Source organism: Vidua macroura, chromosome 3 (genome assembly GCF_024509145.1).
Source record: "Vidua macroura isolate BioBank_ID:100142 chromosome 3, ASM2450914v1, whole genome shotgun sequence".
NCBI lineage: Eukaryota > Metazoa > Chordata > Aves > Passeriformes > Viduidae > Vidua > Vidua macroura.
The window spans coordinates 62,706,899-62,995,256 of record NC_071573.1 but is presented as its reverse complement, the minus strand read 5'-3'; the positions used below and the strand labels follow the sequence as shown (position 1 = coordinate 62,995,256).

General features: G+C 41.1%; 4 protein-coding genes, 3 long non-coding RNA genes and 1 other non-coding gene across 12 annotated transcripts in view; 6 read left to right on the top strand and 2 right to left on the bottom strand.

Annotated features, from left to right (window-relative positions):
- Nucleotides 1-6,197, top strand: part of LOC128805768 (uncharacterized) — a 6,714-nt gene extending 517 nt beyond the window's left edge. The window contains exons 2-3 of the long non-coding RNA XR_008436559.1: nucleotides 1,931-2,096; nucleotides 5,989-6,197. This is a non-coding gene — a long non-coding RNA (uncharacterized LOC128805768). The remainder of the gene's footprint in view (nucleotides 1-1,930; nucleotides 2,097-5,988) is intronic.
- A 33,903-nt stretch (nucleotides 6,198-40,100) lies between these two features.
- On the top strand, nucleotides 40,101-42,256 carry LOC128804465 (uncharacterized). The gene is made up of 3 exons (XR_008436086.1): nucleotides 40,101-40,178; nucleotides 40,378-40,437; nucleotides 42,050-42,256. It is a non-coding gene; the product is annotated as an uncharacterized LOC128804465 (long non-coding RNA).
- A 69,784-nt stretch (nucleotides 42,257-112,040) lies between these two features.
- On the top strand, nucleotides 112,041-123,531 carry HEY2 (hes related family bHLH transcription factor with YRPW motif 2). 2 transcript variants are annotated; one of them, XM_053973245.1, is made up of 5 exons: nucleotides 112,041-112,315; nucleotides 113,495-113,573; nucleotides 113,678-113,761; nucleotides 116,377-116,458; nucleotides 121,284-123,531. In XM_053973245.1, the coding sequence occupies exons 1-5, from the start codon at nucleotides 112,233-112,235 to the stop codon at nucleotides 121,964-121,966; spliced, it is 1,011 nt and encodes a 336-aa protein (XP_053829220.1). In that variant the 5' UTR covers nucleotides 112,041-112,232; the 3' UTR covers nucleotides 121,967-123,531. The 2 variants fall into 2 exon arrangements, with proteins under 2 accessions (XP_053829220.1, XP_053829221.1); XM_053973246.1 differs by lacking the exon at nucleotides 112,041-112,315 and adding an exon at nucleotides 112,772-112,873.
- A 10,900-nt stretch (nucleotides 123,532-134,431) lies between these two features.
- Nucleotides 134,432-134,503, bottom strand: TRNAE-CUC (transfer RNA glutamic acid (anticodon CUC)). Its single transcript has one exon. It is a non-coding gene; the product is annotated as a tRNA-Glu (tRNA).
- Nucleotides 134,504-156,184: 21,681 nt separating this feature from the next.
- NCOA7 (nuclear receptor coactivator 7) lies at nucleotides 156,185-219,129 on the top strand. Of its 3 annotated transcripts, none has more exons than XM_053973993.1 (16): nucleotides 156,185-156,250; nucleotides 159,968-160,099; nucleotides 178,655-178,905; nucleotides 195,152-195,231; nucleotides 196,050-196,157; nucleotides 196,947-197,045; nucleotides 198,096-198,221; nucleotides 200,401-200,585; nucleotides 202,033-203,066; nucleotides 204,466-204,634; nucleotides 210,741-210,888; nucleotides 214,188-214,316; nucleotides 214,450-214,602; nucleotides 215,116-215,211; nucleotides 215,884-215,957; nucleotides 216,796-219,129. In XM_053973993.1, exons 2-16 carry the CDS (start codon nucleotides 160,050-160,052, stop codon nucleotides 216,929-216,931), a joined length of 2,838 nt encoding a protein of 945 aa, XP_053829968.1. In that variant the 5' UTR covers nucleotides 156,185-156,250; nucleotides 159,968-160,049; the 3' UTR covers nucleotides 216,932-219,129. The 3 variants fall into 3 exon arrangements, with proteins under 3 accessions (XP_053829968.1, XP_053829967.1, XP_053829969.1); XM_053973992.1 differs by having other exon boundaries at nucleotides 202,000-203,066; XM_053973994.1 differs by lacking the exons at nucleotides 156,185-156,250; nucleotides 159,968-160,099; nucleotides 178,655-178,905; ... (6 more) ...; nucleotides 204,466-204,634; nucleotides 210,741-210,888 and adding an exon at nucleotides 212,349-212,497.
- Nucleotides 219,130-221,247: 2,118 nt separating this feature from the next.
- HINT3 (histidine triad nucleotide binding protein 3) lies at nucleotides 221,248-227,016 on the top strand. Its single transcript, XM_053972625.1, has 5 exons — nucleotides 221,248-221,456; nucleotides 221,864-221,981; nucleotides 223,246-223,315; nucleotides 224,106-224,232; nucleotides 225,293-227,016. Exons 1-5 carry the CDS (start codon nucleotides 221,310-221,312, stop codon nucleotides 225,338-225,340), a joined length of 510 nt encoding a protein of 169 aa, XP_053828600.1. The 5' UTR covers nucleotides 221,248-221,309; the 3' UTR covers nucleotides 225,341-227,016.
- Nucleotides 227,017-228,157: 1,141 nt separating this feature from the next.
- Nucleotides 228,158-233,016, bottom strand: LOC128804654 (uncharacterized). 2 transcript variants are annotated; one of them, XR_008436143.1, is made up of 2 exons: nucleotides 232,131-233,016; nucleotides 228,158-231,924 (listed from the first exon to the last, which is right to left on the bottom strand). It is a non-coding gene; the product is annotated as an uncharacterized LOC128804654 (long non-coding RNA). The 2 variants fall into 2 exon arrangements; XR_008436142.1 differs by having other exon boundaries at nucleotides 232,212-233,016.
- Nucleotides 233,017-235,143: 2,127 nt separating this feature from the next.
- Nucleotides 235,144-259,003, top strand: TRMT11 (tRNA methyltransferase 11 homolog). The gene is made up of 13 exons (XM_053972624.1): nucleotides 235,144-235,251; nucleotides 236,700-236,765; nucleotides 237,507-237,580; nucleotides 238,768-238,849; nucleotides 238,952-239,044; nucleotides 240,041-240,175; nucleotides 241,830-241,986; nucleotides 246,625-246,705; nucleotides 247,359-247,523; nucleotides 248,881-248,953; nucleotides 249,679-249,810; nucleotides 252,976-253,096; nucleotides 258,422-259,003. Exons 1-13 carry the CDS (start codon nucleotides 235,177-235,179, stop codon nucleotides 258,551-258,553), a joined length of 1,386 nt encoding a protein of 461 aa, XP_053828599.1. The 5' UTR covers nucleotides 235,144-235,176; the 3' UTR covers nucleotides 258,554-259,003.
- Nucleotides 259,004-288,358: the final 29,355 nt, after the last annotated feature.

Below are 288,358 nucleotides of genomic sequence, written 5' to 3'. Positions count from 1 at the left end.
GACATGGATAGTGCACAATAAATCATTTTCCAGATGTGTTAGGAAGAGGCATCTTGCCAGAGAATCTGTAGGGCAAGAGATTATTTAGTCATAAGGGCCAAAAACCATCCTCTTTAAGAAGAGAAGTGCAAAATTACATTTCCACTGCAGCACCTTGATAATGATATTACACTAGTATTCTTCTTTGCACGGGATGCAGGTGATGATTTGCTTCAAATTGGTGCTAAAACTTATGTGAAATTGCAGGAGAACCTTGTCATAGCCACTGGCAGGTGGAATTCAACACATACAAATGCAAACTCCATTCCTTACACCTACTAGGATAGGTTCCAAGTTGCTGTTAATGCTGAGGAATAAAGTATTTATCTCATAACAAATAGACATGTGAAATGATCATCTCAGTGCTCAGTACTGTTCTGTTGAGGCCTTTTTCTTTGTTCTGGCCTTTTTACATCAGAAAATGCATAGAGAGGAGGAACAAAGATGATTAGCAGTGCAGAGTGGCCTCAAGACAAGACCCATATAGCCTAGAAGCATTCTTATACCTGAAAAAGGAATGCCTTAAAACAGACATCACAAAGGACACAGAGCTCAGGGTGATGGTTGGAAAGGCTCTTCCAGTGCAGAAACTGGAAAGTGTCAAGCAAAGGCAGAGCTTCCAAAACAAAACAAATCAAAACAAAACAAAACAAAAAAGTAATTTTGTTTCACATTCCACGTAGCTGAGCTGTGGGTTCCCTTGACACAGGATGCTGTGGGCAATCAAAGTTTATACAGGTTCAAAACCAATTGGACAAAGTTCAGATAATTATCTAAAAGGGTTTATTAAATGTAAAAATGCAACCTTTCCTTTGAGAACAACAAATCACTGGAAGCTAGGAGAACATCAGGTGATGTACCACTGCACACTTATTGTGATCTTATACTTTCCCTACACACCTTCTACTGATGGCTGTCAAAGGCAAGACCCTGGGCTTTGATTTGGTTCGATCTGATCCTTTCTTATTGCAGGCCTTTGATTTGGTTTGATTTGATCCTTACTTTCTTATTGCTTTTCGAGACAGTCTGTGTGCATAGGAGATCTCCCCCCTGTGCTACTGCTGGGACAGCAGTTTAGCTGCTGCAGGTGGTTTTCAAGGCTGTCTCCCCTCAGTGTTCATACTGAAGAATTTCCTTTGCCTGTTAACAACAGGCTGGAGCCTAAACACAGCCCAGGAGGGTGAGCCCTCCCTCCCCACCTCTGCCCTGCGGCTGTTTGGCATGGCACACCTGTGTCAGTGGAGGAGATTTGGAAGACAAACAGCATGGGGAAAGGGCATTCATTTTTCAGTAGCTTAATACAGAGAGAGACCAAGATGAATGGAACTGGTTTCCAATGTTACCCTGGAGACAATGAAAGCTTATAAGAGATGGTGATATAATGTTGATCTGGCTGTCTCTACAGTGTAAGCAGAACTATTGTTTTATGACTCAAAACAGTTAGATTTTCATTAATTTATTTTTTATGTTTAAAAATCTCCTTAGGGAGGCCTGTGAAGCAGAATACATGTGTTTTATCAGTCTGTTGTGATATCTGAGTTTCTACAGAAGACTGTCACAGGATTTTTCTAAAAGTGCTTTTTTTTCCACTCAGCTGAGAAAGAGACAGGTTGGCTGCAATCAGTTACTCAGCCTGTCACCTTTCCATTCAGTCATACCAAACTGGAAAGCTGGCTGTTACACTAAACCAAAATAGCAGACCCACCCCTGACGGGTGCCAGAACCTGGGCTAGGGAAAGCATGAGAGAGTAAAGTGGTACAAGTTTGTGCAATCTGAAAAACCAGAGAAGCAAGAACAGAGAAAGGATGGCCTTGAGTAGGGTGGCCAGATGCAAATTTCTAATCCAAGGGAATTAATAATGTTTTTACTTTTGTTGTTTTTCTCACAAAGGTGGTATTTTCATTACAACTATAAAAGAGATTTGCCAGAGGTGGGGACCTCTGGAAACCTGTCTGAACTGGTGCATGCATGGACAGGAGGATGGATAGAAGAAACCCACTGTGGGAAAACCTCCAGTGACTGATGTTTTTCCTAACAGTCAGCAGGCTTGAAACAGGTAAGAAATACTGAATGTAGATACATCATGACACCACAGCTATCCAAACCATATAGCCAACAAAATAACTGTCCACAGCAAAAGAGATGAGAAAAAGGGCAGTTTTGTGCTGTGTTTTGTGCATTAACACCCAGCAGAGCAAATGGTAGGCTGACATTTTGGATTATTGTATAAAATTTCTTGTCTTTTCTTCTATTCCTTCTGCAACCAGTACCCTTCAATTACTGTGTCTCACCATTATTCAAGGCTAAACTTCTTTGAGCAGATTATTGGTACAGACTTTTTGTTAGATGAGTATACATCTTCTAGGATTATGAGGTCTGTTTATGAAGGACACAGCAGCACAAAAAATAATACTGCTATAGGTAGAAAAATTAATTATAAACTACTTTTTAAAATTAAATCTCAATGCATTCTGTAGTGATGAATTTTTATGAGAAAATGTCATCTTGGAAATACAGTACTGTATGTTAAATGAGGTAATGATAGAAAGGGGATGGTGATGCAAACAGACTGAATATCTTATATTGAACACTTACAGGGTCTGATTCCAGGCTTGAAAAGTAATTGCCTGTTAGAAGAAAAATACCTATTACTTTATCATTCAAGAAATTCACAAGTGGGATAAGCAGCCAATGGAGACATTTCAATGCAAGTAGAGTGTTTATAGGAAAAGATAATATTACCTTACCTGATTTGCAAACACCCTCATTTAAAATTCTCTGACATTAACAGATTGGCCTTGATTGTAGTAATCAGCTCAGTTACAAAAGGCTTCTGCTATATATAACACAAATGGTACAGAAGGTGCTGCTCTCAGCAAACAAAGGTAAAACCAGACGAAAGAGTAATGATACAGGAGTACAACCTGGGGGATCACAGCTAATAACGAAAGCATTCAACTTCAACCAAAGTTTTAAGGGAAGAAACTTCTTACCAGTACAAATAGTGGTGATGCAGGTGGACCATCTCTAATAGTTCTAACTGTAGAAAATTATTTTGATGCATCTGCACATGGCTGCCAGTTTGGCAATTCTTAGATCTGTGTGTGAGAAACAGAGAACCTTATTCCCCTTCAGCAATACAGTGAAATAAACACAGATGAGACTTTAGACATGCCTAGGTCTAAAGACAGTAGGAACCTGATTTTGTGATGGACAAGGCACTTCCCTTTACAAACTTTTCCCTTTTTTGATAATTTGTAGTGAGCGCTGCATAGTGCACTGAGCATGCAGGTTGTCAGCATGGCAGCACTGGAACAGACAAATACAAGCAAAATTATTTCATTTGCCTTGTGTGTGCATCCAGAGCCCTGCAAGAAGCAAGGCTTTCTGCTGCATTGACAAATATCAGCTTTATTGAAGTTCTCATTCTGCAGAAAGGGTACCAGCTGAGGTTTTGAGGATAGATTTCTCTCTTCTTAAGAGGGGAGCTTGGTGATGTAACATATTGAACAGGCATAAAAATTAAAATTAAAATGTTGCAAACATTTTCCTTGACATGTCAGTGGAAAGTTGATGAGCTGGTTTTAATCTGCAAAAATTATTCTGATTTTTCTGAAAGCAGGAGAAAAGTGTGTTCCTGTTGTGGAGAGCTGTGACTGTTTTACAGCATACCTCCAAAAGCCTATCTACTCTACTCATTTACAATGCAGCCCAGGTCACCTCCTACACATCATGAGAGAACAGACAAGTACTTATTCTTCTTACACTTGCTTAAAGTAGAGGAAATGGTACAATTTCATAAGGCTTTTTTTTTTTTTTTTTTAATATGTATAAGATCAAAAAATAGACCCAGACCTTACTTTAAATGGATTTGTGTGTCAGCTTTTAACTTCCAGCAGAGATGTTAGTGGCAAAGCAGATTAGAAAATTGAAAAAGCAATAGGTGGACAGGAGTTCATACAAAGAAGGTTGGGAAAATATCCAAGCAATTGGCATCAGCAAGAGAGTTTATAATTTAATTAAATTATGAAAAGAGTAATGGGTCAAGTGATGAAAACAACAATACAGCCTTTCAAGGCAATAAGGATTAGAGAAGCCATCTTCCAACTCACAAAAAAATCAGTCCTTCATTCCAGTAACACAAGAGCAATTGTAAATTCTGTTGATTAAGTTTGCATGCAGTGAGATATTAGATTTGCTCTAAGCTCTGCAATGCCTACTTTAGCAACTGTGCCACAAGTGCACAGTGAATATTCTGAATATTTTTATGCCCATAGGATGCCTATGGACAAGTGTGAGTTGACATTGCCATACAAAAAAAGAACTATGAAAATGTTAGGATTGTCTAAAAGTTTTATTTTTCTTGATCTTTTTGCATCACTAAGATACAGGCTGTTGAATTTTACACAGAGTCCAATAATTGCTATATAGATACCACAGAAGCAAAACCATTCCTGATTTCTAATGGCATCTCAGACTGAGCCCATTCTGTAGCTCTTCCTTCCTTGCCGCTTACCTTTGTTTTCCCCTTCATTCCCCATGAGCAGAAGGAGCCAGTTCCTGATTGTCCCATACAGAATTTTAGGAGTACAATTTCTTTTGGTACTCAAAATATTTTTCCTTTTTCTGAGTAGCTTTATACCTGTTGTTTGTTTTGCTTTATACAGCTAAATTTCTTCACATCACAACAGCTTTGGGGAAAGTATGCAAGAAGAAAGCAAGTGAACTTTTAGTATCCATGCAACAGCAGTGCCTGATCTGAGGTTTTAAACTGGATTAAGTGCCATAGCCCTCTTCTGATGCCTTTTTAAAAAACTACCAGTGGTCCAGAGATTCATTGGAACTTTATAACATTATCCTGCTCACTGTAATAATACTATTGCTGCAATTTATGATTAATAGAATTACTCAGATATTTAGTTAATAAGCCTTTAGTCACTTTGCCTGTTAGCAAGATGGAGTTGACTGTCCAGGTCCCTGAGCTATTTGTGATGTGTCCTGTTTCATTTCTTCATCTCTTTGGCACCACTTGTTCTGCTCAGGAGCTCAAAATCACTAATAAACATTAGCAATTGCCAGTAGTTTGTATATGGGGTAGTAATAATAATAATACAATGGAATGAAGATTTTGAGCTTGGAAACTCTATTTTCAGAAGAAAGCAGCAGGATTGGTCTAATTAGACTGAGCCAAAAGAGGAAAGGGATAGGGATACTAACAGCAAATATCTTCTCCTAGACCACACTGACATGAAATCTGGTATTTAATTAAGGAAACCAACACACCATTGAATGAAGCAAATGAACCTCCTACAGAAAATGAACTGGTTTAGTGTGTAATAGTTATGGGAGATATTTTGTCTTGTGTCCACATGAACTCCTGAGCCAAAAGCTTCCCTAAACCTTCTTTGGGTTTTCAGTGGTATTGCAGAGATATGAAAAAAAGGATCTATCCCTGCACTGATCTTTCTTACAACTGCAGCCCTATAAACCTTGTCACTGTCTTCAGCAGTCCTCAATTAGTGACTACTTTACTGGTGATGAAAAGACTTGGGAGAATAGTTGTCTAACTACCTGATCAAACCATCTTAGTTAGATCTACAGCTAAAAGATAATAATAATAATACATCAGCAGTAGTGGTTTCATTTATATAATTAGTTTTCTATATTTTAGCTACAGTGCTAAACAGGATATTTTGGTCATGTAATGCACGAGGCTGCATTATGATCTTCAAGTGTTGTAATAAGCTGAATTGTTAAAATCCTTCACATTTTTTCCTGTATCTGGATGGCAGCAGTTGATAGAGAAAGCTGCTAACATGGAAGAACAAGACATTCCCACATGAAAAAATATTAACAACAAGTAGCAGAGGACTGTGTTTGATGCATGAAAGAGCTACAAATACTGAACAGATAAAGTGAGGCTTATTATCTCTTACTTTGTGCTTCAGGAGTTTGAATATGCTAAGAGACTCAAGAGTTGAAGCGCTGTAGCAGGAGTAATCTGGAGAGCAAGAAACATTGCCTAAGTGCCAGGACTGCCAGGATGTCACATTCCTACCTAGGCTGGCTCTCAGACAGAAGCATGGCCAGAGGTCTGCAAGTGTCTTGAATACTGTGCATACCAGCAACAAACTCTGAAAATGTTAATGCTCCAAGGGTTGGGAAGATTTTCTTTTTTTTTTCTTTTTTTTTTTTCTTTTTTCTTTTTTTTTTTTTTTTTTTTTTTTTTGTTATTATTCTTTTTTGTAAATAAAATTTAAATCATTGTAGTTAATATCCAAGGTTTAGGGTGGCTTCTTTTGCCTTTCTTGTAATTATAGGATGTCCAGGCTGGGAATATATTACTTGAGGAATGGGGGTGGGGTAAAGTATCTGTTTTTTCCTTTAAATTCTTAATCAAGTTTCCTGCTGCTTAATGCTAAATACTGAGCAAGGTGGGAGCCAGTATCTTCTGTAGTTTGAGAACAAGGAACTTTTCTCATGGTAAGAGTCTCCACAGCTTTCCCATGAAAGCAAGAAAGCTTCTTGCTGTGGGTAAACGGGTGAAGTTCCTCTCAAGTCGATGAAAATCGTTTTTAAGGAATTGTTTAGCAAGTGGTTCTTGTTTTGAGTATTTTCCTTTTTTAGACCATTTGTCACTACTGGTCAGTCAAACACTTCCAGCAAGCCAGGAACACTCTGTTACAGAGCCACTGATACAAATACCCTTGTCCCAGCTAATGCAATATTAAATGCAAAAGAACTTTACAGTTCTGTGATATGTTTTCAAGTCTGAAAGAAGGTCATTTTTGTTAAGGAACATGCCAGGGGTCTGGAAACTGTTGTCATATGAGACTTAAAAATATGTTGTACAACAAGGATCTTGACTTTTCAGAGTTTGGGATGTTTTGGAGAGTGGCCTAGTACTTGCCTGTTTTTTTGTTTTGGGATCAACTACCCTTTGTTTAGTGGACTTTCTTTCATTTCTAAAGCTACTTCCAGTTCCATAATTTTTTCTCCAAACCTTCCCACGTTTCTAAGACCCCAAGATACATTATGTGCTCCTGACTAAATTTAGGATATATGTGTGGGGCCAAGCCTATTCTCTTACATGCTGCTGTAAAAAAAGTCAACTTTTTGTCATTCACTTCTTCCTTTCCTTTTCTGTTTCTACATGAATCACTTCATTGGTAGGCTATAATTTGTAGTTTCCTCCCTGTAATATAAGGGCAAATGGTTCATTTTAATGACATAAATTATATGCAAAGGACATGCTTAAAGTTGATCAGGCTTACAAGCCTGCTCTTACAGCCTTAATCTGTACCTTATACAAGAAGAAAAATAATAAATTTTTTAAAAATGGCATAAGGAAGTGTGACAATTAAAATAGGTGGGAAGAGAGCAGGGAGATATTCTTGGAAACATTTTCCTTGGAAACTTAATTAACTCTAGATGAATCCCACACAAAATAATTTGCGATTTATCTCTCAGTGTGTTAACTCTGTATTTTTGGTGAAATAGAAGAGAAATAAGTATACAGCCTTTAATAATTATATAACCACCCTTCTGAACATGAAATTAAAGAAGAGAAAATAAAACTAATCAAAAGACCCTAAACAAAAAGAAGTAGAGTTTATCAAATGAGAAGCACTGTGTATTGAAATCTGGGACAGGGAGCCAGCAACAGTGCAGCAACATGCCTGAGTAAAGCAGGAAACCCCAAATCCAGTGAGCTGCTTTGTAATTTAAGATGCTGATCTCAGTGCCTGTAACACTAGTAATGTGTCATTTCTGGAAGCTAGGATGACACAAAACCTGTGTGGGAAGGAGGGAAAGCAACCTGCAGTGTGGGATTGTTTGCCTTTTAATGAAGGATAGCTGAGAAGTTAATTGTACCAACGAGTTTTTGATGAATGCAAGTAACCTGATCCTGTGAAATCCGTGGATGAAGTTCACCCTTCAGCTTCCTGTGAAGCTTGGCATGGGGGCTGCTATTGTGCACAGAATCACAGGAGACACCAGTGCCTGGGAGGCAGCAGTCAGCCCTTGTTTGCTTTCATCAGTCAGCTCCAGAGCTGTGATTAGGGTTCTCCCCAAATCATTCATGCTTTCCATAGGAATAACCAGCATCACTACATGATACATCTTTCTGTTAGTGGACTAGCTACTGTATTACTTGAAATTCAATTCTCTTATTTTAGGTATTGCTTGGAAGCTTCAACTCATGTGCTTTAAGGAAAAGCAGCCACTGCATTCTTCTACCAAAGTGAATGTACTGGTGTTAGATTTTACTGTCTCCTTCAGTGCCAATGTGAGTAACATCAGTAACAACAGTTCTCTTAGGACAAGGCTCTTGGAGATCTTAGAGATATGAGAATCATCACAGTGGAAAACACTAGGGACTGCTTCTACCAAAAACATAATTTGCTTGACAACATCATCTGGTTTTGGGTTTTTGGGGTTTTTTTGTAACCCGACTGATTCTTTTATTAACTTAAAAATACCTCTGGCAACTCCTTCCTGGATATTTTAAAACAACAGGGAGAAAAATCTAAATTGTCTAGCATGGTATGCTTTCCAAACATCAAATTAGAAAGTGGTGAGTCATTTAAAAAATAACCACCTTGACTATAAGAAAGAAATTAGTGCTAATTATAAGCATTTTAAACAACAATTTTCTCCGAAATAATGCTCCCAAATATCTAGTGGAAATCTAGCAGCTTCTCCAGACATAATGGACTCAGCTTGCTCCCTGGCGTTCATACTCTTCTGTTCAGGTTGGTGGCTGTGAGATTTATGACATGAAGGTACTCTGTCTTTTCCCATTATATCTCAGAACTAGGAAACTGCAGCAATGGAGAATATATTCAAAAATGCACCCACATCAGAACTTGCCCACTTAGTTGCCAGAGTCAGAAAAACGCTCTCAAGGTAGATAGACCATCAATTAGCACAGCATGTCTTGCAGCAGCCTGCATTTGAAAAACTCCCATTAAACTGTGGAATCTGAAAAGGTTGACTTAAAGCTGTGGAAAACAAATAAAGTCTTTTTTCTGCTCTTCAAGAATATACCTGTTGGACTATAGAAGCCAAATGGTGTTTCTTGTGAGCAGTTCCCACCCAAGTGACCCCAGCCTGCTGACTGCACCTGTTTTGCCCTAGAGCATGACAATGAAACACAGTTTCTCTTTTCTGAAGAAACTCATAAAAATCCCTCCTACTAATGCTGTTTAAACATGAAAACTGGACAATTATTCTTCTGCAATTTCTAAAATTTCACAGTCCCAGCAACAGGCTCAACTCATCTGGGTTCCCAAAGGCTGACATCGGTGTGTCACGTCACAGTAGATTATATGTCGCGTCAGAGTAGATTATATAACTCTTGCTTAAAGGAGTAACTACCATTAAAATAGTAGGGCTCTTCATCTTGTAATATCAGCACTGTAATGCTTTCCTTCATTTTTACTTCTGCAGCATGAATGAAGAAATTCCTGTGAATTACTGATCTGTTTCAGAGCCACTGTAGACAGAACATCACAGTCCTGGGTGAAATCTTGGACAGAGCTCGTCAGTAGAAAAACTCCCAAGACAGCACAATATTTATCTTAAGATCCTAGTTTCTATAATCTTATGAGCTCACTGTGGATGGGATATAGGTACTGTAGCTCTGAAGCCCTTTCGTTCTTTTTGACTTTTGTTAGCATGGATCAAAGACAATCTTGACACAAGTTAGTTTTCTTTTATCACTCATTGATCACTCATATCAGCAAAATGATGTTGTGCTGTGAAGCCAAGGTCAAAATGAAAAGAAGAATAAATTACAATCATTAATACTGGAAATTAATTCAAAATCTCCTTTGTGACTCAGTGAGGTATTGTGCTGAAGTTCACAGCCAACTTTTTTTTTTTTTTTTAATTCTTTGAGATAATTCCAGAAAAAGCAGCTTAAAATGGCTTTAAAATTTTCCAGCAAACAACCACATTCAAAGCACTGTTTTGGCTTGATATAATATTTTTAAAGGAAATTGAGATCTTTCCTTTACAGAAAATTTGAAGACAGTTTAATCAGGCTGAAAAACCAATCCAGATTGAAGCTAACTGAAAAAAATAGATGAATTTTACAGAATCAGAGAGGGAGGATTCATACTGAAACAAGTTGACAACATAAATAATAATTCATTAAAGATTTTGGTTAACCTCAATGCACTTTTGTTTTAATCAGAGAGCATTGTCCACTTCCATACTGATGTTTATATTCAGATTTATTTCAGTAGTCTCCATGGACAACTCTGAAAACAGCACATTTTTTTTAGCCAAGGGTAGAATAACTGAGTGCAATCCTCTCTTGATTTACATGGAGGCACAACAGTGATGTTAGATTAAGTTAACTTGGAAATTTAGCTTATTTAGTAGTGGTCAGCTATGTGCATTGCTCAGCTCCACTACACTGTTCATGATTCAAAGGAAATTTAAACCTCTGGTTCAGTTGCATGCTATTAAAAGATTAAGTTTCACCCTTCCTTCCACTAAACAAGTATAAAGTCAGTTCTTATTGGCAGTGCAATCATATCCTTTGCATTTTACTAAATAGCAAGTATTTTCAGTCAGTGTTTAATGTGCTTGCTGTTCTAACTGCTACAAACTATCTCGTTCAACCAGTCAAAAATAGCATTCAAATTATGCTATTTGCTTTCTCCAGTTAGCTCAGGAACTCTGTCTCATTATGGTGGGATGTTATGTGCTGATACACCTACCCTTGTCACTTCTTAACAGGGCCAGAGTAATAGCCAGGAACACAGGACAGGGAAGGACATTCCAAGTAAAGCTTGTCCTACTGCCCTCTGGGAATGCCAGCCAGTGCTGGCTGCTAAAGCACAACCAGAAGCCCACCATGCCCATCCACTGGTGCTGGTCCCAGATTCCCACCAGAGCACATATAAATGCACTCACATACAGCATCAATTCTTCATGCCAACAGATCCAGTTCTTGCAACATGGGCAAGGCCACACAACATACTGCTGAGAGCTCTAGGCTGAAAAACTTCTCTTGTAACTGGGGTGATCGTGGTTGTCCTGGTGCTCCTGAAAAGAAACCACGTGAAGGAAAGAAGTCCCTCTAGGCTTTTGTGGTTTCGCAAACACCCCACATGACTCCCATGGCTTTCTTTCCATTCACATCACACTTTAAAGGTGAGAAAATTTCTTCCAGGAGTACCTCACATTAGAATTTAACAGTTTAAAGAGGACAGGTATGGCTCAGACCTGGACTTTGATTTTGATTTAATGTATAGTGTGATCTTATCCAAAGAGCAAAAATTGCCTGCATCTGATAGATATTTTCAATGTCATTTTTATGTATCTATCAAAAGTACTTGTTTATCTGAACCTACACCAAGCCAAACTCATCCCTCCACTGAAGTGGTGTCACATCCAAGAGCAAAAATCTCGGGGCATTATAGGGAAACTTTCTACTGACTTCATCCTGTGCTGGGCTGAGACTTTATTTGGCAATTTTCCTGAATGATGAAAAAGGGAAAAAAAAGCATGTGTCTTCTCCTGGGAGACAGAAAGCATCTCGTCTGCTCTCATTCAAGGTTTCAAACAATAATTCTCCTTTATAACTATGTATTGTTTCTGGCAGTAATTACAGATATAAAGCCAGATAAGTTTGGTGTAAATTAGCAGCACTCTGTGAAGTCACTGGACCTGTGCCAGTATATACCAGTTGAAGGAATGGCACGTAATGTGATGTTCTGGAGCTGTGCCAATATATACCAGCCAAAGGCATGGCCCATAATTCTCTACATCAGCATCTTTGTGCTGCACTCCTTTATCAACAGCTGCTACATATTCTAAAAACAGAAAGAGAGTCCTGTCTCTCAAGGTTTGTGGAGCACAGGCAGTTTTCTCATTACAATTATTTTATAGGGTCTTTGAGAAACAGACACCATATGTGATTAAGGTTTCTGGGCCCTTTCCCAGTGTAAATAAAACAAAAAAAATTGCATTAGATCCATGCAGTGATTTTGCATGTCAAAGGTTGTTTGGTCCAAGTGATCTGGTATCCTTCTAAACTCTAAAAGACGCAGAGAGCTGCTCCCTTCAGTTCCTCATACACAGGCATTTGGTACACAGGGGGTTCTGACCATTGTACTGCACACAGAAGGCACAAAAATCTCCTACCTACATCTGAGCTGTACTTGAAGACAAGTGCTTGGGCATAGGGCATGCTTATATTTATTCAGTTATTAATATAATTTCATATGTAAATGTTTGATGAATTTGACTGTGTATGTATTAAGATGATTTAATGAGTTTGTTTCTTGCTTAAACCACCAAATTTTAAGCTCCTGAAGGTATAATTAATAATATTTGCAGTCTGCAGTTATGGTGTTCTACCCTGTATTCTAACACAGGACATGAGTTTTGCTCCAAGGTATTTACAACTTCATGTTGCCACAGGCAGTAATTTTTTTTTTCTTTGCCTCATCTATTTTATTCTAGAGTCAGCTAAAGCCTGTAGCTGCCAGCCCCAGACTAATACTCGAGCTAGACCACCTAAAAGCACTTACACAAATACAAATGAGGACAATTGCTAAGGATCTGTGTTTCTCAACAAACAATACAGCCTTTGTTCAGTTGATATGTGCTTGGGTTTTGTTGGGTGTTTTTTTTCACCAAAAGAGTCGTAGCAAAAGTACAGCCTTCCCATTTTTCCTTGGAGCCTGGGATCAGTAGACTGTTGAGTGCAATTTCTTGCCTTATCTAAACCTCTCAGTGATGGTCACTCGGGAGCAGACAGGCAATACCACAGACGTTCCCAGACAGGAAAAAGTGGCCCCAGAGGAAAAGATTGAGCAGGTCTCTGTTTAAATGGATCTGACAGCTTTGCTTAGGGAAAGATGTTTGTCCCTGTTTATGGACGTGTCCTTTTCCCCCCTTATGATTCCCAGGACCAGCATTACATTTACTGTGTGTCTGACTGTCTGGTTAGGGAGCCGGAGGTCATGTGTCCCACAGGCAGTGGGGATGGGTGAGAAATAAATCCACCAAGGCTGTTATTCACAAGGGGCTTGATTATTTTCCATAACATTTCCATTATCCTATTTAAAGTTTAATACCCCAATGACAGAAGTCTCTCTGTTCATGTCCGTGGAAGTACGGTCAGTGTCTGTCCTAACCTGCACATGCATGTATATTTTCACACGAGCCCTGCTGAGGCTGGAAGAACAAAAATGTCAAAACCATCCTACTGCTATTTAAGTTACAAAGTGAAATCTATTGGCAATCAACTGCTTGTACTGATTCACAGATTTGTTTTTCCAAGATGTGTTTTATATTATTTTACTTGTCATACAAGATAAAGACTATTATTTTCAAGCAAAAATATTCTATAGACTTTTTTTTTGCTGTCAATATTTGCATTTTGAGGACATCTAGCAGAAGTAAGAGAATCTTCAGCCAGAGTTTAATTTTAGAAAGGAAATACGGTATCATGCTTGAAGATTTTCTTAATCAGTCAGATTTGTCCTGACTTTCAACTTTAGATAAGAAAATAGACCATTTTATCACAAGGTTTTAGTGTGTGTGAGGTTTAGTGCCAACCAAAAATGGCTCCCAGTGTCTTAGTTATTAAAGTCATATTTGCTGGTGATTATAGCTATTTCCTGCATAAAATGAAGCTTCCACAAATACTTAATAAGTCAAAAGAAGTCAAATAAATTGCATGTCTCTGGAAATATGAAATAAATTATTATTTTTCTGAGATTTGAGTATCCCATCCACCAAGTTAAACATACACAGGAACTTATATTTATTCCCGATAATGTCCGAAACATCCTACATGCAATAAAACTTTACCAAATCATTGTTTTTATCTTCCAAGATGTTGAAGCTCTCTCTGTGCTCTTTCCTCTTTGGTGCAGAGGAGCCAGATACTTTCCACCACTAGACAGAGTTAAAAAATAGCCTTCTGCTATGATCACAATATATGAACTCTGACCTCTCTTTAAAAACCCAGAGACTCTTACAATTTTTTCAGTTACTTTAGTCAGTGGCTTTGGTGAGATTTTTGCTATAAACTTTGAGATATATATATATACCTCATAGGTAAGTTTTTTTAATGCTTATCTAATAAGCTTTTTCTAAATTATCTAAAAAGTACTATGTTTAATAATGTTGCTATTAATCAGAGAAATATGGTTATTGTAAAATTATTGATATTGAATTCCATCCACATATTGAAGGAATAATCGTTTGAAAGTGCACTAGGCCAGTCAGAGATAAAAGGAACTTTTAAAAAATGACAAGACAAAACAATACAAAACAAAGCGAAAAGTTGTTCCAATGCTTTTTCTTCTATTTCCCACAATCTTGTGTTTCTGAAATAAGTGCCTGAGGAGCTTGATCCAAACCTCTTTGAAGATGAAGAGAAAATGTGCTGTGGAGCTTTCGTCTGAGCCCTGTAGGTACTCCTGGTGCTGCATGTTTAGCTGCCCACTGCGGCTGCCCATGCTGAGTGGCGACACTTGGTGTTTGCAAGGCATTGATTAGCACAGTGCATTGGGTCCTGACAGGCCTGTGCACTTCATGTTAAACTTCTTCCATAAGGACAAAAGAGGGTGTCTTTCCCCTGACTTCAGTGAATATGAGTAAAGCCAGATATAAGAAAAGTATTTTGAAATAGCCATAATGGCTGCCAAAGAAGGCACAAAATCTAATAAGATGCAGCACCATTGCAGCTCACAGAACAAATTCCAGAGAATGGGAGGAAAGCTTAAAGTCCACAGTCAAAAAAATACAAGTCTAATCCTTGATGCAGACAGAAACAATTATTTGCCTGCAGCTGTTCACTGGAAGGAGCCACAAACTTGTGAACACTGACAGCTCATGATCTATTTAGTCATTGGTATACACACTCCACAAAATAATGGCAGGGTGCTAATTATATTGAACCATATTCTAAGGTTCTAGTTCATTTTCAACTCTGGAAAAGTGTCATGAAATTAATCAAAGGTAGAAACTGAAGGACTTGGTCTGTTGTAGCTTACAAGCAGCCCTCTACCACATAATTCTCTGGCCAAATGGGTTTGGGCAGCTGCAAATAAGAGTTTTGCTGGTTTGTTTTCCTCAATGAAAATCTCATTTAAAATCCCAGAGATACAAATTATTTTCAAAAGGCACCATAATCAAAGTCCTTAGTGTCCACCTGACTCATCTTTCACATCTGGAAAGTCTTTCTTCTCAATTCAACCAAGCTTTCAGCAAATGCTACTGTACACAGTTGAGTTTGATGGTTACTCCCAGGAGTGCAACTAAACTGGACATCATCTTTTAATACCATCACGTGCTTGCCTTGAATATCAATACAAGGAATATAAAAGTTCCTTGTGGTCGCCCCCAAATTCCAGCATTTTCACAGCTGCTCTCCTGCCCATATACAGTATCTTCACATCATACATATCACTGCTTCTTGTTGACTGCAGGAAGAAGACAATTCCAGATGGATTTCTGCACCAGGTTGCTCTCTACAGAGAATTCAGGAGTTGAGGGGGACTCCTAAAGAGGACAGGCAGGACTCACTGCCCTTTGGCTACAGATAACTTTTCAGCGGATCCAAGTATGATTCATCAGAAAACATTGACCTACTAACTTTTCCCCTGCCCTTTCTTCCAGCAAAGAATCTGAAGGTAGTTTGTCTTTGTCTCACAATCACTCCTGGTGAAGAAGAGCTCCCATATTTCTAAAATGCCTTGTACAAATGCAAACATCCCTATTTGCAATGGTATCCTTCACCTCTGAAAATGGGAATGAGGCAGCTAAGCTCAGCTGCTCTCCCTTCTCCTCAGCACAAGCCTTTGGACTCTTGGGAAGGTAAGAGATCTTGAAGACTTCTGGCATCTGACTTCTGGCACTGACACTTACTCAGTTTCCCTCCTCATTTGCCAGGGACTCACAAACACACCTTGAAGTTTCTGAACAGCTTGCCATTGCCTTCAGTGGGTGTTGGATTGGGCTTGCAGGTACAACTCCAAATCTATAACTCCAAATCTACTCCCAGTGAGGGAGTGTTTCTGGTCCCCTGTAAATTGGTAATTTGGGATTCCCTGCTTTTTTCCAAACCTAAGAGCTGCAGCAATGGCAGACAAAGTGCTTGAGCCACGCCAAGAAGGCAACTAGAATAATTTTCTTCCTGAGAACTAATTAGGTTTAATTGGGTGCCCTGCTCATAGGGATTCAATCACAGACATGAGAGCGAGAGAAGTCTGGCTGGTTTGGCATGAGCAACACTAAGGGCTGTGATTGTGCTGGTCTGTGAGAAACCTGGGGCTGGCCAGCAGTTTTCATATGATGTCACCTTTCCCAGACATGTGAAAAGGTTGCAAGGACCTGTGGCAATCCTCCCAGAAAGGCTCGGTCTCATTGCTCCTGGATGCAGAGTGTGTGGCTGCCTGGGCACACACCTCATTAGGAAGATACGTGTAAGGCAAACAAACCCCACTCCAAGAGTGTTTATCTCACGGCACAGAATGCCGCATGCCCCCGGATCAAAGCTGGTGGGAACAGATGCTGTTAGCAGAGCAGCAGCAACACTCAGATCCTGTCCACACCCTTCCTGTTTGCAGTGGCCTACCCAGGGGCTATTATGTTCCCAACAGGGCGATGATTGCCCCTCCTTCCCACCCCTGCTGCCACTCTCCAGGGAGGGTGTACTGGCGCTCGCCTCGCTGTCTGCCTTCGGGTTCTCATTGTTTCTCTCGGAAGGTGCAGATAGTGGGCTAGACACTCCTTGGCTGGTGCTCTGATAAGGGTCTGGAAATTGTTCTCATGTGCTACACAGAAACTGCTTGAAAGAAGGAACTCAACTCTACCCAAAATAACAAAACTGACCTCAGGGCTCATTATTTTCTTGCAATTAGGGAGCTTGATCCTGTCCAGACTGGAAAAAAATAAAAGGTCAGTGTGGCCAGACTGTATCTTTTACTGGACTAGAATAAAGTGGTATTGCAGTTAGTGATGTTACCATTCTTTCTTGCAAGTGCACTGGAGACTGCATTCCAGCTCTGCATGCAAGGAAAACTCTATTTCCTCACTGCCCTGCAAAGACCTGACTGTTGTCCAAGTCATTTATATAAAGTTTGGCTTAACCAAAATAACCCTGTGAGCAGCAGTAGTGTAATCTTTCTTCGGTAGGGTGGAGAGAACTGCACTCGCAGTAAAAGGAGGTGACTGGAAAGCAGAGGTTCACCAAGAGGACCTGGGCAAGAAGGAAGCATGTTCCTTTTCATCCTGGCTGTCTAATAACCTCTGATCCATCCATTAGTTTATGATGGGTTCAATGTCTACAACAGAGCAGATTTGACTCTGATTTTCACTTGTGAAAAACAGGAATACTTGCCAAAGGTAATCAATGGAATTTGGATTTTAAAATGCCTTCTAATTTGCATCTGTAACAAAGACAGAAATCCTCTGTCAGGTTTGGTCTGGCATTGTCAAGTAGTAACACAAATATTCCTACAGGTAAAACAGTTCCTATCTTGCTTCCAGTGAAGCCTAATTAGTTCAGAAGAGTCATCATCTTCAAAAGACCATTTTAAATACACTGCTAGCAGGTACCATTTGTGGTTTATTTTTCTGTGGTGCTTGCAAGTTCAACAGCAAATCTGATACACCTGGATATAATCTAAAGCAATTTCTCTCAGAACAAATGCAATCTTTCCCCTCTACTGAGCCATAGTGGGGTCACATTTGGAGTATTGGATTAAATTCTGGTCTCAACAGTTGAAGAAAGACAAGGAGCTACTGGAGAGGATCCAGTGGAGGATCACAAAGCATAAAGGGGTCCATAAAGATGATTAGGGTTCTGGACCTTGTCTCTTACAAGGAGACACTGACCAAAATGGACCTATGTGGTCTGGAGAAGACTGAAAGGGGATCTTATCAATGCATATAGATATCTCAAAGGTAGGTGCCAGGAGGATGATGCCAGTCTCTTCAGTGGTGCACAGCAACAGGATGAGCAGTAAGGGCAATAAACTAAAACACAAGAACTTCCACCTTAACATAAGGAAGAACTTCTTTGTGTTGAGGGTAGCAGAGTACTGAAAGCCTGCCCAGGGACGTCATGGAATCTCCCTCTCTGGAGAAATTCAAAATCCACCTGGACTCACTCCTGTGTAACCTGCTCTAAATAACCCTGCCTTGGCATGGGTGTTGGATTAGATGATCTACTTCCAACTCTAACTATTCTGTAATTCTGTAATTGTACCAAAAACATTAGATTACCCACTAACTTAACTTCTTGAGACATCTTTGTTTGCTGTCTTGCTATATCATAGAGGTGGAAAGAAAGCAGCAAGCACACTAATGACAAAAAACTCAATTGCACTCACATCAAAGAGAATCATAGGATGCTCCAAGTGACCAAGCCAGTGAGTGAACAGACAAAATAATGATAAAAATACAATTAGCTGATAAATATTAAGATGTTTTGCATTTTAGGATCTCTTTAAGGAAAATGAGATATTAACTACTCTTTAAAAACCTGATTTGTAAGGTAACTCATTCAGAATTACAGAATTACAGCAGAAAGTGACAGACACTTGTGCACTCTCAGAGCTTTATTGGTCCATGGGTCACCTATTCTCTTATAAGCTTGTCCAACCTCCTTTCAAAGTTCTGGTCTTTGCCTACTCTTCAATACAAGATGTTGGATCACAGAGAGAACTTTTGCCATTTCCCATGAGCCCAACATTTTTGCATCACACTTTTCCCGATTCAACTTCTGTCCTTGCAACCCACCATCAACCCAGAAGCTGATGCTTGTAATGGGAGTGCAAAATGCACTGGCACCCATGACTGTATCTGTGATGACAGAACATGCTGAGATCTGGGACCGTATTCCCAATCATTAACATTTTTAACTTTCGGAAATGTTCCTGGCACAGTTTAGTCATGCCAGTTAGCAATTCTCCCAAGGCATTCCTGGTCACAGCTCACATGGGGCCTGTTCCCAACAGGCAGCCTACCCATGGACAGCCTGCTTTGGAGGTTAACACAGTTCAATAGCTACAGATGTGGCCAGGCTGTATCTCCAACTTTGGAGCCAGACAAAGGGCTGTTTAGTTTACTGATACAGATGAAGCCAATGGCTTTAAAAAAGCCTCTCAGTGTTTTCCTGATTAACCTTTCCCTGAAATAATACTGCTGAGGGAAACTCCCTGCTTACAAATCCTAGATCAGGCTGTCTCTTTCCTGGGTGTTTTCTCTCTATTAATTTGTTATTTTCCCTGACAGCTTATTTGTTTTCCCAGTTGTGCTTTCCTATCTGCAAATTTGTATAAGTTGCACTGTCCTTTCCTACTTCCTCTGTCTCTGGTGTTTCCTCTCCCACCATCATTTTACACTGTGGCATCTGTGGGAGGGGCTTTCTTTTCTCCTCATCGCAGTTCATAAGCGCTGACTCACGGCCCCACAAGTGGGAATGGGGAGGAAGGAAGGCAGCTCTGTCTGGTGTTTGGTGTTGGTCCCTTTCCTGTGCAGGGATTATCCCATGGTGCTGCCACACTTAAGATGGGATGGGTCTTGATCTCTGCTGTCAGCCTTTTTCTGGCTTTCGGTTTTTTCATCCAAAGTCTCTGAAAGGCAAGAAGCGGGTCTCTGTCCTTCCTTACATAGTTTGCTCTTCTGCACAGTCACAGCATCAGCAGGGCAGCGCAAAATATCCCCTGGGCACAAACACAACAGGCTGCCAGGATGGTATGTCCAGTTTCAAATACCTTGAATCCCTTCCCACTGTGGAATGAGTCCCCTGGTTTCTTTTCTCTAAGCAGTCTGAGTAAGAGGATCCTTTAAGCAATAGAACTGTCAGATCTAATGCAGTAGTAGCCACAATGTGCCCATCTCATTTTGATCATAGGAAATGTCCCACAAAGGGACAGATTTCCTCTCTGGAGGAAGACATCTTTGCAACCTTAACCTTGTCTCTGACAGCTGGAACTGGACAGGATTTCCAATGCAATTCCACATTTTTTTGTTTTCTATTAGCTGACCATAGATGGCTTTACAGTCAGGGTACTCAGGACACTTTTCTAAAGTGATAGAGGAATGTAACTCCAACCTTCAGATTACATTCTGGGGGCCAAGTACACAGTTTGTAGTTGTGTTGTCTTTGTCTTGGATCTAGCTCCAAACAGCTACTAACTGTGAAATACAGTTCAGAGAGCTAAAAGCCACAGAAGGAAAGAAATAACACAGATATTAATGGAATTGCTGCCTTATGACTGCTGTCTCCGCAGCTAGCCCAGGTCAAGAAACCAACAGGAAAGAATGTGTGTTTATAATACAGCACAACTGAGCAGTAACACCAAGATATTTTGGAAGACAGGTGACCATTGTGTGCATGGCTGAACATATATGCACAAGCAGCAAGTACGGGCACAAGAACACACACACACTGCAGGAGGCATGAAGTGTCAGTACACTGCAAAGTCCACCTGCAGAGAAGTGATGTTTGGGTGTGGTTTCTACTTAACAAATTTTAAAGTGTTTTTAGTATTATTGTTTTCTTAAACATCATTCAGGGCCCCAGCATAAGCCAAGAGCCATTACATTTATGTAGCTCTGTGTTTTATCCTCCAAAAGGCTCTTCCTGGTAGAATGGCAGAGAATACTAAGGTGTACAAGAGCTGCATATCGCCCTCCTTTTTATTTATTTTTTTTTTTCTTTTTAAATGGTAAATAAGTGTTTCTGAATAACATACAATACTGTTGAAGTTAAATTTCATCCTGGCTGATGGCTATTCTGGGACCAATTTCTCCTAGATTTCCTAAGAACCCCTGCTGCTTAGTCTGTATATTTGAGTAGGTTCTGTATCCAAGGAATAAAGAGTTTGATACAAAGAGCACCTGTGTTTACCAATCACAGTATTACTATCATGGGGACTGATGCTGAGAAACTCCAAGACTGAGCTGATATTTGAAGGTATTTCTGTGCTACTACAAGTTGAAATAACAAGGAAAGTGGACTACAAGGCTCTCCTCATGACAAGAGAGCTGGATGCTCCTGGACCTCACCTTCTGCTTATCTGGATCCTTGACCCCCGCCTGCACCATTTGATCCACATGCCTACAACTGCTGGAGACTTATCTCTCACAGGAGGAATTTGCCTGTGCCTCATGCACCCATCTTACAGCCCACTTACAAAGTGGATTATGGGACTAACACTTCAACGCTCACAAGTGGGAAACCTGAGAGCAGGTCATGGTCTCCATCACAGGCGAGGTGTAACAGAGTCAAGTGGGAGGTCAAGCAGAACTAACTGGGTAAGGCTCAGCATATTTCATGGCTCTTCCTAGCCACAGAAGCTCTAGGTGTTATCAGTGTAAAAGTATCACCAAAATAAAATTTAGTAGCTAAATAATTTCTTATTTCATTGAATGCAAGTAATTTTGTCCTCCTGCTCTCTTTCCCAAATTTGATTTTTTCAAAATAATTTTATACAGGTAATGGAATATTCCTTCCCAGGGCATCCTACAGCCAGCAACACTGCTTGGGCTAGGGAAACCAGGAAGGAAAGCCTTCTCCCAAAACACTGGCAAGTTGCAGAAGAGGAGGGAAGGGACATAGTGTAAAATTACAAGTTGTTTGAGAGGAGACTTGTCTTCCATCCTAAGAGGAAATAGGAGATAGATGACAATTTTTTTGTTGTTTGTTTGTCCAATACACTGTATTTTGGTCCAAAATTATTTCTTCTTCTTCTCCCATACTGGTATATTAGTAATTTTTCCATATAGTAGAATGTAGGATGTAGTAGAATGGTGTTTAGGATACATTCATTTTTCAGAACTCTTTTGTTGTACCTGAACGTATTGATTCTTCCCACTGCCCCACTACCCAGTATTCCATTATTGTAAGGGAAAGCTGATGGTTTACTTTTGGTTATGACCTTCTGAGCATTTTATGGAGCACACTATTTCTTAAGGCTTGTGCTGGGCCAGTTGTGTCTTGCAGCCTCTTGACTAACTGGCAGCCAGTGAACAACATTTCTTAAAAATGGAGAACTTTCCTGAGGAACTTCTCTAGCAACTTCGAGTCATTAACTGCTGCAGGGGAGAGAGGCAACAGGCTGTGATCACTGCGAGCAAGCATTTGGTTTTGCCTGGTGACACATGGCTTTCTAAATTAGAGGGCTCTGAATAAAATAAAAAATATCAAAGCCATGTGTCTGCTTGTGGGTGCCACATTCTTTAGGATCACAGTGGCTGTCCTTCTGCACGAATGTCACAGAAACAGCTCGGTTTCATCCCACTTGAATGATGTGGCAATGTTGTGAAACAGGGTGGAAAAGCATCCCAAAAACCGTCAAGTGAAGAAACTGCTGGAGAGCTGGAAAGCGGCTGTAGAGACCCAAGTGCTGTCACTTTAAAAGGGTGATCGGCCTGTGCGCCTTTGAAATCATTTATCACAGAAGCCGTAACATCTGCCACCATCTTGGATTCATTCGAGAAGTGCGTCTCAGTAGCCGTTTTAAATATGTTTGTTTCCAATTCAAAGCACATAATTAAATACAGGCTGGGGTAGAATATATGCCTTGAGCTGCTTTCTCTCACCCTGGTTCAAGCATGGCTTTTTCACAAATATGTGCTTTGAATTGAAAGCTTTTTTTTCTTTTTTTTTCTTTTTTTTTTTTTTTTCTTTTTTTTCTTTTTTTTTTCCTGCAGGGCCTGTTGTTTCTCAAGAATCAATTGAAAGTAAAGATGCAGATTTAAAGGAGCCCATTTGATAGGAGTCTGAGCATCCTGAGGCCACATGCCTGGTCTCCTGGGGCACTGAGCAGCTCCTTCCTCCAGCATGGATGGACCTTGGCTGTCACAAGTTGCAGCTGAAGCCTTGCTGTCAGAAAACTAAGCTATGCCTTGTGTTTAATTTAGCCATGTTCCACTTCTCAGACAAGGGACACTCAGACAATCTGTTGTCATGGAAGGAATGAGCAACCTTGTTACAAGTCTCCAGAGAGGCTACCAAAAAGGTAGTTATGTCCTTAACATACTGTCCTTAATAAGCTATTCATGTCCCTTTTCCCAGACTTTCTAGGAGGCACTTCAGAGGGACAGCATGAAGACAGTACTTGGCTGTTAACATTGCCTTCAGTTCAGCTGACTTTTATCACCATCACTGACACGTTGCAAACAAGCCTAGGGAAAAGACGAGCAAAAGCTCAGGAATGAGCCACTCCAGACAGACAGGGGATGGGTTGAACCTGCAGTTCTAATGTTATCTTCTAAAGAGACGGGAAGAAAAGCAGGTTGGTAATACAGGAATGAGTCAGAAGTATAGGTAGTACAATTCTTTGTCCACTCTCCCAAAGAAGAAGAGGGTTTTGTGTGAGGCTGGGACAAATCCATCTATCTGAAAATTCAAGTCACACAAGCTTCCTGAATGACCACGGTGCTCAGATGCTGGGGCTGCACATGTGCTGGTGCAACATCCCCTTTTCTCAGTTCAAGCAGGCAAAAGAGAATAGGTGGCTACTTGGGGATTCTTAATAGAGACCCGCTCCCCACCTCTCTGCATACTGTGCTTCCTGCATTGAAGAAAACCAAGTCTGCAAGTGGGCCAGGATGTGCAGCATGCTTTAACCACCAGATTTTGAGCTGAAATGGCTTCTGAATGATGGGTGAACTGGGGCTTTGCAATATATCATAGTAAGCAGGTATGTGCAGCTCACACTAAAGAGAAACAGAAATAGATTATCTCAGATTTCAATAACTTCATGCTTTTGAACATGACAACTTAATTTTAAAACACAGTGTATATGATGCAGTTTTTTTCCTGAAGTTGCTTGTTAACACCTGAATTCAGAGCTCTGCAAACAGAGAAGACCCTGTCATATGTCTGCAGTGAAACAAAGAAGCAGAGAGATTTTGCATAATTTATACTCCAAATTTCTATAGGAGATACCTACAACAAATATGTTCCTTGGATGATGACATATGTTCACTATTCTGTCAGTGTTTCAACCGAAAGAGAAAAAAAATGGAGGAACAAAGAGGAAACTAATGAGATTACTACTAATAATAGAGTCCCTGCAGGAGACTTCTGTCTATGGTCACAGTCTTGTACAAAGGAGATGGGATGCATCTGTGTTGAAAGTAAAAGTATCTGCTTGGTATGCACTTCTAGTGTGTGTTTGGGAATAGATTATAAATCTGATGTGGGGAAACTGAGAGCAGAAAAAGCAAGATACCTGCTGCTACTTGAACTAGCGCTTCCGAAACATGAAGCCAAAGCATGCTTTTAATTTTCTACTACACCCATCTTTTTGAAGTGTTTCATATCCATACAAGGGGGGGTGTTGTTACAGATTTCAAGGAGGAGGGGATTTGCTTTCTTTTTTCTCACGAATCCGTTTCTCATGGGCTTTCTTCTTTGGGCACGCATTCCAGCAGTACAGATGAGTGCTGAAATTACAGGGGTGAGAATTCAGCCAGGAATGAGTAACATGCAGCCATACGCACAAAACAGAAAACATCCTCTTTGACTAGGTGATAATTAGAAAGGCTGCCACATTGCAGTGTACACAAACAAAGCACATCCCCTTTGGGAATGTGTTTTCTTTCCTCTGATGTGAAATTTTTTTATTTGGTGAAGGACAGTTTTTCAGCTGCTCACTGACAAACTTTTAAACATAACTTCTTGTTGCAGCAGCTGCTTCCACATATAGGCATATGACCACTACCTAAAAGCTGTGTGTTGGAGAACAGAACTAGTGTCTGATTAGAAAGGGTTGATAACTTATCAGCGCTCCTTGCTACCAGACTAAAGCCAGTTAAAGGTATCTTGGGAATAAGCTACTATCTCCTCATCTTCAGCAGAAACACAAACTGATAACCCCATAGCCACAGCTGGTGACTGACAGGCTGAGCCAACTAGGAGCAGCTGACTTTTTCTTCCACTAAAAGGCTCATCTTCTCCTAATCCAGTTCCCTTGTAATTCAATCCAGAATGCAGGGGCTTTCCTCCAGATCTGACCCATCCTCTGCATTTCCTCATCATAGTCTGACTGTAACCCCAACAGTCTAAAATAACCTTCCCAGAAAAGCCATATCTCCCCATACAAGCTAAAAAAGGAATAATTTATGAGTAGCAAACAGATGCAAATATGAACTTTTTGGATTAAAGGTATGACAGGGTTGGATATCTGGCAGTGACACATCATTGAAATCTTTTAGGGAATGGAAGTAATATACTTTATCTGAAAAGGCTGAAAAGGAGGGAGGGAGGGAGGGAGGGAGGGAGGGAGGGAGGAAGGAAGGAAGGAAGGAAGGAAGGAAGGAAGGAAGGAAGGAAGGAAGGAAGGAAGGAAGGAAGGAAGGAAGGAAGGAAGGAAGGAAGGAAGGAAGGAAGGAAGGAAGGAAGGAAGGAAGGAAGGAAGGAAGGAAGGAAGGAAGGAAGGAAGGAAGGAAGGAAGGAAGGAAGGAAGGAAGGAAGGAAGGAAGGAAGGAAGGAAGGAAGGAAGGAAGGAAGGAAGGAAGGAAGGAAGGAAGGAAGGAAGGAAGGAAGGAAGGAAGGAAGGAAGGAAGGAAGGAAGGAAGGAAGGAAGGAAGGAAGGAAGGAAGGAAGGAAGGAAGGAAGGAAGGAAGGAAGGAAGGAAGGAAGGAAGGAAGGAAGGAAGGAAGGAAGGAAGGAAGGAAGGAAGGAAGGAAGGAAGGAAGGAAGGAAGGAAGGAAGGAAGGAAGGAAGGAAGGAAGGAAGGAAGGAAGGAAGGAAGGAAGGAAGGAAGGAAGGAAGGAAGGAAGGAAGGAAGGAAGGAAGGAAGGAAGGAAGGAAGGAAGGAAGGAAGGAAGGAAGGAAGGAAGGAAGGAAGGAAGGAAGGAAGGAAGGAAGGAAGGAAGGAAGGAAGGAAGGAGAAAATACTATTTTTAATAATATCCTTCCTGTGTGCATTGTCTGCATGAAGAGGTGTAACCACATTCAGAACCAATCTCCTCTTGCCAGAGCACCTCACAGGAAGGCTGATGGTGTTGACCCTCTCCAGCTAAGCTTGGCTACTCTTCTGGTCTACATGGAGGCAAAAATATCACAACAACACTTACAGTGTCAGGGAAATAATATCTAAATTAAGCTAAGAGACTTGTAGATAGTTGCAGTTCTTTCTGATGGATAATTATTTCAACTTCTGTGTGATCTTCAGGAAAAAGGAGTCATGTGAATTCAAAGCATAACTCATTAACTAGCGTACAAAGGTTCATACAGGGACGAGGGTGTTAAGGTCAAAGCTGAAACTTGATTTAGGTTTTATGTTTTTATTAAGACTTACAAGACATTCTGCCTTGTATTGTACAAAGAAAAGGACATAGCCCCATGAAAGTTAACAAGTCTTAAGGTTGGTATGATCAGCCAGGGAAGAAATCGCAAGATATAATTTGTTTTCAAAGCGCATCACTTTCAATATTTGGATGTAATTTTGTATTCAACTAAAGCAAAAATAAAAGATTGCTTGATGAAAAGGTTCAACAGTATTTAAATGCAAATTGCGTAAGAGAGCAAAATGTTTTCTGGCTTCCATGTACAGTGATAGCAGCAGGCCAATACTGATGTGTTTAAATGTATTCAAAACGTGTAATTTACATTTTTCTTCAAAGTTTTAGAATATATGCGCACAGCTTTCAAAAGGGGTTTTTGAACTGAGATTTAAGTAGGACTCACAAAAGCCACTCCTAAATGAGTACAGTTGAAGAACTAAAAAAAATTATGCACAAATTTCCAAACTGGCTGTAAGGCTCTAAATGCCATTATATTCCAATGCCATTGCATGTAAAAACATTCATGTAGGAAGCAGGTGGCATCTTTTAAGATATAAGAAGGTGAAATAGAGGTCATGTTTCCAACAGGTTTTATACTTTATAATGCACATATATGGTATATGCAGCAGCACTTCCATATTTCTGCAGTGAGACATGTTTCAGCCCTATTAGGTCCTGGTTCAACAAAATCTGTGATAACATACCTGAATTTTGGTATCTAGCAGAACCCACCAAGTCAAGCTTTAGTCACACCACACTCAGTAGGTCTGCACCATATATTTAGAGTCAAGCTCAGGCTAAGGTGATGTGTTCAGGATCAGAGCCACCCTTCCTCACCTTGTATGGCTGGGGTTGGAACTATCTCCCTGCCTGCCCGACCCAGCTCTGCTGGCTGATGTTGGTCCTCAGGCAAAGGGCTGGGACTTCCTTTGGCTCACCATGGAAGGCAGCCAGCAGCACAGGGCAGCCCATGCCCTCTACAGAGGCTGTCTGGGGCCATGGGGCAGCAAGGCAGGGGAGGTTGCCCTGCCCCTCATGCAGACCCTCCAGTCAGATCCAGCTGCAATTGGCTTTAAAGGGCTGCAGGAGCACAGGGTTTTCCACAGATTGACAGGAACAATGGAAACAAAGCATATGGTTTCATCTGAGTCAGAGCAAAATATGCCACAAAGACCTCTTTCATCTTAAATGTGTGTAAGTAAATCTTGGCTAATATATGTGTATGAAGTAGAGGTCTTCCCATAGTAATGCCCCACAGTGGTAGTTTTAAGTCACAGAGAATCCAAGGGCTTGCAGGAATTTAAAAAAAAAAATCAAACAACAAAATAGAGGCAAAGCTGTGTCACTGAGCTGAAATTCCTTTGACAGATGCAAAGGTCTTGATGACAGTTGTTTTCCAGGTCTGCAGCTCAGCAGCCCTGCCCCTGAATGGTTTCCCACATGAAGTGTTTGAAGAAGTGGTCGATGTGTGACTGATCTCCAAGGTCCACTGCCTGGTCTTCTTTAAGGATAGGGCAAGGACAGAAGGAAAGGTGATGCTGATAAGGGAATCTGAACCAAATGTTGTCACATGCTAGACGTGATTAGATGCCCTTGCTGTGACTTATTACACACCCTGAAAGTGAAAAGGAAAAACCTGGGGTGAAATGCAGCCACAAGAGGGGGAGATGATTTTTCAGCAAAGAGCAAAAGACAAGAGAGAAATTGTTGTAGATGACTAAACCAGGTCAGATATCAGAGTTTCTTCTGTTCTATGGGATAGATATGATGCTGCAGTAAATTTCCCCCCAGTCAGGACTACTGTCATTTGCATGTATACCTTCACAAGCTGCTGATTATATTAAAAAAAAGGCTTGTTTTTAATAAAGAACAGGACAATGCTAAAGGCCATTTTTGATAAATCTGGGTTATTTCAGGTGTTGCTTTTTACTTGCATGCTTGAACAAATTAAAGCTTTGAAGCCTAATATATGTAATAGAATTAAGAGACTTAAAATTGGAATGCTCTCTAAACTTCCAGAAAAGGTATATTTGCTTCTAAGAAAATTTATTTTCCTTATACACTTTCATAAATTTCACATTCTTAATATTTGTCATGGCCTATGAAATAACTAAATTATCCTCCATTTTTCCCAAAACATTTTTATCAAATGTCAAGGCCTTGAGGCAAGGATTCCAGGATTTAATATGTTATCACTATGCATTTTTAGGTACACATTATTTGTAAATATGCATTGTTTGTAAATATGCATTATTGTATATATTGATAAAACAAATTGTTGTGCAAGTACAAGGGAAAGGGAAAATTTTCCTAGTCTAAAGAAAAACCTGTCAATCTCCTTCTTAACCAATTGACACACTTCTCTCCAGCCTCAATAGCTATCATATATAGCCTGGGTTTGTTCCACTTCTGAATGTGACATGGTGACTACTAATTATTCCCCAGCTTATTATTTAATTGTTGAAATCCTGACTGAGGATGTGAGTGTGAGGGAGGATTTTGTCTAAACTGGATTTTACGTCCTGTTGATACCTATCTAGTCTTGTTCCCCGTGTTCAAAATAGGCCTGATTCAACCCAAGTCTGCTCTGCCTGGTGAGGTACCTGGCTGCCCCTGAAGTTGAAGAGTAATCTGAAGAACAGCCCAGGGCCAGAAAGACCTTGCAGGGGACACCAGCTGAGCAGGGGCAGCAGCTCTGCTGTGACAGTCTCAACATCCTGTTGTCTTTTCCTGATGTGTCTGAATAGCTATTTTAAATGCTAGCCTTTAACAGGCCTGCATTTGCCTAAGTAATGTCCTGTGGTGATTCTAATGAACAGAAAAATATCCATAGTCTGGGAAAGATTAAAGTATGGGCTCTTCCTTTTACCTCACTTTTATAGCTAAACAGGAGCCATGATGAGACTGAGGTCTTACCACAATGTAAATTATTGGTGTGGGTGTCCCAAAAAATGCATGTCTGGAGGCAGCCAGGTGGTGAGCACTGCTTTGAAAGCAGCTGCAGGAGTGCTTTGTGGAGTTGAGTTCACAGGAGTTTGGGTCAGAAGTGTGGCTGTGACAGAGAGGCTCTATGGCTCAGTTTCCCATCCCTCTGCCACATATTGTGACTCACTGTGTCAAGCAAGAGGTTGTAGGAAGGAAAAGGGCAACAAAGGGACAAAGAGAAAAAGAAATCCTTTCCCCCTGGTTCCTATCTCCCCCAGTGTTATAACTTAGCCATTTGAGAAATGTATCTTTTTTATATCCTTCCTCAAGTTGCGGAATTTTAAAGGCTATCCATGTTCTACCTTCACACCTTCTTTTACTCTCCTATTTCCCTTCATCGCAAGCACTTGCTCTCAGATAACTCCGGGCACATTTGTATTGCAGGCACTGGCAGAGGAGGACAGCTGCCTTCAGCATACCCTCATTTCATCCCCATTCTGCCCTTCACCAGGTCTTCAACCCCTGCCTGACCACGTCTTTGCTGACAGCTTCACAGGGGTTTGAGTGTCTCATTGCTGACTTCAGGCCAAAATACACCAATGAAGGCTGCTGCCTTTTGTTTATTTTCTGTTCCACCAATAGTCAGGAAGCTTTACAATATAGCATTGCAGCACAGAGACTTAGTTTGCAAACTCCTGCCACATGTTCATAGAGTGTCTGCCAACCAAGAGGTCCAGACCATAATAATAACTATACCAAAGCCTGTATGGGCTTTTTCAAATATATCTACATGCAGAATGAGAATACTGGAGCTGCAGAAAATGTTATATTTCTTCAAAAGATGAGTTGGGCAGCTTGCTTAGCTCTTTGTGTGATGAGAAGAGTGAGGTCCCCGTCCAGATGTCAGGAGGGCCTGGCTGAAGTGTGAGCTCAGCAAGAAGCTAAGAAGGACACAGCAATATGTGACAGCAGGATGCTGCAAAAGCTCTGCTCATAAATGTACACCAAGTGGGGTTTACCCTCTTTCTCACAGCTGCCAGCTCATTTAGGTACATGGCGTCATCCTGCTTTATTAAATCAAGGCTTCAATCTTGCTTTGCCAAGAAGACTAGCTCAGCCCTGTTTTCTTCCTCAGACATGATATCCAGTTGTCTTTCTGATTACTTGACATAGTCTCATTTCTACAGTCACTCTGTTTAGCAAGGAAGTTTCCATCCCATTTTACAGGTGTGAATGTGAGGCACAGACTGTGCTGAGAGACAGCATCATGCAAGGAGCTTTCTTCTGTTTCACCAGCTCTCTTCCATCTGTTTGCTCTCCCTAAAAGCAAGAGGGGATGCTAAACTTCAGAGGCAGTGGGCACAGGAGGACGCAAGTAAAGAGGAGAAAAAAAGGAAGCTCTGGCATTGACTGAATGGTGATTTCTTGCCATGCTTTGCTGTATCTAAGCATTTATTTAGGGGGAGCAGCAGAAGGTCCCAGTCCAGGCTGTCAGAAGGTGATGGAAAAGAATGCATGATAATCTACAGGGGGAAAAAAACTTGGTCAGGTCAGTGGTGAAATCACCCCAAGTGAACAGATATGGTCCACTCCGTATCCCCCACAATTTGTACCATAAACAGGTGCAGGAGAAATTTTCCCCCACACACATCCCTTCAGCAGAGATGGTGGACAGGGACAGGAGGAACTCTTTTGCCTCTCTCTGTCTCTTGCAGCTTTCCTTTCCTTTTTTATGCAACTAGGTACACCTTGCTAAAGGGTTAGAGCCTGCTCTGCCCTTTCAGCTGCTGGTTCAAGCCTCACCTTTGGGGTCACCTTATGCTGTAGTCTGGTCTACCTATGGAGATTATTTTTACTGCCAAGCTTGCAAAAGGCATACAGAGTGAGGATGTCAACAGCTCCTCTGATTGCTGCTGAAAGATGAGCTACATGGCCCCACAGATGCCAAGGCTGGGGAGGAGAGGGAAGAGATGAAAGATGAAAAGGTGGGAGGGAAGATTTGCTGCGTCTGAGGAAACTAGGACTTTACTGAAATTCAGGTTTTTGCATCCCTGACCCGAGGCTGACCTGCTGACCTCTCCTCCCTGCCTGCCTCCAGCCCAGCTGTTTCTCCTGAAGGAAAGAGGCCAGACTCACCTCCTGCACTCTGCTTGACAGCATGTCCAGGCAGACTGCTTCCTGCCAGAGTAAACACATTTACAGAGTGTCATGCACAGGGCTCGGGCCTCCTAATACCAAAGAGGTCAACAGGATAGGTGCCCCAGAAAGCCCCAAAGTGGCAGTGCCATCATAACAAGTAAATAGCTGCACATGTGCAACTCTTCTAAGTTTGTTGATTGCATAGGTAAGAATTATTGGATGTTGCCCGTTCTCCACACAGATGTAAAAAACTGTAAAATATAGGTGAAGCAACCCATGAGGTTATGCATACAGCTTACAAAAGATGTTCACTAATCACTTTCCTAGTCAAAAGACCCTAATAGAAAAAGCAGTGGCAGCATGAAGCATGAAGACTACACCATTATGGACTAGTAAAGAAGCAAGAGATGTGTGGCTATCTCCTGAGAGAAAAATTATGTGAGAGGAAGAAGCAATATTTAAAAACCAGTAGAGAAATAACCTAGTCCATAACCAGGACAAAGCAACTACAATTATGTGTGCTTGTAATAGGAAGGAGCAGTGATTCCATTACTAAACTCCTTCCTCAGGCAAGAGATCAAAGGAAATTACACCCGTAAGAAGAATTTCTACAATGCCTCACTAATTAAGCACCAGTTGTTTCATGTAATATTGAAATCAAAAACCATGTAAACAAACCTTGAGACAGGTTTGAATATTTGCCATTCAGGCATGAGCCTGAACAAACTCTATCTTGCACTGTTCCTGACTTTTGGAGAAGTTTGAATCCAGAGATGGATGGATTCAATCTTTGTGATCTGGACTCATCTTCACTTAATATTAACAGAAGTCAAATCCTTAGCAAGGAATATACAGTAGCTTGAAAGAAAATGCAGAACACAACCAATGACTGATAAGAAAATGTCAAATGAATCCAACTTCAGTAATGCTTCAAAACTAAAAATGAGCCTGATATGTCACATACTTAGATGCAAGTAAGACATTCAGTAACTTTTAAGTGGTTAAGAAAAGGAAAATTACAGTAACACAAGTAGCAGCACCTTTCAGTATGACTGAGAAAGTTCCCAGGCTGGTGGCAAAGCAGAAACAAAGACCAGCAGCATCCTTCTTTCACACTTCTCCTCTGAGTCTATTTACCTCCTGGAAAGTATATGAGTGCTGCAATGTAGGTGGTTCTGAGCTGGCCAGAAAAGCACAGAATAATAACCAGAGTCCACCACAGCTTGTTTATACCAAAGTCTATGAACTTTGCTCTATGCTATGTAGCAAAGTCTATGAACCATGCTCTGTAGCACCTACAAATCTCTTCAAACAGAAGTGTTTTGAAGGGGCTATCCCTGCAACCACACCTTGGGCACCTAAATTAAAAAACTGATACCTAAAACCAGGCAGCTGTGGATTGTTTGGCTCTTTTCCTTTCCATTACCATTTTCTTCTCATTGATTTAAGACTTATCTGCAACATTTCTGTCCATCAGTGTTCCTACTGGGAATACTGTGATTGTATCTCCTCTTCATGACAGAGATCTCTCTTTTTCAAACTAGCTTCTGCAAGCCAGTTTTGCTCTGGCTATGCCTGCTCCGGTGAATTCAGCAAGACAAGGCAAAAGGCTTAAGCACCAGCCCATGACTGCCTCTGACATTTGGCTGTCAGCAGGCTCCTGGGAACCGTGCCCACAGCTGCCTCTGAGCCTGCTTGCATCGCTTGGGCATGGCTAGCAAATGCCAAGAACCATTTTCTCACACTAAAGGTAGCCCTGTAACCTCCCATCCCTCTCAGTCATCGCCCCTTCCCCATATTCAAGGACCACCACACCTCATTTGTGATTACTTTCACATTAACATATTAGTCTGTATATATTCACATGGTATAGGTCTGTACATATTCACACAGTGTAATACCACAGTCCACTGCTATCCCTGTTTTTTCCTTTGAATCATAACCCTGGAGCCCTGCAGCTCTAGGCAGCCAAGTTTCTTTCAGAAAGAAGATTTACAAAATGAGAATTTCCTTCTCAAGAGCTCATCTGTTTAGTCCCCACCTGCACTCCTAATCCTACCAGTGACATCAGTGGGAATGGGCAGACATTTGAATTTTCAGTAAAGGGCAAAAGTGAGTGGTCTTATATTCATTGTATCCACCCACACCCATCTGTTTTCAAAAAAAAAAGCAGAGAAAGACGTTTAAAAAAAAAAGAGAGAATAAGAAACAATAGCAAAAAGATGTGCACACACAGAAATATGGCAGAATCAAAAAGCAAACGCTTCTGAATTTCCTGTAACAACAAACTGGATTCACAGTTCAAGCACCCTTTGGATGTGGTAACCAGGAGCTGGAACAAGCAGCCAAACGCTCAGTGCGGATGTGGCCTCTCGCCAAGGGCAGGGTAGGAGATTCACAAGAGCCACACACACTTTCTCTCTCTGAAGGCAGAGCACCAGGAACATCTCTCTCCTTGGGAGCCAGGGTGGCCACAGAGCTGGCCCAGGTTCATAGGCAGCCTCAAAATCCTCCAGTCCTTTATGTTTCTACAGAAAGGATATTCCTTTCCCAGCTCACCTATGCCAAGTGCTTCTCTCTCAGGGCAGCTCAGAGCCCTGCTGCCTGCCACAGACATCTGCAGAAGCTCCTCTGCAAACAGCTACTTCCAGACAGCTTAACCCGCACAGATTTTTGCTTTGCTGGAAAAGGACATCGTACTTAACTGCGCATTTGAAGAGTGCTTGCACACACATGGACCCTCACACACGCATTCACAAACGGTGGGGTTAACAGCTGCTGCCTGGGGACAAGTACATTCAACACTGGCTTAAAGCATAACTCCACTGCATCCCCTCATTTGATGAAAAAACTTAACAGTGAAATGTCTCAGGAGAAGAACCACAAGCCTGTTATAGCTTTAACAGACCCCGAATGCTTATCTCAAGCTGAGAGAGTGATTTCATGGCAATAATTTGTTTAAAGTGTTGCTGATTGCTTCCTATTTCTTCCCAGCAAATGACTTTTACACCTTTCTACTGTCGCTTTTATACGGGCTGCTATGGCAATTACTCTGCGGGAGGCTGTGTAAACATCACACAGACTCTTTTATCTCCCTACCAAAGGCCATAGAAGACACTTCTGAGACCAGATTAAAAGTATTTTCATACCTTTACTCCTTCCTTGAAAAAAAAAATATTGTTATTAAGTTGCTAAAAGAGTTTTCTCTTATTCTTACAGAACCCATTCAAATGTACTTCCAACAAAGACTGCCTCATCTCTCTATGTAGTCCCTTTGAAGGGACCTTAAATAAAGTAATAAATAAAATTACTAAGAGTTCATGGGGCCAAGGAACCACCCCTTCTCTGCTAAAAGAAGAATATCTCTGATAAAATTATTTCAAATTGAATTGACTCTTTCAGAAGAGCTGATCATTTCAGGAAATGATCAGGGCTAATCTGATCATCTGAGGAATATTTTTCTGGTATCTCTGGTGCATCCTCTTATTCTCTAGTGCCAGCGCTAGGTGTTAGCTGTCTGTTTCTCTCATCCCTGCAAGGAACAGGTTCATGCAATGACTTTTGGAGTCTGGCCAAGGCACTTTGCATGTTTGACAGAAGCAAAGGATACGGTTTGGCCCATGAAAGTTTTCTTCTCAGTTCCAACTTCAAATTTTCTGCATTCTGTGGTCAACAGTGCTCAGAGATATGCACACTATCAGACCACCTGTGAAGCCCAAGCTCCATCCCCATCTCTGTCCAATTAACCAGAGCTCACTACAGAGTCTGTGCCAGTTTTAAGCCTTTTTCTACCTGTTTTGTTCTGACTTTAAGAGGACTTAAATTAGTTGAACCAGCACAAAGTTAGAGCAGCACAGGAAGATAATACAAGATCTGGCATAAATCCTCCTGGTGCAAAGTTCGGTGGTCAATGGGGTTTGACACACTTATGCTGATGATGTGAATTTCTTCTTAATCAGTGTTTTACATCATGTGACCATAGTGGTGGATTTTTTCTTGTCAAGAAAATCCTTATATTATCCATGAAGAGTGAGAAAGACATCCTGATAGTAATTGGTAGAAAGAGAATGACAGAGGATTAAAGCTTACAGAATGATTAACTCAATAATTCCCTATTTTAGCTAGGATTGTGATGCAAGTTCCATTTTAATGCTTGATTTTCAGTTGTGTGGGGGATTTGATAATTTCACTGCCACTTATATAAAAAGACTGATTGAAGTTCTACATGCTTAAGAACATATTATCTTCCTTTACATGATTTAATGCAACATAGTTTAATATGGTATTTCTTTTTCTGATATTCTGCATGAATGAGATGTTTCAAATGTCTTACGGGTGAAGTTCCAAAATCAAAAGGAAAACTTTTAACAATTTCACAATCTCTGAACTCATATTTACTTTGAGACAAGGTAAATTTGAAAGCAAGCACATCAGTTTACTTCCAAATGCTGCCACTGCCATTGTCTTAGGGATGAAGAATACATGTACAATGTTGTGAGGGGGCACTCTTAGTTTCATCCAACTCTTAGCTGTGTTCTTTACCTTTTCTGAATTATGGGTCATATTGGTCTTCCAGAGCATTCACTGCTCTGCTGGTCCCTCTGCTGCTCATACACCCCTACTGATACAGGCTTCTTACATTAGCCTCCCACAGCAAGTTTTGGGTGGAATGTTTTCAGTGTTTAAAATGCGTCATCAATATTATTAGAGAACAGGACTCCAGTAGATAAACTCACATTCAAGAAAGGGAATAAAGGGTATTCTTACATCCTTACTTACAGAGAGTTCACTTCTTATCTCTATTTGCACTTCTGGGCAGCAGAATAACTTCTCAGCTTTAAGAAAAAAGCAGATACTCATCAATAGGCTCTACAACATCTGTTGAAAAACATGCCGTGTGCATCATGATGTCAAACAGGGGAGCATGGGCTCATTAGGATAATAGGAAAGGAGCTTCCTTGTTCCTTGCACTGAAAGCCCATTGCTTTCTCCAGGTGGTAAAAACATTAAAATAAGACCAACTGTGCAACTCTGCTTATTTCACACAAACATGAATTGGTCTGGTACAAGAACTGTCTGTCAAGTAAATGAAATGAGATAAGCAGGACTAACACAATATTATGCCCTTGGCATAACAGTAACTCCTGTAGCATTATCTAGATGGCTCCATAAATCGCTCTTAAGTACTCCAAGGGTTTTTACATGCCTTTTTTTTTTTTTTTCCCCACAAACGGGCTTGGTAATATTGTTCTTCCTGACCTTTGCACACCCCTGTACAATCCCCTTCAGCACTCAGAAAGGAGAACTCTGTGTGAAACAAAAGCTGAAATGTTTATTCACAGCAGTACTAACTGAAGTAAAGTCTTCTAAGACCTATTTGCTGTATATGCCCATGGTACATGAAAATTCAATGCAATACTGCCCCCTATTAAGTGAATATTCTTTTGCCCAACATGGAAAATTCTGGTTCAAGTCCCAAGATGTCTGCAGGAATACCACTTAGACCAAACAAAAAGGAAACTTCTGTACAGTATCTGATGATCTTTTACAAGCCAACAAAGAGCTAACTAATCAGTTCCTTAATATTATCATATTCAGTCCAAAAGCCTGAATGATGGTTGGTATGAATGGTGGCACTATTTCACCACAAAAAACTTGTTTCAGATTAAAAGAATACAGTGGCAGTGTCTAGTCCAAGTTGCTTCCCAAATACAGTCCCTTCAAGCCACTTTATACAAATGAGACTATTTCTAACCTGTTTAAGTGGAAGAGGAGGACTACTCAGAAAAACTCCCACTTTCCCAGCTACTTTTATCAACTTAACTGCCATCTGGCATGATTATAGAGCTCTGGGAGAGGTGCAGGCCCCCCAGGCTCCTTTACCCACCCTGGGTGTAAGGGACATTAGGGAGAAGAAGATCCCTGTGAGGGATGCCCCTGGATGCCTGCCCACAAGCACAGAGAGACCTTGGAGCCCCCAGGACACTGAAGACAGAGTGGGAGGCAGGTGGGACCTGTGTGCTCTGGACCAGGAGTGTGAGCAGTTCCACTGAACATCTAGTGCCCATGCAGGAGGTCCCAGGGGCAGTGTCTGGACAGCATGGACAGGGACAAGAGGAAATGGCCTCAAGTTACCCCAGGGGAAGTTTAGATTAAATATCAGGAAAAATTTCTTCACCAAAAAGTTTGCCAAGCACTGGAACAAGCTCCCCAGGAAGGTAATTGAGTCACTAACTTCAAGGGCTGAAAGAAATCCCTGGTCCTTTTTGTTCACTGATGTAGGTGTAACCCTGGGTGTCCATGGTGATATTTCTTGAAGAACTTCACCCAAAAGGAGTGAAATAATAGATACCAAATTGTATCTTACTCTAATACATTAATGTAATTACAGCTTACTATAAAATAAATATCCAGATGTCAATTTTACAGCCTTCGTTAATCACATCTGACTAATCAGAAATCTCTCGTTAAAACAGAAAAAGAAATGAGATAAAAGAGCACACACAGAGAATTCAATTTTGTCTAACATTTCTGTCTAAGATATTTCTATCAGTTCTCTGAGATGTTTAGGATTTTCTGTTGCTTGCTTGTCCCTTTCCAACTGTCCTTTCAGAAGCTCTGGGAATGTGGGATGAAAACTAACAGGTTATTGTCCCCAGGATCTCTCCACCCCTGCACTCAGACTCAGCTGCCATCTGCCTCACAGCCTAAACCAGTTCAGGTTAACAGGGTTGGCTGGGAGCATCTGAAGAGGGGATTCTTCAGCTTTCCTCACACCCCTGAAAGAAATGCAGTTGCTTGTTGCTTCTAACCCAAGGGTGGCCACAGGGAATGTTCATGGGACTTGGGCTCCTAAATCATTACTGTGAAAGCTTGACCCCAAATCTGGAGCATGATGTGTAGCCACTAACTGCAATGTGAAGAGACTTGGATCTCTCTGTTCTTAGTGGTTTGACTGTGGATCCTTGCTGAAACAAACTTTTTAACAAGTTTGTCTCTGGAAACCTTTGGATTTATTATCCTTGCAATGTTTGTTCTTAGAATGGCCTGTTGCAGGAAACAATATTTTGCATTCTTTTTGTATCCAGTAACACACAAACTTTAGGCCTGTAATTCTATTCTTTGGAGTAATTGCAAATCATTACATCTTCTTTCACACTTCCATTTCTCTATTACTGCTCAGATAGCAATTGTTATAATCCACAATTTGTGAGATAGATGGTGAAGTGCAGATGACAACAGCAAAACCTGCAACATTGCTTCTCATGCATCCTTCTAGTCTGTGCTCTTCTTCCATTTGGAAAGAAGCAGCGGGTTTTTTATATAGGTTATTTTGTTAGGTCCACTCAAATGATGCAGTGATTGCCTACCATGTGTGAACACTTTCCTCTGAGACCCCATGGATCATATGGTCTCCAAAGAAGTTGTTCTAGGAGATACTGGCCTCATTTTCTACTTCTGCAGAAAACTACAAACCTGAGAGTGGAAGAAGCAATAATTAATTGTATTCTTGTTTCCTGCTAGCAAGAAAAGTAGTAATGAATTCTCCAGTGCAGCAAATTCACCAACCTAAGAGCAACTCCTGTAATATTTTATATCACTTTCTACTAAGGTACTTCTCAATTTACTAGCTTCAGTGCAAGGCTTTCTTTTCAGATAGAATCATTTAAGCTGGAAAAGATCTACAAGATCATGAACCCAGCACTGCCAGGTCCAATGAACTCTGAACATAAATGCCTCCTCATCTTTTAAATACCTCCAAGGTTGGCATCTCAAAAATTTCCCTGAGCAGTCTGTCCCAATGCTTGAACACCCTTTTCATGAAGAAATATTTCCTAATAATCAATCCAAATTTTCTTGGCAAAACTTGAGGTTGTTTTCTTTTCACCTATTGATTGTTACCTGTGGAAGGAGAATGACATCCTTAGTCTAACCATCTTCATCCTGGAGTGATTCTTGACACTGCATATTTCTAGTCCTTGTAGGCAAATCTGTCATCTTTAGTCACCTGATTTCTCACCACATAAATGCATAGCACAGCTGTCAAAATGGACGCATTTTCTATATTTCTATATTTACTTACATTCTCTTGTCCCAGTTTTCTCAGGAATGTAATATCATGTTATAAATCTTTATCTATTGAATATTTTGAAGTCATTACATGTTTTTAAACTAGATCACAGGCAAATGAAAAGTGTGTGTTGCACAGAATGGCCAACTTAGTAGCATTTCTTGATGATGCCTCATTCTAATTTAGGAAAAGAAAATACTGGAAATTATTCAATCTGCTTATCAGTGAATATGATAACACAGTTCTTACCTTTATGTAAATGAAGAAACTTCCTAATTTTATATTCAGTGCTGTTACTCTGCAGATTGGAAGTAGATATCAGTTGAGAAAAATGTTTTCTTTTAAATGTTTTCTCTTTTTCTCTAGGCACAAGCTCTAGAGGACTCAGACAATTTGGCAGTATGTCTGGCAGTAGATAACATAACACCTATTGTTCTTAAACCTCTTTGAAATGTGAATGAAATCTAACAGAGAGTTAGCAACTCGACTGATTTCACTCATCATGAGTGGTGTCATATATCCAAGCAACAGTCAAAGTCTGAATCCTGCTCCTGGAAGGAAATGCCAGTTACCTTGAGGCAATTCCATTCCTAGCAAAATACAAAGCTCCCCCAGTTACAGGATGCAAGGTCACAGTGAGTGACACTATGGAGAGCAGACAAAGACACTAGATCTTAACTGAAAGAAATGAAGCAGGAATAAAGAAACAAAAACCAGGTGAGGGTTTCTCTGTTATGAGGGGAAGCTACACAGGTGCCTTAGCTGCTGTTCTCCATGGAAAAGAAGAGGTGGGGCTAAGCTGGGAGGGTTGGAAACTGTATGTTAACAATGAATGGAATTTTGCCTAGAGTGTAGACAGCTTTGGCCAACACCTGACCAACACAGTGATACTTATGCTATTGTTCTATCAAACCAGATTGACTCTTGGCTGCTTTAAGTGACATCAGAAGCTGGTGTCTATGGGCTTAGGGAAACAGTAAGTTTCTGCAAAGCATCCTGCATCCATGTTTGCTCTTTAACTCTTCAGGAATCCATCTCAATCTACAGCAGTTTTTTTTTGTCTACTTCAACATGTTCTGACACATTCTGACTCTTACTCCTCTGGCATATTCAAGCAGGAGATCACAGTTATCACAGTAGCATGTGTAATTTTGGGATGGATTCCATCTTCACAGATTTGATTAATTAAATTATAGGCCCTCATCTGTTCAGAGATCAATTTGCAAAACATTTTTCAAGTGCAGAGACATATTACATGACTCATTCCACAAGACACAGCAACTTTAGCATCCTACAGTAAAAGTTTCTCAGAGATGATCCACAACATATTGCCCAGAACATTAATTAAATATTTATAATTTGTATTTTATCACTATCTAGCTTTCTTTTTCACCTTTCTCTTTTGTGTCTTATATTTTTGGTAACCTAGGCCAGTAACATAATACTGAACTTTATATGCAGAGGAGCCTTCAGCATCCTGTCCCTAAATTTGGATGGAAGCAGAACTGATTTGCAATACAGTCCAGTTACCCTGCCTTTGTGTTGTGCAGCTGGGGAAAAACAGGGAAGTTACTCTCTAGCAGGGGAACTCTGAGAGTTCTTTGCTGGGGTTTACCACTGACATCAGTTTTTAGAGTGCAAGAGTCAGTATCTCACAGAAAAAAGGTGCTTTCTAAATTTTTATATACTAGTATGGTGTTTTCAAATGGGTTAATAACAAGTTACTTCTGGCAGGACCGTCACGATAAGCTTTCTCTATGTTTCTGATTGCACAGCTCTGTTAATCAATTTTACACCACTAATGTTCCTGATCTACTACCCAAATGTGCCCTCAAGAGTTTCTATGATCTGCTGTAAACCTGATAGTATATTTTTTAAATTAGTTTGCCTTAGAGGGGAAAAGATTAATGCCCTCTAGACCCTTGACTACCTACTTTTAGGTCTTTGCCAGAAGATGTATCTCTTTTATCTCTCTTGCGGAGAAAATTTCTCTCATTTTGTGGCACTGGAGGTAATACTTCAAAGCCACCCAGTATAAATTGAGGGACAGAAACCTGAATATCATTAGTTCATGGAAGCCATGTTATTGGCTCCAGGGGGGAGAACAAATTCTGATATGATCACAGGTGCTGCTGTTCTTTGCATTAAATCTGGGTTCGCCTCAGAGAATGTTTTTTAGTTACTTCCACTGCTATTACTTTTGGCATAATGTGCAACAGGTTTCATCTCCCAGAATGCTTAGTGCTTCATCTCTGCCTTGAATTTTCAGTTTGCATAGAGATGCAAAATACAAATGGTCACAGATATTTTCTATGGTCAATAAGTTAGAGAGAGCTCACAATGTATCGTGGTGCTTTCTGGAACAGGTTTTCTCCTGCAGGATAACCCCATTATTTTAAAGAAACATTTCACTGAAGTCACGTTATTATAAAGAGATGCAAAGCAGAAGTAAGCATTTGACTGTATTTGTGCATAAAGGTCCTCATTGTCTCTTTTTCTTGCAGCTTAATACCTAAGTTCTCTGCAGAACAGCAAGTATTTGTAATGCTTTTCATTGTATTGCTCTATTTTTTTTTTTTTTTTCATAGAGCTCTGCTAAAATTCTCTGCTGCAGTTCTATTCATGCAAATCTCCATACAGGCACTTCAGAGAAAACAATTTGCTGCACACAAATGAAAACAAAACAAAAGCACGGCTCAAGGACTGTTTTGTCTGTCTGCATGGCTTGAAAAACAGAAGAGTTTATCTCAAATATGAAGTTGAAACTACATCTATAGTCTTATTTAAGCAACTATGCCAGGCTGTTAACAAATTTACCAACTGTGGAAGCTACAAACATACAATGTGGAAATAAATAAAATGCATTTTAAACCATATTTACAACTACCACAGAGTAAGAAAACAGCATAATTTTTGAAGGTGGATACACAGTTCTGTACTATTCATTTTAGATTTATATATATTTCTGGTTTAATTTTTTTTAAGATGGGAATTTACCCTTTATTAATGACATCAGAATTTCATCTCTTCCACCAGGATCCCACTCATTTCCAGAAAATCTATTGGAAAGCTGACCCATCATGACTTAAAAAACTCAAGTGACAAGCAAGAGTCTATCCTGGCAATGGACAGCCTATGAGGTACACCCATTACATGCCCCCAGATTGTCAAGTAATGAGATAGCACCCTGGAATTATTAGTGGAAATATTATCAGTATTGCCCTGCTAACAACTTGAGACCCTGAGAAAATGAGGCCAAAATTCTGTCTGATGCAGGTCAGGCATCCTCTTCTTTCTGTAGTTGTTCTCTAGTTCTGTAGTTTTTCTTCATGATCTGTCGTGAAAAAATGCTCAGCTTGCAAGAATTAATATCATTAAATATTAACCCAAATCATTTAATGAAGCTTTCCAAAACAGATATTATATATTCCATACTCCATCTTATGTTCCTTTGAAATATCTATTATTATGAAGGAATTGCAGAATTCATCAATACATTTATTATTCCACATTATATTTATTATTTCCCAGGAAAAAAAATAGGATTGATTGAATAAATTTTGCTCCACAAAACACTTGTAAGATATCAGAAAGCCTTTTGGAATTTTTTTTCTCCAAACTGTCCTGTACCAGACTGGATGAGACAGCTGAAGGAAGTAAACTTTGTTCTGCTCCCGGTATGGCACAGTGGCCCAAGAGTATTGCAAGAGTGACCCAAAGCCTTCACTTCTGTGTTTGCCACAGGGGTAGCTGGGAGGCATTTCAGGGGGAGACTGCAGCCAAAATAGTTTCATTCAGGGCTATTGTAGACCGGGGAAAAAGTATGTTTATAAATTAAACCAGAACACTTTACCTATTGATCTGTTTACATTTAAACAGTTCCTGATCACATTTAAACTGTTTCTGTTCATAAGCAGCTGTCAAAAGAAGTTATGTCTTTCTGCTTTTGATGTTTCAATTGTATTTGCACTACAAATTTGACCCTAATGCTTATGCTTAATATCAAGAGCTAAAAAAAAAAAAAAAAAAAATAATCAATATGTTCAAGAATATATGAGATTAGATGAAGCAAGAAAATGCTCCCAGGCTTAAAATTTATTATTTATTCTCAGATAATATAGTTTTTCTTTTACAGGTTCACCTTATATATATATACAAAATAGCTATTGCTCTTCAATATTTTTCCAATCCTATACTTTGTTGGCATACAGCTTTTTTATCCACAATAAGATGAGGGATTCTGGCATGCAGGTCTAGCAAATAAGTAGAATTGTAGATGCAGTTTTGTCCACTGAGACCACAGACTCATTTAGATCAGTGACAAAAATACAGCACAGATCCACAGAAAAGTATTTTCAGTGAAAGTTAAATACAAAGTTTTAGACTCAGGAAAGGATTCCAAGAGCTTTTTGAACGATAGGCTGGACCAGCAGAGGAAAGCTGGCCTGAGCTTTTGATATTCACCACTGATATATGAGTGTTTCGGAGCAGTATTCATTAGCAGATATTTGTTAGTCAGGATTGAGTCATTCACTACCTTACATGAGCCTAACAAATAAGTAGATGAATAGGAGCTGTCTACCTTGTGCTTCTCAGGGAATAGAAACCACAGCCTATTGTCTTCTCATTAATATCTCTATACTGCATGCTTACAAAATAAAGAAAAGCTCATAAGCAAATGCCCAGCCCACTTCCAAGCTCTTTTAGCAATCTCTCCCAAACACATCTCAGCACGCTTTTCTGCCCAGTGTTGCTAGAACCTGACCAGGAATTTCCCTAGAGAGAAACACAAAGCTCTATACTCTGCTTTTTAAGCTATTAGTGTTTACTCAAACCTGTCTCAAATATCAATAGCATTTACAGAGCTATCAAGAAAACAGCTGGGGCTGGGGCCAGCACCATGCCATGCACATATCCCTCACTCTGCAGGACAAGGGTGCATCCTTTGCCAGCCAGTACTGGCTCAAGAGACTTTGATTCTACTTTACCAATTCCTTGTCTCCAATTTATCTGCTCAGTTCCTCTCCTCACTGTGAAGTAGAAAGGAAGGAGAAAAACTGTTTGCCCTTTTTCTCTCCTCATTACAGTCATGGTTAACTGTTGTTTCTGTGTCATCTGTAGTGCTCCAATGATCTACCAGGTTTTTAAGTGTAGAGGTTGCAGCAGGACAGTGTATTAAAGACATGATGAGCAAAGGTCCTTCTCACTGTTCTCCCTGTGCCTATCAAGGCGGGAGACAGAGCAGTCTTTTTCTCTCCTTCCCAAGAGCTGTGTACTGGTGGGAGAAACAGGAGAGGGAGGGAAGATGAAATGGAAAGGGGGGAAGAGAGAGCTAAATGGCAAGAGATAAAATATGGAAGGGGGAGAAGGGCCTTGCATACCCTTAGGACTTGGTGCAGCCTAGTCACACTTCTTTTCAGTTGCAAGCTTCGACAGCTTGTTAGACCATTCAGAAAATGCTCCCACAAAAAAAGGGATTTAAACTTCTAAAAAACCTCTTATTTTTACTGTTGTTATACCCTGACAATTTCCAGAATTTCTGGAATCCAGTTTCCATGGGAGACATAGAAAACCATATAAGAAATTATTAAAACAAGAAGCATATATAAGAAATTAATAAAACACTTGCTGTTTTGCCTCTTGCTTCCTCTGATAAAGGAGGCCATTAGCATCTTTCAGCTGAATAGCTTCCACCCAGTTCCTGTGTATGAAAGCACACATCAGGACCATGTCCACATAAGCCTGATATATTCCCCAAAACTCCCAAAGCATGCACAGTGCACCATTTGCTGGTCCTGCAGGCCTCCAAGACTGCAGAGTGAAAACTAATTTTATGTAGTGAAAAGTAAACACACAATGCAATACTCTCTATTATATAAATTAAATTGAAAAGTCCTGATCCTTTTTTGAAAAGAGAAGTCTACTCATTTCTCATGCATAAAACTGTACATCAAGAAAGTCATGAGTCATGGATTAAAAATGGCACCTTTAAAATACTTCAATGCTCATGATTTGAGGACCTGTAGCCCGCAGCAAGCCACTAACATGCAGAAAAAAATGCTTATACCTCAACACTTGTATGGCACAGCCTCTAAAAATCAACCTCTGTCCTTCCTCTACAACGTAGTTTTTTTTTTTGTATAGAAATAAAAGCAAAGCCATGCTGGGTTGTCTTTCCTATTCCAGCCCCCTCCCTGTCTTTCTTGTTTTCAATTATGGGTTCAAACATTCATATCTCTTGATCCAGAGCTTTAAGCATAAAGACAGTGAAGCAGAAGGGAAGTGAAGAAGGGAGTAGGAATCCCCAGTGAGCGCAGATCATCTTCTGTAGTCTGTGAGTTCTGTGAAGAAAAAAGCAAAGATGGAGCCCAAGCACACCATGGCGTGTTCTCCCTGTTTACTCTAGAATATCCCCAATTTACTGACAGCACAAAGCAGTACCGTATTGTTTATAGTGTCATTTCTCAGGAATGCAATGTCCCACCCTCTCCCACTCAGCTTTAAACTTGTTTGATGAACAGAGTTTTCCAGTAAAGACAACATGATATTTGGCCAGAGTGGTGGAATAAGAAACATGATTCTTTTCATGTTGGACACTTGTGTAATATTTCTCAACATCCAAAGCTGGGTTTATGCAGGATTACAGCAATCCTTTTATTATTCATGAAAGATGACAGCATGCCATGTGATAATGTTTAGGTTAGTCATCATGCAATTTACAATAGCTTATGTGGAGGGAAATATGAAATTTTAGTTAGTAAAATGAAGTCTTTAATTAGTTTCATCTGTCCAACATTTGCTCTCTTTTTTTTTATTCAAGCAGTAAATATCTTTCAAAAGATTCAGAGCAGAGACTTGTCTTAAGGAACAGTTAAGAAAAATGCTTATTAATGCCCTGAGCTTGCCATGTATGACACAGCCAGGTTTGTCACACTGTGGATCTCAGATCTCTGTGAGAAAAACAGATTGCACACAACCTTTTGTAGCTCCTCCAGGCCTGCGAAGGCTTGCATGTCCTATGCTGGAAAACATCATTCCTGCAGTGGAAGAGGAAAGGAGACAACCCTCAGCCCATCACCACCACCTCCTCATGTAGGTATTGCTACTCCTTCCACCAGAGTAGGAGTAACATAGAGACATCTTTCCAGGGAGAGGTGAGAAAAAAGCAGGGAAAACCACACATGAGACCTGTTGAGATCAACTTTTCCAAAAAGTCTCCATCTGACCCTCTGGGTGCTATCAGTAATGTTAATCGTAGATGATCTTCTAAAGGCAATGATCTGAGGCATGGACGGGCTTTATTGCAGCACAGCCATAAATAATTAAAAACAATGTAATAAATGAACCTGTCAAAACCAGCTGGCATAAAGTTAGACTGACTAATCTGATCTGACTGCCAAAATCAGCACACAAGAAAATCTCCATCTGTGAGCTGAACGCCCAAGGTGCTCAGGGGGCCTATTGTGCATGCCTGTCTCAGCTACCCAGAGCAAAGATGATGCTCAGAGGTGCCCTGTGAGGACAGGCGGGTGTCCCATAGGACAGAGGAGTGTGAAGGACAGTACTTAATTGCTAGTGCACGTCACCATGTGTCATACACACAGCCTAGCACTGGATTTTTTTTTTTTTTCTTTTTGAAATAGGATAGAACACTTCAGGGAAAGCTGACCCTCCAGTGTAATCTTTTGTTGCATGCACGCACACTTTTTACCTACATGAACTATATTAATAAAATGTCTCTGGTTGTGTGAAGATTTACTCAGAGCCAAGAAGTTAAAACTACACCCTTAACAGCAAGGCTTGAGCATTTTTAAAATGTGACTTTTCTCCTCTTTTTATTGTGCTAAAAAAAAAAAATAGTAAACAGGAAATTAATCTGCAGCTGACCAAAACACACTTCAAAACACATGCATCATAAAAAACCGGCATTTTTGGAAGATGACTGTTGGCCACACATTGGTGATGTTATTGAATTTTTTCCTTTAAGGTCAGACATTTAATCTAAGTATTATTAACACTTAAATAATTTGCCAATTTTTTCCCCTTACTAAGCTTTTAAAAGATGGTTATTTGGTTTGTTTCCTTTGAAATTGTGTTTCAAGTGTGATTGTTAATGAAATTTCAATAACAATATCCCTTTAAAATGTCAAATACATTTTTGGGAAATGAAAAATATTTCAGAACAGAAACCTTGCCATTTCAAATCAACCTCAACACTTTCTATGTTGCACTCTCTTATTTATTGCTGACTGTCCATTTCATTGAAGCTAAAAAATCAGACAGTAAGACACTTTTGCTGTGCCTGCACACATATATACATGTAAAAACATACACAAATACACACGTATACTATTTGTCCAAGGCCAATTTGGATAAACAAAAAGTCAGAAATGCCTGAAAATGGTGATCTCTGGTGGAATAACTCTGTAGCTACAATAGGCATCAATGCTACCAAGAGTCTGCTTTCTCCATCTAATTGCAATTAACATTCTAGAAGGACCTGGAGATGTTGTTGTAATTGTAATTTATTAGACTGAGACAACGATTTCTTGATAGTCTCTTCCTCTGTTGGGGGAAACATACTCACTTTTTTAGTGAGTTGTTTATTTATTTGCAGTTGGGTATATTTTTGAGAGGATCCTCCACCAGAGCTAAAGGCGATGAAAAGCACTTCAGTGTTTGAATTTTTTTTGTTGACACACAACCTTGTCTGCATCCCTCTTCTACATCAGGACAATAAAGAGAAAGGGGATATTATCCTTGCACATACTGATACAACATAAATATTTTGAAGTTACTCACGTAGATAAGATAAAAATGTTCCCGTTTCTGCCTCCCTTTCTGCATCACATTTTGCCAACAGCTGCTTCATTTAGCTATTGTCAGATATGATGCATAAAAAAAAAATGTGTATGCTCTGAGCGGAGCTTATGCTCGAGTGACGTTAGAGCAAAAGACTGGCAGATCGGATGTGGGTACAGCGAAGGAAGCTGTGACACTCTCTGTCACCCAACGCACTCCAAGGATCTCCTCACTTGCCATCTAACCTTGGCCGCGGGACCTGCAGCGCCAGAAAAGCGTCCGGCTTTGGCTTTAAGCAGGTCGTGGAACAGGTGCCAGCCCCAGAGTTGCTGCTTTGTCCCGCTGCTGCCGCCGGCGGTGCGTGCCGCAGGGCAGCGCGGCTCCGCACGGCAGCCACGTCTGCCCGCGTCCCGGCGCTCAGCAGCGCGGCAGTAAATCTGCTGCTCGCTCACACGGGACCAAGGGCTGGCACCCACCGCCTCCCGGCCCGCTTGGCGTGCTCCTAATCAGTCTTCCTGCAGGAGCGACACTGCCGGGGCAGACGGCGGCACGGTACCTGCCTTAGTAGAGGCCTTTTCCTTGGAATTGCAGCCCACAGGCAGCTGGCCAGAGTGGCAAAGGAGCTGTCGGGGCTCGGTGGGGAAGTCTGGGAGGAAGGCAGCCCCGTGCGGAGAATGGCAGGAAAGCCGCCCCGCTTCCCGGCGGCTCTGTCTGCTGGGAGGCAGCGCGGCGCCGGGAGCCCGCCCGCCCCGCAGGCGCGTCCCGGGATTTCCGAGCCGCAGCCACGGCTCCTGCTAACAGCCAAATATTTCACTCTAGAGACATACTACACTTCCTGATATAGGATGCACTTGCATGTCTCCTGGTGACCTTAAACACTAATAAAGGAGTCATAATACGACCTAGACAGGCCTTGAGAGCCAGCCGGCACACGGGTGACTGAAAGGGAGGCTCGACGGGTGGGAGCGCTTGTCTGCTCTTTGTTCGGCAGCTTTCGTGTCGTGTTCCTTCCCTTTTGATTATGCAGAGGAAGGGATTTTAAAATACATTTGTGTTGCCCTTTTGCCAACAGCAGGAATTAATCCAGTGTGCTGGGAGAGAAAAAGCTCCATGTGCTGGTGGCTGGGGCTCTCCAGCATCTCCCGGCAGTTTGCATCTGGCCGAGGAACCCTCCCGGCTCTTGCTTCCCCCAGCTGTGGCCACCAAGGAAAAGGGCAACACAGTGGAAACACTGATCCTCCTAGGGATCCTACTCACTTATTTCCACTCCCTGGCCAGGCAAGAAGCTGTTGTGCCTATGTATTGTGGACATTTTAAGGCTGCCTTGCAGTTGTAAACTCAGACATCCATCTCCTACCCAAATCACAGACTAAGGGAATGGTGATGTTCTCAATGTTGTTGGGCAAGAATTTCTTCTGCTGACCACAGACTTACCTGCACTCAAAAGAGTGGAGGACTTAGCCTCTTCAGTGTAGGGAAATACAGAGGCTATTACACGCTGCCTCCTGCCACATGTGAAGTTTTGTACTGCCTTGGCCCTACAGCTCAGCAAAAATAAGCAGAGAGAGGTTAATTTTGGACCATGCGGCCAATCCAGCTATCAACCATAAAATGTGCTCAGACTTGCTAAATAATGAGTAAGTGATGACTTTGTTACAGGCAAAATGGTACAATGTCACAGTGTTAGAGATCAAATGAAAGCAGGGGAGAAACAAGAGACCACCAGGATAAGAGGCAGACTTTCTCATCAGCAGAGAAAACTATTTTACTCTTTTAATAGCTCTAAAAATACTCTATTTGACCATGAACCCATGCTATTTAGATATGTTTATTTGTAAAAGGAAGGATAACAGTCTTCAACTCTATATTACATAAGATCAGCTGACATTTGCTATGATATCATAGACCAACAAAATGAAATAACTTGCAGAGAAAATATTGACCTTCTTTGTCTGAATTTAAGCCAGCAGACAGAAGGGAGATGAATATAAAATAAGAAAAAATATTACAGCAGTCATATCCAAACTAAATTTAGGTACAAGTGATACATGTCCTAATTTAGGAAAGCGCAAGAAAATACCTTAAGCATTATTACCTCTAATATAAAAGCTTTAAGTTGCAGAAAACAATCCTCAGTAATATCATCCTCCAACAATTTCACAGAATTCCCACTGATTTTGGCAGGAGCTATGCACACATTTTGGAGGGAGGCCTTCTGCTGCATGGAGAAATAGGAGGCTGAACCTGTACACATGGCAATTCTTAATGGTCATTTTCACTTCATGCCCAGCAACTCAAAACACTTTAAGTTTGCTCTCAGGTAAGAGACTAATCAAATAACCTAACATCTGACGTGCCCTTAGAGTATCAGTCTGCCTTCAAGACTCTTTCCCAGGATCTGACTGACAAGCACAATTAATCAGGGCTGGGTCCACTGTAACCAACAATGTGACGTCAGTGCAAAGTTGATGAAAAGTCCACACCAGAGCTCTTTTTTTTACATCAACTTTGTTCTTAACATAGTGCTGTTGCTCACTTACACCTCGTTTTAAAAAAATAAATACATATTTTTGAAGCTTCTGGTAGAATACATTTCTTGACTTGACTCAATTCAGTAAACTTTAACAGAAATTTCTACAAAATCCTATTCACTCACATTCCACTTTTTGCAAAAAGGAAAGAAGCAATCAAGACTGTCTGAATATTTCTGTCACAAAGACTTTTCTAACATTTCTTCTGTACATTGAGAACAGTCTCCTGCATAAGTTTTCTTGGGTCTGATATGCTCACTTTTTTTTTTTTTTTTTAATTCACCATTGTGTGTATGGACAATATTCTCCTGATTTTTTCCAAATTCTTCAGTTTTAATCCAATGCATCTAAAAAACAACTCTCCCCCAAGTACTAGGCTTGGAGTGGATGAAATGCTGTCTCCTGTGTGCTCCAGGGTTTTAGGATAGCAGAAGCTTTAAATGTCAATCTTTCTTTAATATTTATAGGAATTGATTCATTGCACTACACCCTTACTACTGAGTTTACACTTGTGCTCATAAATCACTCCAGGTCAAGAACTGTATTGAGGACCTCATCCATTCAGCATCCTTTATGTAGCAAAATCAGATTTAGAAGACTTTGGAGACCTTGCCACTTCTTAGAGAATTCTGCATTATTTCTCCTTTCCTGTAGCCTCTTATTAAGCAATACTTCTATCTCCTGTTACCCCTTACAAGTTCTATGCAAGCAGGACTGTTAGCATCCCCCTGCAATGCTCCAGGCCTCTCCACCTCTTTCCTTCTTCCTTTTGGCCTTTTGTCTTCTGTTTCTGTCAAGTATTTCTGCACAGCATTTCAGTTTCTTTAAAGGCAACCCTTTTGGTGCCTCAGCTGATCTCAATTTGTATGTTCCACAAGAAAGAAAAAAAAATAAAATAAAACCAGTCTGAAATCCCATTTGCTTTTTACTGTGTAAAATACACCATAAGTTCACCTCACGCCATGTGCGTGTTCCCGTTCTCCTCCGCATCAATTTTTCCATGGAAACTTGCACCAGCGTCACACAGGACAGGAACTCCCCACACTGGGCTTGCCCTTCGTGAGAGGAGGGCATTGCTGGGAAGGTGAGTGTGACTGACAGACAAAGGGCCCGAGGCTCTTTGGCACATGTGTTTCTCAAGCTCCAGTTGTGAGTTGACATGTTTACATTGCAAACCACTCACAGATTGCAGTGGGTGCAAACAGGCATCTTCAATTATTTGTGTGGCCTCTTCCCCATAAATAAAGTATTAAGAAAGAAAGAAAACTGTCTGCTAGCCTGTTTACTGCCAGGATTTCTCCCATCTTGTGGTACTCAAGCAGAGTGACTGGGACAAACTCCTTGTCTATTGTGGAAACAAGAAATTATGACAAAAGAGCCCAGACAATGGTCAGGTGAAGGGCACTGTGACGATGGGATGGCCCTGCAGCAAGGCAGAGGTCAGGGCCCTGGCTGACATGCAGGCACACTTCAGCACATCATCCCAGACCTGCTGTCCCCCCATTGCAGGGAGCTGTTGGCTGCATCAGTCCTGCTTGCCCTGGAGGTGGAAACAGCCCTCTCAGCCTCCCCAGTGGCTGAAAGGGGTTATGTAACCAGAGTTACATAACAGTTTAACCCCAGGTGGCACCTCTGTCACATCCAGCTCCTGTGTACCTCAGCAGGACTCCAAATCAATGCCAAGGGAGCTTCTTTTGGGCCATAATGCATGGTCATGAGTTCATTCAGATTTTTTTCCAACATGGTAACATGGCACAAACAAAACCACAGGCAGATACGATGTCCCATGTGAATCTCATGTAGATTTAGAAGTAGCTTTGGTCTTGGTATATTTCAAGTGGCATTTTTTTAATAAAGAACCTGTTTGAGTTATAAGCTAAACACCATTTTTCAAAGTGACCTTAGGGCCTGCCTCCCTCTAGCTCTTTGTCAGGCTAATAGCTTCTCCAAGCTGGCAATTGGATCACTTCACAGGTGGCGGGGCTTTGCACGTCTCAATCCATGGATATCCCTCCTGTTTGGCATATGGCAATGAAGACAGGAACACAAGGTCACAGGTACTGCAGGGCACTGCCTGAGTCCTATGTCACTGCCTGGCACACAGAAGAAAATAAGAGCTTCAGTTCATGCTGGGCATATTAGCTAAGAGTGCAGGGACTAGTTTTGCAAGTACTCTTTAAATTTTGATATTTATAAATAATGAAAAAGAAACCTCTAAATTTAATTAATCAAAGCAGAGAAAACACACACATTTTGGAAGACCAGTGTCCAGCAACAATCTGTGAACAGTATGGGTCAGCAACGCGTGGTTTTCTTTCCCACAATTTCCTAGGAGCCGTATTCATCCTGCCGTCAAGGATTGGTGCCCCTGCTTAATCAGATTTATAATAAGCCTAATATTTAGGTTCTCAAGAACAATTTGAGATTTCCTTCCAGTGAACATTAGAAAATGATACTGTGATTAGCCATGATATCTCTCTGACTGGGACTGTTAAACAAAACAAGCAGTTGGCACAACTATTTGATTTGGGAAGAAAGAGAAGCAAAAGTAATGACAGCCAGTTTCCAGGTTTTTAATAGAGGAAATGTTTTTGATACAGAAGTCCCATCCCAGTCGTATTTAAGTTCACATATGAAGTAACACAAGTTGTTTTTCGAACATGGAAAAGTACAGAAAAGCTGATTAAAATTATTTCTTACAGCCTTCTATTCACCTTTTTCTTTATACAGCCCCTGAAAGTTAAAAGAGTTATAATATGTAAGATAACCAAAGGGTCAATCCTGCCCAAAAATATATTAGTCAGCTAAGACGAGCAGTTTTTTACTCAGCTTTGCCTTTAGACCATAAGGACTTTGTTAGCATAAAAAGAGACATTATTTTTCAGAGAAATATGATGTCAGTAGAGCTCTTGAAGAATAAACAAAATCTTTTCCTTCATTGTGCATTACAATCTTAGAAAAACAGTGAACTTTCTTCTCACACTCTTTACCATGAGTGATGCACAAGGCAGAAAAAACCTTCTCAATAGATTATGAAATTTCAAGCTGAACCTAAAATTCTTGGAAAAAAGTTTTAGATTTAACCACTGTGACACTGAAACAAGTGGCAGACCAGAACTCTGTAACTTTACATTTTTGTTTTCTATGATGCAGTCTAATTCCTTCCACAAGCAGAAGACTATACAAGGCATTGACTAGAGAGCTGTTTCTTTTTCTTCAAATTTCAAAGTGTTTTTTTCCCTGGTCTGAAAATGTCTTAAAAGTAAACATCTGTCTTTCATCTGCTGGATGGCAATTTAAGAACATCTACCATTAACCCCCCAGGCACCTCTGCAGATTTGAGGTCCCTCATAGCAAGAGATGCTTGGAGCTCTTGGTAGTCCTTGGCTGCAGAGTAACTCAGATCATCTACGTCTCTTTCTGTGAAGAAGAGAATACAGTATCAGGGATCCCTTTCTGCAATACAGCTGGGGCATATGAAAAAAGTCATAAAAAGGTCCTAAAACAAAACATCACTTACAGTATATGTCTGTTCCTACTTGTGCTCCCAATAGTGTCTTCAAGATAGACCTGCTTTTAAAAAGAAAAAAAAAAAAAATAAAAGAGAAAGATTAACACCTATTACAACCAAACAAAAATGTACCCTGTGGGATTTTTATGTCTAAAAACACAGTCTTTCTCTCTCATCTTTAGCATCCAAGTCTACCTATTGCTCTCTTCTGGAGCAGCTTTAAGAGTTCACCTCCTATCAAATACTTGTGCACATTCAAGGTGCAGGTACTTGACACTCTAGAATATGTCTAATCTGTTAAGTGGGAAGAAAATTCTTTGCTTCCTTTGTTCAATATGCCACCTAATATATTTCAGGAAATATGAAATCAGATTAAGCCTGAAATGCCATGTCTCACCCAGTGACTCGTAAGTGGCATTTCCCTGTGCTTGGGATAAGCATTGGATACCATTTCTTCATAGAACAAGCTGAGCTTTATCCCATGCCAAACTGGCTACCAGGACTTGGAACAGGCCTCATGAAATTCAAACTGTTGTGTGCCAAATGACTGCTTAGCCACTAGAGCAGTGCTAGTCCATTCTGGCACTCCTCAGCCAGGACCTCTTTGACCAGGGAGTAAGAAAAAAAGTGATGGTGGCTGGGCTGGGAGAGACCCAGGTGCTGTGACACACTGCTAGAACATTGTGTGTGTTGCCTCCAGCATTTAACACAAAGCATAAGTATTCAAGGGACCAATGCCTAAATATCATTCAGCCTATTCTGTTTTGTTTCATAGGGATTATTGCATTTTACCACAGCCTCCAAGCTGTGTGTTTCCAGTGGTCCACAAGGCAGCCTACCGCTAGACCTGTTTTTAAAAAATGGGATTTCACAAGTCAGCTAGGCACTTTTGAAAATTACTCCCAGTCAGACTAAGCTCTTTGGGCTTCCCCCCAGAGAAGCTGCTGGGATGCCTGGGAACTACCAGCACAGAAGCAGTTAATTTCTATGAAGACTCTGAGAAAAAAAAAACAGCCTAAGAACAGCCCTGTGTTGGGAGGAGAGCTGGAAAACGAGGCTGTTGCTGTTGTTTTCATTGTGTGCACTCTAATCAGAGAGAGTAAGAACAATAATGCATGTAATGCTGATTTTGGACCGTTTCCATGCAGCTTTTCCCAGGCTAGGCAGCCTTGGGAACCACTGATAGTGTGGCACACCAGGGGCACAGCCTCAATCACCAAGCACAGGGCAGGGCAGCCTTTTCTGCACATAAAATATGTGAGGGATGACAAGAATCTTCCCAGCATGGGAAGTGGCAATAACAAAAAAAAAATATACAAGGGGCTGAAGCTGAGTGCAACATCCACTGCAGAGCGTGCCTGCAGGCAACACTCAGATTTGAAAGGTAGACTGCTATTTTTCATTTCCTCCCCCATTTTGTGCTTGTTTGTTTGTTTGTTTGTTTTCCCTTCTTTCATTAGATGCCCCCCTCCCCCTCTCAGCACTTTGAAGCCAAGATGAAAGAATTGCTGTGGCTGCTGGCACAGAGCACACACAGGGAGACTGACTGAAGTGTGCTTTAGTTTAAGATGGCATGGCTTTTTTTTTTTTTCCCTAAGTAGGGGACGGACAGGGGGAGGGGAGAAGAGGAGAAGAAAGTTATTCAGCTAAAAACAATATATTACACTTCATTGAAAAGCATATTGTACAGCTTGGATTGAAACATGGTCCTAATTTTTCAAAGCTTTGCTCTTCAAGGACAGAGGGTTTTGGGTAGCTAAGATGTGGCATCCTCCCAGACAGCAACTGCCCATATTTTATTCATAAAACCTGCCACACCAGTATATGATGAGAATTGACACAACAAGCTGTAGCTCCATGACCTATTTTGAATAAGTCGGTCAAATCAATGATGTTTGTCCCTTAGTAGCAGAAATTTATGTAGCCACTGAGGGGTGGAAAAAAGTCACTTGCTACCATTTTTGTTCCTAAAACAAAGAGACACTTTTGAACAATAAAAGGATCAGCTTGTTTTCTTTTCTTTTCTCTAACAATTGATTTCTTCTGACATCCACTTTGAAAAAAGAAAAAAAAAAAAATTTGTCAGAAGAAGGGATAGAATTTACACACTTCTTTCTTGACACTGGAAGATGTGATTATCTGTGAGTGGCTGAAATATTCAGTTATTTGGGAAAATCCTGGTGTCAGTGACATCAGCAAGGGATTGTCAATGACTTCAGCATATCAACAAGTTCCAATCCCACCAAGTTCATCATGTGCTGTCCAAGCCTGCAAGGACAAGGCCCTTCCACCAGCTCGGGTTTGTCCCAATGATGGGAAAGATGTATAAAAATTCTGTAATACCCAGGGAAAAGGGAAGGTCACCATGGATGGTTGCAATATTTTCTCCTGCCTTCAACTCCCAGCCCTTGCCTCTATAAAAGTGTCATTCACCACCAGAATTTCATGCTTATTTAATATCTGTTAGTCACTGTTAAACTGCCAACAGCTAGCTAAATTCACACTAATGTTCTTTTAAATATGCAGCAGTCCTACCATTTACAATCATTATGGAATTAAACTGTAGAATTAAACTCTCAGGTCAAATACCTTAACATATATCTAAAACAGCATTAATTAGCATGTCCAAGGATTTTTTGGAAGCCCTTGAAGAGAGCAATTATGGCAATTGGTGAATATCCTTTGAAGGGTGGATTGCATGCAGCTTAGCAAGTTAGAACTTCTGACTATTAATTTATTTTGAACTAATTCTGACCCTGCTTCTGTCTGCTAACTGCAAGCCAACTTTCAAAGGCCAAATATACTGGTGTACAAAGTAAGCCAAGTTTTCTGGAGAATAGAGAGCAGCAAGCCAGCTTCTCAGAGGGATGGGGCTGGTTCCGTATCAAAGATTAATAGAGAAACAAAAGAATCACAAAATAGGTGTTATCGTGACCTGTTACACAGAAAAATAATTTTATAGCAATATATTTTGTATATGAACAATCCAGGGCCGGTGTCAGGAAACAGCACAGCCATTGAAAGAATTTCTTGTCACAGCAGTAACAGAGGGGACTTGTTACAAACTAAGCAGTTTCCAAGCAAGTAGCAAACAGGATTTTGTGATGGTGGCATCACAAGAGAATCATGAGGAGATTTTTAACCAACAGACTATAGATTTTCTGATTTGGCTCCAAGGAAGGACCAGTTATGCCTAAACTATTCCAGGCATGTTTATGGAATCTTGTCTTTAAGATCTCAAATGATGGAGATTTCTCAGTTTCCCCAGGTAACATAATTCAGTGCGTAGCTGACTGCACATTAAAAATCATTCCTAAGATCTACCCCAATCTCGTTTATTACTTTTTGGCATGCATGCATCACATTCTTCTGGAAGGCAAAATGCATTACACTTTAGCATTTTCATTTGGGCTGCCTTTATCCTTATCATGAATATGTCCAGTCAGTTCCATCTTCCCTCCTAATGGCTCCAAGATGGTGAGATTAAAGCTGGAATATGCTCCATTACTTGCAGCATTTTGCCTAGCCAAATTCTAATTTTAGGAGTCCTTTTTGTGAGTGCTCTGATACACTTCCTATCACTATTGTTTCAAAAGCAGTGGCCCTTTCTGAAGTGCAAGCAGGAGGGAGTTGGAAAAGGACACATCCAACATTTATTTCAATTGCACTAACTGGTACCAAGACAGTGAGCAATGAACTTGCATATCAGACAACCACATGGATCTCTCTCAGTCTGAATTGACAGGTCAATAATAATCAAAAAAAGTAATTTGAACTGAAAAATCAAAAGAATCAAATAGAACAATTCTGCATATGGTTATTCTCCTGGTACTACACGGAATCCAGTTACAAATTAAAAACTGCAGCATGAGGAAAAATCTAAAATCCATAAAGAGTTACTTTTCAATGTGGTGATATTAACAATGTTCTCCAAAATTCTGTCTTCCCAAATCAGTGGATTTGGTGTTTCCTTGACATAATTGCAAAGTAGTGACACAGGAAAAGCAGAGCAAATTTTAATTCTTACCTACCATCCAAGAAATGCAATACTTATTTTAATGACCAGAAAGAAGATTCAGGTAAATTTTGGAGGCCTTCAGTAAAAGTATCTATTTGATATTCCCCACAGACAGAAAATTCAAACTGTTAGTGCTATGAAAAAGAATTTGGACACCTATGTGAAGAATAAAAACACAAGAGAAAATGTTGAAAAAGTCCAAAGGAGACATTAAACCCTTTACTTTAGGATTTAGATGGCTTTGAATATTGGTGGTAAGGAATAAATCTGAAGAGGGGGAACACAAATGTGTCTACCTGTGTAAGGCAAGGTTTTGTCACCAAGTGTTTACTGCTGACTGTGTTCTTTAAGGCAAAATATTGAACAGGATGAGCCACGTACTGGTCTGAGAACTACCATGACCCTAAAAGGAAGAGATATTGGAATAATTCTAAAATCAGCCTCAAGGTAGCATCTTTTCCCTTTACAGCATCACATCTGGAACAAAAATATTTAGCAGGGCTGATCACTGCTAATCTCATTTATTTTTACTAGCTGAGCTGCAACACTTCAGCACTACATTTCTGGCTTTAGATTTTAATTACAGTATCCAACTCCCACTACACCTGTGTGCTCCCCAGCCATGAGAAGATTTTCCTGGCCATGTCTCTGATTCCACAAGACTCTGTGTGTAGGATCCCTTAGAAAAAAAAAAAAAAGCAGGACCCCTGCCTTTACCACTTCTAGGTAAGCCACTACACTGTCCCATAGTTACAGCAACCACAATTTCCCTGAATCCTTGGGTTTTGTCTAGTTTATTTGGCCTAAAATGCCATTTGTTCTGTCAGTGAACTGTGAGCTACATTTAGTATCCAGCAAATGTTTTTTTTTTTCTCTGCTCCATAACCAAGTCAGGAGCCAGACACAGCCCGCACACTCGTTCACATGGGGATCACTCCTTAATGAATACATGTTTGAGTGTCTAACAGGAAAATATCAGTTGAAGACTTTTTTTGCATTAAATAATTAAATATTTTTCCTTAAATGACACTGAGATACTCGGTTGATTTTTCAATCCTTACTAATGCCTTTGACAGGCATTACTCATTCCTGCAGGATAGGGCAGAGCCTTTTTGAAAGGCTACATTGGTATTGGTTAACAAATTCATCCTCTCCTGTGTGTGACTGGTATAATAAAGGGAAAAATGTGTCGTGAAATTCCTGAAAGACAAAGAGTAGGTGTGTTTCAAAGCACAAATAAATTTCTATCTTTGCAGTCTCTCAGCAGATCACAGCAGGCAGAGTAAGATTTTGTGTCACTACTGGTGGGCTGTGTGTAACAGGCTTGAAAACTTACTACCCTGACATTAGTCCCAAACTAAGGCTTATTAGCCAGACCAAAAGCAGCTGTGTTGCCATGACCCACAGCTTTTAAGGAAACTAAACAATTAGTGTAGTTATAAATAACTGCTTTTGAAGAGCATAAATCATACATTTCTGGTTTTCTTTTGTGTCCCTTATAAACAAACTAGCCCTTAAAATAATTGTGTTAAGAGCAAAGACATATGAGATATATGACTGTGACAAGTAATAGCCTCTTACAAAAATTTGGGAGTTTGGGCTTTTACACTCCTAGACTAATAAAGAAGATTGTAAGAGTTTTTTTAAGGACTGTAATGACATCTGAGAGGAGAGCTTCAATTGCCATTGACATTTGAATCTCTCAGTCAATTATGTGCAGACATATTTCAAAGTAATGGCTACACTATCTTCTGATTCTGCCAGGAGCAGAGAGAAGCTTGGAAAGCAGGGCAGCTCAGCCTCTGGCCTCCTGAAGTCAGGGGTTTTACCTCCAGCACGGCAGGAACAGCAGCAAGCAGGGGCAGGGAGAAATGTGGGCCTGATCAGAAGGAAAAAAGGCAGTGCCACCGATTTGGTCAAGAGGTCAGATCCTTGCAGTCTTTCCCAACTGCTTTCACTCACTGTAACTTTTCTCTTCTTGTACTTTTCTTGTGTGGTTTAGTTAGACCTGCTATGTCAGCTGGAGTGCTTATCTAAATGAAGGCTGCAATGCTTTCTGTCATGCTACTCTTCTTCGTCTGAAGCTCCCACTAAAGTCACGATGTTACTGTGGAGAAAGTAAGAGGTTTAATAAAGAAAAAAGGGCTTCTCTTACCCCTGAGTCACAACATGGGTGTCATAGAGGTGGAATAGTGGTGCAAGGGATCAGAGCAAGCTCATTTCCAGCATCAATAACAGCAAAGATACTGAAAGGTTTCTTGAAACTGGCATCAAAGAGTTCCCTACATGTGCCCTAGCATTACTGAGAGGGGTACTGAGTTACACCAGATTTCTAGATGATGGAAAAATTTCTTTTGGCTCTTTGGGCTTGTTGACTGTGAGAATGAGAAACTCCTGAGCAGGTACTAAAAGACTGCCACAGTACTTTCCAACATGACCTTGTAACAACACTTTGGGCCTCACCTTACCTGTAGATGAAACTGCTGCTGTGGAAGAGCCCCAGCCATAATCCAAGAAGGGAATATTGATCACATTTTTCTTTCTTCACTTGGCAACAGCTAAGGATTCCAGCATGGTGTGAGGCAGGGATGTTTTTTGGGGTTCCAGAAGGTGATTAATCCAAAGTGCAAGGCAAAATGTAACATTCTTGCTGCTTGAAACTACCAGGGCAGAGATGTTAATTTTAACAATGTCACAGATGTTAGAGATTGCTAAACTAGGGACTTGGCTATGAAATCTATTTTTCAGTTCACAGAAATAATTTAGTTATCTCGTCTAGCACTAATCAGCCTATTGCTCCTCTCCTCAGGAAAAAATGCATAACAGGGGTGTAGCCTTAAACACGGGGAGACCAAAATGAAAATTATAACCATTTTCAGCTCTGTCAGAGACTTCTGTTCTGAAGTTGAACAGAGCATTTGGATGTGTGTCAGAATGACAGGATGCTAAATATCTCAGCCCTCCAACCCAAGGCTGGTCATGAGATCAGTGACAAAAACATTTTGGGCCCAACACACTTTGCTCAAACGTGGGTTTCCCACTAGCTGCACATTCCCATTTCAAGGCAGCCACTAAACCCCTTGCAACCATGGCTGGCAGCCTGGGAGGACTCAGCCAGGCTGGAGCCCTCTCTGCAAGGCTACAGGTGTCTTCTTCGGCTCAAGGGGCTGTTGGGATCATCCTAGGTTGCTGTTAAACTGATCACCCCCCATGGCCTTTCATGTGCAAGGTGACAGGTTCTACAGCAGCACAGGAACATCCCAGCAGCAGCATGATGGGCTGCTCTGCTTGGACCATGTAATCTGTCCCTCCTATGCTCTTCCCCAGATTCTTACATGGAAGCAGCAATGACAGTAGGGACAGTGACAGATCCTGCTTGGCTCACTGTCAGTCTGAGAGCAGACAAAGCTGGTCTAATTTTATTACACCCTTATGCCATAGTAGGTCATGGAACACATATGTTGAGTGGAAATTTTCATCCTAAAACTATAAGGGCTATTGCCTTGCATAAGAGAACTCTGTTACTGCCTTTGCCCTCAGTTTGGACAGTCTCAACAGCAGGGGAGCATCCTCCTGTGCTGATGTGCTGGTGTGTGTTTAACTCTGTCTCCCTGGCATTCTTGCTGTGAGCAAGAGAGATGGTGTAGCAGAGACTGGGGCTCTAAAGAGAAGAGGTTTTCTGATTCAGTGTCTCTGTGTCTGCCTTTGTCTGTTATCACACAGAGATTGAGTTACAGCAGTGCAAAGGAGGCTGTGAGAACATCTTCATCCACTGGCCACAGAAACAGAGAGGCCCCTCCAACAAGAGCTACAGAAGTGATATAGATCAGCAAAGGAACCCTCTGCCTTTACAAGCCCAGACAGGCTCTGCAGCAGCTGTTATACATGACATGCCATGCCATTAGTCCTGGCCTTCTTGCCTTCATGACACTACCCCAGGAGACCAAAGTTTTTTCTTTTCTTCCTAATCTAGTTTATCACATATCACTTATTTTTGTGGCATGACTTCAAGTGGCCCTCAGTTTTCTGGTGTCTATATTAAAATATATTAAAGCAGCCAGATTTTCAAGGAGGAGGTTTTAATGAAGCCTGTCACTAGTGGTGTTCCTTAAGGTTTAATACTGGGCCCAGTATTGTTTAATTTATACATCAATGTCTTGGATGAAGGGGCAGATACCTCCTCAGCAAGTTTGCTAAACTGGGAGGAGTGGCAAATCCCCCAGGGGCTATGCAGTCCTTCAGAAGGACCACAACAGGTCAGAGAGATGAGCAGAGAGGAGCTGCCTGAAATTCAGCAAAGGTAAATGCGGGGTCCTGCACCTTAGGATGAATAATCCTGGGCACCTGTAGAGACTGGGGACTGATCTGCTGGAAAACAATTCTGCAGAGAAGGACCTGTGGGTCCTGGGGGACAACAAGCATCTGTGAGTCAGCAGTATGCCCTTGAGGCCAGGAAGGCCGGTGATATCCTGGCATGTACTAAAAGAGCATTCCCAGCAGGTCGAGGGATGGGATCCTGCCCCTCTACTCAGCCCTGGAACAGGTTGCCCAGAGAGGTTGTGGAGTCTCCCTCACTGGAGATAGTCAAGAACTGTCTGGATGCAATCCTGTGCCATGAGCTCTAGCATGAGTGTCTTAAGCAGGGAGGTTGGACCAGGTGACCCACTGTGGTCCCTTTCAACCTGACCCATTCTGTGATTCTGTGATTTGCAGACTAAATATATGAATTGCTTTTACATTTGTACTCAGTGTGTCAGGAAGCCGTAAAAGCCAGACTGATAGTCTGGCTAGTCTGGAAAAAGAGTGTCTTTCAAACTCCTAGGACCACTTCACCAGAATATAAACACCCTAAATTCCATTATGGTCACAACCTCAGAGGCATGTCTTCTCGATTCTTTCATGGTCATGTGGCCAAAATAGAATATGAGCCGGAGGGCTGTAGGTTCAGCAGCACACTGTCACCAGTGCTGAAAGTAGAGAAAGACTGTGCCTCATGCTAGTAAGTAGTCCCAGAACATGATGAGTTTTTAGGGTTAGACTGAAGAATACTGCAAGAGTTTTGGTATTTGGTAGTTCTACAATCAAAAAACTATTAATTCACAAGGTTTTACATCGCAGTCCTATTAAAAAAAAACAAATATCAAACTAACAAAAAGAAACAGTACTATAAAACCATAAACAATTTTAAAAGATGCTGTTATTTTTTTTTTCAGTTCCCCTTTGATGAAAGGTCTGTCAGTTTGCAACCTGGTATAATTTGCCTCTTGGCAGCACTTACCCCTCTCACTTAGCTGCTCTGAATTCCTCCTACTTCTTCAATGTATGTGTTCTCCATTGGCTTTGTCATGGAGGCTTCTCCATCTGTACCATGTCAGCAGCACTACAACCTTACAAACTAGAGAAAAGGCCTTTCTCCCAGCATATAACTTCCTTACCCATGACTAAGATTGCTCTTTTAAGACTCGTTTAGGAAGACAAGAAAATAAAAGGGAAAAGAAGAAGAGAAGACATGAGAGGAGGGGAGATAAGATAGCAAGATAGGAGAGAAGGGCAAAAGGGAAACTAGTCCTTAAAGTACACCCCATGAACATATCTTATGAGATCTGCTTATCTGTACATGTTACCAAGGGAAATTTCTCTCAGTGAACTTTGATGTATTGAAAAGAGGGGAAAAAAGAAAAGAGGAAAAGGAATAGAAAAAAAACCCTGTGGCGTAATCCCCATGAGAAGACCATGTCCAAGAGTGACATTCTTGAGGCTAATCTTCCCATATGTCCTCTCTAACAAGCACGGTAAGAAATAATTGCAACCATTCCTGCTCAAGTTGCATATGCTGGCAAAAATTATTTCACCAAAAGAGCATTCTTTTGTACAACTCCCCGAGCGCCTGCACAAGGCTTCAAGGCTCTTTCTCTCTCTCTCCCCCCCAACATTCCTGCTCTCGAGAGTGTGGCATTCAAGTATGGTGTGGGTTGTGCTTTTGGGTATAGTGAGTAAAGGTGACTCTCACTGTTACTGTAAATTAACCTGTCAACACCAGCCTAAGAGCCGTGGCCAATAAAAATAATGGGCTTGTGAGCGAAGAGCTGTTGACACAGCATTTCAGAAAGACAAGTTCAGCAACTGGGGCTGCAAGGGCACCAAATGTTTTTGTTTTGGTTTTCGGTTTTCGTTTAGTTTTTTCCCCCCAAGTTTGCTTGGCAAATACAGAAAAGTGTAGAGCATTCAGTATCATTTTCAGACTGCTAGTGTAAAGGGATGCTGTGGATATCCCGAGGATTTTCAGCCCTGGAGGCCAACTGAGATTGTACACTTAGCTTGAATATCTATATTGCATGAGAAAATTAGTACCCAGAGGGTTAAATGTGTGACTAAATAATTTTCCTCCTTGATGCTCCTTAAAGTGGGCTGATAATAGAAAATTGAGCCCTCCGTTTTCTCAGCCTTTGTAAAATCATCACATATATTCACACCGTCTCCCTTGGGAGAAGCACTCATGTATCTCCATACAGAATGCACTGACACCTTCCTTTTCTCTTAAAACTACCTTTGCTGCAGATCAGAAATACAGGTAGACTTGAATGTGGCAGAGCATAAACACTTCTTTGTTCAAAGTGGTTTTTAAGTAACCAGTGGTCTTCAATGCTGTTTGAGTTCCAGCAAGCTGAGTTATAAGTACTGTGAAGTGATTTTGTAAGTATTGTTTCCAGTGCTCAGGAACAATTCATGCTGTGCTCCTTACCATTTTCAATTACACCAGTACATGCAGAGCTTGTCCCACCAGCCTGATCAGGGCAGTCCCTTAACCAAAGGGAGCAAGTACAAAGGAGCCTGTGAGCAAGCTGTGTGGTGGAGTGTGGGAGGGAGAGGAATAATCCCCTGTGCCTTGGTGGTTGGGACAGAAATTGCCTGTGGAGAGACTTTTCATTCAGTCATTCTTGCTGTTCTGGTGTTCCTCTGAGTCTTCCTGACACATGGCTGCAGGTCAGAGCACTGATGCCCAGGTGCTTTAAACTCAGTCTCTGCCTCAGCTAGAGGTTAAGTGAAATGCTGGGTGAGACAAGAAATCTAACACAAGAGGACTGAAACCACCCAGTATCTGTGCTATTGTGCATCATAGCTGTGGGTCCCCAGGCCAGGAGTGCCTCCTTCCCTATGTTTATGCAGTGCCTTCCCCAGGGACAGCAACATCTCTGAGGGCTGCATGGGAGTCCAAAAAAAACAGCCAGAGAGATGCCCACATACAACTTATATGTTTTATCTTTTAACAATAATTGCTACCGAGCTCAGCATTATCACACTGTGCTGCCATCCTCTCTGGACAATTGCTTGCTATGAGACAGCGCTCTCCTGCTTCTTTTTATTTGGTTTGGATTCCTTTGGTTTCCTCCACAGGAGTTTGGCAGACTCACCATCACAGGCAGACGTACAGCTTTTTCCATAGGCCAGAAACATCCTCCACAACTCATTAAGGTTTTACAACTGTTTTACAGCAAAAGAGTTGCCCAGCACTCACACAGAGCTCTACACCAGTGAGGTGCCATGTGTTGCAGACAGAAATGCAGTAACATTATTTTCATCTCAAAGAACCTGCTAGCTCATCTTTCATACAGTGCTCACCCTTGCCTCTGCTAACCTGTAGTACAGCTTCCTTGGAAATTATTTTAAGTTCAATGTTTGACTCAGAGCTATTTTGACTTTTTTTCCCAGAAGCATTATTTGATTTTAAAGGACTTTAACATAAAGAAATTAGGAAATTTAAGGCTGGATTTACCAAACTAATTTAAAAATCTTGAGAACAGGTTCCCTGAGCCTATTTCCCTAATCAGCAAAGTTTGCTTGTTGCAGTATTTACCAAGGAGAAAAAAATTCAACACTCCTCCTTGTGACTCTACTGCAGAGAGCAACATGCTTGAATTTGGGCAGTTTACCTCTTAGGAACTTGTCTCAACACTCAGAAAAGGTGAACTGGAGTGCAGCTCACCTAGTATTACCAAGTGAAGCTTCATACCAAATTATAGAAAGTAATTAATTTCCCACTCAGACAAGTGCTGTAAACACCAAAATACAGTTGCAAGGGAGGGATGTGCAACCTTCTCCCTCTTCTCTGCTTTGTGAAAGTTGCTAAGTTGCTCCAAGGATCGAGCCTTCCAAAATTCAATGTTTCCTTCTGAAAATGTCGAAATGAACCAGTTGGGCATTTCCAGACCTAACTTTGTTCATTTTTGCTTCAGCCAAAAGTAGCTGTCCTGCTTGACCCAGTGTCACAAGCCTGAATTTTTGGGCGAATGCTCGATTTATTGGGGAAAAGAGAACAATTGCAAAGTCCTGGTCTGTGGCAGTTCTTTCTAAGCCAGGTCGAACAGCTGGGGAGCAGAGCCCATGCTCTGGGCACCGCGGGCAGCCTCTGACCGGCTGCAGGAGGTTAGCTACTTGTGTGGCAACATGTGGCATTTCTTTTTAATAAAAAAAGAAATCACCAAAGCAAAAACAGATGATAGAGAGTAGCCGTTGCTGAGATACTACAAATAAGTAAACAATCCTTGGGCTCTCTGCTGTTGTTATTTTTCTTTAATGAGGACTGTGGGTGGGAGGCCCTGGCGCCTCTTCAGTGCACCCAGCCTAGAAAAAGAGCTCTCTCCTACCCTGATCAAGTTGACAATGCAACAGGAGTGGTACCTCCTGAGCAGCTCAGCCCACAGCTGGGGAGTAGTTGTCCACTTTGAAGGTTTCTGTTGCTGACACCAGAGTAAAACATGAAAACTCTGTCTCTTCCCCTTCATCAAATTGTGCAGTTCTGCTCCCACAAGAAGAAGCTGCTGTCAGGGACTTGGCAGGCTTCCCAAAGCTCGGTGGTTGAGTGACAAGGAACAGAGAAGGGCACTGTACCAGGGCTAGTTATGATTTTTTAGATTATTATTAGGTATTAAAAACCATATAGAAGATGTCCTCAGAGATGCAAATCATCTCAATTGTAAGCTGATGGCAGAGTGCATAAAATCTCATTTTGAGGACAAACCAAACTGTACCACATCAGTCAAAAACCTTTTAGGCACACTTGTAAAATATATTTTTGCACTCTTCAAATATTATGTTTGTCCACTATGAAACATATTCATAAAAAATAAAGGAACCAGTGGGAATGAGGTATAGGAGTTGTCCCTGGAAACATCTTCAGCCATCAACTTCTATATTCAAGTATTGTCCTACTTCAAGAAAACTCATTCTAATTTTTTTTGCCAAATGCAATTGCACTTACACATGGGTTTAACAATTCTTCTCTCTCTGGACCTCTATGTCTACTTTTTTGCTACAAAACTGGCCCTGTTACTGGAAAAGAAAAATGAGATGGTTATTTGAGAATCCAGCTGGACACCGGATGGATTGTTCTTCTCCATGATACAAGCCCAGCCTCATGGGAGCCCACAAAAAAAAGAGGGCAGCATTTCTTTTTCGTTCCTCCTGTACACTGGGGCACTGCTACTTCTTGTGTGTCTTTCTGTATGTATTGTCCTGATGTCTTATGGATTTTTTTTTTAACTATCTATAATGCTGCTTACCCTCATGTGGTGAGAGGACGGAGAATTTTGTGCCCCCTTCAGAAGAGGAACTGTGCTGTGCAAGAGCTGCTTTCCTTGTCAAGCATGAGTTTGAATGTGAAGGTTTGTAGCTTCTCCTTTGGCATCCTGCATTACTCGCATAGATTGCTTCCTCTTCCTGATTTCTCAATAAAACCTGTTGCTGCCACTTATTCCTTTCCTAACAAGTAAATGCACAAAAAGTACGAGCTGCAGACATTAAATAATGAATGTACCTTTATGTTCAAGGGAAAAGCAAGAACAATGAGGGCTGACCAGACCAGCTGGCTGCTCCCAGTGAGCTGCTGCCAAACCAGGGGCAAGGGGAGAAAACTGAAGTGCCCACCAAATGCGTCACTCCAGGTGCCAGCTCAAAGGGCACATGGTTTCCCACAGAATTCTATTTCAAAGCCAGTGTCCTGAGAGGAGTAAAGTTTCTTCTTTGGAAAACTCTGTCTCCAGCGGATTCTCAAGTGTCTACTAGAGCTGTGTTCCCCCAGCAGTGTTTCTCTCAGCTGCTGTTATGCAACAGGCCTGTGTGATTTTCATGAAGCTTGCAGGAATATCATTAACACCTTGTGACTCCTACCAACTTTAGCTGGCCAATTGCCAGCTGGTTTGAAAATTATCAAGGCGTGTGAATATGAACAAACACATGCATGCCACATTGAGTGGTATGGTGTGAGCCTAATTTCCTAGAAATTCCAGCTAGTAAATAAAGCAAAATCACAAGTTGTTGGCAGTAATGTCACCTGCCCCCATAACTGTCGTGGTGCTAAGGTCACCCACTGTCACCCACAGGCCTTACTGTTCCCAACCAGCCTCTCTTAGGACTACCTCTACCCTGCACACAGCCCAGGACCCCATTCCAGTTCAGCCTGGGGTGGTCAGTCCCTGCTCCAGTGGTGCCACAGCAATGCTGGCTTCCAGCCCCATCTCCTGAAAGCTCTAGACCTATGCCATAAATAGCCTGTCTCCTGGATCTGCATGGCAGCTTGTCTCCAGTCCTGTCTCTGGGTCTGGATGGATTTTGGAGCCATGCATTAGGCTAGTTCCATCTCCTCTTGCTTCTGACAGAAGTGCCTGGATGGTTCCTGGCCCTGTTTTGTCACTTGCCATGTCAGGGTCTGTTGATGGGTGCTGTCACAGCCACCTTCAGAAGCCAACTCTCTGCACACTGATGTTACCCACCAAACAAAAGGGCACATGGTGGAGCTCTGAAAGTTATTGAAAGACTCACATTAATAAGGCACTATAAAACATGCCTAAGAGATATAACTCAAGACATTGAGGTGTACAGGAGTCTCATCAAGACCATCAAGGTGATAAAATTACAGTACATGTTATAGGAGATAGGGAAACCTGACCATCTCAAGCCAGGAGAAAGAGCTCCACCCATTCTGTCAAAGGAGACTTCTACAGAGCAGATGGCATCCTTACATGTTTAATGTGGAATATTTAGCCAATTAAAGGTAGATCTGTAATATCACCTCTTGGAAGTGTAAAACTTTATGAAGTACATATATACAACCACTCTGTAAATAATTTGAGACTTACGGATTTGAGACTAATGTCACAAGCTTTGGGTGGAGGAGATAGAGGGTAAAAATGAACAATGATATCTCTGCTTGCAAAGAATTTGCCACTTCACATATTCAAAAAGTACAAATACTTGATATGACCTTATACAACAAGCTGATATTCCTTGGGGCATCTTCCCTGGTGAGGAACTACTGAAATTGATTTATGTGGTGGGTGGAAGTCTTTAACACTAAGATCTCCTATGAAAAAGGCTAAATAGTTTACAAGCAAAGTCATGACTCTATTTATACAAGTATTATCAAATTAGTTCATAAACAATGAAGGTTTTTTAGGAGAAAAATTTTAAATAAGAACTACAGCATTGTGGCACATGTTAGCAAAATAATTACAATATTAAATATCTCCTACAAGGTTTAAGGTCATGTAATAATTGCTGGAAGCTTGTTTAGCTTCTCTGAAATGGAGGCATTGCAAATGTGTTCCTCCTGCTGCAAGCAAGATCACAAACCCTGGAGTATTCCCAAGAGTATGTTTATAGTTAACTGCCTATATGATGCTTTAGCTTGGCTGAAGAAAAGGAAGAAAAGTTGAAGTCTACAGCTGACAGCATAGAAAATGAAAGGGAAAAATCACAGAACTGATCTCAAAAGAATTGAGGATGGAAGGCAAAAGGTGACAAAGGATGTCATGAGGAAGTGTCAAGTGCCAGTGAGGGAATATTTGATAATTCATCCCCGTTATGAAAATTATACAGAGGGACAAGTTGGAGCTCCAGTAGCAGTGTGCTTGGAACTACAGTAGGTACATAAGCTAAGACTGCCATTACCCTGAGAACCCAGAGCAAGATTTTTTGCAAGGATAACAAATATGGTGTTCTTTGTATGGTCAGAAGCCAAAACATGTTGGGATCCTGCAGTGTGTTCACTCTCCAGTAAAGTGACAAACATCATATTCTACTTTGTTAAGACAAAATCAGTGAGTTAGTATTTGGTTTGCTTAATCATTGTATAAACATTTGCCTGAATGTCCTCAGTAGTGTTATTGTTGTATTTTACTGTCTGTTCTTTGACATTTTGCGGGCACATCCTTCAACAGCCCCTCGGTTTTGTCCCCTGTGTCAAAACCCTCTGTAAGACCGATCAAGATCACCTGTGGGCCAAGCTAGAGGGCAGCTGCTTCTTATGGCACCTTCTTTCCTGGGGATAGTGGAGCTGTCAAGATCCACAAGTTCAAGCCTTGTGCCTGTCTGGGAGCACTCTGCAACATCCAGGCTTCAGCTGCAGCATGTGATTGTCAGCAACTGCAGAATGGCTCAAACATCAACATTCACACCTTTTGAGAAGAAAATGTAGAAATATGGTGAACCCTTAATACTACAGCTATTCAGAGCTCAGAATTAAAAACACAAGAGAAAATTTCTCTAAAAAAACAGAGAAGGAGAAAGATGCCAAAATCTCAGAGAAAGATGCTGAAATCTGCTTCTGTTCTTGGGGGATTTTTTTACAAGTTGATGAGCTCTTCAAAACTTGAGATGAATAGCACAGTAAAAGAAGCCAGAAAATGACTGTCAGGTTATTTTCACAAAAACACAACCAGATCCTGCCTTTCTTTTTGAAAAAGAATTTCTGCTGTCATTAGCTATAGATGATGAAGAAAATCTGTTCTTCTGCAAACCTTTGAAAAAAGGTTAGAAACAGTGTCATATTCTTTACTTGACATAAGAGATTAAATAATAAGTCAATTCAAGCATGCAGCTTGCACTTAGAAACATTTTTATCCAACCAGCCAGGTACCTCAGAATATATATCTAGATGGATCTAGTCCTTGATTCAAGTTTTCTTTTAGTGATCTCAAGCTGTAAAAGTTCAACAATCTCCTTCATGCAGCAGGACTATCATGGAGACCCAACATTGTAATGAACAGGCAACTGAAACCAGTGTCTAATGTGTGAGCACCCTGCTCTCTTTCCTCCTGGTGTAGTGTTAAATGACAAGTTCAAAGTACCTCTGGTTTATGCTGCAAAAACATTTTACCATTGTTCAGCCCAAATCAGTGCTTTATTGTGAATGTTTTTTTTCTCTTTTTTCAGCCAGAGCAAACTAGTGATGGCTTAAACCAGCTCTCTGTCCTGTAGAGTGTGGTGTGTCCTTTCAAACCAGCATGTCAGGAACATTAAATTAATTTGTGAAACCTTCCACTCCAGTGCTTCTTCAGGTTTTTGTTTTTTTTTTTTAATGTGTGTGATTGACTATTGTCTGTGTAACATACAAGAACCATACATTCCAGTACCAGTACTGCTTTGAGCAACCCATAGCCTTGAGACTGGAACTCTATAGATACAACTGCAGTTCCCAGTTCAGGTCTAAGACCTAGTGCTAAGGAAGGAGGGAATATGATGATTGCTTTTAAATGTATGTACTCAAACACTCAGAGCAGCCAAACATGAATGCTTCAGCTTTCACGCTTTGCAGGCTTAAAGACCTCAGATCAGGACAGCGTCTATGGATGTATTTAATTAGAAACACATGCTAAAAACTTGGACATCAATTACACTAACTTCATTGCAACTTAATTGAAAATGTGCTTTAACATTTCCTGTTTGAGGCCTAAAAGAACAAGAACACAGCTCTTCAAAATACAGGACATTTCATTGTGTGGAATTTTAAAGGACTTCATGTGCTGCATATGCTGGCAGTATTTACCCTAAAAAGCAGCTGCTTTTGGAGCATTTTGTGGAGGTGGAACATTTTGTGTGCTATAAGAACAAACAGCAACACTGCAACAGCTACAGACAATGATTATATCATGCCCAAATAAAACCAGTGTAGCAAAACAGACAACCAGAGCATAATTTCTCAGTTTGAAATTTAGAGAAACTAACTCTTACAAAAAGTTGTACTGAAGCTCTGTCAACAAGCACGGAGATCTGGAACCCTGAGCTTCATGCCAGGACACTGGCATTCCTCACTTGCAGGGAGGAATGACCGCTTCCTTAATTAACTACCAGGAAAGCATTATTCCGTATGTAGCATTTAGTCTTCCTGCAAGGTGTCCCATGCCAAAAGCCATGCTTAGCTTGCAAAAATGTCACAGCCTGGCTATCTTGGACACAGGGAAAAGGTTGCCTAGCAGTTAGAAAATGTCATAAAAAGTTTTGTCACTGTTATTACTCCTGTTGTTGCCTTCCACTTAGGACACTTAATCCTTTGCACTTATTTTTAAAAGCCATTCTGTGCCATCACTTCTTCAACAGTGCTTTAAAATTGATAGCACGATATGTTTCACAGCTATGCGCTTAGCCTCACACACAGCATCTGTCTCATTTGCTTTCAGCAGCACACATAGCAGCTGCACAGACACACAGCCCGATGCACGTGAGAGGTTCCTGGAAATGCAAGGGGCACCGACAGAACGAAGGACATGCGCTGCCTCCGTGAACACACAAGCTCCAGTACTTAAGGTGTTGTAGTATGGTAAAACCTCCAGATACACCTCCATTAGCCAGAGAAGTATTTTTGGCAGTAGAACTTTCCTACATGGCTAGGATATGATGGTGTCAGTTGCCTTTATACTGCTTAGATATGTATGCGGTAGATCCTGTATCGGACCATTCATGTTATTTCTTTAAAGTCACTTTGTTAACTATCACCATATTGCAGTGAAAAAAATTACTTGTTTGAGATCTTTGGCTCAAAACAACCTGCTTGCATGATCACAACACAATTTTGTTCTGGAACATATATGCCAAACAGTGTCAGTCTAGAAATATGGGAAAAAAATCTGTTAACACCATGTAATGTTAAGAAGAACCCCATTTCTTCTCAGTTTTGTCTCTGTTGTTTTTTTTTCTTCTATTGCTTGATGCCCTCTTTGATGAGTGATATAAAAGACTTTTTAAAAGGACATTGGCAGCAGATTAGTCTATGATGTGAATTAATCCCACTATGTTGTTCTTAAAACATTCGTCATATCAGAATTTACGAGGCAGCTATGCAATAATCATACAAAAGATTATTACATGGCTGAAATTACAATTCTACAGCATACACACACCAATAAACATAAAAGACAACAAAAATACATACTCCGGTTACATTAATAGTAAGAAGACAGGAAAAGAGCTGGACCACCATGCTGTGTGGAAGGAACTACACCATTTGACCACACAAAGGCAAAATATTGAACCTTTGCATCAGCCCTCAATTCAAATATTGGGTGCAATCAGGCAAATAACAAAAGCCACATCAGAACTCAGCTCTCAGGCTAAGAGCACAGCTTGATACTGGGTAGAGAATATTTAGAAAAGTCAGCTGTTTAGTTTTGTTGTTTTCCAAATCAGCTTCCTAATTAATTTTATCCTCTGATATTTAAAGAATTAGCTGAAACTAACCTTGAACATTCACAGGACTCAGATGGGCAAACACAGAATGGACATTCATGGCACCCAGTGAGGATCATCCGAAAGTCACACATCATTAACAACCTACATTTCACAGTCATTGGAGATAAACATCTTCTCCGGAATGCAATTTCCTCATCTTAAAATGGTTCCTAAAATGAGTCAATTGAGGCACCCATGTATCCCATAATTACAGAGGAATCCTTGACAACTATTTTAAACTGGACATTTTTAAATTGGACAGCGTCCAGTGCTCCAATATCTCACATCATGTAACCTGAATTGCCTTTATACCTTCAGGAAATGGAAAAGTTATGGGTTTGTAGGGAAATCACATTATCTTCATTGTAGGAAAACCACTAGAATGAAGAATCAAATAAATTATTTGTGAGTCACTGCTGGGTAATGAGGAAAGGTGCACAGTCGATTTGGATTTCAAACCTTTGCGGAGAGTACTGTGGCTGCTGGCTACAGCCTGCTGTGAGACAGGTTTTCTCAGCCCATCCTGGTATTTCACTTTGCATCTATAGTAAAAGACTAAGAACTATTATTTTCCACGTGCTCTAACTAAGGGCAATTTGTGAATGGGTAGCAGTGGCAGCTGGATGTGCAGGCAGCCCTTTTGGTACCCAGGGACTCCCTGGTGCCTGCTTGAGCAGTCTCTTCTGTCCCCAGTGCCATACATTAGAAGTTAGGGGAAGAGGGAACAGCGACCAGCTGGAGGGAGGACAGTGCTGGTGGTGCTGCTGTAACACCTCCTCTCAGGCAGCCAGCTCATTTTCAACCCTCCTTGTTTTTTGGCTACGGAAACTTATCTCGCTGTTTGGCTGTGTGAGAAAGAGCTCAGGCACGGCAGTGGATGAGGCAAAGATGCTGAGAGCTGAAACAGAGGGAGTAAAAGGAGTGATGCTTCTTCCAGGGAACAGTATGAGTGGTGTCATAGGAAAAAAAAAATTATACAGCAACCATACTCTTATTCAGACCTTTCTTGAGCAGCAGCTGCATTAAATGCCCATGATTGTTCACTTCATCCTAATGTTTTGATGTGGTACCTATGTAAGCCACCTAATACTGTCATAGCTGTGTTAAAATTGCTCTGATAGTAGATAAAATTAGTGGCTGGCTTTGTTTGACACCCTTTTTTCCAGCACTAACTTTGGAACTTAAATTACTTTTCTATTCCTTTTGCCTGTGCTTTCCAGATTCTTTTATTTTCAGTCATATTTTGGCCAGGCATGCTGCTGTGCAGTTGCAGAAGAAAATACTCCAAGTACATCAGAAGCAACCTGCTTCCAGCATGTTGTGTGTTTTAATTTAGTTTTTTAGATCTTCTGTAAACCACATAATTTTCCCACAAGGTGAAACAGATGTAATAAATTTTCAGCACTTGCCTTTATGAAGGGATTTCAATCTCCTAAATTTTGTGCAGTGTCAGGTCAAATATTCCCTAGAGAAAACAGGGCATAGATTACATTTAAAGCTATGAAAGGCACATGCTGACCTATATATATACCTCCAGCATTCATTTTGAATATACAACACCTTGAACTTCAAAGAAAAGATCATTGCAACAGATACAAGAATGTACAGGGTAGAGGGTAGTGAAATACAGAATTCACTTTTCCCATTTTTATGTTTCCCCCACATGACTATAGCAAAAAGGAAGTTTTTGTACACTTATAGGTGGTGGAGAAGCATAGTTAAATCTCATTATACTGAAGAATGGGATAGATAACTTTTTCTGTTAGCTGTGGGTTTTCTTCTACTAGAAACTGAGCTTTTATTTTTCTTCTCAAGAAAGTGGTCAAGTTAAAAAATAAATAGATGAGCAAATACAGATGTGTGAATACTTTTATATTAAAAATCAATATAGTATATACATATATATTATATATACTTTATGTATTAAGTTCTACTTTAGTACCTTGCCATCACTGGAGAGGTACTCTGTACTTTTGTATTCCAACTAAACCCTCCCAACATTCTCTCTTGTACTTTGATGGAGAAAGCCAGAGCTTATTGAGATAATACATGTTTATATCCCACAAGCTGTGTTTCCTGCCCATTTAAAACTTTGGTGAAAGCTTCTCATCTAAAACAACTAGATCTTGTCAGTTCACTAGTTTCTCCCATTCTTGAAAGTACTGCAGAACATCTTGGGTTTAAAGAGAGAATAAAAATACTTTTAAAATATTTTTTCACAGTTCCAATAGGGAGGTAACAGTGTGATTGTACTGTTGGCAAAGGATTTCAGAAATAAAATGCTGCAAGGATAGCTCAAAAGTGGCAGACAAAAACAACATAATGTGATTGGCACCAGGGATACAGGACATTGCACCAGTGAGACAAAAGATCCTTTAGAAGGGTATTTTAAGCCTCTAAGGTTGATTTAACAGAGACAAAGTTTACTGTGGCACAGAGAGCACCCTCACTCCATGGAGGAAGCAGAAAGCAGTCATCAGGTCCCATCTGAGCTGCTGGTAGGAATGCAAGGAGAGGAAAAAAACAGAATCGGTATATTTCCTGAAATGCTCTCTCCTTCCACTTCTGGTCTTCAGTTAGTTTGTGAAGTTTCACCCCAAAAGAAGACAATGATTTAGAAGAGCTGCACTAAGCCTGGTGTCGCCAGTCTCTGAGATAAGCCCAGGGAAGCTGTCTGGAGACTGTGCCACACTGAACAGCCTGGGAAGGGAAAGAGCTGCCTGAGCATCCTCCAGCTGCACTGCTACCAGACTGCAGCTGGCCACCCTCAGGCTCCCATGGGCCCTTTAGATGTTGGCACCCATGGGGGTTTCTCCTGATAGATTGTAGGCTTGGACTAATTCATAAATATGGGGAAATACAGTGTTTCTCCCCTAGGACTATTCCCTACATCAATTCTCACATTCCAGTACACAAAGACTTAGAAACAAAGTCCTAAGAAGATGATGGGGAATACAATCATGAACTCAGGCCAAGGAAAAAAACCAAACAGACACCCTACTGAAATACAGTAAGTAAGGTAAAAAAAGTATCACTCTCATACCTTTCTTACCTTTTTAATGCCCTTGGTAAGGACTTCTCTGACTCCCTTTTCCCTTGAGTTGAATGTTGTCCCACAGCCATACCAGGTTCACCATCTCTCACAGACTATGTCAAGGCAGGGCAGCAGCCCAGGTTTCTCTTGGCAAGTCTATCTCTAGTCCTTGGACGACCATCTTGCTTAGACTACTTTGTGAGCATTATTCCTTTACTTGGTGTCCCAGCTTTCCTGAGTGGTGGAAGAGGTGAGGAAGGTACCACTGCCCTGTGTGCTACATCCCACTGCAAGGTGGTTCTTACCATCACCCAACCATAGTTCAGTCCGTTGCAACAGACTCCAGAAATGGGATCTCTGCAGCAACCTTGAACAGAATGTCTTGGAGCACAGAAATGAAGTCTTTGCTACAAGAATACACTTCTGTTAAATTCCAAGCACGTGTACAACTATGAACAGTTACCTCTCAAATTTCTCTTCTGCCAATGAAGCTGTGCATGACAGCACTTTGCCCGTTTAATAAATCTTTTTCCACCCTAAAATCTCTGGCCATGGGGTTGTAGTTAGTTTACTGAAAGTAACATTATAGCAATCCCTAAACCACAATATAGATTCTGACATGTCAATCAAACTTGAAATTATCTTATGTTGTGCATCTTGGCAATCCTTTCATTCCTGGCTTGACCATAAGCTGTACCAGTACAATGATCACAAGGATCACAAAGTCAGAGATAAAACTTGTGGAGGGAACCCAGTCTTCATAAAAGCCATAATTTTTGCTCAGCCCTTCACAGCATAGCTCATGAAGTATGACCTAACTTCTTCATTATGGAGGAACAATACTTAAAAACACTTGGTAGCTATTTTGTCATCCTATAGAAAGGAATACTACTTTCGTTTCCATCAACTCTTTATACTTCCAGAGAAAAGGAAAACTGTCCTTGTTTTCATTGATGAGAACTATGCAGCATCCTGAATTCAGTCATACTAAGATGGAGCTCTGTTAAAGAAGAATGCAATGAGCCACATGCTGCAGCTGTACAGACACTCTTAAGCATCACCAGAAGACACCCGGGTGTTTCTTACTGTGAGTGATACAAAAAAATCGATGTCAAACCTATGAGTAGATCCCGAAGCCAGGCAGCCATTCAGACCATCAGGAAACACTGTCATCAACTTCTTAATTCAAAACCTCATACCGGTGGGACAGTTCCATAGGCCAGCTCCAAATGATCACACTTGGTTTGTAAATCAGTGGAATAAGAAAAACGTTAGCCTCCTCAGTATTCATAGCTTTTGCATTCTTTATTTTTTAATCCCAGAGTTTTGAAGACAGAAACTCTGTGGCACTATCCTCATTAAACAAAACCACCAGCAGGTCTCCCCATGCAGCCAAAAGAGTGGAGTTCAGAAGAAATTCCATCCTTAATTACAGTTCTGCACATACATATCTGTGAGACAAAGAAACAGATCTGCATTCCTCCAAAAATATGGGTATTTCAATGCTTTGCTGCTCATGTACAAATGCAACTATAACCTTATGCTTTTTTCCTTCTTCTTATCTGTTGTATCTTTTTTAGTTTTCTAAGCACTGAAAATAAAATTCTTTGGTCACAATTTGTTGTCTTTATTGCAGCCAAATACTGTTTGAAATATGAGAGATCTGAAGCGCATCCAAACTTCTCTTGACATTGTTTTTCCAAGCATGGCCCAAACTTTGCCATGACTCAAGTAAAGTTTAAGACATACTGGTGCTGAACAAAAAATAAGGCATCATCCAAGAGTTTGAGGTAAATATGAAGATATGAGGTAAATATGAAATTAGATAGTGCACGGATCAGTAAGAAAGATACAATGATAGCCAAAGTTTCAAGAAACTGACAGAGACCATCAGAGTTTTGCAATGGAGAATAGTCATGTGGTTTTCAGTGGTGTCAGGGATGAAAGAAATTTTTATGATTTTCAGCTGTTAGTAGTGGAAGCCATTTCACAAACTTATTTCAGCTCAGGAAAGGACACAAACATGTGCCAAATGATTCCATACAAAGCTTCCTATGTAGTCTGTACATCTCTATACGTGTGTACCGGAAGCACAATGCGAGATTATCAGACAGATGGTGATTGCCTTTGCCACAGAATATCAGACTCCCTAAATGTACTGCCCAAACAGCCAAAGACAATATTTTATTCTGAAGATTTTTCTGTCATAGATGGTAAACGAAGCTGATGACCTCCATCTTGGAGATGGGAATGGGAGGGGTAAGTCAAAGCAAAACAAAAGTTTGCATTAAACTTCAAAGGTTAAAAATAAAATTCTCTAAATATGGGAGGGGAAAATGCTAAAGTTACATGTCAAATCAAGCTTTTGCATTCAAATATGATTCTTATTAATACACGTTGTTAATGCTTTCTTCACCTTCATTAAATATGTCCTAATTTTCTTCCCTAAAGCTCAGTAGCACTGTTACATACTGGTGTTCCCTTTGTCTTGATAGTCCCAAAATTACTCCATCTCTGCAGCAAGCCTCTCCCACTCTACATTATCCAGTGTTAGTAGCAATCCAAACAACTCCTAGACTTCAAATAATTCTGAAAAATTGGAAGAGCATTCATAGCTCCATTCTGCAGTGGGAAGGACCATGGCACAGAGAGATAAAATCATCTGTCCTTGGCAGGAAGCCACCTACAGAATACTTGCTTTTTGTTCATTTTTTATTCCTGCCTTTATAATCCAGATGCTTCTTAGATATTTTTGCTTTTTTTTTTCTTGCTAGTATTCAGTTTGATTTTCTTTTTATTAATCTTCACGTCATTTATTGAGGTGCCTGTATTTTTAACTACCTCTTCCTACAGGCTATTTCATAAAAGAAAACCTCCCCCGGCTGCATAAAATCTCTGTTGAAACATCCAGCGGGACCAGGACTGAGCATACTTTCCTCAACTTTTGTCCCACTTTTCTCTGTCCCTTGGATCCATTTATCCCTAGTTCTTTCCATTTTGCACTACACTTCTAACTCTCCCCCGCATTCCCTGCTGCCGCCTTCCTATTTTCTTTCTCTCTCTCTCTCTCCTCTTTTCCCACCAGCTGGACATAAAGGGACCAGGATTTGAAATACCAAACAATAGCTTTTCAGATCTTGGTATGTTTCCTAAGGACTTCACAGGACTGAAGTCTATGGGAGGGGGAGTAGCCTTTAAAAAAATAAGAAGATGTTCCTAATCATTGCCAGGAGATGCACTAAGGGGAGCCTACAAGGACTCAGTCACAAAAAGGGAGTGGTATTTTCCTTGCCATGAGCCCAGTATTGCGCTAGCCAGCACTCTGAGTCACTGGGGGGAGCTTTGCTGGGAGAAGTCATGCAGGAAATTCAATCCAAGAAATCAATCTCAGAACAGCCATTGCCATTTTGGAGAATATCAAGTATCAATGCAGAGTTTCAGGAAGGTTGTTCAAAGTAATATTCTCATTGTGTTGCCAAAGCAGAACAGAACCCCTTAACAGTACCTGGATTGCCATTATGACCCAGGGTCATCTGCTCACTAGTGATTGGTGGTATACGTTCAAAATGTCCATACATTCCTTTAAATAGTTCAACAAATAATTCCCTAATCTCTGTGCATTTTGGAGATACCAAGTTGGTAGTTTAATTCATTTCCTTCCACATCTTTCCCAGCTCACAGCTGTTGCTGTTATTTGTAACACAGCGTAGTTATCCATTTCCACTAAAATTACCTAACAACAATCAGTTAAACAGAAACATTCCCAGGTATCTCTCTACATCCTGCAGCCTGCAGCAGTGACACAGTTGGAAGCTTGGGAAAAGAATATTTTTCTCAGAATGTTCCCTTCCAGAGAGATAGAAAAGAAGAGGATTATAGAAAATTTTGGGAGGGCTTTTAGCAAACTGGCACAAAAACTAAGAAACAAACGACGGATGTTTTCTAGTCTCAGATGTCTATAATGGATTTCAAATCAAGCATTACCGTGGTGTATTTGTGTTGGAATAGATGTCCCACAGACATTTGAGACAGGTCCTTTGTTGCAAGAAATGCGGAAAATAAGAGCCAGCTTCCAAAAGACTTCTTTGATTTATATTTGTATATCTTGCATGGAAAATGGAATAATTTGGTAAAGAGTCACCATTTGTCATTTAAAGTGTGATGTGCAAAGCAATTCACAGAAGAGTGACATAACATTGACCATGGGCCAGCTTGTCACCTATTACTTTACGTAGGTATTTTTCCTCACTAGCCCTGCTAAAACATCACATTAGCTAATCTATGTGATACAACGAGAAATAGCACAACAACCAAGGGCATCTTTTCATATGCCTCCCTAATAATGGTAAGCCTTTCTTTTTCTGAAATCCATGTGTGGGTTTTCATCATGTAGCATGCAACATACAAAAATGAAAAGTGGGGAGATTGCATGCTTGGTCATACAAAGGGAAGAATATGGAAAAAAATCTCAATATCAAATGTGACGTTGATGAGTTCATTGCTTATCTGACTTTAATTCTAGATCTGGGGTTAAAGTTTCCTTAAGTCCTTCACCAGACCTGCTACAGCTTTGGGTAAAACAACTGTTTTCTCCATGCTTCTGATGCTCCTCCCTTAAAATGAACTGAACAAACCTAAACAAACACAAGATGAACTGACACTACTCACAGGTAAGAACTTACATAGCACCAGGCTATGATATTTGACCAGTCCCCCAGTACCAGCTCCATGCCTGAGGCAAGCCCACAATCCTCACTCTGACTGTGGGGGCAGCCAAAACAAGACTGAGAAGTGGAGCCTCCTTTCCTCCCTCATGCCCCAAGTCCCAAGGTGAGGAAAGGCACATGTATTTGCAGAAGACAGCTCCAGCATTTTCCAACAGATCCCATGTTTAATGAACTAGCAGACCAGAACAGAAAGGGAAGAGAGATTACTCTGTACACAGGCATCCCTCTTTTCAATGGTCATTTAAAAGACACCACAAAACCAGCCCTATAATCCCATTAAAAAAGAAAAAATTCTCAGAATCTTAAAAGAAGGACCAGCAAGCAACCAAGCTGATCTGACAAAATGTAGATGTACCTGATCATATGGCCCTGGACAGAAAGGAGGAAGGCATTTGAAAACCTTCTGTTTAGGGAGTGTTGGGCCCTTTTGAAATATCTCAAAGACAGCCTTGTGCAGGCTTCACAATTAGTGAGGGAAAAAGAGGATTGCGGGGAAAAAAAAAAAAAAGAAATTAAGGAAATGGAAGGAGAACACGAAGAGCATTTTAAGAGGTTGAAGGAAAACCCCCCACCACAGACAGTGGGCAAAAAGGGATCTAAAAATAGGCAGCATGAGACAGGACTCTCCAAAAGAAAGTGGGAAGGACACTGTGTTCTGGAACCTAGTGTGACCAACCACAAACAAATGTGCCAAGACTCTTGTACATTTTGTTGGCATTTTGCTCAAGGCTGGCACATAATCCATACCAGGAAAGGTATCACCAAGTGGTCAGTGCCCTTCTCTGGGGCATACTTTTCTAGTTCAAACTCCTCAGAGACGCAAATGGCTCATCAGCCTATGACCGCAAAATGATAAAACAAAGACTTTCCTGAACTCTCCCTTATCACCAGAGGAATTGACAGAAGCATAGTTCTATGCATTTAGCTAACTCCAGGTGAAAAAAAAGTTTGGCTTTTTTTTGCTACCTACTTACAGGAAGTTTATAGCCATTTGTTCTTATACTTACATTGGTATTTAGTTTCTTTCTAAATTAGCTTTACTTAGCTTATCTTCTCCTCTCCAGTGTTTACAGAGAGTAACCATACCCCCCCCCCCCCAACTAAGCTAATACACCAGCCTCTGCTATTTTCTTATTGTATACAAGATCTTCTATTTTGTGATCATTCTCCTTTTACACTTCTGCATCTATTCTGGTCTAATCTAGTTTCTCTTGAAGTGGGGTAAACAGAGTGAAAATGAAACTTCAAATACTAGCTCACAAGCACCTTGCAAAATAAGACCTCTCTACCTCCACTGGAGTTGCCAGACCTGATAAAACCTCTGAGTGTAAGCATTTTTCACTTCCAAATTACATTCATGTTTCTAATTTCTATTACCTCTTACGCAGATCCAGCTTATAACAGATGTTTCAATGACCTCCTAAATGCAATGATTATCTATTTGTGCTATTAAATTCTATCTCATTTCTGCTCAAGTCATCGACAAAGTAGTCTTCAGAGTCATATTCATGCAATGGTCTGATTTTCATCTGTATTGACATGCTTCTCTTTTTATTTATCACTGGTAATTTTCATCTTATCAACTTATTCCTGTATTTTATTCCAAACTCACAAAACAAACATATTGAATGACACCAGTGCCAAGTCAGGGTCTCAAGACACCTCCTTGCAGCCTGACAGGTTTCTTTCCAGCACAGCATGTTGTCCCGTCACTTTTATGTGCAACTCAGGTTTCTCATATTAATCTCTGTTGTTTCCAATCTGACAGCTTCTCAGCTGGTACAATATAAAATATTTCAGTACAGACCAGGAATACTCAAACTGTCTGCCGAGGAAAGTTCTGGGGACACAATTTAGTGATGGGCTTGGCAGCACTGGGGTAACATTGGACTCAGTGATTTAAAGATCTTCTCCAACCAAAATTATTCCATTATTTCATGATATTTTCTTCAGTTAGAAAATCACTTATTTATCTCAAAGAGACATTTTGTGATGCTTTATTCAACCAAGATAATTTTTAATCATGCTTTCTATTTATCTCAATTTACTTAATTATTCTGTTTGTCAGCGGTAAGCTGTGCTAAAAATCCTTGCTGATAGTACTAACACTTCTCCAACTGGTCTCATGGGTGAAGATTGTCCAGTGCCTTAGCTGGAGTACATGGAGAGGCTTTGGAGACCACATGTTCCTCACTGTGTCTTCCAATCTGAAAAGCAGGAGACACATTCGAAGCAAACACAAGAAGGTTGTACTTCAATCAAGCTGCAGGTAACCTCTGGAATTCCTTGTCATGAGATGCTGTGAATGGTTAAAGATAAAAACAGGGGAGGGGGTACATGAACAAGTAAATGAAAGAGGAAACAACTGAAGAACAGCACCTATGACCCTCCCCACATTTACACTAGGTACATGAGTCCCTGGGCCACAAACTGCAGGAGGCTCAGAAACTAATACTGTATTGGGAAGCATGGTGAGATGAATTTTCAAACAAACCCAGTAAATTGACTCATATACTTATGTAATCTACTATATCTTATTTGACTGTCTTATTTCCTGATACTTCCTTATTTCCTGACTGAGTCTTATTTCCGCTACACTCATTCTACGACAACTACTCCCATTCACTTCCCCACTTTTTATCTCATGGCCAATATCATCACTATTGAAAGCTGAGACAAAGTGTTTGTTTAGCTTTTACAGGATATACAGATCATTGTAAACCTTGTAATATCCTCAGGGCACATTAGATAAACATTCTCTTTTTTATTTCTTTACATTTCTTGCTTTACCTGCTGTCATTTTTTGTAATTTCTTTTTTTAAGAGCTTGACTTCTGGAAATTCTCACTTTGTCCCTACATTTTCTAGATCAGTAAAAGGTTTGTTTCATGATCAGTCTTTTTTCCATTCCTTTTAGCCCTCAAGTTTCATTCATAAGTTCTTGTTTGACACAACAAATCATTAGGCCACAAGTAGGACCCTTTCTGCAAGTTGCCCCTTACCAAAGATGAAATAGGTTTTACATCTTTGAGGTAGATTATATATGTTTTACACGTAGATATAAATATTACATCTCTGAATTGAGAAATTCCAGCCCTCTGCTGCCTCTCAGTTCTTTGTGTTCTCTAAGCAATGAAAGGAAGGACAGCAGCTCAGGAGAGAATGGAATGTAGATTTTGACATCTGAAGCTCCTTTCAAGCATGTAAGGTACTTACCTTCAACAATTGCAGCCATCTAGTGGACAAATACCAGAAACAGTCCCCTGTCAGTACAAATGTGGTCTTCCCTTGTTTGCAATTGTTCATGGAGTGGACTGATATTTGGTGTTTCATGGTTAAACAGGCACTACAAAGTAAGTGTCCCAAAATCACTTTATCATGAGCTTGTATTACAGCACAGTTGTCCTGGGCACTCTGCTAAGACCTTAGGAATGAGCACACCTTGCTACCACAGAACATGACACTCTAGGGAGTCATTTGGGCATACAGATTTATTCTCTTTCATTTCCAATACATAAAAAAATTATGACTTTGCTAACTGTGGTACACTGATAGTGATAATGAATACATAACCAGAATGATTTCTACAGCGGGACACGCCGCTGACTCGCTTGGATACTTGACAAGTGAGTGTGGAGGCAGCTTTTTGTGTGTCAAGGGCTTACCCTACAGCAGTGATTCCCAGCCTCTGCTACACCTGCCTAACTGATGTATTGATGACTCTGCCAAGGGGAACATCAGCAGCTGCTGATTATCCTGGGTGTAAATGTTCGCCTTCACAGAAGGAGACTACATAGACAATTACCACTTTTGCAAGCTCAATTAGCTCAGTCAGCTAGGTAATGGCAATCCAACAGCATCTGCCTTTTGAAGTGTGAGACTTAGGGAAGAATATTTTTCACGGAAAAGGATATTGGACATTGAAATGGGCTGCCCAGGAAGGTGGGCAGAACCTGAAGTTTTGTCACCACCCCTGAAGGTGTTTAAGAATAGAGTGGTGTGCCACTTGCTGCCATGGTCTACTTGATAAGGTGGTATTAAGTCATAGGCTGGACTCAGTGATCTCAAAGGTCTTTTCCAACCTAGCTGACTCTCTGATTCTGTGACAAGTCATCTTTTAAAATGCTGATACTTTAGGGCAAGGCATGACTATTCCATTTTGCTCACTAGGAACTCACCAAAATCTAGATGATGTACCACTGATACATATGTCTAAGGACCATGAAGGAATGACTTGTTGGAAGTCTAGTCATTTCGTAATTTTTTTTAGGTATTGCCACAAAACTTTATTGAACCCCAGCCATTATTACCAATAATGAACCCCTACCATTATTACCAATATACGATGCAGGTACAATACAAAAACCTGGCTTTTCCACACTCTGCACACATGCTATAGGCGTTTCCAGGTGTCATCATTGTCATTGTATGTCTGTGTAAACTGCTTTTTTCTAGTGACACTTAGTTATTGTGCTTCCTGGAGATCACTGCTATGAAGCTGCATACAAAGGGAAGAAACAAGATAGGAGAGGATCAGACCACATGAAATGCCATGGTCTACCCAGTCCTCCCTTATGTTTAGCAAAGCTGCTGAAGATCCTGGAGCCAAACACAATTTGGACTCTACAGTAACTACCTGCCTGATTCAGCACCAGAGTTAAGCAAACTCTTTGTAGCCAACAGCGTAACAATTCCAGCCATTTTTCCTATTCATAATTTATGTTTAAGTTCTGCATTGTTTCTATTTTTTTTCACTTGCAGGAAATTCACTGCAACACTTTATTGAGGAATATGCTATTTGTTTTATACCTAAGTCATAGGATATTATTTCTACAACCAGAAATTGAAACTGTTCATCAACAGACAGTGGAACTGAAGCAGTCATTTCTAATTGAATCTTTGAGAAAAGACATATTTATTCACACATACAAAAAACAGCAGCCAATGTGTGCATGGCCGAGGGCAGCAGTTTTCAGTATTGAAACCCAGTGACATAGGACACAAGAGATAGGAAAACAGATGTGCTGTGAAGTTCCCAGCATGAGCAGAGTATCCTCAGCTACACGTTCTAGTGATCAATTCACCCCAAAAGGCTGACATCAAACTGGTGTTATATTTATTTCGCATTCCAGAACAGCAGCAATAATCCTAAATTACATAGATCTACACTGGACTTTAGCACCTGACAGTCACCTGTCAGCTGTAGTCTTGCTCTGCATGTACTCAGTCCCTGCAATATTTTAGCATGTTGCCTTTTGGAAGGATTTGGGTACTGGACATCCCCTGAGAAAGCCATAGGAAATACATACTGGTCTTGTGGTTAATTTAACAAAGATCTTGATGTCATTATTACATAGTAGAAATGAAGTCAAACACTAAGCAGCCAAAATTTAAATAAATTCCCTTTTTTTAAGTGGTCATTTGACATAAAATGTACATCTGTGTTTAAGACATGACATACACACATGCACTTACACATAACTGTGGGTTTTAACATGCTGAAACGATTTGCAAGTCTGCTTTAAAGTTATTGGCTTCCAAAACCAATGATGATAAGTAAAGTGAGATCTGGAACAAATTAATATATTTCCCAATAATCTGCGGGTTTCTTCGGGACTGCTCACAGTACTTAGTCGCCAGCCAAGAGTTCCCCATGACAACAAAATGTAAAAGAAGAAAAATGCCGTGAATATTGATAAGGTGCAAAGTCAGGTACTTAAAATTTAGGAAGCATTCCCCACACAATGTTAATTTGAGATCCTTGAATACATTTATTCTGATACAAACCTGATATTCAGCTTTTTTTCCACAGGATTTCTCTGTGGCTGGGGCAGATTTGCAAACCAGGAAGCACAAGCAAAGTGCTGCTTTCTAAGCAGGACAGCTGGCTGTCAGCAAATGCCATGACAATGCCAGCTTCTCTGCCAGAGAAATAGAGGACTCCAGAGAAAATATAATGCCTGACCAAGGTGCTTGTGCTTGTGCAGAGGCATTGGGTATGCAGGAAACAAGTTATATCCTCTATTTCCCACCGCTTCATTAGGCAGTTAGGAGCATGTATAACCCAGCTGGGTTGCCCAGGAGAAGCAGTTTCACCCTGCTGCCTCCTTCTCTTCCCTCTAACCCCACAGCTGGGTTTGTCACCCAAGTTGGGGGACAGACAGACCCATGCCTGAAGGGACTGCCTAGCAGTCCCTTGAAAACAGAGGCTAATCAGGAACAGATGGCCAGAATTGTTCCAGGAGTGCATACATTTCCTTGGCCCTCATCTTCCCAGCCCAGGGATCTGTGGGGAAGTGCCAAGTTGACTGGGCTAGTTCTGCCCCCAGCTGCAGAACTGTGATGGGAAAGGTGCTGCTCTCAGCTGAGCACTTCCCAGGAGCAGGGGTACAGACACAGGAAACAGGTATCCCAAGGCACAGGACAGGTAACAGCCTGCAGAGATCCTCAAATCACTTATAAATTAGCTACTGCAGGGAGGGAGATTTAATCCTGCAGGGGAGGTTTAGACTGGATATTAGGAAAAATTTCTTCATGGAAAGGCTTGTCAGGCACTGGAACAGGCTGCCCAGGGAAGGGTTTGAGTCAGCATCCCCAGAGGTACTTAAAAGACATGTAGATATGGCACTTGCAGACGTGGTTTAGTGATGGGTTTGGCAGTGCTGGGTAAATGGCTTGACTCAAAGATCTTAGAAGTCTTTCTTTTCCAACCTAAATGATTCTATGATCCTATGATTAATGCCATACTGCACCCAGATTAATCAGCTCTACTTCTTAACCTTACAATTCCTTTCCCTTCCTGTATTTTTCTCCATGTGGCTGTTATATATTGGCCTTTTATATTACACCAATTTAAAATTGAGAGAAAAGGCTTTATAATTTGCATCTATTTTATTCTTCTTTTTTTCTTCTTTACACATGATCAAAAAAAAACCCAAAAACAAAACCAACAAAAACTCCAGCAAACAACCCCCCCCCAAAATCAAAGCAAACAAAAACCCAAACAAAACAAATCAACAGCAACAAAAAAGCCCAAACAAAACCGCCCTCCAAACAAACCGAAAAAAACTCCCAAAGCCCAGCTCTGCCATTTAGTTTGTCCAGTTTTGTACTTGGGCAGTACAATGGCTCACATTAACAGCCATTATATTTTTTACTGGAGTCAACTGGAAGTTCAGAGACACTGAGCGACCTCTCCATGCAGGAATAAACAAAAACCTTTATTTCCAGGTTCCTATTCTAAGAGCAAAGCTGCTCTCCCACACTCCCTACAGTTTACCAAAAATTGTCCCTTCTCTTTGAAATGTTTACTCCAAAATACCACAATGTGTCTTGGATTCCCACAAAGCTCAGAGTAGCAACACAACAGATCCCAAATCCATCAACACTGCTTCACCTCAGTGTTGTTGCTGTAGTTGAGATTTGGATTGAGGCACCTCAAGACTGAGGCACCACCTATATGGAGCACCCAGCCACATGCAAAGGAGGCAACAGTTTGTTATGGATGACAAACTGGCATATGGATTTAGGGACATACAAGGACTAAGCTATAAAATTGCAACCTTGGGAGAGAAGAATGAAAAAAAAAATTTAATTACCCCATACCTAAAATGTTAGAGTATTTCTTCCAAATTCAGACTCTCATTCAAACAATACTGTTGCTTATGACTCAAATTTTCCACAGCCTCCATATTCCTAAGTACGGATCTGACTTCAGTATTTTTTAATGTAAAGCCAGATAAAGGATTCTCAGCAGCATAGGCAAGAAGCAGTTTTGGAAATGGTGGTAGAATATGTCTAGGACAGGGAGGACAGAAAAAAAAAAAAAAAACAAAAACAATAAGGGGCTTTGATATATGCTGAACAGCAGAACAACTGAACCAGAGCAAGCTTTTATTGCCCTGTGAGAAGTGTTGTTCAACTACTTTGAGTCTGCTCAAAGCCTGATGCCAGGAAAGCGTTTTTAAAAATCTTCCAGTTGCTAAAAAGGAAAGACAAGATTTCTGCCTCTTGGAAGGGTGTACTTAACAAGAGGTACACAGAGTGGTTCTCCATCTTGAAGAGGGCATTTGCCTAAGTGGGACTGCAAAGCGCAGGTTTTAATCCCTCACTATGTTGAATTTCCTAGCCTTTTGCTAAAAGTGGCATCCAAGTAGCTGTGGCACACAACATTCCAATGCAGGGATGGTGCTGCCACTGCCCAGGCTTCTCAGGGCTGACACGGGAGGCTCCATCACTCCAGCTTCTCACTGGGTAGGCAATGGGAAGCTCTGCCTCTTGGGGGAATTGGCTCACCAAGGCCAAATCTGCAAAACCAGCAACTCCATAGAGTGCTCCTGATCACTGCATTCTGGTCAGAATTTTGGCTTTGGAGGGTTTTCTGTCTTTTACAACAAAAGTTTTACAACTCAAATGAAATTATATTATTCACTTAATGAAAACTGCAAACTCAATATTTGCTTGTAGTGGATATACCTTGCCCTAGTGCCCCATCACTCATGTCCTGCCAAGCATCATGTGGGAAAGCAGGAAGGAACTTGGACTCAAAGGCTGACTGCTAGACCCTCTGCTGACACCCCAAGGGAGATTGCGGTGTCCCCTGGTTGGCAGAAAAAGCAAAGTTAGTCCATTTCCTTTGTCAAATGTGTTAGTAGTTCTTCTGCTGCCCCAGGAAACTCAGGTTTCCAGGACCACTAGAAATTGCTCAATGAATCATCACAGATCTACAATCCATGGTTGCTTCTGAATAAAGGTGCCCTTCGTGCATCATGTGCATGGGGAACTTCTCCTCAAGAGGCTTGTGCAACTCTCCAAGTAATTTGCTCATGTCACAGAGTTTCCATGAGGTTAAAAATCAGGTTTGCATAACATTAATATAAGCAAATATTTATCATTCTGAACTGAAATAACATGTAACTGTGCCTACCCCAGTTCAACAAGGATTTTAACCTGCTGCCTGCTTAAGGTGAGACATAGGCTTAAACAGCTTGCTGAATAAAAGCCAAAAGGAAGATAGATTGAAAGATTAGGCAGACATATATGATCGCATAAAATTTTCAAGCAAACTTAAAAATTGTTTCCCCTTTAATTCTGATGTTTTATTGGTATTGCTTTCCCAGTAGAATTTCAGTGCAGCTCTCATCTTTACAATAGAAAAGAAACAAAACTAAAGCAAAATTATATTTTTCCATTCAACTGAGTACCTGTTTTTAATGGGTGGAGTCAGGTTCAAACACAGAATTTCTCAGACAGACTCTGATTTTTTTTATTTAAAAATAAAAACCTTCGAGCTGTTCTGAAAATGTTTTATCTTGTAATTAAATAAAAATCAATAATTTCAATGTAATTTCAAATGATACATGGAGCATACAGGCTTATTGTAAACAGAGAAGAACATGACAACATCTGTTATTATTAATGCTCTTTACTTTCTGCCAAGTTTATCCATGCTCCTGTCAAGTGAGGAAATCCTTCTGCTGATACAGGAATCAGATTATCAGAGTTAGGCTCACCAGGGAAGAGGAGACACAAGGAATTTTTATGCATTTCAAAACAGTGTAAAGGTCTAATTTATATTCTTCTTATCAAAGTATAAGAGTGAAGGAGCTGTTGCCTGTGAATATGAGCAAAAGGACTGACTGCCATGTGAATCTCCTCACCAGCGTGTTGTGACCTCCTGGGTAGCCTCAGTGTTGGTGGATTTAATGTGGTGCAGTGAATATTCATTTACCGATCCTCAGTGGCTTGTGAACAGAGGCAACGTGTCCTGCATCACCCAGCTTCTGTTTATCCAAAATGCCACAATCACATATATTTATCCCAGAGACAGCATTGTTCAAGTACACTGTCTATGATGATGCTTCAGACAAGAAAAGTATTTTTACAGTGTTGAATACCTGGAAGTGACAGGAACCAAATAAGAAATCATAGTAATGGTGCAAGATGAGACTGACAAGCTATTTGCAAGTCAGCATACAGAAAGCAGGGCTGTAGCATGCCATGTAAACACCTGCAGGAATGAACTGCAAGGTTGGAACCTCATGTTTCTGAAGGCTCAAATACATTTTCTGTAACATTGATAAAGATTAGAAGAAAAAAAGATTGTCACTGAAATCTCCAGGAAAAATACATTTAGTACACACACATTCACACGAATGTCCCACAATTTAAATCAGTTCAGACCTATGCCAGAGGGAGCTCCTCATCCTTTCTGCCTATTTCCAACCCATTTGTTTTATGCCATCTCTTTCTAATACAACCAGGGAAACTGATCAAACACATTCTATACATACCACCCAGCCCACAGTCTCAGCATCCCAGCTGTATTCCTAACCTCACAAATCCACAGTGAAACCATCTCCAGGGTTTCAAAAGCATAGCAGCTTTCATGAAGGGAGGCAGTGGGAGCTCTCTTAATTAGCTCAGCTTCTTTGTGCATTTCTAGACATGTCTCCCTCTTTGTTCACCTTTAGGAGTTTCATGTCAGGGTAGAAATAGAAGATTTGCCCTCCATAAAGTAGCTTCACATTCTTCAGGATCTTCTTTTTTTCCTTACAAAAGTTCTTACACTCAGAAAAATAGTCAACATGGAGCCAAATATCTAAACACAAAGAGGTGAATTTTAACCAGTTTCTGCATTTAATGAGGACTAACAGAGGAAAATCTGGAAACACAGACAGTTAGGTGAGTATTTCATTAACAAAAAGCCCTTCACATGTTGTCCCTACAACTCTGCAAATGAAAATTCAAACATGAAACAGTCACTAATGTAATTTAATCCTTTCTGTAAGTACAAGAAAATTAAATTCAGTCTTGATAGCTTAATTCTTTTAATATTCCCACTGGATATATAACTTGCCAACCTGACAGTCATTTCTAGAATGCAGGGAAGGCAGCAGAACCGCGAATTTTCTCACCAGTACTTCAAAGAATCAGTTTATACAGAAAAGAAAATTGAGGACAAAGCCATGGAAAGATGGGTTCCAACTTTACTGTGTCCCTGATTTCATTATTCAAGGTTTGCAACACGGAAATCACATGATCCCCGATAACATTCAGCATGGTCTGAGAGGCCCTGGGACAACAAACCACTGAAGAATGTGTCTAAACTACACACAGTGAGTTTTTCTAAGGAGATCCCACATAGATCAAGTTAGATAATAATTTAAATCATTATTACCATTCCTCTCTGGCTACTTAAAAAAAGGTTTGAAAACTGAGATTCCCCATTAAAATCTGCATGAATTCCAAAATCTGAATTAGTACATAGTTAATAAGAGGTAGCAGTCAATTAAATTTGTATCTTCTGAGAATTGTTTGTCTTCCATGTTGCAAGATCTCTATTATTAGGGGACAGAGATAAAAAAAGTTAAAATCTCGGTATTGTCTAATTTTTATGCATTATCATGATGGCTTAAAAGAAAAATAAAAACATCAATGAAATTGTGAATTTTGAAGAACCCCAAAAATGCACCTCGTCCTGCAGTAAGGAGATTACAAACATCATTTTGTCTCCAGAAGTTTACTCATTGCTATGAAGAGGCTGTTCTTCCTACTAAGTAGGCTATAATTAAAGTATTTTGTACAAAACTACTTCAATATAAAGAAAAGTAAACTAATTCTGGTCTCAGAATAAATAAATAAATAAATAAATGAAGACTAAATAAAGAAAAAAAACCCCAATTCTACTTCAGTTCTACCTCTCCTTCAAACCTCCCTGGACTAGTACAGGCAAAATATTCTGATCCATCTGACCAATATCCTCACCAATTTCCCTTTGAAGCCCTTGCAGATGTCTCCTGATAATGAAAACATTATTTTTCTGCAAAAGAGGAGGCAATGATCTTACTAAAGACTACCTACCTTTTCAGTACATGCACATATGTACATTGTACATGTGTACATTGTTCATCTTACTCCATGTATGTCCTCTGCTTTTCAGTGTAGTACATCTCCTTTCTCAGAGACAGCAAAGTTTAAGGGGTGGGTGTTACCTAAAATTACATTAGAAATTAATTCAGCATTGTTTTAAAAACCTATATTTATAAACTACTTCAGTGTCTGGAACAACTGTACAACTCTTACTCTAAGGCCTTCGGTGTTTTTGTTTTTCCCATGTATAATAAGGTTTTAGTTTTATACAAAAAACTTGAACAAGAGTTACAGTGAAGTGTAACTTGCATACTGTACACAATCCTACTGGTTTATATTTCTACCATTTCAAAAGAGACATTTTGGGTGTTTGAAGCTTTAATGTCAGCAAACCACCTTAACAACTAGAAATACATATTGTTAATGCACAAAGTGAAGCATAAATAACATATTATACTCATTGAACCCAAGGGCTCTGCTCACCCTCAAGATATCTAGTTTTACAAATCAGCATATTCATCCATATTTTTAAATCATTATAGTAAATATTTAGCTATTAGAATGTTGCTGCATGGAACAGGATGAGAAAAGGTTCACAGGAATATATCCACAGTCAAGTTTAGGCCACTAATCACATCTGCTCTTCCTGGATTCTGCCATTCATGGTAACTTAACACAGTCCCAAACCTCATCTCCCAACCATTCTGTTGAACAAAGGCTACAGACTTTGCATTCACCATGGAAAAAAAAAAAGGCTCAAATGACTATTTGGCCATCTATTCATCCTCGTTTCTTTTCCATTTAATATCTAACATGCTGATATATTTAACAAAAATTGAATTCATTAACACATTAGTCAATATATCAAATTGTTTGTTGATTAAGTTCTTGGGATTTTTCCCCAGTCATAAAGTGATCAAACTAAATCTCAAGGGTTTTTTCCATTGCTTTACTTTCTCAGTGATTTTTTAAACTATAATTTTCTGCAGGTAATTGGGTTAAAGGAAAGTCTTCTGTAATTGTTTGATTTTTTATTTTTTTGGATGGTCTCTTTTATGTATTCTTACTAGAGCATTTCTGCTGTTTGAAGAGACTGTGACCACCCCTTCTTATTGAAGGGCTGTACTCAAGAAAACAATGAAAGGCACAATTCTACAACCACCATGTACGGACTTCTCTTTATTTGTCTGAATAGAGCTTGGTCTGCAGGATCCTGGAGGGTAATTTTATTACTTTTTGGACATAGCTTCACTGTCCTGCCTAAGCACAGCAGATTGTGGGGCACAGCTCAGCTACATTTGTGCTATCAGACAATGGCTCTGCTCCTGCTTCTAATGCAGTCACTGAGAATTTTGCCGTGAACTCATATTACTGTAATTCAGATGTGCTACTGAAATAAATGTGATGTATATTTTCCATGATATGATTACTGGATTCAGTTCTGGTCAATTAAAGCTGCCTGCCCAGGGCTATCAACAGGGTAATGATTAATGTCAATAAGCAACCCTTGCTCACATCTTCTGGCTGCCTATTAAAACACCCAAAACAAACAAACCAACATTAAAAATGGGCAGAGACATTAATTTGTTGCCTTCAGCCACGTTTAGACTGAGAACACCCAGCTGCATGGAACTGAAGTATTGTGTCCATAAAGAAACTGGCAGAGGGAACATGTACTGCTATGAAAGTGTCAGACCTGAATGACACTCTCAATGAGGCCCTGGTTCAAGATGGAGAGTTCAGCTGCAGCAGTGTCCACATCACCTGTGAAAGGCCATGCAGCAGCACTCTGCCACTTCACAAGACAGACAAACTAGATGAAAGCCTCACAGCACAGCAAGAACAGCCACAAAATGTAAAACAGAAATAAAAGTTTCTCTGTGTGTGTGTGAGAGAGCCCTTGAATGAGAACAATTACACAAAACACCCCCAGTGCCACCTAGGACTTTGGGGTGTGTGCAGCGGGCCCTGAGTTCCAGCCCCACAGACGACAGTGTAAGAGCAGCTGGGCTTGATCCCTGCTATGGAGGGAGAAATTCAGAACAGAAAAGCTCCTGGTGAACTTCTTGTGGGTCCCTGGCCCTCTCTGCTCTCCTTCCAGCCAGAACCTGATGCACCCACACTGATCCTCAATGCCCTAAACATGAGGGATCTTCTCTGTTCCCATCCTAGCTGGGCTTTCATCCCGTGGGTTGCATCTCTGAAACAAAGACACATCCTCACACTCCAGCTCCTCTCCTAGTTTGTTCTCCCATGGTTTTAATGGCACCCTAGGGACTGGGCTAAGCAGTTTGGGGAGCAAAGATGGGCATCTCTCATGCTCCATTGTTTTGAAGCAGGAAATGGCTGCAGAAAAGCCTCTTCTCAGAGCACACAGGCTGATGACATGGGACTGGTGGGATCCCTTCTGGTCAGAATGTAACCCTCACTAGAACAATCAGCAATTTGGACATCCAAAAATTATTTTATTAAACAACAGTTGTTAATCAGTAGGAGGTCTTTTTCCACAGCCATTCTTTAAAGTCGAAACATTTCCATGTTTCCTGTAATACTTGTGTTTAGTCATACATTGACAAATACAAGGAAAAAAACTCAGATCTGTATGACAGATTTTTGGAACTGCCAAAATAATCTCTTTGAATTCTGCAGCCACTTGACAGCAGGAGTCCAGGAGGAGAGTGTTGAAAGCAAAAACTTGAATTTATTCACTGAATATTTCTCCCAGAACAGGATACCTATCATATTCTGCAATAAATACATTATCAAATAAACAGCCCGCAGACCCTGTTAAACTTTAAAACTTTCTAGGTCCACTTTTCGCTACCCATCCTGTAAGCCTGACAGAGAGAAAAGGGATTGTCCTTTACATTTCAGTGAGAATTTAACACGCTCAGACAAAGGCTCTGCCAGAGGACGTCTTCTGCAGAACAACCCACCATCTTGCAACTTGCATATTCACATGTGCAAAAAGTCTCTGGCTGTATCTGCTCTTCCCTGCTGTAATACATCAAAAGAAAAGAAATCCCTAGGTCAAAATTCCCTAAAATTTAAACTCTTGAGAAGTATTAAGTACTCTAATTAAAAGTTATTACTATTACTTTTTAAATCCCTGGAGAAGAAGGCTTGTGCTGGTTGGGTCCAAGGTCACATGTCACAATGTCATGAAACTTTCCTCCTCCATGCTTTTTTTTTTTTTTTTTTTTTTTTTTTTTTTTTTTTGTTTTTTTTTGTTTTTTTTTTTTGTTTTTTTTTTTTTTTTTGTTTTTTTTTTTTTTTTTTTTTTTTTTTTTTGGTCATCCCAAAAGGCCGTTGCTTCAGTGGAAGTGAAAGTGAATATCCTCTCCCACATCCATCAATTCTGAAGCATGGAAAGAACAAGCACTTAATCTCTAAGTAGATTTGTAGAGAAAGAGATAAGCCTGGCTGTTTTCCAGGGCTGGCTGTAGCACAGGGCTGGAACTGGCCATAAGCAGCTGAGAAGAGCTTTGGCCTGCAGAGGATGGCAGCACCTTGCTCTGCCCTGCTGGTGGCATGGGCCTGAGAAACTGGGTTTGCTCCTTTGCCTTGCATGACCAGCACCTGTTGCCGGGCTCCTTGCTCCTTACACCAAGCATCCACCCCAGAGCAAGAAGAGCAGGCTGGGCTCTCCCACAGTTCTCTGCCTCTTATTTGCACTTTCCTTCTCCCTCATCTTTTTCCAGGGCAAGCCCAGTCTCTCCAATACTTGCCTCAGATCAGGTTGGCTGTGTTGTTGAAAACTTCAAACGTAGGGTGCTTTGGGGTCTGCCTTGAGAGCTTCAGTATGCATCCCACAGCAGCCCAGCTTCAGTATGTGTCCCACAGGAGCCCATCACCAGAGATCTAGAAAGGCCTGGAGCTTGGATATCCCCATGGTGTGTCCTACTAGCCTGCTAAGCAACACTTGCACATCATCTATATCCACTGCACATGACACTGCACATGCCAGAGTGGGAGTGCTGTTAGGGCGCTGTGCTCACCCCATAACATGTTTGCATATCCTTGGGAGCCCAACGCAAAGACATGGGCTTTGCCAGCCAATGCTGAGAGTCAAAACTTCAGTGTGCCATTGTGAATCTATTCCTTAGGCCAGCCCATGCCCAGCTGTGTAATACAAACAACATTTTTCACCACAGAAAACATTTCTGCATCTTGGAGGCATACAGTAAATAAAAAGCATATTAAAATACTTAATGTGCTTAACTCTTTGTGTCTTTGGGGCCATTTTGCTATGATGGAGTTATAGGTGCTATACAGACATGAGATTCCCGGTTGATCGCCTTTACAGTGTACTCTCAGGTGGCTTTCATAAATGAAATTAAAAGCAAGCTTCTCCAACAAACACAGACTGAGAATTGAGACTTCACAAACTCTCAATCACTAAAATCACAAATAACCTCTCACAATAAAGACAGTGTTGGTGCTAAAAACTGTGTTTTAAATTAATTTTAGCCAGGTGAACATAGTGCTGGCCACAAAGGAGTAAAGCCATGGAAAGAAATCTCCTGGAGATCAAATAACTGTGCACGATGGGTGCAGCTGGGCACCACTGAGCTTTCATGGTGACCTCAGCAGGATGAGTAAGTTCATCCAGCATTTTCCATGAAGCAGAGAACAATATTTTTCACTTTGTAGCTTTCTTCTGAGGCTCCCAAGAGAGCAATTCTTTTTTCCAGGCTGCTTGCAACTGCCATAGAGCTTCCCCCCAAAATCCTGTAACTCCTGCTTTATCAATACGAAAAAAGGAAGGAAGCATGAAATGTACAGAGTAACAAGTTCAGCCCTTTTTCTTCTTAACTAAAAATGTGGGAAATCTGTGGTGGTGGTGAAAGAGGTGAAAACACATCAGTGTGGCAAGGTGACGTGTCTCTGCAAGCCTCCTGCCTCTCACTCCTCACCCTCTTCCATGGGCACAACTAGCCATCAACACAGATGCAATAGCAGCAGCTGTGACAGATTCCCAAGCTCACCCCATTGTATCTCCTGGTGGTTCCTCTTGATGCAGACCCCTTTGATCAGCGATACAGGGAAGATTAGATCTGAGCTGATAAAGAACTCATTGTGGGACAAGGCACACGTGGCTCCTGCCGGTCAGCGTTGTGACATTCCATGTCCACGGGGATGCTGCATGTACGTAAGAGTGGCCATGCTGAGCTCCCGCCATACACAATACTCATGTACTGAATTTTCCCTCTTTGCCTCCAGCCATCCCTCTTCTGCCTCTTGCTAAGTCAATTGATATCTAGCACACCAGCAGTAAAGAGCCCTTGGGAAAAAGGAAACCAGGGAGTAGGCTGGTTGTTCCTGATCTAGGCGTGCTCTCTGCCAATACAGCATATTTTCTAGTGTGTTTTACAATTCAGTTTAATGACTCAGCTAAGGGGTTTTGTATAACTTCTGACCACAGCCTAACAGTTCTCACAGGAGGTAATATTTCCTAGTGTTTGTTATGAGCCTTTCTCCTTTTCATCTAAGCACTTGGGCTCCTTCAGCAATCCTTACCCACTTCTATCCTGTCTTCATGCTTACAGGCTACAACTTTGTAAGGGATTACTGGATCCCTCAACTTCCACTAAGCCCTTCAACATGCAGCACTGTATACCACATTCATTACTGTTATGAAAGTATTTAGACAGACAGGCTTTATCTAGCTGTCCTAATCTTTCCCATAAACCAGTCTTTTAAGTCCAACAGTGGGTTGAGTTATTTTATGCGAATTCCCTCCCGTTTGTCAACATCAATCTGCAAAGTTCTGATCTTTGAATCACTGGATTGTCGCAGTGCTGACAAGGTTCTTTTTTATAAGTAATCAACTGCTCATTTGTTGCATGTTACTAATTGCACTTAATTCTACCTCTGGTTTTTTTCCCAGTTTCATTATACTCTCCATATTACAATGTTGTGGTAAGCACCACCAGACACAATTGGATTCCTTAGCCTGTCAGCAGCAAAGTAATTGACATAAATATTTAAAACACAGCAAACTGTGATATATGAAACAATTAAAACCCTTTCAGAAGCATCCTCTCCCTAACCTAGTATCCTGGTAAACTGAATTTAAGTGGCTGCAAAGCAAACAAACCAAATTATTGCCTTTCATTTCTACCAATGGAAATATTCCCCCTCTCTGCTCTACATTCTTGTTCCTCACAGAGTGAGTAGATATTTCATTAGGTACAGATTTAAACACAAAAAGATTTTCCAAGCCTTGGATCCAGTTTCAAGCAATTACACATTGGCTGGGTGTAACTCAATGCAGGATCACCCAACTGGAAAGCAGAACAGAGAAGGCTCTTTACAAAGAAAAAAAAATTATTCCAAGTGTTCCACCTCACACAGAATTCTTGAAAAATGTGTTTCTCCGCACAGATCAGGGTTGTTTGTCTCATTCAAGGGCTGAGTATTTTCCTGTTGCTAGTAAACTGGCAAAGAAGTAGAGGGCTCAAGATGCAGGGTGAATGAAGAGCTGTCCTGAGCTGACACAAGAATTTCATAAGAACTCCTGAAGGCTGCACCTCTGCCACCTAATAGTGCTGTCTGCTGGACACTGGACCCTTGTGTATCATCTCAGCTATAGTAAGCAGAATGTACTCACCTATCTGCTCTCCAGCAGAACTGGCAGCAAAACATCTTTGCAATCAGGGCAAAAGTCTCAGTCATGTGCCTCAGTCTGCCCCCAAAGCAGCCTTTCTAAGAGGGAATATGATTCTTAAGACTGGTAGTCTTCTGGTGATACTGCAATGCTCTCTCTGAGGAGCTCACCTGGAAAGAATAAGAGCTGGTATCAGTCCTCTGGGTCTCAGATAAACAAGATTAAATGTGATTTTTTTTAACACTAAAACCAAGTCTAGAACAAGAAACTAACTAGCTCTGACTAGATGACACCAAGTGGTCACAGCAAAATTTACATTTATTATTATTGGAACATTTTGCAAAATTTTCACACTTTAAACTGGAGTTTTGCAGCATTGCCATTTGAACAATTTTATTTATTATATGGGACCCATTATGTCTGGATATTTTGAGTCTAGGAAGAGTACTCAATCTGTTAAAAAGTACAAGGGGAAGTTCAACATTAATTGCTACCATACTTAAAAACTGACTTACTGTATATTGACAAGATGCAGATTTTAAAGCACTAGTTATTCAGTTAATTAGTGTTTGATTAAATGATTAATAACTAGACTGTGTGATGGTGCTAATATAGAAATCAATTAAAATGTTCCTATTACCAAAATACCAGAGGTCTTTGTATAAGGCATTATGTAGCCTTCTCAAACCTATTGAAGTATAAAATAGCAGCAGATTGGTTACACCATTACTTCAGCACAAGTGTTTATCATACCCTATGCTCTAAGGTTCATAATAGCTCTCACAAGAGGTATTTGAACATGTCTTTACTGAACTACATGCTTATTGATGTGGGAAAGAGATGTTGGTGCATTTTCTCATCCATTACAATTTTGTACGTGATGTAGGATTATATGAGCAAGTACCAAAACATAATTTTAAAAGTTTGTCATCTGCTGGAATGTGTTCTGTTAGGATGTTTTCTTTTCTTCCTTAGATGACTCTGTGAAATACTTGCCTAGTCATTTTGTCAGCAACCATGAAACATCAGCAAAATATCACAAGTCCAGCCAACCCAAGACTGAAAAACTGGCTACACTGAAAATTAACTCAACAGGTTCCCCCATTGTTTTTGAAGGGCTTGAATTTTTCCCAAATAAAGAGTCTTAACCTCTGCAGGCAAACATGAAAAAGGAGACGGGTGTGATAGGAAAGCAAATGCTCTCCATGCCCACAGGGAAGGAGAAGGTGAGAAACAGCTGTATGGACTAAGGTGTGTTGTGGACATGTGTCCTTTGTACTACCCCCAACCCTAGCAATGAAATTCTGTTGTCTTTCTACACAGAGTTATCATCCCTCTGAATATTCCTGTATTGACTCTGATATCTGCACAAAGCCTGTTTTGAATTGAAAAACTGTGACTTGAACAAGAAGGCAAGGACAGCATGAAACACAGAAAGGAGGGCAGCCATGCCAATCCCCTTCCGACTGGGCTAAATGACCTGTCTCTGACACGACAGCATCTGGCTGCACCAGGAGGATTTATTCCTCTATGCAGGCCTGCTCCACAAGTGCACAGCCATTTCACCAGCTGAGCTACAGTGGCCACTTTATAGACTTGCTATGCTAAAAACACGCAGTGCCCTCCTGTTCACTGGAATGCACCACTCTTTCTCACGATTCACCTTGCTTGGGCTGTGTTTCCTGAGTTCCTCAGGTTGCTTTCTTTCATTCTCATGCCCTATCTGCTGTTGACAGATCTTCTACATTTTAAATAAATTTATATGCTCTATTTAGCATCAGTCCTGTAGTCTCCTTACTTCCCATTTAAGATCAATACAGAAGAAATCAATGGACTACACAACAATTCCCTCAGACACTCCTCTCTAGGCCATAATGCATTGCTGGCACCTCCTCTTTATAGCTGGTCTGTTAGCTGTCTTTCTCTCTTTACTGCAATGCTTTTATCTGAGACTATTTTAATTAGAAGAAAGTTAAATTTCCTGGAGAAATTCTGCATGAAAGAGTGGTCATGGAAATCTAAATATGTGTTACTTGCACTATGTTATGTCTTCCTGTTTGAAACAAATGAGAGGCTGTTTTGTTAATAACACACCTGATGGACTTTAGATGATGACATGGACTTATAGAACACAAGGACACTGGTCTTTCTGTAATCACAGCAAAAAATCTCACTCAATATGAAACTGCGCCCTGAGCCCCTGAGCTCTGCAGGGTACCTGGTTTCAGAAGCAGAGCATACAAGTGGCACAAGTGACACAGACCCATTGTGTGGGTATTTATCAAATTCAAATAGGCAGGTGCTTGGTAGTTGCCTCCAGCAGGGCAATTGCTCTGCATGACAATTCCCTCTCCTTACTCAATACCAGCAAGAATATTTTTCCTTGTTCTCCTTACTGTCAGACTCCCTCTCATGGCAGGAAGGTTTGTCCCCTCTGGCAGGAAGGGAGCAGCAGGGAGGTTTCTGTAGCTCATCCCTCTCACCTCTCTCTTCCCTGACAGAGCCAGTGGGCTGCTATGCCAGCTTGGAATTCCCCTATCAGGGAAGAAAAATCCCCTCTGATTGCAGGAACCCAAACCTCCCACAGAGATGGATGGCTGATGGAGTTTAAGTGCCACTGCTCTGACATGTCACCTCACAAAAAAAACTTCATGCATGCTGAAGTACATCAGTGGGCAGTTTCCAGACAGAAGAAGAACCAACATTTTGAACATTTTGACATTTTAGGGACATGGACATACCTAGTAATCCTGGGTGCACTTGGAGTTTACAGGACCTATGCTTAGGCCTAGGGACAATTTAAAGGTAATACAGGAGATAAACTAGCACTGCTATGGGAAAAAAAATGAGCTAGTCTGTACTGGGGAGCACCTGCTGAGCCTGGAAAATCAGTATGGTGAATCTGAGCAGATGTCACAGACATTCACCTCAGCCCTCATGTTGGGAGACCTGTACAGCCACTGCTAATCCTGACAGTGTCTGGAAAATCCACCAAAAAGCTTCAGAGACTCTGCACACACAAAATGGGGAAGGCAGGTAAATCTGGGTTGAGCAGACTACCAAAAGAAGGGAGGAGAGAATATGGTAAGAGAAAAGGCAGGGGCAAGGTAGGGCTGGAGAAGGGCCAAGATGTTAAAGGCAGGGTGTCTCAGGCAGAGTAGGAATGAGTGGTCCTGAGGCAGTGACAGGAGCAATGTGGCCAGAGCTATTAACCAGGAGGATGAACTGAACCGCTTTTCTGAAAGCCCAGAAACACAGAGAGGAGATGTGCTTGGGAAGCTGGGCAGGAGCCTGAACAAAGTTAACCTACCTAGCAGAAACATCAGATTATCCTCTACTTTTGTAGGCAGATCTGACTGCTGCACTTGGAGACGACTTTCACATCTAAGCAAAGAAGAGGGCAAAGAAGACACCAGCATTAAAAGCCTTTCTCTCCAAGACTGAGAGAACTGATGTCCTCAGCCTTGTTCAAGGAAGCAGAGAAGATGAGCTTTAAGAAGGAAGAAGTTCAATATTGACTGTGCAAAGGACAAAGATGGGAGAAGAACATATGAAGAGGGAGAGTCTATCAAAAGAGATATCACATAAAGTCATTCTGTGACTGGGAAGTCATTGTTAGAAAGTTCTGTGAGCTGCAGTCCAGAAGACATCATCAGGTTGTTCCCAGAGAAGGAGCTGGCAAAAAGGAAGGAAGCATGTCTCAAGAAGAGCAGTAGAAAATAAAGCAACAGTCAGAAAGAAAGCTAAGGAGAAAGACTTGCAGAAGGCCAGGGCAGCTTTCCAAGTAGGAGCAATGGCCCAAAAGAAGATAAAGTTTCAGAGACCTGAGATTTGGCTCAGAAAATGAAGCTAAAGTCTCCAGTTAAAGAAGTGTTCCATGGTCAAAAACAATACAACAGTGGCTAAACTGGGGGCTGAAGGGAGGATACATGAAATAGCAGCATCTGGTTTTATCCTTTACACCAGGATAAAAACACCCAGGCACCTCATGGTGTTTTGGCAGGGGGGGTGTCCATTTTCTGTCATTCCGGACGTTACAAAACCACAGAAAGGATAAGGTCAGGCGGGACCACTGCATGTCATCTATTCCAACTTCCTGGCACAGGCAGGGTCCCCTGGGGAACATTACTTAGGATTGTGTTTGTTTTTGAATATATCCAGGGAAGGAGACTCCCAGGCTGAAGGCCTGAGGAAGTACTGCCAGCCACCTCAGGCCCTGTGATGGAGCTTGAAAAAGGAACAGCATAGGTCCAAAAATTGCACCTCTGCTCTTTGCAAAGGTGAGCACCAGCACTCACACAGAACCAGCAAGCACCAAAAGCAAAATGCTCCCACAGTAATTTCAAGTGTGCTTTGGTTAACATCTGCTATAAAAAAAGGAAACACAAGAAAAAAAAAACCTACCAAGCAAAGGAAAACATTTAGATTTTGGAAAGCCTTCAGTCTGCACAGAATTTTTTATCTCTTTTACCAGAAAGAACAGTGAACACTTTTTAAGTCACTGGCAATGAACACTTTTTTAAGTCTGACACGTCCTCAGAGCTGCAGAGCTTTCCTCTCAAAGTCTGATCTACCTTTGCTATAATAAGACATACTTATTTTCAACGATGTGTTACAAAAAAAAAATATACACTGAATAAAATTAATTAGAAAGATGTTAAAATAAAAGACTACCAAAGTAATATAATATTTTGAAGGAGAGAAAAATGTTTATCACTATAAATCAAAAATACCTTCACAAAATTGTTTTCTTTTAGAAGTAAGAAGAAAATTGGAATTAGGCCCAGTTCCTGCAGAGAGAGCTTTTCAATTTCCTTCTTGAAGCAAAAGTCATATCCAGTCAACACAGGTTTTCCTGATTAGGCTCAGCAGGATCAAACACGATATTAACTAAAGAATCATGAAAATACTTGTTTAAGCACAGGCAGTTGTAAGACACAAGACTCATCAGAATGGAACAGAGACAACTTCTCTCCCTTGGACAGCAGTTGACAAAAGGGAACTTCCTGTAGTTTAGATGAATTGTTCTTCACATGGACATACATTCATGGCAGTATGTAAAACTTACAGTTTGGGGGAAAACTGTTTCTCTTTGGCTGAAAATTCTGATCCAAACTTGTGCAGTGTAAGACCCTGCCTCTTGCCTGAATTTATGCCTGTTTAATTTGTGTACAAATTTTACCAGTTGAGTATTCATGTTGACCCTACGTGTTTTATTTCAGAGACTTGGAAGATGTTTCCATTAATAACTTTTTATTTCCAGAGATCATAACTTCTTCTACTGACAAGCAGATGTTTAGTGTGTCCTTTTACTTACCTAGCTTTGCAAGATCTCTTGTTTCAAAGGCCCTTCCAAGTGCCAATAAGGACTACTGTTACTGAGGAAGTTTGCAAAAATACCATGGATCTATCCTGAATATCTGGGATTGTTTATTTCTATCACATGCACAGTTTATATAAAGGAGTATTTTTAGAGCATTAGGTGAAGTGCTTTATTATAACAGCTAGGTTTGAAACCTGAAGATGATATACTATTTTCTTTCATAAATAAATCTTGGATAAAACCTTAGCACTCCCTGAAAATTGGTTCCTTCTTAACTCTCTGGAAAGCATGGGGTTTTTTTATCTTAAAGGAGCAACCAACAATAAAACTCAAATAATGACAATTCTCCAGTTTTTGGCATCCAAAAAGCACAAAAAAAATGTTTTCCATTCGGCACGAAAAACAGAAAAGAAATAAAGGGAGATGCTGTGAAAAGCTGACAAGGAAGAAGGAACTGAAAAAAGGAAAAAAAAAAAAAAGAACATAGAATTGCTTTAGTTCAAAACCCATCATGTTTTTATTCCAAAAATTCAAGAAGGTCCCCATTTCTGACACAGGATGTGTTTATCTAGACTTGCCATAGTTACTAGTGAATTAAACCATGCTTCACCACGGTGAAAATTTATTTCAACAGAAATTAGCTTCAAGGAGAAAACTGTGATTATGTGCTCATTTTTACAAGTACTCTATTTCCATTATAATAGGATAGTTTTATTCGTGATATAGATCTATGGATTTTAATAACACTACTGCTAAAATAGATTAAAGTTCGTAATTCATGTTGTGCAAAAAACGGTGAGATTAGGTTCTGTAAATTATTGTGAGGTAATTAAGTGGCCTGATTTCCACTAGAAAAGGAAGTGCCCTAGTTCCCTTTGACACCACTGAAGCCGTTCATTAGGATGACTGAAGTTAGAGAGTTCTTAAATCCTGGCCCATACTCTTCGAAGAAAACAGAGAGCCAAATCCCAGGAGATGTTCAGTGAAAGCCTAAAATCCACAATGACGCCCTAATTCTCCACTGCTGCATGTCTCCCCTGGTCATGTACAGCTGGGTACAGTCATCGTAAAATATTACCTGGCAAGAACTTTGCACATGTATAGAAAATCAAGACCTGGCTTTTGCAGAACATGTGTACTGAGTATCAGGCAAAATGCTGTCATTACCAAGATCTTTCACACAATGACATTTGCAGGCAATTACTATTTCAATTTTAGTGATAGGAGCCTAAAATAGAGGCACAAAGCAAACTAGCCTAGATGGAAATGCCCAGGAAAATCAACAGACTTAATATTTAGAGTGGATTAGTTAAACCACAAACAATTCTATGTAGACATCCATTCAAAATTAAAGCTGCTTTTATTCTATTCAATGTTATTTTATTCTGAAAGTGAGTTAATTTAAATCAAATTGCAGCCAGTTCTGTTGTGAATAAGAACATGCAAACCTAGTTTCAATACAGTTCACAGACACTTTTAATTTACACCTTTTGTTGATTTAATTAATTGTCCTGAATGCCTGAGCTCACATAGGAAGTGTGCCAAGGTGCAAAGAGTTAAGGATGAGGCTCTCAACTGCAGCATTTGTCCTCTCCAGCTGCCCTTCCTTGGGGCGCTGTTCAATCACCCTCGTTATCACCAGACAGTGGGAGCCAGAGGAGGTGTTCCTGTCTTTCTGTGTCACCTACAACGTAGTGACAGCTCTCAGGGAGAGCATTTCATGCTCTGGACAAACATGCAGCACCTATTGACTAGGGGCCAGGAGGAAGCACTCGACCCAGGAGGGTGCATTCATTGACCCCTGTAGGCACCGAAAACAGAGAAGTAGTGTGACACACTACAGGGGATGCAGAGTTACATTTCTGTCATCAGCCTAAAATCCCAATAGTCAACTTCACTACTTGACCAAGTTGTGGAGGTGTAGCTCAGTGATAAACATTAAAAGTTGTTACTTAGAAAGGTCTATAAATACCCACTGAATCTTCCTACTTTTTTTTCTACATCAGCTTCAAATTCATTGTAGCAAGTCTTTCTGCACTTTTTATCCTTCCCAAAACTGAAGTGATCTACTGGAGTGATTGCATCCATCTCAGGGAATTGCAATTTTATCAGCATCTGTGGGGTTATTGTACTACTGCAGGAATCACCTGTGGATCAGGCCCTACTGTGATCCATTGGCAAAAATCCTACACCCTAAATAATAGTCAAATACTCCTCCACAATACAGACCTGCATGGAATGTCATGCATCCACTTCCACCCGTGTGTAGCCACTGTCTAGGCAAAGCCACGTTTTAAAGACTCTCCTTGTTTGTTTTTGTTTGTTTGTTTGTTTGTTTTGAGCATTATTTCCTTCAACTGTCACACATGGTTTCCTCAGCTCTCTGCTCTTTCTTCAGTCTGTCCATCCCACCTTAGTATGAATGTGGCCAGAAATAATTTTAACCATCTATTTACAATCACATCAGAGGAAAAAAAAATCAAGAAGGCTTTTTCTCTTGTTTTTCCTGGCAGTTAGTGATGAGTCCATCAAGAAAAAACAAACAAACAAACAAACAACAAAAAAACAAAACCAGTGTCATGGTCCACAGTCCATGAATGGGAATTGCATTTCTCTCCTGTTCTTAAGAGTTTCCTAATAGAGAAAGTAACTTAAAGGTAGTAGAACAGCTATCCCCAAGACGCTGCTTACTGAGTGAAGGATATGGGATGCAAATAGCTTTTTAAGGAGAGAGTAAAGTTAAAAAAAAAAAAAAAAATGCTCAAAGACTTAGAGTCCGAGTACCTACCGTGTTCAGTAAAGAAACTCGGGACAATCTTGAGTCCCCTTGAAGAGAGCTGCTGAGCAAAACTTCAGCTCCTTCAGAAGGCCATGCACATTTTAAAAATAGTCTTTAAACTCCCTAACTATTTAATCCTAAACAGCTCACAGCGACGTGTAAAATCCTGAAGTCTCGGGGGATAGGAAATTTCATTTTAGGTAACGGAGCAGAAGAGAGTCACTTCACGGGAGCCAGCTCTCTAGACGTAGCAAGAAATGTACTGCTTTGCTTATTTGGCAAGCCGGCTCTGGAAGAGCCCCCACGGCTCAGCCACTGTCGGGGGGCGCGGGCGGCACCGCGTCCCGGAGCGCCGGGCTGGCCTCGTGTGACCCACCGGGCCCCGCGGCCACCGCGAGCACCACGTTTGCCGAGAGTAAAAGCAAACAAACAAACCCCCCCAAACAACAAACCCACAAGAAAGCAGAAAGGAGGGAGGGAGAAGGAGCTGCCTGGCCTCCCCCCGACGCCCCCCGGCTGGGACGGGAAGCCTCCGAGCCGGGGAGCCTCCACCACGGAGCCGTCGCCCGTCCTCCGACCGGGGCTGCCTTCCCGGGAAAAAGCTGCTCGGGGGACTCCGGGGAGCGAGGGTCGCCGGCAGGGAGAGCTGCGTGGCGAGTGGCGTGGGTGGTGGGTGAGGGCGGGGGCTGCCCCGCGGCCTCCAGGCTGGCGGGAAGCGGCGAGTCCGACAGGCTTTTTCCCTTTGGAGGGAAAAGCAACGGGGAACGGCGAAAGATGCGTTTCTCTGGGCTTCGACTGCGTGGCTGTCAGCGCTGCGTGCTGCCAGCTGAGCGGGCAATCCCGCCGCAGCAAGTATTCCCGGGATCCACGCTTTATGGGGCCACTGGAGAAAGACACACGTGCGCCGTACAGCCAGAACCAACGCACAACTAGAGGCTTGGCCCGTGGGTCGCGGTGCTGGTGCCGCGCCGCGGAGCCCCTGCCTGTCGCAGCGCACCTGTCGCAGGGGACCTGAGACCTGGCAGAGGTGCAAGAGCTTGCCTTCCTCGGTGCGACTCGGGAAAGGCCGTAATTTCTCACCCAAGAAGCAGGTAGATCTCTCAAAAATAATTAAAACAAAACAAACAAACAAACAAACCCACCCTAATCTAGGCAAGATGAAAACAGAAGTTTCCCGGAGGAAGGCCTTTAGCGAGGCTGCCAAGACGATTTAGCAGCCGGATCGACGACAAACGACGCTGACATAAGCTCTACTCGGGGAGGTAACCATAAGATAGCTCAGATTTCTGTAGGAAAACAGCATGCGGGAGTTTGTGCCCCAGGGGAAAAAAATACCATAAAGCAGCAGGAGCTATTTCCAGAGTGAGCAGAAATTACAAATCCAGCGGCACCGACGCGTGACATGAAAGATTTCTGTGCAAAACCCCGAGACAGCTCGGAAACCCACCAACATCCCCGGGTGATTCGCGTGCTTTAGCGGGAATTCGGACACCCACGCTCGAGCCTGTGCACCCCACACACCCTCTTCCCCCCGTGTTTGCAGGCGTTTCTCGAGCAGCTGCAGCCCAGGCCGGGTAACACGGACTTAAACTCAGACCTACCAAAACTCGCCTCGCTCTGAAAGGCGATGTCTGAGGCAGGGCAGCGTTTCCCGGCCGCTCCCGGGGCACCCAGCACGAGGGTCCTGGATGGGAGCAGGCCCGGCTATCTCAGGTCTCCCCCCGTCGTTACAGCACAGACAACGAAAAATAATTTGGGGTGGGTTTTTTTTTTTTTTTAATTTATTGGGATTTTTAAAATATTCTGGAAACCTCCACATCGAGCACTGAAACTGCTGAGCCTAATCCCAGATTCCTAAAGCGTTTGTGCTTCAAATTGCAGTCGGGCGTCACACGCTGCTCCTGCTAGTCCACTTCTCCCGAGAGATCCCGATACTTTTTTGGGTTTTTTGTTCGTGGGGATTTTTTTTAGTGTTTTTTTTTTTCCTCTCCTTTTTTTTTTGGGGGGGGGGGGGGGGGGGGGGGGAGTTTGTATTTTGGTTTGCTTTGCTTTTTTGTTCAGATCAAAGGGGCCATTGTGGGGAATGCGTCCCAAGTTCCCTGGAGCTGTCTTCGCTATGCCCGGGGACGCTCGCTTCTCTTGTGAGTGAGCAGCCGCGGAGCTTTTTGTAACTCTGCAAATACGGGCATGAAAAGGATGTCCCGGTAGGGCAATGAGGCATGAAATCCCGCTGTTCCTTTACATAGTAGCAACATCCACATGTAAAGGGCAAACAACCCGACGTGCCACCAAATATAATTGCAGAGATGGCGGATGTTGGCGTACAAAAGAGCTGGCGCCGGTTTCTCATTCGCAGCGGCCCTTTGCTGCACACACACCCGCGAACGAACCAAACCACCTGTACCTTCCACGGGATTTAACCGAGTGGAAAACTGAGTCATTGGTACCGTCGGCTGCTAAATATAAAGCAGCCTGGGCAAACTCCGCCCGCAGGCAGAAGCGGCTCCGGCGCTGCCGAGCGGGGCCGCGCCGGGAAGGTGCCCGCTCTCTGCGGCCCGTCGAGCTCGCAGCCTACCCCGAAAGGAAAGCCGGAGTCATCGGCCCCTCCGGCCCTTTTTTCGTCCCGACCCGCCATGCCTCCCTCCCTCTGTCCGGAGCAGCATCGTGCTGTCGCCGCCTGGAAACCCGGAGAGGCGAGAGCAGTGCGGCCACGGTGAGGGTCGCGGGGCCACGCCGCGCTGAACGGGAGACTCTTCGCTGCTCTGTCGTTTTGCGGCGACGCCGGCAGCTATTTCCCGCGTCACTCTCCGGCAGGTGCTGCTTGCCGGAGCCCGGGTCGGGCAGCCGCAGCCCCGAGCGGCCAGGCGGGGCGGTGAGGGGGCTGCCCCCGTCCCCACAAGGCACCGAGCCGTAGCAAGGGCAGCCCCCTCGCCGCTAGCCTTCAAGTCCTCCGGGCTGCTGAGCGACCGCGGCTCCGGGTGCCGCCGAGAGCCAGGATAAGGTGGAGGTGTCCAAGCTGGTGCCGAACCCTCCCCGCCCCGTCCCGGCCCCTCTCGGCCAGCGTCCGACAGCAGAGGCGGGAGAAAAACTTTCCTAAGAAGGTGGCAAAGCGGATGGAGGGGGGAACAGGCAGATAGGGGCAGTCAACAGTTGAAAGATTAAATTTCTGCAGAGAACATACCACTCCGAATGTATTTTGTCAGGAATCCGGAATTTGAAAACACAAACAAACGAGGTGGGGAAATCCCAAACAAAAGCAAAATAAAACCCGCCTGGTACAGATCCTCCAGTAAGCGAGACGCTAAACTTCAAGTCGTTCCCAGCAGGGATTATCGCTGTGCTTGGCTCCCGGCCCTGCAAGCGCCCGCTAGCCATCGGCGCGCCCGCGGAGCCCAGCGGGACGGGGCGGCTGGGGACGCACCCGGCCGGGAAGGATTTATACATTTCCCGGGACTTACACAACTCTCCAACGCACGCTCATGTGCCCGATAACACAACTCGCGGCACCGAAAGAAAGGAGACCGGGGCTGCTGCCACCGCCCGGGGCTCTGTAGCGCTGGACAGGGGGTTGATCTGGCTCGTGTGTTACGGGCGGAGGGGAGCAAGATCTTCCCAAATGCCCGGTGAGAGATGGACAGCGGGGCGACCCCGGCCACCCCTCCTCGTCCGACAGCATCGGAGGGCTGGGAATCCAGAACTGCTCCGTCTCCCCGCAGGGCGAGCTCTGAGGATGCTCGGAACCCCGTACCCCTCCCTCCCCGGCCCCGTGCCGGCTCCGCTCCCCGCCTGCCGTGAGCCGAGGGCGGCGGGGCCCCCGCAGGGCGGGCGGCCGCCCGCTCCTCCGCACGCCTCCGCGCCCCGGCGGTGGGCGGCCCCCGCCCGTCACCCTCGGCAGGGCGGGCCTTGCCGGGGGCGGGCCGTCGGGCTTGAGGCTGTGCCGCGGCGTGGGAAAGCGCCTCAGAGAGGGTTTGCTCTGCTGGCTGCGCGGAGTCGTGCTGTGCCGAGCTGTGCCGTGCCCGAAGCCCCCCCGGATTTATTTATCTTTGCCCCCGCGCCGTGCACACGATGAAGCGACCTTGCGAGGAAACTACCTCAGACAGCGATATGGACGAGACGATAGACGTGGGTAGCGAGAACAACTACTCGGGGTAAGTGGGGCAACCCCGGGGCCGCCGTCTGCGTCGGTGGCGCGGGCCGGGATGCGCCCCGGGCAGGAGCAGGGCGAGGGGGAGACCCGGACACTCCCTTGGGATGGGGGTAGGGGGGGCGGCGGCCCCCCGAGGTCAGAGGTGTTATGTCCCCCTCCAGGTCAGCTGGCAGCTCGCTCATAGCCCCCCCAAAAAATTAGCCCCGCGCTTGGACTTGCCCGAGCCTCGAAATTACGCGCAGCACTCCGGTAGCTTTGTGAGCCACCAGGCTGCGGTTCATTAGCTCCGCTTGATTTGCCATTTGCAATCAGACCTTTTCCAAAATCGCTCCTGATCAGGCCGAACAACCTAAAGAAACCGGCGCCAGTGGGAAATGAGCCGTGGAAAGTAAGCAGGGATCCTCAGCAGCTGAACTTCAGCAGACCCGCCATGCGAGCCGAGGGCGAGCGGTGGTGTTTGCCCAGGGAGAGTCGGGCTGGGCACGCTGAGGGGCTTCTGGTCTCCTCCTGCCAGTTTGGAGGTTCATGCACCAGAGCCCTATCTCGTTCTCATCAGTAGGTAAATAAGTACTAAAAGATACTGATTTTTTTTTCTTTTCGCATTCATGATGAAATAAGAGCAACTTCATATTCGTGGGTAGTATAGTTTTAAAAGCAGATTTTGAATTCTGCTCCTGCTCCTGGACAATGCAACAGAGCCAGGCTGAGGACTTGGCATCATACTTGACCATCCACTGACTGTGTAGCAATGGGCAGCAACGTCAAAACCCAGCAGGCCTGGCAGAGATTGTGTCATCGGGTATGTCCACTTACCACTGCTGTTGCCATATCGAGATGGTTCATGCAGATTTGGGCCTGGTTCTTCAGCCTGTACATGGTAGGCAGGACCTTATATGCAAAGAAAATGAAATCTGTGCTGGATAGTGAACCGTCTACAGAAAAGGACTTTATTTCCAACAGAGTGTTGGAAAATTCAAAATGTCAATTCAAAATGTATGCTGGGGCAGTCAAAACTGAAATGCATTGCTGTCTTCAAAAACACTGTGCAATGCAAGGGACCTCTTAAAAGCATTGAAAATGGCATTAGAGGGACAATGCATATGTAATATGGTGACCTAAGGTGTCTTCAAAGAGCAGTGTCAAGTTGTGCAACACCTGACATACTTTTATTGTTTTGCAGGCAAAGTAATAGTTCTGTCATTCGATCAAATTCCCCAACAACAACATCTCAGATCATGGCTAGAAAGAAAAGAAGAGGGGTATGTTTCATTTAATTATTTTTGCATCTGACAGTTTGCATGTGTGCTGTGATTTTGCCCTTCATGTATATAAACTTAATGTGTTTTGGTTTTTTTGTGAATAGATTATAGAGAAAAGGCGCCGTGATCGTATAAATAACAGTTTATCAGAGCTGAGGAGGCTTGTGCCAACTGCGTTTGAAAAACAAGTAAGCTTATTTTTTCATATAAATTCTGTATCTCATCTGGCAATGTTAGTTCTCTCATAAATCTCATTAAAATAATACTGTATGTGTCCTGATCTGGCACAAAGCAGGCATTTCAATGAAATGCTTTGTTGTGGCAAAACTATTAGAAACATAATTCATTATAAGGCTGAAAAACATTTCCATTCTTTGGCTTGTTTTTCCCTTAAGGGTAACTGTGTTCATGTTGCCCCTGTTCTTGCGATGAATTCCAGTAGTGGTTTTGTTAAAAATGTGCTTTACTCCATATTAAATAAAAAATAAAAAAACACAAACCTAACACAACTCCCCAAACCTGTACGTAAATTAGCCTTCTGTCTAAATCTTTAAATATAATTTACTTTGCTGCTACTTTAACAGACCTTTTTTTCCAATCTATACTTTCTGTTGCAAGCGAATCAGTGTAGTTTCCTGAAAAGGGAGCAGACAGTCTGGATTATTCATGTTTTAAGATTACTCTTTAGAACCAGTGGATTAGGAAGTGGAATAGGCCCATGTTTGTCAGCTAGTGAAGTTAGTGATATATGCAGACTTTCAGTGAGAAAGTATTTAGTAGGAAGTCTGGAAGGATCCAGTTAATTTTGGCTCAGCTCCTTGGTCGTGAAATTACAGACCAAGCGCTTAGAATACAATGTTTTGTAAAAAAAACTTTAAAAAAAAGGCATTTTGGTTTTTTCCATCCAGATTAATTTTTTTCCATATCTTGAATTTTATTTTTTGGGCTTTGATTCAATATTCAGCCTTGTTCCTGTTTTGCTAGAAGTGTCTGAAGATCTATGGATATGTGCAACTGACACTATGTTTCAATAAAAATGAAACATCTGAAAATAAATAACCTGACTGCCTCCTAATAGTAAAATAAAAAACCCCAGAAAGTAAAACCTGCGAGCGGGATTGGGAGGTGCTGAATATAAGTGGTAACTAACGTGGCAAACACCGCACCGTGTTAGGCCTATTTCATCCCTGGCCTGAGCAAAAGCTGGCTGAAACAAATAAATTCGAAGTATTGGTTGAGAGCATCACTTGTGTCACCTGCAGTATGATTTTTAGTAACTGGTATTTGTCACTGTGCCCTTACATTCGTTCTGGCAAAACAGTGACAAGGATATTTTCAGCTAGATAAACAGGGGCAAGAGACAACAGTTGTTTGTGCCATTTTATTGTTTATTTCTTGAAAACCACAAACATTATAAAACAAGTCCTACAGAGCCTTTGGAAATTACCCAGCACCATGCAGTTTTTAGCTATTAGTCACTCTCACTGAGACGGCTTGTGCTGTGTCTATGGAAAGGATGAAGTCTGAGAAAACTACAGGATATAGCTTCATGTAAAATGGGGAATTCTGACCAAACATTCACACGCACATCAACGTTGGTACGTTGAAAGCAATAAGCAGATTGAAAAAAATCCACCGCCATAAAAATGAGCATGTTCTGTATTTGAATCAGAAAGTCCCACCATTTTCCCACAATATGCCAAGGACAAAGTCATCAGTTCTTGCCCAGCTCCTTGACATTCAGCTCACTGGAGTTTCCAAGTTGGAGGTTTAGTTTCGCTTCCGCCTCCCTCCCTCCCCAAGCCCCCGTGCTGCTCCCAAGTGTGGCAGAGATGAGCGCTCTGAAGCACAGCTGCACAGCGCCGGGTAAGCTTTGCCCAACTCAAAAATGTGCAACCTGGTTGAAGCCAGCCGAGACAGTGAGGTGGCCCAAATGATAACTAAGAGAAAAAAAAGTGCGTTGCAAGATGTGATCCACTGGTGGCTGCAGCTTGCACGGCCCTGATTTTAACTGATGCCAAGAGATGATCTCTTGCACTGGAATAACATTTGTGTTGTCTCGGTGTGTTCCAGATATCCAAGGGAATCGTACCAAGCAAAATAGTTTTATTTATACATTGATATACTAATATTATCTTTTGAGTTCTATTTTGTACTTTTTCAAGTATCCCTTGTAGCTCTGTAAGCCACTCTTAGTGTCAGAAAAGATTTTTGCTGACAGAGGAGCTACATACACTCTTTCACAGTATTTAGTCCTTGCAAAGTAGGCCTTTCACTAACTTAAAATATTGCGGACTGTGTGGCATTTTTTTTTCAGTCCAAAAATGAGAATGGAATATTCAGCAACCAAATGATACATTGCAAATTAACAGGCCATGAAGAGAGGGACAGTGCTGGGTGTGTGTCCGCAGGGACACCTACTGGTAATAGCACAAAAAGTAAGGTTGCAGTAGGGTCCTAATCTGTAACCACAAAGATCTGTCCTGCCAGCTCTCCACTTGTGTTTGTTGTTAAAAAGGAAGTCCAGAAAGTTAACATATTTCTCTCATTTCTTGAAGATGTCATCTCTACACTACCTTCAAGGCCAGAGCTGTGCTGAGGTATAGCCCTAATAAAGGGAAATTAGGGAGGTGGTATTAGTCAGACCAAGTCTGGGAAGCAGATGCTCACGAAAGAATTAAGCAGAGAATGTCCTAATGATAGGGGAAATTGAAACCATAAGGCTGAGCTCAGTGGAAAGTATATAAAATTAAAGTTTCTAGTACTCGTAAGCCTTTATTTATATGTGTCTCTTATCTGAAAGGGATCTGCCAAATTAGAAAAAGCGGAAATACTGCAAATGACAGTGGATCATCTGAAGATGCTGCAGGCAACAGGAGGGAAAGGTAAGGAGCCAACAATCTTTTTTTCTAATATTTGGGGAAATCTCATCAAAAAAAGTGCTTTGAGGAGCTGTGATAGGCGTTTCCAGATTAAAAGAGTGGAAATCAATGCTAATGGCAGGATTGAACTCGTGGGAAAGAGCTACTGGGACAAAAGAAGCACTTGACCCTGGGCTTGTGTTTGCTTTCATAACACTGTGGGAGTAAAGGCTTCATTCACAGGCAGCCCAGTGAGAGATTTGTTTGGGGTTTCCAAAGAGCACTGAAATCTGCACAGGGAGACAAAACAAATACACAAACACCAAACATAAACAGGAGGTTTGTGGCAACAATTGTGTAGCAAAAAATCTGATGCTAAACCTCATTATTGAGCTGCTATACTGAAGGAAGTGAACAGAGAAGAACTTTAATTTATGTTTAAATATTTTCTTTGTTCTGGAAAGACTTTTCAGTTCCAGGTTAGACCATCTCATTCACCAGAACAAAACTCAGTCTTGCTCTATGCAGCTCCAGGTATCTGATAAAGCAGGTGGGCAGGCAATGCTCTCTGCACTCACATTTCTATGCTATATTTGTGTGTCAGAGGCCGGCATAGCTCCCTGTTAATGGCTGCTGGCGTGACGCAGTGGCTGCACTCGCTGACCCATTAGATCAGCCAAGTGCCAGGAGTCGAGCGTACCTCTCTTGTGCAAGCTGACAGTCCCAAGGCTGGAGGCCAAATGGTTTCAGCCACCCACGAGGTGTTCTGTGTAGTCATGATTTTGGAACTTATTTGGAGCTAAAAACTTGCTGGCATTCCATAAGCATGGTCCCATGTCTCGTGCCATCAACCTTGATCATGCCTTGAATTGTTGTAATGGAAACCAGCTGATTCTTCACTCACCCACTATGCCATATAGGTAAAGGCTGGAAAATAAAACTGCTGCTTTCTCTCTCTTACTTTTTTTTTTGACCAAAGTTTTTAGTGCATAACTGAATTATGCTCCTCTCAGTACCTTGCAGCAATTAAAAAACTCAGCTTAGAATCAGTGCATGCCTAACAGCAGATGGCTATAGAAAAGCAAGTTAAAGGCTGGTGTTCTGTTAAATGTGAAAATTAACACCAAGCTGACATACCTTTTTTCTAAGTGTTAAGGAGTTTTTTCTAGGAGTCCATTTAAGCTTAAAATTTATAGGTAACTTGTTTGATAAGAGATGAAAGGAATTTTATTGCCCATCAGGTAACAGACATGTCTCTTGATTCCTCAGAAAATGTACAAAATTTTAAAAGAATTATATATATGTAAAAAGTACTTGAGAAAGCACTCTAGTTGCTAAAGATACACTCTTGAAATGCCAGAATTGATCATGGTTATGCAGTCTGTATTCAGGTGATTCAAATCCTCTGTGTGTCCCAGTGACGGTGCCTTCTTTGAGAGTGTGGTTGTGTGCTGGTGTTCCACAAGCTCTGTCTCCCTCGGTGCATGGAGCACAGAGTGCTTGGCTGCTGAGGGAAGTGGTTGTTTCGCTTCATCCTCCCCATGCGATGTGTGGCTCAGCTATCCCAGCCTGACCCCCACATCACGCTGCACATTGTTCCATTGTTCCTCTGAGGAGCTGCAGCAGCTCCCACCCCTCCAATGTTGCACCGACAGCAGGACAGCCAGGAGGTGAACCCAAATGGAGATGTAATTTATCAGGAAGCTTCCTTCCCTGGCTTCCCCACCCAAATAAAGCATGCAGGGGATTTTTTTATAAATGGGTTGGGTCAGGTGGCCAAGTGGGGCAGGGGATGAAATGCCTGGGATGGGAGCTGCGGGACAGAGCGATATGTTGGTGGAGCCCAGTCTCTGGCTCCAGTTGTACAAACTGGATGTTGTTAGCAGTCCTATGTCTTGCAGTCTGTTCTCTTCCTTGGTTGGTCTCTGCTGCCATGTCTCTCCTGCCCCAGCTGACACCGGCATAGCCGTGGCAGTGCAGGAAAGGATGAAGTGTTGTGGCGTGGGAAGAGGCAATGCAGGCTTATTTTTGCAACTGCCTTTTACACCATGATCCACAGTGGGTGGCCCATCACAATAATACCCGATCGCTTCACAAATACTACAACTTTATCTGCTCCTTCTGTCCTAGAGAAAAGAGTAATCTCACTGCACAGATTAAGAAACTGTAAGAAAAAGAGGTTTGAGAATTAGTACTGGGCAAAGTTTAAACCTGCATTTCCTGCTTGCTTAATGTTTTATTTTGCAATCTAGCTAGCAGTTTTAAATATATTTTCTTAGAGTATTTTTAAAGTAAATATTTGTTTTATTTGCATTTATTTCCAGCTTTGTAATTAATCTTGTGAGACAGAGGGTTTTTTTTGTATCAGAAAAGAAAATGAGTTTCATCATTTTCACCAGGGGCAAACACTGCAGAAAGGAGAAATGAGTCCTGATACCCATACACTGCCCTGCATTGAGGACTGTCCTCTTCCTCACACAGAAAGGAGGACATCCATGATGGGGAATGGGTGGGACTTGGCAAGTCGAGATGGGGTTGGCCACTGCTCAGCACACAGATCCCAAGGTGGGCACTGCAGGAAAAAAAACCCAACATGACTTCTGCCCCTTCTCTGCTTTTCAGAGCTGCCTCAGGCAGGCAGATGCCTCTCAGGTCCTGTGCAGACTCCGCGTTTCCGCCACCCTGACGCAGGTGTGGATAGTGGTCGCCTGTTCACATTGAGTTATTATTTTGGCCGCAGGCCAGGGCTTTTTGCTGATGGTGCAAGCAAGCACAGGGGAGGAGTGATTTGTCAACAGTGAGTTGCTTGCAGAGAACTGAGTGTGGTTTTATTGCAGCTACAAATGTATCTTGAGTGAGTGACACCTGGGTTATTGCATGGGTTCATGTAGCTTAAGTGGCCTGTGTGCAGCACAGGTGGCTTACCAGGACAAATGAGGTAAAATCAAGAGTTCCTATTCACTACAAAACACTGGCATGTGCTCATGGTGGAGGATGTTCTTGGGTTAAGAAAGAAATGAGAATCAACATTTTTAAGTCTCTCTTAAAAGGGGGAAGCTGGTGAAGGGGAAACTGGGAAAAGATAACCATCAAAATATAATGGAGCCTGGGAGTCCCAGATCTCATCGAGCCTCTGTTTTCATGTCTCGGCCACCATAGGAGACTGAAAGGGAGCCAGGATTACCAGGGCTTTGGGATGGCTTGTCACAGAGCCAGCAGCTCAGACTCAGGGGAAGCTGGTGACAACCACATCCCCCACATCTCTTCCAGTCCGGAGGGAGGGAGGCCGGGAAGCCCTGGCTTGAGCCGAGTGCTCTCAGGACTCCCAGGCTGGCTGACTCGTGGCCAGAGCTGGGAAGTGGTTCTGGCTGTGCGTCAGCCCCTCTGAAGCTGCTGGAGGTCCTGGAGCCTCCGGCACAGAAGCAGTCCCCATGCCAGGCTGACTGGCACCCGAGAAGGTGCCCTGCTATCTCACTGCTCCTGGCATGCCTGGCCTTTGTCTCTCAGGAGTTCACTCAAACCTTTGGTTGCAGTGGACCTGGCAGGAAGAAAGCTGTGAGGAGTCAGCACTTGTGGACAGGAGCCCTCAACTCCTCACGCTCGTTGATCTGCTGGCTGAGCCAGAGTTTCACTCAGGTTCAGATGAGCAAGTAGGCATGCAGCAAAAGCACCATTGTGATTTGGCAAGATGGAGTGTATATCAGGCAGGGGATTTGGAGCAACACAGATAAATGTGCCTGAGTTAATTCTGTAATGTGCGCATGCAGTGGCAGAAACACTTTCGTCTAGCCTGAAAATTGATTAAAATTAAAAAAGCCATCTAAAGTGCGAGCATTTTTCAGAAAGGCCGAGATTATTGCATGACAGAGTACAAGGCCTTGCTGCCACATGCCACCATAAGAGGGGGACTTGATCTTTATATACTGACACACATCACAGTCATGCATACCTAAAAATTTTCATTGAAAGTGAGAGGAAAAACCATGCCAACTTGGGAGTGGATAGGATATAACTCCCCCAAGAAGACAACATCTAAACTAAAATAGGAAAATTCCAAAAAGTGGAATAAGTTTTTGTGGTTGAAGAGCTGCCACTTAAACACAAGATGTTATGCTCAACCCTTTTAGAAAGGGAGTATCTTTTCATGTGCATTTAATAAAACTTCTTTTTCAAACACTTTTTTGTCCCAAGCCTATGGAGTTCCAGTTGCTGTTTGTTGAAATACCTCATGGGCCATATGACTGTCAGTCTTCCATCTCCAAATTAGTGATGGCATTACATAAAACGCTTTTTCAGTAAAGCTTTTTATTGTGTGTGTGCAGAGTCATCACAAGATGGTTTTTGTTTGTAGTTAAGCAACATCGTATGTCATATTGTCTTAATGACTCTGTGAAGTAGATGGGACCCCAGCAGCAGCTACAACAACTATCTCACAATGTCAAGAAATAGTTTGAAAGCATTAGGATGAATGCCAGTGTAGGGAAGAAAAGGCAGGGTAGTACATGCAAGCTCTCTGATCTCCAGCCTGTTTCATTGTGTGGATAAGCATCTCATTCACACATACAGGATCAACACTGCACTGCAGCAGCTTGCTGAGGAATTTCAGGAGAGGCATCATGTATCTTTTTAAGTGTCTTATGGACTTATTTCTTTTCATTTGTATATTGTCTGCATAAACAACTGCAGCCTATTACGTTACAGGGATGGTCAAAGAGATGATTTACAGACCAGAGAACAAACTTCTGTTGCACATCTTAACCCATAAATGGCAAACAGGAAACGCGGTGGCTGAGCCAGGACTGGGTTGGCCAGCTCCACATTCAACACGTATTTTGCCCTCCCCTTGCAGGTTATTTTGACGTTCATTCCCTGGCCATGGATTTCATGAGCATCGGCTTCCGGGAGTGCTTGACAGAAGTCGCGAGGTACCTGACTTCGGTGGAAGGTCTCGACACATCCGACCCCCTGCGTGTTAGACTCGTGTCTCACCTGAGCACCTGTGCCTCTCAGAGGGAAGCTGCTGCCATGACCTCCTCCATGGTCCACCACCACCACCACCCCTTGCACCCTCACCACTGGGCAGCCGCCTTCCACCACCTCCCGGCCGCTCTGCTGCAGCCGAACGGACTCCACGCCTCCGATGCTGCCCCATGCAGACTCTCCTCGGACGTGCCCCCGCACGGCTCCGCCCTGCTCACGGCCACCTTCGCCCACGCCGATGCCGCCCTCAGAGTCCCCTCCGCTGGCAGCATCGCTCCCTGTGTCCCTCCTCTCTCTACCTCCCTCTTGTCCCTTTCGGCCACTGTTCATGCCGCGGCAGCAGCAGCCACAGCTGCAGCCCAGAGCTTTCCCCTCTCCTTCACCGGCACCTTCCCCATGCTCCCACCCAGCGCGGCCGCCGCCGCCGTCGCTGCGGCCACCGCCATCACCCCTCCGCTGGCCGTGTCAGCCACTGCCAGCCCTCAGCAGGCTGGCACCGGGGGCGGCACAAAACCTTACCGACCCTGGGGGACTGAAGTTGGAGCCTTTTAAGTCTCCCCGCCACACACACCTCTTCCCACTCCAGCTCCCTCCTCTCCCTCTCAGCACACGCGCATGTGCTCACGCTTCCCGAGCCCAGACATCCCCGCACCCACGCCCAGCCCCCGGGACTGGGATGTCTTCCCTGCTCAGCCTTCACGCGAAGGGCCTGAGGCGTGCCGGCGAGCCCACCGAGGAGCGGCGTGGTTATCCTCACTGCAGATGTCGGAGAGGACATGGGGAGACACTTTCTTCTTCTTCTTCTTCTCCGTTTGTCTTGCTGGAGGTACCTTGAGGGAGCAGCAATGGCTTTCATAACAGTGTCACCATATCGGCATGTAGAGGTTTCCTGCAACGTACGTAGAAATGTGTAGACATTAGAACTAATAGTTCTCCAGCTATGCATCCTTGTTTGGCAGAGAGGTGAGGGATTGCATCCACGAGGTCTCCCCAGGCTAGAAAAGGAGTTCCAGTTTCATAAGTGCCTGACATTGAAAAAATTAATAAATAAATATATATGTGTGTGTGTGTGTTCTGCTAAAACAAATAACATTGCACAGGTATGGAAATGGTATGGGAGAGAGGTGAAATTCTGCATTCATCTTCAGAACTAGGATACTTTTCCAGGGCAGATGGTGCTCTTGAAGGGGAGAGGTTTTTTTAGCCAAAAGATTGCCGAGGAAGAATGTTTAGTTTGACAGGCCTAGTTCTCGCTTAGTTCACTTTCTTTGTACAGACTTGCCAAATTGTGACGTCTAGCATAGCATTGGCAAAAGCAATTATCTTATCAGTGCTGGGATTAATGAACGTTTCAGCATTGCCTGTGAGCCCTGAGGCACCCATTTTTATGGCTTAAACATGGTGCTAGCTCCGATCTGCACAAACAGTGAATTTGTCATGCACTCAGAAGTAGCCACCTATTGAAAGTGTGCACAGTTGGATACAGTTGATTCATGCCAATACAAGAGATTCAGTGTTGTAAGAGTTCAACTGAACTTATTTAGCTGTACTTGGACACTTACTTTTAGCTGATTCAGTGCAAGATCCCTCTTCTTTTCACTATCAGCATCTGGGAGAATGATCACTCTGGGTATGAATGAAGTTATGGTAGGGACGATTTTTAAATTGGCTATTAACATGCCAACATTGTAATGTGGGTTTGATTCCAAACCAAAATGAATGTATTAATGGGATGTGAATAAATTATTTTGTCAATACCCAGATAACTAGTGCTGCATAAAATGGTTTGCTTTCATTTTTTTATTACAGTGACTTAAAATAACCTAAGTATTTTAATACAACCAGTCAAGAACTAGAGATTTTATGTAAAAAAAAAAAAGAAAATAAAAATAAAACACAGCATGTATTATTATGCACTTGATTTCTCTGCTGTGTGGAGAAAGCAATAAGCATTGAAAATGTTAAACATTATGCAAAATATACTTTAAAATATTTGTTTTAAAAATACTGTACCTAGTCGGTCTTTTATGCATTACTTTGTTAACCTTTTTTCTATGCAAAAGTCTTTACATATCACTAATTAAATGAAGTCCTTTTTGACTGCGTTTTATGGATGATCTGTTGCCGTATTTGTTTGCTTTTGAAGAATAGTTGTGGACTTAGAGTTGTTTTCTGCCCCTGATAACAAGCCTGTTGGCTGCTCTGTACTCTTCTTCTCCCCTTGCTCAGCCAGGAAACCCATCTTCTCCAGCGTGCTATGGAATAGGCAGGGAAAAATAGCAAAGCAGCACTGGTTTTCAGGCTTGCAAACTGGCTCTGCACTGATGGTATGCTTAAGCATATCTGTTCATCTGTTCATTTGGGAGAGCCCCAAAAATCATTGAGGTTTCTAGGTTCAGCTCTCCATAGGGTTTAGAAGATGAAAATGTTAACCCAATGACATCATTAATCCATAAATATATGGAATGAGAGGAGGTAATTTTTACAAGTTCTGGTCTTCTAATATGACAGTTCTCACTGAGGCAAGGGTTTGTTATTGTTTCATCAGACCTGCTAAGCCCCTCTGTGGAAAGTGTGGAAAGCTCTGTTTATAAGGATGAGGACAAAGTCTTACATGTCTGAATGCCGAAATAACAGCTGGGAAGACTGAGGCACAGACAAAGGGGATCACACCACAGCCAGACAGATACTTCACCCATCATCCAAAGCCTCAGCAGCCTCAGCTCAGTGGCTCACTCTCCTATCATCCTTTCTCCCAAATATTAAACCTGGAACTCATCCCTACCTCAATTAGCTGGTCTCTGGCACTTAAGTGAGGAGGGGTTGTCATTCACTTGAAAAAATAGACAAAAGAGAGGGAAGAAGTCTTGTGACCCCTTAATTGTTAATCAACCTTGATATTCTTTGAAATAGTGTTGTTTGGGGGAATATGACTTTTTTTTCTTTTTTTTTTTTGTTAAAGGCAGAAATGCTGTGCTGCTGTTTGGCATATTTAGCAGCATACAAGTGAGGTATCATTCACTTTCTAAATGTGTATTTTCAAGAAGAAAGAAGACATTAATGGCTGGTAGATAAAAAGTGGGGTTTATTTGCATGAAAGTGCAGGTTGCAGCCCTACTTCAATGTAAACTTTTAACTATTAACCTGCCCTCAAAGAGCCTGGTAGGAAGTCTCTCAGGCATGTATCACCTTAAAAATAGGCACCCACTGACTTGGTTCTGCTTGAGGTCCTCAGTCTAATTGATGTACCTCAAAATATAATTTGTTTCCCAAAATGCAATATTCTGCCTTGTTCTAAAAAATGGCAGTTTGAAAAGACACTGATTAGGTACACACCACTGAAAAATTTGTGCAGCCTGTTTGTGTTTATCCCATTTTCACTTTCAAAAACAGGCCAGATCCATGAGTTGCTGATATGTCCTCTATTGCTTGTTGTGTTGGCTTTTGGTCTCCACTATTTCTTCTTGTGTTGTCTTCTGTATTGATTTGGTTTGAATCAAATCACCTAGAGGACAAGAGGAGCTCATTCTTCATGCCTGCTTATTTGTAGGTTGTTTGGAATGTTACCTCTCTGAGAGTGGATGAAGATTTTCCAAGTGAGAAATTAAAGACAAAGACACAGTATTTCACATATGCTGTTGGAAAGACATGAGAGAGTAATAGCTTCTGGTCGCTTTGGCTGTAGCTGTGCTAACAGGTCAGAGCTGAAGGTATCTATGCAGTCTTTAAAAGAAAGCAAGGGAAAGCTGTTTCCTTGGAATAGCCAAGATGCAAAAGTTAGGACCCGTGGCTGTGCATGTGCAGCCTTACTTCAGCCCTTTTCTCTCTATTGTGCATTCAATGAGGAATGGACTTGGATGAAGAATAAAGTTAGTAATTTATATAATTTAAGAGTAGATCATGGCACATACTACAAGAACACAAGTCAGACTGCTTGTTCAACAGTTAGCAGTTGGCTTTGACTAACTTTTCAATGGGTGGGTTTACAACTTTAAATTCCACTTATCAAGAGGATCAAAGCAGGTTATGCAATTTCTTAGAATGTTTTTCTTGAAAGGAAAAAACTAAAAACCAATTCTGTCAATCAGCATTAGCAGGCTCGAAACCTTAGCCCTCAGCAATGCAAATAAAAAGCACTTAGGCTGCTGAGAGAAGATTATTATCCTAGAGAGGAGACAGGCAACTGAGAGGTAGTGCTGCTTGTCCTCCTTCTGCTGTGATTGCAAGTGGAGGAAATCCAGCATTAGGTATTGCCTAGAAGAAAAACCAGCTACTGTGACCGAGAGCTGAATGCATATATTCAAAGTAGAATAATTGGCTGTGACTACCTCTGCCTGAACAACTGCCAGGAGGTGCCAGCTTATGCTGCTGCCTCCTTAGGGTGAACCTTCAAAATGTTTGCAGCTGTTTTGAAAGATGGTACTTCAATCAGGATGCCACAAGATAAGCCTGGAACATGGATTTTGGCAAATTCTTAGGGCTATTGTAAACAAGGAATCTCTTCTTTACAATAGGAAAAGGTCACAAGCATCTTTTAGTCAAAAGATACAACATAAGAAAATACTGATATGTGAAGTGGACTTTTACCAGCTCTGTAGTCACCAGCCTCATTACTCATCTGCTTCTGTAGGCAGAGATAGCCTGAGATCACACAGCTGAGGACCTGAGGGATTGAATTGGTAGTTTTGCTCAACTTTGAGAAAAGATGAAGGAATTGGTATATTGTTAAGGTATTTTGTTTGCAAGCTTCGTGTGTCCAAGCTTCATTTGTGTGAGGCCACTGCATGAACCTGAGTTAATTTTACTCAACACTGAACTTTCTACTTGTGCTCTGTTTCTCTGCTTCATCATTTTACACAGCAAATACCTGGACACTAGTGTGTAAAAATCTCAAAGGAATGAGTGCAGCAACACATCTGATCATAACCAGAAATTATAAGCAGAGGAGCACCAGGCAGGTGGTAGAAATACTGAGATCTCCACTCAAGGGTAAACCAAACCTCTCCTGATTTGTAAATGAAATAACATTTTGACAGATAATTTCCATAAAATATGCAGGATTTTCTTTTTTGGGAGAAGGTGTGGTTGGTTTTGAATTGTTTTTTCATCCTAATTGCTTTTACTGGAAGTTGTAAAGTGCTATGAATGTGCAAACACAATCACTTAGTCATCATTCAGTTGTCTAAATGTTTGTCATGTCCTAAGTTGGGCTCCAACTATCACTTTAGAGGGGGTAGGTCTCCCTTTCATCCTGTGTCACCTCTGCCAGTCCTGTGCAGATGCCTGGGAAATCCAAGTTGCTTAAGAGGCACGATATATGTTAGGCCAGGCAACTGAATTTCTCCCTATCTTGCATCATCTTTGGAGATACAGGATTTGAAGCTTAATACTCTTTTCACATATTATCTATTTTTTTCAAAGAATCAGACTCCTCACCAGAAGAAACAATAGAACAGTAGCAAAATCATTTGGTGATAATGCATTATTACCTATCACTCCCATAGAACTAAGACCAGTCAACATCTCAATCACTGCTAATTTTAGAAGTTCTCTTAATGCTCTGACTTCAGCAGTCGTGGTGATTATAAGATGTCAATATAATTTGTTTTTAAAGGGATATTTTTCTGCATTCATGGTAGCAATGTAAATCTGGGACATATGAATTAGTGTTGTACCCTAGATACTCAAATATCAGAAGCAAAAGGAAGTTATTATGGGAAATAAGATTAAATATGTCTGGTTGAATTACTTTCAAGGTCTGAAGAGGCAAATTCCTTTTCTACAGATACACAACTGCCAATATTGAGTTCAAGCAAAGCAAATTGTTTTAGACAATGTTTTAACAGTGCTATTACTTATTCTACAGGAAAGTCCTTCTGAGTTAGTGACTGAATTTTGCTTTCCACTCAATTCATTTTCAGAATTTTTCTCTTCTACAGAGAAAGTTTTCAGGATGAAAAACCACCTTGATGCAACACTGAAATTGTGGTTGCTAGGAAATTTTGAACATGTGAACTGCAAGACCTCTGCACCCACTCCAGGAAACAGTGTCTCAATGGAAGATGTAAAGAAAACTGTTTTATCTATAGAGAATACCCATAGATATTACTATGTGGTAAGTGAAAATCTAACAGATGAATACAAGGCAATATACAAACCCAAGGAGATAAAACTGTAGTTATGTAAAGGCCTACACTTTCCCCCCCTTACTTTTGATTTAACTCAGAATGCTGTATTTTTTTCATATTTCAGAGAGAAAAGTAACTTTAATTTTCTTGAGAAAAAGGACTTTCTCCCTCCATGAGTTCAAAACAAAGGTTAAACATTTAAGGTACACTTTCACAACTTGATTAACAAGACGAGGTCTGTTGTGTGTAGATTGTTCCCATAGCCCTTAATGTCACTTGCCAGCACAGCCCTTGGTTTTATTACACAAGTCCTAAAATAAAGTAACATTGTTTTTCTCCCCACCCCCTCTCCCTCTGTTGCTTTCTAAATGTATTTTGGTGGAGGAGAAGGAAGTTTATTTTTCTTGGCTTTTCTGGGGTTTGTTTTTCTGAAGAGGCACTGGGGTGGCAAGGGGGAGCAGTGGTGAGGGCGCTGGCTCCTTGGGCACCAACAGCATCTCCTTCCCTCTGGGTAGGCAAAGCTGCTTCCTCTCATTTTCCCTCCCCTGCCCTCTTTTTGGGAAGCTGTCCCACTGGTTGTCCCCCTCCCTCCTTTCCCAGCAGAAAGGGGATGCAACCTTAGCGAACCAGGCAGCCACCCCAGCAGGGGCTGGTTGCAAGGACCAGCTGCCAGCCTGTGGTTTCATGAGGCTGTATCAGTCCCTCTTACCACACACACCTTTTCATTTTGTCGATCATAAAAGCTGAAGTGAATGTGTTCTGATAATTATCTCAGACCTTCAGCCACAATCTACTGTGACCAATGTCTGTCTACTTCCCTCCTCATGGTATCAAGAATCCGATACCTGCCCAGCTACAATGGCTTTGACCCTTCAATTTATTATTGCAGTTACTGAATTAAAATGCTCCAAACAGGAATCTCAAAACAAAACAAATAAATCCATTCCTTGATACTGCTGAAAACTGACCTTCATGTGCCACCCTGTCCTCCTTCAAGGCCTGCTAAACCGACAAGAAAGATTCCCATTAGTAAATCACTATTGGATCATTAAACCTTTTTAAGGCAGTATGTGCCTTACCAAGAGAATGAGGATTACAACACAACAGTGGCTGCTGCCCACCGACAATCATGGGAACCGACCTCAGTAATAAATCCATTAATTATCTGGCTCACTTTGACCGGTTCTCACGCCAGAGCCGCTCCTTTGATGTGACCGTCAAAACCCAAGGATGCCCAATAGCAGTAGCCACCAACAAAACAAAAGAGAAGTAATAATTCAATATAAATATGTAAGACCTGCTTGCCCATATGCCCAGCTTTTGCAGTGGAGTGTTTCTGTGTCTGTATTTCAAACCGGAGGCAAAAAAAAAAAAAAAAAGGGAAATAAAGCTCTTTTTCTCCTGTATATAATCTTTAAAGTGAAGAAGAACTAGGCATGTTAGAGATATTTTTTAGCTGTTGGTGGCATGCGTGACTTTTTCAGTCCCTGTTGCTTTTCAAAATCAGTGTTACAGTTCATCACCAATATGACTTAGAACTTTTCCTGTGAAGGAACTAAGGATGTACTTCTGAGGGAAACAGAGGAACTATTCCTCTTCAGTGTGATTATTTGTATAAACAAAATTCTTCATGCTTTTAAGCCCCCTGCAGGACCAAAACTTTAGAGGATGCATTTTTCTCTGATTTTGAAAATTTTTGGGTGTCAAGCTACTTTTTGAGTGTTTAAATACATCAGAAATACAACTTGTTTGTTAATTCACTTCTTGGCTACTCACCTGTAAAGTGGGAATAGTGTTAATTAATACTTGTCCTTGATCTTGTCTAATTAGACCAGAGACCCCAGGTGAAAGACTAGTTCCTAACGCATCATCATCTTGGGAGCACTTTTTACTCAAGTTTCTATCCCTTACCATAAGTTAATAGAAGATAGTAGCTCTCCTGGAGCCCAGATGCTACTGAGGGAGGCAAATTTCTCATGTCATAATGGATAACAGGAAGGAAAGCCCCTTTGAATGTATGACCAGAAGAGAAGTAGAATTCATTAAATTACATTTACTCATTTGGCTTTTTTCTTTTAAAGGAGAATCAGCAAACTGTAATAAACAGTAGGTACAAGAGATTTTAAGATATCTGGTTTATCTTTAAGATACCTGGATTTTGCCTTCATCTACAGCAGAGCCACCAGCCACTCCTTTCTCACCAAAGACAAACTTAGGGGGATCATGATGGTAAACCCAAGAAAGACCACTTCAGAACTGGGTTTGGCATGTGCACAGAGGCTCCCTGTGAGCCTTGTAGCAGGCAGGGGTGTCATGGTGATAGAAGCTCAGGAGCTCATATTTGTCTTCTCACGTGCTTCACACTCTGCTTCAGCCTTGTTACTTAAGGGAAGATGAGCGCATTGTGGTAGGAGGGATGAAAGCTTTGGAGGCTATGGCAAAGTGCTCCATTTTGATCAAACCAAGGCCACAGTCCCAACAAATCTGAAACTAAGACTTACTACCAGGCTTGGGGTAGAGAATGAACAAACTGCAAAACTTCATCCTGACAGAATAAGGCAGGTGGTTTCTTATCTGAGCAGACAGGAAGATCATTCCTGTTTTTTCATTTATTTTGCTGGATCTCTTGTGCAGAACTGCAGCTTACACAATACAAATTATGCCAGTTATGGAATACAGAGTTGTAATTTCTGTAAAAAAATCCCTTGCAAAGGGTGCAGGGGCAGTTTGGGTGGACAGCCACAAAGGCACCCTGCTGTGGCCACCCTCCATCAGCCCAGCTGCCTTGTCTGCTATTCCCAGCTACGTGCAGCAGACAGCACCACCCGCCCAAGCATGTGTTGTAATACCAATTTATAGTCCGTTATTATTTTCTTGCTTTGGGGTGAAAACTGGAATCTCCCAGCTCTGTTTTCCTGCTACCAAGACAAAAATTAGGCATAGCATAATAACATTGTTAATATAGTTTACTGAAGTGTGATTATTCAAAAGAGCACATGGGAAGCAAAGCATGGAAAGGCAGAAGGTAATGACTGACTGTAGCCACAAGGCAGTATAAAAATCATCTAGAAAGCAGATTTGCAGCATGCAAGAGAAAAATTCAGACTTTTAAAAGGATCAGAGCTTTCATAATTTCATGATCAGAGTACTTCTTAATAGGACACGGCAACTGCTCCTGTAAAAGGACTTGCTGGAAAATGGTCCTTGAAAAGTATTATCTAGATTTGTGAGTGGTAATTAGATCTGTATTGGACTTTCAATAACATTACCTTAAATAAACTGCCTTGGTTTGCACAAAATAATTTCTCTTAAAACACAATTCGGAGTAAAATTTCCAACTGTAGTTCTCAAGGAACAGTCCTGGCAGGATGTGCAGTGAGGTTGTCATATTTTTTTTTATCTTATCATCCAGATAGTGTTTCATACTGAATCTGTAGCTCAGGAAGAAATTTACAGTTATGTTTTATGACATCAATATTATATAGAAAGAATATTGGGATAGATAATAGGACGGGGGAAAAAAGCCTGGAAAAAGGATTGTGTGCCTGAAAGCATCTTTTGGGTTTGTTTTCCTTCTACCTCACCAGTTTAATAAACACTTTGCCTTGTTTGTGTCCTTTGACTGCCATGGTGACAGCACTAATGTCATAGCACAGACTGCTCCCATGGCTCACCAGCCTCGTGAATCCATTCAGAAGGGAAGGGAATGAAAGCAGACCTTATCTTGTGACCTTGGGCAGCTGATGCCCTGGTATCCTGACCTGGGATGCAGAAATTGTGGAACCCTTCTTCACCTTGGCACAAACTTTCTGCACAACCTTCAGTTCAAAACCTTCAGGTGAAAAGCAGATGTGCTGCTGACCCCAACAGAGTGGCTGTGGGAATGAATATGTTCAGGGACACATGGTTCTCTGTCACTCTGGTAATAGTATGTATCCTCATTGTATTAATGCCACAGACCAGATGAGGTCATAGAGTCCAAGTCACACTCCTGATTATACTTTGTGACTTTTTATTTTTATTTTTTTAATGTTATATTAAGACTGTTTAAAGACAGTTTGGAAAGTTTCCATATACAGCATTCAATTCAGAAACTATGCAGTGATTTACCTTAATAAAAGCTTCATTTGTACATGAAATTTGCTTTATTAGCAAATACAAATCCTTCATTCCTCTATAGCTCATTGGAATGAAACGGGCGCAACGTTAACTTAGGGAATTGAGTCTGAAACCTCCAGAGGAGGGGCTGCTCTGGGAACCGGGAGAGGGTGGTGGCAGACACAGGGCCGGGATGCCACCTCGTGGCGTGCTCCCACAGTATTTTTATATCAATAGGCAAAGGCTCGTTGCCTTGGGGAAGATACCACGGAGTTGCACTTGTTTATATCCACAATAAAACAGACAAAAAGGCGTTAAGTGGTCAAGAGAATGTCCTGGGAACAGAATAAGTCTAACGACTGCATGGCTCTAAGCCCTTAAAACAGAAGTGAAATACGATGGCAAGTAGAAAATATGCCTATTAAAAAAATTGGGAACTTTCATTTTCTAAAGAATTGCTGGTTGTAAAACTCATGCAAAATTTTATGTTCACTCACAACCAAGATACTTCTTATAAGATTGGAAAAAACTTACGAAGTGGAACTAATGTAGGGCTATAACTTAAAGGAGGTGGCAAGAAAGAAAAATTGACTCAGCTGCTGGTTTAAGTTGATCTACAGCTAAGGTATTGTCTTCCTTATCATTCTTATTTCTTCTGCGGTTCATTTCCATACACCTTTGCTGTGACATGGAAAGCACTTGGTCACTCTTATGATGAAGAACAGAAATGAAAGTGAAAATACTTGTGAGCCAGTATCTCAAAATCTACCACAGTGAGAAGAGAATTCAGCTACACTTTGAAAATATGTTATTAATAATCTTGTATTTGTTTGAAATACCTCTGCTCTAGCCAGATCACTTTTGTCATTTGCTTTTGATTGCACTGCTAATCCTGGGTAAAACAGCCCACCTTTTCTGGGGCTTCAGCATGCCAGCATCATGACTTACTTTTTATGTAAACCAAAAATATCAACAAAAGCTCCAGGAAGGATGGTTTTTCTACCAGTTAAAAACAAGTACCCAGTTCCTTCCCTCCATCACTAAGATCCAGGAACAAGGAACAGAAACTGCTGTAACACTGTTCAACACATGCTCAAGGTGAACATTGATCTGGGCTCTTTACATCCCAGACCAGGACATCTTTAGTGACAGTGGGACCTGAAGTGTAAGGACACCAAGCCAAGAGGACTGGTGCCTACTCCTTTCTGGGTGAATATTTGCTGTCTATGCAAGGGCAAGTTTCAAGTCTGGCATTGGACTGAAAAGGGATTTGGAAGGCCATTTGATAGCTTCTTCAGAGATTATGCAGCATTCCTAACAAAATATTGGAAACTACTCTTTCTTTTTGTGCAAGAGCTATTCTGGCATTTTTTACATGTTTCTAAAATCTTACATGTGATTATTTTTTCTCAGGTGACTCTACAGCTGGACTTACACTGCTAACAGCGTGAAAATGTCTTACTACAAAATGAACTAAAACAAAAGGAAGTGCTTATTTTGTTCCTATTCTGTAAAACCATATATATGCCTTTTCTGGGAAGGTAGTCAACGCCTGAAATTCATTTTAGCTGCTTCTAAAATTTCTAAAATTGCCCATCATTTTCTGACATAGAAAGCAGCAACTTCTTTCACCAACTTGGTAAGGCATTTCACTGAGATCAAAGAGGGAGAGAAGAATCTCAGAGACCTACACAGTTCTAATTAACAGGTAAACTGTTAATTATAGGGGAAAGTGCAGGATGAAATCATATAATTGTGAGTTTCAGGATCTTAGGAGATCCACTGAACCATTCCCCTTGCCCAGTCTGAGAGACTTGATAACTTGTCCAGCCCACTCTTAAGAACCTCCAGCCATAGGAATGCAATAATTCCTTGGGTGACGACCTGTGGACCTGGTGTTCAACTATAATTTGGTGGCACCTTTTCTTTATATCTAAAGGGTGACAATAGCCCTTTTGACTGTTTGCTTTCTGCCTTAGAGTAAAGGTGATCCCTTCCCTTTGAACCTCCTTGAAGCTTAGTTTTCATAAAAAATATAGTGGAGGACCTTTCCCAGGAGACACTCCCATCTGCAGTGGAGGGCAGCCTAAGCTCTGGCACGCCCTGGGAAAGGCAGCCAAAGCCATTATTTCCAGTAGTGCTTTCACCTCAGGCACCACCAAGGAGAGCCTGGCTCTATCCTCTAGGTACCTCACTTCAGGTACTTGTAGACATTGATGAGGTCCCCTCTCAGCTGAATCATTCAAGACTGGAGAGGCCCAGTTTCCTCATCCTTTCCTCATAAGAGACATGCTCCAGCCCCTACTGGGTCCCTGCTGCCACGGTTCAAAGATTCATGATAGCACTAAGTGACCATTCGCCTGTTGGGGGGAAGGTGTGGGAGCACCCCAAGCTGTTAGAGAAGCCAAAAAAAAAAAAAAAGAAAAAAAAAAAAGAAGTTATGTTATTTCTAACATGTGGCCCTCTAGGCAGGCCTCGGCTGACTTCTAGAATCCCTGTGGGTGGGCATGGGATGTCTATAGGCAGTGCTGTGACTGACAGATTTCCAGGCACATGCTACACCTGGCGAAGCTTCCTCTGCCCACCAGCACAGGGCGCTGGGACTTTTTGCACTACCTTTGTGCGCGATTCCTCCACGCTGTCAGGTGCGTCTTACAACTCCCGCGCCTCGGGCTCGCATAGCAGCCAGCCGATGGTGCAGAATTGTAAGAGCAGAAGTAGAGGGCCGGAGAGAATCCTAAAACAAAACAGAGATGAAGGGGATAAAGGAAAAAAGAAAAAAAAAACAAATTTCCCTGACCGGGAATCGAACCCGGGCCGCGGCGGTGAGAGCGCCGAATCCTAACCACTAGACCACCAGGGATCCTTGTAATGGTGTCTTTGTGTGTTTCTAAAGAAGCAATGACAGGGCAATCTCCTTCCTTCAACTATGTCGTGCTGCTGTTTTCTCCCTGTGCTCCCACTTTCCAGGCAGTACCAAGTCCTGGAAGCAGCTACGTGTGGACAAGGACGTTGTATTCCACCCCACGGAAGAGAATAGCGGCGGCAGGCTGGGGAGTAGAGGGGGCCGCCCAGGCGAAGCTGGTGAAAGGCCCTCGCCGTGGGCGGGAGGCGGGATGGTGGTGGGGGAGCTGTCAGGACGGAGCCTCGGGCGCGAAGGAGCTGTCAGCTCGGCGGTGCCGCAGCGGGAGCGGGGGTGGCTCCGACAGCGCCACAGGCAAGAGCTGCGCGGCCGCGGCAGGGGCGGGGGGGCTCGCAGGAGGGCGCCGGCGGCCGGCGCCGGGGCTCCCTCTCTTCTTCCGCCAGCGCACTTCCCGCCGCCCCCAGAAGGCGCGGGCTTCGCGCGGTCGTTTTTCTTCATTTCGTGTTGCCTTTACAAGCTGGTCGCGACACCATCGTCTCTGTACGGGGTGTCGCTGTCACGGCTGCAGGCGGGGCCTCGTCAGCTGAGCGCTCTGCTCCGCACATCCCGGCGGGCGGCTGCCGGGAGGGGAGGAACGTGGCGCTTCTCTCCGCGCCGGCTTGGTCGCTGCACGAGCAGGCTGTGGAAACACCTCAGCTTGGCCGGGTTCTGGTGCTAGGCCTGCAGGCGAGAGCGGGTCCAAAGACCTCTCTAAGGTGGGAGCCAGTGGCTCCACAGAGGGGATCGAGGTCGGTGTTTTGCTGTCCTTGTGCTGCCGCGGCCTCCTCACACGATAGATACTAATTTGTGACCTTGTTTCTTTTTGTAAGGTTTGTGTGAGCGGAACGAAAACGGCCAGTGCTATGGATGACCTCTGTATAAAAGCTCTTTACTCTGGCATGTTGTTTTCATAAGCATAGAAGATCTGGGAGCTGTACTAGCAAAAATAATATTCCCTATTTAGGCAGTGTCCAACGATACAGGAGGGTTGGCTCTGCACAAGCAAATTTTGCTAGTTCTCAAGCCCTTGCCTTTAAAATGCAAAAACCTTTCTGTGTTAAGATAGATAAGCTTCAGACTGTATGCTTGTGGACTGTGCAAATATGCATTAGCTGATCTTCAAAAGCTTTAGAGTCTGAAAACAAACTTAAGGGGATCATTTTCTTCTGGGAAGAGTAAGGAGGTTGAAGATGTTTGGTTTCCATCTCATCAGCATCCCTGTTAAGCCGATGGTTCATTTCATCACAAAACATTTACTGTAGCAGTCTAGAACAAAATGTGTGTCTTGATTGTGATGAAGCTTTCTTTGGTCTAGATTCAGCAATTTTACTGTGCCGTGAGAGAGATAAATTATGAGGTAAAAATCAGGCCCTCTTAGATATGATCTGATGTCTTATATATGCAGGAGCAGCTTTTCACATGTGTAGGATCGACAGCATCCCCTTTGGTAAGAGAAAGGCATTTCAGGCCTTGAGGAGCCAAAGCTGTGTCGGGCTGTAGGCTGAGGTATCACTGTGGCCTGAGGCCACTGCAAAGGGGTGGGTCTGCTAAAGTGAGAGAGGTCAGCTGGTCCCAACAGGTAATCTGTGCCCTTTGTTGAAGGGAAAGGCCAAGTGGGACCTGGTTTCCTACAGAGTGGAACCTTCAATGAACACCAGCCGGATATTGAGGCCATTATACTGCAGAAACTGAGCTAGCCTTAAGAGTTTGTATACTCCACTAGGTCCACAGTGTTGTGTTTAAAAGCATAGGCTTCTCCACTCTGGGTACTTCTCAGGTGAGTTTTGGAGGGGTGCTTACTTTTGTGGCTGTGATGTTAGCAGCACTGGAGACAGCTAGGTTAGAACAAGGCTAGGCCCACAGCAGCTGCATTAGCAGGATTGAAGATATATGTTACAGAATGCTCATTGCCACCATTAAGAGTGTCTCTGTTATGTGACACCACAGAGGAAGGCAGTGGTGAGCCCCTTGGTTCATAAGCTGCCTCAGTGATGGAGACAAAATACTCCCCCTGACAATTTCAGAAAAGTAGCTGAGCCTATGAAAAATGTGATCTTATGCTGATGGCAGGGGGGGCAAATGTGTTTTGTCCGTACCCTAGGTAGCTGTTAGATGTAGAAGCAAAGCAATCCTGCTCTGTTGTGCTTGACAGTTAGCAAATCACTTTCCAAATGAGTAATACATCTTACTAAATTTCTCTTGAGCAGTGAAAGGGTTGTTGATTACAACTACAGGAGCAGTGAAAACTAAGGTATGTACAAGAGAAATTTACTGAAATAGCAAATATTTTCCTTGATGTTAACCTCAGAGGTGAGGGCTGACCACTAGACCATCAGGAAAATAGCATTGAGTCATATGCTGCCTAGTTATTTTTAGAAATGGCTTTCTTTACTGTACAAGTCATGTGCACTGACAAAAGATTGTGCCTCTCCTCTGGCTTCCTGTATCCGATAGAGAAGTGCATCAGTGAAACTGTCAGCAATTCAGCCTCCTGCCAGCACAGAAGCAGCCAGTGCCTGTGCCTGCATCCCTGAGATGGTACCTGGAGAAGAATGATCTTCCCAAAAGCACCAGGAAAGGAATGCCAGAGGCTGATGTTTCTTTTCACTTAACGCTGGTGTGCCTGTGAAACCGAGTGAGGAGCATTCAGTGTTAGAGGTACTGGATCATGGCTGTCACAGTTTGGTAGGTAAGGCTGAATTTTGGAACCTGAAAAATCAGAGTGATTCCTTTAAATGCAAGCTGTACAGCAGCATGCAATTAACTTGTCTGTTCCATATGAATACATTACATATTATTATTACTTTGACATGCTGATTGATGTGTGACAGTAGGCTTATGATGTAAAAATTAGTAAGAATAACAACAAAGTAATATGCTAAGTTATGGAAAATATATAATTTGAGTATGTATGTAAGATACAATGGTAAGTACAAATTTTCTTTAGTACCTGGGGTACATGCTTCAGCTCTAGTGAAAACCCTTGATCTGCACAGAAACTGCATTTATCAGTCCTCTCTTTCCTAAACTATATGTTTCATGTGGAAAGTCTTGGTATCAGATTTTCTTCTGTAAGTTCACCTGACTTGTACATCATCCCAGTTTCCAAGAAGTGGAAAGGAGAGGGAAGGAAGAGATGATGCACAGTCTTTTGCTATTTTATGTTTTATTTCCACATATGGTCAGATTGGTGACCTAACTGTTGTATTATAAAAATTTTCTGGGGAAAAATGCTATTGTACTTTGTACTTATTATATCTGTTTTAACCGCAGTAGTGCTTTGATGGAAATAATGTGAGGAAAACCTGAAGAGGCGTTGTCCAAACGTCGCAGTTGTCACGGTACTCCCAGCTCCGAGAGCACATTCCAGGCTGTGCGGTGACTGGCTCCCTGTGCCTGCAGTGTGGCGCTCGCGGCGCCAGGGGACGCGACACGGGGACGGGCAGCGCCACTGCTCGGGGCCGGCAGGCCGCGGCAGTCCCTGTCCTGGGGGATATTTTAATGATCCTGAAGAACGAGAAGGGGAGCAACCAGCAATAGTTTACAGTACTTACTTTACAGAAGTACTTTCATACGTTCTTGTATTCTTTTTCGTCAGCTTCCGTTCTTCCCCTGGCACTGCATTTGATATAGTAAAGGCCGGGCCAGCTTCTTTTCCCTTGTAGCCCATGTTAAAATGCACTAGGGGTGCAAAATGATTCTGGGGTTTGGGATAAAGTGTGGCGGGGAGGTGCTTCATCCACTGTCCACTGAGCTACCTTAGTTGAAACAAATAGGACTTTTTTGTCATCTCCTCTTGTATCGCAGCAAATTCCATGTCTTTTATAGTCTTTCTTCTGTCGAGCATTTTGAAAGCCACTTCTGGTTTGCTCTTCTAGACAGAGAAATAGGTGCACAGAATCAGTTATTAAGGGAGAACTTCTTATCAAAGTTTCAAGCTATGGTCGCTTTCTCATTTTTGTAAAACTTGTGGAAAATTTCAATATCTCAATCACACTGAGTTATATCTAGACAATCAATTCAAAGTTAAAGGGTGAGTCGGGGACACTGAAAATTCATCATTACATAAACTGAAGAAACCAAGCTAAGAATAGCCCTCAGTGCAGTAGGATCAAGCAGAGCCTCAATTATGTATGCATAAAAGTCTGTCTGTATGAAACCTATTTTGTGACTACTTCATGGTGAATAATGGTAGGAGTAATAGACAGAAACAGAAGGGCTGATAATAGAAAAAAAAAAAAGAAAGATTGGTGTCACCTTTATTTTTATATCTTTTCAAAACTGGACTGTTACAGCAAAGTTGTCAGTGTAATTCTTTATGGCAAGTTGTCTTTCTTAAATAAATGAGCTGTAAGCTAACAATTACAGATGTGAAAAAAGAAAAACTACATTAACTACATGAGCAATACAGTATTTTTTCTGCTATTAGTGTAAGCTGATCTGAATGCAGGCCATAAACATCCTGTACCTCTAGCAATTTTTTCTCTTGAATGTATGTAACTGTTAATTACATACATTGTGTACATACTCACATGTATGTACACTGAAGCAGAGGATCAAAACCCATTCAAATGTAGTGTTTCTGTATCCCAAATCTGTTCTGTCTTTCATGTGTGGTTATACATGTATGAGAAATACTTTTCTAGGATAAAAATTCACAATTTGGAAGTGATGAAAGTAGCAAATTTACATTTTTTTCTCCATCAAAATAATGCACATAGTGATAAAACAAATTTGCCCAATCCTGAAATCAACAAGCAGCATGAATTTAAGATTTTCTCTGGTAAAGATATTCTAAGCATTGATACCACAAAGACAATGAATCAAATGTTAGAGCATTTGTATTCAAATGAATTGGCAAGGAACATACTGCCATGGGAAAAAGCAAAATATTCAGACTGTCTGCTGTCCTCTATACTGTAGTGAGACTAAAACTAAATTTTATTTCAAAGGTGATGTCTGTATGTCTAGTCTTCCTATCATCTGCCTATCTCATGTTCATCGTTGCAACAGAAAGGCAGGCATTACGTAGTACTTCAGACTCAGTAAAATAAAAGGGTGTATGACATCCCACTCACACAATGACTTTTTCCAATAACATGAAGTCTGTGGGTTGATCCACAGGCAATAATCCACAGTGCCATAACCACAGTGCCATAGCCTGCTTATCCTGCTGCTCTGACAGGAATTTGAGTGACTTCTCCCACATGCCAGCAGTCTAAAATATGTATTTGATATTCTTAGGGCAACATAAGTACTATAAAAAAGCGTAGTTTCTTTGCTATATGGAGCTTTTGCATTGTCTTCATAGAAATTTCTACACTGTACAATAGAGGTGACTGTGCTTGAAATGATGATGGGCAGCAAACTGGTACATTAGGACAGGGATAGCTTTTCTGAAGCTAAAATAAGGTGTTAGTCACTGTCATTGTTGTGCAAGTGCAGCTAAGAGATAAATAGGGTTTCCACCACTTTGATGGAGAGGAGCTTCATAGCTCCTGCAATTTGGCAAAGCTGGTTGGGTAAACAGTACTACTGTTCTTTGTCTTTTTTCCCCAGTTTTGTTATCTAAGCACTGCTAGAAGACTAACTGAGAGCAGGGCCCCTTTCTTCTGTGTGGTGGTAGAGAACCCTTGCATCAGTGAAGTCTTTGAGACTTTAACCAAGGTAACTTTGGGTTTATCCATCTTTTGCTGGGTAATAATAAGATGTACTAACTCCAGTGTATTATCAGAACATATCCTTTAGGCAGCAGACTATGTTTTAAAGAAAATCTGTCCCTTGTAGAAGAAACTGTTTTGGTAAAAAAAAAATCAGATGGAAACTTCAATTTTAGCTGAAAGTGCAGCAGCAAATTTAGCGGAGGAGTTGAGACAGTTGCTGTTCCAGTAGTGACACTGAGCGGTAGCAAGCATATGCTACAAGTAGGATAATGGCAATGGTGAGAGATGGCTGTGTGTGTACTGGAGAAGCATTTGGTCCTGAAAATGGCACGTTTTTGAAATGAATCTTCTAAGCAGCTGTTAAATTAAAAAAAATAAGCCTCTGACAAAATTAAAGCTAGTTGGATTCATAACAATGTAACTAGTAAAAAATATTCTTCTTAAGACACCTGTGCTCCATTTGTTATTTTGACACACTCTTTTAGCATCTCTCTATATAGGTGTGCACTTTGTGTCTCCTTTTCATTTATGCAAGTATCTGCCTATCTTCAGGCTTGAGATTTTGTCTTGCAGAATTTGGAATTTAATGGTGTTACAATGCCCGACAGACTGAAATCAGTCTTTCAGAGCTGATTACTAACCTAAGGAAGAAAAAAGAAGCCAGATCTTGTTTAGGCTAGCCACAAAGATCTGGAAAGGGGTTACCTGCAGTTGTCTCGGGTAAGGGAGTGGAGTTTCTGGTAAATATACGAGTGTTGTTTTCTGGGGATTGGGTGAAGAAGCCTACTGAAAGACAGTGTAGAAACAAAAGATGAGGTTTCTAGGCTTTTCAGTTTCCCACGGATCTAAAGGCTTTGGTTAACCTCAATTTCCAAAACGGGCTGTTTTGTTTTTAGCACCGCCTTTGAGAAAACTCTGCTCCGGAGGAAGACCCTGGCGCTTGGGCTTTATGACTCGTGGGACTTCTGGCTCCGCAGACAGACCCCTTTGCTCAGGACAGGGCTCGAAGCCCGTGAAGCGCCCTAGCAGCGCGGCCACCATCCCCGGCCCCGGGGCCACGGCGATCCGGCGGCGCCAGGGCGGCCGGGCGGGGCCGAGCGAAGGCGGGGCCGCCGGGCGGGGCGGAGCCGCGGGGCGCGGCGGAGCCCGCGCCGCTGTGGCCGAGCGGAGAGCGGCGGAGAGAGCGGCGGAGGCAGCGGCGCTCCCGCAGAGCGCTCGGGGCGCGGCGCCGGGCCGGGCCCGCCATGCCGCCCGCCCGCAGGTCTGTGTGTGCGCGCCGGGCCGCGGGGCGGGCGGGGCTGCTCGGGCGCGGCCTTGTGCCCTGGCCGAGGGACGCGGAGCCCGGCGGGGCGGGGACGGGGCCGCCGCCGTGGTGGCAGAGGAGCTCTTCGCCCGCTCGCTGGGGCGCGGAGCCAGCCCGGCGGTGCAGCCCGGGAGGCGCGGCGCGGCCCCGCGGGCGCGGTGTGTTCGTGCGGGCGCGGTCCGGGGCGCGGGGCGGCTCCAGGGACCTGCCCGCCCACCCCGGGTGCTGCTCCCGGGCGCCCGGCGTGTGCTTTGCTGCTGCCGCTACCCTGTAGCCGAGATGGCATTCGCGGCTTCGAACCTCATTTATTTCCTCCCTCTCAGGGTCTTGGATGAATTACTGGAATGTTCCAGGCTGTCTCTCTGTATATTAATTTGTATAGCCTTTGGTTGTCATGATTGCGAAGTGCTGCCGGGTTCCAAAGGTGTGCCAGTAATTGATTTTTGTGTCTTTAATCGGTGCAATGGACTTTCCTCTCTGTCCTTCATCATACGCTGCTTCAGAGTTGGTTTACGGGTGGAGTGGCATACTTGTATCTTGGGTGGTGTGTGTGCAATATCGTGGTGCTAAAGGATGTGGTAGCTGTGTATCCCTGAGATGATGAACACTTCCACTCAGTAACAGGCTTTTAGCATGTGTTTACTTTACATGCTACAATTACTGTTCTTCCATTAGGTAGTCATACATTTCTTGTATTAATGCGCAGTGGTGGGCTTTTAAGATGGGTAGGTGCCCATTAATCGATTATGGTTTGCTTAAAATGCTATGACCCAGCCTAAGGGCCTGTGCTTGTGTGATACTTAAAATGTGTGTTGATGAACTCTGCCAGCATATTGTATCAGCCAGTGCTTACACAGTATGGAAATAATAATTTCCTGATATTGTTCCATCTGACACTTATGTGTACACACACAGACTTTCAGAAAATTAATGGAGAAAGCAGTAGAAATTGCCAAGAATATATGTATGAGTGAATATATACTTTCTGAATGGCAATTACTTTATCAGGAATATATTTTTAAATGTAAGCCATGATAAAATATGTGTAAGTTGCAGTGCATTTTAGACTGCCTTCTCTTTCATCTTTTTACCTCGAAAATGTCCATAAATATACACAATTTATTTTAAGGACCTAAATAGTCAAGTAATGTTGATCCTTTGAAGAGTTGTATTGAAGTAGATGCTTGTAGCCAAAATGCTGTCTGATTGCTTTCTGGTTTTTGGGGTTTTTTTTAAAGTAGTGAATCAAAATCTTGGGCTTGGAGGGAAATTCTTGTTTGTTTATTTTTTTTTTTTTTCCTTGTTGCATATTATGTTATGGAAAAGAAACACTGCTGGAATACCTGACTTGTCCAAGTAGTTTATGAGGCAGTCTCTGGATTTCATTCCTTGGCTTTGCCCAATGCCCTATTCTCACTGCAGCAGTAGCTACACTCACATTTGGATGTGTCGCATCTGCTGCTGAAATGATAAGTGATTCCCTTTGGAGATAAAGTGAGTTAGAATTGATTGGAACAGTCCTTGTCTTATTAGGAATATGGCTTTGTTGCTTTGTGTATCTATGATTTTGAAAAAGAAGGTTGAAATTGGTTGGAGGCTGGCTCTAGTATGTATTTGGCTACCATATGGCCCTGACTTCAGGAGACAGCTTGCAAATCTCTTTAAGTGTTAGAGAATAAGCTCCTCTATTCAAACAGAAGTGAATTCACTTGAGAGTGATTCGGATTGGAGGATAGCATGTCTTTGGAAAGGTAATTAAAAAAATTACGGTGATCCTGGGGCTAGTTACTGCAGCCAGGGTGAGTCTTTGCAGTCACCCATTTGGGTGGGTGTTTCAAATGTGAGAATGTAGTGTGAGCCTCTGCAGCGAGATCTGACACAAAAAATTGCTGTTCCAGGCAGTTGGAGCTGCTCACAAACAATAATTATGGAAGTGAAGGACAAAGGGACTCAATTTCCCTTTGCTATCCAGTAGGTATGAAAGGAAAGCTGGAACATGACCAACGCTGAGAAAAATGGTAAAGCTCTCTGTCCAGCACCTGGCTCGTGCCCTCTGTGTCTCAGCGGGCGCCCAGTTCAGCAGCAGGGAGTCATAGTCCTTGGCTCATCTGGCAGAAGAAATTCAGTGTCACCACCCAAAAAGCAGCTGACTGATAAACCTCTTCCTCATCATGATGAATAAACCAAAATAGTCAAAGGCTTTATAGGTGTAGCTTTTGTTTTAGTGAGGTATCCACCCCACTGGTGGAGTTATTGATGGTGGGGGTTGTTGTGACTGCCTGCCACAAAGTTGATGGCTTCTCACTCACTCTTGTGAGTGATCTGCACCCTCATGGAAGAAAATGTCCAAGTTGCTACCACTTTTGCTGTGAGTTTGTCCTGGAGCTTAAGACTGCTTTCCCAAAATAGGAAATGTAATGCTACATTTGATGAGTGAAGTCAGCAGTAAGAGCACTCATTCAAGTGACCTCCTTTGACTAGGAAAGAAATCAGAGTAGGAGAAACAAGTCTTTTTTCCTTCTCCTCCTATTTTCCCTTTAAAAATCTTATTACATTGTCATTTTTTCCTAGCCAGATCTATGAAACAATGAGTTAGTGACAAAATTCACAGCAAGCTAGAGGAATTATATTTCCCTACCCAAACAAAATGTTTCAGATAGATATATTAAACACATACAGAGGAGTATTTTCTTTTTCTTCCTGCTTTTCTTTGGAAACCCTTCTACTGTAGGTGGAAAGCTGTATGTCTTTGTTCCTGGTCAAAATGTCAGGTGGGTGTGAGTGGTTGAGCTGGTGCTGGAAGTTGTATGTTGGGAACTGTTTGTTCAGTTTTGGAGTGGGCAGCACTCTGCAGCCTTGCATGGGACCATGGCTGTGTGTCTGAAGTGTCTCCCCAGTGCCTGCAAGGGCAGAGTGCAGGCAGGCTTCAGGGAGTCTGCTGGTGCTTCCCACTGGGTTGCAGTGCGGAAGGCTGTACTAAGTGCCCACAACCAAGTGCGATGCTTTGCTGTTGTAATGCTTTGCTCTTGCACCTGCGCTGCTCCCAGTCTCTGACCAAGCTGGGAGAAAGGGTACCAATATTTCAGCTCAGTACCATATGGCATCCTCCTGACCTCCCTGTACTTACCTAAGAATTAATGACTTGTCATGGAACCACAGTTCATCTTTTGAGAAGACTTCTGGATTAGGCTTGAATTTGTTGATGTGTACAGTACTCATAATAATCTCAGTAAGCCTTTCTGATTGCTATTTATTATAAGAGGTGAACTGTGCTTTCAGTTGCATGCCTCAAATTCCTGGTGCTGTGTGGTCCAATGCCCCTGTCAGAGCTCAGTGAAACTGTGCCCTGCTCATTCTGTGCCCTGTAGTACTGCTGAGCAGTAATTAAGCATTTGGCCTTCTGTTTGGTATGCTATGTATAGAGCCCACCAAGGTGCTGTTTCTTCCATGTTGCTGCTTGTCTTATGGCTACTCTGTATGTTTTTCAGGGTTTTTTTTTCAGCATCCTTCTTGAAATGTGGGTTGTATGAGTACCCATGTTTAAGTAATGGTAATATGAAACTGGTTTACAGGAACAGAAAACATGCAAGCTTAGCAGGGAAATTATACTTGTTTATACAGGCAAGATATGTGTTTATCTTTTGGTTACAATGTCAAAATAGTACTGTTTATGTTTAATTTTGTGTTCGATTTAGGATTTAAAAGCTTTTTGTTGGTATTATTTCTAGAAAGAAAATTTTCTTAGTGTACTCTCACCCATTAGTGACTGATTTTGGGATCTTACAGTGTTTCTGAAGATTACTGAGGGTCATTGCCTCAGAATCTAAGACAGTGCAGGCAAGGATTGGTTCCAGTGCACCAGATAGAGGAAATCACAGCTTTGTTTTAGAGAAGTTCACAGTGAGAGCTGTTGCTTCCTTGAACTCAGCCTTAAGTAAAGGTAATGTATTCCCTGACTCATTTTTTTCAAATAAATATAACCTTTTCTAGCAGCATCCTCTCTGTCTGCTGTTACTCCAGTCTATTTTTTTTTTCTGCTTTCTGCCGCACATGCCATCTGTCTTATTTTGCAGTTTGTTTTCTTTTTAAGTATTTTAAGGTAGTGCAGCAGATAAAAAAGAAGTATGAATATTCACAAAGCAACACTGCCATCTTGATTCAGAGGGGAAGAGGTGTGGATGGCCTTCTGCCAGATCAGGTGATGCTGTGATTGCAGAAAATCCTTGGGTCTGCCTAGGTTGTTACTTTGGAGGAGATGCTGTGTGGAACAACTTGGTGTTGTCAGTGGCTTGGCACTGCTTCTGTGCTGTGTCAGTAGGTTTCTGCTGTAGTTAACTGTCTCATGGTTAAGTAGTGCCCCAGTCTGGTGGCAAGGGCTTTATTTTACTCTCAACTTAAGAAGTATCATTTTTAGAATGCTTTTCAAGCAGTTGTACTGATGCCAAAGACCTGGGTACTTGTGATAAAGCTGGGTTTAATCTGTATGTAGATTTTTGGTAGCTGCAACAAATTCAGGAAAACTTCATAGGCCAGAGAGTGTCTTTAGTTCTTCCTTCATACTTTCTCACAAAGGTTCACATAATTCAGGGAAGCATTGAAGTGTATAGTAATTTTAGACATGAAGTTTTTTTGCATGATATTTAGCATTTATATTAAAAAGAAAGTCTTCTCTTATATAAGCAGTGTTTGACATTTGTACTCCCTTCTCCATCTTGGTTGCTGATCAAGCCTTTTGTAGTGAAGCTGCTGAAGACTCCTAAAGGTAGGAGCTGTGGTAATCCATGACATAAAATCTGGTCTGTACCTTCTGTCCCAGCTCCAAAAACTTCTGAAATGCAGGTATTGTGTGGTAGCTATGTGGTGTAAGCGGTGGTATCTTGGTGACAATAAGTGAAGAACCAAGGAGATGAAACTTTTACTCTGTTACGGAGCAGTGTGCTGAAATGTGGCCAGGTATGTTGTGACAGATTGAGTTTGCCTGCTGTGAGCCAGTCACTTATGCAGATTGGACCCAAATGATTAACAGCTTATGAACATGAAAGTCCTTTTGCCACCCAGATATGTGGGGTTAAGTCACAAGCAGCCTGGGTCATCGTCAGGCCAGTTAGGAAACAAATTGAGAACCACAAAGGAATGACAAGGGTGTCTTTCTGCCTGTGCCATGAGTTGTTCTCCAGTCCTTGTGGTTAGGTTTCATTTGATTTAGAGGTAATTTGGTTTTTGGTTTTGTTCTGTGGTATTGGATTTTTTTTTTAGTGTATGGTGCTGAGTGGTGTTGGTTAGGTGTGCCTTTTAGTTAGGGTGAATAGAGGGTAGTATCACATCAGTGTGCAGAGACTAGTCAAGAACTTCATGTGACATCTGCATTTGTGTCCTGCCACAGTCATACTTACAGGATGGAAAGGAAAATCTCCTTTGTTGGGCTTGTGCTGATGTGGTTGCTCACATCACACCACATCAAATGTCCATTTGTTTTCTTCTATCAGGGATTCTAAATTCCTTAAAAAGTGTCTCTGCTGCTAACTGATCCCTCAGTGGACAAATTTTTAACTGGGTTGTTTGTTTTGAAAATTGGATTCTGTTTGTAGTGCATAATTTCTGTTAGTACAAGTAACACACTGGGTGTCATGAAAAAAGATTAAGAAGATGAAGGTTAGTTTTCTTTTCTCCTGCACTGTTGACATTGTGCACCTGACCCTATTGTGTGAGAAGGAAGTTTCAGTGTTTTGTCAACTAGTTGTGTCCTTCTAAGCCCTGCTTTGGTGGTTCCCAGTCCCAGGCTGAGCCCAGCATATAATAGGCAGATTTTAGGGGTAGGGGACTAGAGACTGATCCTGAAACCAAAATGGTACAGCAAAACCAAGAAATAATGAATCTTCTGCAGGGAGATTGGGAAGAGCAAGGAACATGAACCCTACGAATGTACCAGACCTTACACACTGGCATGCGTTGGAGGATTCTCCTGGCCTCTGTGGGTGCTGAGCTTTGGGATAACACTTCATCCCGGAGAGCAGTTCCTAGCCCTTCTTCTCAACTATGAACACAATTCAGGTTAAGTGTATGAGAAGAGCAAGGCAGGTGTGTTCGTTTCTTTGTTTTCCTCCAGGGAAGGAGATGTAGACTCAGACCTGGCAGAGCAGAGCGATGCTGCTCCTTGCAGAATGGCACCTTGATTGAAGGATGCTGTGGGTAGTGTGTGCAAATGCAAGCAGAAAGCCAATGTGGTTTGCAAAAGGAAAGGTGGTGCAGCTAAAGGAGCCACTTATAGCACCAAAACTGATTTTTAAGTTGCTTCTGAGGAGATATGTATTTCTTTTTACCTGGTAACTGTTCCATTTTCATTCTGTAGTGGACCAGTGTAGAGTTTGGGATGTAAAGGCTTCAAGTTACAAAGTGCATTTCTTGGGAAAAAACTGTCATCCTTTAGTAAATGGTAACAGTCCTTCAAAAGCCTCTTCTCTGATTGTGTTTGGGTTTTTTGTTTTGGATTTGTTTGTTTGGTTTCTTTGTTGGATTTTTTGTTTGTTTGGTTTTGATGGGGTGTTTTTGTTGGGGTTTTGTTTGTTTGTTTGCTTTGGTTTGTTTGGTGTTATTTGTTTTGATCTAGAAGCTTTGTAAAGAATCAGACTTCCATGGATGTCACTGGAATCAGGACTTCACTGAGTACAGTTTTCAAATCTTAACTGCTTTGTTGTCAGCATTATATTGCAATTAAAATAAAAATTTCTACATTACTGTGTTTTACATCTCTTGTTTAAGTTTTGATTTCTTCTTTGTGCCATGCACTGTTTTTTGTGAACTCTGTGATGAAAGACCTGTGAATGATTTTCTCACTGAAAGGCTCTAGGATGACAGAATCCCATGATACCAGTTGGAATGCACTTCCACTGGCCTTGAAACATATCTTTCTTCCTGCTTCTTTTCATTTATTTTTGCCCCTTCTTTTTACTTCCTGAGTCTAGCATGCAGATATCTCAGAAAAGTAATTTTGACCTGCAAAAGCTAGACCTGTTAATGAGGTGAACTCGCCCATGTATTTGGGATTGGATATATTGAGTTTTTATCCTAGGTCCTGTCAAAATTATTGGCAGGAACATGAGTAGGTTTATGGTTGAACTCGATGACCTTAAAGGTCTTTTTCAGCCTAAATGGTCCTTGATTCTATGAATCTAGCTCTAAGGTAATACCCTTTTCACAGGTAATGTGTCAGTCCTTTTTAACTATAAATCACCAATGCACCCTGGTGGGGTAGGTGCAAACTGCTTTTTGTATTATTTTAAAGTGTAAGTCTCTACCCAGTTTTAATAGATTTTCAAAGACAAATTTTAACACCAAAAATGGAAGGACTATGACCCCTCAAAAATAGGTGCTTTAACATGGAAAAAGCAAGGCCAAATCCAAACTACTTAATGCATTAACTAATTTGACTGGCTTCAGCTTGAGAAGGGGTGAGCAATTACATTGATGTAGCTGTAAACAAGAGAATACAAAGTTTTGTTTGAAACTTTAGCAGCTATGTCAGGTATTACCTGCAGTAAACAGAAATTTGGCAGCTTTCATCTTTGGGCCCCATGTTTGCTTAGGTGTCACAAACATAATCTGTGTGAGTAGTCCCTCTGAATGCACTTGGTATGGGAGTAGAGAGCTCAGAGTCTCTGTTGTGGCACCTGGTTGATGTGGCTGAGATGGATGGCTTTCCTTAAAATGCAATACTGGAGGAATTGAGGCTATTTGTCATTCTTCTGACTTCATGGTGTTTGGTTCCCCCCCCCGCTCCCTGGCCCCAAGGAAAAGGAAATATCTAGCTTCAGAATGCTGAGTTACTTTGTTGATACTAAGAAGTTTGAATTTTAGTTTCAAAATTAGTCTGTTTTGTTCAACAAGAGAGCCTCAGTTCTACAATAATGTTTAAAACACTTGAGTAATCTGAAAGTAAAATAAATATTGCTTCTGCTTTGCCAGAAAACTTCTACATGTCTGTTTTTTATGCAGCACTACTCAAGCTTAATGCAGGTGTATTTTTAATTTTTTTGTTGTTTAGTTAGGCCCTTAACCATCTCACTGATTGAATGCATGCAGAGTTGAGCAAGTAAAAGCCCAATTAGATATGCTGAAGGAAGGAATGGCATATGACAGTTTTGAATTAATCATAACATTGTTCTATCTTTTCTGTGTACATAGACATAGGTAACTTAGCTTTCCTGAATAATTTTAAAGAGTTAGCTGTGCACACATTGTTAGAACGCAGAAAAATATAAAGAACTTCTCTGTTTCTGCTTCTGAAGAAGCAAGCAGCTCTTCAAAGAGTTGCTCCCTAATTAGTAGGTAAACGTGATGTGCTCGAGGGGAGTTTTTGCACTGCATATAGCGCAGGGTGACTTGGTACAAGGTCAGCAACTGTGTGTAGTGTTTACAAGAATCTGGAGGTGGAGGAAGGGAAAAATGTAAGACAATAGAAGTTTTCAGGATGTTGCAGAAGGACAAGACAACTAAATAATCTTGTGTTACACAGTGCCTGAGGGGATTTTGCAAGGAAGAAGGAAATAATTAGAAATATTGCTGCTTTTAAAACCAGGATTCAGTCTATGCAGTGTAAAGAGTTTAATTTGTTGTTGATCATTGTAATTTTGATGCACCTTACACTGCCAGCATTGGAACACCTATGAAGCAGCATAGGTGTAATACAAGGTCACACTTAACAGACTGCAATAAATTTTGCAGGTTAAGCAATTGAAGAGTAAATATTGAAGGTTTCCAGTGTTAATTTTGTACATTACAAATGTAGAGGATTTTGTGTTACAATTAAACTGTTCCATGTTACTTAATATACAGTGTAAGCATGTGGCACAGTTCAGGTTGCTATGGAAACCTGGCATTTTGGTTTTGTTAACAGTGTTTCAGATAGGAAAAGATTTGCATTGCATTACTGCTAGACTCCTTTCTACCCCCACTCCTCAGCTTCTTTGCTTCTCAGCTGGGAGGCAGATGATAGAGAAGAAGCGATGACCTGGAATTTGCATGAATCAGGGTCAATTATAAAAACAGGTGTTGAGCTGAAACTTTATCATTTTACCTTCAAGTAGCTCTTGTGTCTAGTTGCTTTTTTGAAGTAATAAAGTGTTTTAATACTTACCTTTCACAATACAGTGTCTCTGTGTTGATTTGAGGTTCTTTTTCTAAACACCTGAAAATGATGGGGTACTTTTTAAAGAGACATTTCCAATAAATTTCACAGCATAATTATATATATTGCTGGAAATGTGCTTGACATAAAAAACTGACCATTTCTAGTGCTTTTTGTTAGACTGATGGATTTGTTCATCATGGGTTTCTTGTTGCCTGGTCTTGTCCTGTAAAACATTAAGAACATGTTAATTAAGTCTCATTGAGTACAATAGGAATATTTAATATAAACCTTTGGGACCTAAACTAATTAATAATTGTAAACAGAGGATGATTAATGGTACCTGTGATTGACAATATAGATATTTGTACCAAGCATCAAACCACATCTTTGTGACTTAAGAATCTCCAAACACCAGTCTCTTTCTGCTCTACCTCAGCTTTATTTACATTTCATATAAATGCCTTTCTTGTGTTGGTGAGAAAAGAGCTGAGAAGAGAGCAAGTTTGCTGTGAAGCTGAGGTCAAGTGTGTTTGTCTTTTGTAGTCTGTTTGTCATCCCATGAATGCTGGCACTCATCTTTCCACGTGTGCTTGCTAATGCCCACAGAAGAGAGTCACTGCTCGTCACACTGATGGTTTTCTGCCCAAGCTTTCTGCTGCAGGTCTGTCTGATGTGAGGGTGTGCTTGTAGTTCAGCTGTGCGCAGCAAAGCCTGCTGGAAGGGGGTGTGAGTAGACGTGGTGGGATATAAACTGAAATGCAGATACAGAGCCACTTCTGCTGAGTCTGCTACGAGTCATTGGTGTGGTAATTTTGGGTGGAGGAGTGTTACCAAGCAGCTGAAGTGGGCAAAAGGGAGAAAGGCAAAGGGCAATAGTTCTTGAAACTGGCAGCTGCTTGCTCTGTGGACAGATTCTAACATCCTGAGACAAGGGAAAGCCCAAATTCTTTGGCTTGGCATTTTGACTGGTCAGGGTTGACTTAATCACCAAAGGATATTTGCTGTTCATCTGTCTGCTGTTTTGCCAGTGCAATTCCCACTCTGTGGCCTGTGTAAGCTAATTTCATAGAAGCAGCTCTGGAGTGTGGCCAGGCCTGCCATGTGTGACACTGTGGATCCAGTGGCCTTTAGCAGCATTCTGAGTATGGGAAGAGGGGAATCTAAGGAGGACTTAATCATGGCCCTTATAAACCTGGTAGAGAACCTGTAATTAATTTGGTCTGGGTGTAATGTGGTTGCTGGTGATGTATCTTTCTTGACCTTATCAAAACAGATGTGCAAGGCTTTCTTTGAAATACTAAACAGCTCATGAAATTAGTTGTTATGAGCAAGGAACATGATAGTGTTGACTAACAAAACACAAGGTACTGCTAAGGGGAGTGTCTAAATGCTAGCTGACGTGTTGAATGTTCACCAGTTTTTTGTATTTTAGAAAACTGCAAATACTTGGTGTTTTAGTTGAATGCTGGGGAGCACATACATTAAAAGTCTTTTGTGTATATGCCTTTTGTGTACATGCTCCAGACAGAGATAAGGGAACGGTGATATCCATCTTACCCTCTCTGGGTATGGTAAACTTCATCCTTCTATGGTTCATATAATCACAGAATTGTTAAGGTTGGAAAAGACCTCTAAGATCACCAAATCCAATCTTTGACCAAATCCATATTGTAAAGTACTATGTGTGCTCATTTTTTGAACACTTCCAGGAGTGGTGACTCCACCACTTCCTTGGGGAGTACAATCCAATCCTTAACCACTATTCTAGTGAAGAAATACTTCCTAATATCTACCATGGACCTCCCCTGGCACAGTTTAAGTCCTTTCCTTGTGTCCTGTTACTGGTTGCCTGGGAGGAGAGGCTGACTGCCACCTCCCCACCACTTTCTTTCCAGTAGTTGTAGAGGGCAGCACTGTGTATACCTGTACAATGTGAGTGTGAAAAGCTGCGGGGTCAGAGGGCTTGGATTTGTTGTTTAATTGAATTGGGGTAGGTTGAAAGAGGAGGTACAGTAAGATGAAGGTACTAATTATTTTAAAACATCTACAGCAATGTTCTTGTTGACCTAAAAATGAAAATCTTCCCAGGTGGCCTGATTTCCAACAGCACTGCACTTTAACATTTGGAATAGCATAGCACTCTGCCTGTTATAGTTTATACTGTGTTTTGTAACGAGTTTCTGTCTAGCACCTGAAACTGAGTTAAACAGTAAAATGCATTGTTCTGTATGGAAAATGCATGTGGTGATGTTCAGCTGCCAATGAGGGAAGATTAAATCTCGATGTTTTTGTCTCCTGACAACCTGACTGGTGATGTGGAATTCTGGTAGCACGCTTTCTTCCTCTTACTCTGTGTGAAACATGACAGCCTGAGTTAGTGGGTTAAAGCCTCTTCCTGAGTAAAACAGGAATAATTTGTCTGGAGAATTCTTTGGAGCTGAACCAAGTTTTGTTGTTGTTCTGTTTCTAAATCAGAAATGTTTGTCATTTATTTTATTTGGACTTTGTTCATGTGGACAGACTGTTGGAAATCCAATAGGGGCACTGAAGGTGATCTAAGCTTAGCATCTTCTTACTTCATTAGTAGGGAATGAAAATGCTTGAACTTTTAGTTTACTACACCACTGTAGGGGGAGATAATAGCCTCCTAAACATCGTACCCTGTTCCTCAAGAGCGAGGGTGTTTGTTTTCTTTGCCTGTCTTATCTCCAGATCTTATCTTCACTGTCCTTGAGAACCCACAGCATGCAAATAGCCACATTAAATCTCTCTGTTTCTCTGTATTTGGGGACACAGAAATTGTGACTGTTCTGTGTTTAATATGAACAAGAAGTCTAGAAATTGCTTCTACTTACGCACTTATTTTTCCATCTCTTATTTTTTGTATTTTATTTTTTGTGTATTTTAATACACACCCTTGTCACAGGAAATGTGGCAGACATAATGCTTCAAAGATGAAAGGCATAAAGAAGGGCTATTCACCTGAGCAAGGGTTGAGTGAACCTCAGGTGGAGTAGCTCCTGGGTTAGTTTAGTGCCCTCCAGTTATGTGTAATGGACTGGAACTTTTTTATTAGTGTTTTAGAATTAACAGCACACTATATACCATTGCTATAATGTAACTATATAATGGTATCAAAATAATCCCATACTTCAGATAGCTTTAGAATGAACATTGAATGTATTAAGTTGGTGCTGTGTTTTACTTCCTTGTGCTAGATACTTTTCTGAAAGCTTCCAATCTCACTTTTTCCTATGTCATTCTGCCTAAAGACAAGTCTAAAGAAAATGGTAGCTTACTCTTCTCTTAGCTGACTTCGCATTTCTGTTACATTTTATCTTGAGATGCTGTAGTGTTTATTGAGAAACTTTTATCTTTTCTACTACACCAAGTAACATATACTAGCAGAACCTAAAAGCAGTAGTGTCGCAGGAACATTGTTCTCTCTTTCAGGATTTTTCATAGAGGAGCACAGAAGAAAGAAAGAGAAATGTGCCTGTGACACAGTAGAACTCAGCCTGCTTAGTCCAATCAGTGATGCTTTAATGAAATGCTGCAATGTTTAGCATTTCTCATAAAGTGCATGTGTGCATTCACTTTCCTGGTTTTAAAAATGGGAGGTCTATGGAAATGAATGCAAGAGTTATTATTAGTGATTTGGCTTGTGAAGCTCAATAATAGATATTTATATGACCAGTAGCAAATTAAAACGTTTCCTCTTCCATGTTAAACTGTTTCTGTTGTCTTATGTTTGAAGATGCTGTGTGGTTTTATTTATTTGCATCTGCACAGTGCTCTGGTAACTGCTTTGGGCTCATCAGAGGCTCAACTAGCAACCCCCAAGGGTTCAATTTCAGATCTAATACACTGAAACTCCTTCCTTTCTATCTGTGATTTGTTCTACCATTTTTTACTCTTCCAACTTGAGAGATATATTTTATATTGCTCTTGAAGTATTACAAACATACCTTTGCTATTTTTTTGTCTTAGTACTGGCTTATTGGTGTTACCCTTGTCATCTCTCATACTGCATCTTTTAGGGGTCAGAATTGGCACATGTACCCAGAAGACTTATGAATAATAAGAAGACACTCTGTTGTGGGGTTGCAGACCTAAGCCAGATCATTAGTAATGCTTTGTGTCTGAATATGACCAGTTTTGAATGTTGGTATTCCAGCAGGTGATCGGAAGCGCGCAGTGCTGTGAACAGATGTGTGTGGTGTTTGTAATCTCAGGGGCAGCAGTATAATAGAGAAGCAAAAATAAAAAATTACTGTTGTGTGGGACACTGTGCCAGAGAGCAGATGAGAGCTACGTGGTGTGTCTGGGCAGCATCCTGTTCCCTCAGCACAGTGGGGTCTCCTGTTGCATCCTTGCTGTGGCCAGGTTTGCTTGGCTGTCTCACTGGGAGTCTTGTACCTTCATCTGCTCTGCCTTCCAAACTGGAAAATTTGTGTGTAGACCTTCCCTGCTTGTTGTTCACAGTGTGATTGTCGCCACTGCCTCTTGCATTATGAAGGTCCTGCTAAGTTATGGAATACACTACCCTTGACTTGGTTTTCCTGAAGTCAATTAACTGCTTTTTTTAACATATTTGCTCCTTGCTGAAGGGGCTGAGTGAGCCTGAATCCTCAGAGGAGTTAGGCGCTTTTTTTTCTTTTGTGGATCTGAGCTGTGATTCTTAAGTATATGCCCACAGAGCCAGATAAAATTGAGACTGTGCTATCGGTTTCAAAAGTTAGTCAGTCTAAATTTCACAGAAAATAATAACCATCTCCTTGTCAAAGTAATCTCCCATATTCTCATTGTTAAGGCTGGATTAAAGCTGCTGGGAGGATACTTGCACATGTTGCTCCTCTGCTCTCACTTGAGCATGTGGAGGTAATTCTTACAGTTCAGTTCTCCATTTGCAAAGCAGGGAATGACATAATTTTCCTATGTCATGAGAGGTTGAGCGATATTGACTCTACAGGATCATGAAAAATATGTCTAGAGAATTGCATGATCTTGAATGTTTCTTTTTTTTTTCCTGTATGTTTTTCCAGGACTTGCAGTGGGCACAGATGGCCAGAGAAAAGCTATCATCAAGTCCACTGAATGTTCTAAAAATAATCAGATGCTTCGTTGGCTTCTGCATTGCTGTGCTGTTGGATGTACTGTTGTTCACATGCACAGTTTTGGAAAGTAATGCTCACAACTAAAGGATTGCTTGTTGATGCTTTAGGGCCAGCAGACAGGATTTCTGGGTGCTTACTCCTGAGCACAGCAAGCAGGACTGTGAAACTACTGAAGTAGTTCATGAAAATGTGAGCTACTTAAACCGCAAGTAGCAAGGTACATTATTCTTCATGCATGAGAAGGGAAGGAAAAGGGAGAAAAAATAATTTTGAAAAATTGGTAAATTTATCAGACTTTAAAGGGTGCTCTATTCACACACTAAGTTATTTTTAATCTTCTGTTCCCTTTTTTTATCACTGCACTTAGAGCATCTTCTGCTGCTACTTTGAATGTACCAGTGCAGGAGGCTGCTGTCCTGTGGTGCCAGGTTGCAGGGAGGACAGCAGGATCTGGAGGCTAGTTCTGGAGGTCTTGAGAGTGTGGTGACAGTAGAAATGGTGTGTATATCCATGGTCAGGAGTTCAGTCTGTTCCTGTGATTATAATATTTTTTTAAAAAGTGGTTTGTTTTTTTGTTTTTTTTTTTTGGCTTGTTGGAGCATTCCCATCCTAATTACAAATTTTCAGTAACATCCTCAGAACTCCCTGGCAGCAACACTAGATAGACAAAGCAAGTATCCAGAAATGAGTAAATACAAATTAAAATATCCAGAGCAGTAGGGCTAAATTAAGGAAGAACAGTGTATGTTTATGTATTTTTGTTCTTTTCTTTATATAATTATCAGGTGCTGACTCTGGCTAAATTTGGAGCGTGGCAAATTTTTAACAGGCTCCTTACTGAAATGCATTGTTTGGTTTGCCTTGAAAATGCCAAATTAAAGAATTAGCACTGCTGTAGACATATAATAGAAGCTTTTCACAGTCTTCTTCTGTTTCAGTGTGTAGAAAAGGTTAAACTGAGCCTGAAATTTATATAAAATCAGCTTTGTCATCCTTTGAGTTTGGACTGAACTCATGATATATGAGTAAGTTGTCTGTTTCTCAGCATATAAATATCCCGCAAATATGTACATTTTTAATAGTCTGCTGATTCAGTATTCATCTGTACCAGAAAGGAGCTGGCAGGAAACCAAGATTAATTTTAATCACATAGCCTTAATAACATTTTAAGCAAGTGATGAAGAATACCTTGAATTTTTTTTTCTTGTAAAATATGAAAGGTCAAATAGGGGAGAAGTATGGAGTAGGTTTGCCTTTTTTGATGTAACATTAAATTGTCAGTGATGTCCTATAAAGTAAATGTGACTTTTGTGCTGTTACTGCTTAAAAAGCTAAAATTGAAAAGGACCTCTTAGAAATACTAAATACTAGTTTTCTGTAGCAATTACTACAGGCTGTGCTATGTTCCTCCTAGCTGTCGGGTTTTCTCTTTTTTTTTTCTCTTTAGGCAACTAGTGCAAAATTCCCAAAAACACAAGTAAATTCAGAAGTTAGGAAGACAGCATTCCTAATAATTTTGCTATTTCTAGTACTATGTTTTCAAAGTATAATTTTCAGACTTTAATATGCCTTTCTAGAGCAACACTATTGTTTCTTCTAAGAAGGTAAACTAAGTAAGTTTCAGGTCAATAGAGTGGAACCTGACATTAAATTATGCTATTATGAAAATATACTTTAATTGGTGACTGGATATTGTATTGCTGTGTATTTTTATTAGCGAAAGAAAAAAAAAAATTGCCTGAATGCCTTTGCTTTGTCTGGTCTGTGGATGACATTCCAATTTTCTGAGTACCCATCTGTTATGAATACAATTATTTCGTTTTTTTGAATTCTTTATTTATTCCTCCTCACTATGTGAAAGGACTTGGATTTATTTGATATGAGAAGAACAGGCTCCATACCCATGTTGGCATTGCTGGCTTTGTTTAGCACAGATGAAAGCAAACAGCAAACCTCACCCTTAGGGAGCTGAGCAGTGCCTTGCTGGCTTGGTGCTGGCACCTCCTGCAGCATTTGTGATTAGGTCTAGGTTTAACCTTCTCTCTCCTTTTTTGTGCCCCTTTTTGCTGAAGCAGGGGGTGGCTGCTCTGGCCCTGGGCCTGACAGGGCTGTGGGCAGGCAGGGGTTTCTCCTCCTGGCTCTCTGAGTAGTAGTGCTCTCTTCATCTGCCAGCCTGGGGCTTGGCAGTTACTTCCCTGGATGGGGATGTCGGATCATGGGAGAGGAAGAGAGTGAATGGGAAGAGCATACCACTGACTCTTGCATGAGATTAGGCAGTGAAGACAGGTCTCTTTTGCCTCTGTTCATCCCAACTGATCTTGTTTCAGTGAGGTGAAGGACTCTCCCCTCTTCTCATTCTCATGGGTCCTGCTGTCCTTGTGGTCATGGGTTTAACACTATATCAATGCTTTGGGGTTATTTGATAGTTCTTGGTGTCAGTGTGAGACTCAGCTCTGGCCTGTCAGTGCCCTCACACCACATCACGGTGTAGTGAATGCAAAGCAGGTGAGGGGGGAAAAGTGGTTCCCCTTTCTTTGAACTCTTTTCATAATTTGCTGTAGAGATTGTAGTTGTACACTTTGAAAGACTTACTGTAACTCTAAAGGCAGTGCTAGTGAAGCCACCAGTTCTGATCCTCTGAAGATCTAAGAACCTTCCCCAACAGGGAAGATAGAGATGCATCAGAATTCTCAGGAAGTACGTGGTGTCTTCATACAGACTGAACATCTGAGCAGGCCAGTTTGTTCTAATGCTGCTGTTACGCTTCAGTCATGTAGGTTTCAGTATCCAGCTGTGTCCTGCATCATGTGTTACCTTGTAGAGGTAAAATAGAATTCTCTTCATAAAGCTTAAGATGTCAGATATTTGCCATTTAAAGAGTACCCATTACTGTAAGACTACCTGATGTGTAAAAATGAGAGTAATTTGATTCTTTCTGATGCACTGGATGAATTCAAAACTAATGAGTTAGAAAAAGTGCATTTTGAAGCAATGAGCTTCATATGTGGACTAATCATCCATCAATAAGAAGAGAAAATTGTGGCAAGTATTTCTAGTAGACTCTAGCATGATTTGTTCTTGGGCTTTTCAAGTAGATTAGTCTGTCTTTGCTGCATCATCTCTTTTGTTGACATCTGGCAGTTTGTAGCTTGTGATCTTTTAATGCAGGGGAAAATAATGGAAACTGATTAGGTCCCAGAGGATTTTTTCTTCTTTTGCTATGAATCATAATTTATGTGGCTTCCATTTCTTTTGTTATACAGCCCATTAGACTAAAATGTTTAGTAGTAACTTCTGGTTTGAGTTTATTCTGAAATACTGATAAAAAACCCCTAAAGTTAACTTACTTTGTGCATGTACACAAGCCATGAGAGTAGGTTAAACGTATGTTGAGGAGAGGAAAATGATAAAACATCTTGGCAGGGATCTTGGACAGGAGTTTATGTGGCATGTTGTTAATTACAGTAATTGTAAAGCAGTTTGGAAATTCTCAGCTTCTGTTTTCCAAGTGCCTTGGTACTGCATTCCACCAAGAGGTGGTGATTTTCATGTCAAAAACCAGTGTTACTGGTCTCCCTTTTTTTTTTTTTTTTTAAACTTTCCAGATAACCTAGATAACCTTCCCTAGTCCTACCTACTCTGGGAGAGACAGAGGTCCATCTTGTTTCTCTCTGTATGGTTGTTTGAGCTTGTATATTGGCCACAAATACAAAGTCAAACCTTGTACAGAATGTAGATTACTCTTTTTTCTATTACATTGTTTTTAAAACTTTGAGATCTCTCACAATCTTACTGTATTTTTAGTAATTTAAAATTTAAATTCAAAGTAAGCATTACATGTCTTACTGGTTATTCTGTTCATACTATATATTTCCAAAGCTTCTGTTGATCTGCCTGTTTAGGAAACACATGAGACCTGGAAGATGTTTTGATATAAACTTGAAAGTAGTTGAATCTTTCCAGAGTTTTAAAACTTGATGCTGCCCTTTGGGTTACCTGCTTTGCAAAATGTCTCTTCCACTGCTGAGAAACTGGCCTGAGTGCATTTATTGGTTTCTCTCATTGTATACTAAATGGACACTTCACGGCAAACACTGGTTAAAGTTTTACTTTGCTTTGTCACTGGGTCAGTTGTATTTCCACAACCTGTTGGGTTTTGTAGATGTTGGTGAGATGTTGATTTATGAACTTCCTGTTTTTAACTGTTATATACAGGAGACTCTGCCTGGTTATGAGGTGCTGAGGGGAGAAAGAGCATCACGCTTGGCTGCTCACCTTGCCCATTTGACTGTAAATAATGGAGACCAAGGAGGAGAAGAAGGAACGGCGACAAGGCTATTTTGCTCGGTAAGCTTACAGGGCTTATTTCAATGTTGATTAAAATACAGAACTCCTTATTCTGCCTTTTTGACAAGGCTTTGTGATTTTTCAAGTATGTATAAAAATGAAACCTGTGCTGCGGTATGTATCCATTTCCTTGCACTATCCTTGATGTTTAAGTGGTGATGTTTTCTTTTGAGTAGTAGAGGATACTTGAATTATAATTCTAATTTGTAATATTAAGCTATTCTTGGGTATTCAGTGGCAATTTGCACTGCATTTGAGCTTCCAGCACCAAGTTCCTGGACAGTGTTGATGGAAACAAGCATATCTGAAACATATGTATGTCTAAACCTGAAGCCTATTTGTTTTCAAATAAAATAAGATTTTTTTCAAATAAAACAATTTTTTAAAAATAAAATATTAAATAAAAATATTTTTTTCAAATAAAACACAGATTTAATAGTATTATCTCATAGGGTAAGGCTAGCTAAGAAAGAATAAGCTGGCTAAACTATATCATCTTTGTAAATAAAAGCAATGTCTTTTTAATAATTTTTATCATTTGGAATTCATGATTGGTGATTTTTAAGAAATAAGTGATGTTGCTTTCCTAATAATGTGTCTTTGTTAATTTAGCAAGTCTCTAATCATCTCTGAGCTCTGATGTACAAGAAGAACCAAAGCTAACTTACTCTTGGGAGGGGATAGGAAATGCATTTAAAAAACATCTTTGCCTCAAGGATGTTTTCTCTTCTGTTGAAGGGGAGAATTGTATCCCGTCTCCACTCAGTACTAAATAACTGCAGCCTTAGTGCATTACAGACTAGATCTAGGGACATGCCTGTCACAACATTTAGAAGTAGTGTGGGGAAAAGTTGCTGCTGCTTTATTGCTATTCAGGTTCTATGTAATGGTGGCTAAAGACTGGAGGAAGTTTTGGTCATGTGTTAATGTCTGGTGGCTTGCTTTCTATTTGGAGAAATGCAGTTATGTTGGCAGAATGTTGCAGTTTGGGATTCTGAGAAGGGGAAATAGATAGTGGCACCTAAAACAGAGGAGGCATTATGAGGGATAAAGCAGAAGTAGCTAATGGGATTGTACTAAGGAACAAGAAATTTTGTGTTAAAGAAGACTCAGGCTTTAAGACGGATGTCTGAGTAAGGTGCTTTAGTGTTGAGAATGTTTTGTGTTCTTTCTACGTGCTTTGTGCTAAACAAGTGGAAATCCTCAAGAGGCTTTCAGGAAAGTCCTTGACAATTATATTTTAATCTGCTTTCCACAGTCATCTTGTGAGTGTTCTCTTTTAAAAATTCCCAGGGGCAGTATGTCTTGTATAGGCATAGGACATGAGCAAGGTTCGAAAAGATGAGAAATCAATTTGTAGTATTAGCACTTAGCTGCTGTGTAACTTTGGAGAGGTTATCTGTCTCTTTCCCTCCCAGCTTGCATCTTTTTTTCTTTGTATAGGTTGCAGGCCTTGGCTCTTCTTGTACATCAGAGCTCAGAGATGATTAGAGACTTGCTAAATTAACGAAGACAAGTTATTAGGAAAGCAACGTCACTTATTTCTTAAAAATCACCAATCATGAATTCCAAATGATAAAAATGATTGAAAAAGCATTGCTTTTATTTACAAAGATGATACGGTTTAGCCAGCTTACTCTTTCTTAGCTAGCTAGGGGTGGTGCTCAGTGTCGGAGTGGTTGTGCTTGCAATTCTTGGAAGGAAAGCTTGAGAATCCCAAAATATATGCTGACAAACCAGCTCCTGAATTGCAAGATCAAGATGAACATGAAATTGTCTGCATCTCTGTCCTCCAAATTTAGCATTGTTTACAGATTTGTCCTTTAAAATACTTGAAATTGCGCTGTCGAAGACACCCACTCAGCCATCATATTTTTCCTCTACAGATACAGTGCCTCAGTTTCCCCAGGTCTTCCCTCCTCCCTATGGCAAGTGAAGCTGAAATAAAACTTTCCCCATCCAATTTTGCTTCTTACAAAGTGCCATTTTACCCACTGTGTTTTATGGTAACGGGCTTATTTTTGCCTTGGTTGTCAGGAAACGAAAAAGTTTTTTTTTTTTTTCAAACAAAATAGAAATGTCTTCAAAACTTTATAAAGAGTGACTTAGATTTCTTGTGATTTAGATTCCTGTAGATGTTACGGCTCGTAGGAGTTTAACAGGCAAGAAGTGAAAGTATAAGAGTAATGTGAGCATAAATTTCTCTTATGCAATAGGTCCTTATTTAACTGGTACTCCTACTTAAAGACTATTCTGTGTAGTTAAGTTTTCTTGCCTTATTTTCCCAACCATGTTTTTAGGCTTTTCTGTTGCCTTCTGTGTCACTGGCTCCCAAATGGACCAGTATCTGTGCTGGTATTCAGCAAGTCCAAAAATAGATGGCACAATGTAATGGGTGTACAGTGGCACATCTGTGTATATTGACTCTACAGTTACATTTGGTGCTTTTTATTGTGATTATGTGCCCATGAACCCAGATAAAACCTATTTCCCTCTGCCTGTGCATCTTCCCTCTCACAGAATGTAGAGCCTTGTTTTCCCTTGGCCATTGTGTAGGCTTGAGTTCAGGGGTACTTCACCTCATAAAATGAGTGGCCATTAAATTTTTAACTTAATTTAGAAAGAAACTACCAGAATGAGTGTTGTGTATCACATGGAAAGAATTGCCTTGGATATAAATTGGTAGTCTAGAAGGCTGAATGTACAGCTTGAAAGTGGAATTGGTTTGCATGTGCTTTTGTGTGCTGCTGGATATATTTTGCATGTGCTGTTATGTGATACTGAATATCTTTGGACAAGCAGTTAAAGAATATGAGAAGTCATAAGGGAAGAGAGCTCTTTCAGGTTGAAATTTTCTGGGTCTCAGCATTCATCACAGCAAGTTACTGAGCATTTTCCATGCTTTGTACAATACTATGTTAAGTAGCTGTCTGCTGCAGTCTTAGGGAAAAGAAATAAGTGTTCTTTATATGAAAAAATGCTGCTTTTCAACAAGTTGTCCAAAATGCTTACATTAATTTTATTAATTGTTATGTCTTCAGCTTTTGGTGACTTAATCTTAACAATCTGTGTGGAGATGAACTGTAAAAACCGTACTTATGTTGAATGATTTCTTAATAGTTTCCAGGGGAATTATGAATTTTAGTTTTCAGTTTCTTGTTGTCACCACTGAGAGCCAGATTTCTGAAGCCAAAAATGAGGCACTTGTATTAGGGAAAATATTCTCACTGGGATTTGGGTGCCTTTGTGTTTATTGAGTTTACATTGGTCTTGCTACCATCATTCTATTGAGAAAACCACATAAATGTCTAGGACATGCTCCAAAGGCCATCCCAGTAGGCAGAGACTCTGTTTAGCTCCAGGTTTTTAATACTTTTTCAGAACCTGAAGCTAGCTGTATAACTTGATGCTCACCTCCTATTTCCTTATGGTGCCAATATCTAAGGGAAATAAAGGAATTCACAGCATGTTTTAAGTTGATTTAGGTTCTTGGCTTAGATACCTAAGTTTACATCCATACAGATGATGGTTTATGCATTAAACCCAAGATTTAAAGAAGATAAATAAAAGTGTTTACTGCAGTTTTGTTTACTTGTTACCAGCTCCAATTTACAGCTTTTTTCCCCTTCTAATTATTTTTAATACTTAAAAATAAATAAAACCATACAACAAATGGTATACAGCTTTTCAGTCTCATAGCTTGTTATGACCTAACCATAGCTTTCCTTTTAAGTATTCACAACAATTCCAACAGTAGGAATCATTGATACATAACTCCTGAGCTGTAAACAGCTAGATTCTGGAAAGCTTAGCTGGGGAAGGCATTATATATAATTCCCATGTTGTTGTGGTTCTTCCCTGGTTCTTGCTCTTGGCAGCTGTTGGAGGCAGGATGTTGGCTTGCACAGACCCTTGGTCTGACATGCTGAGGTCATTCCCTTAGTCAGTCTTTTGCATATTGCAAGCTGTCAGATTTGTAAGCATCTCATTTGGATTTTTCTTGTCTTCTGTTTCATTTCCATATTCAGTAATTGTGCACTTCATATTTTTTATTCCTGTGGCTATTAAGACACAGATGATGAAATAAAAGCACAGTTAAGCGCAGAGGGACTGTGTGGAAAAAGGGTGGCTAGGACAGAGGAAAACCTAGATAAGATATATATGCACAAAGTTACTTCCTTGAGGGCATCTCATGTATGTGAGACCTTTTCATAAGTTTTTCTGTTAGGTGCAGTTCTTCTTGGCCAGATTCATTATATCTATGTGACAGACTTCCAGTGTTGGGTGCTCCTCAGCTCACTATTCCTCCAGCAGTTGCTTCCTTGCAATTGTTCTAATTCTGCTGAGCCAATGTGTTGATGTTTATTCAGGTTTCCTGTAGCACCCATATTTTATATTTTGCTTTTTGGACGAAAAGTTTTCCACACATTGTTTTTAAAACAAACCATCATGGAGGTTTATCTTGGGTGTGAAGAACAGTCAAGCCAAGATCCTGGAGATGCTTAAATATTTTTTAAATGGCTCTAGGAAATAATACGTCAATTCAGTTCATCTGTACAATGAAAATATCTTGACTCTGCTTCCAGATATATAAACATTACCTCATTATTGAGTTACTTAAACTGAATTACAGTATTGCATTTTATTCATATTGTTTCAGGCAATATCACATATGCCTGAGGCATTCTATTTTGTAAGAAATCACCACTTCAGATTTATGGGGTGCATGGTTATTATTTGCTCTGCTATTTAGGGTGCGTGTGTGTGTGTGTTTTGTAATTCTGTGGTGCAGGATAGAATTCAGCAAAAGGGCATGAATCAACATTTTCTGTTTAGTCTTTAATCACAGAATTATTCCCAATGTGAGTGCTTCCTCTGGGAAACATAAACAAGATAGTGGTTTCTGCAGTCTTGGTTCTTTCCACTGCTTTCATCCTCAAGAGCAGTGGAGTCATTTAGGATTGAAGAAGAATTTTGTTACTGGTAACAGAATTAGTGAAAGTATTTAATGGGGCCCTGAGGCTTTCCTCAGGCTTCTTTAAAAGTTTCCAGTACCAGAAATGCTGTTTATGGAGATACAAAGCTTCTGTAAGACAGGAAGCATGGTTAACCTCCTCACCCATTCACTTCCCCCTTCGTGTGAAGTGAGAGTTGGGTAACAGTGTGGCCTCTGTATGAAGGGGCTTTTTTTAGGACAGAGAAGAAAGGTGGAGTTCTGTGATGTTCTTGAATTCTTTGAGAGGAGACTGGGCAGAGAAAAGAGTTTAGTTAATCTTCAAATGTACTATGTCACACCAATTATTTCACAATTTTTCACCTTACAAGATTCTTGTAAGGTTGGATTGTTAGACAGAAGCATGCAATTACCTTAAATTTGCTTTTTTGGGTGTCTCTTATCAGCTTTTAAAAAGACACGTATTTAGCCTTCTTTATAGAACATAAATAGTTACACGATGGGCCTTTGTGCAGTTTGGATAAGAGTGGCTATTAACATCGTTGCAATGTACTTTGCCTTCCTCTAATTCCCTTCCCTGCAGCCTACAGCTGGGAATGGCAGGCACTGAGGGGTGTGCTGGACGTTCCTGGTGGGCCATGCCATTTACCTTTTTCCTCTTGGAGGGATTTAAAGACATATCTTAAATTATGAAAGTTGTAGTCTTCACAAGGTTATTTTCTGGATAGGTGAGATACAGACTTCTTACTGTATCTGATATAATTACATTTTTAAATTGCACTGTTTCTGTAGTGTCTGCAGATATGGTCTTGTCCTTTCAGGCTCCCAGGTATTCTCTTCTGTTCTTAGGCACAGTATGTATCTACTGCATAAAATTCTGCTTAACCCCAGTGAACTGTTTTAAAATTTAGTCTAGCTAAAATACTGGTGAAAATGTAGCATAATACTGGCCAGAAGTGTGGTTGCATGGTCGACTTTAAAGTGATGCTGTGTAAGATGCTACTGAAAGGAGGTGGTCACACTCAGCCTTCTGGTTTTGCCATGTCTCTTGTGGATGACAGAGCTGTCATCACTGAGCTGCTCCAGCATGAAGGCACCTTCCAGAAGCAGCCACCTACAGAGATGCCTAATGGTACTGACTTTAGGTGGTGCTGTTAATCACCTGCTCATGCTCTGAGAAATAGCAACTGTCTTACCTCCTTTTGGCAGCAGTCCTGGTCAGCTCTCCTGTGCTTTATACCACGGGTAGTAGGGAGTGGGCTGTACAGTGTTTTGAGAAGGAAAACAGTCGGCGTTGTGAGCTATGTTAGAGTTTGCTGGATTGAAGAAAACACAGGTTGATAAGAAGTTAGGCATGCACCCTCAGGGGAGGTGTTTCTGGCTCACAAATAAAATTGCCTGCCTTTGTATCTGTCATCATTTGAGGCTTTTGCCTGTATGGTTTTGCCATATGCCATGCTACATTGTATAGTCTATTTCTGCTAAGGGTGCTGCATGTTTAAGGGGAAAGGTATGAATGATACCTTCAGGAACATGCTTTTGGAAAGGGGCCGTTTTCCCCCTCTGTCTGAGAGACTGGAAAGCACTACATAGCTAACTAAGGGAATTCTGTTGGTAAGAGAGGAAATACTGTGGGTCCTCTGTGGATACACAGGATACCTGTCTGCTTGCACTGTATCTGAAATACTAGATGCACATTCTGTAGTTTTTGCTGCATACCTCTAGGCATTGGGCTCCCCACTCTTGCCTCCCCAAGGAAATGAAGCTCTGCAGGCTTTGAACAGGGTAAGAAGCTGCGTGCATATTCCTGGTGGCCTTAGGCTCCCCATAGTAAACTCTCATGCCCTCAGTGTTAATCCAGCTTCCAGACTGTGTTTGGAAGGGATTTCTTGCCACCCCACCCTGTGCCTGCCAATCTGATTATGTGGAGGTGAGTTGTAAGTGTAGGTTTTTGGTGGTTTTTTCTGTCCTACTCTGTAGTCTGAGCAAGGAGTGTTTCCTAAGATCATCTGAAATCTGAAGATGTGTGTTACCTATGCTTTAAGTCTCTCATGTTATTCCACTGAGATCTGTGGGATTCCTCCTGTTGATTTATGTGAGAGAAAATCCCAAGGAGAGCAGCAGGAGTGGTTAGGAATTTGAGGAGGAGGGAGATAATTGTCCTTATGCTGGAAAACTTTTGTAATGTAAATGAGCCATAAATCAACTCTCTGGGTGTCTTAATACACTGAGTATTTTCCTGTGAGACAGCAGTTTTTGGCACAGAGAACTTGTCTTGTATAACACTTAGTATACTGCTAATAACTTCAGGCTTTTGCTACTATTTTTCTGGACTGGCTATTTTTATTTCAGTAGGTGTAAGCTTAACAGCTAACCAATCACTGGTAAGCTTAGTTTAAATTATATTATGGTTTTGACATAACAGTGCATTTCTGTAATGGATTTTTACTTTCAGTAACGCTTCTATAAATAAATGGTTCTAAGGTGTCAATCACATGTTTCAATCAGCCAATCTTTAAAAGTCAAATCTCCTCAAGCAGATTTATGTATGTTCACTGTATGTTCACTATCTGTTAGTGAGCTAAATGTTAAAAAGATGATGCTGATCTTTCCACCTGATCCCACAGCATGTGGTCAGGTGCTGCATGTTGCAGTTCTGCTTGTGTGAGGCTAAGAAGGATTTTTTGTTACAAATACTTCCAAAACTATTTTTTTTCTTTCTCATTTTTTCCTATTTTTTCTTTTTTATTTTCTTTTTTTCTTTTCTTTTTTTTTTTTTTTTTTTTTTTTTCCCAAAACTACAGCATATTACTCTGGTCCCATGGACAGATGCATTTGAGCAATTTTATGCATGTGAAGAACCATATTGTTAGGTGTTACAGAACAGTGAAAGCTGCTTGTAGGAGTTGAGCTGTCCAGGCACAAGTGGTGGGAGCAGGTCCAAAGCAGTGTGGCTGCAGGGAGAAGTGCCAGAGCAGTGGAGGGGAGGGGAGGCCAGCAGCTCCCTACCCACCTGCCTTAGCAGGGGTAAGACCCAGCATGCCAGGAAGCTTTCCTTCCCAGCCCAGAAGGGAATGGACTGGTGGGCATAATGGCAGGCAGTAGGACAGGATGTCACAGAGCACCTCCCTTACCTGGCTTGGGCTGGCTGGATTTGATAGGAGGTCTTTGTCCTTGAAAATACCAGGAGGCTGAAGATAGCTCCTGGCCTGCTTTTCCCCACCTCCCTCCTGCTCTGCATGTGCAGGGAGGAGGCAGCAGCACTCAGCCTCCTGGGTGTGCTGCAGCCTGGGTGCTGCTGCAAGGAGCAGAAGGGCTGCCTCACAGGATTAAATTAAGGAGCACTGTAGCTCCCTGGTTTCTTCAGCTTATTGTAGTTCAGCTACTGCCTCAAGTGCAGTGAGACCTCATGAACTTACAGAGTCCAGAGAACATGGACATAGAGCAGAGCCTCTTGTGTCTTCCCATCTTCAATCACACTGACAAGAGGGCAAGGTTTACTTTTTGCTTTTTCATTTTCCCTGAAGTAATTGCTTCTTCCCCTTCCAGCCATATATACATTTTGACTGCAGGTTAAAAGTTTCAGCTGAAGTGAAAATGAAAAAATGCAAACTATTCTTCAGGCAAAAATAAATCCATAAATAATATAAAATTTTATATAAAAGCTACAGAGGAGTTTTAAGAAGTAGTAATTAATACACATTTTATCTCTTATGAGTGTAATTGAGGACCAACTACACTAATGTAATGGTATGGCTGCTGAAAAATATCAGGCCATGTCAAATTCTCATTTTAAGTTATATGCTTGTTAGAAGTTGCATTTGAACATGCCTACCATGTGATTATCCCACGCAGACAAGCTCTTCCTGTCTTGTAATCTTTATACCTGTCGTTAATGGTCTTTTCACTACAGTATTAAAAAGGTGGTGCCGTATTATTTTGTATAGAAGATGGTGCAGACACCTGTTCTGGGTGTAGATTGATCATGATGCTCACTTATAAAATATCTGTTGTATGAGACAATATCAGCCATTATTCTAAACACTGAAACTACAGATTCCTTTTTATTCCTCCATGACAGCATGGCTGTGTGTCTTTCCAGAACTTTAATTCACATAACAGTATCTTAAGTGGACTTGGACATTTCTTCTGTGCTACATCCCAGTTCATGGGAAGTCTGTTCAGGACAGTCATTAAACTGCTCAACATGCAAAATAGGTTGCAAGTTTTTTGAGGACAATGAAGCAAACACAGAAATGAGGTATGCAGTTGGTTGAGATTTGTTTTTAGCAATTACTCTGAAATACTTTAAATAAAATCTTTTTCCACTCATGTTGCTGTGCTTTTTGCTCTAAATTTGTTCCTGAATGGATGTTTCCAACATGTTTGTAGGCCTGTGCACAGCATCTCTTATACTGTGATCTCCAGCTGTTACTAACAGAATCCTTGAGAAATATGTGGTGACATTTGGATAATTTTGGTGTTCTGAAAGTTAGCATTTAAAGCCATTGGTTTGGCTTCCATATAGTGCCTTTTTTAAAAAAGAAAAAAACCTTGGCCTTGTCTATTAATAATATAAAGGAGAAAGTGTGGTTTTTTTCTTTGTGTTTTTCTTTTTTAAACTACTTTTGTTTACAGCTATATTAAATTCATAGTTCAATGCCATAGAGGGTGGTGCAGTGGTGCAGAGCACCTCGACACTTAATTGGTAATTTGCAAAGTGACTTTCTTAAGAAAAGCAAAAGCTAATGCAAAGACAGGTACTTTCAATCCAAGTTCCCTCCCTCTCTAAGATATCTCTGTAATTGGTCATTTAAATAAGAAAACTGTCGAATTTTTGACTTTACTTTGGTCACTGACTTCTCAACCATAGCAAGTTTTGGATCACTCCAACCCTTTTGGTCAGCAAACACTGACGGGTGACTTCACTTACTGATTTATGTCAACTTACTCAACATTAAGATCCTTTTTATGGAGAAAACAGCACTTTATTTTCTCTCTGCTGCTGTTGGAAAAGTAGAATCACTGCTTCCTTTTTGCAGCAGAGGAAGCTGCCCATCTTCCAGCCCTCAGAGTGCCAATGTTTATGAAAATTTCCCATCATCAAAGCACCTTTTCTGGATAAGTTTGAAGAATCTGCCATGACCACTTCAGTGCTCCTGTGCAGAGGTGTGTTGGGCATGGTGTGGTGTGTGCCTGTCTTGGCTTTCTGGCATCCTCTTTTTACTGATCTCAAGGAGCATAGGAGAGGCTGTTGCTTGACAAACCCTTGCATCTCAGCAAAGGGCTTGCTTGGAGAAGCAGTCTTGCCTCAGCTTATGGCTGCCTCCTTTTGTGTTGACACCAATGCTAGCACAGCCAAGTGGGATCTAATGGGGGAGTGATCCAATTTTGAAAAATTAATTCACATATTGGTATTTTTGCTGCGTTATCTTTAACCTACATAGTTTCCCAGATCTGGTCCCTGTGCAGCTGCAACAAATGGGTCTGTGCAAGAATGGGGACCACTCCTGGGGCCAAAACCAGTGGTTAGAAGAGAGAGAGGGGCACCTTCTTTTGCAATCAAAAGAGGCTTAAAGGTGCTTCTTTGAGCTATAGGCTTTGAAACAAGTCTCCTTTTCCTCAAATCCTGTTTAGCTCTGGAGGTTTGCTGTGCTTTTTGCCTCGTTACTGTTGCATTCACCATTCTTGATTTCTGCTGGGGGCCAGGCACAGATGCTCAAGAATAGGGGGCCGGAAAAAAAAGGGAGTGCCTGCAGGTATCCTTCAAGAGTCTGCCCACATGTGTACAGCCTTCTAACAGTTTGCCATGTAGATTTCTTCTGAGAAAAAAAAAAAAAAAAACAAACAAGCCCCTAAAACCAAAACAGACCAACCAAATCACCAAAACTGAAAGACTGTATCTCTGTCAGTGTATTCTTCGTGGGCCTGCCATGATGAATTTTCATATTTGCTCTTTGTACCTTTTTCCATCTTTGGCAAACAACATACCTAAGCTATATATTTTTGTCTGCATTTCACTTCTATCTGAATGTAATTCTTGAAAGAATTTAATTTGGTATCTTTGGTACTTCTCATATGAGAAAAACTAAGATAGCACTCCTTGAGTTTTTTTTTCCTGGAGGTGGGTTCCAGCTACATTACTGCTGCCTGATGTGTGGCACATTTCCTGTGGGTTTTGCTGTAAATGACCATTGATTTTCACCTACTGTTTTATTGCTTCCTTGCAGATGTTTATTGCCATTTGAGTCACTGAGCTCTGAATTTCTTTCTGGTTTCAGTCAGTTTAATCAATACTAAAACTGCTTTCTATTATCAGGAAGCTTTGTTACATAGATGATCTGAGAAAGTGGGTGTGGAGCAACCACTGTATGGAGCAGCGCACATCCCCCAGAGCTTTCCATATACTATGGTGATCCCTTTGGGATTGTTCTTAATTCTTGCATTTTGTTTCCCTATGTTAACTATTAATTTTAAAGGTCCTTCCTCTTTTTGTCATGGAATTTGAGTTTTATGAAAAGCATTCAGTTGAGGCAGGGAGTGAGTTTATCAAAGTTTTGGAGAAACTTGAGATGTGTGTCAGCTAGCCTGATGAGCTTATTGTCCTCATCAAAATAAAAAAGTTTACTATGGTGTGACTCTTTCTGTGCAGCTTGTCCGTAACATTCTCCATTGCTGTGTAACTGCACTTCCCTTTTTCTTGCCGTTTCACTCAGCAGATGTGGAGGGGACGGGTGGCTCGAGGGGCTGGCATTAGGTGGGGGAGAAGGCTGGGAGCCAGCACTGTCTGGAGGTGACAGGGCAGGGCCATCATGGCTTCCTTGCCAGGGCTTCAGTGCAGGGAGAATGCCTTGTTGAGCTACTTTCAGAAGAATTTCTGGCATGTGTAGGAGCCGTTTGGGGTGATGAATGAACACCACGGTAGGAGAGAGTATCTGGCACTGTCAGCAGAAGAAAGCAAGAGGAGCACGATGAGAGTGTGTTAAAGATCAAGTTGGTATTTGTGACAAAGTAGTTCAGTGGTGCTTCTCTGACTGAATAAGCCTATTAAGTGAACTTCTGGCAAAGAAATCATCTGAAGGGAAAGAATTCTTCATTTTGCCTTCTGCCTAAGGCTGTTCTTTGAGAGCTTGCAGTAACTAAGGTTATAAGGAGAAGAATGAAATAGATGTCTAAAGCAAGCAAAATAGCTTTCCAGAATCCTTTTCCTATGGAAAAGATTTTATTAAATTGTTGTCTTAGCAACCGAGTGCTGAATACATCATAATGTCTTTTGCTAAGTAGACACAAAAGATGGGGATACTTTTGCTTTTGAAAACGGAAAGTTTGTTAAGGTGTATGAGAACACTGTAGTCTTAAATTTAGGAAAACAAAAACTTTCTGACAACTCAAGACCCTCCTTGAGTTTTACCCAGGGAAACAAGGATTATTCCCACCCCTTAAATAAACATAAAAGATGTTAGATGAAATATTTAAAATTCCCTGATCTAAGTCAGAAAACTGGAGAGGGGAGATTAACATTTTACTTAATGTAAGAGCTCATCACAAAGTGTAGTGTCTTTAAAATTTCAGAACAACTCTACTACAAGTCCTCCCCTCTACATTACAGATGATGAAACAGATGTAGTGACTTGGTTTTTAAGCTAATGGCAGTATTGGGAAGAAAATAGACATACCCTGGATTGTCAGTACAGCACTTCTGGAGCGTGCCAGCTTTCTTGAGCGTTGCTGCTAGCTGACCATCTGTGAAGCCTGCTGGTACTTGCTGTCAATCAGTAACAGGAGCTCCAATAAAAGTGGAAATTTCCAGCTTTGACCTGTGCTACTAACATCCGAGCTTTCCAGAGTTGGGTTTTGTCCTTTGGAATGACCAGGTTATGGATACTTTTGAGTGTCTGCAACCACCATACTGGAACTACATGGTTGTCCTTGATGACTTTTTCAGAACTGATTTTTTTGTAGTTTTTTCCTCTCTGTGGAAGATAAAAAGATATAAATATATGAAGATATAAAGAATATTATTTAAATATCTGGCAAAAAATGTGTTCTCTCCCTTACATTTGCTTTAATTGTCTGTTTTAGTAGTAAACATACAGCCTTGTGGCTTGCTTGTTTCCAAAACAGGACATGTGCCAACCTGAAATGTCTGCTGTTCCATGGAGTGTGCTTCCTTGTGGGGTGGATGCTATTCAGTGTTAGGAAGATTTCTGAGGGTCAATGGCATTGTATTTGTTTCTGTGCTGAAGTGAAAGTAGTTGCACTGGGAAGGTCTGGGTTAAGTGCTACAGTCTGCCAAGCAGTCAGACTTCCTTTGGCTTTGCAAGCAGCAATAATTTATTTTGTCTGAGATCTGCTTATTCTTCAGGTTCCATGGGATGGGATGAGAGCAGGGTCATGCCTGGAACTGGCTGAGTTGTGCTGGCACTGAGCTGGGTGAAGGGGAGAGGGGTGATCTGAGCAGGCTGGGAGAGAAGGACTGATTAAGATCAGACCAGTGGGTGACTAATGGAGATTTTTGCTGTCAGATTTCTGTAGGTAGGTATGGGGTTTTTTTTGATGTGACATTTGATTTATTGAGCTCTTCTGGATGGGTGGAGAAAGGCATGGAGGGTAGAAAGAAACTAGTATGTATTATAATCAGTGCAGAGATTTAAATTAAGATTAAAATTATTAATTCTGAAGTAAATAATTGGTGTGCATATCATTTTTATATAAAGGAATCTTAATGGGAACAAAAGAGATTAAGGTGTTTGAAGTGTTTTAAAGGTTTTTTTTTGTAATCTTATTGTATGTATGCATAAATAGATTTAAAAAATGGTATTTGAGGAACATGATCTGTTTGTGCTCTGCAGGATGTTAAGATGATTGTATGCCAGATATCAAGGCATATTTTAGAGGATGCACATTGTGGAAAATATTTAAAAAGGAAAACTTCAGCTTGTCAGCTGGAAGATAAAAAGATTTCTTCTCCCTTCCCCCTTCTTTTGTTTATATTTTTGGAGGGCCACTTTATTAGATGCTTTTGTTTCTAAAGCTAGAGTTTTTCATGGTGTATGATCTTTATTAATGTAATGCATCATAAGAAACATGCCTTACAGGAGTTTTTTAGAACATCCAATGATAAAGACCTAGTGCTCTTTGACTGTGATATTACGTATTGAATGAGGTCCTGTTGAATTGTCTGTTAGACATTGCTATTGAATAAATGTTAAGTAAAACAAAATGAAATTTCTAGGAAAAAAGATAATGCCAGATTTCTATGTCTTTATTGTTTCAGTGTCAGAGTTGCTTTACTGGTTGCTTGTAGTTTCTAGTGGAAGTTGGCAGATAAAATCATCCCTCTTTTCTCTGAGCAGTTTTTTTTTTACCCTAACCACCTACCTTGTAATGGGAAATTCAGACTGTTTTATTCTAAATATTAGTTATTTGCCTTTCATAGGCAGTCAAATAGAGTTGGGTCTGGAAGATGAAGTAGGCCATTTCTTGGAATTTTCCTAGCTATTTTCCTGTAAGTCAGTGCCCAAGGTATTAAACAGTCAGTTGCAAATTAATTTAAGTAAGCACTGCTAACCTTGCATTTTCACCTGCCTGTTCTGAGAATGTGTCCATTTCAGATCAGTCTTTATTAAATTAAATGATCTTTGTATTGCAGTAAGTTTTGCTTTTGCTGGCAAACTTTGTATTTGAACAAACTTAGGAAATAGATTACTGGTTGTTTCTCCGAAAGCACTTGAGGGGCTGGAAACGGATCTCTCTGTATAAACATTTCTCAGAAGAAATGTTTTGCCTGTCAGAATCAACTAGCTTGAAAAATGTTATCTGGTGTCTAAATGAAATTACAGATGTGTAAGACTTTTTTCATAAACAGGAGTGTTTCTGCAGATAAAATGTTTGTTTATCCTGCCCTCCCTGTTTCTTTCTTTTTCTTTCTTCCCCCAGCCACTTTCTTCATGGAACACAACATATCCATCAACTGATACTGAAAACCAAGCATTTTCTGCAGCAACACTTCATTAATTCACCGTATGCATCTTGTTTTGCCTGATTTAATTGCAGAACAAGATCAAACTGAGAGGTTGAATTTTTTTTTTTTTTAATTTTTTTTTTTTTTTTTTTGCTGTTCAGCTCCCTTTTACTTTCATAACTATTAGGACAAAACTGAATGTTAGATTTGTTCACAGACATCCCCTTAGAAACTGAACAAACCCACTCAAAATCTTCCAAAGTAGTTGAAAAAAGAAATAATTCACCAAATTATGTTCTTAAACCATTGTTCATAGCAGCTCTTGTCATGAAGTTTGGGAAATACCTGAGAGCAGAGAGAAGAGTAGATTAGACTTTCAACCCCTACCTTCTTTAGGAGGTGACAGATTTGAAATCTGAGTGGGAGAAGGACTGGCAGCTTGTGTGGGATATACAGGTCAGTGTGAGAGAAGGGTGAGTGGAGGCTGAAGGAGATAAGTCAAGAGAATGGAGTTTAAGATGCAGTAAACCCTTCATCTGTGCTCTTCACAGCCCAGTCTCTGCTGCACTATACCAGTGTGCATTAATAATTGCCTTGTGTGTATACAGAGCTTTGCTTTACTAAGAGGCTGCATAGTGTCAAAAAGCATAGTAGGTTTGAGGCTGGCATTATGGCTTTAAATGCTGTTGAAGGCTTGTTTTGGTTCCTTGATATATTACAGGTAAGGCTTTTCAGGAGTGTGAATTGGAGGGGTTTTGGTAATTTTTACCAGGCTTTAGAAACCTCAGGAAGAAGCATCTTACAAGCAGAGATCATAACCCTAGACAGAGTTGCAGTTACTCAGAGTCCTGTCTGGAATGTCATGGATACTTGTTGTTAATTTAGTCTTTTTTCCTAGTGCCAAGGTTAGCACTTTTGGAGTTGGATGGTCATGGTCTTGAAACAGAGCAGTGGGCAGGAGGAGTAACCTTGGCACCATCTGAAAATCTGGTACCTACGATGGCAATGGAATAGAAATTATGGAGTCCCCAGATTCTTGATCACTTGTGCCTGAAGTACCGGTGGCACTGTCCATTCACAGCAGCAGGAGCTGTGGCTGGAGATGCTGTACATTGTATAATGAGCCCCCGGTGTGCTGTAGGAGTAGGAATGCAGCAGGATTAAACGCTGAGGACAAGAACCAGTCAGTTGCATTGCAGTGAGTCAGTTCAGATTCTCCTTTCTGCTTTCCTTTTTTTCTATCACTAATGGACCAGTTCTGTTTTAGCACTTCATTCTAAAAGTTGCCAGGGGCATCTTTGAAAACTCCAGTTCAAATGAGAATGTTTTAAGGAAAGTACTGACAGAAGTTGTTAGTATTGTCACAAGGACTGTTGACCTCTACAGAGGTTTTACTCTTTAGTCTTTTCTTCTCCCTGCCAGAAAGGGTTCTATGTTTCCACTAGTGGCTCTCCTGTTGTTTTGAGATACTACATTCATACTACAGAAAGCTTACTAAACAGAGTTTGTGATCAAAACAAATAGACTGTGAATCTGAAGACAGAAGTCTCCGCTGCAGTGTGAGTAGACATGGGGTGCCAGTGGATGCTTGCTAGTTCTCATCTACTGAAGCAGATGATTTGGGTATCCTGTGATACACACACACACAGGTCATTGAGTCACTGTAGTCAAAAGTCAGGAATGTGGCTCCTTTAGAAGTCTGTAATTGGTTATAGCCATGGTAGGAATATGCCATTTCATCATAGAGGGCTGTGTTGCCAAGATTTACACCAGAGCTAAATATACACATTTGTGCATGCAAAGTGTTTGTAATGTTTTGTGATTGCTACAGCAGCCTTTTATAAGGGCTGTGGTTTACTAGTTAAAAATAAGCCTCTTTTTCATATGCAAATTTGAATTAGTCTAGTGTAACAGTCAGTTTAAACAGTTCATTTGTTATATAGATGTAGTCACTTTTTATCTTTTCTAAATCCCTGTATGGTGTTTTCATATGTAGTCAGGACTGAATCCATAAATTTCATATACAGTAACTGTCTCTTGCTGGGCAGAGCATGAGCTACTTCTGCTAGTTGTCTTACAGATCTGGGGGTTTGAATGAATGGGGAACACAGCATGCTCACTGGGTTGGCTGCAGGATGTGAATCTTCCTATTTTGGGAAGCATGAAAGAAATATGTATACATACATGTGTGATAGACACTGTTAATAACACAAGCAATACAACAATACTGTTGTATTTTGAAGTGTTTCACTGGAAAGTGTTGTTCACATGTCTGAGAAACTGACCCTTCTCAGTCTAAATGTTCTAAACTTGGAAATGGTTTTAGTATTTTATTTTTGAAAAAAGGCATGTAGCCTGAAATGTCTAAAATTTGTAATTGCTCTGTGTATGTATTTTATGTTGTAGTCTAAAAGAATACATGAAAAGCATATAAACATAAAAGGTGGAAGAAAGAATCTCTGAAATTCTTGCATTATATTAATAACTTAATGTATTAAGTTTTCACTTACGTAAGCTACTGCTGTGAGCTCATGTGACCTTTTCCCATTTGTGGTGACTCACTGTCTGCATTTTCTATGCATAATTCTTCTTGTGCACAAAACAAAGTTTTTGGCATCAATAAGATAAATATACTACTCACTCCCTTAGGTACCTTGTAACCAAGAAGTTAATGTACTGAAGAGAAGGAGCATTAGGTAGATTAGTTTTTCATTTTGGATGGTATGAGTCAGTGATTAACTGGGAGCTATTTTAGTGACAGTGACCCTCAACCCATAAAGTCAGTCTTGACTCTCACTAAGCAAACTCAGTGCTATAGACGGTGATTTAGGAGAAAATTATGTGTTAGGATTCCTGAAGCCTCTTTCTCACTTGATCTGTGCTTTAAGGAGTCTCCTAAAAGAAAATACTCTTGTTGCTATAGTGATAAGTTGGAAGATCTATAGGCAGCTCATTAAGATTTCTCTCAGAAGAAATCTAGGTAGCTGGAAAATGTTCTGGTACAAGCAGTTTGTGGCCATGTTAATAACGTTGCAAAAGGAGCTCCTGGGTGACATTTGGAATACCAGCTAGTGTGGGTTGTGCCAGAACAGCTGTGGAGTAGCACGAGTGGCCTCTAGGAGATAACTTTGGACAAAATGGAAAAAAATAACAAGTTTATATGAGAACAGATGGTTTTATGAAGCAGGATTAGTGGACTGTGGAATTGTTGTTGGCTGTTGTGTTATAGTACATTGTGATCTGAGGTTTTATTTTATACCAAGCTTCATCTTGAAAACATGAATTCAGTATCTTATTTTTACATTGAGATGCATGGTCCTTTTAAAAAACCCCAGCTTTTCAATGGTTTGTTTGTTTGTTTTTCCCTGTTCCTTCTCCTCAGTAAACAAGACTAAAAACTTTACTACCTTTTTTGTTATTCTTGAGAAGGTATCCTTGAGATTATGATATAATGGAAGAAAGAGTATAAGGTAGGATCTTAGTTACCAAGTTACTGATGCCAAGTGTGTGATTTTTAAAGGGTTGTAAGGAATTCTGACATTAAATTATTTTTTTAAATAATCAATTTAGAAAGTGAGTTAACTTCTCACTAGAGATTGCCTAAATCTTAATGTGGGTTTCTTTTCTTTATGCACAGTTTGAAAAAGAAAAGGCAAGTTAAACAAACCACCGAGACTGTCTCTGACAATTCCCCTGGATCTCCTGTTTCCAAAACTGCTGAGAAAGATGATGAAAGTAAAGTTATTTTGGAGCAAATTAGTTCATCTGAAGACAACTGTAAATTTCCTGGGGAAAAGCAAACTGCTCCAGACAAGGAAAAGAAAAAGAAAAAGTACAATCAACTGAAAGACATCAGACGCACAGAACTTAAAAGATACTATAGTACCGGTGAGTTATATTAATGCTGTAGTATTTTAAAATATGTTTGTTTTGATAGTTTGCTAATGTATTTTTCTCATATTCTGTAGGCCTTCTTAAAAGGATGATTAACTTTGGATATCCTTCCTATAAAAGCAAATAGAATTATATAGTTCAAAATATCTGATATTAACGTAAACCATGCATTCTCACAAAAATACCTATATCTTGTTTCTCATTTCTAAAACTCAGTGTTGTTATAAGCAGCAGTTAGTTTGTTATTGCATTTTATTTTAGTTATTTTTAAGATCAGTCTTCAGTGTTTCATGGGGTTCATTTTTTTCGGCAGGGCTATTTCTTTCATAAATTGATGTATACTGTTTAAGGCTTCAGACTTAATTCATATTCATGTTTGTCTGTTAAAGTGCAAGGAAGTAAGTAAATTAAAGTAAAGTAGTAGAAGTAAGTAAATTTTTAAACAAGATGTCAAAGGGCTTGTGTGATGGCTTGTTTCCCCCTCACCCCTCAGCTAAGTAAATTAATTATAAATTCCTTTTTAAAAGATTTTTTTGCAAGTACTTCAGAAAAAAATTAATTGCACATTTATATATATATATATGTGTGTGTGTGTGTATATATATACATATATATACACATCTGTTTGCAGTTCTCGATTGTAATTTGTTAGATACTCTTAATTGATTTTAGGTATGATTTATGAAATACTTCTCATTCCAGATTTTGTCTTGGTATTTTGTTGGAATTAATTCTTAGATTTGGAGAACTCTGGTTCCATCTTGTAAGGAATCCTTTCCCAAAGAGAAAGAATGGAACAGAAAACCCTAGCTATCCACAAAGCAGACTTCTTTACTGCTCACACAGTGTGTGCATGGATGGCTGACTCCTAAAGAGGAGTCCTCTTTAGGATAAATAAAAGAAATCTGCAGAGGAAATGTTATGTGTTGAGTGGTCGTACAGACTAGCCCATAACTGAAGAGTGCCTTTTATGAGGCAGTATAGGCTTTGCCATAAGGAAGATAAACCGTGGACTAATACTTCCTGGCAAGCTCAAGGGTTTACAGTGATTTCTTGATACGGCTGTAACTTTTGGCAGATTTGAATATGATGAGATCAATAATTTGAGAACTAAAAGAACTTTTTCTCTCTATCTGAAGTTCTGACCACACTGTTCTGGAAATAAAATCTGTAAAAGGAAAACTGGAGAGCTGTTAATGAACAAACTTGAAAATTCTTTCTGCTTTGGTAGTATGCTGATACAAAAAACTCCAAACACACACAAGTATAAACTTCTGCTGCATTCCTAGTAAAGTGCTTCTGCTAGAAGCACTTGTTGGTTTGTACCTAGAGGAATTTCGAGGTTTGTGAAGTAGCTCAATTTTATTTCTCAAGTTTTTCAGGAGTTAAACTAAAAAATTCTGCAACAGTTGGCGCTTGGGGTGGTGAGATGAGGGGCAATGGGATCACTCCCTGTTACTGAAGAATGTGGCAGTGCTGGCTAAGAAGAATGCAAAGATGTCTTTGATGTCTTTGAGTTGTCTTTGACTTGGGATCCAGCAGTCAGTGCAAGCTCACATTTTACTTACATTTGTTTCATAAGTGTTCCCCAGTTTCATGTGGACTGGCATCATTACAAGGTGACTTGAAATGATACTGAGTTTCTGGGTTCTGCAGAAATATAGAATTTCTGTTGAGAAATAATTTCATGCTGCTGTTGAGCTGAGCACAGACCCAACTGGCAAAATCCAGAGATATAAAAACCTTCTCCTTGTTTAAATGCCTTCTTTTTGGTTGTTCCTAAAGGCTTTTACCAACCGGAGCACCAAATTGCAGAAGTGAAAGTTTAAATAGAGGCAGAAAAGAGTTGATTTTCGTGAAACAAGTGCAGTGCAACTTTCAAAATGAAGTCTTTTCAGTAGAATTGTTAGTTGCCATGGCACTGGTCTACATGGCTTATACTGCCTTCACCCACTGCAGCTATAGCTTGCTGGGTTACCTGCTCAGCTGCTTGTTACTACTGCTCTCCAGAAAGCTGCCATCTTTGGCAGCTTTGCCTTTTACCTGCATATGCCAGGGCAGAGGACAAACCCATCTGTCTCGCTGAGCTGAGTTCTGCCAGGTGTGCATTCAGTAATTCTCTGCTGGAAGATGCGTCAGCTGCAGTGGTAGGAAGGTACTGCCAAATCTGTAGCGACTTTATCTTTTTATTGTTGATATACTTTCATATGAAAGTGTCTGAGAGGGATTACCCATGCATATAGGTATGTCTTAATTATTTAATGTCAGGGGTACATACACCTCCCCTTCCCTGTCTTTTTTTCCCCTCTGACTTGTCCCATTACAGATGTTTTGGAAGTGCTCTGACTAAAAAGCATGCACTCTCTCTGCTAACCATTTTTCTATTTATGTTTTCTGAAGGTTTTGGGAGTTTTGGTGTCTCTTTCTACGCAACTATCCAGCTTTGACTAATGTCTAGAACATGGTTGGGGGGTTGGAGCTAGATGATCTTTTAAGTTTAAGGTCCCTTTCAGCTTAAAAGTTCTATAATTCTAACTTCATAAAAATCTGACACAGGAATTACTTCTTTTTTCCCTAAATGCTTTCTGCACTTTATCAAAATGTTTAACTTTTCTCAGATGGAAAATTTATTAAATGTAGCAACAGCCTTGCATATTCCCATTATACAACCAAGCTTTGTGGATTAATGGAGGATCTGTCATTAGATGATTTGAGTCCAAAGAAGTTGTGTCTGTCAGTCTAACAGAATGAAGACCACTGTCTTCCGAATAATCTCCCTTTCATATTTTACAGGACAAGAAATCCTTCTTTATTTATTGTTCTAAAAGATGGGGGAAGGAACATAACATCTCATTATAACTTGTTCCTTGCACGCCATGTCCCTTCGTTAGAGGCTTGTGAATGTGTTTGCCTTTTTGAATTTGCAAATGTAGTGACATCCTGACTCCCACTTTCAATGCTGAGCTTTTTAATAGATTTTAATATCTTTTTAATAGATTACTGCAGGCACCAATGCTGTTGGGAGGATTTTGTTGACTCAGTAAATTCCTCTTCTCCGGTGAAAGGACTAACACAGCTTCTGAAGGCTGTGCAGAACTAGAGGTGGTTATCCCTGCCAAGCTTTGTATAAAAGATAGCGGTTAAAAGACTTGGATTATTTGAGGAAGGTGAAAGCGCAGCGGTGCGGCGAGGAGCTGCTCTCCTGCATCCAGGTGCGGCGATGTGCTAATGCCGGCAGCCGGCGGGTGGCGCCGCCGAGCCGAGGAGGAGGAGGGAGGAGGTGATGCGACTGGGGCATCCTCTAGGAAGGGATCCTCCAGCATCCCTCTCCCAGCCAAGACTGTTCGGTGCAGCATATCGGCTTACACTGTGGTGGCACCCTTACAAATAACCTGATGGTATACAGGAATTATCATTTTCCATGAGGCACTGCTAAGTGGCTGAATAGGTCCTACTGCCAGAAATTTTCTCCAGTGTAGCCTCATAGCTTCCTTTCCTCTTAGCACTTGCACTGTTCTTCAGTGGGTCTGTAGTTGCATAATAATTTGCAACGTTCAATCTCCAAATCTGATCCTATAAGACATTGCCTTGCAGACACAGCCCTTGTTCTCTTGCCTTGACACAACAGAGATGCTAATACTGCTTGTTGTTTTTCTTGAAGATCAACGGAAATAACACCTCTTTCTCTATATTTTTGCCACATCTTTTGGCTTATGTGGTAATCTGCTTTTTAACTTTGTCTCACTCTTTCTGCTGTTGTTGCTGCAGTAAACAGCTTTCAGACTTCCGAGGATATGTCTGTCTGGCACAGTACAATGGTTGTGTAGGTGCTCTAGCTGCTGTACTTGGTGCCCAGGATGCTCTCCCCTTCTCCTTGGGATAACCCAGCTGACCGATTTTTTGCAGTGGCTTCTTGGTTTTGACATGCTGTCTCTGGGAAGCCTGTTTTTATTGAAATATTAGGAAATCACAATTCCTGTCAAGAGTTGCTAAACTGAATGAAAACATTTGTGTTGTGCCACTGAAGACACTGAAGCAGGTAAAAGCGTGAGTTTCTGAAAGCAAGCAGTGTAATGGTGGTCAAAAACCACACCAAATTTCATCCATGTATTTATTCCACTACGATATAATGTGTCTTTCTATCAGATGTACATAATATTCCTAGATTTCACTGATTTTGCTTGAAAACCTAAGCAGGCAACATATGTGAGGAATTAGTCTCCATTAAAGAATATGTCATAGAGAAAAGTTTGGTTTATTTGGCTTGTCCCATATCACAGAGTTACTTTTGTAAGTAACTCAACAACATAAAATCCAGCTGACTAGGTTATCATTCTGCTCTGTAATCATAAAGCCATTCACTGCATGGTGTTCAATTTCTGCAGGAGTGGGAGGTGAGAGTAACAAAACCCCTCTTAGTGTGGCTCTGATTTACATCAAAACAAGCAGGACTCCTAAACACCACGAGAAGGAAAGCGGTATATGTCCATTTAATGAGAGAGTATATCACATGTTGAGCAGGAGGTGCTGGAGTATCACCGTAGGGGCAGCCTAGGGCAAGCATTTTTTTTGACTTGTCCTGCCTGCCATCCCTTGAGCAGGGAGTGATGCAGGAGCAGTGCAGCATGTGTGCAGTTACCAAGCCTCTGAATGTTCTGGGTAAATGACCAAGAACAAATTTCAGTAAGTAAAGCAGAGAGTGCATAACAATTTTCATTACCCATTATGTGGTGAGATTGGCCCTGACTGGCACAAAAACAGTAGAGGCAGCTCCCATGATACCAGAAGTACTTTGTTTCAAAGATGAAAGTTGCTTGCGATGCAGTGAAAATTTATAGAGAATTTAAATGTAATGAAATGGTGTGACACTTCTGAACACACATCACATAATAGTTAAGAAGGCTTAATCTGAAGTGGACTTTTCAATATATATATATAGAGAGAGAGAGAGAGAGTTAAAAATGGAAACTTCCTTCTGCTTATGAGTCCTGATTTTGTCTTTTGTATTACCTGGTACAAAATAGTAAGGTGCAGTTGAGGACCTAATTAAGGTGTTACTCATAAAAAAAGGAAGAAAGAATAAAAAAGAAAAAGAAAATCCATATAAAATTTTGCTTGTAGCTAGCTAACTGTAATCAGCCCTAATCTGTGGGGGCTTGATTTGGTCAGCCATATTCATGTAGCAAAGTACTTTCTATTCTAAGTAATCCAAGTGATTTATGAAGTGGGCTACTCAGTGTTGTGTTAAGTTGCTTAATACAGCAGTAAGAACAGGATCTAAATTTTCTCAGGTTCTGCGCCCTTGCCTTAGTGTTTTTGCTTCAGCCCAAAAATGACTGTGGATATAAGGAGGAGTGAAAATGCAAATAATAAGTTTATTTCAGAATGAAGATCTCAAATAAAATTGAAGCAGCATAGGAAGATGTCAATTTGGTTATAATTGCCTGTGTAGAATACTAAGGGGATTGGAATAACTTGCACATGAGGGTAAAATGAAGGTACTGACTGGGCAGTGGCTGGTTGGGAAGCTTCAGGAAGCTGGTTTATTAGCACTGGTTATAGAAACCATGTGGAAAGAATAAAGTGGACAAATGACTGCAAGGCAGCTGTTTTCAGCTGACTTGTTTTGGAAGGAGAACAAATGGTCTTGAATCCAAGAGGATCAAAGTTAAGGCCACCAGGTTATGTTGAAGCTGTGCTGTTAACATATGTTTGCTAGAAACAGTTGCTCAGAGAAGGGATTCCTTGTCCATAGGCAGGAGAATTCAATCTGAGCAGTAAGTATCAGTAATAATGTTGTTAGCATTTAAGTTCTGAAAATTTGTGTGGAAATCTTAATACTGGGCAAGCTCCCCATGTGTGGCATCTGCTTCAAATTCTCATCTTGGTGGATAATCTTTTGTTTGTTGCTAAACAAAGTAAAAGATGCAAATAGTTGAAACTTGATGTTTTGTATGTAATGGGTAGGTATTGCCCATCAACACAACCTTGGCATTATTAGCACCATGCTCAAAGCAAATGAGCTAATCCCAGTGGCACACATGGCACCTAATCTTGAGACAGAAGCCTGAGCTGTTTTTAAGTCTGCTGTTAGAAGGAAATGAAGCCATATGGATCTATAAAACCAGCTTGTAAAGTCACCTGCTGATAGTCAGTAATCTAATGTGTATTTCAAGTAGGAAGTAAGGGAATTGAATGAGAAAGTAAAGGACAGAATATGAAAACTGTCCAGGAACATAAAAAATAAGAGATTTCTTAATTGTGTTAAGAATAAAAGAGAAACTAAAAATAATTTTAGCTCAGTATGTGATACTACCAGTTGAAATTTCAGTAATTTTCTGGTGCTTCTGGCAGCAAGGAAGATGAAAGGGCGTAGAAGGAGAATTCATCTATTTATATACTGTGTTGTGATTTTCTTCACTCAGTTAGAAATGGAGGTAAACAGTAGCTTAATAGACACAATTTTTAATTGACAGAACTATTTTTCAAATAGGAGTCCTGAGAGTTTATTGATGAATTTGTGGTAACTGATGTATTTTTTTTCAGTAAGCCTTTAAAAAAGATTGATACAAAATTTTTATGTTCCTTCTTTAATTTTTGAATAGTCAATCAAGGCAAGTTGCATTTGTAAGCATTACATTGCTGATGTCATGTACCAGTATTTTGTGAGGCCCTTGAGTTTATATTCTAGAATGTCTCAAGTTTAAGATTTGGATGGTAGGTTCCTCTGGTAGGATGACCAAGTGTGTTTAGCTCTGAAGGGGTCAGTAGCTTTCTGTGTGATTCAACACTTTATAGGTGAGGGGGGAAAGTGCCCATCACAATTTACCAATGCTGAGTTATGTGAATTGAGTGGTAATTTGAGTACAGGCAGATTACATGTTTTAAAGGTAGGTTGTAGAACAAAGCTTTCCAGGATGAATGGCTTGTTAACCATGAAAATTTACTTGGGGTACTTTTGTGCCTATTTACCTGACCATAAACTTGGAAAGCATCATTTCACAGGCAAAAAAATCTTACAGGTACTTGAAAGTTTTATGCAAGTGAGTAAAAGGAATTACGGTATGACTCTGTGGCTGCTGCTGAACTGCTGCATCCAAGCCTGGTGGTGTGTGATTCCAGGGGGGAAGAAGTACTAGAGGGGCAGTAGGAAAGCCCATTTCAGACCAGAGTCCATTTAGTGTAGTATATGTTCTCCCACAAGAGCCACACCTGGATGTCTGGAGAAGATTATGACCCTACTGTCCTCTTCTGAGCTGCTCCTAGTTCATGTATTTAGAGTGCTCTACCATATACTCATCTTGCCTTTCCTTGGGCCTGTGCACAGGTTTGCTACCATTTTCTTGAAGAGTAATCTTGCTTCTGCTGGCTTTGTTGGGTGGCCATGGGTTCTTGTATGAGAAACTGAGTTGTCAATCCCTACTCACAATCTCCAAGACTCCTATGATTTTTCTTGTGCATTTCTTTGGTGTTTTCTGGCTGGTTGGTTGAGTTTTTGTTTGTTCTTTTCTCTCTATAAAATATACCTCTTCCATAGTTTCCTTTTCAGAGTGAAGATCTTCAGCATTCTTTACATGTCAGCTGTTTAATGGCTTTGCTTGTCCTTATTAACATTCTCTGGACCTCCGGGACCCAGGATGCTGGAACAGGGGATGTTTTTACTCTTAATTTGGGTTCTCTGACTTGGTTTACTGTGAGTTGTGTTTAGCACAGCTCAGGGAAGAAGGAAAATGTTGGAGACTAGAGGGAGTTGTGAGACACTACTTTGGTTATAACTCTTCTTGAGTGAGAAGAAAACCGAAGAACTTTATCCTAAATTAATTGTGTAATTGAGATATCATAGCAAAGAGCTTTGACAGGCTCAGCAGACCAGGACATGGAGAGAAACAAGTGGAGATTAGAAATCAGGAATACCTTTTTAACAATGGCATAAATTATTGAGGCAGAAAATTAAAAAGTGGTGTTTCTGTCATGGGGGAAAAAATATCAGGATTTGCTATTTTATAAAGTTACATTCCACTATAGCAATAACTCAAAGTAAGATTTAAAGCAATGACATCTTGTGATTTATTCTGGAAAGGTCAGAGTAGGTTTAGTAGTGTTTAGTTAGCTAAAACTGATCTCGCTGCTGAGAGACCCAGGTGTGTTTCCAAGGGCTGAATTTTCAGAAGGAGTGAACACTTATGTTCTTAATTATATTTAAACTCAGATGCACTTAGCATCTCTTAAAAGTGGTCCAGAGGAAGAGAGGAAGGCTATGGAGTGATTGGTCCCATAGCCCATGGTGAGACTGTGACAGGTGTGCCTGTGCAGGAGATGAAAAGGAAACATGTCAGGAGAATTAATAAAAAGAGTTGTCATATTTCTGCCAGGGATAATGAAGGGAAATATATCTTTGTGGTTAGTAAATTCATCACTTCCAGGATCCACTAGCTCATCATGCCTGGGGTAATCTGGCTTTCCTAGGTTGTGCCAGCTGCCTGCTGAGTCTTGTGCTTGCTGCGCACGGGTGCCCTGTGAAGTTAGTCTTGAGTACCTGCAGGGCACGTACAGCTCTTCAGAGGCACTCCTGGTGGTGTATCCTGTGCTGGGATAAAGAGTTGGACTCTCACTGGTGTTCCCCACACACTGGTCTTTCTCTTCTGTGTTTCCTGGGAGGGCTATCAACCAGGCAGATTGGATCCCTGGCCTCTTCTCCTACCCAGGCTTCCAGAATCTGTACCCTGAGTGCCTGTGGAGCAGTCCTCTGCAGCACCCACATGTATCAGCTCTCTCCTGTTCCCAATGATTCACCGCAGCTCTCTTGGGATTTCTGCCCTCAGAGAACAAGCAGAATATTCTCATTTTAGTTTCAGACATTATTCTCGAAGACAGGAATATTCATAAGCCAAGTAGAAGCACTGCATTTGAAATCATATTGCAGATCTTTTGGTCTCCAAGCAGAGGCATGAGGTAGTCATTTTTAGGGTGCCTGCATAACTCAGACCTGGTATCCTCAAGGCAGGCTTTTAATTTCTCTTCTTCACCAAGTTCCCATATTGTGTTTGAAAAACACTGTTGAAAGTTAGTATAAGTGCTCTGAAAAGCAGCACTCCCTTCACGTGCATTTAAATAATAATGCAAAGTTAAGCCAGATTTTTTTGATTGTGTAACGCCTTCACTCCCAGCTTTCTCTACTGACATTTCCTCATATCTTCTCAGTCTGTTGCGACATCTCTGTTGCAACTTGTTGGGTCACTCTTGGGATCCAACAGTAGTTGCTTGTATAAAGTGAGTTGCTCTTTTCTATGGCTTCTGTGGATCTGTGTGATGAAGTGATGACAGTCAGCACACATCAGATGCTGATGTCATCTCCAGGCACGAAAACAGGGCATGTGTCCTGTATCTTTAGAATCTTTGTGATTTTTGTCTCTCTTTTCAGCCTATGACCTTGTAAACACCAATCAGTAGACAGAACAGTGCAGTGCTTGATTTTAGGAGACATTGTCCTGGTTTACTTACACGGCATAGCCTTCCCAGGCAAGCTGTGGTGTGTTCAAGCAGCAAAATAAATGAAGAAAACCAGCATGTTAACAGTTTTCTAAAATGTCCGTATTTTCTCTTGTGATGCCTAAGTATTCCTTCCCTCAGCCCTGCTTTGTTGGCAGGCTGATTTTCCTCACTCTGTATTGTCCTTGAATACCTAATGTAGTGGGTAGTCAGAAATTTTATGGTGATACTTTAGTGAAAGATGTGTTTAGATGCTGACATGTTCCTGAATAGGATTCACAAGTAATGCTGTCAGACCACAAAGGAGCTAAAGCCACTTCTTGGGGATGAAGTAAGTAAAGAGGAAATTTAAGTTCCTTAAATATTTGCAGCTTTTAGTGTAGAAGCTGCAGTATGTGAATATTGCATTAATATCAGTAGTCAAATTTTTATTGAAGTGTGCCTAAAAATAATAATGGCAGAAGGAGTTACTACCTTTTTTATCAGTTCTTTGAACTGATAGTCATTTTTTATTGAGGCTCTGTATTTTCTGGTGATCTCTTTATTCCTTTGAAAGAATTGCTTGGAAAATAATTAGTGGACAATCAGTTTTTATTGAGAATAGAGAAAAGTAGTTCAAGGCATAGATATTTCAGAGTCATATGTCTGGATTTGTACTGATCAGGGAATTGCTATGTTCCTATGTCAGAAGTCTCACTAATGAAGGAGCCCAAGTGTGGTTGTGATGGATGACAATTTTTGCCTTGCAATTTTGGACAATTTGCCCTTTTGTTTCAAGTTTCTTCAGCAGTAGCAAAGGAGGAAGCCAACTGATAGGATTCAGCAGAGTAAAAATATGCAGAAGTAAAGGTGAGGGCTTGTCAGGAGACTCTGGGGAAAGTGGGAAGCAGAAAAGAAAAACAGATACCTGAGTTGGTGAGAAAGTGTAGGGATTTTTTTATTTCTTTTTTAACATGGTAGCAATACACTATCCAAATCTCAGTAGGGCATGTTTCTGTCTAACTTGCTGGTTTACTTCAGGGAAATAGATCTGATCAGATGGCCAAAAAACCTTTTTATATGCCCCCTAACTGCTGCAGCTGCAGCTGGCTAAAGGACGGAATGGGGCTGGAGTGTCTTTCTCAGAGGCTGCTGCAGCTGAAACATCAGAGTGCATGGAGGGTGTCCCAAACCAGGAGGCTGGCCCCTCTGGTGGTGGGGTTCACCCATGCTTGACAGAAGCTGAAAGAAAGACTTTTTATTTAAAACTAGTAATTTTAATGTGAATGCTGTTCAGCTCATCACTTTGAGAGTCATGAGAAAAGCTAGAAAGATGCTTTAAATCACAATTACATCATCCTGTGCACAACTTTGCGCATAGCAGAATTGCTGAAAGTTACTGAAATGTCAGGGTAGAAAGTAGGAATGGAAAAAAATTGTTCAGATAAACTGATTTGTCTTCCCCCTCTATTGTCCCAAGTAGGTCTTTCATATTCTTGAGATCTCTGTGTGTAGAATCACTTAAGTGATACTTACTGTACTCCATCTCTGTCACCATAATTGGTATCAGGACTCATTCATTGATAAGGAAGGTACCCCAGGAAGCCTTGTTTGCTTAATTTCTTATCAGTAACCTGATTAGGTTACTCTAAGGGATAACTGTTCTTCCCTGAATGTATTGTGTTTCAGATTCTTTTAAGCTACCTGTAGGTTTTCACTCCTTTGTCCTGGTGCTTGGCTAGACTATAGTAATATAATTTTATTGCTTCTAACAAATCTATAATAGAGATGTGGGACTGGAATGTCCTGAAACAGCAGTGACATACTGAGCAATGTGGAAAAATGATTAGTATGTGATGTGGAAAAATGACTAGTATCATACATGTTTAAGGAAACCCTCTTTTCTATCACCAGCACGTGTTATTGTTTTTTTCATAGCTTAAAATCTGTGTTTGGTTTTACTTCCTCCAACTCAAAAAGGATGTAGTAGGAGAAGAAAAGCTAGCAAGAAGGGCTACTGTTTGATCAGAGAAATAGGAGAGTCCAAAGTATCACAGTATTAGTCAGTTGGAAAAAGTGAAGTAACTAAGAAAAGATGCTGGAAATCTGTGACATCATGAATGGTATGCAGAAGGTGAATAATGACTATTTATTTGTTCACCCTTAAAATAGCATTAATTAGCATGTTCAGTGAAGTATGAAGTACAAGAAGGGAAGCACTGCTTTATGAGCACATGTTACCATGGGGTTCATTAGCATAGAAGTGGTGTGGAGCTCTTGAAAGAACAGAACAGTTCAGTGAATGGTGTTACTCTGGGAAATCTGTGGTTTTGGGGCTAATCAGGGGAAAGATTTCCCTACTGACATGCGGCCTAAATCTTTGGTAAGACAGAAATTAATGAGTAAAATGGACTTTTGCACCAAGTGTGCCATTGCCTCTATCCTCTCAGGCTACTGAGTTTGTTTGCCAGGTGTGGAAAGCGGTCAGTCCTTTGTCCCCTTATGTGCTTCTGCATTCCTGCTAGCACTGCCAGACATGAGGCTGATGGGTGGCTCGGGACCTGCCCGGTGGGTTCAGCTGTCACTGCCAGCACTGCCACATCTCACACTCATTTGGGCTGGGCAGCAGTGGTGCTGATGGCATCATCCTGCAGTGGTGATGGCTCGTGCTCCATGTGGGCAGCCCAGGAGATCCTGATGCTCCTTGACCTATTCTATCTACTTACAGAGCTATTTACACAGTTGCAGAGGTGTAATTCTCCTATCATGCGTCAAGGTCTTCTGGGTGATAAACTGATTGACCTCTTTATCATACTCCTTCAATAGCTGGTTTCCAAATTACTCTTAGGTAACTCTTTTTTGTAAGGTTTCCTGTAACACTGCTAAATGAAATGGCAAGAGTCTGCTAGGAAACCGAGATACAAATATATCATTACAGGCAGAAAAATTCCCATTCTAGACCTGTCTATTTTCAGGAAGCCTGTATTTTCTTGCTTGTTCTCACTTGGCATTCTTCTTCTCACTCCTTATTATTTTACTATTTTTACATAATTCCCAATTTACAAGTTTCCCAAAACCACAGAGGGGTTCAGTCCACCCACTCTGCCTTTTGCCTAAAAATGCAGTGTGATCAAATTTGCATTAACACCTAGTCACTTCTCATGGATATGCAATCCCATCTCCAGTGTACATGCAATGCAGGAAAATTTGTGAGGCAGAACTGTGAGTCATTTCACCACTAAGCAAATGTTCAAGTTCAAAAAGTAGCCAAAGGCAGTTGTTTAAAGCCTGTGGAGCTCTTCATCTAGTTCTGACTGAAAGAAACGTGCTTCCTGAGGCTTCCATCGTGCCTGTGTGTGCTCTGGGTGCCTTTGTGGCTATACAAGAGCTTCCTGCCTTCAGATCATGTCAGAAACCGTTTGGCTTCCTGGAGGAGCAATGGGAAAAGATAAGGGGACCTGGAGAGACAGTATATTGTGGTGTGTTACTTAGCCAGGCTTGCCAGTCACTCTGCTGTAAACCATTCATGTAGAGCACGGTTTGTGACCTCAGCCTCACCACATGAGCAGTATGTGGGCTTAGCAGTTCCTGTCAGGTTTAATGGATTCATTGCAATTTTTTCTTCTGAAGGTCTGAATTTTTAATTCATGATTTTAAGTCTTTATATGCACAATTAAAAACATAGACTAGTTAAGAATTCACACAATTCAAATAATTAGGATGTTGTTTTGAATAGCCCAAACCTGTCTAGTTGTTAGGCATAATGTATGGACAATGTTCTCAAACCTTTGTTGCTGGGATAGAAAAAAAAAAAAGGGGGGCATAGGAGGTAAAAGAAAAAAGTATCCAAACACAAAATGTCAGATTTTGGTTTCAGGAGACAAATTCACAGACTGTGACTGCTTCTTTTAGCCTGCAGCTAAACAGACTAGACAACACGCATTCTTGTACATGGGTGTGAAAGAAAATTGTCTAATCGTTCAACGTATTTAGGATTTATGAACATTTATTGACAAAAAAAAATGGTATTTTGTTTAATCTAAACTGAGCTTGTCTATCAAACTTCTCTTTTTCTTGTCTTGCAGTTAGAGGTTTTCAACTATGTGTGCATACTTAGTTCACTCTTCTCTGTTGTACCACACTTGTGTTCAGGACCCTACTAAACAAACAGGTTCACAATCCTGTCAACCAAGAACTAGAGCATATTATATGTGTCCTGTGAATACAGTATATATAGGTTATGAAAATGTTATACAGGTTATAGCATTTTCCTGGATAGTATTTCTTAATCTCCAAACTTAGCAGGCAATGCAGTTAGGAGGACCTCCTGGAAAGTACTGATATTTCACAGGGGGAGACAGAGGTGTCCTACCTCCCACATAGGAAGCTGCAGGGGAGAAAGTTGTCTGTATTGCTATTTTGTGGTCTTTTTGTGCCACAGTGGCATAATGGTTGCTATTGTGGTCAACTCTCCACTTTTAAACACAAAGCTTTGGAACAAAAAATGTTCAGCTAATAGCAAATATTATAAGCTCTTCAGAGAAATTGCTTTTATTGTATATGGTTATTTCTTCCATCTACATGCAGACTTAAACTTTTTCCCATTTTGCAGGAGGAAAATCTCTTTTCTCTCTCTACATTTCTCTGGCCTACTCTGTTTTTATTCCCACCGCTCCAAAGTCTTACCTGGTGCATGTCTAGTTAGTGTGAGATTATTTCTCTTAACTGTTTCCTACCTTGTGCACTGTTTCAGAGATAAGTAAGGGTAAAATATCTGAAAACTTGTCTACTTTTTTCAGCTAGACCAAGTCTAGCTGAAAGGTCTACCTTTCTTGTCTTTTTCCAGGGAAAGGTCACAAAAAGATCAGGTAATTTGCCTACATGTGTGATATGTAGTTGTAATTATAGTTATCCTGGACTAGTTGAAGTGGTATCTCCTGGTAGCACAAAACTGTGTGAACTCAGTAGTTGGAAGGGTTTCTTCAGGCAGGATTGTGCCATACTGGCAGTTTTATGTAGGTAATGGATAAAGAAAACATCCAGTATTTATCAGATTTTTTGTTTGTCATGTTGTCATTGTGTTTCTGATGGTTTGATACTATTCCCTGCTGATGCTGCCATTACCTGTTTTTCCACACACTGCTTTCACTTTGATCAGCAGAAGGTGGCGTGACAATGGTAAATATACAAATGGTCAGAAAAACACAGTAGAAAGCTAATTAAAAATGTTTCAATGTGGGTGTCCAGTCTTAGAGATGAAGTGTCTGAGATCATTGAGTGATGCTGTATTTCAAAATGCTGTCAGGGAAAAGCCAGCATCATCCTGATCTTCCTATTCCTACCACTGTCCTTCGTGCCATGTACACTATGTGCATGTACTTAAACTGCGTTTAGTTTCTACAGGCTTTCTGCCTCTGTTGCCTTATCTGTAGTGTCCCTAACCAATGCACTTCTCATGACTGCATCCCTGGCAGGTGGTGGGTGGGCTTTGCCAGCAGTAACATCTGGATGTATGTCCAGGGCTCTTGTGAGTCTCTTCTGACTGATGGAACAGCCCACTGAGGCAGCCCCACAGCATTCATCTTGCTGTGGACATGGGCCATCAGAAGGCTCAGGTGCAGCACACTGGGCTGGCCCCTCCTTGTTTCTTGTGTACATTACAGTGTGGCAGGCAAGTCCTCGCCCTGCCTTTTACTATCTGCCTCTTGCTCTCTGGAAATAGCAAAGGTTGCAGCAAAGCTTGAATGCAAGTCAGAAGCCCTGTGCTGCCATTTCCACTCCTTTCCTCCTGATCTTCCAGAGCTGCCGGCTTGGACCAGGAGTCCTCCCTGGACAACGTGTCCCTGCTCCTGCCTGCTGGTTTTGCTGGGCTCAGGCTTGCCTTGTCTTCTTGCCTCTCCCCACTTCATCCAGGCTGCAGCATCTTGCTGGAAGCAGTGGGACCTTTCTAAGGACTTGGAGGCAGTCAGGCAGGGAGAGCCATGAATTGCCTCCTGGCACCCCATCCCCACTCCTGGAGCTGGGGCTGCATGCTGCTCTCACCCCCCCCAGGTATGTGGGTCTGGGCTCTGGGTTTGGAGGGGAGCCCGGTGGGGCTGGGGCTGGCTGGGCAGCTCCATCCTCCCTGAGCCTTGGCTTTGCTCACCCACTGCTGTCGTACGAATTGGAATTCTCTACCCTGCTCTGGTAGAGAGCTCTGGTGCTGACAGGTCATGAGTGCCTTTTGTGTCCTGCAAGGGTTTCTGCAGCTGCAGTGAGTTCTGTGTATTGTAGCTGACAGAAAATGTCTTCTGCACAAGCTTTCTGCTTTCTCTGCTTGACTATACATGCATGCTTTGCAGGACCCTTGGCACACTTTTACCTTCAGAGATTAAAATAGTGTTTAAATATAAGGTACCTGTGGTGGAGTGGTGACTAACCAGTATTTGTTGTGGTTGTACCAAGGCAGTAGACACGTGTATATTCACCTGACGGTCCAGCAGCTGAACTGTGTAGGAATCACCAAAGAAACTATGGGAGCAGTTGTGTATTGCTATGGTATCATACATACATTACTCCTGCAGACTTCCTGAATGATTACTAAACCTGCTGTACTTGATGAAGTTTTCTTCCCTTACAATTCAATCATAAGGCTTAATAGGCATTTTAATGCGTCCTCTTGTTCTTCTTCTTCACAGCTGCAATTTGCACATGCTGTAGATCTCTTTCAAAACATGCTGAAAGGTAAACATCTTGACAATCAATTACTTGAATTTTTTTTTTTGCTCTTTAGATGACAATCAAAACAAAAGCAATGAAAAGAAAGAGAAGAAGATGGTTTCTCAGAAGCCTCATGGTACCGTAGAATATACAGTAAGTGCTGGTGTGTGGTGTGTTCATGCTTGCCTTTTGAAAGTGGAGTTGTTGAGGGTTGAGAGGGGGGCAGCAGCACAAAACTGTAAGCACTAATTCTTTCTCAGTTTGCACTTATCTCATAGGGATTGCCCCCACTGATACCATTCTAATACCACCGTATGGGGGGAGCTAAGGTCACATCCTGAATCTCTGTTCAACCCAGGATTTTTGCCTCTTGCAGCTGCCAGTTCCATTTTTACTTCTGCATTATGGCTCTCTAATAGAGCAATGGTTTTGTTATTCTGAAAAATATTCCTATTCTGCAGTGTTGCTTAAGTCATCAAGCACAATGAGTTGACCTGTGCTTGATGAGATCTGTTTCTCTAAGCTGGAGCAGAGCAGCAGTGTGCTAGCTCTGCTCTGTCTGTGTGAGCCCTCAGGTCCCTAAGTGCATTCCACACTACCATACAGAGCTTCTGTGGAAGGTGGTGTCCCAGCTGGGAAATGCACAAATGCCTGACATGCTGTGGCTGCTGGAGGTGTAGTGAACTTTGCAGTGTATGACCTTCCCCCCCTTGCTAGACCAGTTGTAAATACAGATGTGCTGCTTTAAAGTTTTAAGAGAAAAGGAGAGGGACATCTGTAACACCTCTGCATTTTTCCGACTGTATATTGTGAAAGAATATTTCTATCCTTTTTTTTGATACTGGTTTATCACCTAAGCTATTAAATAGATGTCTATCAAGCCTATCCCTGCAAACATTCTGTTAAATGGGTTTAGTTCATGTGTGGTGCTGTGTTCAGTATGATATCTTAGTCATCAACTCTTTCTTCAGGCTGGAAATCAGGACACCATAAACAGCATAGCATTAAAGTTCAATGTCACCCCAAACAAGCTTGTGGAGCTCAATAAGCTTTTCACACAAACAATTGTGCCAGGCCAGGTAAATATTTTATTTATCTATTTTTTTGGGTTTTTTTTTTAATACCTGAAACATAATTATTTGCTATGTATTTAGATTTTTTTTTACTACTTACATATATCTTTTAGGTGCTTGGATACAAGGATAACAGACAGTAATTTAAAGCCCTCCCTCAAAGTGAAACTCAGTAGATTATTACTTAGAATTGGTATGATGGGAAAGCTTTGTAATTGCCATATCTGACTTGTTATTTATGTACTGTCACTAAAGTTTAAAGATGACTCTGAAGCTCAAGAAGATAATACAGGTGTTCCAAGGGAGTTGGATTATTGGGAAGTCTGGATAAATGGAATCTGTAATGCATTAAAGAATTAGAGAGAGACAGAAATTGAAATGCCTTTTTGCCATTATGTTGGGTATGAGTCAGTCTCCTGTAAGATGAGAAATAAATGGAGAGAGACTTTTTAGGAGAGTCCTAAATCCTGAAATTTCCAGGACTGGAAATGCAAGTGTGGAGATTAAGGCTTGGTTCATAAAGAGCAGATCTCTACTTCTGCTTCACGGCCATGAGGAGGTCGAAGTGTCTTGATTTGCAGATAGGGAAACTGAGGCACAGAGAGCTGGTGTGACTTGCCTAAGAATACCCAGCAGACAAAAGCTGGAATAAGGAAATCAGTTTCATTTTTCTGAATGTTTTTAAGGTGTACGTTGCAGCTATGAGTAATCAGTATTGTGTTATCTTTCTAATAATTGTATTAGATCCTTTTAAAGCTCTTGCCTCAATGTTTTGAAATACCTGTTTGTATTTAGATTCTCTTTGTGCCAGATACAAGTGCTGGGAGGCTGTCTTCTAGTCCTGGTGCTCCTGTTTCTCCTTCATCATCAGATGCTGAATATGATAAACTCCCTGTAAGTCAAACATGGTTCACTGGTCATCTTAAACTCTCAAAATATTTTCTGATTCTGAAGCTGAGAATCAAGGCTGTGTAAATAGGTATTTTTTGAGTTCACAGGCCTTGTGTGTAGTGTCTTGCATTAAATTAGCTTGCTGTACTACAAAATTTACCATAGTCTTAAAAATACTCCAAATTAAGGGAAGTCTGAGTGTGGAAACCTATTACAAGTTCATTTGGGCCCTAAGTCCATCAAAAGTACAAAAAATAATCATTAAAGAATAGAAAGCAAAATATAAAAAATTTAGTCTTTCCTACTGGAGATTTTTATGCTGCTCTGTAGTCCAGAGCCTTGATCCTGCACTGGCATCCTTGAACAGGGAGGCTGTTAGTTTAGTCTAAGCAGTCAGTTTCTTTCTAGTTATAGTACCCATATACAGACTTGTCTTTAGACAAGACTGCTGGATTTAATCTTTGTGAAAGGCCTTGGCATAGCTGATATTTCATTTTCTTTAGAAGGGTGACTGGCCATGATGATTTTTAGATAGTACATTTAGGCACTTTAGCTGCCTTTATTTAACATCTTTAACATCTGCTGAGATTAAAGTAATTAGTCATTTCAGATACATCACTAATCAAAAGTGGAGAAGAGCTTGGAGTGAATAATTGTATTTAACCTTACCCCTATGCCATCTGCATGGGGAGTCACACCAGTGTTCTGTGAGCAGAGGTCTTCAGTGTAGATGATGTGTCAAGGCAAGCCCTCTCCCTAATGAGAGTGTGTAATTGAATTTTGGTGAGTTGACCTGCCTTGATGTTTTTTAATTTCTTGCCTGATACTTGTATGGAGTTTCTTGTAAGGTTACAAGGATGTTTGGGTTTTTTTTTTTTCCTTTCAATAGAGGATACTGTGGGAAGTGTAAATATATACCTACATACATGACCATTGCTTTTCTTCTTATGCAAATGGAAAATAATTGTTTGAACCTGGCCTTTTAGTTTTCAAAAATCTGGAAGTATATAATTCTGGTCCCGTTGCTCTGCACTGAACTTTTTCTTTTCTAAGGATGCTGATTTGGCAAGAAAGGCTTTCAAACCAGTAGAGAGAGTCCTGTCCTCTACTTCAGAAGAGGATGAGCCTGTGGTTGTCAAATTTTTAAAAATGAATTGTCGTTACTTCACAGATGGTAAGGTAGGTGGAACCTGATTTTTGGGCATTTTTGGGCATTGTTTGAGATTCTCTTTGGATAAGTGAGAGATGAATACTGGGGGTGTCAAATTTCATATTTTTAAAGAATGTAAAAGTTATGTTGGCTTTATCTATTACTGTTGTGTTTGTTGGTACTGATAATATGCTGTATAATTTGTTCTTTTGCTTGTGTGTTGCTAGATATACAGAGAGAACTGCACTTCAGAGTTATGACATGTCAGGATTAGTTGTCCAGTTCCATCAAATTGAGCAACAGCTTTATAAAATGAGTACATGCCAATCTATTTCATTTATGACGTGAAGATAAATTTTAACTGTTTCCAGAGCAGTGTTTCTAAATATGTTTATGTTGCTTTTGCACTTGCTAATGAATGTTGTGCAAGCCTAATAAAAGGATAAATATTGCATTATACAATCTTTCCTTTCTGTTTCTTGTAACATAGGCCAGGACTGCAATCCTAAATTACAGCAAGTGTTTTAGAAGTTCAGAGCTTGGGTAGTATCTTAGCCCTTTTCTAAAGGCTGCAAGACACAGTCTTCCTGAACTGCCTACTTTGACATACCTCTCCTTGTTGACTCTGGTTTCAGTTAGCTGTCTGCATGTTCGGGTTTTCAAGTTCTCTGGAATTTATAACACTGGAGATGCTAATCATTGCAGTTACAACTTTTTTTTTCCCCTTAGTCCTGACTTCTGTAAGATGGATGTGTTTACACGTATGGTTTCTGGCTTCTTTTTGCATTGAGTGGATGTCGACAGTATTTAACAACTCTGCAGTTTTACAGTCTGCATTTTGTAGAACGTAATAGAGGACTACTTGATGTCTGGCATGTAAATTAGGGCAGTACTGTCACTTGCTATGTGATGCTTGTTAGGTGCAGAGGGTACAGATTGCCAATTTTATGGCTGCAGGATGGAAAAAGTAATTTTCAGTCAGAGCAATCAAAAATGAAACGGCTTCTTTGCCAGTGTAGCTGAAATCCCTTGTTGCCTGGCTTCCTGCAGTGGCTGGGTGGGAAATACATCCTACTGATGTATTGTATTCCTGGCTTCTGGGAGAAGCCTCTGCACTTGTTTTCATTGTCATCTAAACACAAACCAAGCTTGAGGACTGAGTCATACAGGAGAAGCAAATGGGAAATACAAACAGACTTTGCTTTATAAAGGAGCAGGCTCCTTTACTGTGCTCATTTGCCAGTGCCAAGCCATCAGCTTGCTAGCTTAACTGCTTTTAAAAAAAACCCCACAGACCAAGCTTGTGGTCTTTTACCTGCGTATTTATGAGCCTTCCTTGGCTTGTGTTGCAGATGACTTAGTATAATTAATAGTACCTGCAGTGTGGGCCATTCCAGTTGATCTCTGTCTCTCATTTGTCAGATGTCATGATTTACACACAGATTCTGAGTTAGTCTGGTGAATTTTGTACTTCATCTGGAGGAGAGGGTGCAGAAGCGAGACAGTAGAAATCTTTTTAAACCTTGGAAAATGGTCAGTTGCCATGGATTGGTGCTGAATAATGGCTGATGCAGCAGCCTTTTATCAAATCCATTGCTGGAGCACATTTTGAAGAATTAAATGAGTCCTCTGCAGCTGTGCAGAATATGCTTGGACCAGTCATAGGAGCTGTTTCTAGGTTGGGAAGAAGCTGTCTCATATCAGATCCCTGTATGGAGAAGCTTTTTGCATGTACCTCTGGGAAAGTAGATCAAGGGACCTCTGATGTTAGCTTGGCATAGTAACCTGGATGTTTCCTTGAGTAAAACTGCATGCAGGTGTGTTGGTTGCATGTAAATTCATGGATCAAATGAAAGTAGCTGCATCAATAGTAAAATGCTACGCAGTTTTTTTAAAAAAAATAAATCCACTAATCTGTTTTGTCTGAGATTAACAATCACATTTTTAGCTTGTAGCAGTCAGCACTGAAAGTTGAATAGTTAAGATGTTCTTCCTTATCAGACAGGAACTTGGATGCTACTAAGAATTTTTTTTCTCTCTTTATAAAATCTGACTTGATGCAACTGGAAAGTAAAGTATTTTGCTAGCAAACATTGTATGACACAGGCAGGAAAGTGGTTTTGCTTTTGAGGATAGTAGCCTAAAATCCAACACCCAATGATAACTGCATTACATGTGATGTACTGACTCTTTCTTCTCCTGTTTTAGGGCGTTGTTGGAGGAGTCATGATAGTAACTCCAAACAATATCATGTTCGACCCACATAAGTCTGATCCTCTGGTCATTGAGAATGGCTGTGAAGAATATGGGCTCATCTGCCCCATGGAGGAGGTTGTCTCTATAGCTCTCTACAATGACATCTCTCACATGAAGATTAAAGATGCATTGCCATCGTAAGGAGTGTTCTTCCCTGAACTTGCATTTGCAGATTTTCAGTAAGGGTCATGGAAAAGGGGTAGGGAATGGGGGAATGGAGGGGAAGAGTTTTAGTACAACAGAGTGAAGTGCCAGCAAAGGAATGATTCACTTGTATTGTTCTTCAGAACAACAACTTTCTCTTTAGAACACTGAAGTGGTGTTAAACGCAAATGAGTCATGAATGTGGGAACCCAAGTGCAAAGGAGTAGAATTCAGTAATTAATAAAAGTCCTTGTAATATGCCATAGTAGTAGGGCTCTTGCACTGACCTGTCTCTAGGGTTCTTTGAGTGAATGCGAAGAGGTTTAGATTTTGATCATTATTGTGTTACCAGGACTGCTCTCAGAGGAGTATTTGAAACTTTTGAAGGTAACACCACTATAGCAGCCATCTTCAGGACTTACAGAAACACCAGACTGTGGAATACTTCTATCTCAGAACCAGAAATGCATTGATAGTTATAATCTATAATACATTATAGACTTTGTGGGGTGGGCTGCTTTCATTTATGCACAGACCAGGCACTGCTCATCTATTTGTTCTAAGCAGGATTTTGTTCTTACAGGCAATACCTGTTTGAACAATGAAATTAATTGAATTTCTCATTTCAAGAAAAACTTTCCAGATACTTGCTACACTCATTTCTGGAGTGTTTAATAACTTCTTAGTAATTTTTAAGTGATGAGGATCTTGTTTTCTAATTCTCCTCAGAGTTTTAGCTGTAACAAAGAGCTCAAGTTTTATGCTGATATGTTTATTCAGAATTTCTCATTTTGAAATGTTTTATGATTGTTCTGCTTTAAAAAGAAACAGGCTTTGGGGAAGCCTGCATTCAAACAGTATGTTTGAGTAATGGAGACAAATAGAACAGCCTGGAACAGCTACTAACTGTGTTGCCTGTTACTGTTCCGCAGTAAATGTGTTCAAACAGGATACAGCTTATCTCTGATTTTTTTTCTCAAAAATATATTTGTACTGACTAGAGAAGCATGGATGGTTGTATATGTTGAGTCATTGTCAGATGTGGGAAATTACAATATTAATATGACTTGAATTAAATTCCAGCAGCTAAATACATATCCTATGTTTTTTTGTTATGGAACTTCTGATGACTTGCACATTCTTACTATATGTGTTACGTTTCTTCACCCACGTGGTATATTCTGCCAAGTGGTTTACTTATTTTATTTTGATATTATGCTTTCAGCATTTTTCTCCATTGTCTTTAAAGTCACTTATTGCCAGTACTGTATGTTTATTTTGGAGAAAATTATTTTTCAATGAGTTTCATGTTTAAGTTAAGCTGATGTTTAGTTTTTATTTTCATTTTTTTTTCCGTTTCCATTTTGCTTTTAACATCGTATGTACATCCATCATTTCCCCTGACAGTGACATACCAAAGGATCTTTGTCCTCTGTACAGGCCAGGAGAATGGGAAGACCTGTCCTCTGAGAAGGATATCAATCCTTTCAGCAAATTCAAATCCCTCAGCAAGGAAAAGAGGCAGCAGAATGGGGATGCATCTGTTCCTCTGGGTGCCAAACACATAAAGCCTTCAGATAAGGAAAAGTCTGCTGATTTTGAAGTTCTTCAGTCATCAGAGAGTATGGGCTCAATCAAATCAAAGCCTCTGGAGTTTCCCAACAACATCACTGCCACTGAACATCTGGAAAAGTTTGATGCAGATGCATGTACCAAGGACACTTCCAGGGGAAAAAATGCTTCAGATACCAAAACCAAAGAAAAATCCTTTCTAGGAGAAGGAGAGGATTACTTCACTGAGCTGGAAAAGACATCATCTCGTATGGATAGAGGGTTGGACAGGAAAATCTCAGTAATGGAAGGCTTGCTGGCTGACCCCAGGGACTTGGGGAGAACTAAGCAGCAGGTAACCAAACCTACTACAGAAGTCCAGGAGCACTTGACAGTTGATTCCTTGGAAAAAAAGGACAGTGTTGAACCGAAAGCTGACTTAGACTTAGAGCTGTGTGAAAAGCAAGATGTTATTCCAGAAGTAAACAAATGTGTCAGTACTCCAACAGGTAAGGTGGAGACTGAATTGGACACTAAGAAAGAGCTAGAGAAAGATAAACTTATTGAATTTTACCTCAATAAAGATGGAAATGGGTCTCAGTCATCTGAAGATTTACACAAGGCTGAAATCCAGAAAGGTGAAAACAATAAAGCAATTGGCATAGACCTTACACTTAGCTGTTCAAAGTCCCAAGCTAATGAAGTCCATACAGTTAAAAGTATGGAGCTTGATTCCTCCTGTGTTGAAAGGAAAGCACCTTCATTAGAAATCAACTCAGCAGCAGCAGAGGAAAAGGATCTGAAAGAGTCTGTGGACTCTTCATTAGTACCAGCTGTAGACAAGACCTGTCAAGAAACACAGTTAGACAATCAATCAGAAATCAGACTGTGGCTGCTGCAGAAAATTCAAGTGCCAATTGAAGGTAGGTCTCTGGTTATCCTTGTTTCCTCTGAGACTTGGACAGCGTTATGACGGTAACCTTTCAATTGACAGCCTTCTCTAAATTTCTTCTTTCTGTAATCCATGGTCTCTTTTTTACTCTTTGTGTATTTCAATTTTATATTTCCTGCTATCTTCAAATTCTCTAAGCTTGTAGTTTGATAAATAGCTTGTGTACTCTTTCCACATTCAATGATTGCTTCTTATATAATCTTTACTTCTGTTTGCTGGCTTTAAGAAGGGTAGTGAAATGTCATCCAGTTCCAGTATTGGCAGGGACACTTCATGGCCTAGAAATTGTCGTTCTCTAATTGGTAGCCACTGTTGCCTCGTTGAAGTCTGTCAGTTTTGTTTCTGATAGTATCCAAGGTAGTAGAGCATTGCTGTGAAGGGGGGCACCAAAATATTCTTGACAATATTTGCATGTGTCTGGTGTCTCTCATGCTATGGAAACCCTTAAAGAAGTGTTAAATAGGAATACATGTGTAGTCCTACTGACTGATCAGTTTTCTCCTGATTGGTCATTGCATTATCAGAAATAATTCAGGCTGTTCCAGGAAAGCACATACCAGAATGAAATCTCTGTTCAGAGCATGTGCACACATATTGCCATTGTTATGGCAGCCCAGTGCCTCTAAGCAGTAGTCTGTCCTGGAGCATTGATGCTCCTCTCTGGGTAATTTAATGACCCAGTGGACATACCCTTGAGTCAAATCAGGTGGTGGGGGATGATTACAGTGGAAGTCTTTGTTTTAAGAACAGTTGTTCTTAAAATGATTTTTCCTTTTTTTTTTCCATAAGGGTTTCTGCTGGTGGTATGTGTACTGCTAAAACAAAGAAGGCTACTTCAGTGTGACTGAAGCTATAGTTTAATAAGCAAGTTTTTTTTGTCACACTAGCAATTTAAGGAGCCTAAACTGCTTTTAGGCTTGGCCTTGTCTTGTACAGATAAAAGGCGCTTGTATGGCTGTGTGACCGACAGAATTGGGAAACTGAGCTTTTTGTGTGTGTGTGTGTGCGTGCAGGATTACCCTTCAGCCTGAATGGGTTTTCGGACCCTAACATGTCCCCTTTATTTGCTTGTTTTGTGTTGCAGGCAGCACCCAGCTGCGTCATCTTACCTATTTCTTTACAGGGCTGTTCTGTAAACAGTTGTATGGCTGAGGGGGATACAGGCTGTGACAAAATGGGAATAATGGCCTCAGTTTAGGATGAACGTGGTTTTACTGAACCAGTTGTGCTGTTGAAGTCAGGTGTAATTCTGTGTATGGTGCCTCTGAGTATTCCTTTGCACAAGATTGTTAATCTTTGTCACAGTGTTTTATCAGCTGCAGTATTTGTACTTTCCTGTAAGCAGACCATTTCTCTTGTGTCTTATTCAGATATGCTTCCTTCAAAAGAGGAGAAGAGCAAGACTCCTCCAATGTTTCTGTGCATTAAAGTAGGCAAGCCCATGAGAAAGTCCTTTGTGTCTCAGAGCACGACCATGTCTCAACAGTACAGTAAAAAGATAAAGCAACCAGAGTACTGGTTTGCTGTTCCTCGGGAAAGGTAAGCTGCACTCCTGTTAGCACAAAAACGTCCGTCTGTTACTTCTAGTAAGTGAGGGAAAGGGGAGCTGGAGGGACATGGAATCTACTGAGGTGTCAGTGCTAAAAAAAAATAGGCATTTCACATGAGCAAAGGGCATAATGTGGGAAAAGGGAGACACTCCTAACTAAACAGGTGTGAGGATTTCTGTCTTTTGTCCTATTAAAAATAGCCCCTTTGCAGTAAAATTGAGGAACACAAATGTTTTCCTCTAGATATGTATTAATGCATAAATAGTACTCTAGAAAAAAGCAAACCAACAAACTAGAGAAGTGGAGGTCTATGATTTTCCTCATAAACCACCCAAGAATTTTCACTGGCTGTGAAGAATCAAATATGTGATCCTGTTTTTTGACAGAAGGCAACTACAGCAATTCTCTGGTCTCTTATGAACCAAAATCAATTATTCTGGTAAATTAGATGCCAGGAAGGAGGAATCTGAACTTGTGATCCATCTCAGAGATGTCTCTTTCAGATGCAGTCATTTCTTTCAAAATAATTTTTATTTAATAATTTTAATTTAAAATTTGTATCATGTGTGTTGATTTAAGTGTTTCTATTTTTTTTTTTTTGTGGTTTGAAAAGGAGTGTTTTGATTGTCTGTAGTAGTGTGGAAGTTGCTGTCTTGGAACTCTTCCTGGAGGAGAGGGAGAGGTTTAATCCAGCTGGAATGTGGTGCTTGGGAGAGTAGCTGTATAGCTTTTGGTTTGCTTGCTATCTGTGGATCCCAGTCCTTGGCTCCTCAGGGATTGCAAAAAGGTGGATTCAGAAAATTCTTGTTTGAAGTTTGAGTAAATACTTCAAGGATTTGGAGTAATGCTGTAATACAGCATAAGGTCAGTTAGTGCTTTGGGGATAGTGCAGGTAACAGTGAATAAAGCTGCTGAGCTGCCTGAGATCATCTTGAATCACTGCTGTGTTTAACAGGTAAATCTATAAAGCTTCTAACCACAGACTTGGAAAACAGCTTTCCTGCTTGTCCTTTTATGAGCAGAAACTTTCTGAATGGTGAGCAGACCTGATCCATATATAAACTGAAGTGTTGACAACTGGTTTGTACTTCAGTTTTTATAATGAGAAAAAAGTAACTTCTGCAATGAGCTGCTGTAGCAGCACCTGGCCGTGCTGGCTGACATACCAAATCTTTGATGTCAGGGCTGCTGTTTGGATCTTGATCAAAAGTAGTGGTGAATGACTGGTTGTAAGTTTGAGTCTTTTTAGTGCTATTCATGCCTGTTTTAACATCCCAGAATTGCATGACAGATCAAGTAGAAATTGGAGCAGAAATTAAATGTGAGACACCTTTCTTTGTATTAATGCCAGGTATGTCTTTGCCTCTTGAACAAGATGGTGTTTTCTCCAAGCTCTTGGATGCTTTCCCAAAGCAAAACACAATACTTCCTACCTTCTGGGGATATTCTTGAATCACTGTTGTGTGGAATATAAACATAAGTGTTGCATCTTGAGAGTGCCATGAGAAGTAGGTTGTTTGGGATAGCTTTGCCATGTATTTTAGACAAAATATGAGATAATTCACTAAGTCGAAAACTACTTGGAATGCAATTTATATTAATGTGTGCAAATATCAAGAATAACACACTCATCTTGTTGGCCACAAAGCAGTATAAATAAAACACTTTCTCCAGTCCAGTCACAGTAGCTTGTGCAGCATCTTAATGTTTTGTCATAATTAAAAAAAACCCCAACAAAACAAAATAAAAAACTGTCCAAATTTGGAGTGAGATTGTGAAAAAATTGGTCTGTATGTCTATATTTAGTGTAAGTTAAATCTTCCTCTGATTTGCTTTTAGTTACATTTTTTTCCATGATCATAGTGTTTGCTGTTAAAATAGCTTCTGTCATCAGTTATGAAAATGGCTCCAATTTCGGCCTGGTCCCATAACTCACAACTCCTAGCAGAGCTGCTCTTCCATGTGCAGGCTCCAGCTACTTTCTGGGCACAGTATTTTTACTTCTTCTTTTTTTTTTTTTTTTTTTTTTTTTTTTTTTTTTTTTATTTTGTTGGAAGCCTCTGGAAACTTTATTAATAGAGAAAGAAGACTTTCAGGCTGATATTCTTTATGAAGGCACTAAATCTTCTGTCTCATTTGCCTTTTGTGCCTGCTGTAGATGTTCTCTCTCCCTGCGTGGCTTCCCAGGTGCCGCATGTGTCCCGGCACACGTCGCCCTATGACCAGCACGCCGTGGCTGAGTTAATCAGTGACTGCAGCATTGCTTCGTGCTGCCTGCTTGGTCACTGCAGTGCTCACCTCAGCACACAGAAGGGCTGCTGGGCATCTTGAGTTGCCTTATATACAGATTACTCAGTCTAGGGCAGCTTCTTGCCAGGTTCAGCTGAGCAGACGGGCACTCATGCTTTTGGACATAACTTCCCAGCAAAACAGTCAATCTCTATTTTTGCAATGGGTATAGCTTACAGTGTTAGAGGGTAAGTCTCTGTATGCTCTTACTATGTGGATTTATGTTTAAGTGGTATGTAGGTTTCCCACCCTAGTGAATTTGGAGTAGCAGTAGCTCAGTAATTAGGTCACACATTTCCTGAAGACCTTTTACAAGAAAATGCTTTGCACCAAGACACAGATAGTAATGCAGAATTTCTTTGCTTGTAAGTAATAGCATTGACTAGTTCATCAGTCAAGAAGTAAATCTCTTTAATTTTCCACAGTGTAAATTCTGCAAACGTGTTTGGTTTATGAATGTATAATTTGCACTGAAGTTGATGAAAAAGACGCTGCACTGAGATCGTGCTGCTGAGAAGGCATCCACTTTTTTGCTAGATTTAGAATCCTTTTGAATTAGCCTTTTATAAGGAGAATACTCCTGGACTCCTAATAATAAGATACCAAACTGTACAGAGGAAATTTATGAAAACCTGTTTGTATCTATAGCTTAATGTCTTATAATGAGGGCTCATAGAAGTCTCTATAAGCTCATAAAAGCATATGAGGTCTTACAGTACCTCAACCGTCAAGATTTGTGAAGAATCATCATTCAGTCAAGCACATTTATAACAAAGTCTCAGGATCCTTCTGGATTAATGTCTTTCTCTGGGCCAGGAGCAGTGATTGGACTTAGAGCCTTTTGAATATTTTCTTTCTGGAGTTACTAACTTCATGTTTCTATAGTTGTCTCTTTCCAAGTACTTTGCTTTTTTATGTCTCTCTTTTAGTGCATGTTACACTCATAAGCATGTGATCACCAAAACAGCTATTGAGTTCTAGGATAAATTTTTTCACAGCTGTCTAGTTGACTGTAACAAAGTTCCTCAATGGTTTTTCCATTTAAAAATTGGATCGCATGTTTTCAATTTTGTAGCTTGGAAATACTACTGTAGCGTAATGTTAGAAAATTATTAGTAGAGCATCCCTTTTCAGAATGACATCACCTCTGTAATCACCTATTTCTATTTTATGCTGCTGCTTCTTAAATCTGGAGTGTCTGGATTTATTTATCAAAAGTCCATCACAGAGGAAAACTTAGTTATGTACGCTTAAATAAACTGAGCATATACAAGTCCATGGGGCCTGACAGGAAATGTTTTGAGTATATTGAGGAAGTTGGTTGATGTTATTACAAAGCTGCTTTCTATCATCTTTTGAAAGGTTGTGTTCAGGGGGAGTGTTCCTCAATAATTGGAAAGACAAATGTTGCAACCATTGTCAGAAAAATCAAGGAAGTATCTGTGGGAGCATAGGGCAGTCAGCTTCACCTCAGTCCCTAGGAAGCAAGTCCTTATAGACACCATTTCCAAGCACACAGAGGGAAAGACATGATGAGGATCAGCTGTCATATTTGCCAAGGGCAAATAACTTTTCTGTTCGAGATTGCTAGCTCCTTGAGCAAGGAGAGAGCAAGGGATTGATACTATCACATTACTAAGGCTTTCAACACAATCTTCCATAATATCCCTATAGTCAAATTGGAAAGATATGACCTGGACAGGCAGGTTGCAGGTGTTTGTAAAATGACTTGACCTCAGTTGATTGGGCTCACAGGGTTGGTAGTTGGTTTGAGTGGCAGTGAGGTGCAAATGGTATTCCTGGGGACTGATACTGCTTAATGCCTTCACTGGTGACATGGACATTGAGACAGAGCACGCCTTTGTCATTTGGGGAATGACACAAAATTTGGAGAGTGCTCATAATTGGAGGGCAGGGCTACTTCAGAGGGGCCTCAACACAACAGGCTGACAGAAATGTCAGGAAGTTTGGAAAAGGCAAATGCAAAAGTTGTGCACCTGGGATGGAGCAGTTCCTGCAGCAGCAGGGGGGGACAGGCGGCCTGGGGAGTAGCTCTGCCAAAAAGAATTTGTGGAAGTTGAGAGCAAACTCAACATGTCAGTGTCCTGCAGTAGTGAAGGACACACCACTTCTTGCTGACTCAAGTAAGGAAGTACAGCCAAACAACTTGGGTGGTCATTAGTCCCCTCTTCCTTTTAGACATTTGGTTAAAAAATGGAGGGGAGGGGACAAGAAACAGAAAACATAGGATGGCGCCAGGCCCTTCTCAGATCACGTGCTGCATGCTTCGGAGGAAATGGTGATGAGATAAAAGAGAAAAAAACCTGTGCATGGAGAACTTGGCAGAATCACTGTTGCAGATTTTCCAACTCAAATGGACAAGAATGTGCAACCTCCTCTAACTTGGAAGTTAGCTCTGCTATAAGCAGGAGCTGGCCTAGATGATTTCCAGAGGTAGCTTAAAACATAAATATATTCTGTGATTCTGATATACAAGTGTGCTGCTCTCCTTCATCCACCTGCATAAACATGCTTTCAAACTGATCTTACCCAGACAGCAGAAACCACTACTTTTATTGTCTTTTCTTAGGGATTTGTAGGAATGAAATAGTTGGCTTTCCAGAGTAGGACTACTGTATGTAAAATACACAGTGCTCAAGTCAGTTGTCTTTTTCTGTTAAAGCTCAAATTAATTAGCAAAGAGCTAATAAGATTGCTTTTTCTGAAAGTAATGCTAATTTATTACTTTTTCATTATTTCCATGATGAAGAGACATAAATTCTTTAGTCTTTTGTAGACTCATTTAAAAAATCTGGAATTGTACTAGTGACCCTAACAAATTGTAACAGTGCAGAAAGGGTATTTTAAGATTATTTGTGCATACATATAAATCCAAGTAACTTGAAATATGGGGGGGAGGGGGAAATGTCTATATTTCTGAAAGGTTTTTTCTGTTTTCTGTTGATCTAAGAGTTGCTGGACGTAACTTTCTGGTGAAAAGCTGGAGGAAGATCCAGTGTCATAAGCACTTACTATCTTTCTACCTGCCCTCTTTACCATGGGTCTGATTTTCTTGTTGGCAATTCAGCTTCTTGTATAGTGGACCCACTGCTGTATTCCTGTTTGAAATTGCACGTGTTTGTTTTAACTTTAATATGTAAATTCCTTCTTCAGAAATTGTTTTGTGGTTTGTTATGGATGTTGTCAAGGAATATCTTTTAAAAACAGTGGCTGAGAGCTGACTACATTTATGGAAGAGCATGTGCTGCTGGTACTATATCATTAGCAAAGCTGTCAGTAACAGCTTATTTTCATAATGCTAAGAGAATGAAGATTGTTTTGTGGCTAGCCTCTAACTTTTAAAGGGCAGCTAAAACTGTAGTGTAGACTTCACTAGTGATCTCATTGCTTGTTTTGTGCTGGAGGTCAAACTAAATGGGTAAAGTGAATGTTTTACAGAGTTAACATTTTGTCTATGACCTAATATCAATCAATTTGACTGCTTAATATGAATTGTGTTGGAATGGACAAGCCATATTGCTTTACCATGATGCTTTGACTTTGCATATAGGAAAGGGAGGAGAAAAATTCATTGTGGGGAATGAAAGCAGAGAAACCTTGAAGTGGTTCAGGCTGCCAGGTGGAGGGAGCTGTTGCATTGTGTGGTATGGGAGGGTGGAGGTACATGGGTATCCTGTTTGTGTAGTTGTCCCTGCTTTGACATTGGGCAAAACCTCTGTGCTACAAGACAGTGTTGGGTTCATGGACCACTGAACAATGGTTGTCTCCTCCTCTTCTCTTCACAGGGTGGATCACTTGTACACATTTTTTGTTCAGTGGTCTCCAGAAATATATGGGAAAGATGCCAAAGAGCAAGGTTTTGTTGTGGTAGAAAAGGAGGAGCTTGACATGATTGACAACTTCTTTAGTGAGCCCACTACTAAAAGCTGGGAGGTGAGTGCTTTCTGCCTTTACATACAGCATGTGGGTATCAAGTGTGCATCCTCTGCTAAGAATCTCAGCAGTTGTTCTTTTGAGGATTTTATGGTGTTTCTTTATAACAGTTGTTGCTTCATATAGAGGATTCCTTAAGGCTTGTATCTGTTTCACAAATGTAGTCATATTCCTTCAGTCTTCATTTCTTCTCTCCCTAGAAAGAGCATGTAAACAACTGGGAGCTCTGGTGTGCAACCAGCAAAAGTTGTGTAAATATTTTGACGATGTGATATTAGTCTTTTGCAAAGCTATACAGGCATATGTGGTCAGCATTGCTAAATTCCTCATGTATTTCCTATTGTATTTATATGTGCTACAAATAAATTCTTCAAAATGTATATATGTACGTAAACATCAACCCAGACTCCTATGTGCTGGTTGAAATGGATTGGTGTGTGGTGGTAGGCCAGACTTGCTTCTCGGGTGCACACAGCAGTACTGTTTGAATATTGGGTGTAAGTGGGGTAAGTTTATCATTGGACTTCGGCTTTTTCATGTGTGGTCTTCTGCAATCTGTTTTAACCACTTGGCATGCCTGTGCTTGTTATCTCCTTCTTCTGCGTACAAAGCCTAGTTTCTATGGGAAATAAGCTTACACACATTTTTCAAAACCATATTTTGCAATGCTCAAACACTTTCTGTGCTAAGGACATGGGATAAATGAAACAGACACATAAATTCCAAAGTGGGAAATATCTTGATGGTGATTTAAAAAGTAATCTGATTATTCATCTTAAACATAAACTTGTTTTCTTTAAAATCTTTAAACTTGTTTAATTTCTTTAAACTTGTTTTCTTTAAATTCTACAACCCTCTTTTTTTGTTTGTTTGTTTGTTTGAGCATTTTGATCTCCAGTATGTTCTGTTGAAAAATGGAGCTTGGAAGTGGGACCTGTCATTTTAAATGTAGCAACTGCTATTCCCAAGGAGCTAATATTTTTACAGTTTTGTAGCTTCTCAATGTTAGTGCTTTGTGAGCTGAAAGATAAAAAAAACCACCTTCCTTGTTTTGCTTAGAGCTGAGTGCAGTCATACATTGCTTTAGATTTTACTGTTCAGTTATTTGCATGCCATTTTCATAAAACCACAATGAAGGAGAGTCAGTGATCTAAAGACAGATGTAGGAGAGATCTGGCCACACTTGGGAGCTTGTCTCTCATTGTTTTATTTAGATATCTACTGAAAGGAAGAAAAGCTGGAAACTGCTTTTAAAGGTGTGTCTCTTTTATTTGTAATATAGTCTAGCTTCACCATTTTAAAGTAGGTTTGCCAGGAAATCTCTATTGAATAAAGTCCAAATTTGGGCATGATGACTGTGAAAGTTTCACTCTCCCTTGCGGGGAAACAGAAACTCTAATTGTAGAGCAGTATATAAGCAATTTTATCACAGCATGCCATGGCCAGTAGCTGTCTGTCACTCTTGGGGCTGAGAACTCTTGCCCCTAGAGCAGGGGTAGAGTAGTGGGTACTGAAAATAAACTGCTAGATGATGAAAAAGAGACAAATGCCTTTGAATATTCAAATTATTTACTGTGCCAGACCGAACCAGGAGGAGCCTTTTGTGGAGGTATGTCGAATTGTTTCCTGTTTGAACAGTGTGGATGTGATGATGGAACTTCTGTCCTAGTTATAAACGTGCTCTGTACTCAGGTGAGGGGCATTTCCACCTCTGGTGGCTTCCTTTCTCAGCCCTATGAAATCTTTGAAAGACTTTGGAGATCTGGTTTCTGTAGTGGTCGATTCTTTTCATCCATTTCTGCTTTTGTGTGATCTGTAAGTACCTGATCTTGCAGATGACTCTTTCTGCAGTTGTTGACTGAACTTCATTCACATATCCAGTTCAGAGATTGAATAAATGTGTATGCAGAGAAGACAGGGGGCTTGTCTGTCTCTGGAGCCAATTTGCAATTTACAGCTGTGTTAATAGGTTTTCTTTGGTTGCCTAAATGAGTTTGGTTGTATTTTGCTACAGATACCTCTTGGTTAATTTGCTGTTATCTGGTACCTTTCCCCCACTCCTGGAAGGGAGACTATTCCTAAAAGAAAGTCCTCAAAAGGGGAATTGCATACTTTTGATTTAATGTCTAAAGGTGTTAATTAAAAAATATACAGTAATGTTCTAGGAGATGAGGAGGGAAGGGAAACCAGTCAGAAGGTGAAAAAACAATGATACAAGTAGAAAGATTGGGTTTTTTGAACATTTTGTTGTGGGTGGTTTTTTGATTTTTAATTACCCTAATTTTGCAGTGCAAACCTTTCCTGAAATCGACCATACGAAAAATTTTACAGCACAGGATTATCTGCAGTCTCAGAAGGAGAGGCTGGAGGGTTAGGATGAAGCTGTAGAGCTCTTGCAGTATCATGGGCAGGAATACCTGTAACTGCTTAGGTGTGCAGGGACACGTAGCAGTGTTTGTTCTGCAGGCTGCATTTTGCCTTGTGATCCTGCCTTCCTCTCTTTTCCTGACCCTGCACTGGAGTGCCAGTGCCCACGTGCTCTGCTCAGTTCCAGGCATCTGCGGGAGAGCGGGGACTGGACATGAGTACATGCAGCAGATGTGTAGCTCTCATCCCACTGGGGATGCCCAGTGTGATGGAGGATATTAGGGCTGTGAGAGCTCCTTACCAGCCCTGGTCCTCATGCAAAACTTCTGTGCTTTCTTGTGTGGTTAAATCTACACCTGGAGTCAGTCTAGCACATTTGCCTTCTCGCCTGAGGGGCAGGTGTGTGCAGGACCTCCAGGCTGTTGACAGCTTCTGCAAGTTCCAGCAGTGATCGTGAAGGCGTGGAGGAATTATGCAAAACTTGATCCCTGTGTAACATGAAAGCCATTTGGAAGCCTTACTGGCAGCGAGGTGCACAGTAGGTGCATAGCAGAGGACAGTGGGTTCTGCAGCTGCATCCTGAAATGCCTGCTCCTAGATGAGACTGCTGTGGTGATACATTCATGGAAGGAAAAGATCGTTTAAGGTTTCCTGTTTGTTTTGTAGCTAGGCCTCATTGCTTCCCCTTTCTCATCAGCTCCATTTCAGAGCTTTTGCTGTTGCTTGCTATGTGCCATGGTGGCACTGAGCCCTAGCTAAAGATTTTCCCCATTTGCTTAAGGGTACCTAGGCTTGATAAAATTATCCCATATGGTGTTTTTTCTCCAAACAATGTGACAGCTGAGGAGTAAGTTTTAAATGAATTGACTTCAACAGAGGATTGATGGTCTAAGAACTGTGCTTTAGGTTGGACACTTGTTCTCTTGCCACAGATCATTACTGTAGAAGAAGCTAAACGACGTAAGAGTGTTTGCAGTTACTATGAAGAAGAAGAAGAAGATGATACTTTGCCTATCCTAAAGCATCACAGCGCTCTTCTGGAGAACATGCACATAGAGCAGGTATGGCTGAAAGCCCACAGGTTTCCTTCTTAGATGTGGTACTGTCTCTCTCGAGTGTGAGAAAGAGAATACGCTGGGGCACTGCCTGTGTTGCTTGTGTAACCATTTCCCTCATTCCCTGCTCCCTGCCCAGCTTGCCCGGCGCTTGCCCGCGCGGGTGCAGGGCTACCCATGGCGCCTGGCATACAGCACACTGGAGCATGGGACCAGCCTGAAGACTCTGTACCGCAAATCAGCTTCTCTTGACAGTCCAGTTCTTCTTGTTGTCAAGGATATGGACAACCAGGTGAGGAGCGCTGGTTCCATGGGGGTGGAGCAGAAAGGGCAGCGTTTTGTTAAATGATCATTATGAAATGCTAGTCATACTGTGAAGTCATGTCATACTAAAATAAAACATTGGTGTATTCTTTTATATTTTCTACTGCTTAAACTAGAGTTACCAGAGGAAAGTACTACAGCACTAACAAAAGCTTTAGAATTGCAGTGAGTGCAGTAGTGCCTTTGGAAATACCTTTCTTAGGTATCTCAGTTAAGGAGCTGTCACAAGCAATGCCTCTCTGGAGGTCTCATTCTTCAGTAGCTGCTAGATTCAGCAATGCTGCTGCCATTGTTGCCGTCTGGCTTTTAACTTGCAGGGTACAGGGAGGAACACTTGCACATCTGATACACTTCACTAGTTGGTTCTTCTAACATGAAAATCAGCTTAGTTGTTCTTAGGAAGTATTTTGACATGTTTGGGGGGTTTTCTCTTGAATTCTGCACTTTCCGCAAAAGTAGCGTAACCATTTTATTCTAACAGATATTTGGAGCATATGCTACTCATCCCTTCAGGTTTAGTGACCATTACTATGGCACTGGTGAAACATTCCTCTACACTTTCAGTCCACATTTCAAGGTAAGTGGATGGGTGTCCACTTTCTGAAATAAGATTTTTGGGTTCCACTTCGAAGCATTTATGAGATTTTTATGAAAATAGCATGTTTGAGTGTAGAAGAAAAAGTGCCAGATGTTGATGAATGCAGTTAATCATTCATTGCTTCAATGCAGTACTTCAAGCAAAAGTGTCTGAAATTATCTGAAGAGAGGACAGTCTGTAAGGGTGAGGAGAGGGTTTTAAGTGAGTTGAAGGGGAGGACTTCAGGAGTGGAAGGACTTCAGGTGTGGACTTTCAAAGACTCACCTGGAAAGGCAGTGATATCAAGAACAGGATATAATCTCATGCATTCTTAGGATCACAGTGACCACAAAACAGAGATAAGAGTGCTGCTGAAATACCCCTTGTTGCTCATAGCTTATGCACTTTTTTCACATTGAACACATTGTTCCTTTTTAAGAAGGTACCACTTGATTTAGAGAGGGAAGCAGCATTTAAAATAAGGATGAGGGTGCTTTGTTCATTCATAGTTTTAAATATGTATTGATCCTTTACTTTCTTCCTTACCTTTTCCTCTTCAAAAAAATGGTAAAAGATGACCATACCTCTTTAGCTGCTAAGTGTGGGTACCCAGTAGTTTGAGATTACAAGAATCCTCAGTCCAAATATGTTCGTGCTTTTTCCCCTCCTCAGGTATTTAAATGGAGTGGCGAAAACACGTACTTCATCAATGGAGACACTACCTCTCTGGAGCTTGGAGGTGGAGGGTGAGTGTTTGGTTTTCAAATCATATAGCCAGCTTTTTTTTTTTTAATGGAAATAAGGACAATGGTGCAAGAAAAACTTTGCAGTAATGTGGCTGAACTTACTTGTAGTAAGCTGTTTAGCAGAGATACCTCAGCAATCTAATTTCTGTTACAGACTGAGAGCGATTTTGTTTGCTTAGAGTGACTGATGTTAGGCAAGCAGAGCTGGGGTTGTTTTCAGCCAGGAAAAGAAACCAGATGTTTTGGGTAGATAGATCACGCATTGCTGAAGCAGTTTGTCACTGGAAGATAATCCCTAATGGCAATTTTGCCATCAGTTTCTAGGGTTTATCAAGTGGTCCTTAATATGTTGTTTTGCTGTTAATGCACGAAGCATAGGGTATAATCACATCATGAGTTTCAAAGGTCAGTAGGTACAAAATCAAGGGCTAAGGCTGTACAACCAACTAAAGCTTACTTGGAGGTTGCACCATGGGACAGCTGGGCATGGTTTGCATCGGGAGTGGATAACCAGAAGGTGCTCTGTCCACATCCAAACAGGGAAGGGACCCCAAGGTCTGTGCCCTGCTGTAGCCACAGCTGGCAGTGAGAGCAGCCGGGTGACGCAGGGCTGTGGGCACTCGCAGGGTCCTACGCGCTGCCCCGCTCACTGGTGCAAACAAAAGCAAGGGAACGGCTCCATGAGCTTCTTGGGGGAGTGCTTTGCCAGTACTGAGCTCTTCACATTTGGCCTCAGAGTCACCTAGATTGCTCTGTATTGCTTCTTTGATTGTTTATACAGCTTCCAGTACTTTTACTGTTCCACGTAACACCAAATCTTTTGTGTATTTCCTTTTAGTGGCCGGTTTGGTTTATGGTTAGATGCAGATTTGTATCATGGGCGAAGCAACTCCTGCAGCACCTTCAATAATGACATCTTAACTAAGAAAGAAGATTTCATAATACAAGACGTAGAAGTATGGACATTTGAGTGAAACACTGACTGCCTTAAGGACTGGATCCATTAGGCACTTAAAGCTATCCAGAAGGTGCAGGCTGCCTCACAATGTTACACGCTTTTTCCTCAAGTTTGTACCAGAGCATGACTACGCAAAAAATCCAACCGAACGGCCCAACAATAAAAGAATTGATTTTGAGAGGCAGTAAGAGACAGAACAGTAATAGTTCACTCTGAAGTGCTTTTTACTTCCTCTTCAGTACTCTTCCATTGAAGATACAATGCTTATGAAAATGTTCATGATGTATAAGTTGAAAACTTTTTATGTAACTGTGAAAAAGATCCTGTGGAAGAACTATAACTGTCTAGTACATTCCATGTGTATTTATGTTCAACATGCAAATGCTGACCAAAAATAAAATATTATTTTACCAAAATCTACAGTATACTGTTTGCCATGGAAAAGAATCAGAAATAGGTGTACACAGCACTTAAGGGAACATGTTTTTTAAAATTATTTTATTTATTATTACTGTATAGTAGATTTTTTTTTGTAAATGTATTAGCTGTGAGTTTTTTTGTTTAATGTTTCAAATCTCATTTTGATAATTACTGTTGAAGTGGGTTTCTTACGCATTGGCATTTATTCTGAATCAATTTATTTGATTTCTGAAGTTAATTTTTATATTTTTATTTTGTAATTGAGATTTGGTTTTCATTATACCCTAATTAGAGGGTTTGTTTCCTGGCAGAAACACCTGAGTGCATAATTCTGTTTCATTTTCTTTTCCTGAAATAAGGGAGAAGGTGGATAGTGCTTCTTCTTAACTCTGCTGTCACATTCCTGTTAATAGATAACTATTTTGGCAGTGTATGGAGACACTTGGCAACTGCCCCCTGGTGTAGACTTTATCAGTTCTGTTCCAGGCCACAGAATTGGGATAGCATGCTCTGAGCACCTGCCTGAGTATTATTTGACTGATTATGAAGGAGATAACTAAGAGAACTGTTGTTCTGTATCACTACCAAATGGTTCAAAATAAGCCACCCACTGTGCTTTTATGAGCATTTCTCTACAAATTGAAGAATTTGTTAAGGAGAAAATACAATTGAGATTTAGAGAAGAAAGTTCTTTTTCTAACAGGCCAGGTCACGTTAGTGTAAAACTTGTTTTCCTAATAATTACACATATAATTTCCTTCAAAAGAATACTTCAAGCAGCAGTCTGGTTTAGGATTTGACAGTCAACTGAATATTCTTGTTTGTTTTTAATAAAATTATCAAATACTTCACCCTCCCCCCCTGCCAAAGCTGAAAAGACTATATTACAAAATTTGTAAAATTTATTTTACTAATAAAATATATTACAAAATTATAAAACATTTGGTAAATGGGGAGAGTGTGAGAGAGGACTGGCAATCTTCACTGTTTGCTGAGGAATGCTGCATTGCCATTAAACTGTGATTTTGTTTACACAATCCAGGCCTAACTAATATATTAGGATGCTGTCCTGCCTTTAGACTTGAACATTTCATTGTCCTGAGAAAGGCAGGTTTTAGAGGCAGTAGTGTGCATTAAAACAGTACAATCTATTGTTGGAATGTTATTAACTGAGTAATACAACTCAATTTAGGTTACTGCTCTTTCCTTTTTGAATAGATTAAATAATAATTAAAAAAAGCCAATTGCTTGCTTTTCCTTCAAAAGCATTTCTAAATCTTAATCTTGCACAGAAGATTCACAGTCTTAAAAAACAATGCTATACACAGTAAGCCTGTAACACGCTGCACACGAGCTTTTCACGCTTCCTTTCTTTGTGGTCTACTACAGCCATAAATAAAGTTCTTGTTGGTAATGCTTTAAAATATTTTGGAATTTGTTAACAGCATAATGCTTTGAAGATACCCAGAATGTCTAACACTCTTTGCTCTTTTAAATGGTGGCAGAAGACCACTTAATAGTTTAAAAAAACCCAACCAAACAAACACCCAACAAAAAAATCCCCACAACAAACAAAATGAAACAAAGTTCAACATTTTGCATACATTTCACTCTTGCTACCTACAACTTACTCCATTATATTATCCTTGTCAAAGCATATCTAAACGCTGTGGTCTGTATTCAAAACAGTGTTGTTCAATCAAAATTCTGTGACCCTTGAAACTATGAATATTGAATATATGTAATGCAGTGCTATCACAATATTTTCAATAAAGGAATTTATGCATTCAGAAACTTGCTACAGATGCTTCATCTTTTATTCACAAACTTTAGAACATTTTAAAGATGAAAGGATGCAGCTTAAGTTACAGGTTATGCTGACAAATACCTGTGCCACCTCAAAAAAAAAGAGAATTTCAGCAATACTGTATTTTACAAACACAGATAAGGAGGTTGGAGATTTTGGTGGGGTTGGATTTGGGGTTCGGGTTTTTTGTATGTGTAGTATGTTGTGTCCTTAAAGACACCTGTGTTCTGAATTCACTCTGAGACAGACTGTGACAAAGGGCTAAGAAATGCTAGTAAACAGCAGTTTACCCAGTAGTTCTTGCTGCTACTCTCAGCTGCAGTGAATGACCTGTATCCCCTTATCGTTTTTGACCAACCTCTTCCCAGAAATCAAAAGTCTGTGCACCCTTTTTGTATTTCCAAAGTGTTCACAGATATTTTTATGTCCAGCCAAGCACAGCAAAGATGTCTTAAAAGTACCTGGTTCTTGGGTTTTATTGATTTTCATTGTGTACAGCAGTGGCATTAAAAGAAAACAAACTACAATTACGTGTGAAGCTAAACAAGTGTGCTATCCGTGAGCCTTGTTCTGAGTGAAATGGCAGTAACAACTTTCCTAAAATAACTGGAAAATTATGGTCACTAGTAATTTTTCTCTCTGAGAGAACAAGATCTTGTTCCTGCAACATGGAATGTGTGTTCCTTCAGTGGTACTTGGATACAGATTTTTGATACAGGACCGTGTTCAAACACAGACTCACAAATTAGGCTTGTCAGTAGCCAGGTAATTGCAGATGTTTTATTTGGTGCTGCTTTAAGTGCAAGTTTTGCATTGGATGTTTTGCACAAAGGCTTGCTTTAGAGCAAAGGAAAGTCTAGTTATTTAGAACAATCCTCATTTGTAAACTCTAAAAGATGTGATTTGCCTGTTTGTAACAGGGAAAAGGAGCAGGCAAAGGAACTGCCTAGCACTCTGCAGGTTGGCACATTTGGCAAGTTGAGCTGCCTCAGGTAGAACAGCCAACCGTGTCCTGTTTGTACAGGCACTGCTTGCTGTAAAAAAAAAAGGATTTTTGAAAATCTCAGTCTTTTATCTCATTACCTTTTAAAACACTGTAGCCTGTCACCTGTGGGACAAGCACTTTGTGCCTTTTAAGCTGCATGACAAAATACATTTAAGTTGCAGGGCCAGTGATTCTGCAGCTCTCGTCTAATGAACAGTGCAAATGATTTAAAATACAAACTATTATTTAGAACTTGAAGGTTAACTACCAATTACCCTTTATTAGCTTCAGAAGTAGTTGATGGGAGGAGGGTGGTGAGGCACTGGAACAGATTGCCCAGAGAAGCTGTGGATGCCCCATTCCAGGAAGTGTTCAAGGCCAGGCTGGATGGAGCCTTGAGCAACCTGGTCTAGTGGAAAGTGTCCCTGCTCATGGCAGGGGGAATTGTTGGAATGAGATGATCTTCAAGGTCCCTTCCAACCCAAACCATTCTGTGATTTTATGAAATATCCTTCTTTGGCTTTGAATTAGCGTAGCTGTCATGAGCAGGCAACAATTTCAGGGCTGTCAGCTTATGCAGTTAGAACAAACATCAGATTTTAGCCCTCACTGCTGGGAGTGTAGAAGAAAAAAATGTAGACTCAGTTGGAAAAATCTCTGGAATTCTGTTAGTGACCCTGAACAAACAGCAACAGCGCTGAAATGGTGTTTTAAGATTATTTGTGTATATATAAAAATCCAAGTAACTTGAACTATAGGGCCAAAATGTCTAAATTTTTCGAAGGTTTTTCTTGGTTTGTATTGACCAAAGAATTCCTGGACATAACTTTCTGGTGAAGAAAGAGAAAGATCCAGCGTCATAAGCACTTATTATCCTTCTATCCGCCCTCTTTACAGCGTGCTTTGCTTTTTTTTTTTTTTTTTTTTTTTTTTTTTTTTTTTTTTTTTCCCTGAGGCAATTCGAATTTTAATGAACTCAGAATGCATTCACAGGGCTTTAGTCCCTCCATTTTTTTTAAATGATTTTTTTGTTTTGGGGTTTTTTTGGGAAAGCTTCCCGGCGAGCGCTCCGCGTGTGCCCGGCGGGAGGAGCCGGGCGCTCCTCCTTCGGCAGGCGGAGCCCCGGCAGCGGGAGGGGCCGGCAGCGGGAACGGGAACGGGAGCGGGACCGGGAGCGGGGCCATGGCCGGGCCTGAGGCCGCGGGTGCTGCCGCCGCCGCTGAGGGGAGCCAAGGCGGGAATGGCGGCCGCGATGGCTACGACGGGAAGTGCGTGTTCTGCAGGATCGCCCGCCGGGAGGAACCGGGCACGGCGCTGCTCCCCTGCGAGGTGGGTGAGGCGCCTCCTTCCCCGCCCTCCTTCCCCGCTCCCTCACGGGCTGGCCCTGGGGTCGCGGCTGAGGCTCTGCGGGGGCGCGGCGGCTCTGAGGGCCCTCAGCTCCGGCAGGGGCACAGCGGGGAAACATCGCTCGCACGGAAAGCACCGTGCCTTCCGTAAATGCTGGCCCAGCAGCCGGAAGCCTCAAAGCTGGCGCCGAGGAATCCTGACTGCGGAAGGTCAGGAAAGTCAGGAATCCTGGCTGCTGACGCGCACCGTGCCTGGAGGCTGCCTCCAAAAAATCCCTCAGCTTTTGTTGCTGGTCGCGTCAACTGGGACATGGGGTATGGACATTGTTGCCGCCTCTGTGCCAGTATCCTCGTCCTTATCCATTTTAAAACGTTTGCATCCTTTTTTAGGATGAAGACCTTGTTTGCTTTAGAGATATAAAACCTGGTGCTCCCCACCATTACCTGGTGGTGCCCGTGAAGCATATGGGAAACTGCAAAACACTGAAGACAGAGCATATACCTCTAGGTAAGGCTGCAAGTGTGTGCTTAACCTCAAGGAAAATCATTTTTCACAGCCTGAAATAGGGGGCTGTCAAGTAAATTACAATTTTGGACGCAATTTGTAAACATGGAAATAGCTGATGTGAGTGAGTGTAGATAGGGACTTACCCTTTCTGGGAACTTCTATGTGCTGGTCTAGAATGCCACCTTTTTTTGTGCAGTTCTGGAAAAGCATTGCAGTTTGCATGGAGTATAGATGCTTCTGCATTTTATTGGAAGTACAGCTTTATTTTTAAAGCATTTATGTGCTGCTTCATTGCATTGTCTTAGATATGCATATGCAATTCTAAAAGCTTACAGAAGACTTTTATAACATGAATGCTTTCAGATAAGTGCTGCATTATTTGCCAGGAAAAAAGGGAGTGACAGATGAAAAAGGGAAATGATGTTTCAATTAACTTTAAAAAATTTTGAAAAAATAAAATTCCGAAATGTTGAAGCCATTGTTTATTGTTGCTAGGATTATTTTGGGGTTTTTTTCCCCTTAAGAGGACATTGCCCTGCAATTTGTTTCACAAGATATGGCTAGCTAAGTGTGTTGAGTAACATAAAAAACTGCAGCCATGAAGAAATTCCGCCTTAGGGAAATTTACAGGTGATGCAAGAAAAGAGTTATAATTGCATTTTGCAAATCTTGGCATCACTGTATTTCTCTTGTAAACATAGGGTGGTTTTCTCCAGAGAAAAAAACTTCTGTTTGTTTTTGGTTCAAAGCCATTCCTCTGACTTCTGCCTTGAATTTTTGTATTGGGGTTACTGCATTGTTCAGTGATAACGAAACTGTGTGCTAGTAATAAGAAATACTGACAATTTTATTTTATTTTGAATTTATGTACCATCTCAGAAATGTACTCCAGGCTTCACAGGTTCTGGAGATCAAAGTCCTGTAGCTGTGTAGAGATAGAACACTGGAGTTAGTGTAAAGTCATAATTCTGACCAATCAGTACTTGTTGGGTTTTTTAATAAGGGTGTGGAGATAGCATGGCTTTGGCCAAAGTTCTTATAATATCACACTGGAAAGCATTGCAAGTGTGGAAGTTTGTATCAGTAAAAGTTTTCAAGTAAATCATTGCACACGCTCTTGTGATTGTCTTTTCTTTGACTAGGAGTAGTTACAATGTTTAGATTTTGAAGAACCCATGTCTGTGATCTCAATGTAGATTAGTCTGTTGTAGTTAATATTCTAAAGAATACATTTTTAAAATGAAATGTATTTGTGTTTTAATAGTGAAGAGAATGATGGAAGTGGGAAAAGCTGTTCTCCAGAAGAATAATTTTAGTGACTTGAATGATGTAAGGTATGTAATAGAAATCTTCCATCTTCTATTGAGTGTGCTTTTTACTTTTCAGAATGTTACTTTAGAGATGGTGGCAGAACCTGCACTGTGAGTTGTGGAAGAAATCAGGTGTACCTTTCACTTACTGCATGAATTCTCAATTAAAATCTGCTGGCATTGAATATAAACTTTTTTTTTTTTTTTTGGGTAAAGCTCTGGCACAAATTGGGTTCCAGCTCTGAGATTCTTTCTTGAACACATCTTGGAGTAGGGAGGGCACTTCAAACAACTTACTCAAGAGGCTACTCTTTCATTATGTGTTGCAAATATGCTCTAAATCCTAGATGCTAGAAGAGAGGTAAACTTTGGCCTTTTGAAGCAGGGCACCACATTGTGTTTCAGTCATACCAGAATTCAGCGGATTTTGGTGCTGGACCCTTCAGTTTAAGGCCCTTGATAGCTCAAATAAACTGTAACATAATTTGAGCACTGTAGAGGAATAGGGAGTCAGCTTTTCATAATGAAAATTGGCTTTCCAGATGAAAACTAGATAGGATACATTTAAGATACTTTTTCTTTTAAGTCCTTCTTTTAAAAATGTATCTTAAATACAGAGATGTGAAGCAGGACATTAATGACCTTTTGAAGAGCTTTTTGTAGTATAATGAAAGGACATGTTTTTGTTCTTGCATCTGTGTACATCAAAAATGCAATGAGTTGTTAGTTCTGTGGATCGTGTTAAATAACCTGCGATGTTCCACTTCTTGAATTAACATCACCACTATCTTGTACTTCTTTTCATTTTCTGAAGGATGGGTTTTCACTGGCCACCATTCTGCTCGATCGCCCACTTGCATCTCCACGTCCTGGCCCCAGCCAGCCAGCTGGGGTTCTTATGCAGGATCTACTACAGAATCAATTCCTACTGGTTTATCACGGTAAGTGTAAGACAGGTGAGCTTTGCCGTAGGTTTTCAGTTGTGAGCTGAAAATGACGTGTCTTTCTAACCTTTTAACTGTGTCCAAAAATTCTCTGACTAAATATTTTTGTTGTTGCTGTAATTCTCAGTTATGTATATTTTGCATTAACTGAGAAAAAATAAAGGTAAAAACCTTAATGTTTTATGCTTATAAACATTAAGGAATGGAGTGCTAATGACTAACAGCAAACAGTACAGTAGTTCTGGATCTTGCCCAAGGCTCAGGCTCTGTGATGTGCTTCTGTGACACTTCGTAAATATTTGGGTTTTAATATAAAAGGCTATATTCAAATGTGATGGACTGTTTTGCATATAACCTGGTTAATCCCGTGTAGGTGAAAACATATCCACCTAATGACTGCATTTATCACTTCATGTGGTTTTTCTCATCCTGTCATCTTTAGACTAAACCTAGTGCCTGCTTTACAGAAACGTTGGTATTGATTTATGTCAGTAGAGATTAGCAATGAGACTGAACTGACACTGACTAAAGCACTTTGAAAAATCTCTCTCTCTAGAGATCTAAACCTCACTCTCACTGCTTTGATACAGCAAAGCACCTGTCCTTGCAAGGTAGCTGCAGTATCCTGGTACCATTGCACATCCCCAAATCAAAGTTGCTGAAAAAGCAGCGTTCGTGGCTGGTGGTGCAGCCGGGTGGGTGATGAGAGGTCACAACACGCAGTTCTGGAGTGGCTCAGAGAGAGTCCCAGCTCTCACCATTGGGTTGTTCTGAGCACTGCTGTCTTCTGAGGACTATGAAGTCAGTGCTTTAGCAGATCTGCTGTTCATTTACTCTGACCTCCACAGGTTATGTTTCCTCTTCTGATCACCTCATGAGTGTTTGGTGGAAACTGAGTCTGCTGTTGAAAGAAATTGTTGTATTCTGCTTCTCCTGTACACTTAATCTGTAAAAGTGAAAAGCAAATTCTCTGTTAGTGTCACTGTTTTTAACATGGAATTTTCAGTAAAATGAAGGCTTATGGTGTAGTTAATATATTGCTTTCTCTCTTTCATAGGCTGAACAACTGATTGAGAGACTGCAAACTGAAAATGCTGCCAGCTGAAAGCTTGTGTTGTCAACCAGTTTGGTCTTTGAGCTCTGATTTAAGGTTGCACAGTTTGATGTTGCCAATAGTATCTGAGGATAAAAAAAAGCTTTAGTTCCTTATGAGGAAATACACACAGAATTTGTAGCTGCTAACCTAATTTTTCCATTTGGATATGTCAGTCTGTATACTTCCCTGGCAAAAGTGTGATGTATTTTAGTTAAAATTTTAATTTAATTTGTGTAGATACATACATAATACACACACACATACACACAGGCAGAGAGCTCTTCTATTAAAAGGCAAAGTGTAGCAGCAGAATGTATTGCAACCAAGGCAACAAGTTACAAGTAACAGCATATGAATGGTACCAAAGGGAGTATTTACTGCAGAATCAAGCTTTCATTTTCAAGATGCATTGTTCTGGGATTACAGGTAACATTTCAAACATTTGTTCCCACCTGCATTTGTATGATGTGTTACTTATGCCTAGTGATGAGTAGGTACACTGCTGAAAGTACAGTAGTGACTTTCTGGTGCAAAACCACTTCCGTGTTACCTGACTTGCTTGCATCACAGTGACACATTAAACATGAATACAATATGTGCCCAAAATGTGATAATGCTGTGTAACATAGAATATAGTTTATGTGTAAATAGACCTAAGGATTTTCTTTCCCTCTTATGTGCACAATGTTTGAAATTAGTTACTGTATGTTTACAAAGAATGTGAAGAGTTCAAAAGAATGGATTTAATATACTGCTCTTCTGCATGGCAGTAGATAGAAAAGTCTAGATTTTCTGGTCTTATTCTCACTGCAAGTCCCTTGCAGATTACTAATGCCTTGGCTAAATTTGGATTCTAAATGAAGTCATAAGAGAAGCCAGTCTGAACTGCAGTGTGTGTGTGGCAGACTTACATAAGAGCAATGTGATTAGACTTTGGGATAGCAGGGACTCAGCCCAAAATTGGAACATGCCAAGTTGCTTAAGGAGCCTGCTGAACATTTGCCTTTGCTGCATGACTCTGATCAGGAATGCTAGCACTTGTTTTTCAGTACCATAATAAGGCAGACTGTTTGGCAAGTTAAAACGCCAGAACACATGGAGTGGATTTTCTTTGTTCACAGAGCTTGTCTTGGTGCCGAACTAACCAAGTGCCCTTGCCTAATGCATTCAGATGTAGCTGAGTGAGAACATCTGTTGCACCTGCAAGCTTCCCTGAACATAACAGTCTGTGTTTGCCGTGGATCCAGCACCTGCTGCCTTAGTGATACAATGTGTTGTAACATTCTTACAGTACTTCAGAGAGTCTGCACTCTTCTGAAGAACTGCATTTTCTACCTGGCAGAGTTTACACCTCTCTGTCTGTAAGATCTTCTTCCTAATGTCTTGTTAGACTTATTAGTAGGCACTTGCATGTTATTTGCAGCCCTTCAGGGTTTTGTTACATTTGGTAGGAAAAGTGTGACTTAAAGCCCCCGAACTTTGACTGTGCAATAGATGAAGAGATTTGAGCTGGCTCCTAACTTAGTGAAATACCTGTACATTAAGGACTTTCAAGAGTTAATACTGTGTATGTTTTCTGATTTGTAATTAATTTATGTAAGTGTACTGAACTGTGAAATGTAATATGTAAAATATCAACATGAACTGTTGTCAGAAAGGATTAATAAATGCTAATCTTGGGATGATTTTCCAGTGCAATGGAATAGTTGTCTGTGAAGGTTAACCCTAGATAGCCCTTTGCTCACTCTTCAACCCTTAACCCAGTGGGGAGGGAGAATAGAAAGAACAAAATGAAAAAACTCATGGATTGAGATAAAGATAGTTTAATATGTGAAGGAAAGAGGAAGAATAAAGCAAAGGTAATCACTCATGACCTCCCACAGGCTGGCCAGTAGGAACGGCCCCCACACACCCCAAAAAAACCCTCTCTTCAGCTTTTATTCCAGACATTATATGTCATATATGACTGCTGGCCAGTCTGTGTCAGGTGTGCAGGTTGTGCTCTCTCCAAGCTTCTTGCCCACTGAGGGTGGGCAGAGCAGGAGAAAGAAGGCTCTGAAGTTGTCCGTGCACTGCTCAGCAATCACCAGAACTGCTGTGTTACCAGCACTTCCAGTCACTCCCAAAACCTGGGATGCTCTGAAGGAAGTTACCTCCATCCCATTAAGACTCTGTATGTTGCCAAATGTATATGAAAGCACAAAGGCCAACTTTTATGTCTTAACTTTGGGGAAGGGCCCCACTAATGACAAGATTGGAAAGGTAAACATTTGGGTGTAATGTCACTTCCAGTGTTTTGCTGATGAGAAAGATGGGGATATCCCGTGTTCCCTGACAGCAACAGACAGGGCTCAGAACAGCTGAAACAGCAAAGCATTAAACAGAGGCACACTAATTACTGAGAGGAATGTTCAGCCTCTCGTTAGTGTTTTTCAGCACAGAACTGTGGTCTGTTTTCCTTCTGCATTGACAAGCATTCTTAGACTCTGAAGATAATTGTTTTAATTGAGTGAAGAAATATTTTCTGAAAAACCTAACCTAATACTTCCAATATGTTACTGAACTGGCTAGCCCCTGGAAGAGACAGTGGGCAGATCCTATTAACTTTATCACTGTCTTCTATAGAAGCTTTTAGTAATTATAAAATTTCAGAAATCATCTGTAGAGCTTTCTAAGGAGCAAAGATCAATAAGGAGCATGAACTCAGCAGTTCTTACTCTCCAAGAGCTTGGAGAAGCAAGGCAAAGTTGTTTAGCCACTGCTGCTGGCTCTGTTCTTTGATCCAGTATTAGCAGTCTTGAGAAAAGCTTCTTTTTTGACCTCATGTTTAGGAATGATAAAGCTTTATTTGTACTGTTTTGCTCAACTGTTTTACATAAACTCCCAACCTAACACGAACCCAGAGAATAATGCTTTTATGGTGAAAGGGTGAAACAAATACACATAAAATGCTGTTAAAAATAAAAAGAAATTGTGCTTAAATTGGTAATAACACTTCAGACTACTCCAAAGTCTTTTTAAGTGTGAGTTGTAAATAAAAATAGGAGAATGGGAGCAAACCAGTGAAAATTGTCTTTGAAATCTGAAAAACTTTTAAACAATAAAATGCTGCATAAAAACTTGTAATTTCAAACTAATGTGCAATATTTATTGAAATGGTGACAGTGCCTTCAGTGTTTAACAAAACAAGCCACAGATAATCCCTATATGATATACAGTCCAAAACAGATGCAGAGTTTACAGACTTCAGGTGGAAGGAGGGCAAACACCACTGAGGTAATCTGTCACAAAGTGAAGTTTAGGAGAGATTTAAACAGCTGAAAGATGCTTAATAGGGCAAGATCACCTTTTAAAAAGGTTGGGGTTTACTTACTACTCAAAATAATCTGTAATACTAAAACCCCTCACATGCTACAATTTTGCAAAAACAAAATTTTGCAAAAACAAAATTGCAGCTAAACTGAGTCATGTGCATTAGATATAATGCATTCATGACTATACAGGCTTCAGGAGTAATTTTTTATTCTAGAGTGTACCAGTGGGCAAGCTGACCAATTCTATTATCTGTCTTTTAGTCTTTTTTTGAAATACTGGCTATTGCTGCAAGCACAAGCCTGAATTTGTCAACCTGTGTGCTGAGCCAGTTTGGCAGCTTGGTGTTTTTAATCATTGCATGGGCACACAGAAAGATTTCAGTCCCATTTTCCAGAATGCTCATCTAAAGCTGGCAGGTTGGAAACATGGCTCTGTTACTGTTTAAAAAAATCCCTCTATAAATAATAGTTTTGTTATATAATAATCCTTGGTTCTATTAAAAATATAATAATAGAGCAAGCTTTTTTTAGTTGCTTACAAAGTAGGGAAGACCATGTCATTAAGGGTTTGCTCTGCTTCTGTTTTGATTAGAGGTGTACTTAAAGTGCTTGTAGATGTGCTCAAGCATCTACCACTTACATGGCAGTGACAGCCTAGATTGCTGATATTTAACTATTTGAGCCAGCCTTAATTAAAATGTAGTAAATTTATGTGAGCTGCATCTTATGGTGCTCAGGCTATGTATTACCTCACATGTGTGTCTTGCAATTAATTATTTGTACAATGTCCAACAATGTATTATTTTTCCTGATAGTGCCATTCCATTAGTCAGTTGGTGACACTTGAAGTGCCTGATGATGCCTCCTGCAAGTTATGAGCTAACACTACAGCAGAACTGAGTGGATTTCAGAATTTTAAGAATTAAACAAAACTCATTCCATAACTGCACTATATAAAGCTCAATTTGTGTTGAAATCGGAATGCATGTAAAGACTTCCTCTAACAGGAGCTGAAATACCCTGAGAGGTGCGCTCATGTCATTTGGCAAGAAATACTTTTCCAAAAAGAACAAAGCATTTTAAATATGTTAAGATCACAAACTACATGTCTTCTTTTTCAGATGCAAGATGTAGATCTGTTCAGAAAGAAGCAGTACGTTTGAAACCTAAGGGAGCACACCAACAGTGCAGCACATATTGCCCCTTTTCCTATGTGGTAAAATTATGTGGTGATTAAAATCCATTCTCTACCTGCATCTGACTGCCCTGTTCCCCAGATATACTTCTTTCAGCACATTAATTTATTCCTTTTTTTTTCCTCTTTTCATTGTCCTTTCACCAGAAAAAGAAAAAAGGAGGCAAGAAAATAATGAAATCCTCAGCCAAAGACTTAGTTTGATGCAAATCCCCATTGGATGAAAATATCAAAACAAAACCCCATTCTTTTAAGCTTTTTGCAACAGAAGTTCTTTTGTATAAATAGCATAAAATTACACATCACTTTTATCAAGTTCCTAATTTATATTAAATTTTAATAACCTTTTGATGCAAGAACAGTATCTTAAAGACCCATCAAGTAGTGTAGTTAACACCACACAGAATTTGCACTGCTAAAAATTAGAACTTTAGATTTCTAATTATACAGCTTTATTGGTGGGAACTATTGTAAATACAGCTCCTGATTATTTTTCATAGCACTATTACAACTATGTTTATTTTTCTTTCTGAAGAGCTCACAACTGTGCTCTGAAAGCAGGTAAATGAGGTATGGTACTGTGCTGCTATACTTTCATTTATGCATTTGGCACTACAGTATCTCTCCTCTTGTAAAAAACATTGCTACATTTTGGTGAAAGAAGAGCTTTTTTTTCCTTTATTCATAAGGGAATGATGAATAATGCGCAGGTGCCCCAATACAGAGTATCTGCTGACTTATACATCTTTATATTATGGCACCCTACTGTCTCTGAAGGGGTATAGCTGAATTCGCTGAAAAGGCTGCAGAGCTTTGTGGACTTCTGAAGCGTTAGAACAGAAAAGGTAAAAATGGTGTGAGATAGAAAGCAAAAAGAACAAGAGACACAGAAGGTTTGGAGAAGATATGATTGTAAGATTAGAGTATTAAATACCAGAACCAGTGCAGCTGTCCAAAATCCAAGCAAGATGCAACTAATTTAGGAACCATCAAGTATCCTTGCTGTGATATTTTTCTAAGTTTGGGAATTTCTATCTACTTCATGACAATAACTTCCATTTATTCAATTTAACCATGTGAGACTGAACCTAAATTTTTGCTATATACCAGGCTCTTTGTTTGAAGAAGTATATGAATTCCCAGAAGAGTTTTTAATTCCACGTTCTACAAATCCCATTCTCCCACGCAGTAAGTGTTTCACAACCTGCAGGAATCAGTGGTGTAGGATAGCAAGTTAGTAATTTATACTTTCAGTAACCTAAAAGCAGCACGCCAGCACAGTTATTTGAAGAACTCTCATATACTTGCTAGTAGATGATAATAAGGACAATCTAATGTCAGCATGATGGAGTAGCTCATAATCTGTGATTTCTGTTCGAATCTCTACCATTTTTACAAAAATATCCTTCTTGCCCATTTCCTCTCCTGCTTGTGTCCCAGTAGGTCGCCGAGTTGAAATTCTGTAACCAAAACCTGTGAAGATGGTATCTAGATGTTTTTCCAAATGGAACCATGCAGCAAAGTTCCTTCCAGGACAAAGCCTTATTGTAGTAAAGTGATGACCACATCATCATCTTTTCCTTGCCAAAGCATTTCACCTTCAAAATGAACCAGACCGTGTTTTCTGGCTCTTAACAAGATTCCCACTACTTTATTGGAAATAGTCACATATGTTTCAAACAGCTGCCCGAATGTCACTCTCATGTGTCCATCTTCTCCCACCTCTCCAGTTCTTCTGATGATCAAGCACAGCTCTTCTACTTCCTTACCCACGTGTGAGTGAGCATCTTTCCCTCTCTGCTCCGTCCGAGACCCTTCAGGAGGTCTCCCGTAGGTAGGATCTCCTCTGTGAGTATGTGCAGGTTTAGACGCAAGCCTGTCATCACTGCTGAACGGATTCTTCCGCTGATACTCAATGTGATCCTCTGCCCAGGTCTGCCAACTTTTCCTCAGGTCACCCACGGCACTGGTAGCTTTAGCACTTTGCCCTTTTTCTCCTTCCATTTCTGAAAATGTTTTATGGCACTCAAGCAGCAAACGAATCCGTGACTGGCTGTAACTGTGGTTCCTGTGTGCACTGTCAGCTGTGAAGGAAGAACAAAAATCAGCCTGATATTTTTTGGAAGAGTTTTACCCGAGTGAGAGGCCAGGCTGCTGATGAAGAGGTTAAATATCTGAAAATTTTAAGTCCATTAATAATTCAACAGCAATGAAGAAAGTAAAAGTGATTCAGGTGAAATTCAGAAGTAATTTAGGAACACCGCCTTAGGAACTAGTAAATTACGCTTACAAGATTACACGGTGCTCCACCGATCCTGCAGTTACCGAACGAACCCCGCAGCCTCCGTGCAACACATAGTGCAGTACTCACTCCTCTTGCAATGACGCCTTTCCAAGAACTTTATCCTGGTACCCGGCAGCCCCGCTGACTTCCCAAACAATCTGATGCAGTGCTGGCTGAGCTGCGGAGAGAGCAAACCATTCCCGGGCGGCAGCAGCGGCACACCAACCCATGCATAGGGGTGGGAAGCCGCTCTCCGGCCTGAACGCTGATTAAAGGTGGACAAATTCACGCCGTGCCGACAAAGTTCCCTGAGACTGAGCAAGTTATTATGCACAGAAAATATTATCTGGAGTCGAAACCCCAATACATGGTGGGAGCATGGGGATTTTCCTCATCAGGCACTGCAAGGAGAAGTAAAAATCCAGTTAGCGAGCGCATCTCTGCCTGCAGCACCCTATTTAGTGAAGGAGACAAAGGCAGAAGAGATTGTTCTCCCTTAAAAGGCTGTGCTGCACGGCCTTGGCTGCCGCCTACAGCCCTCGGGCAGGCAGAGGAGCAAGCGCCGCACCTGCCCCTTGATGGGCAGGTACACGGGCTGCCCGCCAGCTGTGGCAGTCCATGCGCTTGGAGTATGGACTGTCTGTGCAGGACGTGGTTATTCAGGTGAATTAGAGACAGACTTTTATATCCCTACAGAGATCTGAATGTGCTATAGCCATGTCTTTGCTGGGTCGTATCGTTCACCTGTCGAAATACGCAAGCCGGGGTTTCCAGGTAGCACATACATAAGTAGAGCCGATACTTCTTCCGACATTTGAAGTTAAAACACAGGATTAGTGCTGGATTTTCTACGGGGAAATGGACAGAAATGCAAATTCTGAACAGTTTAACAGCTGAATTACAGATTGGGTACTTCTGTATTTTGGAACTATTGTTGTTTTAAAAGTAAGTCTTCATGGGCATTTGCCCACGTACATATGTTGGTGCTGTTGCACGTGAACCCATGAGCAGGGACAGGATTCCTTAAATTCCCCAGCAGAACCTCCAGATCAGTCAAAAACCACTTGTGTTGCCTCTGGGTGTAGAAGAGTGCACAAGATGAGCAGAGTGGCAACACAATCGCCAGAGAAGGGAATTGGGAATAATAAGCAACAGCACGCATGAAATAATGGCTTTTCATTCATGGTCTCTCACTTTTAAATTGAAACTCATGATTGTTGTACATTGCCATTGTTATATTTTTTGTGCGAGGAAGGTGGTTAATTCTAGCTTCCTGGATAAATTTCAAGGTGAGTAATTACACTTTGTATATATAAAATTCCCCTGAAGGCTAAAAAGTGTAAATTTTCTTCCTTTCCCTCCCTAGAAGAGTTAAGAGTTCTGTAATGTTTTAAGATGACTCCCCACATCCACACTAACAAACTGCTTGATTCTCCTCAGTGGCATTACAGGAATGTATGTTCTGTTTCCAAACACAGCATCTGAAAAGCATTTTGATTTTATGTGAGAATCAAATACTCCGTAAATCTTAGTAATGTACATCCACTTTCAAACTACGTAGAGCAACATGTATACACAGCCAGAGATTATGCATGGATCCTCAAGTCAAAAGCAAGAAAAAAACCAGGGCTTTTGTTAAAGTCTTCTGTAGGAAACAGTTTCATAGGTAACAGGTATTCACCTCGAGAGAACAGGCAACAATGCCCCGAAGGTAAAGCAGTGCAGATAAAGTAAGCAAAAGCCAGTTTCAAAGAGATTAAGTTTAAAAATAATACCAACAACCCCTTCTAAGGAGTTTCTAAAATGGAAGCAATACAGCTAAGAAATTTAAAGTGAGACAGACTAGAAAAATAAAAGCAGACTTCTTCCACTAAAGCTCTCTCAGCAATTCCAAGATTTTGTAAGCAACCTCAGGCTCGCAGGGTTTGTCAGCAGTTCCGCAATGTGTTTATTGCTGGGTCTCAGCATTCAACTACTGAGGTGAACAAGCTGGACCCACATCTACCCCTTTTCTTTCTCTTCTAGGAAAGCTCACGTTTAGGTGCCAGGTCGCTTTAGATTACTTTCTTGTCAATCATCAGGGCTAAAGCTTCACAGTAAACTCAGTTTTGATTACTGCCGGAAGGGATAACTGGAGAAGCTGCAGGATGAGATTATGGAGATGCATCAAGAAGGTGTCCCGTGCAGTGCTCATAGGTCATAAGCAAAATCTTAGCCATCTAGGAAAAAACAAAACAAAAAAAAAAAAACCAAAAAAAACCTAAAAAAAAAAAAACAAAAAAAACCCCTAAAAAAAACCCCTAAAAAAAACCCAAACCAAAACAAAAAAAAACACACCAAAAAAAAAACCAAACCCACAAACCCAACAACATCAGCACATAAAACACAGAACATGGGTTCAGTGCTGAGCTGGCCTGGTCCTAAAATACAGTTTACCGAATTCTGGATAAGATTAAACTTTTAGATCAACACAACAGGGAGACCAGTGAGTACAGGATTACAATTATCAAGACTAGATATTAAAATAAAACATAATCCCCAAGACAAACCCCTTTTTGCCCCTCTGCCACTTTTGCCCTCTGCCGCTTTCCTGGGAATGTTTCTCTACCTGCTGCGACACCCAAGCCGCCGGCACTGACCTCCTTCCCACGGAAAAAGGAATGCGACTCCTTTGGCATCTCTTAATTCTTAATGTTATTTAATGCTCCAGATCCTTAAACGTGGCCGGGAGAGGCCGCAGCGCGCTCCTGACAGTGAAACACCCCTGAGGGAGCGTGTCCCCAGTGTACACGGAGCTATTTATAAACCACACGCAGGCACTGCTGCACTGACACGTGGCGTGCGTGATAAAGCACACCCAAAATATAACTACAAGGAGGATGAGAAGATGAAATGAGCAGTAATTCCCGAAGAGTTCGCGCACCCCGGGTCCCGCTCCGGACGCCGCAGGAGCCGCGGGGGTCTCTCAGTCACACGCCCCTTCCCGGGCTCCTCCCGCCGCTCCCGCCCTGCCCTGCCGGCGGCGCATGCGGGAGGCGGGGGATGGCCGGACATGGCGCTGCCAGCACCAGCGCTACGGCGCTATTTGCTGCTGCTGGCGCAGGAGCACCTCGAGTTCCGCCTGCCGGTGAGCGCTGCGTGGGGCCGGGGCCAGGGCGGGGGGCCGGGACCGCCACCGGGGCTGCGGCTGCGGCTGGGTGAGGCGCTGCCCTCTCATCTCTTCCCCTCTCCTCCGGGGTGCTCCCGGACAGCGCGGCCCCGGGTGTGCCGGGGAGCCGGACCCGGCCGGGGTCCCCTCTCTCCGGGAGAGCGGGCGGTGCCTCTTCTTTCGCCGCTCCCCGCGTCCTGTGGGGAGGGACCCGCAGGCTCCCTGCTCCCCCTCCTGCCCCAGGCTCAGGGAGAGCCTCCGCGTGGTGGCTTTAAGGCAGCACTTTCTTTGCCGCTCGCTTTTCCAGAGCCTCTGGCGCTAGGAGAGGTTGCCAGCAGAGTACCCGGGGCTCTGTGTGAGAAGCGGAAGCTGGGGTTATAAAAATGCTTTCGAGTTTTTGGCTTTGGTGACTAATTTTATAGTTTGTTTAAGTTATTCGTCAGCTCCCGCCAGCGTGCCCTGGGTGCAGGAACGGCTGGTGCTGCCCTGGGCAGACGCCAGGGCCCCTCTGGATGGACTGCCCAGGGAGCTGGTGGAGTCACCGTCCCTGCAGGTGTTCAGGAGAAGACTGGGTGTGGCACTCAGTGCCATGGTCTGTGTCACAGGGTGATGTTCCCTTGTCGATTGGACTGTTACATATTACAAAATGTTTAATGTGTCCTGAAGTTTTTATTTTCATTGTTTTCATTAAGGTTCTCTATCATATTTGCTTTGTGGGACTAGAACCCAAGTTCCATTTATGATCAACCTGATTTTTCTTTAGTCAAGGTCATCGGATGAAGTAAAAAGGAGATGATATATATGTAACACAGAAAGATTTCTTTTTATCACCAAGCTTTTGGTGACACTTGGTTCATATAGCTGCTGAAAGAAGCAGAGCCATTTCTCTTTTATTTTGTTGACTGCTCACCTTGTTTGGTTTTGTGATGAGCTATGCTAGGAACATGATTTGTCAAAAACTTAATGGAGCAAGCAAGGACAGATTTTTTTTTAGCCAGATGATCTGCCGGTCCTGGCCCTGGGTCAGTGTTACTAGTGAAACATCACTTTTATGTGAAATACTTAGAAAAATATTTTAAGAAGAGAGTGGATAATATTGTAAGAGGAATATTGTTGTGAGAGTGGAGGATTGAACAGTAAAGATTCTGATGAAGGAGAATATCCGAAAAGGTAGGGTTTAATTACTGAAATTTTCCTGACATTCACCAATGAATTTTGAGAAAGCTGTTTTAATAGCAAGCAAGTCTTAATTTTCAGTTCATGAATAGTACATACAATCTGAATTTATTTGTGAACTTCTGCCCTATCTACCATCTGCATTAGAATTTGTGTCATGCTGCTTCTTCTCTTTTCTCTTTTCTCTTTTTTCCCTTTTCCTTTTCTTCTTTATAAGATTCTAAAGCCTGATCTTTATATTTTCACTTTAGGAAATAACATCTTTGCTTTCCCTTTGTGGTGGACAATTCAGTGGTGAGCAGGAAATTCGTATAAATGTAAGTGAGGACAAAATATTTTACTTGTCTGTGTGTATGGTATGCAAGCATGTTCTTTACTGTATTTTCGTTAACTGTACGCAGCTGAATAAATATTGGGGTTTCTTAGGAAAATCAGGAATCTTCCCAAAACTGAGGATTTCACAATTTCAATAAAGACTCAGAACTGGGAAGAAAAAATGCACAAAATGCACCTCAGGTTGTCATCATTTACCAGCATGAAAAGAAGCAGTGCCATCTGCTGGGAAGCTCTCCTTGCTTTTTAGGATAGCTAAACACTGAAAACACTCAGCAGCAGTTTGGAATTGGTGTTTGCCTCTAAATCAGTGAAACAGAGGAGGAGTGCAGTTAGGAGGCCATATGATTCTGGTCTCAGTGCTTGGACAGAGAATGTTTTTGGGATTTAGTTACTGCTTGTGTGTAACGAGGTGTTTCCAGTCTTTAGCGGATGAATAGTCAAGAGAAGTGCAAACAATATTTTACCAAGTCAGTTATATTGGAAAAATTAAATACATAACAGAATTTCTCAGACATTCAAGCTGAGTAAACAGTTTTGTCTCAGATTAATTATTTTATCCCCACATTCTCTGTATGATTAAAGGTAGCAGATGTATTTTTTATTAATTTTTTTACTCTTTGGTATGCATGTTCTGTTTTTATAGAACAGAACTGTGTAGTTGTGTAATTCATGTGACATCCTGCAGCTGGGTATTTGCATCACTTACCTTCTCTTGATTGCAGTCTCCCTTTTGGATTCTCAATATTCCTTCAGAAGAGATGGCAAGGGGACTAATGAAGCGGACAGTATGTGCAAAGTAAGAGATGAAAAATCTTGTAAATAATAACCTAAGCAGTGGGATTCTGTTCTATTATCACAAATATAAATTTTGTATGGAGTTATAAAATAAAGAGTCTCCGTTTCCCTCTAGAATTGGTAAGGTGTTGCTGGAGCCTGTAGGACTCTTGTAGGACTGATTATGTAGCATGCCTGTCTGTCCTCTTTACTCAGTGTATGATCAATTCAGGCTCTCAAAATGGTGTTCTTCACTCCAGAGACAGCACTTGTAGTGTCACTCATTTTTTATGTGCCTTGTATAATGTTGAGTTAGTGGCTTTTTCTAAAATATGTATGGAATTGAAAGATACAACCAGTGATATGTGAAAACTGACAATTATGGAAGGGAAAGGTTGAGTCACCCTCCCTCAGTCCTGGCATCCGAGCCTTCAGCCCTGACTTCTGCAGCAGAGGTCTATTCTAGGAAATTCAAGAGCAAAAGAATATGCTGGAGAGTGATTGTTCCAGCTGGTCCTTTTTAGTGGTGTCTGAATAACACGCTTCCTAATGAGGTGTGTGAGAGAGGCCTTGAAGTATGGTTCAGGATGAGAAGCAGCATAGGTGTGTTATGTCCCTCTGACCATATTAAACTTGTGGTGTCTGTGCTGTGTTCTTCAGAGCTTGGTCCCTGTTGAGTACTTGTTGTTTCAGGTGTTCAGTTTTACCTAGGCTCTCTGCTCTTGCCTAAAGAATGGAGCACTGCACTTCAAAAAGCAGCTGCAGGCAACTAGGGGAGTAAAATGTGACAAAATGGCTTGCAGATGTTCTGCACACCATGCACTCTCAGCTAATGTATGTTAATTTTATGTACAAAGCCTAACTAGCCCATGGCTTATTTTTCTGTCCTACTGCTGGTTGTGGGGAGACGTGTTAGTTTTAGAATAAGATCACTGGAGTACCTCCATTGCACTGCTAATCAATATGAAAAGTTCTGAAGCTTTTGGTACATGTTACCAACAAAGAAAAGCATCAGTGAAATATCAGCCTGCGATTAAAAATACTTGTTACAAACAAAAACGAAAACATTTGTCTAGAATTAAATGCCAGTTTTAATACTCCATGAATTAAAGCCTAAATACCTTGGCCAAGTAGGTTAAAAGGAGTAAGTATCTGTAAGGCATTTTCCCTGCTCTGTGTGACTGACTCTAAAAAACTTTGTAATTTCAGGTCTATATTTGAACTGTGGGGCCATGGAAAATCTGCAGGGGAGCTCTATGCATCTTTGAAGAACTATCCAACAGACAAGATGGTATACATATAAAGAATCTGGATAATATGGTTCCTTAAGCCCACTGAATAGCACTGCATCTGTACTAACTAAAGTGTCTTTGCCTTTTCTTTTTTTTTCCAGCTTCCATATCTACAGTCAGACTCTACTTACAAAGTACGTATTCATACATTTAATAAAACGCTGACCCAAGCGCAGAAAGTAAAAAAGATTGATGTAAGTAGATGGTTAAGAAATCTTTGTTTAGTTTAATCTATTAATATTTTTCTTATTCCATGCTATCAGTGTATTTAAGTTTCTTCAAGATCTTAAGGAAGTTTATGGCTTATGTCTTATCAGGTCTAAATGAGATTTTTGTGTCTGAATTATTTTCCCCCCCCATAAACCGACTGTTTAAGGCATATACAATGCCAAACAAATATCACTGCTGATTTCAGCCCAGTGTGCTGGGGAAATTGAAGCTTACTGCTGAGAACTACAAGATTCAAATGGCAAGAGTTAGGTGCTAGATTTTTGGAAAATCTATTACTTGATCTCCTTATTAGGTTTTTATTGTTGCAGAATGTGGAACAAATTACTTCAGCTGCAAGCTGTGGATTGTGTGCTGATCTCCTGTTCTGTCATCATGTTCTTATCTGTACTTGTGCTCTCCTCCTAACTATATCAGTATTTAATTTAGGAAATTTTTCCAAATTACTGTTTATTTCTGCTCTTCCACATTCTATTTTGGCACCTATTTGTTCAATTTACTTCATTTACAGAGACTGAAATTATCTATATAAGTCGTAGCTTTTTTTCCCTGTTTGTTCAGTTTTTGTGTACATGAAATAATGCTAAGTATGTAAACTGTAGCTGCACATCACTGAAATTTCACATCAATTATTCATCATCCGTGTTGTTTCTGTAACTTGAAAATTGTATAATTATTATGCACAGTTAATTTCCTCTGAAGTTGAGCTCTGTTCAGTTAATAAAAAGTGTTACGGTCCCCAATTTTGAGCTATTTTTGTTAAGAAGAAAGGCATTTCAAAAAACCATTGAAAATTGAACTTGTATAGTAGTATACCATTTTTCACAAGTGAAATTGGGGGGGGTTGCTGATTTTTTGTTTGTTTGTTTGTTTTTCTTGGGGGAGGAAGGTACCTATTTTTAAAAAATGACCCTGTTTATTTTTGTATATTTTAATTTTTGTATATTTTCTTTATTGTATAGGCCCTTGAATTTCTGCCATTCAAAGGAAAAGTAAATTTAAAGAATCCAGAACACATATTTTGGATTTTGGAAGATTATGGAATGAACCCAAACGATGTTCCAGAAGAGCCCATTCATCTGTATTTCGGTAGATGGGTGCGTGAGCATGTTTGCTTCAGTTCTTGCAAGCTTGTATTTTCAGGAGAATGTACTTAAGTTTAAATGTAAAAAGTGTTTGGACTTTTAATAGAAGTAGAAAATACCAGTGTCTGAATTTGTCATTGCATAATACTCTGAAGCAAGTCTTGCGAGTCCTTACTGTGACTAGGAAAAAGTGGCTTTAATGAACAATTTAGAGGTGGAAAAAAATGAAGTTGTATCTGGAAACACACCTTTGTTTTGCCATCCACTGAGAGAACTCGGCACAGCAGTGACACTGCACAGCTGGGGTAGTGTGTTACATTTTTTTGGACCTAGCTGCAGCTGAAAGCCCTGTTCCAAACACATAGAAAGATGTAAAGAACTGTGGATGTCTTGTGGCCCTGCTGAGTGGCATCAGCCTCACCGGAGCAGTCTGTAAGTGCTTCAAGTGATCCTGGCAGGGACCTCCATGGAAAGGTACAGACTGATCCCTGAGGTTTTGGACATCAGTGAGTCAAGCCCACAGGCAGGTGCCTGCCCAAGGAAACACCGACAGTGCAGAAGGAACCAAGTACAAAAACTGTCTGGAGCCTCTCATCTGTGGTCTTCACTACAAATGTTCTTGCCTGCTGGCCATATGCACTCTAAACCTGCTGCATTATTAGGATATCCTGAGGAAATTTGATCTGGTCTTTTATGTTTTTGTGAAGGACAAGTAGCTCCTCAAAGGATCTCCCAGAATGACACTAGCCACTGGTGGGAATACAGGCTTGCAATGTCCTGGGTCAAGGGCAGCTGAAAGGAGGGAGGACCACTGCAGAGGTTGTGTAGCTGTAGTCAGTGGCTTGTCTTACAGGGAAGTTACAGATTCAAGTGATCTGTTAGGGCCTGTGAATATTCTCTGTGCTGTGATTGATGTGTGAGCACCCTGTGTTGTGGTAATGCTGCAAAACATTGCAGCTGTTGTCCCATCTGTGCTGAATTACTGAAGTGTTTAAAAATGAGTAAACCAACCTGAAAAAATAAGCAGGTATATTTTGTTTACCCAGTAAGACTGATGCTGAGAGAGGTGGGGGGGGATAGTGTTGGATAGCATTTGAATGTGTTTTGTTTCGGATTGCTTTGGTCTTCTCCAACGTACTTTGGAAATCTGATGTAAAAATGCCAGCATTTAGTCTTTGTTTGCTTTTCCCTCGAATTCTCACCTGTCAATGCTATCCTAAATTTGGATTTTGAGTGGGACAGAAATGCCAGTGAAGAAAGAAATTCTGTCTGACCTTAAGCATCCATGTGTGTGCATGCATGTCTTAACATGCGTGCCTAATCCTCATATTTTTGAAATCCTTTTAAGTCTGAATTGCCAGGAATTGTTTTTCTGATGTTTAGAATAATAGCAAAGTTACTCTAATTGTAATTTCTTAGAAATAATTTTCTCTCTAAAATGTTTGTACATTTTTAACCTCTGTCTTGAAGAATTTACCTAGGTGTTGAACCAAGATATCTGTTGCTTGGAAAGAAGTCTGTCATATTTTCAGACATCAGAAAGCAAGGTGATGTGTTAAGAAGTGAAGTTACCTGGTTTTGGATGGTGTCACTAAAGCAAGTCTGTTAGTGCATCTGTTTATATCTTATATCCAGGATCTGACAGGGGTTTTAAATGTTTCAACAGATTGCAGATGGCCAAAGAGAACTCATTGAATCCTACAGTGTAAAGAAGAGACACTTCATTGGAAATACGAGCATGGATGCCTGCCTCTCCTTCATCATGGCAAACCACGGGAGAGTAAAACCCAATGACATTGTATATGATCCATTTGTTGGAACAGGTATATGTTTGGTTTTTTTCAGCTGGTGGGAAGAACTGTAAGATTGTGTTAGTGTTCGCACTACTCTTTTACCTGGTGTCATGACTTCTGGTGCTCAACAGATATTTGAGATGATACCAAAGGCAAAATGGTGTTTATAAAATTAATGGTTTGTTAACCTGAAAGGGATTTTGGAGGAAGGACACCAAATTCCAAAGATGTAAACAGTTTATTTTGCACTTTTAAAAGGTCTGTCTTCACTGATGTCTTTTATGCCACATGGCCTAAACACCAAATCCATGTGTGTCATGGACTGCTTAAGATCAAAATGACCAAGAATTGGTATTTGGCTAAGCATTTGCTGCATTCACTTCCAGGACATTACAAAGCAGCATTTTAGAGCTGGCTCTTTAGGGGAGTGCTGAGAGCATTTCTGATCATACAGCACAGCGTAGCAATAGTGAGGTCATGGCAGCATTCCATGAGGAACACTTTGTTGTGCCGTTACAGCCTGTCTTCAGGATAATATTGCTCACACAAGGTACCCTTCCCCAGCTGAGCTTTCCTTATCTTAGCCAGGAGGGGGAGCTTTTATTCCACATATTGCTGTGCATGGCACAGAAGTACTTTTTGCCTTAGGGAAACTCTGCTGTATGTGAAATAGCTGATCTATTGTGTCAGCTTGTGCTGTATAATTATAAAGCACAGTATATTGTGTTAAGCTACCTATAGTAGTTTCTTCAAAAATGTAGCAAAGGCATTGTTTCTGACCTAGAATTGAATCATAGAGTATCCTGAGTTGGAAAGAACCCAAAAGGATCATCGGAGTCCAATTCTTGGCCCTGCACAGGGCACCCCAAGAGTCACACCATGTGCCTGAGAGCATTGTCGAAATGCTTCTTGAATTCTGTCAGGCTGTGACCATTTCCCTTGGGAATCTGTTCCAGTCCCCAGCCACCTCTGGGTATTATTTTTTTAATATCCAATCTAAAACTTCCCAGACACAGCTTCAGGCCATTCCCTTGGGTCCTGTCACTGGTCACCACAGAGAAGAGATCAGTGCCTTCCTCTCCTCTTTCCCTAGTGAGGAAGCTGTAAATTGTACTGTGGTCTCCTTTCAGTCTCCTCTTCTCCAGGATGAACAGACCAAGGCCTCAGGTCTCAAGGCCCTTCACCATCTTTGTTGCCCTCCTTTGGACACTCTCTAATGCTTTAATGTCTTTTTCATATTGTGGCACCCTGAACTGCCCCCAGCACTCGAGGTGAGGCTGCCCCAGTGCAGAGCAGAGCGGGACAATCCCCGCCCTTGCTCAGCTGGCAGTGCTGTGCCTGATGCACCCCAGGACATGCTTGGCCTTCCTGGCTGCCAGGGCACTGCTGACTCGTGCTCAACTTGCTAAACTTTAGTCAGGGTGACCACATGTGAAATGCATAGATTTAAAAATACTTATATTAATGGAAAGATGAAGAAAAATCTCTGCAGAGAAGTTAGGGAGAGAGACACTACACTAGTAGGATAAATTCTTATTAGCATTTCTATGCTTCACATAGAAAAAGAGTATGGATATGATATTTTTAGAAACAGAAGGGTTTGGTGAACTCTGTGTTTTTGTCTAAAATTTTGTTCATATAGGACCTGATTTTTTTCATGCATAATAATATCTTATGAAATTTTCTCCTCGTGCTTGTCCTTTGAAAGGTTCAGGAAATCCCTCTATTTACCTCTTAGCAGTTGGTTTCATTTTGGTGTCTGTGGCATTTTGTCTTACTATAAAACCTGCTAACTTAAATCACAAAATAAAGTCTCTGAGAGCATTCTTTCTCTTGGGAATGAAAATTGAAGAAAAATAAAAAGGAAGAGTAAAGACAGAAGAATTAAAAATCACATAAAAATGATGAAGCTATAGAAATTCAATACAAATGTGTTTTGGTTCAAACGTATACATTATTCATATGTATGTATATGAATTATGTATATGTTCATATATGTTCATATATGTAACATATACAAAATCCTCCCCAAATTGCCTAGTAGTTTGAATTACAATTTAAATTGGTTTTTTTTTGTTTTTGTTAGGCATTTGTAATTAAAGGGTAGGGATTAAAGGGGACACGGGAGATATTGGGTGGCATGCCATTTGTCAGTAGAGTGTATTTATGACTAAATAATAGTGGCTTTTGCACCTATTTCTTTTGAGTAAACCCCAGGAATTTCAGTTGTCTCTTGAGGACCATCAGAAGATTTTGAGCTTGTCAGTACAACAGTGCCCTGTCACTGCAGTTTCTGGGAAGTGGTTTGGAGTTGAAAGTGATGTAGTCATTTTGAGCTGATGGGTTTGGAAAGATATATATTCAGAATTTGAGTAGCCTTTTGAAGAACTGCAGTTCAGATTTCTTTATTAGTGCAGCTTTGTTACCTGGCTGTGTTTCTGCCTGGTTTTTTACACTAAAAAAGTGAATAGTACCAAACCAGAATGGCCTTGCAAAATGGTTCTTGCTAGTTGCAAACAAACTGGTTTTTGCTGCATAAGCCAAATCATGAGTCTTTCACATTAGTATAAGAATGGACAATTGGCATTTTTCCTTGGAATATAAAGTGCTCTTTGACCAGGCTGGCTTTTAAAAGACTTGATTCTCCTTTTTATTTTTGAGCAGAATTGGAATGGCCAAGACTGTGTTTTTAACTTCCATCCATATTTACATAGTCTTTCCTCAGTGTTGGCAGAAGGAAGCCTGGAAGCTTCTAGAAGAATAAATCAAGTATTTTACCTGAATATTTTGTGCTTCCTCATAGACAGTTCAGGTTATCTCAGTAATCTTGTTGATTGTTCTTTTGGAGGATTCTTGTGATACTGCATGGTTGTAAATTACAGGATGTTTTTCTCTGACATCCTGGAGGACCAGACTTTATCTGTGCTGAAGAGGTGGAGGAATAGTGTGTGATAGAAAGGCATGAAGCTCTGTGCCATCATCATTCTGCTACAGGTCACCAGGGACAGAGTGATTCCCTGATTAACCCTTTCATATACTGATCAAAGGGCTAACCATGTAAGAGTATGTAAGTATCTGTGCACCTTCTGCGTGAACACAATTGAACTAGTGCAAGCTGAGATTTATTAAAAGCTGTAAATTCATGATTTCCAAGCTTCTTTTTTGCCTGTGATTAAAAATATTCTTAGATGGGCAAAGGACTCTCTTCTTACTTTTTTTGTAGGACTGGGTGGTATGCCATACTTGGGGTCAGGGCTAGCTAAATTTGTCTTGACCCTCTGGATGTACTGCCCATCTGTTCTGAGGGATTGCAGCCAAGAAGGGAAATGGGTGATTCCTTTGGGGTGAGTAACCTTGTTTTTCCCTGATCCATTTCACAAGAAAAAGCAGAAGAATATTAAAAGTTTTTTGTTCTCGCTCACCTTGGGTTTTGGTAGAGTTCATTACCATATGGTGCAGAAGTTTTCTGGTGCACACAGGGTACATTAGAGATGTGCTGGTGCTCAGTGGGTGGCTCAGGACAGTGCAGCCACCTGAGATGCTTCTTTCCATGCTTCTGGTGAATGGGAGAACTGGTGTCACCCCCGCAGCCAGCTTGAAAATTGTCAGCCCTTCATCCTGCAGCAGTCATCCCCTTTATTTAGCAGGACTGTTGACATCGGTGGGGTTCACAGCCCTGTTCTCAGTTGCTGTTCTGTTCTAAACCATTCTGGTAGCCACAGACCTCTTCATTAATAATTTGACCACATAGGTATCTGTCAATCTCCTGCAGTCTGTCCATTGTTTCATTTGGAAGCTGTTAAAGAATTAATGTAATTTATTCTTTTCTGTGGGCTATTCAGCTGTTGTCAGTTTCAAGGGGATATCACACATTTTTTTTGGTATGGTGTTCTTTTTTAATTAGGAAGGCATGTCACAATAGCAGTAATTAAAAAAACTGGTTTTATTACAAAGTAAGTAATAAAACATTGGTAAAACTACTGACAAAGTAAGTAATAAAACATTGGTAAAACTACTGACAAAGTAGGCAGCCTACTCACAGACAAATGCATTTGTATGTAGCTTCCACACTTGAAAATTATTACAGAAATGTTTTTTATACTTATGTTTACATTGGAGATACTTACATTTGTAATGCTCTTAACCATTGTTTCTTACAACATGGGAATAGCCCCCTAATAGAAGTTTGATTTTTAGACACTGTTAAAGAAACTGGCTTTGAGAACAGACACAGTAGAACTGCCATTTGTTTGGTGATGCTTTTTCCAATTGTTTGACAGCGGTTTGAAATTCTGCTCCTTGCAAAGTAGCATCAAAAGTTTTGGTTCATGATTAAAGGATCTTACTGCTTAAAATACAGAAAGCCATAAACAAAACTTCTGAACAATATCCGGAGATGAGGAGTGACATAGGGCATAGCAAGATAAGGAAAATCATGTAGAGCAGACAAAGGACTTAGTGTTATTATGTCTGATTATAATTACATAGTGATTCTAACTGGTTGATAGTTCTACTGCTTTTTTTAGTGTTTGTTTTGGGTTTTTTTTTCTTTTCCTTGGGTGTAGTGTGCTGCTGCTGTAGACTCCTGAAGTTCCTGAGGAAAAAATTCTAACGCAGGTGACATTTATGACAGAAGTTTATACTTTGCCTTTTTTCTTCCCTGTGTAGGTGGCCTTCTAATCTCCTCAGCACATTTTGGGGCATATGTGTGCGGTACTGATATAGATTACAACACAATCCATGGATTAGGTATGTTACATATTTCAAAGCCACTGAAATCGTACCCTCTGTAATTTAAGAAGACTGATGGTAGCAGATGATACTTAGTGGATTGTAAAGCAGCATTAATCTTCACAGGATTTATTTGGTCATGCTTAGTTTTATTCACCAATTTATATTCACATGTACGCTAGTTAAGATATTATCTTATTTTTAAGCAGGAAATATTTTTGAAAAAGAATAATGAAGACCAAAACAAAGTTCCAAGTAATCATTACCACAGCTATGTGCTCTTTTAACCTATGATGTGGGAAGCTCTTCAAAACCTAACCCAGGAACCCTAATCTCATAGTTACTTCTCTGCAAATATACAAATTATATTTGACCTAGTGGACAAGGTTGTGACTGTTGGATGGAGAGAGCATCTTGCAAACCAACGTTTTCTGTGTGTTCTTTGTGTTCTTTGACATGCTGTGCAGATGGTTCAGCAGAACTTTTCTCATGTATTTTCATTTTTCCTTACTACTTATGAAGTTTATTGTGAGTACTTTTGATAGGTTTTTTGGTAACAGTAGATTATTTTCCTTTAATTTAAATGGTAGAGTATATGAAAGCTTTTCTTATATAATAGTTTCTTGTTGAGTATGCTTTTTTTTCCCTTTCCAATCCCCTTCCCCTCCCAGGCAAGGCAAGCAGAAAGAACCAGAAATGGAGAGGGCCAGATGAAAATATCAGAGCTAGTCTCCGACAGTATGGTTTAGAGAAATACTACCTCGATGCATTCGTTGCTGATTTTTCAAGACCAATATGGAGAAAAGGGATGTTGTTTGATGCAATCATTACAGACCGTAAGTTTGTTACTGCCTTTTGTTGCCCAGTAACAGTGACTAAAACATTATTGCCCATGTACATTGATTAAATGTCTGCACGAGTGCTCAGGTCTGCCGCTTCCATGTTTCCAGAGATGATTGTCGAGAGCAGCACTATGGAAATTGGATCTGCATTTGACATCTCTGCATTTATTTTAAGGATAGTTATTAATGTGTAATGAAGCTGATAATGACACTTCTATGGAGAGAATGTTACATTCACCAGCAGAAATCAATATGGCTTAAAATCATCCTTTGAAGAAGTCTCCTTCAGTAAAAGCATAACATGATTGATGCATAGAAACTTCTTACTAGAATGGTCTGTGTTGCTGTTGGCAGCACATTGGAGTCTGCCATGCATCTCTGATGGACTTTGGGAGACTTGTGTTAAGTGCTTAATGTAGTGCTTCCAAACAGAAATTTCAATGTGTTTCCAACACACTTAGCTACTGGAAGCAGGAGCAGTTTGAAAGGATCCTCTGCTCTTCTAGAAACCTATTTACTAAACACCATTTGTCTTGTAAGAGAGGGAAAAGAAACCAAGAGGATAAATGAAGACCTTGATACAGCAATTTCTGATCTCAAGTGCTGGCTTTTGCAATGACACACTCATACTAATTAGGAGTAGGAAGTGTGACTTTTCTTCATGGGTTGCTTGCTGGTTTTTATTTGGCCTGTTTGGCAACAAGACAATGTAGAATATTAATATGGACTTAGAATTGAGTGTGAAACCATTTGTAAAACATCTGCAGTGGTTACATTGGTGCTTCTGCGATGCTGAAACAAGTCTCACAAACTCAGATTTTTTAAACCTGAAGTAAGTAGATTGTGCTATTAGAAATGTGCAAAAAACATATGAGAAAAAGCCTTCTCTGGTTCCTATGTGTGAGAATTAACATTTGTGTAATGTGCTGACAAGAAATTCTGATATTCTTAATTTCACTTTGAAAAAGGTTCGTTAAGTGCTGTAGGGGACATATTCATGTCTGTCAAGCAAAAAAGGATGGGATTATTCATCACATGTTGGAAATCTAAGGAATATCTTTTAAGAAATAACACAGCATTGTCCTTTGTCATGTAGCAAACGTGTAGGCTGCTAGAAGCTCTTACAGCTGAAGGAATTTCCTTGAAACAGTTTTAAAATAATTTTTTGGAGCAAGAAGCTTTCAACAGATCTTGAAGAAATTTCCATTACTCACTTCTACTTCATAAAAGCTTTCAATTTTTTTTAACCTTGTATAAGCCACAGTTTGTGCACTGTTGTGTATGTATGGTGTAATTGTATGTTTCTTGGACAAAGGGTGAGGTTCTCATCTCTGCATTTTGCTTTGTCTAGCACCATATGGTATCAGAGAAGCACCTCGCAGAATGGGATCACAAAAGGAAACAGTTAAATCGGATGAAAGAAGGTGGGGAAACTGTCTTTTCTGTTATAGAATATAAATGTCTTAATGGAAAGCTAGTTGCAGTTTTAGAATATTTATTACTTCTTAGTTGGCTGTCAGAAGTTAAAAAATGGTAGCAATTATAATTAAAGAAGAAAAAGTGTTTTGTTTCTGTTTGCAAAACCACTATGTCACTTCCTGAAAACTTCTTGGTTTTGTTTTCCCTCGTCCTTTGCGTGTGTTCAGATTTTGAATCCTGTTTCTCACCTCTTTGAACCACCATTAGCATGTATTTCCAGAAAAGTTCTCTTTGATCCTTGCAGGCTGCAAAATCACTCTAAAATGGCATACCTGTAATTTTACCTTCAACTTTTTTCTTTTGCATTTTCCACTGCTCCTTTATTTTCAGAGATACCTCATGGCTTCTCCACTGCTTGGCCTTCCTTGCCTTCTGACTTTAATTCCTTTAGAAAGATTCTGTGCAAAATAACTATTGCCAGCATAGCTGTGGTTCTTCAGATTATCTTTAGTACATGTGGAAGTCAAAGAGACAGTTAGGGAGGAACTTGAGAAGTTGTATTCCTCATAGTAGAAGTTGTACTCCTGGATTGTCCTAAGTAGCTTTGCAAAGCTCAGGAAGTGCTTTTGTGGCTTAGTGTATTGATTTTTTTTTTTTTTTTTAATTACTATTAAAAATTTAGGTTTTACCCATGCTCTTGTGTTTGCTTACACTTGTACTTTTTTTTCAGCACAGAAAATCACTTCTTCATTTCATCCAGTTACCATCTAAGTGACATCTTTTTTGACCTCTTGAAGTTTGGGGCAGAATATCTGGTGATGGGAGGAAGATTGGTTTACTGGCTGCCCATATACAGGCCTGAGTATGTACTGTTAATTTCTGCTGTGTTGTGTGTCAGAATGGATGGTGCATTCTCACTGTGCTTTCCTTTGGGACATAGGAGCTTCCATAGTACCAGCACTTAAGAGTAATGCCCAGACTTTATATTTTAAACTTTATATGAGGGAGGCCACATTTTGTAACAGAGCTTTTGAAAGGAGATAATTCCTGACTGTTACGGAACAGAAAATGGCTTTGCATGTCATTGTAAATGCATGTCCAGTGGGTTGAGGTTTAAGCTTAAAAAGTAAGACTTTCAAGGTGCAGATAGATTTCTAAGACAGTAGAAGCAAGGCTAGTTATTAGTATATGTTTCTGTTAAAGTAGTTGATAGAGGTTTGTAAAAATCATCCTTGGTTCTTTGGGGTTTGTCACTACTGATTTAGCTTTCTTCTGAGAAATAAAAGTCAAGTGACCAAGAGATGGCAGTGAGAGGCAGGATGCATCTGAGAGCAGCCCTGTTAGGGACGAGAGAGGCCAGCAGAGACTGCGGGATCCCGCCTGCTCAGGAGCACAGCCTGGGATCACAGCTGAGTGCATAAGGAAAAGCATGCCTTATTTCACCATCTCTTAGATTAGGTTAGAGGGGTTTTTTTGTTTTGTTTTTGTAAAGATTTTTTACTGTAAAGTGAGGAGTTGATGTACAGTAGCCGTTTCAAAGTGTCTTCCAGATACAGATGTGCTCTGAAGGTAGTTTCTACAGTGTCATATATTTCTATTTACAGTCAAATTATACTGTTATGTAAGGTGGTGATTGTCCCTGGTTTCACCATGGAAAATGCTTGTGATAGTCCTATATATCTCATGCTCTTTTGCAAATTTGGAAATCAAAAGGAGCCATTTCTGTTACATGCTTCTGCAACAGGAGCGTGCACTTAGTAGTTTGCGTTTTTTAGTAAATTATTAAATTGGTATTGTAAGCCTTTTTTCTCATAAGACAATTCACAGACAAAACAATGCCATTCATAGTATTATAGCTAATCTTCATGTCAGTGAAATCTCTTTGGAATTACTGAATTTATTTTGTTCATCAAGATACCAGTGTTTTTCTTTCTGCTCATTGAATTTTGGTAAAAGCATGCTTCCTTACTACAGCAGTGTAAAGTGTTTCACTTCATATTTGGGGTCAACTTTAGTTGCTGTTTTGGGGAGGTCTAGTTGAGTTCACTTTTAAAAAGTGAATTTGTACATCATGCTATGACTTGAAATACTAAAGTTGCTAGAATTAGCATAGAATAGTAGGATAGTCACTTTATTTTAGCTGTAAAAATGAACATGGGGCACTAAAGCAATTAAGAGGGGCGAAGAGAAGATACTTTCTACTAACATGTTGCACTGTCAAATATCCCTTGGCAACATCTGCCTTGAGTTTCATTTTTTGAGATCTTTGTATATTATCTTAAATTAAAGCTGAAACTATTGGATTGGATGTCTGTTAAAATCATTGCTTCTGTATTTCTTTCTTGACATGTTTCTGAGTTTTACCTGAAAGAATGTAGAAACACATTCATTAATGCAAACAGAAAAGGCTTTTTAACAAAGTGATAGTGATCTGTCCCTCTTCAAGATAGCATCTCACTCCAGAGTTTACTCTTTCAATCAGACATTGAAATCATTGTTGAGTCCAAATTCTTCTAATTCCATTAAAGTCAGCCTTCTGTATGATTATGGAGAGAAGCTTCTAAAATGTTGTGGCAGGTTGCCTACCTTTGTAAAAGAAAGTCAGTTTGGTGGTACTGGATGCATCAAAAGTCTTGTGTAATTGAAAAAGCAGTTGAGAATTAATTTCATTCTTCTTTGCCAAAAGCATCTTCTGACTTTACCTAGCTGAAGCAGATACTTGTTTCTACACGAGAAGTGACTGAAAGGTAGTTTTATGGTTTGGAAATTTTGGAGTAAAGCAAAGAGGCAGTACTGTTTGCGTTTTTTTCTTATTTGCAGATCTGTATTTGGGATTGAGTTACTTATTTAATAGCTGTTATCTTAAGAAATGCAAGTTTTCCATCAGCACCTAGATAGATCCTGTTTTAATCCAGACCAACACCTTTACTTTCATTCAGAAAATCCACCTCTTTATAGGCAAAATGTGAAGCTCCTCATTTGTACCTTTGAAAATCAAGCCATAGGTATTAAGTTGTTCAGTTCTGTGTTTCAATGTCTGACTTCTGTTAACCCCCAAACACTGGAGAATCATAGGAGCAGGTATTTTGTACAAAATCATATCTAACAATACCAGATCCCATTTTCTGTGTTATCTTTTCATAACTGTTACATGAAAGCTTATTACAAAATCTAGGAATAAATGACTGATCTATGTTTCAGTATATAGGAAGGATATTTCATATTTATCATACTAGCTAGGTTAATACTTCTTGCTGCTGTAGTCCCCTACAAAGCTCTTAAATCTTTAAATTTCTCTTTCAGCATTTGGAGAAATAGAAGGATTGAAAGCAATTTAGAGAAAGCACTTTGTATATAGAAGCTAGTATGCTTATGAGGTGGGGCATTTAAAACACTGTAACTCTTGCTTCTGTAGACAGTAGCAACGTTGGCTTATAATTAAATCCTATATAATGTTAAATGATGGTGGATTTTTATTTTGCCATTAGAAAAAGCAATTATAATGAGATAAATTTGTAATACCAAATTTTGAAGTTTGGAAATGTTACTGTTTAGTAAGAGCTGGCTTAATAAGATTTGAAATAGAAGTGCAGTGATCTCCCTTTTAGGAAGCCAGAGTAAAGTCTCTTATTCCTGCAACCTCATATATGTTGACTGTGGAAAATATTTTTAAAATCACAGCTCTGACTGAATAAGTTATTATTCCTGGTTGGCTGAGATATTTTGTACTTGAAATTATACAGAGAGGCCCATGTGTACATACATTAACTTCATTTAAATACGTGCAGAAAAAGGGGAGAGTGTCTCTTTACTATGAGGTTTTAATTTATTCTACACACTGCAAGATGATTGGAATATATGATGTCAGAAATTTGGAGCAGCAATATCTGAATTTATTTAATCAGGTTAAAGTGCATAACAACTTTCAACTGTGAACCTTTTTGTGAAGTGTCTGTAAGAATTTTGTTTCAGATGCAGGTCTTCCACTTCATGAGCTTACAGCATTAAGAATGATTATTTCTTCCAGATACACAGAAGAGATCATTCCCCGCCATCCATGCCTGAAACTTATTAGCAACTGCGAGCAGCTGCTTTCCAGCCACACATCAAGGCGCCTCATAACCATGGAAAAGGTGAAAGAATTCAAGGTAAGCTTGAATTCTTGATCATATTGTGTAAAATAGTAGCTGTTGCGTTCGTGACAAGTTCGTGCTATTCAGCATTTGATCCTTTTTTCTGTCACACTTAGGTTTTTATGATCAGAGTTAGTGCCTTTGTAAAATTGAGCAGTGATTTAAGGGACTGTTCTGGTTTTCGTTTCTTCCTTTTTATTCTCAGTTTTTGGTAAACTCTTCATCCTGAAAAAGTCCCTTGACAGTGTGAAAAAGATCTTTGAACTTACGGTCACTTCTAAATCCCATCCACAGAGGCTTTGCCTTAATGCCCAAGTTTCCATTGATTTCAAAGTGTGTCTGAATGCCCAAGTAAATACTAAATATCTTTGTGGGTCTTGCAGTACAGGCAAACCTTATTTAATTCTGTTACTTCATCTTTAGAGTGGTACATTTCAGCTTTTGGAATAATATTGAAGTTGTGACAAGTACAGCAGAGCACACTGGCTCCTTTTTCTCTTTTTGTTTTGTGACACACTAAGTGCCCCTCTGAGGCATTGAGACCAGGGAATATTGCATTCAGGTCTTCTTTCCATTCTTGCTGCTTCTCTCACTTAATACTGTTACAAGAAATGCTAAACACATGTGAGGCAAATCCTTAATGAAAATGCACTCAGTGAGTAAGTGTTTTTAGTACATTCCTTGTCAGCTGGAAGAGCTGTTTCAGATGGCAGGAGATGCAGTCAGGCTGCTGTGTCTGTGTGGTGTTTGCACTACTGACACAGCAGGGGTTCAGTGCTGCCTTCATAATGCTTGTGGTGACTGCAGTTCTCAAGCAACACCTGATCTTTATAAACACTCTGTGTGGAGTTCACCCTCAGAGCTGCCAACTTCACCAGTAGCAAACCAGGAGGTTAGATGATGAAAGTTTTTGACATGTGCATCTCAGGGTGTTCAGGGAGGTTTTTGGCAGCAGTTTGATTGCTACCAGTGCTGTCGGGTAACATGTTCTAACCCAAAAAATTTATCAACCCTTCTGCAAACAGACTTGCGTCATTTGTTACTCTCCTCTTGTGCATCACCTGTTCTTCAGTTCATGGATTGGCAGGTTCATGTCTGGAAGTGCTTAGCTCTGAGCACCTGAGACTAATTGGCAGGCTTGCTGCTTGGATAAGACTGTGCAAGTGCTCACATTCAGTATTCCAGATGTCTGTTAGATAATTTAAAGATACCAGAACCCATGTGTGGTTTCTGATGATGCAAAACTTGTCTAGAGAACAAAATGCATGTTGAATCCTTAGCCACTGCCTGCTTTGTTTAGGACTTCGTTTTGGTGTCTAAGATTTCCCCACCCCAGTGTCCCTTAGCTGGAACATGTTTTTTCTTCTATTAATATCCTGAGCAACCTTTGAATTGGATACTTCTGACTCCTCAGATATGACCATAAAATTCAGTAGTTACACTTTTGTCTGCTTGGCTTTTTCCTAAGTGAAAGAGTGATTTTTTTTATAGATATACCTAACATGTATGTTTCCAGACGGTTCCTGTCTGTATTATTTAACTGGTTTGTAACAGCCCTCAATTGCCTTTTAATTCAGCTTAGTACAGCATTTACAAATGGATAAGAAATGTTACAAATCAAGTTACTGTTATGCAGTTCTTCAGTTTCCCCAGTGTTTGCCACCAATAAGAAATTGCAGATTTCACAGCAAATTTTGATTTCACTATTAACATTTTAAATAAACTCTTAACTGGAGATGAATTCAGTCAGTTGCTGAAATTGATGGTGCAATTTGATTGGAATTGTTTGTAGTAAAACGGAGACCAAAGTGAAGGCAAAAAGTGAGCTTGTCTTGGTGAAGTATTGATCTGTCATAAGAAATCATAAGCATGGAGAGATCATATGTTGTATTAAAAACCTCACAAACCTGGTATATAACTCACTGTCTTGTAAGCATCCAATCTGTTCTTTTTAAGTTCACAGTGAAATTGTGCCAACTGGAAAAGGTTTCTTCCTGAACTCAGTGTTGATACGAATATGCTCTTCCGACATGTGCACAATATGAGCAGAAGAGTTTTGGTTTTTTTGATTGCTGTTTCAGACAACTTTTGCCACTGTTCCTCCCAGCACAGCATTCACCCCAAAATGCACACTCCCCTCCTGCCTCCCCCACGGCACATCTGCACACTGTCCCCACAAAACCCAGGGTGGGTGGGGCAGGTGCAACTGCAACCTCAGCCCAGAGCCCTATGTTTCTCCCTCCCTCTTAGGCATCCCACTTTTTTAATGCCAAGAGAGATGCCTAGAAATTACGTAGTAAGATGTAACAGAAAACTTGGCTGAAGGACAAACTCTGAGCATATGATTGTCTAGGAAGGGACTGTGAAGCACCAGGCACACAAACCCACCCTGCTGAATGGGTCAAGCATTTCCATGTCACGTGGTCACTCTGGAGTTGTTACTGGTGTAGAATTTTTCCTACTGAATTTAGCAGTGTCTGTTCCTGGGTATATGACCCTGCTGTCTCTGGTTTGGTAACTGCTCCTTTTTGTTTATAGCTCTATAACATTAGTTCAAGTGGTTTCTATAGCTACTGTCCAGCACCAGATGTAGAGTGGTAGGAAGCAGTGATAAGGCTAGGAAGACACTTTTTAAAACAAAAGCTAAATGAGTGTAATTGCCTTGAAGCTGAACTGGGGCATGCTAGATGAATAAAAATATTTAGAATGTCACTTAATATTTGCCAAGATCTAAACAACATTTTCTTGTTATCATTCAGCATCCCCTTCTCTTCCACCTCTTCATTATTTGAGATCTCTAAAACCTATTTTAGTGTTGTCTTTAGAACAAATAAATTGTTAATGTTTCCTTTACAAGTAATTTTCTTGTAAATGAGTTAAAATGAAGCCTATCCCTGGTGTTCAGATAGCACCCATTCAGCTCCTTGATACAAAATACTGTAAATTAGCATTTGTTTGGAAATCCTTAGTCTCTGAAATCCAAGAATTTCAGTTACTTTGGTAAGTCCTCACACTGCCTTTGACTAGTAAATCTCAACAGTGACTGGTATCTCCAGGTAGTTCAGGATTTCTTATTTTTTTTTCCCTGTTTTAAGGAACAATTCCCATTCTTGTTGGTGTTTGGTGGGGCTTTTTTTTTGTTGTTGTTGTTTTTAGTTTTTTTAAGTAATTGCCATCTTTATTAGACAGTCATGCCTGTACAGGTGAGAGGTAGGGAATGGAACCTCTTAGACTGGAATTATTGTGATGTGGGCCAGGAACTTCCTTTGTAATCTCTCCTGTGAAATCCATGCCTGACTGCAGATCTCTCATTTAGCGAGCAGTATTTGCAGAGCTCCTAGATTTTTGAGATGAGATTCTGCTGTGCGGTGTTCCCAAGCCTGTTTCCATCAGATGCCCCTATTACACCTGTATTCTACATGAAGTTTGTTCTTCTACACAGCACATCCTCTCTTTGCCCTAACCAGCTTGGAGGTATAGGAGAGGGTAGTTTACTCCTTCATCTCTTCTTACCAAATCAGTATTTTGTTTCCTATGGAATCAAGATGAATGTTGTATACACATGCGTGACCTCTTAGAGGTTGTGGGAATTAATTTTTATCTTAGAGTATCTTTGATCTATGTATCATTATCCTTCAGGGTCAAATATCCCATCCACTTCTCAAAATAAGTGAATTACATAGCATTCTTGTTAAAACATCCCAATGATATAAAAATATATGTTTATGTCAAAGAAGGAATTCTGACCTGGAATTTCAAGGGAAGAAAAAGTGCTCTTTTCCAACAAGTGGCTGGAGAAATGGGTATAGGCTGGCTGTGAGAGGAGTATGTCTTAAATCCTTCTTGTTTCCTGTCTATAGCAATTTTGTAATTTTCAGTTTTTTCACAAACATGTTAAAAGCTTGTTGTTTATCAGCCTGAGAATAGTCATGGAGACGGCAGTCTCCCACAGGTGACCAAAATAGTAGATAATACTGTGCTTGCATTTGGTTTCCTGAAGTAATTTTCTCCTGCTATTTTCCAACAATGCAGTATTTAAATAGAGCTGTTGCTACTGGTGTACATGCTTTACATAATAGATATCTACATATCTATTATGTAGATGAACATTTAGCAAGTTAATTTAAGCTGGTGTCACATTCCTGATGTCTGCTTTCATAGCAGGTGAGACCTTCTTCGAAGTAATATCTCATTGTGTCCAGAAGAGGGCCCTTCTACATGCACACAAGCGTCTTGCTTTGTTGAAAAACCTTTTCTTCCACTCCTTTAGAATGCTCGTTAAGTTATCCGGAGCTAGGAGAGATGTTGATCTTGGTAGGTGAAAACCCAGAAAAAGCTACAAAAGCTGAAGGGAGAGATTGTCCACTAGGATTATGTTCATCCTTGCATTGTTACACTCTTGTAATATGAAAATATTGATTGAAAACTACTTCCATATTCCTACTAATGCTAAAACACTCCACAGTAACTTTATTTTCAAATATGAACAAATAACTAAACATTTTAAGGTAGTGAACCAATGTCCATGTTACTGCATTGGTTAAAAAAACCTGAGAAGAAACACATGGCAGAATAGAGGCTTGGTTCTGTTGTGTGCTTCTTTTTCTTTTCTCCTTGTGCCGTTCAGTTGTTCTGTATGAGGCCGGTTGTCATTGTTTCTTCCTGCTTTTGAGCATAATGATAAACTGACATCACGCAGAAGCATAAAACTGTTTTTAGAAGTTGCCATCAGTTTTCTTTAACACTCAGATTAAAGTTTGATGTAATGTTTATCTTACAGCATTGCTAATGTTAGCTGACAAGTATCTTAATTGTATAAAGCCACAGTACATGATGAACTAAACCTTTGTATATACAGTGGGCCAATTTTCTAAACTGTGTTTTTGGCTGGTGTCAAATAGGTATTACATGTAGGGATTTACTGTGTCAGCTTTAACTTTCAGAAATACATGAATGCTGCACAGAAAAAAAAATTCTCTGAATGTGCTTCAGTAACTGTAGGAACTCATTTTAGCCATTTGTGTTTGTCTTCTGTTTGTGCCTGCCTTCCACAGACCTCTGACTGACTGAATTCTCCTGAAAATACTTTTTCTGGAAAGTAACCTGTGTGGTGCATGGTACCTGTGCTCATTTGATCGTTTAAGGGTGGGATTCTGGTGATGTCAGCTGAGATATTTTCAGCAACAGCAACTTAAGTGTGTGCTGTTGAGCTGTAAAACAAAAACCTAACTACCTTACCCTGGCACGTAATGGTTTGAAACAGTCTGGAGGCAGAGTGATGGCAATATGTGCTGAACACGCTACCCTCAAATCTAATGTTTGTCTTTTGATGCCATGCAGGATCAAGATGCGAACTCTTACTTGTTGGATGGTCAGTATATGCCATACAGGGGACACAATTCTTTCCGTGAGAAGTATTTCAGTGGTGTGACAAAGAGGATTGCCAAGGAAGAAAAGGACAATCAGAAGTAAAATATTATATAAACAGCTTAAAAAATGAGAAAAGAATGAAAACCATGTTTCTTTGTAAGGACATCTGGATATGAACATTCATTTGGATGCTTCAGAAAAATAAATACTGCTTTTAATTTTAAAACAAGATGAAACCCACAACCCAGGTTGGGAGCAGTTCTTTTTAATTAGCTTTGTTTATAGCAGATTTTATTGTACAAGTTTTTTGAGTCTTATTTAATTTATATTTGTACTTTCAAGTACTAATGATGATTGACTAAAACCATTATTATTGTTCTTTCACCATTAACGTTTACAAGAAAGTAGTAGTATTATTTGGCTTCTTAAACTGTGAACATCTGGCTGTTTTAAAAACACGTGGTGTGATCAGGGATTGCTGATGAAGAAGATCATTCTCATTTGTTTTGTTTTTTTCTGTAAATGGTGTACAATAAACCAAGGTTATCGTGAGGTTTTTTTTAATTCTTGCATGCAATAACTGCTCATATGAATTCCACTTGCTCTGGCTGAGGTCACAAGTGTTTAAAACAAACAGCAAACGCAAAGAAACAACTGGACTCATGCACACCCCACAAAAAGAAAAGCCTCTGTGACCTGACAAACTCTGGAGAGCCTATTAAATCCTGTGAAACCTGTCCACATCTGAAGCTCATCTGTACCTTGGATTTGCTTTTGCATTCCTAAACCTTGACTCTTGGTAACGCCAACTGTCTTCAATTTTTGGTTCAGAAATCGATAGTTAAACCAGTAACAACAACAACATAAAATCAGTAATGGTTCCCTAATGGTATTAAGCCTAATCAAATCTTTGAAACCAAAGCTGTATTTGTTAAAGGGCAGACTTTGCTGAATCCACACCACGTCCATCATGGAAATACCTCATTTGAAAACCACTAAGCCCATTAATTTAGGATGTTAATGGCTCTGCTCATTTTGGTGGTCAAATATGGTCACATATTCTTCTTGGTCTGTGTTCACCAAGCAGGGCCTTGGTGAATGCATCTGTGCTCCAGCCAGAGGAATTTTGTTGCTCATTTTGCTGCAGGTCGCTGACTGTGGTCATGTTAGTGTCTTTGTAGATCATAATTTTTAAGTGGCTCTCCAAGGAAGGCACAGGTCATTGTATCTGATTGAGTTCATTAACTGAATTTTCTTTTCTCTGTATTGTGGTCCTCAGCTGCAGCAGGAAAGCTTACAAACTCAGTGACAACTTAGTCTGGCCTTCTGGCTGTAATCTGTGGTGTGTTAAAAAGTTCTCAAATAGTGATTTATTTTCTGTGTTTCCATTATAAATCGCTTTGTTTTGACACTTTTAATGTCAGCCATATAATAGTCATTCTGGACTCAACTTGGAGTGAGATCAAAGCTCAGAAAATTTTTCAGGAGCAGAATTTGAATTGATCATTTGAAAATATTACATCAAAAACTGACTGCTTCTGAAAACCTGTCTGCATTTCAGCATTACAATTTAGTATTCATCTTTTATTACTTAACAAATTAAAAATAATTTGCATTCTTCATAGGCAAGGAATTTTTTTAGATGTATTTATTATGCACTTATAACTCCATTTTCTTGAAAGTTGCCTTACACATTATCTAAGTGGTTGTACATGAGGTAGGGTAGTGGCAAATCTGGCTCTGCCTGTTCAGATTTAGTTTATTTCTCCTTTGCCTGGTCCAACTTCTAGTCCCTTCAGCAGTGGAATGGCCTTTGTTTAGCAATCCATACATACCAGCTCTGTCATTACTGAAGGATACCATTTTGAACAGAAACAGTCAGTGTATTTGGGGTACTGCATCAACATTAGCTAATCAGAAATCATTTAGAATTGAAATCAGATGTTCAGTCGCTGCTGATCCCCAGCTTTGAAGCTATCATTTGGAAATGTTCCTCATCTTTAAATTTCTCCATGCTTAGTGTGCACGCTCCAGCCTGTTGTGCATGCAGACTTCCAGAGCACAGGCATTTATAGATGTAGTGCTGTGACACAGTCCTGGCTCTCTCCCTAGCGCAGGGCTGCCGGCCGGCTGACTTATCCTTTCGGCAGGATTTGGCCATCGGTGGCCGCGGCTTCTGGCACTTCCTTTCACTCTGGTTCCATTCAGTCTCTTTCCATGAGGTTCCAGTTTCCTGTCCCTGGCGGGGAGCGTCAGTTCATGAGCCCGCGCTGAACTCATGCCGTTGTCATTCTCTCCTTTGGGGTGGTTTGTGCCATTTTCCAGTTTTTAAAAATAAATGTTATTTTTGGAGTGCTTTGTTGTGCTGCGGCAAATGGGATGGAGGGAGGAGCTGAAAACGGCTGCGAGGTCGTATGGGCAGAAGCTGTCTCTTGCTGTAGAGAGCAATTTGTTAAGGCAGCAAAGGGAAAGAGCTCCCTCTTTTTATAGGATCCCTTTACCTGGTGGTGGTGTTCTGACTGCAAGCCTACCACATATGTGTGGGAAGAGGAAGGGGAAAAGTAGTGAAAACATTTTCTGTGCATTTACTGTGTACCCTACCTGCCATATCTCTCTAATACTTTTTATAATTGGTGGCCAATTTGATCAAGTTTAACAGAAGGTCAAGGTGTGATGATGTCTTACAGATAATGGAGCTTCACTTTTGTTGGAATAGGCAGAGGGAGTGCAGAAGAAGACAATCTCTTCCAAGGAAAAGGTTGTAATATGAGTTCAACTCTCATTAAACATCAGAGAACCCACATGGAAACAAGACCTGGACAAAAGCTCTAACCAATTTTTTTTGTTTCTGCTACTGCAATCAGTGCTGGCGTTGCTGCTTCTTGATCTTCTCGTTAAAACAAAGAGACACAAGTAGAAGCATACAAAAAAGCTTTTTTAGTAGGAACATGAGGGTCTTGGCTGAACTTCCCACTTCTACTCAAGCTATGAGGCAAACTTGCAGAAACTCAGACTCAGTAGTTTCTCCTTATCACTGGGTCAAGCAGATGTGTCAGCTTGGTGAACTTCTCAAGGATAGTGCAGCTCTCCCTGTAAACCATTCTAAGAAACTGGTGTCTGGTAATGGGATAACATCTGGATCCCTTCCAGTAGAGAGGCAATGACACCTCACTGGACATGGGCTTTCCAACAGCAACTCTTGATGGTTGGTTTTGGTGGACCCTTTATTCCTCTTTGCCTGTTTTAGGTGCCTGGAAGGCTGTGGGGAAGTCCTTAACAGTTCAGTGTCTCTTTCTATTAAACAAGCACTCAGTGTTCTGACCTAACAAGGTCATGGGTGTTCATATGCACCACAGCTGCCAGAAGGCAGTCAGATATTTGTGAGTTGTCAGTCAAGGCTCACCAAAATTACTGAAAAACGGTGCTAGGAAGACATACCGTGGGCTTTCAGGCTGCTTTGATATTGGTTAAATGGAGAAATGTAATAAGGAGGAAATGCCTTGATAATTCTGAAGCTTTGCATTCCTTCTATCTTTGCTTTTTAAGATTTCTTCTTAATGCTTTTTTTTCCAATGTCTCCAGGACTATTCCACAACTTCAAGGCCATCAGCTGGAGAAGGGTATCAGAGAGTAGTGACCCTGTGACTTTGCACTGTCCTCTGGCCACAAGTTTTCCCGAGATGAAAATGTCCACTTAGAGCAGGGAAGAGGGATGGGGATGATACACAGTGGTTGCAGGTTTCCCTGTTGGACAAGAAGAGCTCTGGGGTTAGTTGGCAGGAGGTTCAGCTGCTGGCTCAGCTCCCATCACCACCATGTTTCTCTTTTCTGACTCTCCACCCCTTCATAGAAGCTGGGAAGAAAAATTTAATGTGTTCTTTCTTTGCTGTTTAGTTTGGTTTGCAGTTTAAACTGAGGTCCAGAGCTGAACAAGGCTGTCTTTTCAGTCTGGAAACTTCTTCCTAAAAAAAATAATATTGTGGGTACCCAGGAGAATTAAGAGACCAGTATCCCTCTCCACCTTTCTTTTTTGTTTGATATTTGCAAAAAAAAACCTGTTTCTTTAACATTATTCTCTCCTGTAATTGATTTTTGTGATTAATTTAAAATTTAAAAATGCAAAATATATCTTACCTGCCCCTGTGCTACCCTTTTAATATATTTCTCTGATGTTCTCTTACTGGCTCGGTGGGCTGTAAAAATCTGTGTTTATGTATGTATTCTCACAGCTGTTTTCATTACAGTTCTCTGTCCTGGATGCTGTTATTTTGTACACTGTATTTTGTATTTTATACTGCCTCTCACCAGTTCCAGCTTTCCCGAGCCTGTGGGTGGGGAGGACACCACTCCAACGAGATGAAAGCTCTCTGTTAGCTAAAACACCTCATCAGAACCAAGGTCCTGGAGAATGGACATTCTGCCTGGCTGCACTGAGGGCACTGGTCTTCGAGACGGGTTTGCCAAGTAAGATCTTTTTGAACTCTTTTAGGTTGCATAAAGTGGGGTGGGCAGCTGAAAGGTAAAGTCCATTGTCAGGAGGAAAATCTCGGTGTCTTTGCTGCAGCTCTTGGGATATTGGCTGACAGCACCCAGGAGGTGCTTCAGAGGCTGCTGAAAACCCACAGCAAACCAAGGTGCAGGGGATTCCACTGAGTGTGTCAGGTTTGACAAGGAGTACTTTGAGCAGCAAAGTAGGATCAGGATATTTTGCTTCATTTAAAACTCCCCAAAAGTTAATTTTTTTAAAATTCAGTTTTTAGGTGCTGGAAAAAGATTATTTTGTACAATGACATGTTAATGATCATCTGAGATTCTAATCCAAATTTTTATTGCCTTACATAAAAGAGGTGAAAATGAAAAACTCTAAACATGTTCAAAACAGCATAGTATCACTGTGGTAATTCTTCCCGAAAGGCAATGTTATTTGAAGTTATTTGATATTATTTTTTTCCAATGAAAATGCCACTTGACGTATAAATTCTGTTTTAAAATTTGTTCTTCGTGGATTCATTTTCATAAATATTTCATTAATAAAGTGCAAAATAACAGGTTATGTTATTATATGTAACTGGATAAGTAGTTTACTATAATCAAATACATAACTCCTAAAAGTCTCATCTCTATAAGGAGATACCATTGGCAAAGTAGTCATAGTTAATTGCAGTATTTCCTTCTCTGGAGTCTGTCCCAGAAGATGGGATGTCTCTGACTGATGTCTAGGGATGGATGTTCAGTGCCATGACTGGACAGCCCAGAGTGTCTTTGCTTTATTCTGAGACCAATATCAAAGGTTTCCACTAAACACTGAGAATTATGCTGTGTATTTTGGAGGCAAAACTATTCCTTGTTCTGTCTTTTCTCCTACTGATGTAGCACTAGGGAAAATGCAATTGGGTAACTGCAGTACAGAATAAATTTAGTTATGAAAGTTCTTAACTAATAGCCAAGGTTCCTTAAATACTATGATTTTTGGCTAGACATGAAACACAGCTATGTGGAGAAAATCCTTTGAGTAGTTGGAGCTGTTACAGAATCACAGAATACGCTGAGTTGGAAGAGACCCATCAGGATCATCAAGTGCATCTCCTGGCCCTGCAGAGAACATCCCCAAGAAATCACACCATGTGCCTGAGAGCATTGTCCAGATGCATCTTGAGCTCTGTCAGGCTTGGTGCTGTGACCACTTCCCTGGGGAGCCTATTCCCATGCCCAACCATCCTCTGGGGGAAGAACCTTTTCCTGATACCCAACCTAAAGCTCCCTCACCTCAGCCTCCTGCTGTTTCCTTGGGTCATGTCACTGGTCATGAGAGTGAAGAGATCAGTGCTTGCCCCTCCTCTTCCCCTCACAAGGATGTTGAATACCACAATGAGGTCTTCTGTCAGTTGTTTCCAGGCTGAAAAGACCCAAGTGGCCTCAGATGCTTCTCATAAGGCTTCCCTTCCAGACCCTTTACCTTCCTCATGGCCCTCCTTTGGACATTCTTTAATAGCTTAATGTCTTTATTATGTTGTGGCACCCCAAACTGCACGCAGGGTTCAAGGTGGTGTTCCCCCAGTGCACGGGACAATCCCCTCCCTTTCCCAGCTGCAATGCTGTGCCTGATGCACTCCAGGACAGGGTTGGCCCTCCTGGCTGCCAGGGCACTGCTGACCCGTGTTCAATTCTCTTTTGACCAGGACCCCCAAATCCCTTGCCACAGCACTGCTTTCCAGCATCTCATTCCCCAGTCCGATTTCCTGGTCTAGCTCCTTATATTTACATACAGGCAGTCTTCTCCCCTGAGTTGTTCATGGTTATCTTCTTTGTGTGAGTGTATATGATGGGTGGAATGATGCCTCTGTGGTCACAATTCATGCCTTTATAAATCAGGTTTGTTTTGAGGCAGTTGGCTTAAAGCTTTGAGATCTGAGATCAGGAGTGCTGGGCAGGTGCAATGGGTTTATTACAATAAGAGCTGTGAAAGAGACTGGGATAACCAGAATCATAAGCAGCACCATAGGACATAGGCTTCTGTCCTCGAGGGAACCTTGTGTCTCATTAATAAACAGACCCATAGCAATTTAGAAGCATTTTGGGAAGTTCCTACTCTTTCTTCAAAATGCATATGTGGCAGAGAGTACTTGCGTGCCCTTGCTCGAGCCTCATTCCTTAATGCAACACTTCCTGGATAAATGAAATTACATGAGCAAAGGAGCTGGTTTGCTTCAGCAGTACTTGTCGAAGTCAGGATTTGCAAAATGTCATGTTTTAGTCTCCACAGCTTGGAACAGGAACGGTCACAGAAGTGTGTGTGCACCTCTGGTCCTGTCCCTGCTGAGGAGCTGGTCTCAGGCAGTGTGGACGTGCTGGTGCTCACTGGGTGAACATGCACAAGCACCAGGCACCACCTGTGCTTGTGCTGCCTCCCTGCTCTGGTGTTCCCTCTGACAAGCTGCAGGCTGAACTCGTTAAACTACTGCTGTTTGCTACAAGAAATGACCTGCCAAAAATCTGCACAGCCCTGTGCCACTGGGGCCAGGGGAGCCAGCCCTCCCCGCTCACCCCCAGCCGCTCTGCCTCTTTACAAAGCAAAGAAATTAATTCTATAATAATCTAGAATGGCACTTTTAGCCTTATGTAAAAATGTCAAGGAAGACAAAGATAAGGATTATTTCTTAATTAAATACGGATTTTATTTTGGTTTTTGTTTTTACTCTAAAAGCAAACCAAAACAAGTTTCTGCCAAGAGCTGTTATAGCCCACCCCCTTCCTATTTTTTTAAATTGTATTTTTATATGCCTGGCAGAATTAATGATGAAAATCTTTCCAGCTGTGACTTTGCCAGAATCCCTTTCTGAAGCTCCTACTAATTTGGATTAAAACTGGATGGATGAAAGCCTCAAACAGCAAATCCTGGCAATAGATTTGCTGAGGCCCCACAGCATATACTTCTCCAACTGTTCTTATCTTCTGAGGAAAAAAAAAAAAAAAAAGTTAACATAATTTTGTAATTAAACAGTTGTTAGTATTCTCCCTGCCTTTCACCTCCCTGGGCTGGGACACAGGGTCCCACCACCTCAGCAGCCTGCTGGGGTTCCACTTCTCAGGACAGACCCCTGGCTTTTGCAGGGCAAGGTTTTAATTGCAGAATGGTGGAGTTTTTAAACATTATCTTGTACCAGCCACACTAAATGTTAACAGCCAGCCTGGATTTTAGAGAGAGTTGCCACCCTGGGATGTAACAATTCAGAATGGAAACGGTGGGTGTGCAAGCCTCTCATTGCAAGGATGTGAAGCCACCGAGCTTCCTGAGTCCCGGCTGCTGGGTGTTCACCTCACTTGCTTAATTCTAGCAGCGTTGGCGCCACGTTGTCTTACTGTCCAGGCTTCCTGGAGCCAGCAGCTGCAAGCTTTCCTACTGCAACAGACAATTCAATTAATTTCTTTAAATTGGACAAATCGATGTCTGGCAAGTGGCCCATGTTCCTGCTCCTCTTCCCTCTCGCCAGGAGAGTCTTCTGGAAACTTGTGAGTTTACTAAGCCCTCACTCTGTGAGTTCCTCCCTTCATGGCCATGCTGAGGCCAAGAAAAGGCAGTGCTCTGAGCATGGGCAGTGCTGTGGGAGGCTGACAACCTCTTCCCATGGCCTTGCCACAGGCTGCCCTCTTCACCAGCACAGCCCATCCAGGTGTGAAGCTGCAGCTCACAAAGGCACCTGAAAGCTACTTGTGATCACGCTGTCTTAGATCCCAGGGGTTCCTGGAGGGGATGGCAAGAGCTCCTTGCTGCAGATGCTCCAAGCACCTTGCTGGCCTGCCTGAAGCACCTCTTGCATGGAGAAGGAACATGAATATTACCAGTTATATTGATGGCATAGTCTGTTAATGATTAGGAACAATAGCAACTTTCACCACTTGCAATTTCTGGCAAATCTGAAGATTGTGAAGGAGGTGGCAACTTCTAAAGCATTATGGGAGATAGTGTGGGCACGGCAGCATCTCCTGTCTCCAGGCTGTGCCTGCTGGCATGGAAAGACGTGCAGCCCCCTGTGTTCTTCTGTGGGAGACCTACCATTTCCACTAATTTCCAGTGGGCCAAGGGCTTTGGTTTTATGGGGTGTGCTCCTTGTCCCCATTAGCTGCTGTTTTGCTCCATCACTGTTCAGCAAGTGTGAACCTGAGAGGCTGTCTCCAGCTGCTTTGAGCTTTTCTTTCCTTCTCAGGATGCCTTGAGTTAGGCATGAGTGTAGTCTCAAGGCACCTAGTCTTATGTCAGTGCCAAATCTCAAGCAGCTGTGTTAGTGTTCTTGTAGTCAGTGGACAGGGCACTTGTCCATCTGCTCTTCTGCAGCTCTTGTGTATGTGCAACTTGGACTTGCTCATTGAGGAGCTACTCTAGTTGGTAATGTCTGCTTTTTTACTGAACTTTGTTTATAGTGAAGCCAGTTAATTCACCTTAATTTCATACATGCATATAAGCCCCTGCTTCTGTTACAGTGGATGAGAATATTTATGAAATAGTTTTGCCCTCTTCATTTTCATCTACTTTGTCCGTCCAAAAATGAGCCAATTTGGTTTTGATATGCAAGAAAAAACAGTAATTCAAGAAACACCCAGGAAAGCAAACACCCAAAGATCACAATTTCTCTTGCTCTCTTGGCAGTCACAGAATTTATTTCCTTTTGTCCTTTTGTCCATCTTATCAGGTTTGTGGCTCATAATTTCTATGAGCTGCTGCCTACTTCTCCTTTCATCGTGGGTTATCTAAATATTTGTGCAGCTAATTTTATTTCCCCTTTCACTAGATTGTTACTTTATATGTGTGATGCTTTGGGGAGCTGGTGGGTAAGATACTAATCCTGCTTGGGAGTACTGGATTGCACTTCATGAAAGGTTCTGCAGATGAGTTATTGCTCCACAGCAAGTCCTCAGCCTGCGGTTTCACAAGCATGGATGCTAATGTGACCGTGCAGTGCTGCTGAAAGGAGTGGGGTTTGTGCCTTTTCCCTATTCCCTGGTCCTGGCTTTTCTCACCCTCTACTCAGCAGAGTTACCCACACTTACACTGACCATGATTCTTACTGGAGCATTTCTTGTGCCAGTTCAGCATACCAAGCCAGCATAAAACTGGCTATTTTGCTGAAACAGATTATCCCAAGGAAATTAATTTCCACCTTCTGAGGTGAGCTGTTGGATCAGCTTGTGGTCATGAAGCTGTAGTCTCTGTCACATCGCTTCTAGACCTCAGGCTGACTGTGGAGGCTGTGAAGCTCTTTGCTGAATTGCCCAAGGACCTCCTGGCAGAAGGAAAGCAAATGATGGTCTTTTGTGTGACAGAGACCATGGCTTCATGACCACCATGAGCTGATCCAACAGCTCACCTCAGAAAAAGGAAATTCAGACCATGCCTTTGAGAAAAGGGATGATACACTAAAGTGAGAAGGGCTGCCTTTGGGGATTGTTTATTCACTTGAGACTTAATGCTTTATTACATTTTCCCCTTAACTGAAGAGCTATGTTGTGGGTGCCAAAAGCTTTCTTTCCTTCTTGTGATCCAGGGGCAAGGTATGCCAGAGTTAACACAGAGGAGCCATGAGGATCAGTACAAATGATCAGGAGCTACAAATGGTCCATGGGATTTACCACCTTGGAGGGACATAAAGAGATTTGCAGCCCTGCAGCATTTGCAGTCTTTCTTCAGATTTTGGAGGGTTTTAAGGTGTGGAGAAGTCCAACCACAGTAAATGCCACAGAGCAAAAATCACCTCTTTTGTGTATGTGATTGTGGATATTTATTTATTCAGATGCTGTCTTTTAAAATACCTCCTAATTACTACTTCTCTTTTCCTTTCAAAATCTCTCCAAGCTGATTTGGTTTATAATAGTTTCCAACACTGTGAAAGTGGCCCTTTTGCAATACAATATGTTTCTGCTTTGGTCTTTGGCCTATTTGGAATTGCATCTCAGTGGCTACTGTTTTTTATTGAGAAATCAGTCCCTTCCCCTCAGTCTGTCGGCTGAGGGTTGTCCTGGGATTCCTTTCATTCGGATGCTGCAATGTATTAACCCAAGCATTTCAAGAGCATGCCTGGGTAATTGGTGTGAGGATGTGCTGGGCTGTGGATTTTTTTTTCTCTCTGTATTTTGGTGAGACAGTCCTTTTCTGTGTGGGTAAGGTCTGAGTAGCAGGACATAAGCCAGACTGAAGACGTGAGATCACTGACTGGTTAATTCCACCCTGAATAATACGAGGGAACAGCAATGTTGTGTAGCAGGTTAAGTCAGTTACCCACCAAAAAGCAGCACACAGAGGAGTTTTGGGAAGTGCCATGTGGGGATATTTTTACTAGATATGCTGAGATGATGAAGTGGTACAAGAGTGACAGAGCAGCAGCTGTGACTGCAGTGGGTAACCCAGAGTTTATATCCTGCCTGAAGCAGGAAGGTGGTTTCCGTGTGTGAAATGCAAGAACACATTCATCTCTGGGCTAGGGAACATCATCTTGTGTGGAACATCTGCCTTCAGGAAGGCAGGGTTAAGACTCCTTGCTGTGGCCCTTCCTTCCGCAAATTATATGGGAACCCAGAAATCTTTATCATGCAATGTTGCCAAATACATAGCTTACAAAGTTACTTTTGTTGGAATCCTGGATGCTGAGAATTTTAGACTTTCTGTGCTGAAAGGCACAGACCCACAAGAGAACATTGCATTTGACCTGAGGCTGTGGAGAAGACTTTAAAAATTGATTGATAGTACTGGGATTACTGAGTATGTAGTTGGTTAGAAGTGTGTAATATCACAGGGTGAAAAACTTAGAGTTTGGGGTTTTAGAATATAGAAATAAATATGAAGCAAGATGGAGGTTTTAGGGTGGAGACAGGTTGTTCTTTACCATCTCTTCTTCCTTCTTCTTCATGTGTTTGGGTGATGTTTTGTGATTGGACAGAAGGGTCTGCATTGCGGACTTCGGGGGATCGTTACTGGGTTAAAAGGGAAAATAAAAGGTGTCCTTTCTTAATTGGATAGTTTAGTCTTAAAAGACCTTGTAATGAGAGATAGTTAGCCATTTTCTGCCTTGCTAATGAAAAGCTGCCGAACTCATGGTTGTGAGACTGTTTCACTGATAAAAAATAATAAACACCTAAGTCCGAACCTGGAATGCTGTCTCAAGTGCCTTCAATCCCAGCCTTGAGAAACCGATAACTTTATGTATTTATGTAAACCACAAGTTCTCAGGCTTTCAAGATAAGAAAAAAAACATTGATATGTTCAAGCAGGCCTAGAGGAAGCCACAAAGATGATCAGAGGGCTGGAGCACCTCTCCTAGGATGACAGACTGAGAGTTGAGGTTGTTCAGCACGGAGAAGAGGAGGCTCCAGAGAGACCTTCTGGCAGCCTTACAGTACTTAAAGGGGAACTACAGTAAAGATAGAGGGATTATTTATCAGGGAGTGTAGTGATAGGAAAAGGGGTAACAGTTTTAAAATGAAAGAGGGTAGGTTTAGATTAGATATTAGGGAAAAATTCTTCTCTGCAAGGTTGTTGAGGCACTGAAACAGCTTTCCCAGAGAAACTGTGGATGCCCCATCCCTGGAAGTGTTGAAGCCAGAGTAGATGCAACCTGAGCTCTGAGCAACCTGGTCGAGTGGAAGGTGTCCCTGCCTATGGCAGGGGAGTTGGAAAGAGATGATCTTTATGGCCTCTATGCTCCTATGGTTTCATAATTTGAGTGCCTTGCATTCTTGAATGCATTTGTCCTCAGAAGATCCATATGAAATAGACACTTTTCCCATTTTAGAAATGTGACTTGCCCAAGGCCATACATGATATGAAAATGAACATCTCCCAAGTCTTAGGCTAGCTCCCAAACCACTCCACCAGCTTTTCTTCTAGGGCTGATCACAACCAGCGCACAAATCTGTACATCCACTGGGATTTTTGTCTGTGCTAGGAGATCAGGGAAGCAAATGTTCTGGATCTGTAAATCTCAACCTGAATCTATCTGTAAAACTAGTAATTTCATAGGTTCTTGTTGTAGTATTTAATATTTTAGTGCTTGTAGGCACTATTTACATTAATTTGCTTTCTAACTTGCATGGGAAAGAACCAATGATCCATAGGACTGTACTAAAAGTACATTAAAGAAAGAATGATTTTAAAATAAGTGGGGAAATTCATGGTGAAATATAAAGTAATTGTCCTCAGTATGTTGAATGTTCTCTTGAACAAAACTTCCTGGTACCATGAGAGACAATGCAAGTGAATTTGTCAATTACTGTTAAATTTTTCTGGACAATTAGTACAATCTTCAAGTAAAACTTCAAAGGTTGTAATCTGCACAACTGGTTTCATTCACTCAGGCTTGTCAGTTGTAAGAAGGTTACTCTTTGTTTTATACTAAACTACAGCAAACAGATCAAGACCTAGGAAACTGAGAAAATCAATCCTTTATTGTAGCAGTTATCTTCAAAGCTTGTCTGAAAGATTTCTTCCACAAAAGCTCCATCTGTGTTAGCATTTCCAAAGTAAAAAAATAATGTCTGTGATTGCTAACATCAAGAAAGACTATTTTATCTATGAAGTATTGCTAGTCTGTGAGCACTGATGGTGCTGGGACTGAAACACACTCATAGATTTTCATTAAAATTGGAATTGTTGCTTATCCTCCACATCTAAAACAAGTGTCTGCCTTATTTAAATCAGCATTGGGCTGAGATACTCAGCACGAGAAACACAAGAATAACATTTAATTCTTAAGAAAGCTTTCTGCTATTAATGGCAAATTTTCATGGGAGTCATATGAGAGCGGAGATGTCATTTAAAACTTACTGTTCTTCCATGTCACCTTCAGGCACATTTTGCCAGATCTGAAATCTATAGCAGTGTTGACACTATTCTCTCACTCCAGAGAGAATAGACCATTCAATCCTCCTCCATCACTCAGCAGAGCTGTGACAAGGTGAAGAGAAAAACATCACAACATTTCAGAGAGGCTATCTTAGCCTTCTTCACAGGATACAACACATCAGCGCAAAGAAGAGGACGGTGTGGTGAGGTACCTCCAGCACATGCCCAGAAGATTATTTTCAAAGTTTTATGTTTGTTCTTCTAGAAATGAATTCCCATTCTATGATGATGGATATTTTCAGTCTTAAAGGTAAGAAACCAGACTATCAGATTACTGGCTACCAGATATGGATAACTGATCGTGTTGGCTGTTCCGGCAGCCTATGATTTCATGTCTGTGCTTAACTCTGCCTTTCTAGCATTTACTGCTGCAGATGGATACTGGACTGCTGTTCCTAAATTAAGTTGGAATAGTAGACTCTAGAGATGGAAAAATACCTAATGGTTCATTTCCCCATAGCTGCCAAACAGACTTTATTAAAAAAAAACACAGGCAAATATCTTCCATGGCAATATTTTACCATGAAATATTACACCTTCTATATAGCTTGGGTGGAGAAAAGGAGACTTTACAGCTTCTTGGCTTAAGGTTTTGACAGTCTGTAAGCTTGGTACCCAACAGTCTTCTGGTACCACTCACCTTTTGCTTTGCAGATTTGGAGCACCTGGGAAATTGGATAGGGCAGTTTGTAGTGTCCCACTAATCTGCTGTGCTAATACAAAAATTCTGGAAAAGGAGGTACAGAACATTTGTTGAACCGCAAACGTGAAGCACCCAGTCCCACAAGTTGCTTTGTCCATAACAAAGCACAAGGACTGTACCTTTGCAGAAGTCTCTGCCACAGCTGTAAGATGCTTTTGCAGCTACAATGGTGTCCAGGTGTGCTTCACTTGGACTCACAGCTGCTGTAAATGGGGCAAAGGGGGTGCCTTTCTTCAAAAGGATCCCCATCTGCTGACTGTCCTATTGCACACATAACTGCACTGTTAATTTTTGAGTTTCCTCAGAACTGATCTCAGTATGTGACTCTATAAACCAGGAGTTTCAGCATTCAAAGACATGCATGTTTGTGTGTTTTTGTAAATCTGGACTCTACAGAAGTAACTAAAATACCTCACTTAGGTTATTGAACCTATAATGGAAAAAATGTTCTGCAGGCACTGCAATGGTTTAATTGGGATTCAATTGCTTGTACTCTTTCAGGCTTTTAAAGAAAAATATCAAAGAATGAACTGTAAAGCCAGATGTATATCTCCAGAGACTTAAATGGTCCAGTTTCCAGTGACATGCTTTAATTCTCCTCCCACTTAGTAATTTTACATTGACGTAAGTTCTTTGGATAAGAAAGGGCAACTGACCCCTCTAAAATTACTCTTCTTGCATTGAGTTGGAAACAATGAGATTTCACAAAATATGTAATCTCATTAATGATGAGTGTATCTGCATTAATGTCTTGGAGGTGAGCCAGAGGGAGACTTCAGTCTATGCAGTTTTGCACATGCTTAGGTGCTTAGCCAGGTTTAGGAATTATTATAGGTACAGAATTACTGATGACTGAGCTTTTCCACTCCTTTCCCCATTCTTTCCCCACTCCTTTCCCCACATTGTTACTTAGATTTCAATTAGTTCAGGTGCTCTCTGTTACATTAATGTTTGCCTGAAAAAAATACCAAACCACAACAAAACCCAGCCCCAAAAAGCCCCCCACCAAAGTCTGGGTTTTGGTTCTGAATGTCTTTATTTCAGACAGTCCTTGTGAGATGAGGGTCCTGCTGCAGATGGCTTTGAGGCAATGTACCAGCAGCCACTGTCAGGTCTCCTCTGAGCACTGCCCACATGGGCAGTCAGAGGGAAAGGGGATCTGTGCCCAGCTGCCTCAGGCCACCACAGACCCCCATTCTCCTAAAGTCCCCTTCTCCCCCCTGCAGTGGGAAGTCAGGTGCTTTATTTTGTGCTGTCAATACCTCTTCTTCAAAGCAGGACATTGTGCTTTGTGGTGCAGGGCTTGCAAGGACCAAAGTGTGCCATGTCCTTGTCTCTAAAAGTGTCTGCTTTGTGTCAGTAAAACCACTCACCCCTTAGCAGGAGCAGAGCAGCTGGTCTCTTGGGCTGGCCACTGGTGACCTGAGTTCTCCTGGTGGTTGCAGTTCTGGGAACACACTGGGCTTATCCAGTCAAGTAAATGGTTAGGGCCTCTATGTATAATCTGCAAGCCAGCAATAAGGTGGGGTAGGGGTTTAAACCCAAAGGAAATAGCATCTCTTTATATGAATTGGAAGGGAGTTTGAAATGCCAAGGTCTCGTTCCGGTTTCTTTGTGGGTTCACCTTCCTTTTTACTATTAATTTCTTATGACAGAATGAAGTTTATTGAGACCTTTCATTTTACTGACTCCTGCCCCAGAAGCAGAAACTCAGGATGAGGTAGGATCTATGCCAGCCTCGGTTTCTTTTCTCTTCTCCAACAGTTGTCATCTGATTATTAACAGCCTTGAAATGCATACAATAAGATATATATTGGAGAAACAGATACAAAGTAGGGTTTCTACTAATGAAACCACATAAAAATAATGATCAACTTATATATATTTATTATGGAAACCATGATCTTTCCTGTTATCATTGATTTAAAACGTGACTAATTGTTTGGAGAGACCAGCAGTTTAGTTGGATGCTGGCTAAGTACTGTAAGTTGTTTAAGAGTGAAGTAGTTGATTGTGATGATAAAATATGCTCAAATATTATTACAGTTGTGTGTTTGCATGAAAACCAAGGGGAAAGGTTCAGGGTTTGGGTTTTTTTTTTTTTTTTGCTTCTTTTTTTGGCTGATTTTTTGGTTTTCTTGGCCAACAAAATTGTTCCATGTCAATCTGATTTGCAAAGAAATTGTTCAATAGAGACCTGTAACAGCTTACTAGAGCTGTTGGGGTATTTTTGAACTCAGTGATGTTTTGTTAGAGACAGAGGACAGAAATTGCTTTAATTCAAGGGTCTAACTAATAGAAGGAACCTAGACTTGTTATTAATTCTACGTGCAAGAGAAGAAATTGGGAAACCACAAAATAGAAGGTCATTCATATATATTCAGCTCCATTTCTGTTGTAACAAGGATCTTGGGAGAGGCTGATATGTCAGTTTTAAGGTTCTATTTTTCCTTTCTTAATATAACTTTGAAAATCATATGGCAGAGAACAGGGGGATTTGTAATATTATATGTTTTTTAATATTTTGAAAAAGGGTAGTATTTCTCAACCTTTCTTTATTGAAGAATGATATAGTCTTATAAAATCTATGAACCTTTCTCTTTCCCTCTCTTTATTTGATAAAATGGTCAGTAATAAGTTAGAAAATCTTTGGGAATTGAGTTAATCGCTTTGCAAAATCCTAGCTTAATCTTGTAATCAGACAATTTGATTATATGTGTTGATAATAAAGATGTTTTTATGCCAGTCAACAGGTCCTCCCAACACATAAAACCTGATGTCTGAGTGACTGGCTCCCACTGTTTTCTCCAGCAGGTGGTGATGCTTCTCAGCAAACCTCCTTAGAAAGTGTGGGTTTGCTTGAAACAAGGTGTAATCATTTTACCAGCCACCTCCTGGTATTGTAAAAACCCTGGTGCTCTGTGGACCTTCAGCTGAGAAGCAGAGATGAAAGTGAGCAGAGCTTGGGCCTCTCACTTTTCTTGGTTTTCTCTCCTTTGTAAAGTTTCTGCTTTTCAGCTTCGTCTAGACAAAGTGGGGCTGCATTTGCAGTGCTTCTTTACCAGGAACTGGGAAGCAAGTCCATTGTTTCCCAAAGAAAGAGAGGAGAACAATCCTAGGGCAGGAGAACAATCTCCTTTCCTGTATTTTGCTTGGGAAGATGATGTGCCTGGGCCTTGGAAAACGGATGAAGAATCTTGGAAGGAGAGTGTTGAGAAGCATTTAGCATGCTGTTGTCCTCGGGCCATGGGGCCAGCTGCAGAAACTGAAGAAATGCAGATTAACTTGTTCTACAAACTAAAGACTTTCAGGCTGCTTATAGCAGAACTCCAAGATGCTTTTTCAGCTGATGGCAGCAGTACCATTCACATAGCTCCCTGTGTAGACTAGAGCTGTGTTCAGAGATCATGTGTGAATCATCCACAGACACAGGGTTTATCCAGTCTTTAGCTGCCTCGATGAAATTATCTCCTTTCTGGGACTCTTCCTATTGAAAAATGAATTCTAAGTTGTTGCTTCTGGTGTGCTGTAGACCTAGAAGTGAAACTGGAGCTTTGAATGTGCATTTCTACCTATGTCCTGAACATAAGAAGAGCCAAGTCCTGCAAATGAAGTTTATTGCTGTCTCAGTGTCTGAGTGGGGTTAAAAAGGAGGCATTACAGTAACCTACTATTTGGAGTCTGGCACTCTTGAGTATACTCATCATTTCTTAATCTGTCCCTGGGTCTGGTTATAATTTGCATCTTGAGCAATCATATTGCATTCTACATTTGCATTTGTGTTTTCTTTTTCTATTGTTAAACCTGTTTTCATCTTACACGTTTTCCATTCTTCTGCAGCCCATAGCCAGTGATAGATGACAAGGTTCAAATGCAGAAGGTCAATTACATCATCCAGTGTCCATCTCTGCCAGCACAGGACTATTGTTTTTGTGGTCTATTTGCTATTGTTTTGTCCAGGCAATTGCTAAATAGGTCCTGTGTATTCAACAAAGTTTTGCCACCAGTAATACCCCACATACCCTTAATTATAACAAGGGAGTAGTCTGGGGTGCTGTTGAGAGGTGGGAGGTGGTCTCCTATGATCAGAAAATTTGTCTATTTTTTGATTCTTTTTACTCAGACCAATTTGAGTACATCGTTCTGAAGAACATTCCATTAACTGGTAAGTCAGACTACATCAGCAGCACTGAGTCCTGCTTATCTCAATCCTTTCAGTCTAGAATACTTAGCAGAAAATGAGGTGGCTATTGGCATTCATCCTCATTAACTCAAAGGTTGTTTTGTTTATTTCGACTGCGTGTTTACAGTCATTCTGGGCAAAGAGGTTTGCAGTTTGCTTCCCTGTGGTTTCAAATTGCAGTGGTTTATCTAGCAGGGAAGCCTGTCTTAAGGAGCTAGATAAGACACTAATGAAAATTACTTGCCTGCAGAAGGAAGGGTTCACTGGCAGTCCCAGAGAGAGAGATCTGCTGGATCTGAGACTGGGAGTGATGCCATATTGAAAATGAGTTAGTGCACATTTATCTTAAATTTAAAAAAATCCTTAATACAAGTCTAAAGCATATATAATTCATGCCAGTTTCAAAATGTTGGTTGTTTTTTTGGTTTTCATGAGGTTAGACTGTCAAGATTATTCTCAATTGGACAATAAGAGGTATATTTTAATTATTTTAAAGCAGGTTTCTCTAGTGCCTGAAGATCTGCATACCAACCAAAATCAGTGGAGAGGTTGCCTGCAAGCAGTACAAAGCTGTCATAATTATAATATTACCCAAATAGATTCTGTTCATGCAGAAACATTTTACTCTTAGCATACATATTCTTTGGGATAGTTGTTCCTTGGATATATCAGCTGGTTTCACATGAATATTACTCTTATACACTTAATAAGTGGGCATAAAGAGAAGGTCGATTTCTGACAGAGTTCTGATACAAAAGAAATCTACAGCTGCACTTTTCTTGCCCGGGAGAGCAGAGTCTTCATTCACAAGGTAGCGAACATAAGGGAATATAACAAGAACCTGTCTGTCAGTTTTCCATGCCTAATACAGGCATGAGGAAATCCTGACAAAAGAGCTGGCTATGAAACTTCCTCACTGAGATTTTACAAAGGTTATCTAGACCTGCACATTTCCTGTGGGTAATACAGGCAGCTGTGGGATTGGTGTGTTAGTGTCAGATGGGTGGATGTCTCAGGGCACCCAAGTCCTGGTTTCTAGGCACACTGGAAAGGCCATGCTGTCCACCTCAGCTTCTGTCTGCTGTCATGTTTATGGCAGCCGCAGCCAGTCTTTTCAGAGCTGCACTTCTATCTCCGAGTTTTTGCAAAGGGAGCACACCTTCCCCCAGCACAGCTGTTTGCTGGCCTGCACACGAATCCTCAGAGCGGGCCCCGCTCCTCCTCGCACAGCTGCTGCGGGGCGCGGAGGCCGGGGTGAGCCTGCTTTGACGGGAGTGCTTGTGCAGCGGTCGGCACCGAATCCTTGCTGCACAGCAGGCAGCGCGGGCGTTTGAAGCAGGTTTTTCTTCTCTGTTAAGAGTGACCTAGCTACTGAGATACTGGATGCAATGAGAGGTGAAGAAAAAAGCAAAGAATCTTTCTGTGACAAAGACTTAACTGGGCTTGAACTCTTTTCCTTCAGGGGGAGATTCGGGCTGAGCAGAGAGATATTTTTGCTGTCTGTGGCTGTGGTCCCATTCTGTTATTCTGTGGTTTCTCCAGGGCAGTGTGAATAACTTCATACTCAGTGTGCTGGTTTCTAGGAATACTCTTCTAAGGCACCTAATTCTCCCCGGGAATTGTATCTTGACTGTCTAATTCTTGGCTGAGGAGTCTGCTAGGCAACAGGAAATCTGCAAATTAAAACATTGCAACATCTAAGTCCCTGGCTGTACCCCAGCTTTGCTGGAGGACCAGTTTTCATCTGTTTGCCTATGAAAAAATATACTCAGATGTATATCATTTCTCTTGCATCATTTAAATGATTCCTCATGTTTCCCACTGGCTATTATTTTTATTACCCACATGCAGTCGCTTTGCTGCTTATTTTGTTCATTGTAATGCAGACAGTAGCACTCTTGTTTCTTGATCCCCCAAAATGTGTGGTGAAGGTCCCACATTAGCAAAAGCTGGTTGAAGTTAAGTGGGTGTAACCCTCCACCCTTCATTTACTCAATGCAGAGATGGACTGTCCATCCTGATTTACTGGGCTGGATGACTTCTGTTCCCTAGTATTTTACTTTTCCTTATAAAGATGTTGGAAGGGACTGTGCTCAGAGTCACTTGCTGACAGCAATCAATAAGATGCTAGTCATCCTCACATCTTCTCCCATTTACTGATCACTCCAGGGTCATCTCTTTATCAATCTGAGAAATATTTCTCTTCCTTCACTCACAACATGAGCCCACAGCTCACTGAAAGCAACACTACTCTGGTGTTAGGAGGGAGCTTTGCTGCTAGCTGCATACTCTTTGACAAGACAGAGTAATCTATGGTTCCATGGCCAGAGCCAATAAATTGCAATATTTATTCCTAGGGATACTTTTTTGTGTGGCCACAAGTGTGTGTGCCCTCTCCTATTATTTGATATCTTTGTCCTTCATTAACAGTATGACGCTCAGCACTAAACAAGATTTTCTTTCAGATGACATGGGCAGAAATATGATATATTCTTTCTCATTTTCTAATGTTGACACCATAACCCACATTGCTCTGGGGATCTTTCATCAGCCTTCCACACCTGCATTTTAAAAGTCTTACCAGAAAATCAGTGTTGATATGCAGGATTTCTTGGCAATATACTACTGAAACCCTGGAGTGGGGAGCAGAGCACCTCTGCTTGAAGGTGTTTGGTTATCTGCTACACACAGAATCAGTATTCAAAGACTGGCTGACTGCTTCAGTTCTTACCCTGATGGTAAAGTAAGGCACACCATGAAGGACTGAGAAGGTATTTTGTGGAATCACAGAATGGTTTGGGTTGAAAGGGACCCTAAAGATTCCATCCCTCTTGCGCTGAGAAAGTCAACATCTTGCAAGAGGAAGGGGAATCATACCTGTTTATGCTAAAAATGTATGCAGCCCATGCATACACAGTGTCACAGTGCAAAGCTGGACCTCTGTTCTGGGAGACAGATAAATTCTGAATTTAGAAAGACTTGTGCTGAGCCACAGGAATAAAAGCTTGTTTCCAGTGCACATGGTAAGATTTACTGAGCATTGTCACTATTAATAGCATGAACCTGTGTAAGATTTTACTCCCTTCTAGATGACAGTTCCCTGGCCCAGGCTGAGAGTCCTGGACTGTCATCAAGGACTCTGTTATGGATAACATCTTAACAGCATTGCTTCAGATGATTTCTGATTACAGCTCTCTCTTTGTTCCTTCCCAGTTTTCTTTTCCCAAGTCTGCTCATTTCCACTCTGCTTTCCCCTGTTCTTCTGGCTGTTCAGCTGCCAGATTTCTAGTCTGAGTGTGTTCTGCCCTGTAATGTAAGCACTGCACCCAGGGCCTGCCATGAGATCCCAAAGAAAGGTAAATGTTGGGTTCCCACTTGGGTGGCACCACCAGCATCCCCAAGGAGAAAGGGAGCCACTGCCTCTCCAGGCAAAGAGGGGAATGTCTGGCCTGTATTTGTGTACCAGAGCTGCAGGCTCCTGGCTACTATCACTGAGTGTTGAACCAACAAGGGGAGCTTTACAATATACATTGGCAGTCTGCTTCAGAAATTGTGTTAGATTTAAGGGTGTGGAAATTCCTTCATTATTGGAATTCCCCAAACTTCAGCAGTCAGCGGATTTCATATGCTAATAGTATTTGTGACAACAGGGAACCTATGTGGGGATTAAAATGAGGCTGGAGATAGAATTAACCCAAATTCCTGGCTTTTGTCAATTACAAATAATGCTGCACTATTGAAGTTTTCATCTTAAGGATTTTAAGAATCACAGCACTATAGACAAAGGTGATGGGAGCAGCCTTGCATTGCCCTACAAATTCAGCTGATTAAACTAGGAGGTCAAGCTACATAATTAGAGTTAATCTTTTCATAGAGTGGTGTGTAAAGTGTATTAGGAAAAATAGTTTTATTTCAGATGTCATCTATAGCAACTGATTTTAATAATTGGATAAGTGCTGAACCAAAGGCCTGGATTTTTGGTTTATCAGCAATTTTTTGCTACTTCATATGCAAATTTGATAATATAATGAGTGTTGAGACCTGGTTTGTCCTGGAGCATACATGCAGAGCTGGCTGACCCCAAGGACAAGAACAGGATACGTGCCTCCAAAGGCATTGGGGGATGCTTCATTTACTTTACATAAATCTCAGTCTTTAGCGACTTGAGAGAGAACGCTCGAATACTTAAATGAACATTATTTTTGAACATGAAGTTTTAATAGTGCACCTTTTAAGTTTGTCATCAGCCTGTATAAATTTATAGCAGATGAGAGTCTGTGCACAATGCATTAACTGCTTTGAAGTGAAAGCCTGTTCCACGACTGAGGAGTCCACCTTCAGTTCACTAGATCCCAGAGAAATCAACTTCCCAGCTAGAACTTGCTGGGAGAAATTAATGATGAGCAGGATGGATAAAAGTATTCCTACGGCAACTATCTGTATACACTTTAGGAGCAACAGCTTCAGCTTCCATGGTAATTTTGCTTTTAGCTTTCTGTCAGTATAATGAAGAAAGAAAAGTCTGTTTTTAACTACAGCATTAATCTTTTAGGCTAGATGTTAGTTGCGTGTCAAAACTGAAATCTTTGTTGGTGGAAGTGACATATTCACTGGATGCATTTGAAAGCCTTAGGATTCAAAACAATACCAAAATAGTTTAACTATGTATGAAGTCAAATATACTTTCAATAGCATAACATGTAATAGAGCCGCTTCTGGTTTGATTTCAAAACAGCCAGCTTTTGTTTTCTGTCTGAAACCGCACACCGTTGTAGTTGGGTGACTTCCTCACAGGGTAGGATGGAAAGGAGCCATGGAAGCATAAAAACCCGTTCTCAGCCTCCTGTGAAACAGCCAATAAAGGAAATCCAAGCATGGATGATCTTAGGTGCTTCTGCTGTCTGTGGTGGGACACCTGTTGGGCCAGCCGGGACTGGGAGCAGGGATGCATCCCTGGAAGTGCCTGTCTCTGAGTCACTGCAGCAGCTGAGCTGGGGCTAAATTGGAAACAGAAATACATTGTCTTGTCACCCGGATGCTCTGCCTCCAGCCAAATGGTAGACGGAAAAAAATGCTACCAGATGTTCTTATGTTATTAATATTGTTATTATTGTTATTATAAATAATATTCCATATTGGCTGGTGTTCAATCCTAGCCCATCTGGAGCACACATGCTTGGGAGGAGAGCCCCAGCCGCCTGTGGGTCCCCCAGTTCCCTGCACACCTGTAAAAGAGGCTGGGCAGGCCCCCTTCCCTGTGCTGGAGGATGGAGGGGCTGCCGTATGACAGGGTGCTCCCTGCCCCACTCCCCTCCCTCTGCTAGCTCTGCTGTCATTCTGGCAGTGCTGCCTCAGCCAGGCCTTTGTTCCACTTCCCTCTTTCCATCAGGGTGGGATTCTTTCCCCCACAGCTCTGTTTTGGGAGCTTTGTATCCATATGCAACCCTGGGTTTATATGATGAAGTCAAGCTCTGCTGGTGTTCCTCTCACTGGACATGTTGCAGTAGGAGGTGCCAGCCTGATATTCCCATGGCCTGAAGCACCTCTGGCCAAGGAGGCTAAGGTGCCATTTCAGTGAAAAGTTCTCTTGCTAAACCTTCCTATCTAATGTTAGACCAGAAACTCTTTAAAAACGTTTCTAACTGCTCCCACTCCATGTTAACAAAAAAAAAAGGACTGTCTCTGTAGGTGAATATGGAGAATATGGCATTACTCAGTGTGGGTTTCACCATAAAGTTTGGCATACTCTCTGCTTCAAGGGTGCAGCAGCTACCAAACTATTGCTGGAGTGGAAATGATCCCATTATAGCCATTTAGGCCATCTGTCTAGGAATACAGGAATGAGAAAAAAAGTTACTGGATGAGGTGATGACAGTGGTTCATTAAAAAATAATAAAATGCTAAGATATTAGGAAGTGTGGCATACTGGTATTTGTATATATCTAAGCTGAGGAAACGGAGATCCAGTATAAATAGATGGAACTTTATAAATGGACTTTTGTGGTCACACTAGTTGTGCAGTAAGACAGTGTATTTTTAATTATTACATTGTGGTGACATACAGAATTGGCAAAGCCCTTCCCAGGGATACATGAAGATCTTGTGTCTGTCACTGGATGTTTATAACCACCAAAAAGTGAAGTACAATCCTCTGAAGGTCACGTTTGCCTGAGAGGGCTGTACACACATAACATATCCCTATATGTAGTTCTGTGCTCAGGCAGCTGAGGGCCCAGTGTGGCTCTCAGTCCCTCACCATGAGTCACAATTCCCAGCTAGGGGAGCACAGACCTACCTGTGGTCCTTGTACTCTTGGCTAGAAACAGGAGGAGTGCAGATTCTGGCAAAGGGCAATGCCGACAGTGGCTGGAGAATCTCTTCCCAAAGGCAAACCTGGATCAGGGACACCCTGGCCAAAACAGCTAGCTGTGTTCTGGGTAAAATCTCAGCTGTTCTGCACACAGGAGCTAGCTACAATCACCACAAAACCAGTCATCACATCTGGCTTCAGTTGGTGTGGGTCTGTATTGAAGCAATTCCTTCCTTCATTAATGATCATCAGTCTCTATCTCACTTAGAGCAAGGCTCATCCTATGCAGTGAGATGTGCACACAATCACATTTTCTGGAGGGCATCTCCTTTTCCGGCTGAAAGGTTTGTCTGGACAGACCAGAAGAATTTTATGACACTGGCCAGGGGTTTTCTGTCCATGACTACATGGAGATGTTTGGGCTTCTAAAAATGCAAAAATTGTAAGGAAAGGGCTGGGGGCATGCAGAGCCTCTCCATGCACACCGTGAACTTCCCAAGCAGGTCATGCAGGTGCTGCCAGCCAGAAATCCTCCTGGGAGCAGCGGAGGTCCTCGCAGGTCTGTGGCTGCAGACTAAAACCTTCATTCCTCTACAGACTAGCTTGGTATTTCTTCTTTCCTCCCACGCCTCTCCTTTTCCCTTTGCACCCCTGGGGAACAGAATCAACCAAGGATATATTGGTGGAAGTGGCTTTTTCAGACACCTTGCATTCCCCCAGCACGCTACTGGAAAACAAAACCGGTGCTAGTCTGAATCCGTAATGAAACAGCAGGAAACCTTTTCTCTATGAAATCAACGAGGCATAGCCACTGATGTGAATAAATCACAGACTTCATACTCAACACCTGAGAAACATTCACTCATCCTATGGAAAAGAGAGAAGCAATTTGTCTAAACTGTGGGCAAATGAAAAGATAAGGGTGTTTTCCCTCTCCTTCTTTCCCCACTATTTTAGAACCCAGCAGTTTTCTACCCTAAGTGGAAAATAAGGATCGTTTCTGTATTCAGCCTTTTTTGTTTGACACTTATAAATCTTGCTAATTAGTTGTAGAAATCATAAAAGCTCAGCATAATGTTTTAATAATAAGCTCCTCAGGACACTGATGTTCATGTTGTTCCCTGGATCCTCATTTCCATGTACAAATTACTGTGCCCATAACACTTTGGCAGCTTGTCTCTCATGCCAAGGATATTTTCAACAGAATTATTATTTCAGTAACTAAGCCACAAGCTTACACCTGCAAAAAATAAAAATAAGAGAATAGCAACATGCAGTGGAAGGTCCCTCCTCCTTGTACTGGTGGAATATTAAAGCTTCTTCAAAGTGATTAAACACAGGTTTCAAGTATTAAGCCTGGCTGACTGATCAGTGAAACAATTTTCTTGTTTCCAAGAGGCTAAAGAAAAGTTCCCCAGTCAGCAGCTGAGGAGGATAGGAATCCATAAGCAGCACACTTAGATACTGGGAATTTCTGGGGCAACACAACGGGTCCAAGGCATCGTGGACACAGCTGTGAAATCAAACCTCGCTTGAATTCTTATCCCAATCACCATAAACGAGGTCAGCATCTGCTAAGACGCTGGATAATAATAGCTTGTTTAATTATACATTTTGTCTGTAATTTATTCCAGATCAACTTTCCTAGTGGCAATGAAGGAGGGTATTTTCCAGTTCTTTTATGTTCCTGTGATTAGTGAATAATGCCCTTGGTGTATGTGCATGCATCTAATTTTCACTTTTGACTTTAATGCAATTTAACATCATCAAAATAAATATTATTCTTCACTTTTCCAAATTTTGTTTCAGCACTTGTAAAGTAAATATTTTGCTTAAGAATGTGGAAAGCCTGTGTCTGCTTACTGAAGCTCTGAGGGGGAGAAGGAGCCAATCTCTCTATCTCAGCAGCTCAAGATTGTCCAACAGATGATGGTGCTTCTCTCAAGGTGGAAAAGACTTTCCTAACCTGTGGCAGAAGAGCAGGGTGGATATTCAGGGATACCTGTCAGCTCAAATAGTAAAGGATGAAGGGATTAATGGGCTAAAAGCTTTACTTTTTTTTTTTGTTCCTTTACATGAATTGTCAAACTACACTCATCTTTGAACCACAAGACATCAGTCACATTCCTTTACTGTCTTCATGCGGACAATATCAGTCAAATTTCTGAGCAGCTCAGAGTTCCTGTGCTGGGCATGGCTGCAGAAAACTGAGCTGAGCCAAGCTTCACCTTTGGCATCCCCACCTCTGCAGTGGTGTGGCTGAGGTGCCACAGGCCTATGGTGGTTATTTGTCACACACCTAAGACTCTTTGCTGGCAGTGAACATCATGGTTGAGAAGAATATCTTGGTTTGCAGCTGCAATGGAAATATGGAAATAATGGGAATATGGAAATCACATAGGACGTGGTCTGCTCTGTGTGTGACTCTGGCCAATGCAGGAAGCTCTGTGACTGCTCCCTTGGTCAAACAAAAACACCCCTCAAGATAGATGAGTTACATTTGCTAAAAAATTGGATGAAAAAGTCACTGATCATGAGTTTCTCGTTAAGTCTTATTTTCTGAGCTGTTTTCAAGCAAAAGTGAAAATTGAAAATTGGCAAGCCTACAAGATCAATAGGGTTTACTTAAATGACTCACCATTTTAGCATGTCTGTGCTTTTAGTAACATTGTATTCTTGCCAATCACACTGGTTTAAACTTTCCTCATATGTAAATACACACCAGATTCATGACTCCTTTTTCATGACTCCTTTTTCTTCTCTTCTCTTCTCTTCTCTTCTCTTCTCTTCTCTCTTCTCTTCTACTTCTTCTTCTCTCTCTTCTCTCTCTTCTCTTCTCTTCTCTTCTCTTTCTCTCTCTCTTCTCTTCTCTTCTCTTCATCTTCTCTTCTCTTCTCTTCTCTTCTCTTCTCTTCTCTTCTCTTCTCTTCTCTCTCTTCTCTTCTCTTCTCTTTCTCTTCTCTTCTCTTCTCTTCTCTTCTCTTCTCTTCTCTTCCCTTCCCTTCCCTTCCCTTCCCCTTCCCTTCCCTTCCCTTCCCTTCCCTTCCCTTCCTTCCCTTCCCTTCCCTTCCCTTCCCTTCCCTTCCCTTCCCTTCCCTTCCCTTCCCTTCCCTTCCCTTCCCTTCCCTTCCCTTCCCTTCCCTTCCCTTCCCTTCCCTTCCCTTCCCTTCCCTTCCCTTCCCTTCCTTCCCTTCCCTTCCCTTCCCTTCCCTTCCCTTCCCTTCCCTTCCCTTCCCTTCCCTTCTTCCCTTCCCTTCCCTTCCCTTCCTTCCCTTCTTCTCCTCTCATCTGCTCTCATATTCTCTTGTCTCCTCTTCTCTCCACTGAATTTTCTGTCCATTATCTCTCCACTGAATTTTTTTATCCAGTATCTCCAGGTAAGTCTGTCTGTCCATCAGGTGAGAAGTGTGTTTTGGGGACAGATGCCCTGCAGCACTGGTTGCATAAGGACTGAAACAGAGATCGAGGAGAAATCACCAATCTCCCTATGAGCTGTGTAACCAATATTTCTTATTTCAAGTTCAGTGGTCTGCAGGGAGTAAAGGGTCTTAATAAATGCATTTTTTAAAGGATCAAGTAAGAGTGTGGTCAACACTGCTCTTCTGTCTCTGAGTCTGACTGGCAGAGCAAGCCTGTTACTGTTTTGGAGTTAGCCCTAGCTACTGTCATCTGTACCTTGTCCCCTTGTGGCTCCCAGGAGGCTGGTGAGGAAAAGGCGCAGAGAGCAGCTGGCCTCGCCACCTGGGTGGCTGGGCTGGGGGCCGGCAGACTGGCCGTGCGCAGATTAACTTGCACAGAGTCTCAGATCGAGTATAAATTCCCAGACTGAGCTGAAACATCTGCAAATAGCTCGGAGCTTGAGTGTTCGAGAGGCCTGTCCCCTGTTCCTGACTCCTTGTGCGTCCATCCATTCCGTTTGACTTCGCTACCCAGGACATCGAGCTGCGGGGCGCGGGGTCCTCCAGGGAAGCTCCCGTTGCTTTCCCGTTGGCACACGAGGCGCTTAGCTGCCTTATGCTGGTTTTGTGGGAGGGGATGCGGCCGCCAAAAGGCAGTGCCCGTCCTCTGGGCCCCTCTGGCTGGGGATGCAGCCCCGGCCGAGGAGGGCGGGGGCCGCGCTGTCCCTCTCACCTGGCGCTGGCCGCGGGCGCGGCGGGGCCGCCGCCGGCTCGTTAAGGAGGGGGAACCCGATCTGGTGTCTGAGCCCTCGCTCAGCCTGAAACACGCCAGATTTGTTGACCTTACAGGCACGCTGCAAACCACATTACTCCTCATAGGCTTTTGCAGAGGTTATGAGCCTGGGGAACATGTGGTTAAAAGGGAACCAGGCCATGTATCGACATGGGTTTATTTTATTCTTTTCCTCTGCTGGTGCAGCACATTATTTTATTTGCTACAAAATTGCCTTTGGCAATTAGATGGACACTATTCTGCATGTGAGAAATCTAAAGAAATTAAAAGTCTTTGAGGGGCTTAAACACCATCTTGTGTTTAGCTAAGATGAAGCTTAACAACAACCCAGACTACGATGAGTTTATACACAGGCACATAAAGCTCCAGGTGGTCTTAGTGGGTCTGCTGAATCCGCCCTTCATCTGCAGTGCTCCAGCCGCGTTTCCTGCCATGAGTTTGCACAGGTGTCTGCATAACTTGGCTCCCAGTGTACTTATTTTTTGTGATGAGACACCAGACTGAAAAAAATCACATTGCACCAGCTTAGCCTGAGATCATTTTGCTGGACTGACGGCCAGGGGAAAACATTTGGTGAACTGTGCACATCTGACACAAGAGTGGGCAGATTTTCAGGCTTTGGACCCCTCAGGGACCATTTTTAGAGATGTGCTTTCCAGCCCTGACCTGCCCTGAGCATGACATAAGAGAGCCCACACAGTGAGTCAGTGTTAGAACCAAATTCCTGGCGCTCAGTCCTCTGCTCACTCTGCTAAACACACTGAGATTAAACCCACAGAGGCAAAGAGGGAGCCTGGATATAAGGGAATTTAGCAGGGAACCTGCCTTGACTTATTAATGGAAACTTTTGAAAACAGGCAGCAGCAGTAATTTTATTATATTTTTTTCCCATGCTGAAACAATTTGTGTGTAATAGACTCATTCCCTGGAAAAACATTTCTTTAATTTATCTTCTTTAATTATCACTCATCTTTAGCAGCATCTGGTTCTGATATTTTATTAGAAAGTTTGCATGTTTAAACCAGGCCTGGGTGGTATTTCATTTTTTCTTGTTTCCATTTTCTACTGTGCTGGTACTTCCCGTGGTGGGAAGAGATTGGCTTTGCTTTATTTCACAAGGTACCATCAAT

Excerpts from the sequence above, each read along its gene's own strand:
- HEY2 (XM_053973245.1), top strand. The coding sequence starts at position 112,233 with ATGAAGCGACCTTGCGAGGAAACTACCTCAGACAGCGATATGGACGAG. Across the intron at positions 113,762-116,376 it reads CAACTGCGTTTGAAAAACAA|GGATCTGCCAAATTAGAAAA; the intron begins GTAAGCTTATTT and ends CTTATCTGAAAG. Across the intron at positions 116,459-121,283 it reads GCAGGCAACAGGAGGGAAAG|GTTATTTTGACGTTCATTCC; the intron begins GTAAGGAGCCAA and ends CTCCCCTTGCAG.
- NCOA7 (XM_053973992.1), top strand. The coding sequence starts at position 160,050 with ATGGAGACCAAGGAGGAGAAGAAGGAACGGCGACAAGGCTATTTTGCT. Across the intron at positions 178,906-195,151 it reads TAAAAGATACTATAGTACCG|ATGACAATCAAAACAAAAGC; the intron begins GTGAGTTATATT and ends TTTGCTCTTTAG. Across the intron at positions 197,046-198,095 it reads CTGAATATGATAAACTCCCT|GATGCTGATTTGGCAAGAAA; the intron begins GTAAGTCAAACA and ends TTCTTTTCTAAG.
- HINT3 (XM_053972625.1), top strand. The coding sequence starts at position 221,310 with ATGGCCGGGCCTGAGGCCGCGGGTGCTGCCGCCGCCGCTGAGGGGAGC. Across the intron at positions 221,982-223,245 it reads GACAGAGCATATACCTCTAG|TGAAGAGAATGATGGAAGTG; the intron begins GTAAGGCTGCAA and ends GTGTTTTAATAG. Across the intron at positions 223,316-224,105 it reads AGTGACTTGAATGATGTAAG|GATGGGTTTTCACTGGCCAC; the intron begins GTATGTAATAGA and ends CATTTTCTGAAG.
- TRMT11 (XM_053972624.1), top strand. The coding sequence starts at position 235,177 with ATGGCGCTGCCAGCACCAGCGCTACGGCGCTATTTGCTGCTGCTGGCG. Across the intron at positions 236,766-237,506 it reads AGCAGGAAATTCGTATAAAT|TCTCCCTTTTGGATTCTCAA; the intron begins GTAAGTGAGGAC and ends TCTTGATTGCAG. Across the intron at positions 247,524-248,880 it reads TGATGCAATCATTACAGACC|CACCATATGGTATCAGAGAA; the intron begins GTAAGTTTGTTA and ends TGCTTTGTCTAG.